Raw genomic sequence first — 288,358 nt, forward strand, 5'->3', positions numbered from 1 at the left:
GATTGCAAGTACAAGACTTGAACATAAGACAATAACTAGAAGAGGGCTTTCCTCATAGGAGCCTTGTTGGAATTAGGGTTGCAGAGAAACGCACACAGCTTGGAGAAGACGAAGGAAGCTCAAGGCACACAATAGAGAGTGTTACTTAGTGTGCAAAGGAAAGATAGATAGCCCTAGAGTGATGGGAGTATATACAATGTATGGGGGGGAAAACCTCCTAAAGAGGGAAAAAATGCCCCGGCGGTCCTAATGTGTTCACACACATCACTACCACATGTATATGGTAACAAATCCCCCCTGGAGTGATGCGGTGAACGAGAGCTGGCACATGAGTAAAGGGATGTGCCATGCCCTGAGGACATGATCAATCCACAAAGGGGAGTAAGCCCAAAGCTTTGTGGAAAGCTTCAAGCTTCTCACGAGACAATGCCTTTGTGAAAAGATCTACAAGGTTGTCCTGTGTTGGCACATAAGCCAAGCTGATCTCTCGTGGTGAGAGCCTCTCCCTGACATAGTGGTAATGCACCTCAATGTGCTTTGTGCAAGCATGAAAAATTGGGTTCTTGGCAACTGCCAATGCGCTCTGACTGTCAGTGTAGATAGTGTTGGCAGTGTCCTGTCCAACACCCAAATCAGCCATAAGGCGTCTGAGCCATACACACTCAACCGTAGCTGTGAAGACTGCCCTGTTACTCAGCCTCACAACTCGAAGTGGCCACATGCTAGTAGAAGACTGGCGACTACACTCAACTAAAGACTGGCAGACTACGAAAAGAAAGAAATCCTATGTAGTCATTCCCTGATTAAGAAAAAAACCTGTAATTTCATTTGTAAACACTTGGGGCTTGCAGAAGTTTTCAATTTTGTATATTATTTTTTCCATTAGGCTGAGTAAGATTTTACTTTGGAACTTGAGATATTGTAATTGGAAGGTATTAATACCAAATTTTGACCTTAATGAAAAAACACCCCCTTTGTTGATTTTTATCAAGTGTCTGTGAGAAGCGTATTCTGTGTACGAGAGAGAGTGAGAGTTTATCTTGACGCTACGCGCACACTGTTGGTCAGAATCGAGTGCGGAGAAGTGCAGTGTGTTGCCCCCCGAGAGAGCTATGCGCCAACACCTACATTGCACGTGTACGGCCCGGCTTCGCGAGTTCGATCCACGAGCTATTTCTGGTGATTCAATGAGCATACGGTGTATGTTTTTGCATTTCACCATATCCACGCGTTCGCAGTGAGTAGAGCTACACATTATGCACTTTAGTTTTCAGAAACGACGACCTGCAAAAACCTGTTAGACATCCTACGTGATTTTGCACCGAGTGTTTTTGGGTAGGGTTTTGGGTCATGGACCTTAGGGAGAGCGGCCTATTGGTGTTAATAGGATTTCCCTCAAGTTTCATAGCGTTTCAAGAACGTCTAATGGGTATTTGGCTCTTGGAAGCGTTGTAGAAAATCTCCTCCTGTGTACTTTTGAAAGCTGTAACTTAGACATTGGATAGAGACCTCTTTAGGAAGTAGTCAATAGTCGGTCGAGTGTAGGTTGACACCCTATGCTTGCTTCCATGCGCCTGCGGGTCGAGCTTTGTCCTTAGCTGACAAATCTTGTTAGGTGAGTTCTCACTTTGCTGACGTCCGTTGCGGCGTATCCGCCAACATTGGCGTCGTTGCTGCTGGGGATGAAAACCCTAGGTAGGTGACTAAGACTAGCCCTTGAGGATAGGGATTCTCTGGCTTGCCAGAGTCTTATTTTACATTTAGATAGGATCAAAGGGTGGGAGACTCTCTAGGTCTTAGGAGGAATCTAGGGAGCGAGTGTCTGGCCTAGATCCTTCGACTTAGGTAGTATTAGGTAGGAGAGTAGGAGTTGGAGTGGTAGAGGTGGTGAAAGGATAGCTTGAGAGTCTGGGGAAGGCCAGGAAGCAACCGAGACACCAAAATCACCATCTCACATGATGAGTAGGAGTAGGGTAAGTAGGACATCATGATTTATGATATGGAGCACTTCATGCATGCTATATTTGTTGTTAGGCTCATCAAGAGCTATAAAAGACGGTAATTGGTGTTTAGAAGCAGAATTGAAGTCCAAAAGTTTCTGTGAGTAATTTTGAGAGAGCTGCTGAGCATAGGGAAGCCCACTGAGAGAGAAACAATAAAATTTAAGGCAGTAGACATCCTACGCGTAGTATGTCTACAGGGTGATCTGGCTTGAATTTGGAGAATCTGAGTTGGCCAGAGTGTTAAGAAGGTAGATTTTACCCTAATTTCACCTGGAAAGTGGAAGATTGACCATATCTTGATAGATTGTGGCCAAAAGACAGGAATTGCCAGACATCCTACCCAAATTGTGCCAAGGCATTATTTTAAGACCAAAACCATAGGATGTCTTCATGTGCATGATCTACATGATTTATTGAGTGCATGTGAAAGGTTTCATCTCAATTGGGTGAGAAAATTGGAGTTTAAGCAGACTTTAGTATTGTTGACTGAAAAAGGCTAGAATAGCCAAGTTTGGAGTCTGTTGGCATTCAAACACAAATCTAAACACACTAGTGAGCGCAGCACATCAAGGGAAAGCCACATTGAAAATTTTGGCTGAAACAGAGCAAAAAAAGACATCCTACGCGTAGGATGTCTACAGGGTCATTTCTTGGACAAAATTAAACAGTGGACCTACTAGGAGGTTCTAATTGACTTAAGGGTTCCAAAACTTCTTCCATAAGTGAAATTGGACTTGATCTTTTGATGGAGCAAAGATGGAATTAAGACTTTACCTCTAGACTGATAAACACTTGGGTGGTGTACAGTTCCAGATTAGCAGACCTAATCAAGAACATTCGAAGTGTATAGAGTACAGTAGTGGTTGAGGTTAACCCTCCAGTTATACCAATCATTACTAAGACCACCTCTAGCGGTTAAATGCTTTGATTCGATTGCCGAAATTAAACGTTTGTGTACAGGTATATTCAGCAGCAAGGCAAGAAGTTGAGTGAAAATTGATCCCTTGCCAGGTGAGTGGTTGGATTTGTGATAAATTGCATTGCTAAGTTTGATGAATTTAAGATCAGGAAGACACATTCCTAGAGACCAAAAATTGGCAAGTGATCAGGGTAGCTTAGTATCCACTGAGGAGAGTGTAACTCAAGCAAGGCTAGATTCTTTAGCCCCAATCATTGTGGCAGGTATCCTAGAGACCAAAAATTGGCAAGTGATCAGGGTAGCTTAGTATCCACTGAGGAGAGTGTAACTCAAGCAAGGCTAGATTCTTTAGCCCCAATCATTGTGGAAGGTAGTGATACTGACACTTCATCAGATAAGTCCTTCTTCATGATGGGTAGTCAACAGCCAGGAGGTTTCTCCGGTGAAGGACTAATGCTAGGAGAAAGTACCTCCCAAAACCCTTTGAACGATGCCAAGTTCACTATAATCTTCTCAGAAGGAACAAACTCTAGGGGAGCCCTAGTTTATTCTGACTATCGGGGACACAAGTGTATTTGTATAGAGGAAAGACCTTCTCAGAGACTGGAGATAATTCGAGTCTATGATGATGGAGATAGATTCCGAGACAAAAAGGGGAACCCCTATCTGATAGTTAGTAACCCTGAGGATTACAACATATATGGAGATAATTTGGTGAAAGGAAAAATGGTCTCCGAGGCTCAAGAGCCGCCTCCAAAAATTGATCGACCTGGAGCTCTTTTTATGTATGATAAAAAAACAACCAGGGTCTCTACCTATAATGAGAATGTGGGAATTTACAAACATGAGAGCGAGGGAGTAGTCTCTTATTTTTGATGCAAAGAACCCTACCCAAATGAATTAAGCAAAGACAAGGTTCTTTACTTGTTCTCTTATGAAATTGCTATGGGGAAGGATATCTTTTTTGTTGATAGGTACGGGCGAGAATACAAACGAATTCTCCCTGAGGAGGTAGAAAAGGCAACAATTCCAGAAACATCAACATATGCCCCTGAAGAAGTACCAAGGTCCACCTATACCCCTAGCAAGTCAACAAACCCATTTTCAAAGGAGTACGAGACAACATCACATTCTAACCGACAACAGACGTTCAACTACCAGAACCAACAAGCAACCCAACCATCATTGCAGTCATGGCTTCAACAAAGTGCGACATTAGAACAAGACCGAAATAGAGATGGTTATCCAGCCACACGAGGGCTAAGAGATTTACAAGAACCACCACTCTATTCATTGATGAGTCTACGTGTGCGTGTACAGAGTGTGTGCAAGAGAGGGGAAGAAGAGAAATGGGGAAGGGGGAGATGAAGCACAGTACACAGCAGGTTTGGGGTTAGTGGAGAGGAAAGTGAGAGAGTAGTCTACTCTCTCCCTTTCTCTCCCTATATTCATTTAGGTGAAAGTGTAAATAGGGGCGGTTTCCCACGGCCACCTGGTCTACACCCCAACAATCTCCCACTTGAAGGTCATGGTGGCCAATAGTGGCATTAGTATAGTTAGTCTATACAAAATTGATGAAGCATTGCCGAGGCTTAATCCTACACCCATAAGTTCTATACAATGTGTAAATCGCTCCGAGGCTAGGCTCTTTGTGAGAGCATCTGCGGGGTTGTCGTCAGTGTGAACCTTGACAAGCTCGATACGCTTGCCAGCCAATGCATCTCGTATGACATGGTATCTGACCTCTATGTGTTTCGACTTTGAGTGAAACACTGGATTCTTTGCCAAAGCAATGGCACTCTGACTATCACAATGTAGTACTGGAACCTCGTGAATGCCCAAATCTCCCACTAGACGAGCCAATCATATGGCTTCCTTGCTGGCGTCAGACGCAGCAACATATTCTGCCTCGGTGGTAGATGAAGACGTGCAATCTTGGAGACACGATCTCCAAGAGATAGTTGCTCCAGCAAACATGAACACATAGCCAGATGTGGATCTTCTACGATCCACGCAACCCGCATAATCCGCATCCGTGTAACCTACAATAGATGCATCACTGTTTCCGAAGCGTAAACACTTGGTAGCTGTACCTTTCAAATATTTGAGGATTTTCTTCACTGCTTCCCAATGCTTCTTGCCAGGGTTTGCCATGTACCTACTAACCACTCCCACTGCATGTGCAATGTCTGGTCTTGTGGCTACCATAGCGTACATCAAACTGCCAACTGCTGAAGAATATGGTACTTTCACCATTTCCTCTTTCTCAGCCACTGTCTTGGGAGAGTCTTCCTTGCTAAGTTTGGAGTATGCTTGCATTGGGGTACTCAATGACTTCCCCCCCTGCATACTAAAACGTTGCAAGACTTTGTGAATGTACTTTTCTTGAGATAAGTCAAGAATTCCACGTTGCCTGTCTCTCTTGATGTGCATACCAAGAAAGTGATTGGCATCTCCCAAATCCTTCATGGAAAACTGAGTGCTTAGCAGCTTTTTCAACTGATTGATTTCATCAATTGATTTGCTTGCAATAAGCATATCATCTACATACAAGATCAAGATGATTAAAGAACCATCATTCAATCTTCTTGTGTATAAGCAGTGATCCTCTTGACTTCTTATGTAACCCTGAGACTGCATGAATTTGTCGAATTTTTGATACCATTGCCTTGAACCTTGCTTGAGGCCATAGAGTGCCTTTTTAAGTCTACAAACCAATTTTGTCCTCGTTGGTTTTTGGGTTTCACATACGAATCCCTCTGGTTGTTTCATGTAGACATGTTCATCTAGATCCCCGTGAAGAAATGCTATGTTCACATCCATTTGGACAAGTTCCATGTTCTGGATAGCAACCAAGCCAAGCACGGAGCGAAGTGTAGTAATCTTGACTACTGGAGAGAGAATCTCATCAAAATCCACACCTTTTTGCTGCTTGAAACCCTTGGCAGCTAGACGAGCCTTGTATCTTGGCTCGGGATCTTCCGTTGTATACTTCTTCTTGTATACCCACTTGCAAGGTAAAGCAATTTTGCCTTTTGGTAATTCAACCAAATCCCATGTCTCATTAGTTACAATCGAATTGTATTCTGATTGCATAGCCTACTCCCACTTAACGCTATCCTCCATTTGTATAGCTTCTGTGTAGCAGGTTGGCTCTCCACTGTCAGTGACCAAAATGTGGTGTATACCCGGCTCAAATCGCTCGGGCCCACGTGATACTCTCTCAGAGTGTCTGAGTGTCTGACTGCTGGACTCTGCTCTCTCCGGAGCAATAGTAGTATCTTGCACTTGAGGAGTAGGTGCAACACTATTGAACTGAGTTGGTTCAGAGGCTACATCCTCAAAACGAACACGTCTGTACTCAACACCTTTGATGGGCTTCTTGTGCATTTTTGATTCATTGAAAATCACATGTGAGCTACGAATGACTTTGTTTGATTCTGGGTTCCAGAGATGATGTCCCATCTCTCCGTTTGCACCATAGCCAATAAAGATGCATTTGTGTGATCTGGGATCTAACTTCTGACGAAGTTCTTTGGGCACATTTGCATATGCCTCATCCAAATACACGTAAATGCTCATAGCTTGGCCTTTTGCCAGTCCATAATTCCTCTGGAATTTTGAAATTTAAAGGAGAACTAGGTGACCTATTGATGATGTGCACTGCTGTCAGAACAGCTTCCCCCCAAAACTCTGGAGTAAGCTTTGCCATAGACATCATAGAGACAACTCGTTCTTGAATTGTACGATTCATTCTTTCAGATATCCCATTTTGTGCAGGTGTGTATGGAGCAGTAAACTGCCGCCGAATGCCTCTTCTATTGCAAAAATCCTTGAACTCTGTGGAGTCGTATTCTCCACCATTGTCCGTGCGAAAAGCTTTGAGCTTTTTTCCTGATTGGTTCTCAACCATGGCGAGGAATTGTTGGAATGTCGAAAAGACTTCTTCCTTACGCTTAAGGAGATACACCCACACCTTTCTGGTAGAATCATCTATGAACGTGAGAAAGTAGTTTGCCCCCCCTAGAGTTTTATGTGGCATTGGACCACACAAATCACTGTGCACTAAGTCTAGAGGGTCGCCTAGTTTTTTATTCAATGGCGAAGATGTCAACCTAGTCTGTTTGCCATATAGACAATGCTCACACATTGGAAAGTCCGTGTAATGTAACACAGGTAAGTAGCCAAAACGTTGAAGTGTTTTCATTCCCTTTTGGCTAATATGCCCTAGCCGGCTATGCCACAACTCAGGAGATGGCAGCTCAACAACATAAATAGAGTGTTCGTCGACACTCGAAACAAACAAAGAGTACAGGGATCCGTTTTTATTACCTTTTATCATGATAAGGTTGTTCTTGCGGATCATCCAAGAACGATTACCAAAAACTGTAGTGTAGCCAAGATCATCCAATTTCCCTATAGAAAGCAAGCTTTTCGTAAGCTTGGGCACATGTCTAACATTTTGTAGCACAAAATTAGTGCCATTATGCATCTGAAGTTTCACATCACCAATGCCAATAATGTCAAGCTCATAGGAATTACCAGGCTTGGCAATTCCATGCATGGATGCATAAGAGGAAAACCACTCTCTATGCGGTGTGACATGAAAACTTGCACCGGAATCAAGGATCCAATTCTGTGCATAACCTTCATCCTGTGCAACCAAAGCATCTGGAGTGAGATCTGAAGTGAAAATGAGAACATCTGAGGCATCGGCTGTCACCTCGGCATGAATCTCTCTGGGCATAATGTGCACCACTGGAGGAGGAGCATCCTCTACTGCAATGGTAGGTATGGGAGACTCAACGATATTGAGCTCCTCAATATTTACTGTACTTTTGCCTTTGCCAGAATTATCCTTTTGCATGTTTTTCTGATCTCTTAGGAAACTACGACAATCCTTTTTGTAATGACCCTTCTTGTGGCAATAGTAACACTCGACATTTCTGGCATTGCGGTCTCTACTTTGGTTCCTGTGTCTGCTAGGACTACGAGGATTTTGCTCTCTACTTTTGCTTTTGTATTTGTTCCTTTCACGGCCTCTTGCCTTTGTTGAACTTCCAGCCATATATGCATCTCCATGACTAGCATTATCGAGAGATTTACGACGAATCTCTTCAGTGAGCAACGCATCTGTGACAGCATTGAACTCTAACTTGCCATTCGGAGCTGAATTGCTAATGGCTGTGCAAAAGATATCCCATGAACTGGGTAGAGAGCATAACAAGAAGATAGATTTGAGTTCATCGGCAAACTCCTTAAAGCCTTGAGATGTCAGCTGACTGAACAAGGAGTTGAACTCATTTAAATGACTGGAAACTGTGCTACCTTCTTTCATGTTGAGCTTCATAAGTTTTTTCATGAGAAACACTTTGTTGGATGCACTTTTGCTCTCCCATGCTGAACATAAGCTATCCCAAAGTTCCTTAGTTGTTTTCTTCCCGATGATAGTGAAGAAGACTGACTCGGCTAGATGTAGACGTATCATAGCCATTGCTTTTGCATCCAAAAGCTCCCATTGAGCTTGTGTATAATCATCATCCTCTGCGCGCTCTTTCAACGGTTCTGAGAGGCCTTTGTTTATCAAAACATCTTTCATGCTCTCTTTCCACATGGTGAAGTTGCTGCCATCGAACTTCCGAATGAAATACTCCTCCTTTTCTGAAGAAGAAGCCATCGCTGATAAGAGGGTTTGAGAGGTGCCAAACTATGGCGAGAAGCTGTAGAAATTTGGGCAGAGTGACCTTTGTAGCGGGAGTAAAATCTCAATCGAAATAGACTCAAAAGTGCCAACAATGGAAGTCACGACTCGCGGGAAGTAAATCCGGCAGAGTCTCCTTTGCATGAGGAGTCAAAACTCAACTCAAAATGCATATAAATGTGCCAACTGCACTAACTGGGCATCTACTGCACAAAACAACTGCTATGTGAGTGTCAACTCGGCGTCAAAAACATAAATTACCGTCCAGATACATATCCTATGGCGAGGGTACCGTAAAGGGGAACTCCAACTACCTGTATCACCGAAGGTGTCTCAACATTCGAGCACACCCCAGATCAAAGAAAACCTCACGCTATCGACCCTCCAAAAGGCTAATGCAGACACAAATGGACTAGCCACAGTCTCAGAAAGGGCTCTTCCGGTCCGAGTCTCAGAAACGGCCGGGAAAAACTGCCAAAATAGCCAAAAATGGCTCCACACGGAGTACAGTGGGCACTGTTCGCAACTCAACGTACATGAGTAAAATCGCGCTCAAACAGGCGCCAAGAACTGCTGCATGCAGTGAAAGTGATCCCTGCGGGGATATCTGCTCTCAAAAGAGCTCAGTAGCACTAGGTGTGCTCACAACAAAATGCATCTGTCAACGCATGTGTCCGCAGAGAATCTGCTGTCAAAATGACTGCCAAATTGCCTGTGAAAGCATTGTGTCTGGTAACCTGGAGAATCTGTGAGTGAATGGGCTGAAAAACTCCCTTGTAACCTGTAACCTGCGTGTCGGTGTCGCTATGTGCCGATTTCTGCCGCCGGGCAGAAATATGCTAGTCGAATAGCCGCCAAAGGTGTCGTATCCATAAACTGTGTCGTACAGGGTGATTGGTGCGCTCGGTGCCAATGCCGGGTGTCACTCCTCTATGATAGAGGTACCTCACCTGTGCTTGTCGCAAGCGCGATCATCGATCGCGGGAACGCGCTCGTCAGGGAAAAACTCTTGTCGCTTGCTTTTAAAATCGATGCCAGCCTGAACCTCTCTCTTCCAGATGGGCTCCTTAATCTCGCAAGCTCTCTCTCTTTAGTTTGGAGAGTCAGTGTCCGGGTAGCTCATGTCAATGAGCTTATTGGCTATGAATCGGGGGTGGAGGCGGGGTGTGCACCCACCCTTGCACACAAGATTTGTTTTAAAGGGTCACACCAAAAAAACAAAAAAAAAATCTTTTGCTTCTTTGTCGATTATGCAGAATTCTCATTTCTATCAATTTTGGGCGACTCTCTGAGATCCGAGGGAGAACGAGTGTGTGTGTGGACGTCTTGCTCGGCCCTGGTCAGCGCTGCCTGAATACACACACATAGGCTCCTCTGCTCACGGCATTGCTGCCCGAATTACTGCATTGCTTGGCCTCAACTGCTTGCACAATGTCCGATTCCCCAAAGCTTCGCTACCAGCCTGAATTCTTGCTATGCATTCGATTTGCATCCAAGGCTATAATACATCAAGCTACTGTGTGCTCGTAGCTCTTGAGCTATTCGATTAGCTTTGACCCTTATCGAAACTGCTCATGGCTCCTACTGCCCGGTACAGGCTTCCCGAAATCTCCAAGCCAAGCTACGAGGCTCGATTGCTCCTCGATCTGTGTGATACTCGACCTACTGGCTCTGATTTTCCAAGGCTTTCTACGCTCCCCAAATTCCAATGAGGGTCGCTGCGTGCACGGTGAGCCGGGGCTCAGGGTCAGATGTCTTGAGCTCTGATACCAATTGATGAGTTCGCGTGTGTGTGTACGGAGTGTGTGCAAGAGAGGGGAAGAAGAGAAATGGGGAAGGGGGAGATGAAGCACAATACACAACAGGTTTGGGGTTAGTGGAGAGGAAAGTGAGAGAGTAGTCTACTCTCTCCCTTTCTCTCCCTATATTCATTTAGGTGAAAGTGTAAATAGGGGCGGTTTCCCACGGCCACCTGGCCTACACCCCAACATTCACAGTATCAAGGCGAGAGTAAGCTAAAAACTCAAGAGTCGACAGAGCCCGGAAGACAACCCATAGAAAGAGTTCGAAGAGATGAACCACCTCTTGCAAGAACCATCAGAAATTATGGCTTAGGAGCACCCCTGGGAGAGGAACCCTCCCGCTACTGAAGGACAGAGGAGGTATATCAAGCAGGACGAGGAGAACCAATGATGAGATTTGTAGACCATCACAGAATTAGACCTTCTTAGGTGCAAAAATGGGTAAACAAGAAATACACGGGAAACAGAGATCTTAGGGATCATGTAGCAGCCTTTGTGCGTGTAATTAGAGCTGAACTTCCCTACTCAATTTGCAGGATTTGGACTTACCCTAAAAGAGGATGCCGCTACTTGGTTTGACTCTGTGGAGCGTAGAGATTTTGAGTCTATGGAGGAGGTTTTTGACGAACTTATTAAGGAATTCTCACAAAGGGAGATAGCTCATAATACAGTCTCACAAATCCATTAATTCAAACACAAAGAAGGGGAATTTGTGCGAAAGGCAACCCTACAACTAAAAAGATATGTGAAGTTCTGCCCTGTAGAAGAACTGCCAACTCAGTCCAGACTTATGCTTATATTTATTCAAGGAGTAAGGAACACGAATCTCTAGAAGGACTTACATATGAAGAGGAGCACGACGTTAAATGAGTTAACTAAGGAGGCTCTTTACCTATAGACAATTGTGCGGTCTACAAGGAGGGTGAATTCAAGGATCTTGATGACGATTCATCCTCACAACAAAGTGGAAGCAAGTCCACTAAGACAGCACCGAAAGGAGAAGTAGCTGTAAGCAAGGAGCAGCTTGTGGAGGAAGTGCTAAAAAAATTTGATCTGTATGCCAAGCCTCAGGCTAAGCAGTCGAAGTGGTGCGCAATTGAACAAAAATGGACAAACCATGTGACGGAGGAATGTTATTATAACAAGGGATATGTGAGAGAGCGACCTTATGCTCCCCAAGCTCAGGTAGCATCTCTGTTGACCGCTGGGTCAACAACACAACATAACTCAAGTTTCATACCAAAGTCTTATCTTTTGTGAGTTATCAAGTGCTGCGGATTATGGCTATAAACGTCATTTGTAATGAGTAGTTATTCTAGTTTTAGAAGCCGGGGTGTAATGGCACTTCCAGATTGTAAATACAAAGCCATTTGACCCTTTCAAACCCATTTTTGGTTAAACCTAAGCTAGCCTTAGTATATAAGGTACCTAGGTCATTTTGTAAAGGGAGACTTTTTATCATAATCAAAACTTAGCGCTGTCGTCTACTGTGTGTGAGAGAGAAAGAGAGTGAGCGTGAGCTTCATCCTCTCGCTACGCCCGACTCGCTCAACACATTGGAGATCCGACTGCACCATTGCTGTAGGCTCGAGGTGAGCTACGCGACAACGCCAAGCATTCCACACGAGACGAAGCGCACACATCGACGCATCTACGAGCTATTTGTGGCCATAAGTGTATCATGTCTGTTTTCTGCGTGCTAGTAGTCTATAGAATCGTGGCGACATAAGCTACGCATAAGTACTCATAAATTTCAATTTCGGGCACTTTCAAAATTCCGTTCTGTCATCCTACGCGTTTTTCGCAGATGGGTTTAGAGTGAGGGTTTTGAGTGTAGAAGCTTAGGGATAGGTGTATCCTAGTGAGGGGATGGTGTTCCTTAAGTTTCGTACGAATCTGGCATGATTAGGTGAGTTACCTTACGCATGTGTGTATGTGGCTAGGTGGTGTAGTTGAGAGCAGTGAGGTTCTTGATTGTGGTTTAGTTGGCCTTCTAGAGTGTTGTATGTGTAGGATGGTCTCAGCCTGACAAGCTTAAGAGATTTCCTCCGTGTGCCTATCGTGTCATCCTTGTCCTCGATTGAAATTATGTTGATCTAGGTAGTGTTTGCATGCACTTCATGGGTGTGTGAGTCTCTCCCGTCCAACATTGGCGCCGTTGCCGAGGACACAAGGACCTAAGTAGGTTTCCCACTAACACTCGTGTGATGGTTGCTTGATTTAGTTTCGGCTAAAGAAAGCGTTCTTCTTAAGTGGATCCGGAAGAGGATATTCCGCGATTAAGTGGATAGCCAGGAAGCGTGTGTCTTGCCAAGGGTCTGCGACTAGATAGGTTTAGTTAGGATCTGCGGATTAGAGTAGTTGTTGGTCGTCGAGTGATTTGTGAGGTGATAAAAGCGTTTACTAGTCCGTGTGTGGCAGTGAAGCATTTTTCTACTCATAGATGCAAAACCCCATATGATTTGTAGGAGTAGCTTTAATTAAGTGATACGATTCTGATCTAGAGCTATTTAGCATTGAATTATTTGCTAAAGTGCTTGATTGCATTTGAAATCACGAAAAAGTGTGCTTTTGAGGGTAAAAATGCACTAAACAAGCTTTTGTGGATATTTTTGTATGACTGACTGATGCTGTGCATATAAAAGAGCATTTGCAAGGGTTCTGTGAAGAAAACCTGCAATTCTGTAAACATAGACATCCTACGCGTAGGATGTCTCAAGGGGGTTCTGGAGACCAAATTTGAAAATTCTGACTGCACCAGTGGGTTCAGAGGGTAGGTTTTACCCTAGTAACATATTGACTTGGGTGTTTTTCCCTATTTTTGTTGACCAAAAGCCAAAAGGCGGAGTCAGAAAACGTAAAATTTCAGCAAAGGCTTAATTGAGTGATTTTTGCATGTTTTTGCAATTGTGAAGCATTCTGGCACTTGCTAAGAGCATAAGGAAGCACCAGGGACACTTCAGTCTGAAAAAATAAGCAGTAGACATCCTACGCGTAGGATGTCTACAGGGTGATCTGGGCATTTTTTTGAAAATCTGAGGTTACCAGTGTGTTTAGAAGGTAGGTTCTACCCTATTTTCACATGGAAAGTGGAAATTTGACCAAATTTTGACAGATCAAAGCCAAAAGACGAGAAGTGCCAGACATCCTACCCAAATTGTGCCCAAGGCATAATTTTTGAGACCAAACCATAAGATGACTTCAAAGGCATGTTCTAAATGTTGTATTGAGTGCATGTAATAAATTTCATCTCATTTGGGTCAGTGAAAGGGAAGATTGAACAGACTTTAGCATTTTTGACTAAAAAAGGCATGGATAGCTAGTTTTGGGGTCTTTTGACATCCAAACTCAAATCAAAGCATACCACTGGGTTACTGACATCAAGGGGAAGCTGTGGGACAAGTCTGGGGTCAAACAGGCCAAAAAGACATCCTACGCGTAGGATGTCTTCTGTGTGATTTTGGACTCTAAACAAAATTCTGAGCATACCACAGTGATCAACACCTTAAGGAAAGTCTGTGGTTCAAATTTGGGGCAATTCTGAGCAGTTAGACATCCTACGCGTAGGATGTCTAAGGCATGATTTAGAGGCCAAATTCAAACTGTGGACATAGCAGGGTGTTGTATAGCCTTAGGCAAGCCTCCTAGTCAATTTTGGTCCAATTTGGAGTTGATTTGACTGGTGAATTCATCAGAACAGTCATCATCTTTTGGAACAGATTCTTGATCATTTGACCAACCTATAGGTGTCAGAATCAAAAAGTAAAAAGAGCTGTGAGCTTAGCACATCAAGAGGAAGCTACAGTGCAAGTTTGAGCTGAAACAGAGCAAAAAGACATCCTACGCGTAGGATGTCTCTAGGGTCATAAAGTGGTCAAAATTCTACTTTGGCCATATAGGGAGGTTCTAAGTGTCTCAAGGATTCCAGAACTTTTTTCAAAAGTGAATTTGGACTTTGTTTGACCTATTTACCAAGCAAAGACAAGAATTGTCAGAAATCCTACTCTTGGGTGCACTAGAAGCTTATGCAGCCCAAATCTTGACCTATTGGCATCCAAATTCAATTTTGAGTATACCATTGGGTTGCTGAGCACTAGGAGAATCTTGGGATCAAGTTTGGACAAAATCTGAGCAATTAGACATCCTACGTGTAGGATGTCTCCAGCTTGATTTAGGACTCCAAACCAACCTATGATGAGCACACCACTGTGATCAGCACATCAAGGAGAAGCTGGGGTGAAAATTTCAAGTCATTCTGAGCAAAAAGACATCCTACGCGTAAAATGTCTCAAGGCCATTTTTAGGTCCAAATGAAATTCTGAGCATACCATTGTGTTGCTGGATTTAAGGGGAGTCTCTGGACCAAATTTTGTTAAATTCTGAGCATATAGACATCCTACGCATAGGATGTCTCTAGGCCAGTTTTAGGGTCCAACTGTACTTTTGACCATACAGGAGTGTTCACAGATCTTCTTTTAAATTTGAATTTGGACTCATTTTGACCATTCTAAACTGCATTTCATTGTTTTGGCCATAACTTTCACAAACGATATCGGATCGAAAAAGTTTTTATATCAAAATGTAGCCTGAGAGCGGCTTCACAGATCTTAGAGCAAAACTTGAACTAATTGTATGCCCACGGCAACCATTTAGTTCAACTTTGAAAAAAACATCGTTTGAGGCCTCAAAATACATCCGCAAGTTAGGGGTGTCTGAAAGCGCCAATTTGCGAGAATTGTGACTAAACGGTTGCGGTTTTGGACATAGTTTCGACTTTTCCCTAACCAAAGCACTTGAACACAGTGGACTAAGTCTACTTGAACCAAGCGAAAGCTCTTAAGCCCAGAAATCATGTCTACCCTAGATTCAAACGCAGCTTACACAAGCTTGGAGATCCTGACGATAGAGGAATATCCTCCCACAATGGATCTTCCAAACTTGCAATTGATAAAGACCCATCTTGTTGAGAGAGTTTGGATGATTGGTCATGAGAATGAAGGACTATATAGATACATTGACGACAATGAGGTCAATCTTTATAGGTGCTCAGATCCATACCTAGAAGAGATAACGGATTACAAGCTCTTATATGTCTACACATACGAAGTCGAGTGTCAATGGAGATCTATAGTTGTCGACAAGTATGGACGAGAATACAGAGTTGTAGAAAGCACAAATCCACACACTGTACTAGAAAGAGGTGGATATTTGGTCAATGAAGGACCACAAATGCCTCCACCAAACACGAGAATTCCTATAGGAATTCTAAGAAGAGAGCCACCAGGATTCCCTTCAAGAGCGATAACGAGAGAAGGATTGGGAGAGTCTCTTGTTAGACTTGTAGACAATCGACGAGTTAGACCATCCCAAGTCCAGAAATGGTTAAACAGAAAATACTCCGTAGATAAAGATCCGAGAGATCACGTAACGGCTTTTAGAAGAGTGATTAGAGCAGAGGAAGTTTCAGATTTTGCGACACAGTTTGCGGGATTTGGATTGACTCTAGAAGACGATGTTGCTACATGGTTCGACTCGGTGGAAAAATGGGAATTTGAGACCCTAGATGAGATGTTTGAGGAGTTTATTGAAGAATTCTCGCCAAAAGGCATTGCTCACAACACGGTCTCGCAAATCCATAGATTCAAACAGAAAGAGAATGAATCAGTACGCAAAGCATCATTACGGCTCAAGAGATATGTTAAGCTTTGTCCGAGAGCGGAATTACCTATGCAAGCACGACTGATGCTGATCTTTATCCAGGGAATGAGAGATGAGGGCCTTCAGAAGGATCTGCATATGATAAGGAGGATGATGCTAAACGAGTTGATCAAAGAGGCTCTTTATCTAGTGGATAACTATGAGGCATACAAAGAAAAGGACTTAAAGAGTCAAGGAGATGACACATCCTCTCAGCACAGTGTTTCACAGATAAGTGAGTTCATTGCCAAGCCAACGGCACCTATTGATCAAGAAAAGCTTATCGACGACTTGGTCAAGAGGTTGATTCCTCTTGTAAGGTCTGATTCGGGAGAGCCGAAGTGGTGTGAAATTGAGAGAAAATGGATGAACCATACGGGGGAAGAGTGCTATTATAGCATGGAAAATGCTAGGGAGAGGTATGTACAACCTGTTCCAGAAGCACCTACTCCACCTAGATACATTACGGGGAATGCTCCAGGACCAGTAGGAGTTTTAAGGCCACAGCTTGTCTTAGGACAACAACCTCCGCTGCCAGGTGCTAGAATGCAGGTAGACATGAGATACATGCCAATGATGGAAGCATCAAATAAACCAACGCCAGTACCAGCTACAATGTGGTATAGCAACCAAAGTGAGTACTACCCTTCGGAGCAACAAAATGTGAGAGAAACACATGGAGTGGTGAGGCCGGTACAACCTCCACCTCCTGGTTTCAGTCGAAAGAAAGAAGGTATGAAATGGACGAAAGGACATTGCGATTCATTGCAAATAGCGGCTTATCTAGGTCAAAGATTGCTTATAGCCAAGAGGAATTGCTAAAAGAATCTCCTCAACCAGAGACAGATTGTCACAAAAGTCGTGACAACCACTTGGTCAAACAATGTCCTCATACGGAGATCACTGAAGTAAATGCCTATTGTCTTGAGTGTGGCATCACTCACTTGATCCCCGATTTCCCGAAAAACCCAAACCAAATCAAGAAAATCACGACAAATATATCAGGGATTGTTTAGCTACCTAGTAGCTCAGAAAATGAAAATGTCGTACCATTTCAAGTGGTTATCAGAGCACAAGCTCAAAAGAAAGCTGATGAGAATCCATAGACAAAGAACACGGAAAGTGACATGAGTCCAAAGACAGATGATGGACCAAAGACAGACGCACCTAGTCAGAAAACCAAGAGCAAACGAAATAGTTGGAAAGCTAGAAAGACTAGGATGAAAGCACGCAGGGAACGAGAGCAAAAATCCCTAGCTGAGAAGCTTACCGAAGCTGATGAGAAGATAAAACAACATGAGGAAAAGGAGGCACCTTCTCTTACACAGATGGTTAAACCTCTAGAAGAACCATCCACGGATGAGAAACCAAGAAGTGCTAGTTCAGGAGGATCTGTGTTGGTAGAGAAGGTTAATGAGATATTAGATACCCTCTTGAAAGCCTATGATGTGAGGCTCAAAAACAACCAAACGCAAGAACACAGGTGGATGACATATCCTGATGCGAAACTAGAAAAGCAAAGGTTTGAGATGTGCCAGAAAATGATTCAAACAACCCAAGCTTTACTAGAACCACCAGTTGCAAAACCTGAGGATGTGATCCGTGTCATGCCTACACACGTAATCCCACAAAACCAGGAACTAAAAGAGCCAGATTCTAGTCATGAGCATAGACCAAACCTCAAAGACCCAACATTAGAACCAAGGATAGTACTGAATACCACAGATAACTCTTCCGAGGGATTTCACCAAGCTATACCTGAGGATTGTAAAGAGATAGATGGTTTTGACGAATTGTGGAAACAAGTCAGAGAGGCCAATGAAGCCGATGACCCAAGAAGACGAGTAGACAAGACTGGTGTGAACAAGGAGTGTTTCTACCACCAATAGAGGAATTTGAGACTGGATCTCAAATGAATCTAGACGTGCAATCGTGTTGGGGCGACAAAGGATCTTTACAATCTATGGATAGTCAACCCCATTCGCTAAGAACACTACCGTCCTACATGGGAGAGTACGAGACCAAGTCAGATGTGGTTGCACTCCCATCACAGAGATTGTCTCCCAACAAGGCCATCGATTCAAAGGGGCTAGTAGATATTCTATCTACCCTAGTCACCTGTACAATAATGTTATCCGAGTTGCTCAGAATAAGACCAAACATGTGGGCTAATGTGGGTAAATGTCTAGAGAAATCTGGTGTAAAAACCCCAATGACTCAAATCGAGGAAGGCATCAAAGAGCTTGAAATGCCTCAACTAAATACTAGGCCAGTGCCATTAAACAAGGTAGGCGAGTATTACGAGGGAGAAGATGGAAACACCACACTTCCTTTGGAATTCAATGGTGTAAAAACCATGGCAATCCTTGACAGTGGAGCTGGTGTGGCCATTGCAACCAAAGAGGTTTGGAAAAAATGGGGAAAACCTGCCTTGATATCCACATGAATGACCCTGTAGCTTGCAGACGGACACAAGGAAAAGCCCCTAGGACTGCTAGAAAAAGTACTTGTTACTTCTTGTGGCATTGAAGATGAACACACTTTTGCTGTTGTTGACTTTGGCAAGAAGAACAACTATGACATCATTCTGGGCAGACCATTCATGCGACAATTGAAAATGGTCCAAGATTGGGGTTATGACCATATATACCTGAGACATATGGAAACCATAACAAAGGTAAACTTGAGGGACCATAGCTATAGGGATGTGACGAGAACACCAGTTGAGGAGTTTGATTCCGCCACAGTAGCAGGATCAGAACTTCCAACTTAGTTAGGTAAGCCTAAAGAACTGTGGATGTGTGGAGCTTCACAATGTGATAGCTTGAAACGTGAGGAATGTATCCTAGAGCGGGTTATAGAGGATAAGGACTATATCCCAGAATCATTTCCTGAAGAAGAGTTAGAGCCTTTTGGATGGGAACACATCTTGGCTACTCTGGACGTGTGCGTCGTGGAGGATGCTCCCACAACAAAGTTTTGTGATGAAAATGGCTATGATGTCGTTCCTTATTTTGCAGTGAGTGTAATCCAGGAAAACAAAGAGAACCAGACATCAACAAGCTCGCGACATAAGGAGCAAACAAAGAAATGTGGAGAATCAAAAGATGAGGAAGACGACGAGTTCTATGACTCTGTAGAACACTTCGAGCTTCAAGAAGATCAACGACCCGGGAATCAATGTCATCGCTACACGAATAAAGTGCATCAAAAGTGGATTCCAAAGTCCTCGGTGAAGACACAGCCACCACAAGCATCCTCATACAATATGGCTCCTAATAAGGATGCAAAGACTCAGCTAGGAGGAATACGACCAGAGCAACGAGCTAACAATGCTCTAATCAATGGCCTAGAAAAGTCCTCCAAGAAACTACCACCCACGAGCAAACAGATAGTAACTTTCCACTACCAGCCAAAAAATCAAGGGAAAGTACAAGAAGTCAACCTTGCTGAGGATAGTAGCGATAGTGATGAATCTTACGACATCCCCTATCATCAACTCAGGCCATCACTATCACCAACCCCTTCAGCAACAACCATGACAGGTCAAAAGAATAGGACAACAAGTCAAAGCCAAAAAGCTCGACAAATCTGGATACCAAAAAGCCAGATCGGCCAAAAACAGATATGGATCAAGAAGACAAAGATCTCTAATGACAAATCACAAGATCCAACACCAAAACAAAAACAAGGAAAGCGTGAACGAATGGGTAAGAATATCACAAAGTCGCAAGCTTTCACAACTCAGGTTTGGGCTCCAAAGAAGTTGATTCAAGCAAAAAAAAGTCAGGAATTCATTTGGATTCCAAAACAACCACAGTATCAACTTTCAAAGCCTGAATCCCGTCCCCAACCAAGCGTACAAGGGCTGAAGCAAAGACCACTGTCGACTCACACAACAAAAAGGTGGATCCCAAAGAAGTCTCTTCAAACACAAACGAAGCACGGGCAAGTATGGGTTCCCAAACGAGAGCCAGCAACAAAACAACCAATAATCGCAAAGAAATGGGTCCCAAAGAAGAACAACAAAACTGATGTTAGTGCATTGCCGCTTGAATTCTTACAATTCTTCCTACGATTACAATACAGTTAGAAGAGAGCAAGTCGCTTCAATCAAGCAACGATACATGAGCTTCAAAGACCATTACACTGCTTAGAATAGGAAGCCTCGCCAACAAATGCCAATAAACAAATTGCTTATACCCACATCTTGCGCAACATAAATCTTTTCCATGCATTGACTGTGTATGCATAATAGGGCTACATTACAAGGCCTGCATAGGCACAACTTTTAATTGCCCAAGCACAACACATACCCTTTGCTATACCCTGTCGTAAAGGATGACTCCAAATAGGAAGGGGGGAGGCATTCTGAATGCGGACCTAATATTATACCTTTAGAGGGCAATGTTTTGTGAGATGCATTGAATTTTTGCATTTTATTCTGATAATTTTTTGACGAAATTTAGAGTATATGCCCTCATAGTAGTGTTACAGAGGAGTATGGGGACAAAATCCATATATGAGCCCCTAGGGACATGTGTATAGTGTACATAGCATTTAGATTTCTATTTGAATGATTTTTCTTTTGTTGAGTTGTTTTAAGATTTTCTTTGTTTATTATTAAGAAAAAATTTAAAAAATCCATAATCCACATGAAGAAAAGACTGACGAGAGGCCTGAGCACTACAAAGAGAAGAAGGTACAGGGAAACGATGAAACTTCAAGAAGTATGTCTCAGTAGCCACTACAACAGCCGAAGAACTTGTCACAGAGCAGTGTCAACAGGCAACCGACAAGTCATAAAAGTCAGAGTCGAGTAGCTAAGCCACAAAATGAGTGAGGTGTTAGTTCCAAGGCTTCAAGTAATATTCTCTATGGTATAAGCGTCTTAGCTATTCTAGGTACTGCTCAAGCTGGAAGAGTTGAGCATATTTATGTTGTGTCGCTCATGCTGGTATAGGTGAGCAAAAGAGTCGAAGTCTAAGTACTTAAGTCTGGTGAAGTGAAAGAGAAGGTCCAAAAGACACTCACGTACTGAGCATAGTGAGATACGAGTGGAGAAACTTCTACATCAAAACCCTTCTTGGAAAGGTGGAAGCTATTGAGACATCTTTTGATGTCACATGTGCTACATTTATTCCTCGAAACACCCATCATCTCCTTCTTTCACATTGCATGCTTTTGGTGACAAATTTCTCATATGCATATAGAGTGTCCCATAATTGGCACTTGCATCAGGCACTCTTTCCGTGTTTCACCCAAGCACTCACCTTTCATGAACATGTACTTCACGTTCAACTGCTCAACTCCAATAAGAGCGTATACCAAAGGCATTTTTTTTCCCACCGGGTTTTTCCCCTTTGGTCATCCAGGTTTTAGACCCTAATCTAAGGACACCTATCACCATCCTCTTGTACATATTCTTTCTACATCAACAATAAGTAAATGCTACTTAAATCAATTGACAAATGAATTGGAGCACCAATTTTAGATCATAGCATACTTCTCCTCAATGGCAAGTCGAAGAATGGCCTACAATGACAAAGCTGCAAACAACACTAACAACATGATTGCACAGGAACAAAGAAGTCCCCAATGAAGAAGAGCAGACATAAAAGTAATCAGAGGATCTCAAAAGATGAATGGTTACGATGATAGACGTCCGCTCTAATGGATCATAGTTCTTGTTGTGGTTCGACAAAGATACAAGCAGTGCAACCGATGAAGCCAAAACAACAGCAAAGTGTTGACCGCTGGGTCAACAACACAACTTAACTCAAGAACAAAGAAGTCCTCAATGACAAAGAGCAGACATAAGGGTAATCAGAGGATCTCAAAAGCTTGTCCTTGATAATGCGCATCGAATGCTCGGCAGGCTTTGAACCTCAAATTAGAATAATTAAGTCATGGATTCGGCCTGACAGACAGACTTTGAATTGGAGTGCAACTTGGCCTAAAGAAGTTAAGGGTTTAGCCATACAATTTCTACAAAATCCTTACAAAGTTGTCATTGGCTCCCAAGATCAGAAAGCCAATCACTCAATTCTACAGATTGTAGAAGTTGTTTCTGAGAATCACAAATACTCCGAATTGACAGATTGGTTGGAGCAAATGATGGATGGAGCTTTCTCTATCCATGATGATAAGAGTCAAGTTAAACGACATTGGGTTCTTTTTGAATTTAGATCTGGCCGTAGACCTATAATGACAAAAACAGATGCTGCAGCTCGGAGCATGGATGTGAAATACATAAAGTTCGTCATCAATTATGATTTTCCTGAATGATGCGAAAACTATGTACATCGGATTGGACGAACAAGACAAGCTACTGCAAAGGCTATAGTCTATACTTTCTTTCCAACAACAAAACGACAGCAAAGACCACATCGCCATCGACAATCAGGTCATGTCGCGGACAACTTGAACGCAGAAGGGGGGAATGTTGACCGCTGGGTCAACAACACAACATAACTCAAGTTTCGTACCAAAGTCTTATCTTTTGCGAGTTATGATATGCTGCTGATTATGACTATAAATGTCATTTGTAATGAGTAGTTATTCTAGTTTCAGAAGCCGTAGTGCAATGGCACTTCCAGATTGTAAATACAAAGCCATTTGACCCTTTCAACCCCATTTTTGGTTAAACCTAAGGTAGCCTTAGTATATAAGGTACCTAGGTAATTTTGTAAAGGGAGACTTTTTGTCATAATCAAAACTTAGCTCTGCCGTCTACTATGTTTGAGAGAGAAAGAGAGTGAGCGTGAGCTTCATCCTCTCGCTACGCCCGGCTCGCTCAACACATTGAAGATCCGACTGCACCATTGCTGTAGGCTCGAGGTGAGCTACGCGGCAACGCCAAGCATTCCACGCGAGACGAAGCGCACACGTCGACGCATCTACGAGCTATTTGTGGCCGTAAGTGTATAAAACGATGTCTGTTTTCTGTGTGCTAGTAGTCTATACAATCGTGGCAACATAAGCTACGCATAGGTACTCATCAATTTTAGTTTCGGACACTTTCAAAATTCTGTTTTGTCATCCTACGCGTTTTCCGCAGATGGGTTTAGAGTGAGGGTTTTGAGTGTAGAAGCTTAGGGACAGGTGTATCCTAGTGGGGGGATGGTGTTCCTTAAGTTTCGTACGAATCTGGCATGATTAGGTGAGTTACCTTACACATGTGTGTATGTGGCTAGGTGGTGTAGTTGAGAGCAGTGAGGTTCTTGATTGTGGTTTAGTTGGCCTTCCAGAGTGTTGTATGTGTAGGATGGTCTCAACCTGACAAGCTTAAGAGATTTCCTCTGTGTGCCTATCGTGTCATCTGTGTCCTCGATTGACATTATGTTGATCTAGGTAGTGTTTGCATGCACTTCATGGGTGTGTGAGTCTCTCCCGTCCAACAATCTCCTCAACTTCCACCGATGCCTAGGTATCAAGCAGGTAACCTACCAGGACCTGTAGGTGTTGAAAGACCACAACCAGTATTGGGGCAACAACCACCCCTACCAGGATTAGGACCGGTCGGCATAAGATACACACCAATGGTAAACGAACCAGAAGAGAAGGCTTTTGTACCTATGCATGCACATTACAAAGATTACAATGGATATGCAACAAATCGTGTCTATTATCCACTGGAAGAACCCACAACGCCAGAACCTTGGAGCATGATTGGAAGTACAGGACCACCAATAGCTACACAGGCAGCAAGAGAAGGAAGATACAACTTGGATGAACGAACACTGTTGTTCATAGCCAACGGAGGCATGGGTGGGCAGAGGCATGCGTACCAACAGAGAGGAGCTCAAGGAGCACCTCAACAGCTTAAAGGACCCTGTTATACAAGTGTGGCGGAGATCATTGGCTAAGGGATTGTCCTCACGATGAAATCATTAGAGTCAATGCGTATTGCACCGAGTGTGGAATTACTCACTTGATTCCTGATTGCCCTAAGAAGCCGAGCAAAGGAGCAAAAACTACTTTGAACATGCTGGAAGTAGTGCCTTCCAATGAAGGGTCAGAAAACAAGACAGTAATACCTATTCAGGCAGTGTCACGAGCACAAGCTCAAAGAATGACAAACGAACCCATAATTGAAGAGCCAAAGAACGATGCCTCAAGTGAAAAAAAAAAAAATCAGAGAAACACTTGGAAAGCTAGAAAGGCGCGTATGAAAGCTAGGAGAGAACGAGAGCAAACGGCTCTATCCGAGGAGTTAAAACCCACAAAGGATAGATTGGAGCGGTTAGAGGATCTAACTAGTTTAACTTCACACGCTGCTACAACCAAAGGAGCCAAGGAAATAGTAGAACCCAAAAGTGCAGGATCGAGAGGATCAGTGCTGGTAGAAAAAGTAAATGAGAAGCTGGACGCACTTTTAAAAGCATATGAAGCCAGATTAAAAAACAACCAAAACCAAGAGCAAAGATGGACGACTTATCCATATGCAGAAATAGAAAAATAGAGGTTGGAAATGTGTCGAAAGATGATTGAAACAACCCAATCCTTGATAGAAAATCCGCTTGGTAAACCTGCAAGTTGGCACGAGGTACCAGCTCCAACCCCTCTCAAAACAACTATAGAGAAACAAGTAGACACGAAGGAGAGACTCATGACTGCCTCTGAGTCTAGGAGAGAACCTATCATAGTGACAGATGAGACAATTAATGGTGTCCAGCCTAAAATATTGGAAGAAATGGGTAAGGATTGTAACAATCTAGATGACCTGTGGAAGAAAATCCCGGAAGCAAATGAAGCTAACAGGGTGAACCACCAAATAAATAGCACTAGGAAGGAGAAAAATGAGATCTTACCTCCCATTGAAGAATTTGAGGCAGGATCACAAATGAACTTTGATATGCATTCACAAGGGGGGGACCAGGGGTCGATCAGTTCGGGGCACAACCAACCAGACTCGCTAAAAACTCTACCCTCTTACCTAGGGGAGTATGAAGCAAAGTATGAGGTGAGAGGAATCCCATCTCAAAGACTTTCTCCTAACAGAGTAATGCATTCACAAGGGTTGATTAAGTTATTGTCCATACCTGTGTCATGCACAATCACGTTAGCCGTACTCCTTAGGTTACGACCAAATATGTGGACAACTGTAGACAAATGCTTAGGGAAAAGCCTCTAGGACTTTTAGAAAAAGTAATTGTCACCTCTTGCGAAATCGAGTATGAGCATACATTTGCAATAGTTGATTTCGACAAAAAGAACAATTACGAGATTATCTTGGGAAGACCATTCATGAGACAATTAAAGATGGTCCAGGATTGGGATTACGACCACATATACCTCAGATGAGGGGAGACTACAACCAAAATATACCTAAAAGACCATAGTTACAAGGATGTAAACCAGACACGAGTGGAAGAGTTTGACTCAGCTACATTGGCAGGGTCCGAACTCCCAGCATGGTTAGGGCAGAAAAAAGAGCTATGGATGTGAGGAGCTTCACATTGTGGAAGCTTGAAAAGAGAGGAATGCATCTTAGAAAGAGCGATTGAGGACAATGATTATATTCTGGAACCTTTTCTCAAAGATGCCTTAGAACCTCTGGAATGGGAACACATATTAGCAATATTGGATGTCTGTACCATTACAGATAGCCCGACGACAAAATTTTGTGATAAGGATGGCTATGATGTGCTACCCTATTACATGGTAAACCTTATACCAACAGGGAATGAGAATGTAGACTCACAAGAACAAGAAGAGTTTTATAACTCCTCTGAGCATCTGAAATTAAGTAACGACGCAGATAACGAGTGTTCAGATAGCTCAAGCGAGCCTGGGGAGACAACCGCAGATATCAAGTTTTATGATTTTGCAAATCAACACCCTAGACGCCAGGAACTCTATAGAAAAAAAAGAGCAAAAAACAAAATTAGAGAGAACCTGATGCCCATGATAAAATATAAAACTCACTATCTAACGCTTGCCAAGGTAGATGATTGTGTAAAAGACCAAATATCAGAAAGATTCTCAAGAGTTCGAAGGGAAAGGACACATGAGGAAATAAAACGAGTACGGAAGACTAAAACAGAAACAAAATCAAGAAAATCTCAACAATCAAAACAGGAAAAGACAAAAGATCCTTGAGTGGACCAAAATGGAGCGTAAAAAGAAATACCAATAACTAAAACGGTCGTTACGAGAGGTATGGACTACTGAGGGAGAAAGTGACGGTAAGGAGGATTCAGAAAAAGGAAACATGAATGTACCATCCCACTATCGAAAATTCATCATCCAAGACACAAAAATCATAATGACACCACCAGTAAGGGAAAGAATAAACCAGGAATCTTACGATGGGTCGGAAAATGCAAAACAAATTGACCTCGCTGCGCCAGGCGAAGAGCCTCAGCCTGTCTATATAGCCATTGATTTAGAGCCGGAGGAAGAAGAAATGCTAACACAACTTCTCAAGAAGTATAAGATGTGTTTGCATGGTCCTACGAAGACCTAAAAGGAGTTGATCCCTCGATATGCCAACATACAATTCCTTTAAAATCAGATACCAAACCAAGAAAACAGCGTCCTTACACAGATAATGACACATTCGCTAAACTAATCAAAGAAGAGATTAACAAGCTGATGGATTCTAAATTCATCTATGAATCGAGCATACAGATTGGGTGTCACCCATTGTGGTTGTCCCCAAAAACAACGGAAAGCTGTGTGTGTGTGAACCTCAAAAAAGTGAACGCAGCCACAATAGGGGATAATTATCCCTTGCCAATCACGGAACATGTGCTTGAGAGGGTAGCAGAAAAACGGGCTTCTTCCTTTTTAGATGGGTTTTTGGGGTATAACCAATTGGCAATTGCAATAGAAGATCAACACAAAAGCATTTGCCACAGAGTGGAGAATATATGTGTATAGAGTTATGCCTTTTGGCCTAACCAATGCCCCAACCACCTTCCAAAGGTTAATGACTCATGCGTCCAAAGAATACCTGAGAATATTCTTAGAAATATATATGGATGATCTTTGTGTCCACTCTCTTATACGAGAAGAACATATTGACCATTTACAAAAGGTATTTGAGAAGTGCAGAACATATGGAATCTGTCTCAACCCGAAAAAGTGCATTTTCATGATAAGGCAAGGCCACATCTTATGACATATTGTCTCAATAAATGGCATAACCACTGACCTAGACAAAATTAGAGTCATAGCAGACTTGCCCAGGCCTACTAATGCCAAACAAGTACAATCTTTTATGGGACACTGCGGATATTATCGAAGATTCATATATATGTATGCGGTCATTGCACAACCACTATATCGCTTATTAGTCAGTTTCGACTGGAGTGAGGAGTTTGAAACTTCATTCCAAAAGCTTAAGGAAAACCTTGTATCAGCACTTGTACTTAAAGCATCAGATTGGGAAAAGATATTCCATGTTCACATTGATGCCTGTGCATATGCAATTGGGAGTATTCTGGCTCAACCTGGAGACGGAACAATGGATTTCCCAGTTTGTTATGCGAGCCGACAGCTAAATAGTGCAGAAAAGAACTACACCACCACTAAAAGAGAGGGATTAAGAATGATCTATGATGTAAAGAAATTTCGGCATTACTTGCTTGCAAACAAATTTGTGTTCTTCACAGATCATCAAGCTCTTTTGTATCTAGTAAATAAACCATGCAATACTAGGAGAATTGTACGATGGTTTATTATATTGCTAGAGTTTGACTTCACAGTGGTAGTAAAAAAAGGTAAAACTCATCTACGAGCAGATCATCTTTCAAGGCTACAAAACGGGGAAGCTCCTGAAGGAGTAGATAATGACATACCTAATGCTTATCTTTTCAATATTGAAATGATAACCAAATGGTCTCAGGAAATTGTTAGCATTCTTTCTTTTGGAGGTAGATTTGATAACAAGGAAGACAGATCCAAACAACAAACATTTCAACAAACAAAAAATTTTCAGTTGATTGCAGGACGACTGTACCATCTAGGCTCGGACCAAATTCTACGATTATGTATAAATCCATAGGAATTCGAGTGTTATCTTGAAGAAGCACACATCCAAGACTGTGCATTTCATTGTTCAACAATGAAAACACACCAAAGATTGAAACACTTTGGAGTTTATTGGCCAACTATGTATACCGACACACATGCTTATGTTAACAATTGTACTATATGTAGTGCCAAACGACTAGTGGATCACGCGACATTGTTCAGGTAACCATTGCACCTGCATGGAGTCAATATATCATTGATTTCTTAACAACAAGGAAATTTTCTGAAAACATAACAAAAGCGCGAAAAAGGGCTATAGAGTTAAAGGCTCGAGACTTTAATTGAATTGGAAATCAACTCTACAAGCGAGGAAAGGACAATCAACTTAGAATCTGTGCAAGTGAAAGTGAATACCTGCTAATTCTAGAACACACACATGGAGGAATAAGTGGAGGCTATTTTTCAGGCGATAAGATGGCAAAAATTGTCTTAACCACAGGAATATGGTGGTCTACATTGCACATGGATGCTGAGGAGTTTGTAAAGCGTTGTGACGAATGTCAGCGTACTAAGGTGCCTATAAAGAGAGATGAGATGCCACTACGGCCAATTATGGGAGCACGAGCATTTGCGAAATGGGGAATTGATTTTGTGGGACCTATTTCACCCCCTACGTATCGAACCCATAGCCAATATATCATTGTGGCTACGGACTATCTCACAAAATGGGCTCAAGCCAAAGCAACACAAAAAACAGACGGAAGAACCACTGCACAATTTTTGTATAAGAATGTCTTTGCAACAATATAGATTACCAATAGAAATTGTCAGTGATCGAGGAACACATTTTCTTAATGAAGTCATTGAATACCTGCTAGAGGAATTCATGGTCATGCATAAGAAATATGTTCCATATCATCCATAGGCAAATGGACAAGCTGAGGCCACAAATAAAACCCTATGCACTGTTTTGACTAAAATTGTATCAGAATCAAGGACAGACTGATCAACAATTACACTCAACACTATGGGCATACATGGTAGCTTACAAAACATCAATCGGAACCACACCATAAAACATGGTGTTTGGTCTAAATGCTATATTACCCATAGAGTTTTTAGTTCCAACTCTACGAGTAGCGAAACGCTTAGAATGGACAGGCCATGAGCTCTCTTCAAGAATAGATGATCTTGAAAAGCTAGATGAACTTCGACTGAGAGCTGTAGCTTTGATCTATGCTAAAAAGAGAAGACAAAAAGAGTTTTTTGACAAGCATGTGCGTACGAAAGAGTTCAAAACAAGTGATTATGTACTTGTTTATTCTTTGAAGCAACATGCCAAAAAACTTAAAAAGCGAGGGATGGGACCCTTTGTGATTAGTGACTTATCACAAAGCGAAGCTGTCAAACTTGCTACATTGGCAGGAGAAGAAATGCCAAATTGGATTAGTGGGTGTCGATTAAAAAAGTATCATTTACCACTAACACAGGATATGCTTCAACAAATCCATCAAGAAGAACAACGGATGAAGGAGAAATAGAGGGTACAAGAAGAAGCACAAGCAGAAGCAAAGGAACGCATTGCAAAAAGAAGGCTTCTATGACAACAACAACAAAGTGGATCACCGTTGTGAATAAATGCTATTCGATTAACGAATTTTGGTGAAGACACAGTGGAACCAATAATTGCAGTCAAAGTGGGTAGCAATCAAGTTGAATCGACGGCATTGCTTGATTCTGGAGCTCAAGAAAATATGATTTCTTGCAAATTATATAATCAGCTTCAGCTTGAAGATCAACTCCATCCTACTCAACAAGCACTGGAAAGCAGTACCTCAAATTCATTAAGCACATTGGGCTAGACGATATTGCATATACAAGTACATCAGAATGTTTATCCCCACAAGTTTTATGTGGTTGAGGATGCGAGCACACTACACCCAATGTTGCTGGGACAACCATGGCAGAAAGAATATAATGTGCAGATAGATTGGAGTTCGAATACAGTCAGAATTCAACAAGCACAAGAACACCAAGTGGTAGCCTTTGCTCAGACAACCCGAAAGAACCCAATAATGGTGCCACAATCACTTGATCAAGAGAAAAATAGATGGGTGCCACTTAACTAGCAAAAGATACCTATGAAGGATAAACAAGAAACAACCAACTGTCTTCAATCAAAAAATGATATACCAAAGGCCACAAAGAATAGATCAAAGTCAGCAATGAGCAAACAAGTATGGGTACAGAAAGATCTACGTGAACGAGCCTACAAACCATAGTGCAATAGCAGACAGCCTCCGAAAAACCAGGTTAATCAAACACCAAACATAGTCATCAAACAGATATGGATACCGAAGAACATGCTCAATCACCAACTACATGAGAAACGCATTTGGATCCCCAAGGCGACGCTACAGGAACTCCCTTCAGTACAAGCAAAACCAGCCGCTGCCAGACAAACAAGGGCAAATCAATCTGTGTGAATGCCGATCAAAAGAACAGTCATAACGACCAAAAAAGAGGCCATAAACCTACAAACGCCTCCAAAACAAAGCTATAAATGAAAAGCAAAAGAGACAAAGATTATGGCCACATCAGCCACAACAATTCTCTCCACGGAGACCACAATGGTCATACCTATAGTAGCGAACAACCAGGGCACCTTCGCAAAGAAGACAATCAAACAAAGAGCGACAGAATCACAACTTTTAATTGCAAAGAAAATCTGCCAACCAAACCAACAACAAACAGGAAACCTTGACGTCGAATGCCAATAAGCGTCTTGCTTATTCCCTCCTCTTGCACAACATTACTTTTACTATGCATTGATCGCGTATGCATCAGGTAGGCCCATGTTACAAGGCCATGCATTAGCACGTTTTTTTAAACCCATGCACAATATATACCCCGAGGCGATACCTTGTCGTCCGGGAGGACTCCGATTAGGAGGGGGGAGGCATTCTCAATGCGAACCCGATGACAGTAAAAAGCAGCAAAAAGGGCATGTTTTGACTATTTTTGAGGGGTTTACGTTTGATTGTGAAATTTTCTGGACTAACCAAAGTACATATGCCCTTATACAGCATTGATCTACAGAGATATGAGGCCAAACGCCAAATTGGGGCCGATAAGTGTATGTATATATATAAAAATAGCCATTTTTTGGGCAAAATATTGGTAAAATGGAGAAATCCGGTCATAAAAATTACATGTGAGTGTACATAATGTGTCGGGGTGAAGTTTTTGATTTATTTTGATTTTTGGGTTTTTTTTGGGTTGATTTTGCTATTTTTCCTTTAAGTTTGCTAATTATTGGCAAAAAATTTTCAAAAATACAAAAAGCAGGTGAAACACGATCGTAATGAAAAACAAAAAAGATAGGGATGATCAGTGACTAGAAAACAACCCAAGGTGTAGTGGGGGTGCAATTATGAGAATGAAGCGTGAGGCGTATGGTGGCCAGATTTTGACCGAATCGTGAAAATTCTCAGAAACTGGGCAAATGGAGTCCAAATGGAGAACTTTTCGAGTCTAAACTGTGTTTTGCGAAAAGTTAGGAGCACATGTCAAATTTCATGAAAAATGGTTCTGGGACCCTCATTATAAGATTTTTTTACTCCACTTAGAGCTCATTTCTACTATTCACTTGTGAGAGAGAGCTCTAGCCACCTAGAGCGCACAGGACTCTAGCAGCCGATACGCCGCGCATAGTCACCCGACGACTACCAGATATGAGAGGTAGACTTAGCACCTTATGCTCTTCATGTATATGTGATGTTTTGTCGCCAAAACTAGCATAGAACTCCAACGAGGTTTGCAGGGTAGAGACCTGTGAGCGTAGATAACCACCTAACGGCTAACCCAATACCAACAAGACTTCATAGGGGTTTTACCCTAGCCTAGGAGACCAATATTGGATGCCCGAAAGAGGCAAGAAAGCAACGGGAAAAACCCTAACTTCTAGAGCCCTCCAAGAAGCCACAAAGAGGAAATCCGGCAAAAGTAGCCCAAATCATACCAAAACTCATGGGTAGGCGCTTCTCGACGAGCTCTACAAGGCTACATGGGCTACATGGCCAAAAGGTGACCAAAAGTAGGCCTAAGCTTCAGAAACGACATCGGAAACGCAAAGCATCACTTGGGTCTCACAGCCAAGCGAGACGTTCGTTTGCCACCAAACTTTGCGAGCGGCTTACCAAGACCTTCAACAACCAAATCCTATGGTGGTAGACGACTACAAATCATCAGGGGTATGCAAACGCAATCATGGGCGCTTCCAGAGCGACAAATCGCCAAACAAAGCTCAAGTGAAGCCAAAACCAACAAGAATCACATGGCAAGGTTCCCCAAGGGATAATAGAGCTATGTTGGTCATCATCAAGAAATTTCATCGCGGAAAAGCGCTCCAAGAGTCAAAATCACCTCTGAGGCTCCGAAAGCCAAGAAGGGAGTTTCTAACTAACCATTTGATTTTTTAAATTGAAACATGAGCTCAAGAGGGACTTAGGGAGGTCATATGCACGTGTTAGTAGGACTGGTTACAAAAAAAATGCACAGAAGACATCCTACACGTAGGATGTCTCAAGGCCATGTTTGGGCACCCAACTCATCATTCAACCATACACACAGCTTTACGTGTCATTTATAGCTTATCCCTCAAGTTTCACCCCATTTGGACAAAAGTTGACCTCTTATGCATCAAATAACAAAAAGTCAGAGCAAGAAATGGTCACAGACCTATCAAAAATGATCCAAATCCAGTGAAACTTGAACCACACACTCTTCAGAACAGTTCAAAGCTAATTGTGAGGTCATAGCTACAAAATCATGAAAAAAGACATACTATGCGTAGTATGTCTCCAAGCTTGAAATGACCTCCATATGGTTTTTTTGGCCTTCGTACATGTTTATCACATTCATACAAGCCCACCCACCAAGTGTCCAACCAAACAAATCACTTTTTGGCCTCATAGCTCCATAGATGTACATTTCAGAGCCCAAACACCAGAAATGGTCTTCCTACCCTCAAAACTTATCCAAATTCAAATCTAAGACCATGGTGATGATCTACAGGCTATGCCCTATCATACTGACCAATTTCTGAACAAAAAAAGACATCCTACACGTAGTATGTCTCCAGAGTCATATTGGCCTACTAAGCAAAGTTTGACATCATAAATGGAACCATCATGCTACAAGAAGCCTACATATCAATTTTCAAGCCATTTGGATAACATTTGCTTATCATTACAGGACATCCTACTCATTTGTGAACCAAAAGCCTAAAATAGTCCAAAATTTCACTTTTTGGTGTCCAAATCAAAATCCAACCACATAGCTATGATGTACAGGTCATAGACTATCATCATTACAAGTTTCAAGTCATTTTGAGGATAAAGACATCCTACGCATAGTATGTCTTCAGGCTTAATTTGAAGCACAATTCTTACTGGTTTCACTTGCAGGCCACCCTTAGTCCCTCTTGAGCTCATGTTTCAATTTTCAAGTCAATTGGATAGTTAAAACTAAGTTTATTTGCTAATCTGTAAAAAACGCTAACTTTGGACTACTGAGTGCAACAGGATCCATGGCAGCCGCTAAGTCACCAGAAAAGAAGAAAAGAATGACAAACAAAGATTACCTAGATGAAGTGGAGCCATTTGTAATACCAGCAAGAACCATAAAGCCCATTACCACGTGGTTACAAAGCAACCTACTGGAAGCAAACGACCTCGGGATATGCCAAGGCCTGTTCAAGGACCCAAAAGGCAATGCCATAGAGCTGCCAATGATACTGCAGGAACTCAATGAGTTCACGAGAAAGCCAGAAACACTGTCTCTCTTGGAAAAGCTGGACTTACATAATTATTTTGAGGCGTTGCTAGCAAGAATTGACATCCAGAGAGTCTGGGAATTCACAACCACAATCAAAGAAAACGGCATAGCCAAAGTGACAGATCTGCAAGGAAAGACCAGAGTGATTGTAATCACGCCAGAAGTGGTCGCAAATGCATTGAACCTCTCTAATAAAGGCGACAGTGTCAACAAGAGGCGAGAAGAGGTAAAGGCATACAAAGAAATCAAGAAGAACTACACCTTCGAGGATATTGTTGATCCAATGGTAGCAACCATGTGCCAACTTTACAACCAATATTTCCATATGTGCACAAAGAGGCCTCAAAAGTACACTGCACCACCGACAGCAATTGGAACGACATTTACATGGGCAATGAAGACAAGCAGGCCAGGAGAGATAGATTATGCGGCTTACCTACAGTACAACATTGTGAGAATGGGAACCCCGAATCCTACATACATTGCACCAGGGGAGGTGCTTACAAAGGTGATATATGAAGCTATACATGCTAAAGGCCAGTGGCCTCTTTGTCCATCACAGATTGACTGGTTGAAGCGGACAGAAGACAAGGAAGAAGAGCAACCTACAGTTCCCAGGGTAATCACCAGACTAAAGAGAAAGCTAGAGATAGTGAAAGAAGAGCCTGCTCAACCAAAGAGGGGAAAGAAAGCTACTCTTCAGATGCCAGCAAAGGAGACCAAATCCCAGAAGGCTGCTTGGCTAGAAAGGTTGATGGAAAGTTTCAAAGCCCAACGAATGCTAAAAGGAGATCTAAATGAATTATGGAAGACCTCACTTGAGGCAATGTCTGGATCTTCTCGAAGGGCAAATAGGGATCACTTCGAAGACTACATAAAGAATTTTGAGATCCTAGATGCGGCAGCTGAGAACATTCCAGTCATACCATTTACTGACGAAGAGGTTGATGATGTGAGGCGGCAACTGCTAGAAGAGCAGGAAGGGGCAGAAAGAGTGAGGAAAACAAAAGCTGACCGGGATTTCAAAAAGAAACCATCAACCCCACCATCAAGCCGAGAGTCAAGTCCTCCACCATCACCACCTCCTCCTAGTCCTCTTCAACCCCGACAAACTGAGGAGTTGAATAAATCTGATGGGCAACAAAACTCCAAGGAAGAGGAGAATAAAGAGAAAGAGCAACATGCCGATTTTGAACCCAGGCCTGAGAAGCAAGATCCAGAAGCAAGGAATTATGGAATATTCCTAGATCTGCTAGCTGCTGGATACACACGAGAGGAGGCACCTCAGACAGCATTTCAATTATCAACACCTAAACCAGAAAAATCCACATTGAGCACTTGTTTGGTGGAGCTTAAGGAGAACGCAACAGACACCATAGATTTGCAACCACAAGAGGAAGACTGGGAAGAAGTTATACAAAGACTGCAAGGATTGAGAGCCAGATCAATGGCCGAAGAAATAGAGTACGAAGAGCTGAAGTTGAGTGAAGAAAATGTGAAATTAGAAGTGGAAACACTCCAGAGGCAAAACCAGGAGCAGCTGCATGGCCAAGCACAGATGCAAGCTCAATTAGAAGCAGCACTACAAAAATGTCAAGAGCTAGAAAATCAAAGCCGGGAAAGCAATCAAAAGCTGCTTAACTCTGAAGAGGAATACCAAAAATTCAGCAAGGCTCTTTCTGAAGCTGAGAAGGAAAGGGATGAGCTCACCCTACAATTAGCGGAGGAGTCGAAGCAAGTAGAGAGCTTGAAAGAAGCTAAGGGCAGGGCTGAAATCTCATATGAAGCTAGCCAAGATGAGGTAATTGAGCTCAAGGATCAAATCAAAGTAAAAGAGCAAACTATTCAAAGGTTGAGAGCATCGTCGGGCAGGGCAAGAGCTGCAGCTGCAACTAGCACGAGCCAAGAAAAAGATGCGTTTGAAGAACAAATGATAGAGCTCAAAAAAGAGATGACGCTTGAGAAGAAGCAGAGAGTGATGATGGTAGAAGGATCAATGGTGATACAAAGCCGATTGGAAGAGGAGACCAAGTCATTGAAAGCATAATTGTTGAAGCTTCAGGAAAGATTAGAAGATAATTCACAAACGCTGCAAAACAAAGAATGCTGAGATAAAACAGAAGTTAGAAAAAGCTGAAAGGGTCAATGCAGAACTAAATGACCTATTAGTATCTGTGACAGAACAAGCTCAGATAGCAAAAGACAATTTACAGAAGCAGTTGGATGAACTTCAGGGCCAAACAAGTGAAGAACGCCAACAAAGTCAAGGGCCGGCTGCAACAACGGAAGGAATTGACATAGAGAATGTGTCAGATCCGGTGGACACTATCATACAAGAGGATATTCTTGGGGGATCAGTACAAGAGCCCCGGGATCTGACACAAGAAGAGGAAGAAAATCTACAGAAAGCCATAGAAGCAGCTATAAAGGATACCGCAAAAGAAGCAATGCAGTGGGAGCAGAGGATATTAAAGTCGATGACAATTCAAAAATTAGATGCAAATGTCGTTCGACATGAATAGCTACAACCTTCTCTCCCCTATCCTCTTCTCAAATATGAGGCTGCTACAATCAACAAGGGGATCAAAGAGGAGCCCACAATGCCACTGTACAATGAAGATGTCACTAGACCAGAAGGGGTTAAACTCATTGTAGACTTCCAACCAAGATGGAGGAAGGCATGGCTCACTAAATACCCTCAGTATTTAGTACATCTGGTAGAGGCACCTAAAATAATCAGAGACAACCTCAGCTTTTTCCCTCTACCAAGGATGCGGACATGGAAGGAGCATGAATTGCTGAAGAGAAGCCACTCCACGTGGCTCAACTACCCAAAGCTGCCAGGCTTGAAGGCAGGTGAGAGAATGAGTGAGCAATACATGGTGAAAACCCTAACGGGCGCCATTCAATTGTTCACTGGCTCGCCTGACCTCTCTTGCATTATGCTCAGGAAGATATGTAAAACCCTTCTGGTAGTTTTTGAGGTCTTTAAACCTGGACATGCAACAGACAACATATTTTTCTTCCAAGATACGTATAGATGTGCTTATGAAATGTCTGCTCAACCTTCCCATGAGGTGATACATGCCCTCTACCAACGAATAATGTTCTTGCCCTCATACCACCTCCAGGCCTTTGAAGAAGCCTTCTACACCGGCTTCTTCACCATCGATACAGATATATTCGGCCCTACATTACTGGCCCAGCATGCACAATATGAGTCTGTTCTGAAGATGCGTGAAAGCCTCCACTGAAGCAGCATTTCTACTGTCATGTCAGGGACGACATGAACTAGGAGGGGGGGAGTGTAAGCAGAAGACTGGTGGCTACACTCAACTAAAGACTGGCGGACTACGAAAAGAAAGAAATCCTAGGTAGTCATTCCCTGATTAAGAAAAAAACCTGTAATTTCATTTGTAAATTGGGGCTTGCAGAAGTTTCCAATTTTGTATATTATTTTTGCCATTAAACTGAGTAAGATTTTACTTTCGAACTTGAGATATTGTAATTGGAAGGTATTTATACCAAATTTTGACCTTAATGAAAAAACACCCCCTTTGTTGATTTTTATCAAGTGTTTGTGAGAAGCGTATTTTGTGTACAAGAGAGAGTGAGAGTTTATCTTGACGCTACACGCACACTATTGGTCGGAATCAAGTGAGGAGAAGTGCAATGTGTTGCCCCCAGAGAGAGCTACGCGCCAACACCTACATTGCGCATGTACGGCCCGGCTTCGTGAGTTCGACCCACGAGCTATTTCTGGTGATTCGGTGAGCATACGATGTCTGTTTTTGCATTTTAGCATATCCATGCGTTCGCAGTGAGTAGAGCTACACATTAGGCACTTTAGTTTTCAGAAGCAACAACCTGCAAAAACTTGTCAGACATCCTACGTGATTTTGCACTGGGTGTTTTTGGGTAGGGTTTTGGGTCACGGACCTTAGGGAGAGCGGCCTATTGGTGTTAATAGGATTTCTCTCAAGTTTTGTAGCGTTTCAAGAACGTCTGATGGATATTTGGCTCTTGGAAGCGTTGTAGGAAATCTCCTCCTGTGTACTTTTGAAGGCTGTAACTTAAACATTGGATAGAGACCTTTGTAGGAAGTAGTCAATAGTCAGTCGAGTGTAGGTTGACACCCTATGCTTGCTTCCACGCGCCTGCAGGTTGAGCTTCATCCTTACCTGACAAATCTTGTTAGGTGAGTTCTCGCTTTGCTGACGTCCGTCGCGGCGTATCCGCCAACACCACAGTAGGTTGCTTCTTGCTCAACCATGATATAGATGAACTGCCAAGCATGAAACAAAAACCACTTGTCGACACTTGTGTGTCAAAACAACCAGCCCAATCCGAGTCTAAAAAAGCATGTAAGTCTGGCGGCAATGATCCCCCCTTGGGATAAAACAAGCCAAGATGTAAAGTGCCCCTAAGGTAGCGGAAAATCCTCTTGACAGCCTGCCAATGCTTAGACCTTGGGCTATGCATAAATCTGCTAATTTGTGAGACTGCAAACTGAATATCCGGCCTCATGTTGGATACATAAATGAGGCAACCAACAGTAGTTTGATAAAGAGTGACGTCAGCAGGATTGCCAGCATCATGTAGACTCAACTTCAAACCTGTTTCCATTGGAGTGGAAATAGGTTTGCAATCCTCAAGTCCAAACTTACATAGCAATGTGTCTATGTAACTTTTCTGACACAAAGCAATACCACCATCACATTGATTAAACTGTATACCCAAGTAATGATGCAACAGCCCCAAATCTTTCATCTTGAAAGTAGCAGTCAAATCAATCTTAAATTCAGCAATATGTCTCTCATTTGGTCTAGTGATCAGCAAACAATCGACATAAAGAACCACAATGAGAAGTACATCACCCTCACGATTTATATACAATGTGCTTTCCGTTGGACTGTTATGAAAACCTCGTTTCACCAAATGAGTGTAATCTTTCTCATACCAAGCACGAGAAGATTACTTCAACCCATACAAAGCCTTCTTACATCTGCAAACTTTGTCCTCTTGTCCTTTTATGACAAAACCGCGAGGCTGCGTTACATTAACTTCCTCAAATATGTCACCATTCAAGAAAGCAGTAACAATGTCTGATTGATGTACATCCCAACCAAAATGAGCTACCAATGCACATCGAAATCGCATAGTAGTCATACGAAAAGTGGGAGCGGAGCAAAGGTCTCTTCATAATCTATGCCTTTTTGCTGTGCATAACCCTTTGCAACAAGTCGAGCCTTATGGCGATCGATCTCACCATCCGGCTTGCATTTCAACTTATAAACCCAATTCGTACCAATGGGCTTTTTTCTAGGAGGCAAATCACATAAAGTCCATGTGTCAAAAGACAGAGGCTCCTCAACATCATGTAAGCTAGACACAGCCAAAGCATAACAATCTGATGCATAAGATGCATGGCGAGAGCCTGAACGAGTAATGCTTCATCAAAAGACAGAGGCTCCTCAACATCATGTAAGCTAGACACAGCCAAAGCATAACAATCTGATGCATAAGATGCATGGCAAGAGCCTGAACGAGTATGACTAGACAAAGGGGCATCCAATTTACTGTCATGCAAAGTGTGCACCAGTCATTTTGGCTACCTCTAGCCTGCTCATTTTCAGCTCTTTCCTCATCAAGTACATCATGTACATCTGCATCAGTAATAGGCTGATCTGTAACATTTTCAGAAACCCCCATGGGCTGTACATTTGCCTCATTGGAACTTACATTCATATTTCCACCACTGAAAAGAGGCAACAAAGTGTCATAAATGTCCTATGAAGAAGCAACCATATCAGATTTTTGCAAACGCAGCAAACTGGCAAAATTCAGATGACCAAAACGTGCATGCCAAAGTTTTGCATCTGAAATAGCCCTTGAATCTGCAACAGCATTTGCAAAAATTTGTCCACACTTGTCATACAAAGTGAGCTTATATAGCCCACGGCACAAAAGGCCAGATGCAACAATTTCATCACCAAAACTGAGATCATGAACTGTATATCTGTCATCTACAAATTTGACTACAAGTCCAAGTCTAGCAAGTGCGGATACAGACAAGAGATTCTTCTTGATCCCAGGTACATAAAGTGCATCAATGAGTGTGAAGGAACTGCCATTTGCAGCAGTAAGCACAATCTTTCCAACTCCCTGAACCGGATAAGGGGCATTGTTGGCACAAGTGACTGAATTCCCATGAGGGACAGACTCGGAGAGAGGTGAACAATTCACGATGTGAGGTAATGTGCTTTGTAGCACCACCGTCGAAATACCACATGTGAATCTACAACAAATGACAAGTATGCATCATGGACAGCAGGATTGTAAGTGCACTCTACACTAAAAGCCCATTCTGCATCAACATCAGCAACACAGTCTCCTTTCACAGAAGACTTAACAATGGCTGCATTTGTATTGGAACCATCATTTACAGTGGAACCACCCTCTTTCTTCTTAGCCTCTTTTGCCTTCAACTTAGGACACTGCTTGATCAAGTGATCATTAGATTTACAATTATGGTAACGCATCTTCTTTTTGCCCTTATCTCACCAGAATTGCCAGACGAAGTGTTGTCAGCAGAAGCATTGGGAACATAAGTGTTGCCACTCGCAGCAGAACCATAAGAAGTGGATGCATTGCTGTTACCACCCTTTCTTTGAGAAGCAATAAAAGCATGTTCAATTGCACGCTGTCTAGTCCTATTTTTTCTGGAAAGTGACTCTTGCAATAGCAATGTGCATAATGCATCAAACTTGACATCTTCTGGATTTCCTTGGGTCATAAATCTCCAAGTACTAGCAAAAGTCTGGTGAGAATCTGGTAAGGCATCAAGAACAGTCTGTACAAGGGAACTATCTGAAATGACTTCACCTACAAAAATAAGTTTCTCATTGATATCCTTGACACTAGCAAGGAAAGTGTCCATATCATCTTCCTCATGCATAATCTTCGACTCCAGCTCTTTACGCAGCAAAGCAATTTTAGCCTCATTGCGACTTGCATAAAGACCAGCCAATATGTCCCAAGCCCGTTTTGCAAATTTTGCTGAAGGAGTGTGTGGAACAATGGTGCGCTTCATAGACAACACAATCAATGCATGAGCCTGCGCATCCTTTACATCGCAACGAGATTATTCTATCGTAGGCAAAACAACTCTAATAGCAGCAATCCTTGCAGCGAGACCTGCAACATCCTCAACATCGCCTGCATCCTCAGAATCAGGACGTACATCGATGCCCTGCACAATATTCCAGACTCCCTTTGACACAAGAACATGTTGCATCATGTAAGCCCACATATGGTAATTGTCCCCATCCAACCCGTTCTCAACAGCAAACATCTTGAAGACATCTGTGTTGTTGTCAGCCATAATAAATGCTGCACCTGATGTGAAAATTGCCCAAAAATAGGAGAAACAGAGCGGGAACAACACGTGCTATATTAACCGTAGAAGACTGTAAGGCACCTGTTATGCAAAAAACGGCACTGACAGAAATTTTGCACAAAATGACAAAATTGCCTGTGTAGACCTGCCTGTAGTGGAAACGAAGGCCGAAATGAGCCCGAATCAGAAATCTGAGCAGACTAAGCCCCCGAGCTCTCTCAAAATATTTGTCGACCTGCGAATGCTCGCCAAACCTCATTGTAATCAGAGAAAGTGAGCAGGCATGTGCTGGAGCAGTTGGCGACTAAGCCCGGGAGGACGTAACCTGCTCTGATACCAATTGTTGGAATTAGGGTTGCAGAGAAGTGGACACAGCTTGGAGAAGACGAAAGAAGCTCAAGGCACACAATAGAGAGTGTGTTACTTAGTGTGCAATGGAAAGATAGATAGCCCTAGAGTGATGGGCGTATATACAATGCACGGGGGAAAAAACCTCCTAAAGAGGGAAAAAATGCCCCGGCGGTCCTAGTGTATTCACACACATCACTACCACATGTATATGGTAACAAGCCTCACAACTGGTGTTGGCAAGACTGAGGGGCTTGTGGCCCAAGACCCCTATTTATACTAGTGCTTGAGGAGGTTACTTGAGGAGGTTAGAACTTCTAGGTTCTTCTTGAGGAGGTTAAAATCTTCTAGAACCTTCTTGTTCCTTCTAGTTCTTCTAGAACCTTCTTCAACTTTCTAGAGCTTTCCAGAAACTTCTAGATTCTTCCAGAATCTTCTCCAAGCTTCTTGTTCCTTCTAGTTCTTCTAGAACATTCTAGATCCTTTTTCAAATTTCTAGAGCTTTCCAGAAACTTCTAGATTCTTTCGAAATCTTCTCCAAGCTTTTAGAATCTCCTTGATACTTCTAGAATCTTCTAGATCCTTCTAGAGTCTTCTAGTGACGATGCGGGAGATGACATAGGTGATGATGCAGGCGATGATATCAACGATGACTCTCAAGTATCCATGACATTACCCCCTCCTCTAGCGAGAGTTCCACGAGGAGCGGTGGTGTTCTTTGGCCGAGGCTTCCATGGATGCTGTTGATGGAACTCTTGGACTTTGAGAGGTGCATGCTAAAGATTGGGTGCTAGTTCCCAGGTTCGTTCACTGACATCATAGCCTTTCCAATGCACTAAGTAATGTAACTTGCCATGTGAAACTCGAGAATCTAGGACTTCTTGACCTCATATTCTTCATGGCCTTGAATCTCAACGGAAGAAGGTCATCGTAGGACTCTTCCTCGGATGTTAGATGTGTGATAAGGTTCTACGACTGAGACATGAAAGACCGGATGGATTTTCATGGATGAGGGCAACTCGAGTCAATAGGTGATTGGATTGACTTGATGGATAATCTTAAGCGGGCCAAACCTTCAAGAATTGAGCTTTTGACAGGGACAAGATGAATGCAGATCACGTCTCAGGAGCCACATTGTATTGCCTCTTTGTATTCTAAATGCTACAAGCGATGTAGATCTGCACTTTCCTTTTACTTGGATTGAGCTTCTTTGATATGAATTGTAAAATCTTTGTAAATTGCAGATAACTGTTGTGGAAGATGAATAGCAGCTGGATTCTTGACTTGATGGTGCCTGTGGATATCCTGTTTGGGATGTAAACCATAATTTGCAAAGAATGGAGTGTGACGGGTGGAGGCATGAAAACTGTTATTGTATGAGAATTCCGCTAGCGGTAGGAGCTCAACCCAGTTATCCTGGTGATAATTGATAGTACAACGGAGATATTGTTCCAAAACTTGATTTACTCTCTCTGTTTGTCCATCACTTTGTGGGTGATTGGCTGAGGAGAGGTTGATTTGTATTTCGAGGAGCTTGAATAAGCTTTTCCAGAAGCTAGAGATGAATTGTGGGCCTCGATCAAAAGCTATGTCATCCGATAATCCGTGATAACGATAGATATACTGTAGAAAGAGTTTGGTCGTACCTTCACCAATGATGGTTTTAGTGGTTGGAATGAAGTGTGCCATTTTTTCAAATCGATCCACGACTACTAAATGGTACCATATACATGTGGTAGTGATGTTTGTGAACACACTAGGACCGCCGAGGCATGTTTTCCCTCTTTAGGAGGTTTTTCCCCTCGAGCATTGTATATATGGCCATCACTCTAGGGCTATCTATCTTTCCACTGCACACTAAGTAACACACTCTCTATTGTGTGCCTTGAGCTTCTTTCATCTTCTCCAAGCTGTGTGTGTTTCTTTCCAACCCTAATTCCAACAATTGGTATGAGAGCAGGTTATGTCCTCCCGGGCTTAGTCACCAGCTGCTCCAGCACACGCCTACTCACTTTCTCCGATTAGAGTGAGGTTTGGCTTGCGTTCGCAGGTCGAAAAATATTTTGGGACAACTCGGGGAGCTTAGTCTGCTCAGATTTCTGATTCGGGCTCATTTCGGCCTTTGTTTCCACTACAGGTAGGTCTCCACAAGCAATTTCGTGATTTTGTGCAAAATTTCTATTAGTGTCGTTTTCTACATAACAGGTGTCTTACAGCCTTCTACGGTTTGTGCTATATAGCACGTGTTGTTCCCGCTCCGTTTCTCCTATTTTCGGGCAATTTTAACATCAATTGCAATATTTACCATGGCTGACAACAACACAGATGTCTTCAAGATATTTCCTGCTGAGGACACGTTGGATGGGGACAATTACCCTATGTGGGCTTATATGATGCAACACGTTGTTGTGTCAAAGAGCATCTGGAATATTGTGCAGGGCATTGATGTACGTCCTGGTTCTGAGGATGTAGGCAATGTTGAGGATGTTGTAGGTCTTGCTGCAAGGATTGCTGCTATTATAGTTGTTTTGCATACGACTGAACAAGCTCGTTGGGATGTTAAGGATGCGCAGGCTCATGCATTGATTGCGTTGTCTGTGAAGCGCACCATTATTCCTCACATCCGTTCAGCAAAATCTGCAAAACAGGCTTGGGATATTCTAGCAGGTCTTTATGCAAGCCGCAATGAGGCTAAAATTGCTTTGCTGCGTAAAGAGCTAGAGTCGAAGATTATGCATGAGGAAGATGATATGGACACTTTCCTTGCTAGTGTCAAGGATATCAATGAGCAACTCATTTCTGCAGGTGAAGTCATTTCTGACAGTTCCCTTGTGCAGACTGTTCTTGATGCCTTACCAGATTCCTACCAGACTTTTGCTAGTACTTGGAGACTGATGACCCAAGGAAATCCTGAAGTTGTCAAGTTTGATGCATTATGCACATTGCTGTTGCAAGAGTCACTTTCTAGAAAAAACAGGACTAGGCAGCGTGCAGTTGAACAGGCTTTTATTGCTTCTCAAAGAAAGGGTGGTAACAGTAATGCAGCCACTTCTTATGGTTCTGCTGCGAGTGGCAAAAATTCTGTTCCTAATGCTTCTGCTGGCAGCACTTCGTCTGGCAATTCTGGTGATAAGGGCAAAAAGAAGATGCGTTGCCATTATTGTAAAGCCAATGATCACTTGATCAAGTCGTGTCCTAAGTTGAAGGCCAAAGAGGCTAAGAAGAAAGAGGGTGGTTCCACTGCAAATGCTGGCTCCACTACAAATGCAGCCATTGTTGAGTCTTCTGTGAAAGGAGATTGTGATGCTGATGTTGATGCAGAATGGGCTTTTAGCGCAGAGTGCACTTACAATCCTGCTGTCCATGATGCATGCTTTGCTGTAGATTCACATGTGTGGTATTTTGACAGTGGTTCTACAAAGCACATTACTTCACATCGTCAATTCTTCACCTCTCTCAAGTTTGTCCCTCATGGGAATTCAGTTACTTGTGCCAACAATGCCTCTTATCCTGTTCAGGGAGTTGGAAAGATTGTGCTTACTACTGCAAATGGCATTCCTTCAGACTTGTTGATGCACTTTATGTACTTGGATCAAAAAGAATCTCTTGTCTGTATCCGCACTTGCTAGACTTGGACTTGTAGTCAAGTTTGTGGATGACAGATATACAATTCATGATCTCAGTTTTGCTGATGAAATTGTTGCATCTGGCCTTTTGTGCCGTGGGCTGTATAATAAGCTCACTTTGTATGACAAGTGTGGACAAAATTTTGCAAATATTGTTTTGCAGATTCAAGGTCTATTTCAGATGCAAAACTTTGGCATGCACGTTTTGGTCATCTGAATTTTGCCAGCTTGCTGCGTTTGCAGAAATTTGATATGGTTGCTTCTTTGCCGCCTCTTGAAGCACCTGAAAAACATGTTTGTGAAGGCTGTATTTTGGGTAAGATGCAGCGTTCTAAGTTTCCAAAGGATGGTTCAGTTCGGGCCACATGCAGGTTGCAGGTTGCAGCTTGTGCATAGTGATGTTTGTGGGCCCATGCAAACTCCATCCTTGGGCAATTACCTTTACTTCGTGACTTTCATTGATGATTACTCCAGGCATGCATGGGTATTTTCTCTTAAAGCAAAGTCAGAAGTTTTTATGTGCTTCAAACAAGTTCTGGCTATGGCTGAAAATGTGTCGAAATGTACTATGGGTACCCTTCGTTCCGATCGAGGGATGGAGTATATGTCTCATGAATTCAATGCATTTCTGGCTAGTCGTGGGATAAAACACCAATGTACAGTGCCTTATACACCTCAACAAAATGGTAATGCTGAGAGGAAAAATCGGTCACTTACGGAAATGGCATGATGTATGGTCAAAATTCAAGCTTTTCTGCATTCTTTTTGGCTTGAGGCCATCATGTGTGCCACTTATGTACTAAACAGGTGTCCTACGAAAGCTTTGCAGTGTATTACTCCATATGAAGCATGGCATGATAGAAAGCCTCCTATTGAGCACATGTGTGTTTTTGACTGTTTGGCATATGCTTTGGTGCCACAAACACAGCGCAGAAATTCGGATGGTAAGGCTATCAAATGTATTTTTGTTGGTTATAGTGCTGAAAGCAAAGGTTACAGGTTGTATCATCCGCAAACAAAACGTATTTTGGTTTCACGGGATGTAGTGTTTGTGGAAGATTTTGTTCAGCCCTTGCTGTCATGTACTAGAGACAGTAATGTAAGCTCATAGGACATTTATGACACTTTGTTGCCTCTTTTCAGTGGTGGTGTACAGCCTATGGGGGTTTCTGAAAATGTTCTAGATCAGCCTATTACTGATGCAGATGTACATGATGTACTTGATGAGGAAAGGGCTGAAAATGAGCAGGCTAGAGGTATGCCAAAATGGCTAGTGCACACTTTGCGTGACAGTAAATTGGATGCACCTTTGTCTAGTCGTCTCGTTACTCGTTCAGGCTCTCACCATGCATCTTATGCATCATATTGTTATGGTTTGGTTGTGTGTAGCTTACATGATGTTGATGAGCCTCTGTCTTTTGATGAAGCACAAAATTCAGAAAATTGGATGGCTGCCATGTAATCAAAATATGATGCACTTATAGAAAATGACACATGGACTTTATGTGATTTACCTCCTAGCAAAAAGGCCATTGGTACAAAGTGGGTTTACAAGTTGAAACGCAAGATGGATGGTGAGATCGATCACCATAAGGCTCGACTTGTTGCAAAGGGCTACGCACAACAAAAAGGCATAGATTATGAAGAGACCTTTGCTCCCACTTGTCGTATGACTACTGTGCGTTTTCTATGTGCATTGGCAGCTCATTTTGGTTGGGATGTACATCAATCAGACATTGTTACTGCTTTCTTGAATGGTGACATATTTGAGGAAGTTTATGTAACGCAGCCTCGCGGTTTTGTCATAAAAGGACAAGAGGACAAAGTGTGCAGATGTAAGAAGGCTTTGTATGGGTTGAAGCAATCTCCTCGTGCTTGGTATGCGAAAGCTGACACTCATTTGGTCAAACGAGGATTTTGTAACAGTCCAACAGAAGCACATTGTATGTAAAGCGTGAGGGTGATGTACTTCTCATTGTGGTTCTTTATGTCGATGGTTTGCTGATCACTGGACCAAATGAGAGACATATTGTTGAGTTTAAGACTGATTTGAATGCTACTTTCAAGATGAAAGATTTGGGATTGTTGCATCATTACTTGGGTATATAGTTTAAGCAGTGTGATGGTGGTATTGCCTTGTGTCAAAAAAGTTACATAGAGACATTGCTATGTAAGTTTGGGCTTGAGGATTGCAAACCTATTTCCACTCCCATGGAAACAGGTTTGAAGTTGAGTCTACATGATGCTGGCGATCCTGCTGATGTCACTCTTCATCAAACTGATGTTGGCTGCCTCATTTATGTATGCAACACAAGGCCGGATATTCAGTTTGCAGTCTCAACATATTTATGCATAGCCCAGGTTCTAAGCATTGGCAGCCTGTCAAGAGGATTTTTCGCTACCTTAGTGGCACTTTATATCTTGGCTTGTTTTATCCCAAGGTGGGATCATTGCCGCCAGACTTACCTGCTTTTTTGGACTTAGATTGGGCTGGTTGTTTTGACACGCGAGTGTCCACAAGTGGTTTTTGTTTCATGCTTGGCAGTTCATGTATATCATGGTTGATCAAGAAGCAACCTACTGTTGCCACTTCGAGTTGTGAGGCTGAGTACAGGGCAGTCTTCACAGCTACGGTTGAGTGTGTATGGCTCAGACACCTTATGGATGATTTGGGTGTTGTACAGAACACTGCCAACACTATCTACACTGACAGTCAGAGCGCATTGGCAGTTGCGAGGAACCCAGTTTTTCATGCTCGCACAAAGCACATTGAGGTGCATTACCACTATGTCAAGGAGAGGCTCTTAGTAGGAGAGATAAGCTTGGCTTATGTCCCAACACAGGACAACCTTGCATATCTTTTCACAAAGGCATTGTCTCGTGAGAAGCTTGAAGCTTTCCGCAAAGCTTTGGGCTTACTCCCCTTTGTGGACTGATCATGCCCTCAAGGCATGGCACATCCCTTTACTCATGTGCCAGCTCTCATTCACCGCATCACTTCAGGGGGGATTTGTTACCATATACATGTGGTAGTGATGTGTGTGAACACACTAGGACCGCCGGGGCATTTTTTCCCTCTTTAGGAGGTTTTTCCCCCCGAGCATTGTATATACGCCCATCACTCTAGGACTATCTATCTTTCCATTGCACACTAAGTAACACACTCTCTATTGTGTGCCTTGAGCTTCTTTCATCTTCTCCAAGCTATGTGCGTTTCTTTGCAACCCTAATTCCAACACTAAAATGGAGTCAAATCCTTGTGACAAGGGTAGCTCTACAATGAAATCCATGGAGATGGATGACCATGGTTTGGTTGGAATGGGCAAGGGATGGAGTAACCCATGAGGACGATGACAAGGGTCCTTTGATCTATTGCGTGTCACAAGTGCCTACGTACTCCTTGACAAGCTTCCACATTTGAGGCCACCAAAAGTCACTGGAGAGAAGCTCAATTGTCTTATTAACCCCAAAATGCCCTGTTGATGGAAGATCATGCTGCTGTTGAAGTACCTCGAAGCATGATGGTCCTCGCGGATTATAGAGAAGACCCTTATAGTAAATTAGTCCATCAATTTCTTGAAAGTCCTCACTAACCCCTTGTCCTTGTAGTTGATGTCTAATATTCTAAGCAAGTGAGTCCTTGGCAATTTGTGTCTTCACCTTAGAAAGAAAAGTAGAATCTTCAGAATCTTGGCTTATGGTGGCGTTTAGCTTAAGCTGCTCAGGTTTCAAAATCACTGTCTCTTGTTGATCAAATGCTGCATTGCCTTCTTTAGGTGCAAGGTAGGATCTTTTGGATAAGGCATCTGGCTTACCTTGCTGATGGCGAGGCCTATAAGAGATAAGAAAATCAAACCTTGATAGGATACCGCTCAACCTGGCTTGCAATGATTCAAGACACGGGATGCCATGAAGTAGTCCAAATTCTTGTGATCTGTATAAACATTGATCTTATGAGGAGCTCCTTCAAGTAGGTGACACCAAGTGTCGAAGGAGTCGATGATTGCTAAGAGCTCTTTGTGATGGAATTCATAATTGATTTCTACAGCTGAGAACTTGCGGGAATGAAAATCCACTGGATGTATTCGACCATCCTCACCTACTTGGGATAGAATTGTGCCAAGGGCAAAATATGAAGCGTCTGTTTCTAGGATGAAAGGCTTTGTAGGATCTGCGTGAATTAGAATGGGTGCGGTCGTGAAAGCTTGCTTGAGAGTCTAAAAAGCTTTTGCGGCCTCTGAGTCCCAAAAAAACTTATTATGGCCTGTCAACCTTGTGAGTGCGGTAACGACCTTGGAGCATCCCTGGATAAAGATACGATAGAAATTTGCAAATTCGAGGAAACATTGGACATCTCTTATCGAGGTGGGTGTCTCCCAATCAAGGATGGTTTGAACCTTCTTTGGATCCATGGAGGTTTCCTTTCAGAGATAACATAACCAAGAAATTCCACCTTAGATTGATGAAAAGAGCACTTCTCCAACTTTGCATGTAATCTTGATGCACGAAGCTTTTCAAGCACTAACCGTACATGGTGCTCATGCTCTTCTTGATCCTTGGAAAATATCAAGATATCATCCAAGTATATTACCACAAAATAATCCAAATACTCCTGAAAGATGTCATTCATTAAATGTTGAAAAAGTGCTGGGGCATTTGTGAGACCAAATGGCATGACTGCATATTCAAAGTGACCATACCTTGTGCAAAAGGTTGTCTTCCACTCATCACCTTCTTTGATTCTGACTAGGCTGTAAGAACCACAAAGATCTATTTTTGTAAATATTCTTACCTTACCAAGGCGCTCAAGAAGCTCTAGGATCAAGGGAAGGGGATAGAGATTCTTGACGGTGATCTTGTTCAAGCCCCTATAATCCACGCACATCCGAAGAGTTCTGTCCTTCTTTTTTACAAAGAGTATTGGAGCTCCTGCTGGGTACTTTGAATGCCATATGAACCCCTTAGTAAGATTCTCATCAATATTTTTTTGTAATTCTACCAATCCATCTTGAGATAGCTTGTATATTGGGCCCAAAAGGGGGTTGGGCTCCCTCTTGAAGCTCTATAACACAATCATAGGGTCGATGCTCCGGTAAGAGGTCTGTATTTTTCTTCTCAAAAACATCATTATAATCTTGATATTTACGTGGCAATGCCTCCATGATTGTTGTTGACGTGTTGGTTCGTGTTGCAAATATAAGGAAAGCTGGATACTTTTTGGTTGCACGCATGAAGACCTTGGCTCCAAGATATATAGGCCTATTATGCCTTCCCTTCTTCTTTTGGACTTTTCGTAGTTCAATTCTCCGAGCCCTCCAATCAATGTTAGGATTATGTAATTCAAGCCATGGTAACCCAATAACAATTGGACTGCTTTGGGTTTGTATGATATTGAACGCTATTCTTGAAACATGCTCCTTTAATGTTACTTCTCTGGGGCGAGTTTCATGTTAAGTATGGAGCCTGATTTACCCTTGTAATTTTCTGTGGTAAAAGCACACATTTGTAAGGCCCCCATTATGAGGACAAGCCATCGTGCGTGAAGGAAAATCACTCGCCGGAAACCAAAATTTTCCGGCCAAAATCAGGGGCAACTTTAGGTTCCGCCCCCAAGACCTTTTTTTTTTCACTCGCCGGAATATTCCTTTTCACCGGAATATTATGGCCGGACGGCGGCCGGAAAGTGGTCGAAAAACAACAGTCGCTTGGCCGGTGGCCGGTAGTCAATGGCCGGTGGCCGGTGGCCGAATTCAAAAGCGGACTTGTCTTCTCAATGGCGGCCACACATGGGCGGATTGGAGGGTCCGATTTGGACTTATCTACACAAGCGCGGCTACACATGGCTGCCTCTAATGAGAGAGGGCAGCCCTTTTGGCCTATAAAAGGAGGCCATTTCTACACACATTTCATAGTGTGAAGTTGATGCAACAAGGTGAGTGTGAGGTGGTGAGAGTGAAGCAAGGTGGGAGCTCCATTAAGGGTATAATCCCTTTGTAAACTACTTCTTGTTTTGAAGTACTAAAGCCATTGAGTGGCTGCTTTCCAGTGGACGTAGCCCACATTGAGTGAACCACGTATATCATGTGTACTCTCTCTCTCTCTCTCTCTCTCTGTACTCTATAATCTCGTGTATGTAAATCTGTCTCTCTCCATTAAGTAATCTACTCAATTATCTATTTAGCTACGTCTTATTTCCTAACAACTGGTATCAGAGCAAGGTTTGCTCGTAGCTAAATTATCTCAAGGAAAGGATTCCTTGAATTGAGTGGGAGTTATGGCGGAGGAAGGGAAGCTCAAGATTGAGAAGTTCAACGACAAAAACTATCAACATTGGAAGATGCAGATTGAAGACTATCTCTACCAGAAGGACCTCTATTTGCCACCAGGCGGTCTTGCGAAGAAGCCCGCAACAATGGCAGATGAAGCATGGATTGTCCTTGATCGAAAGGCACTGGGAACAATCCGGTTAAGCTTGGCGGCAACGGTGGTCTTCAATGTTTTGGAGATGAAGACCACGGAGGACTTGATGAAGTCACTTGACGACTTCTACGAGAAACCATCGGCATCCAATAAGGTATTTCTTATGAAGCGCTTGTTCAATCTAAAGATGACAGAGAATGGTTCAGTTGCAGAACACCTAAATGACTTTAACACAAACATAAGTCAACTTCGATCGGTGAAAATCAATTTCGATGACGAAGTGCGAGCTCTCCTTATACTATCATCTCTACCGGATAGTTGGGACAGCCTTGTGATGGCTATAAGTAATTCTATCTCTGGTACAAATACTCTTAAGTTTGATGATGTTGTGGGTGTTCTCCTAAGCGAGGAAATACGAAGGAGAAGCACATGAGAATCATCAAGTGCTGCATTGTCAGTGGAAACAAGAGGAAGGCCTAAGGAGAGGTTCAAAAGCCAAAAGGGTCGTGATCGCTCAAGACGGAGCAAGTCACACACAAAGTCAGTTCTTGAATGTTGGAACTACGGCAAGAAGGGCCACGTCAAGAAGGATTGCTGGTCCAAGAAGAAGAAGTAGACTGAGTCTCAAGACAACAAGCCAACATCGAAGGCCAATGTGGTAGGTAAAGTAGAGCAAGATGCTCTAATTCTCTCATTAGACAATGTGTCTAATTCCTGGATAGTAGATTCCGGGGCTTCATTCCATGCGACACCACACAAGCAACATTTCCAAGACTACACCAAAGGTAATTTTTGGTATGTATACTTGGGAGATGATGAAGCTTGTGAGATTGTCGGCAAAGGTACAATTTCTGTCAAAACTGCTAACGGAAATGAATGGAAGCTTAAAGATGTTAGGTATGTTCCTTCTCTTCGCAAAAATTTGATCTCTACAGGATAATTGGACGATGAAGGTCACAACATTGCATTCGGAAACAAACGGTGGAAGATCTCAAAGGGATCTTTGGTGGTTGCCAAGGGAGAAAAAGTCGGTATACTTTACTTGTGCAGTGTTAGCACGCAACCTTCAGCTTGGGCAGCAACTACAGAAGTTGACAGTGCAGTGTGGCACTACCGACTTGGGTATATGAGTGCCAAAGGAATGCAAATCCTTCAAACAAAGATGCTTCTACCAGGTTTGAAAGAAGTGGACTTAGAGTTCTGTGAAGATTGTGTTTATGGTAAACAAAAGAGGGTGAAATTTCAAAAATCAGGAAATGAAAGAAAAAATAAAAAACTTGAGTTGGTTCATTCTGATGTTTGGGGTCCTGCAAGTACACCATCACTTGGTGGCTCATTGTACTATGTAACATTCATAGACGATGCGACTAGAAAAACATGGGTTTATGTCATGAAGAATAAATCCGATGTATTTTCCATATTTCAAAGGTGGAAAGCCTTTGTGGAGAATGAAACAGGTACCAAGGTTAAATGCCTCAGATCCGACAATGGAGGCGAATATTGCAGCCAAGCTTTTGAAAGCTTTTGTGCTAGCAATGGAATTCGGAGGCAAAGGACAACCCCAAGGACACCTCAACAAAATGGGATTTCAGAAAGGATGAACAAGACAATCATGGAGCGAGCACGAAGCATACGGCTACATGCAGGCCTACCGCTTGAGCTTTGGGCGGAAGCTGTAAGTACGTCTGTGTACTTAATCAATCGGTCACCCTCAACGGAATTGGATGGGGGAGTTCCAGAAGAGGCATGGACAGGTAAACCGGTGAATTATGCATTTCTCAAAGTGTTTGGGTGTGAGGCTTTCATGCACATAGATAGAAGCCTAAGATGAAAGCTAGATGCAAAGTCCAAAAAGTGTTTCTTCATTGGCTATGGAGAAGGTGAATTTGGGTATCGCCTATGGAATCCTGAAGATGATATAATCTTAAGGAGTAGGGATGTAATTTTTAATGAACAAAATATGTAAAAAGATTACTTGGAAAGAAAAGAAACAAAAGAAACAGGTGATGAGTACATGGAGCTTGAGGATGGTGAAGGCTCAAGGACTGCAAACGGTGACAATGTGCAACAACATCAACCAAATGAGGAGCCTCAACCTATTCCCTGAAGATCTACAAGAGCAAGTAGACCTCTAGAAAGGTTTGTTCCTTCCTTCAACCATCTCTTGATCTCAGATTCTGGAGAGCCAGAATCATACGAAGAAGCTATGCAACATGAATCCAAAGAAGAATGGACGAAGAGCATGCAAGTGGATATGGACTCACTACATCGCAACCAAACATGGGAGTTGATTGAGTTGCCTAAAGGTAAGTGGACACTTTAAAACAAATGGGTGTACAAGCTGAAGGAAGAAGGTGGGAAAAAAGGTACAAGTCTAGGCTTGTGGCAAAAGGGTTTTCTCAAAAGAAAGGTATTGACTTCAATGAAATATTTTCTCCTGTTGTAAAAATGATCTCAATTAGGCTTGTCTTAAGCCTTGTGGCTGCTCATGATCGAAATATCGAGCAAATGGATGTAAATACGGCATTCCCTCATGGTGACTTAGAGGAGGAAATCTACATGCTTCAACCAAAGGGGTATGAAGTAAAAGGTAAGGAGAAAATGGTTTGCAGATTAAAGAAGAGCTTGTATGGTTTAAAGCAAGCATCAAGACAATGGTACTTGAAGTTTGATCGATGGATGTTGGATCATGGATTCACAAGATGCAACTCGGATCACTGCGTCTACAGGAACAATTTGGGAGATGGGAAATTCATCATCCTAATGTTGTATGTTGATGACATGTTGATTGCAAGTGCTAACATGCAAGACATCAAAGACCTAAAAGAGGAGCTTTCTAAATCTTTTTCAATGAAAGATTTAGGTGCTGCAAAGAGGATACTTGGTATGAAAATATCAAGGGACAGGACAAAGAAGACAATAAAGCTATCTCAAGAAGATTACATTAAGAAGTTACTAGAAAGGTTTGCAATGCAAAATGCAAAACCACTTTCTACACCTTTGGCTGGTCATTTTAAACTAACGAAGGATATGTGTCCAAAGACACAAGAGGAGATAGCCTATATGTCTAAAGTTCCATATGCTGCAGCAGTAGGTTCTCTAATGTATGCTATGGGGACAAGGCCAGACATTGCACATGCAGTGGGAGTTGTGAGTAGGTTCATGGACAACCCAGGTAAAGAGCATTGGCAAGCTATGAAGTGGATCCTTAGGTATCTAAAAGGGACAACAACAAATGCTTTGTATTTTGGAGGAACTGATATTTTTCTAGAAGGGTATGCTGATGCAGATATGGCAGGTGACAAAGATACTCGAATGAGCACTACTAGCTATGTGTTCACGATTGGAGGCACAGCAGTAAGCTGGGCTTCAAAGCTGCAGAAAGTGGTTTCACTTTCTACCACGAAAGCAGAGTATGTAGCAATGACGGAGGCAAGCAAAGAAATTCTGTGGCTTCACAGATTCTTAGAAGAGCTTGGATTCAAACAAGACAATTGTGTCTTGTACAGTGATAGCCAAAGCACTATCCATCTTGCGAAGAACTCAGCCTTTCATTCAAGCACAAAGCATAAAGCCTTTCATTCAAGGACAAAGCACATTGAGGTGAGATATCACTTCATACGCACTCTTTTGGAAGAGGGACAACTAAAGCTAGGAAAGGTGCATACAAGTGAAAATACTGCAGACATGTTTACAAAGGTGGTCGACAAGGAGAAGTTGAGCTTTCGCTCATCTTCAATCGGCATTCAAGGATAAGAAGCCAGAATGGAAAGCAGTCACATGTTTGGTTTGGAGATCAGTCTCCAAGTGGGAGATTGTTAAGTATGGAGCCTGATTTACCCTTGTAATTTTCAGTGGTAAAAGCGCACATTTGTAAGGCCCCCATTATGAGGAGAAGCCATCGTGCGTGAAGAAAAATCACTCGCCGGAAACGAAAATTTTCATGGCCAAAAATCATGGGCAACTTTAGGGGCCTCGGGGACGGAAGCCCCCGAGACTTTTTTTTCCCCTCGCCGAAATATTCCTTTTCGCCGGAATATTATGACCGGACGACGGCCGGAAAGTGGTCGGAAAACAATCGTCGGTTGGCCGGTGGCCGGTAGTCAATGGCCTGTGGCCGATGGTCGGAAGTCAATGGCCGGTGGCCGGATTCAAAAGAGGACTTGTCTTCTTAAGGGCGGCCACACAAGGGCGGATTGGAGGGTCCGATTTGGACTTATCTACACAAGGGTGGCTACACATGGCTGCCTTTCATGAGAGAGGGCAGCCCTTTTGGCCTATAAAAGGAGGCCATTTCTACACACATTTCATAGTGTGAAGTTGATGCAACAAGGTGAGTGTGAGGTGGTGAGAGTGAAGCAAGGCGGGAGCTCCATTAAGGGTATAATCCCTTTGTAAACTACTTCTTGCTTTGAAGTACTAAAGCCATCGAGTGGCTGCTTTCCCGTGGACGTAGCCCACATTGGGTGAACCACGTATATCGTGTGTACTCTCTCTCTCTCTCTCTCTCTCTCTCTCTCTGTACTCTATAATCTCATGTATGTAAATCTATTTCTCTCCATTAAGTAATCTACTCAATTATCTATTTAGCTACGTCTTATTTCCTAACATTTCATACCTGACATCCCCTGAAGTGAGGGGATGACCATCAATGCTTCTACAATTGTTGGATTAGACTTCTCCACAAGTGGTATGCCTTGTTCTTTTGCAAATTCTTTGTCCATGAAGCATGCCATTGCGCCTAAATCTAGTAATGCTTCACAATCCATGTGCCTACCCGGCATATGGATCTTGACTAGTAGCATAAACTTTGAAGATGAATCAACGGGAAGAAAGAGAGCTTATTTTTCTTGTCTTTCGTCCAACCTGTCGGTCTCTATTGAGGTTGGACGTCCATGTTTTTGAACACGTTGAGGCCATTGCACCATGAACCTTCATCCTTCTCTTCATTGGACACTATTGAACAATGTGCCCCTGCTCTCCACAGTACATACATAAGCCATTAATGCGTCACCTTTGCTTCTCTTGGACTGAGAGAGGTTGAAACCGTGCTGAATCAATTTGCATGGGCTCAATGCTTGATTCATGGCCCTGTTGAGGTGTGTAGCCATCATGTGTCACTTCTGTTTGGGATAGCAATGGTTCCCAAAGACACCTCTCCTGTCGTCTCTCAAATAGTCAATTATCACATTCTATTGCTTGAGAGATGAACTCGCTTAGTGTGTGAACCCTTGGCATAGTCAATAAAAGATCTTTTACGTCATCCTTTAATCCCCACCGAAATTGGCTAATGAAATATTCCTCATGCCAAGTTAAATCACAAGTGAGTTGTCGAAATTCGGATGCATAGATGGATGCAGGTCTTGATCCTTGGCGGAGATTTCTAAGTTTGGTTTCAACAGCCCTTGCTCTATTAGTATCCCCAAAGGTTGCAACAGAGAAATCCCGCACAAAAGAGAGGAGACTCTTTTTCAAGCAAGGGAGCAAACCAAGAGAGAGACATACCCGAGAGGAGGGTCCCAATAAGACCTACTTGAGAGGCATCATCTGGATAATGCTCTCGTTGCATTCAAATGAAGAGACACACTTGTTGGAGAAAACCTCTAAACTTTGATCTAGTCCCATCAATTTTTTTAGGCATTCTAACCTTCGGCTCCTTCTTCTGTTGTTGATAATAGCTAGATCTTGCAGCTTGTGCTTGATGCATGCTTGTCTCTTGAAGCTCTTGAATTTGACATTGAAGATCTTACAACGTCGGTCCCAAGATTAGGGGTTTCCCTGCTTGAAGTTGAGCGTTACTCTCACGTAGTTCTTGTAATTGAGGTTGGATGCTTTGCAATGCATTGATGACACCTTCCATCGTCTGCTCCATGGTGGCTTGAGAAGATTGAGAGATGGCAGTCTTGCCAAACTATTATGAGCATGTATAGAGCTAGAAGAGAGCAAGAGGAGGTGCTCACAATCTAGAAGAACTTGGGACTTGATAATAAGCTTAATCTTGATTATAAGACTTAATACTTTATTAAGAGAGATAGATACAAGAATTGGATTACATGACCTGAGTACAAGACAAGGCTTGATTGCAAGGACAAGACTCGAACATAAGACAAGAACTAGAAGAGGGCTTTCCTCATAGGAGCCTCACAACTGGTGTTGACAAGATTGAGGGGCTTGTGGCCCAAGGCCCCTATTTATACTAGTGCTTGAGGAGGTTATAACTTTTGAGGAGGCTAGAATCTTCTAGAAACTTCTTGCTCCTTCTAGTTCTTCTAGAACCTTCTTCAACTTTCTAGAGATTTCCAAAAACTTCTAGATTCTTCCAAAATCTTTTCCAAGCTTCTAGAACCTTCTTGTTCCTTCTAGTTCTTCTAGAACCTTCTAGATCCTTCTTCATTCTTCTAGAGTCTTCTGGTGACGATGCGGGCACAATGACATAGGCGATGATGCAAGCGATGACATCAGCGATGACTCTCAAGCATCCATGACACTGCGCGGTGTCAGCTAGGTGTGGATTATGTCATGTTGACTGAGTGTAGAGAACGATCTTGCTTTGCAGATGCCATGCAAATGGATGATAAGCTACAATTTGGAGCAAGTTATACAATCATAATATGATTTGATTATAAAAAATGAGACTTGGGAATTGGTCAAATTGCTTGAGGGGAAGAAACCTTCACCTTGCAAATGGGTTTACAAGAAGAAGTATGCTTCAAGAGATCCTAAGCCTAAATATAAGGCTAAACTCATAGCTAAATGTTTTGAGCAGCAAAAAAGTATAGATTTTGACAGAATCTTCTCACCTGTGGTCAAGATGACTATGCAAATGATGCTTAGACTAGTAGCTATCAAGGACTTGGAGCTGGTCCAAATGGATGTGAAGACATCTTTTCTTCATGGTGATCTCCAAGAGGATGTGTACATGTAACAACTTGAAGGGTTGTTAAGCTAAGCAGAGAAGAGCTTGTATGTAGACTTAGAAAAAGCACTTTATGGCTTGAACCAAGTATCGAGGCAATGGTATCAAAAGTTTGATACATCTATGCAATCTCATGGATATAAAGAAGTCAAGAGGGTCATTGCTTGTACATAAAGAATCTCATAATGGATCGCTCATTCTTCTTGTGTTAAATGTCAATGACATGCTTATCTCTAGGAAGAACTCTCATAAGATTGCCAATTTAAAGGCAAATGTTGGATTATACCATTCCTATGAAGGATTTGGGAGAAGCTAGTCACTTTCTTGTATGTGGATCAAGTGTGATAGGTAAAGGGCATTCTTGATTTGTCTCAAGAATTGTGCATACTCCAGGTCTTGCATCATTTCAATATGCAAGGGAAGGGGGCATCTAGTACCTCAAGATCGACATATGTGAAACTTAACAAGGATGAATCTTCTAAATCAAATGCTAAGAAATCCGAGATGGCTAATATTTTGTATTCCATAATAGTGAGTAGTCTCATGTATGCTATGGTAGCTACAAGGCTAGACATCATATTTGCAATGGGAGTGGTGAGTCATTACATGGCTAACCCTGGGAAGAAAAATTGGGATGCAATGAAGTATATCCTCATGTACTTGAAAGGTGCAATGGGCAGGTCCTTATGCTTCAAAAATAGTGATCATCTATTCTGAGATAGATAGATGTGGATTATGCAAGGAATGTAAACAATAGGAGGTTTACATCTTGCTATGTTTTGATAGCCAGTTGTGGATTATGCAAGGAATGTAAACAATAGGAGGTTTACATCTGGCTATGTTTTGATATTTTTTGGAGGAGCTCTCTCACGGAGATCACGTCTTCAAGATTGCACATCCTCTTCCACTACAGAGGTTGCATATGTTGGAGCTTCAGAGGCCAAGAAGGAGGCTTTATGGTAGGATCAACATATTCTAGTGCTGCATTGTGATAGTCAAATTGCCTCTACTTTGACAAAGAATCCCATGTTTCATTCCAAAACAAAACACATAGAGGTGAGGTATCATTTCATATGTGATGTGTTGGAACATAAGAAGGTTGATCTTGTAAAATTCCACACAAACGACAACCCCACAGTGTTGTAAGGTTTGTGGTGCATTTCTAAAAGTGTCTAGCCTCTAATTGTGAGGGTTCATAAGAAGATCAAGCGAATCACAGATGATTCAAAGCAGAAGACACACTTAAAATCAACAAAAATCCATCTCCAAAAAATATACAAGATCAATTCAAAACTCGTGTGTGTGTGGTGATTCCATGTAGCCTCAACCCCAATTACACAGATACAATGCATGTTTGCTCTGTGGCAAACCCTTTCTTCCTCCAATTATTTGCTAAGTCCATTTCAAAGACAATTAAGAACTTCTATAGATAGTCCCACACACCTTTTTGACGAGATAAAACCCTAATTGAGACCCTCACACTCAAATACAAGGTAGAAACATTGCGGAACTGCACTAGCACACCATAGAAGAAGCCTGCATATTCCTCCTCTATGGATGCCGGTAAGGACTCTATCTTTACTTAGGATCTTTTTGGCTAAGCTAATGTCCATTACTGTTGAACCTGGCCTCTTTGAGATTGCATTCACAAATCCAGAGGTGAAGAAAGACGGAGGATCTGGCTCGAGAGAGAATGAGGCGAGTACAAGTGTTAGACCTGGCATAGGCAGATATCAAGGGGGTAATAGCCGAGGATGAGGTAGGGTTGTTTTGGGAAGAGAAAATTCATCTACTACACATGCGAGAAATATGGTCATTTTGCAGTGCCTTGATAATGTGAAACCAGAAGGACTGACAACAAAACCAGTCCCAATTTGTGTCATCACTAGAAGTAGGGGAGTGGTTATTGATGACCTACCAGACGAGTCTAGAAAGGAAGTGGAGCATACCGAAGAGGGAAAAAGATGAAAACAACACAAAGCAACTTGGGAGGAAAAGGTGGTCGATGAATGATAGGAGAAAAGGACTCTGGTAGCAAAGATTACAGAAGATTTGGCCAAGAAAATGCCAGAGTAGCTTGAGTGCTTGAAGGCCACAACCATCTAGAGGTTGCCATCGCAGTCTTCAATAGCTCAAGACGATAATCCCGTTCGAGCGTCTGGGGAGGAAGAGGTTGGGAATGAACTGTATGAGTCAGTAATAGTAGCGATAGAGAGTCTGGCTGAGGAATTGAAGCAAGTGAGAATATACTTTTTTGGAGTTTCCAACCTTAGAATTCAAGTCAAGACTGATAGTACTAGGAGTTGGAAAAAAGGCCATGAGACCAGAAGAACTCTGCAGAAAGTATGGAACAAAAAATATTGAGCGTATGCTTGCATCTATGAATATCTTTTCCATTGTAGAGATCAATTTGAATGCTGTCTTGATGAACAAAGAACAGGTTGAGAGACAAAGACAACCATACCCTGACCAATTCACTGAGTCCAATCTAGGTGAGAGGATAGTTTAGCTTGACGGGAGAACACCAGACCACTCAGACTAGGATAAGAAGGACTATAGATCATAAGTAGGTCATGACCAAACTAATGCAGATAATCTAGAGCGAGTCGCTGAGCGAGTAGTAATGGAACCAGGACTTGCTGATTTAGGGAACCCATTCAATGATGTGTGGTTGGTATTCGCACTAAAAAGAAAGCTGATCGCTAGCCAAGAGAAAAGAAAGTGGACATCAAGAAATAGAGGAGTGGAATCTCGGTTCGCAAAGAACCCCATAATGGGCACAATCAACAAGCATCTGAAGCTAGAGATTAAAGAAAAATCCAAGGAATTATTTTAGAAATACAACAATGTGTTTTCTTGGGAGCACACTGATTTGAAAGGTGTCAATTTAGAGGTGTGCTAACATTGGATACCACTCAGTCCAGATGCAAGACTAATGAGGCTACAATGATATAGAATTGGTCCCAACTACGCTAAGAAGGTCAAGGAGGAGATCAATAACCTTCTGAAAGCAGGATTCACAACAAAGGTGGCAAGCAACAATTGACTTTTTCCAATTGTGGTGGTACATAAGAAGAATAGGAAGTTGAGAGTATGTGTGAACTATCAAAAGCTCAATGACTAGACAATCAAGGATCCATTCCCACTCCCATTCATAGACATGTTGCTAGAAGAGATAGCTGACCATAAAATGTATAGCTTCGTGGATGGCTATAGTGGCTATAATCAACTTAAAATTGCACCAAAAGATAGATCAAAGACAACATTCATCACCGAATGGGGAGTCTTCATGTACCTACTAGTAATGCCATTCGGATTGTGCAATGCTCCAGCTACTTTTCAACAATGGGCTTACACAAGCTCCTAGCTATCTTTATGGATGATTTTACAATCTTTTCAACCAAAGAAATGCATCTGCTATTTCTCAAAATGGTCTTTTTGAGATGCAAGGAAAAGAAAATTTGTCTAAACCCATTCAAGTAAGTATTAATGGTTTGGAAAGGCCAACTTCTAGGACACATTTCGGGGGTATTTTGTAACGTTTAATGGCTTAGTAACTTGTGTGTAGCAGAAAATAGCATAAACATAGTGAGCATTTCATTATAATAGATTCCTAATGAGTAAAACAAGAGTGCTTGGATGGAGAGAGCAACAAAAAACATAACACCTAGTTAGATAGGCATGAACAATACTTCAAAAGAGAGAAAAATTAAGCTATTGACAACAGTTGAGGACCGGATTTACATGGAGCCGGTCTTCCCTCAAAAAGGCTTTGTATTATAGGTTTCCCCCATCAAAGGAGACATTTTACAATACAATACTTTGTGTTCCTTCAATAACTTGCTGGTGCAATGAAGATGGAAGCTTCAAGCACCATGCACACACTTATAAAACACAACATCCATTCCCTCACGGTCTCAGACCCAAGACCACACACACCTTCAAAGATGGCGAGAGCTAGTAGGGTATGAGAGTAGATTGAGAGGAAGAAGGAGTATTCTTACGAGAAAGAAGTATATCTCTCACATAATCACTCATAAAAGCCTAGTATAGCTTAGTAATTAGCATGGTAGATGAGATGAGCATGCATTGAAGCTTGACTCTTGGTTGGATTTGCATCACAAAGCCAAGAGTTGTTGGTGTAGGCCTCCCTTCTCACAAGCTTGGAGTAGATGATGAGCTTTCCATTAAAGCTTGAGAAGGAGAGAGAGTCTTCTTTGCTTCACACATGAGATTGTGTGCGTGTGTGTGTGATAATGCCTTGCCAAAATCAGCCCTCCAAAATCCATCTTTTTGAAGACAGTGGCTTTGAGATGTAAGTCTCAAAACTTGTCTACATATTTATGAATAGATTCGTAAGGAGAGAGCTTCAAGCTTCGCCATTCAGTGAGTACTTTTTTGACATCGGTAGCCAAAAACTGCTTCATGGTGGAATCTCTTAAAACTTTCCATGTTTGTGGAGCTTCATCGTTTGCCTGTAGGCTAGACCACCATTGCCTGGCGGACTTTTGAAAATGCATAGCTACATGGTGTAGCTTAAAGGACTCCGTTAAGCCCTCATCTCCAAATGCCGCATCGAATTGTTGGATGAAAGCCAAGACTTTGTCCGTAGCACCAAAGGTGCCATTGTAGGTAAGGAAAGATATGTTCTTTCCTCCCTCTTTGAACTTCTTGAGCTTGGACGACCTCTTCCACGTGGCATAGGATTTCCTATGGCCTTTTCTTTTTGGTGGTTCAAAAGTTGCACCATCACTTTCTTCAGAAGATGAAGAATTTGAGGAAGATGGAGAAGAGGGTGACCTCTTTCTCGCCTTTTTCTTGCCTTGGTCCTCCTTGTCTGCACCATCATTTTCTTCATAAGAGGAAGAGGATGAAGAATATGGAGAAGAGGGTGACCTCTCTCTCGCCTTTTTCTTCTCTTGTTTTTTATCATCCCTCTTTGAATTATGGTGTGGAGAGGTGTGCAATGTTCTTCTTCGTTTAGGAGGTGATGGAGAGCGTTTTGCCCGCCGTCTTCGTGGAGCCATCTCCGTCGAGGTGGTAGGAGACTCACTTCTTTCTCGTTCTTTTTGTGGGGGCTCTTGAATTCTCCTTTGGGAAGGAGATGCATCATAAATAAGTAAAATTTTGATCCCTTCGTATGGATCCTCTTCTTCTTACCGAAATCGGAGAGAGGCCTCTTTTGGAAGTCTCACAAGGAGGCTTCCTAGGTACTTTATCTTCTTGGTGGGGAGTTTGGAGAATCCCATGAGCTCGAAGCTGCCGTTGCACTTCACTTTGGAGGGATGGATTGTCCATTGCTTGTTGAAGCCTAGAAACAAGGTAGTTAACAAGCATAGGGGCATCATTAGTAGCCTGCTCATTAGCAAAATCAAAGCTATCAACATTAATTTCACTCATTTTACTATTGTCAGCCATTCTAACAACTTTTAGGTGTAAACTTTTTTAGGTGTACTTTGGCACTTCAAGCCCTAGTTGCTACTCCTCTTTACCCCTTTAGAAAAGCACTCAAGCTCTTGTACTCGTGGCTCAAATATCATTAATTGCAAGGAATAGAAGAGAGGGTCTTTCAACACCAAAATAGTATCGGCTCCTGTCAAGCTTCTAATAGCTCAATAGTGGTTAAGCCGTAGGCAAGCCCCGTAGGACTCCATTATTAAGACCATAGCTCTCAACGGTGATGCCCTGTTATCTGCACGAAGCAGGCGCACTGCAAGGTTGAAAATTACCTATTCTACTTACTCAATTGCAATTAATAATACCAACCATTTATAGCTAGCTTGAGGACCTCCCTTCTTGAGCAAGAAAAGAGAAACCTTGTGCTCTAATACCAATGTAACATTTAATGGCTTAATAACTTGTGTGTAGCGGATAATAACATAAACATAGCGAGCATTTCATTAGAATAGATTCATTATGAGTAAAACAAGAGTGCTTGGATGGAGAGAGCAACAAAAAGCATAACACCTAGTTAGATAGGCCTGAACAATACTTCAAAAGAGAGAGAATTAATCTATTGACAAAAGTTAAGGACCGGATTTACATGGAGCCGATCCTACAATACTTTGTGTTCCTTCAATAACTTGCTGGTGCAATGAAGATGGAAGCTTCAAGCACCATGCACACACTTATAAAACACAATATCAATTCCCTCACGCTCTCAGACCCAAGACCACACACACCTTCAAAGATGGTGAGAGCTAATGGGGTATGAGAGTAGATTGAGAGGAAGAAGGAGTATTCTTACGAGAAAAAAATATATCTCCTCACATAATCACTCATAAAAGCCTAGAATAGCTTAGTAATTAGCATGGTAGAGGAGATGAGCTTGCATTGAAGCTTGACTCTTGGCTGGATTGTCATCACAAAGCCAAAAGTTGTTGGTGTAGGCCTCCCTTCTCACAAGCTTGGAGTAGATGATGAGCTTTTCGTTAAAGCTTGAGAAGGAGAGAGAGTCTTCTTTGCTTCACACATGAGATTGTGCGAGTGTGTGTGTGATAATGCCTTGCCAAAATCAACCCCCCCTCTCTCTTGGTCGACCCCTCTTGGATTTTACTCATGTTGGCACCCATTGGACCCTGCAAAGCTTAGCCAATCATAATTCAGAAGCATAAGTGATAGCCTTTTGACATGTGTCCCCCTTTCCCCTTTTGTGAGAGATTTCGATATTTGATTAATGCAACTCTCACTGGACCCCTTTGTCTTCTGGCAATAGGAATCATGCAAGCTATTGGGCTGTTGAATGCTCATTGGACCCCTTGGGAGACTGTCCAATAGTCTTCTAAAGAGCTTAATTCCTATTGGTTATTTTATCAAGTGTTTTAAAATGAATAAACTAAATGTACTCTAGCCTAATTCTCATTGGTCCACCTCTATGGCCATCCAATAGGATTTACGGTGCACCTTGGGGGAAACTGGGCTAGGGAGCTGACATGTGTCCCCTATTCCCTTTGTGTAAAGGGAGCCCGAGAGTGTGTGTGTGTGTGTTTCTCTTCTCATCCCCTACTAAAAGGGATTGCCCCCATCAAGATAGGGATGTGGGAAGACTTTTGAGTCTTCCCACAAGCATCCAATTTTACCTAGGGTTGGACCATTGGACACAACCTTTGAATTTTGGAACCTTAGCATTTGGAAGTCTTAATGGGCTGAACCTTAGGGTCTTTGAAGCCAATTGTTGCACATTGCTCTTTTGCAGAAGGCCCCCCCCTTTGGATCCCTATTGTGGTCGGTCTGCCAGCCTAACCAATATTCTAGCTTTTTTTCCCCTGGTTCTTCCCCATATTATATGATCAATTTAACATGAAAAAATCATTTTAGAGAATTAGATATTAGTTATTGTGACATATTTTAATTCTTATCGTCGATTTATTCATATGCTTGCAACCATTGTATGAATTGACCCAGAAGGAAAAGAAGTTCATCTGGACCAAAAATGTGAGGCAAGGTTCCGATGATTAAAGGAGGCGATTCTACAATCAAAAGGGAAGCACTTGGAATTTTTTGCAATGGAACGAGATTCAAACATTATTTGCTGAACAGATTGTTTCACTTCTATGTCGATCATCAAGCTCTTCTATTTTCTGATCAATAGAGTGATCATTCAGGGTAGGCTGATTAGATGGATGGCGTTCTTGATGGAGTTCGAGTTAAAGATTTTCCACAAGCCAGACAAGACTCACTGTGGTGTGGATTTTCTTTTGAGAAGCACAGGAGGCATTTTAAACACATTGATGCAAGATGATCCTTTAGATGCTGAACTATTTCAAAAATCGATAGGTAGCTGATGGGTCAAATCCAGCGTGGCAAGATGTGTATGATTTTATTCAATTTGGAAAATCCCTAGAGGATTGGTCCCAGCAGGTGAATAAAAAGTCATTAATCCTCAAGCCTGAAGTTCACTGTCATTGAAGAAGCCTTGTACATATTATGCATTGATGGGTGTGTCCATGCAAGGAAGAATGCAATTCATTACTTACAGAAGCTCATAGTGAGAGTTCAAGAGGACATTTTTCCATAGATATCACCCATAAGAAGCTTTTGCAAGTAGGGTTATGGTGGCAAAGTATGATGGCCGATGTTAGGACCTTTCGTAAGGCTTGGGACATTTTTCAGAGAATGGGAAGGCCAACACCAACATATATGAGACCTCTAACCCCCATACAACCACTAGCATGTTTAGGATATGGGGATTGGATTTTATGGGTCCATTCAAGAACTTCACAACTAGGAAGAATATACACATTGTAATGGAAACATGCTCTATCAATAAGTGTGTTGAGGCTAAAGAATTACCTAACAACACTACAAAGTCGGAAGCATGGTTCTTGTAAGAGCATATTGTCTATAAACTTGGCTGTTTGATTGAGATTATTTCAAATCAGGGGACGCATTTCATCGATGAGACAATTCAAATACTGATTGAATCTCTAATCGACACCGCACTATCCTAGATGCAATGCACAAGCAAAAAGAAACAATAAGACAATTAAGACCATACTAACAAAGATTTTGATCCTCATCATTTCGAATGGTTCACAAGTCAGAAGCAGTCGTACCCATGGAATTTCCAATTCTATTCGCAGTCTGAGAACGGCCATTGAACATGACATGGTAATGCAATTCTAAAGAACATGCTGGATGAATTATTGAAGCTGGATGAAACCAGACAAAGGGCTATGCTAGAGTAAGAAGTGGTTCAACAGAGGAGAAAACAATGGTATGATAGCAAGATAAAGGTTCGAGAATTCAAGAGGGGGGATTTGGTTTTACTCTATCAGTCAAAGCTAGGCCCAAAGAAGCCTATGAAGATTGCACGGTCAGGACCATATGAGGTTGATTGGGTTATCTCCAATGGCATAGTCAAAATAAAGGATTTATTAGGTTTACTATTTCCAGGGGTCTATAATGGAGCTAAAATCAAGCTATACTATTCCAGATTAGTTGAACCCCTAGCACTAGCATCCCACAACATGGTTAATTTATAATCAGATGAAAAAACCTTTAGACTTGTCCAATATCAACCAATGCATGTGTGCCATGTCAAATACAATGAAAATAACTTTGAGGTTGAAGGAGATTGGTGCATTCATGGCCCAAATTAATATAACTATGTGATGCATGCACGATCCAACTTTAGTCAACATCTCCCACAAATTGTACCTTGGCTTGGAGAGCTCCCTGTGCCATCATCTGCATCATGCTCACTCTGCGCACATCACCATCTCCTTCACCTTCTATAACATTCACCACTCAAATGTATGCTCCTAAGTGCTCTTGTTTTGACTCACCTTCATCATCTAGTGAGTTTTCCTTCTCTAAACAAGGTCTGTCCTTCCGAAGTTGAAATAGAGCTCTAAGCTTCCATCATCTTACCAATGGCATTGACAATGGTGTCCCAGCCCATTTGGATGTTGGAGACACATCTGTCAGTGACACTGTCCCTATGTGTCTGATCTATTTCATACACCAACATTGGATTTTGGTATGGCACCAAGAGTTCCTCCGAAGGATTTATAACTAGGTTGCCCACCATTGGCTTCTTCTAAAGCCATTGTAGGTGGTCCACTAAAAAATATTTATGTAACATCAAAGTCTTGTCAAAAATACTGTCATGTGTTTGTTCCTTTTTGAATCAAATGTGACCAGAGCCAATTCATCATTTGGCCCTCTTATGTCCCTTGTTTAGTATTCTGAGGAGCAAGAGTTCCCTTTGCTTTGGATTTTGTCCAAGCAGTGGCTACATTCATATGACATGAAATTTAAGTGGCCCAATATAGAAATTGCAAGGAAAACCATGCTTTGAACAGATTCTGAGTTTTGGACTTTGCAATTTGCTACATGAGACTGCTATGCAAGAAAGTATCGAGGCTAATTTTATCTTTAGGGTTTTTGATCCTTGCTAGCAACATGCTGAAAAGTTTTTCTGAAACATACATCGGATTGTTTTTCAAACTAATAGCCTCTACCACGGATTTGTAGGCTGGTTTATATTCTAATGCTAACACTAGGATACCTTGCCCTCCAATATTCTTGGCATGATTGTCTTCTTTCATAAATGCGCTTACTTCTTCATATGAACATGGTTGTGCCTTTATTGAAAAAGGTAAGTGAAAAAAATGAGCCAAGGCTATCGCTGTTGTGTGCAGTGATCTTCCATTTATCTCAATTGCAATTGTGTTTGAGTTGAATGTATCCACTACTTGCTAATAATCCTTGCATCAAAGCTGATTCTGGTGGCCTCAAGCACCACTTCCATGCCCCACAACCTAAGTAACGTCCTCTCATTCACTTGAAATACATACTTTCTTATGTTGTGGTGTGGCATGAAACATTCTTGTTCAATAGGTTGCATAAGCTCTTCTAGGTCTACAATTTCAGCACCGATAGCCTCTTGCATGGCCTGCGACATCAATTGCTTTATCTCAGCGAAATAGTTGAGAGACAGTGGATGTCATGTATTGCTTGGAGAATAGTTTTTTTGGATGCATTGGGGTTTGCTACTGATTGGAAGGGATACTAAAAGTGGCATTGTATACTCATTGTATGTTTTTCATGTACGAAACAATATTGTCTTTATTACATTACAGACATGTAGAGAGCGAGAGATGAGACACATTTCTTTTGTAAATGAACTCCAAGATGCTCATACATTGCATGTAGAGGAAAATTCCATGGATATGGGGATACATCAGCACTGCTCTAGTGATTCAGAATAGGATGAGTCATCATGTGCGATGACATAGATGATAGTTTGAAGGAAGACTTGAAATAGGTCAGAAACTAGGCTGAAGAGGACAAAAAGGAAACACTGCACCTAAAAGACCTTATTTTGCAACATTAGATAGAGCAAGAAAAAGATGGATGAATCATGAACATTCAACAAAAGGAGTTGGATCAGCTAAGTGTCCAAAACTCAGTCTTGAAAGAAGACAAGAAGGAACTATTGAAAGCTCACAATGCTCAAAAGCTTGTCTTAGATCATAAAATTGCTGCTTTGAGAAGTTTGAAGTGTTACCATATACATGTGGTAGTGATGTGTGTGAACACACTAGGATTGATTTGGGCTCATTTCGGCCTCCGTTTCCACTACGGGCAGTACTGCACAGGTTATTTCGTCATTTTGTGCAAATTTTCTGTCAGTGCCGTTTTCTGCATAACAGGTGCCTTATAGTCTTCTACGGTTTGTGCTATATAGCACAAGTTGTTCCCGCTCCATTTCTCCTATTTTCGGGCAGTTTTCACATCAGGTGCAGCATTTACCATGGCTGACAACAACAACACAGATGTGTTCAAGATGTTTGCTGCTGAGGACAGGTTGGATGGGGACAACTACCCTATGTGGGCTTATATGATGCAACACGTTCTTGTGTCAAAAGGTGTCTGGAACATTGTGCAGGGCATTGATGTACGTCCTGGTTCTGAAGATGTAGGCGATATTGAGGATGTTGCAGGTCTTGCTGCAAGGATTGCAGCTGTTAGAGTTGTTTTGCCTACAGCAGAACAAGCTCGTTGGGATGTTAAGGATGCGCAGGCTCATGCATTGATTGCGTTGTCTGTGAAGCGCACCATTATTCCTCACATCCGTTCAGCAAAATCTGCAAAACAGGCTTGGGATATTCTAGCAGGTCTTTATGCAAGCCGCAATGAGGCTAAAATTGCTTTGCTGCGTAAAGAGCTAGAGTCGAAGATTATGCATGAGGAAGATGATATGGACACTTTCCTTGCTAGTGTCAAGGATATCAATGAGCAACTCATTTCTGCAGGTGAAGTCATTTCTGACAGTTCCCTTGTGCAGACTGTTCTTGATGCCTTACCAGATTCCTACCAGACTTTTGCTAGTACTTGGAGACTGATGACCCAAGGAAATCCTGAAGTTGTCAAGTTTGATGCATTATGCACATTGCTGTTGCAAGAGTCACTTTCTAGAAAAAACAGGACTAGGCAGCGTGCAGTTGAACAGGCTTTTATTGCTTCTCAAAGAAAGGGTGGTAACAGTAATGCAGCCACTTCTTATGGTTCTGCTGCGAGTGGCAAAAATTCTGTTCCTAATGCTTCTGCTGGCAGCACTTCGTCTGGCAATTCTGGTGATAAGGGCAAAAAGAAGATGCGTTGCCATTATTGTAAAGCCAATGATCACTTGATCAAGTCGTGTCCTAAGTTGAAGGCCAAAGAGGCTAAGAAGAAAGAGGGTGGTTCCACTGCAAATGCTGGCTCCACTACAAATGCAGCCATTGTTGAGTCTTCTGTGAAAGGAGATTGTGATGCTGATGTTGATGCAGAATGGGCTTTTAGCGCAGAGTGCACTTACAATCCTGCTGTCCATGATGCATGCTTGTCAGTTGCTGCAGATTCACATGTGTGGTATTTCGACAGTGGTGCTACAAAGCACATTACCTCACATCGTGAATTGTTTACCTCTCTCGAGTCTGTCCCTCATGGGAATTCAGTCACTTGTGCCAACAACGCCTCTTATCCAGTTCAGGGAGTTGGAAAGATTGTGCTCACTGCTGCTAATGGCAGTTCCTTCACACTTGTTGATGCACTTTATGTACCTGGGATCAAGAAGAATCTATTGTCTGTATCCGCACTTGCTAGACTTGGACTTGTAGTCAAATTTGTGGATGACAGATGTACAGTTCATGATCTCCGTTTTGGTGATGAAATTGTTGCATCTGGGCTTTTGTGCCGTGGGCTGTATAAGCTCACTTTGTATGACAAGTGTGGACAAAATTTTGCAAATGCTGTTGCAGATTCAAGGGCTATTTCAGATGCAAAACTTTGGCATGCACGTTTTGGTCATCTGAATTTTGCCAGTTTGCTGCGTTTGCAGAAATCGGATATGGTTGCTTCTTTGCCGCCTCTTGAAGCACCTATCAAACATGTTTGTGAAGGCTGTATTCTGGGTAAAATGCAGCGTTCTAAGTTTCCAAAGGATGGTTCAGTTAGGGCCACATGCAGGTTGCAGCTTGTGCATAGTGACGTTTGTGGGCCCATGCAAACTCCGTCCTTGGGCAATTACCTGTACTTCGTGACTTTCATTGATGATTACTCCAGGCATGCGTGGGTATTTCCGCTTAAAGCGAAGTCCGAAGTTTTTATGTGCTTCAAACAATTTTTGGCTATGGCTGAAAATGTCTCAAAATGTACTATGGGCACCCTCCGTTCCGATCGAGGGGGGGAGTATATGTCTCATGAATTTAATGCATTTCTGGCTAGTCGTGGGATAAAACACCAATGTACAGTGCCTTATACACCTCAGCAAAATGGTGTTGCTGAGAGGAAAAACAGGTCACTAACGGAAATGGCACGATGTATGGTCAAAAGTCAAGCTTTGCCGCATTCTTTTTGGCTTGAGGCCATCATGTGTGCCACTTATGTACTTAACAGGTGTCCTACGAAAGCTTTGCAGTCTATTACTCCATATGAAGCATGGCATGATAGAAAACCTTCTATTGAGCACATGCGTGTTTTTGGCTGTTTGGCATATGCTTTGGTGCCACAAGTGCAGCGCAGAAAATTGGATGATAAGGCTGTCAAATGTATTTTTGTTGGTTATAGTGCTGAAAGCAAAGGTTACAGGTTGTATCATCCGCAAACAAAACGTATTTTGGTTTCACGGGATGTAGTGTTTGTGGAAGATTCTGTTCAACCCTTGCTGTCATGTACTAGAGACAGTAATGTAAGCTCACAGGACATTTATGACACTTTGTTGCCTCTTTTCAGTGGTGGAAATACGAATGTAAGTTCCAATGAGGCAAATGTACAGCCTATGGGGGTTTCTGAAAATGTTTTAGAACAGCCTATTACTGATGCAGATGTACATGATGTACTTGATGAGGAAAGGGCTGAAAATGAGCAGGCTAGAGGTATGCCAAAATGGCTGGTGCACACTTTGCGTGACAGTAAATTGGATGCACCTTTATCTAGTCGTACTCGTTCAGGCTCTCGCCATGCATCTTATGCATCAGATTGTTATGCTTTGGCTGTGTCTAGTTTACATGATGTTGAGGAGCCTCTGTCTTTTGATGAAGCACAGAATTCAGAAAATTGGATTGCTGCCATGAAATCAGAATATGATGCACTTATAGAGAATGACACATGGACTTTATGTGATTTGCCTCTTGGCAAAAAGGCCATTGGTACGAAGTGGGTTTACAAGTTGAAACGCAAGCCGGATGGTGAGATCGATCGCCATAAGGCTCGACTTGTTGCAAAGGGTTATGCACAACAAAAAGGCATAGATTATGAAGAGACTTTTGCTCCCACTTGTCGTATGACTACTGTGCGTTTTCTATGTGCATTGGCAGCTCATTTTGGTTGGGATGTACATCAATCAGACATTGTTACTGCTTTCTTGAATGGTGACATATTTGAGGAAGTTTATGTAACGCAGCCTCGCGGTTTTGTCATAAAAGGACAAGAGGACAAAGTGTGCAAATGTAAGAAGGCTTTGTATGGGTTGAAGCAATCTCCTCGTGCTTGGTATGAGAAAGCTGACACTCATTTGGTTAAACGAGGCTTTCGTAACAGTCCAACAGAAAGCACATTGTATGTAAAGCGTGAGGATGATGTATTTCTCATTGTGGTTCTTTATGTTGATGATTTGCTGATCACTGGACCAAATGAGAGACATATTGCTGAATTTAAGGCTGATTTGAATGCTACTTTCAAGATGAAAGATTTGGGGCTGTTGCATCATTACTTGGGTATACAGTTTAAGCAGTGTGATGGTGGTATTGCCTTGTGTCAGAAAAGTTACATAGAGACATTGCTATGTAAGTTTGGACTTGAGGATTGCAAACCTATTGCCACTCCCATGGAAACAGGTTTGAAGTTGAGTCTACATGATGCTGGCGATCCTGCTGATGTCACTCTTTACCAAACTGCTGTTGGCTGCCTCATTTATGTATGCAACACGAGGCCAGATATTCAGTTTGCAGTCTCGCAGGTCAGCAGATTTATGCATAGCCCAGGGTCTAAGCATTGGCAGGCTGTCAAGAGGATTTTTCGCTACCTTAGTGGCACTTTACATCTTGGCTTGTTTTATCCCAAGGGGGGATCATTGCCGCCAGACTTACATGCTTTTTCGGACTCAGATTGGGCTGGTTGTTTTGACACGCGAGTGTCCACAAGTGGTTTTTGTTTCATGCTTGGCAGTTCATGTATATCATGGTTGAGCAAGAAGCAACCTACTGTGGCCACTTCGAGTTGTGAGGCTGAGTACAGGGCAGTCTTCACAGCTACGGTTGAGTGTGTATGGCTCAGACGCCTTATGGCTGACTTGGGTGTTGGACAGGACACTGCCAACACTATCTACACTGACAGTCAGAGCGCATTGGCAGTTGCGAGGAACCCAGTTTTTCATGCTCGCACAAAGCACATTGAGGTGCATTACCACTATGTCAGGGAGAGGCTCTCAGCAGGAGAGATCAACTTGGCTTATGTGCCAACACAGGACAACCTTGCAAATCTTTTCACAAAGGCATTGTCTCGTGAGAAGCTTGAAGCTTTCCGCAAAGCTTTGGGCTTACTCCCCTTTGTGGACTGATCCTGTCCTCAGGGCATGGCACTTCCCTTTACTCATGTGCCAGCTCTCGTTCACCGCATCACTCCAGGGGGGATTTGTTACCATATACATGTGGTAGTGATGTGTGTGAACACACTAGGACCGCCGGGGCATTTTTTCCCTCTTTAGGAGGTTTTTTCCCCCGTGCATTGTATATACGCCCATCACTCTAGGGCTATCTATCTTTCCATTGCACACTAAGGAATACACTCTCTATTGTGTGCCTTGAGCTTCCTTCGTCTTCTCCAAGCTGTGTGTGTTTCTCTGCAACCCTAATTCCAACATGAAGGATGTTCATAATACTCTCAAACAGTCTATCATGGATAAGACTTACATTTATCAAACCTTGGTGGACATTTTTGATCCAAAAGGTAACCTCACATTGAATCTAGAGGGCCGGTAGAGCTTAGCGGGATAGATCAAGTCTAGCTTCGAGGAGAAGTCTGAGGAATACACAACCACACTAGTCAACTAAGCCTTGATAGAACATCTAAAGAACCAAGACAATGACAAGGAATATGAAGATGAATACAATGAGCAGGAAAAGAAGAATGGAGCTAACACAAGCAATTGCAAGGATGATGATGGAAAACCCCCTCCTCCAACACCTAGTTTGGCTACTGGTGGACAACAAACAAGCAATACACAAGGAGACAAGGAAACAAGTGGACAAGATATGAAATATACTTAGAAATAGGTGGATCAAACTCAGCATGAGTCCATAGGAGGGCAACAACGAGCTCATGATGCTCACAGAATAAGCAAAGGCAAGAGCATTCTCATAGACCAGGATTCACACACTGATTTGGATTACTCTATTGAATGTCTGAGTTTGAACAAGCATCTAAGGAAACAGAAGAAAATGTAGATACAAGAATACCTATATGATTATGCTGCTTATTTAGATTTAGAGAGAGTGCATATGCTTTTTATCTAGGAGATCGACGAACGATACAACAATGGAAAATTATTAGCTATCATGAAAAAAATACTTGTCAGTTGCCCCTTCATCCCAACACTATTTAGTTGTTGGTTAGAATACCATAATGTTTGCTTACTTTTTATGATGTTGTGGTCAATCCTCAACTACAATAGCAATCAACTATGAACCTTCACAATTTAGCACTCCAACTAGAAATACTGCTAGGCGATCAACCAACATATAGCTGCATGAAGAATCTTAGAATGGAAATCAAAACCATGCTTGCCAAAATGTAGATTACGAGACAAGTTTTAGATAAAATAGTAAAGATATTGCTGGAGAACAATGCCAATAGCACAAGAGGGCCCAAAACTAGAGTGAGCTTAAGGGAGCAAGAGATGGATCTAAAAAGTCTTTTTCATCTAGTTACGATTTTTAGAAAGATGTTGCTGCAAGAGAACCAAATAGTAATAAACTTCATCGAATTTGTCTTGGATTCACCATTTCTGTTGTGTATGCATTACCCATGCAAGATGGAAAATTGCCTAGGTTTTACCTTGCTCTATATCCCAAGCATAATGAGCCGGCTGCTTAGTAGAGGTACCTAAAGATAGTGGATCAGCTGAGAGAGTGGTATGAACACAGTAAAGCCATGTGGGTAGCTTAGAAGAATGTCCTAAATGACATTGAAAAGAAAACTACTATGTCTGAATTGAAGGAAGATCTCCATATCTTCCATGGGATGCTGAATTAGTGGAGGGATCAAATCCAAACATTGATTCGATGTACTAACGAGCTCCTTCAATTGTCGATCAAAGCTTCCAAGATTCCAAAAAAAAATAATGGCGAACAAGGTTGCATTGGAGCCATAGTTTAGGGAGATGGCTGAGGTATTTTTCAAAGCACAAATCAAAGCCAACTAGCCATTAGTAGAGGGATGGATTCATACCGCATCAATCTATCATAAATTGGCCAGAGCCACACTCACCAAGGGAAGGTGTACTTGTATGCTATTGATACTAAAACTTGAAATTCTTTGACACTATATGAAGTCGAAATGATGATTGATCATAGGGAGAAACTAGAGCAGAAAGCCATTTATTGGCTCGTTCAAAAGGATAATGTTGCCACCAATACTCAGGGTATGAGTTGATCTCTAACAATTCAAGTTCCATGTCAGGCGATTCTGAAGGCCACAAAGAAGAGTCTTTGTCTGATCATATGCTATTTGAAGTATTAATTTGAAGTTCATATGTCTGTTCTGGTCTACTATTAACTCTAACATCCAACCTGAAATAGCTGTCAGAAGTGTCCAATCATTCCACTTATAGGTCATTTTGGCCTTTAGAATATGATAATATAACATTTTATTTCATCTCTCTCTCTCTCTCTCTCTCTCTCTCTCTCTCTCTCTCTCTCTCTCTCTCTCTCTCTCTCTCTCTCTGCATGTGTGTGTGTGTGTGTGGTGGTGGTGCCTGGGGGGGGGGGGGGGGAGCTTACTTATGATGCACGAGGAGATCACTACGAGAAGACTGTAAAGAGAGTTAGGAGAGGAAGAAATCGCAAGAGCAAAACATGGCTCCCCATGAATGCTTCCAAAAAAATTGGACTTGTAAGCATTGCTTAGCACCTTGTAAATGTGGCAAAGGGTGTCACTTATGTGATGTCTTACGACATATCGAACGACTCGTTTAGCGACACTACATGTTGAAAATTAAGTGTTTTATCGAGTGTCACATAAGCGATGGTGAAGCATTGCTTATGCTATGCTTGTTATTTTAGAGAATCACAACTACGAAAGGTGTCTCGTAGAGATTGTGTGTGATATCCTATAGTATGTTCGCCAATGCTTGTCATGCCAAAGGATTAAAGGTTTCACATCTCATTCCAGTTTTGACATTGCATAGCTATTTGTTAAGGAGATTTTTAGATTGCATGGATCAAAGAGATTGGAACGTAATTGAACTTTAATAATGCATACCATCACCAATTGGATGGGCAAATAGAATAGGTCAACCAAGTCATTGAATGTATTCTCACAACTTATTGCATTAGGGCAACAAATTCAATATGCACCTCTAGTGAAGTATGTTTACAATGATTCATACCATCAAAGCATTGGTATTACCCATTTTGTGCTCTATCTGGTCAAGAATTTCTCTCTCCACTCAACTTTTTGAATTCTACCATAAGAGTTGAAGCTTATAAATAAGAGGATGCTCAAAGAAATGGAGAACCAAATTCAGGCCATCTAGAAGTATATTCAAGCAGCTCAAGATTTCCAAAAGTAGTATGCTGATGGTAAGGGATCCAAAAGAAGACTCAAGGAAGGAGACACAATTTTTCTTTGAATTCGCCCAAAGAGAAGTAGCTAATCACTTAGAGAGTTACAAGAAGCTTAGCCCAAGTTATTGCGGTCCTTACAAATTCATCAAGTGTATAGGTATGCAAACTTACAACTTGAAGTTGCCAACTCATCTCAAAGTCTACGATGTATTCCTTGTAAGCTTCTTGAAACCCTACGTTCCTATTAAAGCACAACTCTATGACAATGAGAACATTACAATGCCAACCCAAAATATCTTGGAGCTCCAACCCTTTCGAATTTTAGCATAAGGGGTCATTTTATTCATTCAAACATGTTAAAAAAGAATTTTTTTAATTACCCCACGAATGCACGTTATATAGGGGGTATTGAATAGTGCACCCCCTAAGCTTTGGTTTCATAGATCTTAGATTGCTGTAGCGAATCATATTGATAATGCTTTGTCTTTGATTGTAATGAGATTGAATAATGGAAAAGGGATGACAAAGATAGTATTGGTGAATCACAACATGGACTTGAAAGTTTTTTGAATCTAAAATCAAAAGGCAAGTTGAATTTTATACACAAAATTGTTTTTCTAGGTCAAATGTCATCCACAACTTAGGCCAGATGTCATGTGTTCAAGATCAGTACAAAGGGAACTGGTTCCGGAGCTGATCTTGTCAACAAAATACGACCATCGCGAGAGTTGGAAACTGTTGGGTTTGCTTTGATCATGTGAAGAAGATAAGAGATTGGCACTTCATGGCTTGCTATGTGTATAATTGTTACATGCAAGAGCTTCAAAAAATAGCCATTGGTGAGTTTAAAAGTAAACATACACAATCTCAGATCTTCTTTTGGCAGATGTTGAAGACGTATTGGAAAGAGAGGCTTTTCCAAGAGGAATTTCATGGTATCATTGCTGATGAGGCTCAACAAAATTGGCGGTGTTTAATGGAGGTCCTAAAAATATTCTTGAGGCGAAGGAAATAACTTGCCTCTGACATTGGGAACACAGCTTGGATAAACATTCCATAAAGAATGTCCAACATGAGAACCAAGAGGAGTTCAAAATTAGATGTAGGGCTAGGAAGAATGCTCCCATACTTGAAAGTGCTATTGTGGATTTGCAGTTGGTATGTGATTCATTAGAGAAGGGTAATGCTAAACCCAAGCAAGAGAAAATGCTAGAAACTTGGATTTCATGGTGGTATGCTAGAGTTTTTCATTGGGGATAGTATATTTTGAAGACTTATATCATCTACTTTTCTTATCATTAAAAATGAAATTATATCGACTCAATCATTCTAATGCTTGTTGCAAGCAATAACCGAAGATGATAGATATACGATGTTGCGTAGCAACTTATCTGAGGCCATGCATGGGATCTGGTTCACGGCAAACAATGGGGTAAAATTTATGTCCTTGTGTGAGGTATTTCAAATCTTATTAGTGCATGCCTACAGGGAGCACGACATATATCATTCTTGAAGGGACAACACATCGGAACTGGACCTGGCTTGCAAAATTTGCGGCACATGGATGGAATGAGGATGAAACAAACATATTCACAAAAGAAGATAATTGATCTCACAAATGTTGTTGTCACAGAGATTGGTATTGCAATTGAGGTAGATGTTGAGAGTCAGAATACTACTACTATGAGAAGAAAGAAACCAAGATCGATTGCATCACCAATTCATGAGTATGATTCACATAGACCTGAGTTGCAAAAGGTGACCAAGCCTCAACAACAATGACATTCCTCATGTGTTGCCAGTTTTGCGCATCAACAAGAAGGTAACTTTCAAATATCAGAGGTAGAAGTCAGTCAAAGTACATGGACAATATGTTGAACCAATGCAAGTAGCATGGTCAGATGTCAAGGATATCTCAATTCCATTAAAGAAAAGTGTAAAAGATACATAGATTCAAAGGGACGTGTAGGTAAAGGAGTTTCAACACCTTTATTCTATGGAAGAATCAAAATATTAAGAGATGGCTCCGAAATTAGACCACAAATGATATGATTTTGTGGTGATTGTGGGAGCCAACAAATGAAATCTATGGACTAATATCACATGCATCAGCTTCACTTACTTCATTTGAAATTCAAGGCCTTTAGGGTGCACAATTTATTCTTGATAGCTTGCAGAGATTGGGTGTTTCTAATCCTTTAAAAAGAGCTCATGAGAATATCACACACAAAAGCTAGGGCTAAGTATAGGTAAGGCCAAAAAGTAATTACAAGGAGGTCAATCAATAAGGATATGTAGAGCAAGACAAATTTTGCAATGTCTTTGAAATATGAGGTGCTACATACACATGTGATTCAACAAAGGGAGTATATGGAGCTTGTAATGGCCACTCATGAGTCATGGAGGAAAGGCACTTTATACACTAAGGATATTGTGATTCCGTTGTGTTCTTGTGACCATTTTATTAACGCGTCCTATGGATTAGAGTGTCATATGCCTTATAAAAATATTTATTGTCTTCCTCATTGTTTATGACTAGACTTGGAAATTCATAAACTAGTTTACCAAGCTGCTTTGACAAAAGAAGAGCTCCACACTACACGTTCCCAAGTTTGAGAATTCAGATAGAGTAATTTTGGCATTTGGACCATGTGTCTATCTTTTGTGCTTCAAATATTCCCTTTTTCTCATCTTCTTAGCTAATCAGATCAAAGTACCTTTTCCTATTATGCAAGTTTCTTCTCCATGCAAAGGTTTCCAAACCCTATGAGTACAGAAATCTTTTTGTATGGTGAAAGTGGCTTCTTGTACACAAACATATTTTCTACTCGAAATATTGTTTGCTTAGATCCAAAAAATTAATGAATAAAAGATGAGTTATGTATGTTATTTGGCCCTTGGCTTGTTAGCTCGTGGGTTTTAGCTTGAAAAATGGCAACCCACACGTATGGGAGAGTACTCATACAAAAAGGTGTGATGTGACACTTTTAATGATTGAAGGAGAGAGTAGGATCACTACCTCACCATATGGTAGAAAGAGAGTGAAGTCTCCCCCCACCCCTCGCTACTACTCCTTATGGAAGCTTAAAAAAGGTCAGCAAGATAAGCTTTATCATTGGGTTTGCCCTCCACCTCCAACAAGGTCACCACTGATAACTTAAAACTAAGAATCCTTATAAGGTCCATATTTTTTCTAATGATTTTGGCCTTCAAGTTTAAGTAGATTTTTTGTTGAATGTGCTATGATAGTTATTCTAAAAGCTATACTTAAGGGAAGATCGCAAGCTCAAATCAACCCTATTGTGGGCTTCTATGACATGTAAACACCTAGAATTTATGACCCCAACATCTTTGTAGGCTTTACCCACAATTGTAGCAGACCATAGATGCCTTGATTATATCACCCACCATGATGTCATCCTCTGATTCTCATCTAGGACTATATAAGGCATTAGTTATAGCTCTTTTTTTGGGTTTTGAGTTTGGTCCTCAACAATGGCCACATGCAAATGCATGCATGCATACATGTGGGCTTTTGTGATCACTGTGTCCCTACAAAAGTATTGAAATGTGTACCAGCATCCATGCACATATGATGTCTATAAATGAATATGAATGAGTGCCAACATGTGCGCAGACGTAACACACCAACGATTGAGTTGTTAATGAATTTCTTGAATCCCCCTATATATTTGCACTCCACACTATAACAGCACAGTGACCTTGCACTTCAGCAGATGCTTGTGAAATTTGAGGTTAAAGACTTACCGGTAAAGTTCTACAAGTTTTAGTGTAAATACCAACAAATGCTTCAAATTTTGACCTAATAATCCTTGAACCCAGCTCTGGAATGCACCTTTATCAAACACCTCCTCATACACTAGACATCTGCAATCTGGCTTTCCAGTAAGATTTTTAGATTCAATCCGCCATCTTCAAGAAAGCACAGCATCAATTTGCCCCTCAGATAGGGGATGGTTGAAGCATGCCACATAATGAAGATGCCTGTTACCGCGTGCAATCACCGGTCACGCCTAAATGAGATGAGATGCCATGGCATATTTCTCCTCAAGGATCTTCTGGCGTAAGCTCTGAACACCATTGCTTATCAAGCATACATTACGGACAGAAATACCGTACTAGTGTCCTTCGCCAAATAATCAAGAACAGCTAACATAGGAGCCGTTTGCAGAGTTCATGTACTAGCTAATGAATCTGCTTTTAAATAAGACAGGACTTCTGACACTGCATACAAGGATCCTGTGACACACACAACTCCTTTTTTCTTTGTTGCAATGAGAAGGTCACTTGCCTTTTTGATAGCACTCACGATTGATTCTGAGTCAGTGATAGTTATAACAGAATCTGGCTTCGACCCTTTGACATCATCTTTTGTAAGGGCATGCAAAACCTCCAGTTTTTTTGTCCTGGCTGCTTGACACCAACAATCTACCAAAACAGAAGCTGCAGTCGACCGATACTTGCCTCCAGCAACCATTGATTCTGTCACCACTACCACCTTTGGTGCCGAGCCTGCAAGCAACAACAAACGACATACCATTCTAATAGCTCATGTAATCAGTGTACGATCAAAAATATCAAGGTACGAACCTTGCAGTAACTCCTGGCAAAATCCATGGTGATCTTTATCTGAAGCCATTGCAATAACCAATGCTACAGAATCGTATGGAAAAGCAATCATCAGAGTGCTTGCCAAGGCTTTCGCAGAGCTTGCAGTATGCGCTGTTCAATACAAGTTTCTGCACTTTGAAAAGATGAGCTTTATTCCGCAGTAAAACTTTTATTAGAAGGTGGTTTACCTCCATCCAGAACTAAGGTTGAGAGATCACAGCCCAATCTGATAGACTCTGCCTTGGGCATAACCTGAAACCTCCCCAAGGTGAAAGTTCGCTCTAAGCCAGACCAAATGGCATCTTCCTTTATTCTCCAACCTTACAAAAACAGTCAACCACGCATTAGCAAAAGCTTAAACTTTGAGAGAAGCAATATTTCAATTCATCATTGTACCTTGATCACGAATGCACAAGATTGTGCAGATGGCTGTTAAAGCATTATTTAGCTGATGTGGACCCAGCATTCGTAGCTGAAGAGATTTCTTGTCTAGTTTCTAACAATAACAAAACAAAGAGAAACAAATCAGTAATGTCTACAAAAGTCCACACACACACACACACACTCACTTTTTTTTGTAAATCACTGGTATTAATTTACAAGTGGGAAACCTCAACACGAGGAAAACCCACTAGAAGATGATATACAACAGAAGAGAACACTAGTGTTCTCATGGGAAGAAAGCTAAAAACAGTCAAAGAAAATTCTGTAGGCATCAAGGGAAATATCTCCAGCCTCCAAGGCATAGTGTAACGATTGCCCAAGTGACAATTTAAAGTGGTGAAAAGGATCGGCCACAGAGCCATGAAACATCTGCAGGTTGCGCTGGTTCCATAGGGCCCACAAAGCCCAAAATCTGACCAGCTAAAGAATACCTCAAACTGAGAATGCGGAGGCTGTATCACAATAAAGAGCCAAAACCGTCTATGAAAGGCGCCTGAGGGGAAACGAAGATGAAGGGCAGCCAAGAGCCTGCGATAGAAAAGATGAGAGTGTCTACACTGCCACAACATGTGCGACACTAATTCCACAGCAACATCACATCGGGAACATGAAGAGGACGTGATATGCCTTGCCTGTAGGAAGCGACCAACTGGAAGAGCACCCACCACACATTGCCATAGGAAGATGCGCTCTTTAAGAGGCAAATGATTCTTTCATATATGAGACAGAGTGCGTTTCCACCACAATCTGGATTCATGAATAGACCATAACTGGTTGCCATGCTGCACTATCCAAGCATCCGCTTGTAAGAAGGAATAAACACGGCCAGCGGACAAGTGCTCTAAACAAGTGGTGGAGAGGCACCAGTCCAGCAAACGAGAATCCATAATGCATGGAGGTAGCGGGGCAAAGTTCACAAGCATGGACGATACTGAGCATATAAGAAATACACCACATTGGGTAATAGAACGACCTAGAGACCAAGGATCAATAATGTAACCATCAAGCAAACCAACGGATGTGCTATGAGCATATAAGAAATACACCACCTGCGCAAGTTTAGGCCCAAATGCAAGCTTTTGCATTACCTCAGCAATGTAGTCCCAAAGGACCGAGTCAAAAGCTTTTTCTATGTCAACCTGCATGACCAACACATCCTGCTTGGAGTACTTTGCATATTCCGTACGAAGAATGACATTTGCCAGATTATCAGTAATTTGGCGTCGTGGAATAAAACCATATTGAGATTGATGTATGCTTGAATGCAGGTAATCTTTGATACGGTTAACAAGCATCTTGGCTAACTTATAGACAACAGGCATGAGAGTGATTGGTCGCCAATGGGAGAACTCCTCACATAGGACCTCTTTCGGCAACAATTTAAGAAGGCCCTCTTTCCAAGAGGATGGCATCTGTTGTTGTTCCCATGCCCTATTCACCATAAATAGCAACGGGTCCTTGAGATGATCCTAGAACGAAATGAAAAACTCAACAGTGAGTCCATCCCAACCCGGGGATTTCCCATGGCCCAAATAGGATCGGATTTACATGCGATAGAAACAAAAAACGCACCTGCCGTGCTTCCTGTGAAAGATGAGTAGGAGCCGCAAAAACAGTCCCATAATGTATCACCAAAGATTCAGCAAGCTCCCGCATGGAAGAAGTCCACTCCCCAAATGGAAGTTTAATTTTTTTGATAGCTTGATTTTGTCTAGTATGATGTAAATGCTTGAAAAACTGCTTGGAAGCACAAACTTTATCTTGAAATGCAGCTATCTAGCTCTAGTTTGCCACTTGATTAGTTTTCTTTGATCATCGAGACGCAATATATTTTGAGCTGAAAATAATTCAGCCAGCTGAGCTTCAGAGAGCTGAGAACGATTGACCAATTGCATTAATGTCTGACATGTACTTTTAGCATGCTGCACTTGTCTTCAGTGGCGTGACATATAGAATTTTCCGTACTCTTAAATGACATGTTGAACTCGCACAACAAAACGATACCAAGCCGTGTCAATATGACCATACATCTGGAACAAACGAGGCGAAATGGTATCCATAATCATATCGCGAAAGGTTTCATGTGACAAATATGCATTATTAATATGTAGCAACCGTTCCCTCGGTAATGTGGCAACATCTTGCATGTAGCGAAAGTGTAATGATACACTCATGGGAGCATGATCCGAGATGCCAAGCGTATAATCAATACTCATTTCACATATATAGTCCTCATACTGTTGCATATGCAAAATATACCATCGATCCAAGCGAGCACGATAAGAGGACAACGCATTGTGCTAGAAAGTGAATCCTGGATCATTCTTATGCAAAGAATACCACATATCCCATGCATGACATCGTGACATCAAGTGATCCCATGATTGCAGTAAGGTGCAGCCGAATGAATGTTTGAACTTTGCTCAAGATGAGTGCTCCATAATGTGCTCAAGGTTCCTTTTTGTTCTTATGGAAGGGAGAGCCTTCCGTCTTTAATAAGAGAGTGCAATGATCACGAACAAAGTGAGTGGACATTGTGCGTGCAAGTGTATGAGACTGAGAGATAGGGAGAGAAGAGAAATACGACACCAGAGACGTTGTAAAACCCTCCTCCGAAGGCCCCACTCTCGTTGGCGAGAGTGGTCTACTATTGATTGCACAAACTGGTACAATGGGGATGCATGTGACTGATGCAAATCTAGGCTAGATCGATGACGACGACGGTAATGGCGAGACCGATCTAAGGGCTGAAATCTGATGGTCTTTATCTGCTGTTCAAAAACGGTGCTGGCTGAATTCTGCTATGGCTGAAACCGCTGTGGAAAATGCTGATTTCGCTAGTCTTTATGGCTGAAAAACTGCTGCTACTGTGGGGCTTAATGGGCTATGGAAAAACGCTGAAATGGACCTGCTGAAATATCGCCAAGGGCTGAAATCTGTGGCGCTTCTTGCTGGGATGAAAAACGCTAGGCATGGGGCTGTGGATGGCGATGGCAAGGGCTGAAAACGCTGATGTGTTGCAGCTTTGCCGGCGATGGAACTTTGCAAAAACGCTAGGCTTGGGCTTGCTTGCGGTGAAGATCCTGCTGATGCAAAAACGCTGAGGCAAGGGACTTGCTGGCGATAATGCAAACGCTGAAAGCACAAGGCTGATGCAGATGAAAAAAACGCTAGGTTTAAGTCTTGCTTGGGGGGAAGTCCACCAAGGGGTCTTGCTGAGAAGTTGCCTGTTGAGCTTGGCTCCTGTTGCCTCTTCTGCCATTTAGTGCTAGCTTTGGTTTGCTTATATACAAACTTACTCAATTTGCCCTACCTACTTTCCAACAAAAGTCACTTAAAAATAATAAGCGAAAAATAACAAAAATAGGTAAAATAGGCTAAATGCACTGGAAAATTCCCTTGAAGGATTTTGATGCGTATAGACTCACAAAAGTGCCAGATCACTTTTAAATCTAGACTGACTGGACTGACTGAACCCTTTGTCGTGCTGTAGCTTGTCCACGGACACATAGGGTTGGATGTGTCACGTGACATCCCCTCCTTCTCAAAGTGAGGTATTGGTACCAATCTGTATGGCGTCGAGGGAGATTGCCAATAGCATCCAGAATCCTGGGAGGGACTCTTCGCCGGCCCACTCTGATATGTGGGTCGTGCGGTACTTGAACTTCATAAAGGTCTGCAATGCTTGCTTCTTTGGGCCGCGTCGAAAGCGACACAAAGTCTTCTGTGGCTCCTTCAATGCTTCAACTTCGTCGAGAGTCATGCTTCTTTCTTCTTCAAGAATCTCCATGGCTGAAGATTCCTGAAACCACTTCCAACATAAAAACATGAACATACCCATTCCATGTAAAGTGAGTGGAAAAAATCTTGTCTTCTCCAAAGACTGTGTATGCAATGTAGATGAACATAGAGACAGAGTGACAAACCGTTCATCAAACATATGCAAACAATGAGATCGAATCTTTCTCTTATGAATTGGATCAATCAACTGTGGCAATTCACAACGGAAATGCCCATGCTTGATGCGCATACTTTCTTGTGTTCTTTCTCAAACTGTGTCATGCCAAGGAAGAGACATGGAATGTGAATTCCTTGAATGCAAACATTTCCTCTTTTCATGAATCATCCGCATACATCCGTGCTCATTCATGAGTGAATCGTGCTCAACGTGCAATATGTCATGCCTAGTAAAAGGGATCACATAAAGACGCTGACTAAGATACAGGAATCGATCACGAATGAAACACTCGAACAATGCGTGCGTATCAATTATGCGAACACATAATACTTCCTGTGAGGGTTCTTTGGACCTAGGCTCGAGAGCCAAGATCGGTTCTTCTTGAAGGGGTTCTTTGGACCTAGGCTCGAGAGCCAAGATCGGGTCTTCATGATTGATCGTCTCTGCAATGAGGTTAGCTTCACTAGAGAAAGTATCAACTAACACATCATCCTTCTTGTGAACAATCACACCTTCTACATGCAACTCATTATGCTTGTGAGAAATCACATCTTGATCATGCAAATCATCATGCTGGTCATTATCAATCAAACCATCATGCAAATCCTGTGTGTCATGCTTTGGAGAAGAAGAGACTGAGAGAGTCTCCTTCTCATGAGTCCTTTCAATCTTGTCCTACATATTAGCAATGAGAGAGGAAGAATGAACAATGTTCTCTCCACGAATGACAATGGGAGAATCACTTTTGGTATAGAGAGTGAAAGTGTTAGCCTCCCAATCAATGAGAGGGTTAAGATCACGAAACCATCGAATGCACAAAATCATATCACATCCTGAGAGAGGAGAGACAAAAAATCTTCTACTCAAGGCAGCTTGTTGAATTGTAAACAACACACTAAGACACTCCTGCGTGATGAGAGAGTCATACCGGGAACAAAGCCAGAGACCTCGAGAGGAGATTTCTGCCGAACTTTTAGGCGGGCTCTCTCAACAAGAGAGAGACTGATTACATCATGCATACTACCTGGGTCAAACAATATGACAAAACGCTGCCCCGACATATGACCATAACATTTAATGAGAGAATCATCAATAGGAGGGTCAGGAGAAACTTGGGGCACACTCGTGTTATCATTAATTGCATTGACAGAGAAAGTGGGTTCAGTGGATTCTTTAGATTCATTCGATTCAAGCTTAGGACATGTTCTTTTTATGTGACTCTTAATGTGACAATGAAAACAACGACCTTCCTTAGAATAAGTGCGTTGCTCTTCCGACGTGATGTATCCTCCTAAAATTCCTTGTGCTACCTTTTCATCTTGGGTGAGCTTAGGTTTAGCAATTGTGTTAGCCTTACCCTTAGATTCATTGGAAGAATTCTTTTCTGAGAGACTGTTGGAAGATTGGTTAGAAGAGTTACCGTTCTTACCATTCTTACCGTTCAAAGGGTTCTGAGAAGTCTGCGAGGTACTTGTGGAAGTCTTGTTCTCCTTAGGCTTTCCCTTGTCCTGCTTCATCTCTTGCGCGAGAGCAATCGCTACCGCCTTGTTGAGATCGATTGGATCGAGCACCTCGACATCGTACTTGATATACTCGTCCAATCCATAAAGGAATGCCTCTTTGCGTTCATCATCTGACTTGCGTAATTGGGTACCTAGCTGCAAAACACGATTAGAAAAAGACATAACCGGCATACCATTTTGCTTGAGAGCGCCAATCGTCCTTCAATCGTGTGAGGTACTGAGGTGGTATAAACCGCGCCTTGAGCTTGTCTTGGAAATCAGCTCGATTGAAGGAAAGGGGCGTGAGTTCGTTGGCTTCTTCTAGGTGCATGGCTAACTGTGCCTCTTGCCATGCGTGGTACCAATTGATTGCATCACCGGCAAGGTACATAGTTACCATCAAAACCTTGCTATTCCTTGTCTTCTTAGTTGTCGCAAAATAAGCATTAAATTGATGCAACCAAGAATGAATAACCGTAGCATCCATCTTACCATCATACTTATTGAAAGTCAACTTCTCTGTGACTGGGTTGTTGGAATCCGCATCGTGGCTTGCGTCACTTGAGGAACTCCCACGATCTTTGGCTGGTTCGGACTTCGAAGCAAGTACTTTGTCGAACCAATTCTTGAGTGCGTAGTTCTCTTTGAGCCTCACGCTCGGCCTCCCAGACCGCTCGTCTTGCTTCAACTTCCTCCTTTCTTTGTGCTTTTCTTTCTTTTCGTTCGTCGCGCTCGCGTTCCAAGGCAATGCGAGTCGCTTCTTGTTTGGCCATCATTTCCATCATCGTCTTGACCATTGCCTCCATAGGATTTGGTACACTTTGTGGCGTAGATGGCGAAGGGGGAGGATTGGAAAAATCTCTTGGTGGGGAAAATTCTTCGTCGCCTCTCTCATACTCATAACCTATATGGGAAGTATCCATTCCGCTTTGGGTGATGACCATGCACTATGATCTTTGCTTCTTAAGTTCACGAGGAACTTGGGTTCTTGAGGATCTTGAGGTTCTTGAGAGTCTTGAGGGTTTTCTTTCTCTTGCAATCTGTGTTTGAGAAGGATCTTCGCTTCACCCGAGTTCTACTCTTTTCCGCGGGCGCACCCCTTGGCGGCCTTGCACTCACACCAAGGTTGCTTTTTCCCACCTCACGTCGATTGGCCGGCCGCTAAGTGCACGGTCCGCTCTCAATGAGTGAAAAGAGGCACAAGGGGAGGCTGGACAAGCCCTTCTTTCTTGGGATTCCTATCACGCTTCAAAAACACGATTAGGAATCGACACGCCCAAGCGAACTGGGTTCGTGCGACTGCAACAAGCAAAAAAATTCTTGTGATTCTTGTGGTTCTTTCCTTGAGTGATACAGAACACTGTCAAAGCTCTGATACCAATGTAAGGTGCAACGGAATGAATGTTTGAACTTTGCTCAAGATGAGTGCTCCATAATGTGCTCAAGGTTCCTTTTTGTTCTTATGGAAGGAAGAGCCTTCCGTCTTTAATGAGAGAGTGCAATGGTCACGAACAAAGTGAGTGGACATTGTGCGTGCAAGTGTATGAGACTGAGAGATAGAGAGAGAAGAGAAATACGACACCAGAGACGTTGTAAAACCCTCCTCCGAAGGCCCCACTCTTGTCGGCGAGAGTGGTCAACTATTGATTGCACAAACCGGTACAATGGGGATGCACGTGGCTGATGCAAGTCTAGGATAGATCGATGACGACGACGGTGATGGCGAAACCGATCTAAGGGCTGAAATCTGATGGTCTTTATCTGCTGTTCAAAAACGGTGCTGGCTGAATTCTGCTATGGCTGAAAACGCTGTGGAAAACGCTGATTTCGCTGGTCTTTATGGCTGAAAAACTGCTGCTAGTGTGGGGCTTAATGGACGATGGAAAAACGCTGAAATGGACCTGCTGAAATATCGCCAAGGGCTGAAATCTGTGGCGCTTCTTGCTGGGATTAAAAACACTAGGCATGGGGCTGTGGATCGCGATGGCAAGGGCTGAAAACGCTGATGTGTTGCAGCTTTGCCGGCGATGGAACTTTGCAGAAACGCTAGGCTTGGGCTTGCTTGCGGTGAAGATCTGCTGATGCAAAAACGCTGAGGCAAGGGACTTGCTGGCGATGATGCAAACGCTGAAAACACAAGGCAGATGCAGATGAAGAAAACGCTAGGTTGACTCTTGCTTGGAGGGAAGTCCACCAAGGGGTCTTGCTGAGAAGTTGCCTGTTGAGCTTGGCTCCTGTTGCCTCTTCTGCCATTTAGTGCTAGCTTTGGTTTGCTTATATACAAACTTACTCAATTTGCCCTACCTACTTTCCAACAAAAGTCACTTAAAAATAATAAGTGAAAAATCACAAAAATAGGTAAAATAGGCTAAATGCACTGGAAAATTCCCCTGAAGGATTTTGATGGATTCTGATGGGAATGCTTATGATCATGCTGTGTGCAACAAGAGGATATGCATCTACACTAGGTGATTGGGCATGCATGGTCTACGAATAGACTCACAAAAGTGCCAGATCACTTTTAAATCTAGACTTACTGGACTGACTGAACCCTTTGTCGTGCTGTAGCTCGTCCACGGACACATAGGGTTGGATGTGTCATGTGACAACTGCTTTTCCACGGCTAGCATATGAGAATGACTAGTCGTATTATCCCGAGAATTCGGCGCATTATTAAAATCCCCACAAAGAAATGCATTCGAGCGCCAATTGTAATATGCCATATCATTCCATAGCCTCACCCTTTCCACAGAAGCTGTATAAGCATATACACTTGCAAATTCAAAGACTTCCCCATTTACCATACATTGGATTACCATCCAGCTCCCATCAGGATCGTTAAAAGCCAGAATTGGTTGCATTTCATGATGAATAAGCATAAGCACTCCTGAATAATCACTTGATCCTGCATAGGCGATCCAATACCCCCCGTAGTAAGACATCTGGCCAGCATACTCATACTGATTGTGTTCTTGTAAAACGACGATGCTTGCCTTACATGTATGTACATATTGCTAAGTAAGCTGCCACTTTGCATTATTGCTTAACCCACGCACATTGTATGAAATGCACTTTAAAGAGCTATGCATTATAACTAATATGAACAAAGGGCAAAGAAAGAGGATAATTTAATTGCTGCTGTGCATAAGCACATCCTCATCAACCAAAGGTGGATGAGGAGGTGCTACCTGATAAGACTCCGGCAATATCGAATGGGATGTACTGGGCGAAGAAGAAAGAGGTCTTGAAGTATCCCCTGTGACTACATCCTTATGGAAACGAACGACCTTGCCCCAAGCCTCCGCCAAAGACTTGTTATCGTTGCAGAGAAGCTTCTTCTGAGAGAGGTTGGGAGAGGAGGAAGAAGGTACATAATTGCGTAAAGAAACCTCATTACGTACTTTAATCACTTTTTTGGGGACTGTCCAAGCCTCTGTGAGATTGAGACCGAGGCCTTGCCTTTATCTTTACTCTTGTCTTTCGCTTTATCCTTTGTCGCTGTGTGATCTAGATGCGTATTAGACAATTCTTGTTTCCTTTTGCCTTTATTTCCACCAGTTGCCCTTGTAAGAGGAGAGATTCCAGTGATTATGGCCTCACGTGCAGCTCTCGCTAGGGAAGTGGATTGCAGAGGAGGCACAACTGAGGGGGGGTTTGAAGGTTAGGTTCACGACACTCCGATTGCATATGACCGAATTTACCACAACAGAAATAAGAATTGGCAAATTTGCCCCATTTAAGCTTAAAAGGACGTTTGCCAACAACAAGGTCACCCGAATTTACTGTGTAATGCCTGTTGGCGTAGGAGTATCAATGTCCCAAAGGATACAAAAACGATTAGTATTTGCATCCAACTTAGGTGGGTAAATCATCTTCCCCAATTGGGGGGACAGTAAAGGAAGAAAGTGACGCCAGGTACGAGGAAAATCGAGCACCTCAACCCGTATAGGACACTTGTGGCGAATCAAACTTTGATAATCTTTAGTAGGGCCCATGGAAGGACATGAGTCATTTGCGTATTAAAAAAGAGCGGGGACATTTCCAACAGTGAATCCCGCGCTTCCGTATCAAACAACAACACTTCATAGAAGCCCCTTGCGCCAAAGTAAACACCACGTACTGCCTGGCGCTTTAACAGGAAATCAATCCATTGCCCAACATCTTGTGCAACAGGCATTTTACGGGGGGAAAATAAGATGACTGCATTAAGGGCGTATAAAGCAATCGGATCCATGAGCTCTTGCACTGGAATACATACTTCTGTAACAAGAATAGGGCCATCCTACATGTTACGTGCATCTTGAAAATCCTCTTGTAAACAATCCTTGATAATTGACAAGGCATCCTTGGTGGAATCATCAATTGCTTTCCTTCTTTTTTAAGTACACGTATCTGCAGGCTCCATGGAGGACTGAAATGACAACAACTCTGAAGGGACGCAGGGGAAACACTTCCTTCTATGCTAAGTACACACGCATACAACAGCTTATGCACAAGATAGAGACTCACACACACACACACCAAATCTAAACTAGAGAGACGACGAGCTGTACAAGACTAGCGTTGGAAGCTGACTGTCGAGGCAGGGTTCCCCACACACACTCTCACACCTACCGTGCACACACACGCAGAGCTGGCTGACGAGATCCGAGCTGCAGACTGTTGCGCAGTAGCAAAAGCCCAAGATCATGAGCAAGACAGCCTACACACAGTAGACGCACACGTGCACGCGTGCATCTGTGGGTAGGATGGCACTCTCGAGGTGGAAGGCTGCAGACTGCGCAGGTTTAGGGTTCGCGTCTTTGTAGACTGCGTAGGTTCGCGTCCACAGTTCCGACAGGCCTCCACACACACACACACACACTTTTTTTTTTGTAAATCAATTTGATTTATCTATCTGTAAAGAGAGGAAAACCCACCAAAAAGATGTACAAGGAAAGGAACACAACAGTGTTCGGCTGTACAAAATAGCTAAAAGCATTCATAAGAAAGCTGATGTATCTTTGCTGTGATATCACCAACTTCCAAGGCGAACCGCAAAGACTGCCGAAGAGAAATCTTGAAGAAAGGTAGGGGATCTGTATGAATGCGATGGAACATATAGCCATTACGCTGTCTCCATAGGCTCCAGCACGCCCAAAACCTGACCCACATGAAGAAGGCTGCAAAGCACTGCAACGCCGGCGAGAAGATACCAAAAACCCAAAATCGCTTATGGAATACCGTCGTGGGAAAACGTAGCCACATACACGCAGATACCCGACGAAGGAAGTATCGAGTAACACAACAATCCCACAAGAGGTGACAAACATCCTCCTCGGCAGATAAGCAATGGACACATGATGAAGGGCGGATACGGCACATCCTAAGAAAGGTACCCATTGGGAGCACACCAAGTAAACATTGCCAAAGAAACAAACGCTCCTTCAACGGCAAATGGCTTTCCCATATTGCAGATATAATCCTTCGCCACCAAATATTTGATTTATGCATGTGCCAAATAGCGTTGCAATGATCAGCAATCCATGGATGAGACAGAAGAAAAGCATATGCCCGGCCGACACAAATATCTTGAAAAGGCATTTCCCCAAGCTTCCAGTCAGACATGCGATCACCATCAGCCAAAGGTGAAATGGGCAAGAAACCTATCAACATTTGCTGTAATTCTCTCCAAAATTGGCGATAGTGCATGCCCAATCCAAAGCGGCGAGCGGCAAATGGAAACTCGAAAGTGAAACCAACTGCATCCACCACATCCTCAACCACTCGAATGCCACGACAGGAGAGGAAATACGCCTGGCGAGGCGAGCGGTCGACCAAAGTAAGAGAAAAAGCCCGGCTCCAATGAAGGTTCTCTGCACGAAGTGAATTTCCTTCCCTCCAAGCATTCCACGATAGATGAATCGTAACCTGTTTCCATGCAGAAAGCAAGGTGGACGAAAGTGGGCATCCAGGAATATGACCATCCATCTAAGTGTTCAAACATAAGAGTCCAAGGCTGAGATTGTTGCGTAATTGTAGGCAAAAGCATAGCCTTCCTAGCAAGGACATGCCTACGCAGGTCCAAAATATTCAAACCACCAAAGCGCTTTGGTGTACAAAGTTTTGCCATTGACATCAGACGCAAACCTTTTTTGCAAGCACGCGTTCGCCACAAATGAGACAAAATGGCCGACATGAGAGAGTCAAGACAATGGCGGGGCCAATGCAACAATGGCAAAAAGAACTGAACATATGCCATGAGGATACTCTGAACAATTCGTAGGCGAACATGTAGTGGCCAAGTAAAAAGCTTCCAGTAATGCAATTTAACATTCAAGCGATTCATAACCCAATCCACTTTCTGGTGTGAGTAACATTCCATCCAATTGGATAACCCAAATGCCTAGTGATTACATTCGGAAGAACAATCTCTCCTTGGCACAACAGAGCATGCCAATCACAAGAACGAAGCGGCAAAAGCTTTGATTTACGGAAATTGACTTTAAGACCAGCCGCAATCACAAACAATTCCAAAGCGTTCATAATCACTTAAACATCGTTTTGCTGATTGCGGAGCATAAACAACGAGTCATCTGCATAAGCCTGCCCATCTGCATAAGCCTGCCCAATAAAGGTATGACCCGATGGTAGTTGCAAACCATGAAGACGCTGTGCAGAGGTCAAGTAATCAAGATACATCAACAAAGAATGAGAGGCAATTGCATACAGCAAAGCACTAATAGGGCAACCTTGCCTAACCGAACAACCAAGCGGCCACGATTCTGTCAATTCCCCATCCAGAATTCCCGAAGACGTACTACAATCATACAAGAAATAAACCACATTGGCGAACTTAGGACCAAATCCTAGACATCTCATTGTGGCAACAATGAAGTCCCATTGCACAGTGTCAAAGGCCTTTTCAATATCAACTTGCATGACCAGCACATCTTGTTGCGTATACTTAGCATACTCCATGCCAATCATAATATTGGCCAAATTGTCCATGATTTGACGACGAGGAATGAAACCATACTGAGCCTGATGAAGTCAGGTAAACAAATAGTTCTTCATGCGGTGGACCAACATTTTAGCCAAAATCTTGTATATCACTGGCATCAAAGTTACGGGCCGCCAATGAGAGAAGTGTTCGCAAAGCGCTTGCTTGGGCAACAACTTAAGTAAGCCCTCTTTCCATGAAATTGGCAGATCCTGTTTTTACCATGCCACATTTAACATGAAAATCAAGGGTTGTTTAAGAGCATCCCAAAAGGAGAGGAAAAATTCCACAGTAAGTCCGTCCCAACCGGGAGATCTCCACCGGCTCAATGCAAGCAAGACACCGTGCAATTCGGAGACAGAGAAAGGATCCTCAAGGCATTGTGCGTCCTGCAAAGACAGGATCGGACAAACATAAGAAAGCAACAATTCACGCGCTCGACAAGCTGCCGAAGAAGGCTGAGATGGAGCAGCAAACACCTTACGATAATGTGAAACCATAACCTCAGCAAGTTCCCGCTTCGAAGAAGTCCAAGCACTCGAGGGAAGCATAACCCGCTTAATTGACTGTGAGACTCTTGAATGATGCAGATGCTTAAAAAATTTCTTCGAAGCACAACCTTTATCCATAAAAGCCTGTTGATGTGCACGCGTCTGCCACTTAGCAATCTTCCTCTCATCATTTTGTTGAATACACACTTTAGCTTCACATAACTCCGTCATTTCAGAGTCAGACAGGGGGCGGAAATCAGCCAACTGTTGTAATTATTAACTAACCTGTTTCGCATCAACGACATTCTCTCGAATAAACTGCATATACCACATACCATAGTCAGAAATCACACTTTATACTCTCATGACAAAACGATACCAGGCAGCGTCCAAATCAATATGCATTTGAGCCAACAACGGGGGAATAATATTAGCAATCATGTGACGAAAAACTTCATGAGTAAGATAGGCATTATTAACATGCAACAAACGTTTCCTGTGAAGAGGCCGATCACAAAGAGATTGTCCAAAATACAAAGACAACAAAAGAGGATAATGATCCGATAGCTGTAGAGCATAATCTATCCTCATGTCACATACAAATTCTTCATATTGTAGCCCATTAAGCAAATACCTACGATCCAATCGTGCTCTATAAGAAGAATGAGCAGCATGCTGAAAGGTCAAACCAGAGGCATCAGGATGCAAACAACGCCATATATCAATCATTTGAGTAGAGGCAACAAGAAGATCCCATTTGTGTTTCTCCGCAAGCAACATATGCGAATTTCCTGTGGTGCTGTCAAGCAATCAGGGGTATTATTGAAATCTCCACAAAGAAATGGATTCGAGGTCCATGGGTGAGACGAGATTTCTCGCCATAAAGCAGCTCTTTGCCCAGATGCCGTATATGCATAAGTACCTCCAAATTCACGAACTCGACCATTCAACAAACACTGTACAACCATCCACCGACCATGCGGATCATTGTATAGCAGAACAAGCTGAAGCTCATGTCGAACTAGCATCAATAAACCCGAGAAATCTTGCGAGCCAGCGTATGCAATCCAATATCCGGCAAAATAGGAACATCGATCAACAAACTCGTGCTGATTATGCTCTTGCAATACAACTATGTCTGCCCTACATGTATGTACATAGTGCCAGGTCAGCCACCATTTGTCAAGGTTTCATAACCCACGCACATTGTATGAGATGCATTTAATATGACTTTGCATTGGAAACATATGCACAAAAAGCAACAAGTATCATAATCAAGTGGAGGTGCCCATAGACCATAGTTACCGGGGAACGCTCCCTAGCCCCCGTTCCGGCGTTCCGGGGGGGCAGTTCCCTTCCCGAACGTTCCGAAACGTCCCGAAACGTTTGACGTTCCGGGTGGCTAGTGCAAACCGGAACGGCCGTTCCGGAACGTTCCGAACGCCCCCAAAACGTTCCGGAATGCCCCTGGAACGGCCAACGGCTACAGACAAATTTGGCAAAAATTGAAAAAATTGAAGTAAATGTTTGGGCTTCTTTTTGAAGTGTGCAAGGCCTCAAGGACTCATAAAATGCACCCCCCTCCCCCTTTCTCTCCACAAGCTAATCCTCAAGGCTCAAGCTCTCTCCCTCTCACACTCTCAAGATCTCTCCCTCTCAAGACTCACTCTCTCAAGGCTCAAGGCTTTAAGCCTTAAAGCTCTCTTCCTCTCCCTCCCACTCTCTCAAATCTCTCCCTCTCCCTCCCACTCTCTCAAATCTCTCCCTCTCCCTCTCACTCTCTCGAGTCTCCCTCTCTCTCTCTCTCTCACATCATCTAGTCATAGCAAGATTGAATGGTCTTCAAAACGAGTTTTTTGTGAGTATTAGAGTCAAAGCATTCTAATACTCCTTGTATTTAAACACAAGAAGCTAAAAAATGCACTATTTGGGTGTTTTTTATACCTCCCGTTCCGCGCCGTTCCCGTTCCGAACCCCTAGCCGTTCCCCCGTTCCGCGGGGATCCCGTCGCCGTTCCCGTTCCGCGTTCCGGGTAACTATGCCATAGACACGTCTCCATCCACTACATCCCTACGAGGACCCAACCTCTGAGTCAGGGCAAGAAACGTGTCCACAGTGTTCACACGCGATGTGGAAGTCTCACCAAGGAGTACATCTTTGTAAGAGTTCACAGGCGATGTGGAAGTCTCACCAAGGAGTACATCTTTGTAAGAGTGCATCGCTTTGTCCCATGCATCAATCAACGTGCGATTGTCATTACATGGAAGTTGCTTAAACGATGCATTCTTGTTGGCATTAACAGAAGGAACGTAATTACGAGAAGAAATTGGCGTGCGAATCTTCAATGCTTTTTTCGGCACCACCCATGTATTGACATCAACAGGTCCAACGTTTTTGCTTTTAGCAGCAATCCCATTCCCAAGATCAGTGAATTGCTGTACCTTGCCTTTCCCTTTTTCCACATTCAAAGCCACTTTAGCAGTAGAGACTCCACTCTGCTTGACTTCACTTGTGGGTTTTCCAGTAGGGATAGAGGTGGACAAAGGAACAACAGAGGGAGGGGGTTGCAAGACCGGCTCTGGACATTCGGATTGCATATGACCATATTTGCCGCATCGAAAACATGAATTCGCAAATTTTTCCCATTTAAGTTTAAAGGAGCGCTTGCCCACCCATGGATCACCTGAGTCAACCATAATACCATCAGAGGTAATCTTGTCCATGTCCCAGAGAATGCAAAACCTGTTGGTATTCGCATCCAATTTTGGGGGATAGATAGCCTTTTCAAGCTGCGCAGTCAACAACAACAGGAAATGTCTCCACGTGCGGGGGAAATCAACAATTTCCACCCACACCGGGCATTTGTGACGAATAAGACTCTGGTAGTCTTTAGTGAGTGCCCACGGGAGAACATGTGTCATCTGCGTATTAAAAAAGAGGGGAGACATCTCAAGAAAAAGATTTCGAGCTTCCATATCTGCGAGCAAAACTTCATGAAATCCACACGCCCCAAAGTAGACACCATGGACAGCTTGTCGCTTAAGGAGAAAATCTACCCATTGGCCGACATCTTGCGCAGTAGGCAATTTCCCCGGGAAAAACAAGATAACTGCATTCATAGCGTATTGCGCAACTGGGTCCATGAGGTCCTGTACCGGAATGCGCACCTCAAGAGCAGGCGCCTGACCATTCCATGCCCATCGAGCCTCCTCAAAGTCCTCATACAAGCATGCCTTGATCTTAGAAGCTGCCTCCGACGTGGTTCCATCGCTTTCCGACGCTTAAAGACGCACAGTGAGTCAAACATAAATTAAAAAACCCCTTCGTCAAACAGAACCAACTGGCGAGAAAATTCTGCAAACTACTGTGGAGAAAACTTTGCAAATAACAAAGGAACCAAAGCTCTGTACATACTTCACAGAAAGAAGTATCCAAAACCCACAGCAAGATACATCAGCTGAATTCTGCCTAGACAATTTGGAGCTTTACTCAGTACCAAACCTGTGATCCCTACCAACTGAAAACAATACAATCTACCCTGCCAGTCCTGCACAGCGAGACAAAACAGAACAGCGCTAGCCACAGCTTGGCGTGCAAAACCTGCCGCACTCCCACTGACAGACGTGCTGGGCAAAACTGCGCTCCTCAACAGCGTCGAGCAGGTGGGCGTGCTAGGTAAAAGGTCGCGCAGGAGCAGTCGCACAAGGGCAAAACAACGCGTACCCCAACACACACACACACACACACACACACACACACACACACCCACGCTGGCGAAATTGCAGATGGCTGCTGCTGCGCGCAACGCGCAAGAGATCCATTGGACAGAGGATCAAGAATTCACTCGTACTCTCTCTCTCTCTCACACACACACACACACACACAGTTACACTTTTTGTAAATCGATTTGATTAATTTACTAGTGGGAAACCTCAAAGCGAGGAAAACCCACTGAAAGGATCATATACAAGGGGAAAAGCACATAACTACTCAACTGTAGAGAGTAGCTAAAAACATTCATATGAAAGCTGATGCATCTCTAAGGTGATATCACCAACTTCCAAAGCAAACCGTAAAGATTGCCTAAGAGAAATCTTGAAGAGAGGAAAAGGGTCCGCATGAGTACGATGGAACATGTAAGCATTATGCTGACTCCACAAGGTCCAATAAGCCCAGTATCTGACCCACATAAAGAAGACCGCAAAACGCTGTAATGTCGGTGAGAAAATGCCAAATGCCCAGAATCTTTTGTGAAAGACAACCGCAGGAAAACGTAGCCGCATACATGCCAATACATGGCGAAGGAAGTCTCTAGTAACACAGCAATCCCACAAGTGACAAATGTCCTCTTCTGCAGTCGAGCAACGAACACAAGAAGAAGGACGAATACGACCTGCCCGAAGAAAAGTGCCAACGGGAAGCACTCCAAGCAAACAGCGCCAAAGGAACAGGCGCTCTTTCAAAGGCAAATGGCTCTTCCACAAGGCAAAGAGGAGCCTCCTCCACCAGAGGTTAGATTTGTGCATACGCCAACGGGCATTACAATGACCATCAAGCCATGGTCGTAGTAGAAGAAGAGCATAAATTTGACCTATAGAAATATCTTGAAAAGGCGTGTCCCAAAGGGCCCAATCAAACATGCAATCACCATCAGGCAAAGGTGAAACTGGCAAAAAGTCGAGCAGCATGATTTGAAGCTCTCTCCAAAACGGACGGTAATGCATGCCCAATCCAAAACGGCGAGCGGCAAAGGGAAACTCAAAAATGTATCCAGCCTCATCGACCACATCCTCAACCACACGAATGCCACGTCCAGAGAGAAAGTAAGCCTGACGAGGGGAGCGGTCAACCAAAGTAAGAGAGAATGCTTGGCTCCAATGGAGACTTTCCAAACGAATCGAATCACCTTCCTCCCGAGGATTCCACGATAAATGCATCGTAACCTCTTTCTAGGAAGATATTAAAGTGGAAGCTAGAGGACATCCAGGAATGTGCCCTTCCATCTTGCAAAAAACCACTTCCCAGAGAGAGGGTTGCCAATGGCCAAAAGCAGACGTAACAACATGTTGACCGAGGAATGCAAACATCAACATCCAAGGCTGAATTTGTTGCACAAGAGTAGGCAACAACATAGCTTTACTCGCAAGAACATGCCTGCGCAAATCCAAGATATTAAGTCCACCAAGACGTTTAGGAGTGCAAGGCTTCTCCATTGACATCAAGCGTAAACCTTTTTTCATAGCATGAGTTCGCCACAAATGGGACATAATGTCCGACATAAGAGAATCAAGACATCGGCCAAGCCAATGCATCAGTGGCAAAAAGAATTGAACATATGCCATCAAGATACTCTAAACAATTCGCAGACGAACATGCAAAGGCCAAGTAGATAATTCCCAGTAATGCAATTTGACATTCAAACGTTGCATAACCCAATTGACTTTCTGAGAATGAGTAACATTCCATCCAATTGGATAACCCAAATGCCTAGTGATCACATTTGAAGAAACAATCCCACAACAGACTATGCCAATCACAAGAACGGAGAGGCGGAAGCTTTGATTTACAAAAGTTGACTCTAAGCCCAACCGCAATGCCAAAAAGTTCCAAGGCTTCCATAATCACCTTGACATCCTCCTGCTGATTACGGGGCATAAACAACGAATCATCAGCGTAAGCCTGGCCAACGAATGTACGATTCGAAGGTAACCGCAGACCATGAAGACGGTCAACACAGGTCAAGTGATAAAGATAAGTCAACAGCGGGTGAGTAGCAATAGCATACAACAGAGCACTAAGGGGGCAGCCCTGCCTGACCGAGCAACCAAGAGGCCAAGATTCAGTCAATTCACCTTCCAATACCCCTGAAGACGTGCTACATGCATACAAAAAATGAACCACATTAGCGAATTTAGGACCAAACCCTAGGCACCTCATCGTGGCGGCAATGAAGTCCCACTGTACAGTGTCAAAGGCCTTTTCAATGTCAATTTGCATAACCAGCACATCCTATTGAGTGTACTTAGCATACTCCATGCCAATCAAAACATTGGCCAGATTATCCATAATCTGGCGACGTGGAATGAAACCATATTGAGCTTGATGGAGTCCTGCAAAAAGATGGTCCTTAATGCGGTGCACCAACATCTTAGCCAAGATCTTATAAACCACCGGCATCAAAGTAATCGGGCGCCAATGAGAGAATTGCTCACAAAGCGCTTGCTTAGGTAGCAATTTAAGTAAACCTTCTTTCCAAGCGAGTGGCAAATCCTGTTTCTCCCATGCCGCATTAATCATGAAAAGCAATGGATGCTCAAGAGCCTTCCAGAAGGAGAGGAAAAATTCACACACACACACACACACACACACACACACACACACCACACAGAGAGAGAGAGAGAGAGAGAGAGAGAGAGAGAGAGAGAGAGAGAGAGAGAGAGATGAAATGAAATGTCATATTAACGTCTTCAAAAGGCCAAAGTGACCTATGAGACCAAAAAGTTACAATGTGGTGGATCTGATACATAGTCTGAGTAACAAAAAAAAAACTAAAAAACTATGGAATCCTAAGCTGCTAGCTGGGATTGTGTAATATATGGGTGTTGGGGGGGGGGGGGGGGGGGGGGGGGGGGGGGGGGGGGGGGGGGGGGGGGGGTTTGAAGCAAATGGCGAGCTAATACAACACAATGTGGATGTACCCACAGAAAGCTCAATCACAGGAGATCCAGCATCGGTCGCTGGCGGATCTCATCATCTCCTCCATGAGCAAACGATGCTGAGGGCTAGCCACACTGCAATATCACTGCTGCACCTTTGGCTGACTGCTGCACAGAGGGCGCCGTCAGCACTCGCAGAGCTGCTGCTATGGTTCACGTCACAGTTCGCAGCACCTGCAAAAACAGCAGGCTACCCTAGAGTGCAGGCATGAGGGTTCAGCAGCGACGTGCGAAAAGACAGGCAACTGGGAGACCTGCCAGCCAGGGCAGAGGGCTCGCGCAGAATGCTCACGCTCAGGCTTCTCTTACAGGTTTCTAATGCACAAGCTGCTCGCCACACACGTGCACGCGCGCGCGCACACACACACACACACACACACACACACACACACACACACACACGTGGACACACACACACGGGGCACCTCCACTCCCTCTCATGGACCCATGAGGGTGCTGCCTCATGCATGGGTAAATTCCCATTCATTTTGACACTTGGCCTTCTTGGCCCTTGTCAACATTTAGACACGGTTCCCACGGTAGGCCACGACCCCTAGCCACGTGTAGTGTGTGCATGCCCTAACTATAGGATACTTCACACCACCTCTTCAAGCTTCACTCCCAATCGAACCGTCATCTCTGGTGAAATAAAGTTCGCCTTGGCACTGAAGAAGAAAATCAGAGACTCCTGGTCTCCTACTTTGCCCAACGCTCTCTAGAGCTAGTACTCTCATCGTTTTTAACATGTCGCACTCCCATAAATCAGAAATCAATCCTGCCTTAGTCTTGCATCTGACACTTGCCCTTGTTTGCCTGTCGCTCCTCAACAGCCTTCGATGTTTTTGGCTTGTCCATTGGACTTTCCTCCTTTGTGGGAAGCTTGGACGCAATGTGAAAAAGTTTCTCCACGAGCGTAGCACCTCCCTTTTTTGTACAACTCTGCCTTCTGCTCGGGCCTTCTTTTTGTACTTCTTTGACTCTTTCTCTAATATCTTCTCAGACTTCTCATCTGCAAAATTCAACGATCAGAAACTCCAATAGGTCTTGCTGGAACAGATAGCTCTCAGATACATGATATAAAAGAGCGAGCAGAGTGGATACATAATCCACTGTAATGGCACCATGACGGTGTAGGTAACATATAAATCCTCCTCATAATGGCCATTTAGCTATGCAATTGAGTATGGCTAACCCATGCGTAGCTCCCATCTCTAGGAGACATTTACCATACTTTGTGCATCTACAAGAATTGTTGAAACCTCTCTCAATGCCAAGATCTGAATGGCCATACTCACAAAAGTTCCTCCACAGATGTATCAAGGCAAGCAACCAGAGAATAGGCGGAGAGATGAAATGAAATGTACTATCAGCATTCTACAAAAAAGGCAGAATGACATATGAGACCAAAATCTACAAGCATCATATCCATGACAGAACAGTCTGGAACAAAAGTCATTAAAACGTAGAAAAGATGCAATGCATGCCTACACAGCAAAGATCCACTTCTCCTTCTCCTCTTGTAGCATTCCAAACTCAAACTTTTGTTGAAGTATTTCAAGTCTCATATTTGCCTTGAAATCTGTGTACTTCAACTACACATTGACCAACATATGACAAAAATAACAAGCAAGAAAAGTCGAGCACTACTTAACTGGTAACAAACACCCATTCCTCTTTCTTTTTCAACGACCTTTACAAACCCTAGTGACTTGAGTGAATTCAAACATTATTTGTGTAGCTCTATCTGGACCAGGACTACTTAAAGCATATGTTGCCCTCAGTTAAGGTAAAACCCTTCAAAAGGTATGAGGTTTTAACAATGGTCAATATTACAGTCTGTCACAGCTAAACAATCCATACTCGTATTGGCAAGCATCGCAAAACATCTACTGCAAACTGTAGTTTACTACTATTACAAGGAGGAACAACAATTATGATGTGAAATATTATGATTACTATGGATACATACTTCTTCTAAAACCTGTGACAACAGCCAAAAGACCAGAAGGATACAAAACAACAGGCATGGCATTATCACCTGAAAGTGGACTAGACCTCCACAGTAAAACTTTGCAATGCCTAGAAAAAACTGCACTAGAGCAAATCAATTTACACAGAAGTTCCAACATGACACAAACAAGTGATACTCACCCAGCTTCTCAATGATCCTCCGGGAAACAGCAAGTCGATGCTCAAATCACAGGATTGAAAGGCACCACTATCCTCTAGTGTGACACCCCCAATTCTATGATGCATGCCCTCACCAAAAGCACGAATAACTTTGGAGCTTTTGGAAGCAGCAACCTCACAAATTATTTCCTCAATGTGCAAATCTAACGGTCCACCCAATACAACCTATCATTATCATGAGAAAACAGTCTTTACACTTCGAGTGGCTTTTTTGGGACAACAAAAAAAGCAACAAATCAACAATACATACCGGTCGTCCTTGCTTGATGATGCCTGACTTAGCCAAGGCAATGCTTTCCAATGACCCACCTAATGCCACTGAATGCTCTTTTCCTATATTTGTGATGACAGCCACTGCAAGCCCCGCAGCTGAGATCACATTTGTGGCATCGCGGGCTCCTCCTAAACCTGCCTGCCATGGCATGAACCATCTCATAGATACTGCCATTTTAATTAACTTAAAACTTTTACATCAAGCATTATAAATGACCTCCACAACTGCAATGTCCACATTTACTTGAGCGAAGTATTGGAAAGCTAGTACACTCAGGACCTGTTAAGTAGAATTTACAAGTCAAATGCCTCAAAAAGTTACTGATGAACAGATAGGGATATAGTTTAGAACTCTACACAAAAAATGGTTCATCACCTCAAAGTAAGTGAGAGCCCCTTGCTCTGCTGCTATTGCTTCTTCTAATATTTTCCTGTTATCTTCGAACAGCTTTTGAAAAGCATCTGGGGTGATAGGATCCTCAGACTTGCCAGCAACGATTCTCTCATGTATGCTCATTATGTGAGGGCTTCAAAACACAAAACAGATATTAGTTAATACAAAATATGATAATTACTTTAAAAATGAGGCACAAGAAATCTCTAAAGACACTCTAGCTTCTTTTAAACGAAGAGGACTAATGCAAGAGCAGTGCTTAAGCCTTAACAAAAAGTGTTCAAATTTGAAAAAAGCTCTTACAAAATGCAACATAGGTGTTTTTTAGTCATCTTCAACAACAGTAAATCACTATCTGCTGAGCAGATAGTGATTGATGAGTCCAATCTGCTGACCACCCCAACTTTCTTGCAGTCCACCTCCACCCCCATAGAATCCCAAAACAAAACCTACCTCGCCCTACAAATCTTTCCCCTGCTGCCTCCTCCCTCCTGCTCCCTTTCTTACACTTAAGGTGTGGCAAAGAAGGTTATTAGATATCAGAATTCTGCAGACAGTAGCATTGCTAAGTCAGCATAATGCTGACATGGCATGCTGATGTTGCACTGCCACATTGCCCCCGAGTGGCAGCATTGAATGGATTTGACAGGGCAGCAGCAGAGCATGTGCCACAGCAGTAGAAACAAGGTCATTGGCTAAAGGCAAACCAGCATTTTAAGAGCAATCACAGACAAAAAGCTGGTTGCTTTCTGGACCAGGGCTGGTCAATTTGAGAGAGAGAGTATAAGCGTGCAGCTGTTTTATAGGCATCCTCTGCTTTTGTGCTTTTCGGTTTGCACCTATAAAGTTGGCCTAGCGCCTCAACTGTGCGGTAGTAAGTCTCTGCAATGTACAAAGAGATCTCACACTATCACGAGATTGTGATAAACACTAACTTTGTTCGTTGGTTTCCTTCCCTTGATTTTGATTTAATTTTTGGGACCCTCTTTTTGAAATCACAAATGCCCAGACATTGCCTGGCCAATGTGGAAAGGCCGTTGGTCGAGAGTTTCACCCGTAGGAGTCAAGGCCAAGCAGCCACGAGATGGTTGGGCCGATCGGCACTAGAATCTAACCAGTAAAGAAGTGGCTAGGCTCAGTTAAAGTCATTCAAGCCCCTCGACAGGACTTTATAAGTTGGTAGGTACTAGGAAATCAAACCAAAAAGGGCAAACTAGACAAATGTCAAGAGGAGAGTAACCTGCACAACGCACACCCACAAGCTCTCTCCCAGCTCGGGGGTGCCCACATACAGGTGGGGGACTGATTTTCAGTTTCATGGTGAATTTTCAAGTTCTGCAACTTTAATGGAAAGCTTTCCTTCTTCCTTGTCTCATGTAGCGTGATGATTTTCTCTCGTGCATCTCTCTCCCCTTTGGCTTCTTAGATGACCATGTTCAATTCTCTAAGTTTTATGTACGTTAGCCAAGGCAAGAGCCTTCTAAACAGGAACCCGATTAGCTGATTTCTAATCCCCCATAGGTACGCACAGTTTCATCGCAACAAATTGCAAAAACGGAGAGCTTTCTTGAGTGAAACTCGTCCAACTTAAACCATTGCGTGCGGAGCACTTGAGACACACGAAGACGTGTTTGCTCGGCCCAAAACGATCCAAAACACAAAATTACAATTTGTTGTGTTTATTTGTAGGTTTAGGGTTTCGCATCTAAACTGCAAAATAACACCAAGGGAGGATCAACATGCTGAAATTGACCTCTAACTCACCAAAAAGCTTCTAAAGTGCAAGGGAAACCATCCTAGATGTGTACTTTTGACCTACAGAGATTTTGGCGTGGTTATGCTGCCGAAATCGGGTCAAAAATCTGCAATTACAGACTTGATAAGTTTGGACAGCTTAGTGAGAGTTAGGTGAAAGTGTTCGGGTCATTTATTTGCAACTGAATAAAGGAAGACTGAAAGGGGCACTAATCTTTGGGGCCTGCATTGTCTACTTGAGAGCACTCTAGCTATCAAGTTGTGGATTGTTTTGAAGTGGTGAATTCCTGTTATTTAATTTCACCAGTGTGTGTTTGTTGTTTTGTCAATTTTGGATATGTGTGCATGAAGCAATGCGTTCAATTTCTCATAATTTGATACCATATCTTGCTAATTGTTTTATCGCCCTTTCGTAAGGCTACAAACCGGTTTGCATCACTTTTGCCTCAAGAAGTGAGCCTTGGTCTGACACAAAGCACAGGTATTGGTAATTCCACTATGGCGGACAAGATAGGTGACACCAGAGAAAAGGGTTATGTAACCCCAAGTTTGGAAGCTGTTGCAACACGCGAGAGAATCACTTTAAACACTTCACAATTAAATCACAGTTCAATTGAATCGACATGGCCCGGCGTAGTTCCGTACATAGAGAGAATGGCCCCAAAGACATGCGCTGTAAGGTGCAGCGGAAGTGAATGTTGAACTTTGCTCAAGATGAGTGCTCCAAACTATGCTCAAGGGTTCCTTTTACTTACGGAAGGGAGAGCCTTCCGTTCCTTTAGTGAGAGAGTGCAAATGATCACAAACAAAGTGGATAAACACTGTGAATGAAGGTGCTGAGACTGAGAGATAGAGAGAGAAGAATACGACACCAAGAAGTTGTCAAACCCTCCTCCGCAGGCCCCACTCTCTATGGCGAGAGTGGTCTACTATTGATTGCACAAATCTCTACAATCTTTGGGCTTGCCGACGATGTCGACGACGATGAGGACGACGACGAGACGGGCTGAAATCTGAAAACGGTAATGGCTGAATTCTGCAAATCTTTATCTGCTGAATTCTGACTCTATGTCAATGACGATGTCGAGGGCGACGATGCGACGACAACGTGCTGAAAACGCAGATGCTGAAATCTGCCTTTTCCGGGCTGAATCTGCAAACTACGTTGAATTTGACTGAGCGGCGAGGATCTGCGAGGTTTGGGACTTCTAATGCGATGTCTGACTGCTGAAAACTGAAAACGCTGGTGCTTCTGGTGGCTCCGTCACGGTGAATTTGCAAAACGCTGAGATGTCAGGCTGATCCAAAGACGCAATCCAAAGACGCTAGGGGCTGATATGGATCCTTGATGCAAAAACGCTAGGCTATGGCCCAGACCCTTGTGGTTATTTAACGGGGGAGTACTAAGAAGTTTGAGCAGTGGTTACTCTCAACACCTCCAAACGACGCAGGCTGCGGTCTAGGGACGTTTGGTTGTAAGAGGCCTCTATATCTCCCGGCCCGGACCTTTTAAGGTTATGCAAGAGGAGTGATGAGGGAGTCGTTGAATATCTCCCGGCCCGGACCTTGTTAGGCTATGCGGGAGGAGTGTTCATCGGCGACTTTATGTTTCTATGTCTTGTAACATGCATATGTGAGCATTTGTGTTGCATTGTGATGTGCCAACCACTAATTGGATGAATTTTACTACGCCAAAATATCAAGAGTTCCGATCAGGACGAAAGGAGAAGCCAACTCCTTAATCAAAAGAGCCGAAAGGAGAAGCTAACTCCTTAACAAAAAGAGCAAAGTGATTGTCCATCGGAATGACCCTCGGAAATTTTTGAGCTAACTTGAGTTGTTTTGCAGATATGCTGTAATCGCGGACGATTACTCTCTTTCAAGAAGGGAAGATGTCACAAACTGCTGACATGTAAAAGCCCTGAAGAATGGAGCCAACTTGCAGATGCCGGCCGAGGGGGCCTAAACCTTAAGAAGGACAAGCAACAGAAGAAGAAGTCCTACCAACTTATGGGACCCCGTTCAATGTGGCCCCAGTGACGTAAAGGATTAAAATAAAGCAAAACCCACACACACTGAAAGCCTTGCGTAGCAGCTGATGACATACGGATCTCTGCAATTTGTGCTGACACTGCTGACGTGGTAGATTTCTACAAAACGCACTGACAGTGCTGACGTGGCAGTTGTACGGAATTCCATGATTTACGCTGACAGTTTTTTGGCATTGCTTTTGGACCAAAAGCTTTTGAGTTTAAATGCTTTTCATGTAAACTGCTTTTCATAGGCAAAGGGCCTTTAAATATGTGCTAAGGGCTCATTCTCTAGCATGCTTCTTGGAGAAGGTGCAGAGTCTAGAGTACCGGGTTGTACTGTGTTGATGCAATATAAAGAAATATCGAAAGGGGCGCTGAGGTTTGGGGCCAATACTCTTTGGGGTGGAATTCCGCCACTCCGTGTCGTCTCTCTCCCTCTCTCTCTCTCAGTTCAGTTGTTATTGAAGTGCTAAAAGTCTGTTCAGTCTGTTCTTTTCTATTGGCACGTGGTGCCCGTCTCGTGACAGTGGTATCAGAGCATCAGGCGTGTGCTTTTCTGAAAGCATACCGGTCCTACGAAAGAGCAGACAAAGCAAGATCGCACCTCCAAAGTTTATTGGAAATTTTAGCTTCGTACTCCGACCTCGGGTTTATTAGTGTCAAGTGACAGATCCAACCCTATGTGTCCGTGGACAAGCTACAACACGACCAGGGTTCAGTCAGTCTAGAATAGGAAGTGATCTGGCATTTTTGTGAGTCTGTTCGCAGACCGTGCACGACCAGTCACTTAGATTAGATGCGTATTCTCTTGTTGCACACAGCATGATCATCAATATTCCCATCAGAATCCATCAGGGGAATTTTCCAGTGCATTAAACCCATTTTCCCTATTTTTGACATTTTTTACTTATTTATTAAGTGACTTTTGTTGGAACTAGGTAGGGCAATTTTGCTAAGATAATATAAAAGCAAACCAGAGTTAGCACTTTCTGGCAGAAGAGGCAGTAGGAGCACCTTGCTCAACAGGCAACTTCTCAGCAGAACCCCCAAGAGGCCTAGCGTTTTGGACCAAATCAGCTAGCGTTTTTGGATCTTGCACATTCTTGGCGATAACAAGAAGCAAAAGCCCCAGCATTAACAGATTCACCGCAGCAGGACCATTTTCAGCCCTAGCGTTTTTGCATCTGCCAGGCATTTCAGCAATTTGCAGATCTACCGCGACGGAACCAACACAAGCACCAACATTTTCAGTTTTCAGCACTTAGACATCGCTGAACGAGTCCCGAACCTCGCAGATCTCACCTTCCCGCAACAGATCCTCGCCGCACGGTCATATCCAGCATAGTTTGCAGATTCAGCCCGGAAAACACAGATTTCAGCATCTGCATTTTCAGCACGGCGTCGTCGTATTGTTGCACCGACATAGAGTCAGAATTCAGCCGATAAAGAGTTGCAGATTTCAACCATTAGCAGTTTCAGATTTCATCTTGTCTCATCGTCGTCGACATCGTCGGCAAGTCCTAGCATTGTAGAGATTTGTGCAATCAATAGTAGACCGCTCTCACCATAGAGTGGGGCCTTCGGAGGAGGGTTTGACAACATTCTGGTGTCGTATTCTTCTCTCTCTATCTCTAAGTCTCAGTACCTTCATTCACAGTGTTTATCCACTTTGTTTGTAATCACTTGCACTCTCTCATTTAACGACGGAAGGCTCTTCCTTCCGTAAGTAAAAGGAACCTTGAGCACAGTTCGGAGCACTCATCTTGAGCAAAGTTCAACATTCATTCCGTTGCACCTTACAATTAGCCACTCCCACCCTTCATTGCGCATCGGGCGTGTTCCCATCTTCACCGCTCATTCTTACAGGGCATAAGCCAAAAAGATCACTTGCATAGAAGGATCCAAGAATTGTTTCGAGTCACTGTTTTTCTCAAAAGTAGTGCCATGCATATGTTGATGTCTACAGCTACTCCAAGGACTTGGCAAGCTTTCAAGAAAATTTTTGCCCCAAGTTATATGGTTTCTGACATCTTCCTTTGGAGTGTAACTTCTGGCAGAGTGGGTACCCTGAAATGCTTGCCATGGAAACCCTAACAAATTATAACTTAAAATTTTTCGACATCTCTCAAGTAGATGTCTCTTCACGAGCTGATGACCTTGGAGGTCCAATGTGATTGCTATGGCTTGAGACTACTATCACCGCCACAGGAGCATTGCTTGTCGAGGCTTGCTTCGACTATTCAAGAGTTTGTGGATCATGCTGCAGTCGGCTACGATCTTATGGAAGGAACCTAACCCTAATTTTTTCGGTGCAGGTTTCAAGATGGAAAGTCAATCGAGCTCGATTGATGTTGAGATTACTTCTTAAGTTTGAGTTCTGTTTGACCTTGTTTGGTGATACTGTTTGGAATTTGTTTGAAATGGATGGTATCTGTTTTGAACCTGTTTTACTACGCCGGAATATAAAGAGTTTCGATCTGGACAAAAGGAGAAGCCAACTCCTTGATCAAAAGAGCCGAGAAGAGAAGGTAACTCCTTAACAAAAAGAGCAAACTGATTGTCCCTCAGAATATCCCTCGGAATGACCCTCGAAAATTTTGGGCTAACTTGAGTTGTTTTGTAGATATGTTGTAATCACGGATGATTACTCTCTTTCAAGAAGGGGAGATTCACAAACTGCTGACGTGTCAAAGCCCTATAGAATGGAGCCAACTTGCAGATGCCAGCGAGGGGCCTAAACCTTAAGAAGAACAAGCAACAGAAGAAGAAGTCCTACCAACTTATGGGATGAGTAAAATAAGCGAAAGACTGGCCGTTTGAAAATCTGCAAAATGCGCTGCCCTGCTGACGTGGCTATCCATACGGATTTTCGCATAACGCACTGGCTGAGGTGACGTGGCAGACTGTACGGAAAACACAATTTGTGCTGGCTGATTTGGACACTAGCTTTTGGGAGGTCAATGCTTTTGAGTTGCAAGATTTTCATATATTGCTTTTTTCCCTAGGCCAAGGGACTTAAATAAGCCCCTTGGGCTCTCTCTGGCCCATTGTGTGCTGACGAGCCGGTGAGTAGAGGCGACCCAAGGGCAATTGTACTCTGCTCAGTTATTAATACAAAAAGAAATACCGAAAGAGGTGCTAGTCTTTGGGGCCAATCTCTCTGGGCACGGAACTACGCCGAGCCGTGTCGACTCAATTGAACTGTGATTTAATTGTGAAGTATTTAAAGTGATTCTCTCTCGGGTCGTGATAGAGTTCAGACTTGGGGTGTCCAAGTTTGTTATAGTGGTATCAGAGCTCAGTTGATTTCTCTTCTACCGGGAAATCCGATCCCTTTTCTCGTGACACTGATGGATTCAGGCAAGAATCAGACGACTCCTCCTGCCACCTCGGGAACGGGAGGCAGCACAAAAAATTCGAGTGGATTAGCAGACCACGAATACGGGCCACCTCGGCCTACGCAGTATCAACTCATGGAGATGCAATGTCAATAACAGGTTGATGAGTCCCCAAAGTAGATGCTCTAGTTTGCAAGGATGCACAATATGCAAAATTTTTGACCCATCACCCGATTGACGAAGTGCATACACATTGGCAAAAAGCCATTGATTCACCAATAAAACCGGCCCTCGAGAAACCTTCTACTCCAAGGATGTTTACTGAAGAAGAATTACATGATGTCGTTGAAAGGCGAGTCAACCAACATTTGGGGGCAAAGAAACAATTGAAGAAGCGCAATAAGGGGACTGACTACCCCAATTATTTGGACCGTCAATCTTCTTTTGCAACTGCACGAAAACCGAAGAAGCATGTACGCTTCGAAGGACTACCCAGTTCTTCCTCATTTGACAGTTCGGATACCTCTTCCTCTTCTGATTCGAGCGAAGAGGACAAAAGAGCAAGAAGTGAAGCAATAATCAAAGTTTTGGAAAGCACAACAAAAAGGCAAAGAAGAGAAGATCCCAACCCGTCTTTGACAATTCTATGAGGATTCATCCTCCTTTAAGAGTTTGGACTCCGATGATCACTAGTTCTATGCGAAGAAGAAACACTTTTACGGAGCCAATCAATATGATTTTCTTGAGGACAAGGACAAAACCACCCAAGGAGTTTAAGGAAGGTAGATAGTCAATAAAGTTTGAATCCTTTTCAAGATTTCGAGATGCTCCCAAGGCTTTAGCTCTTATTCAACATTTTGATATAGCGTTCTCAGGAGGGCGCTATTCAGAGCACTCCAAGATCAGGAGGGAAGCATCATTTTTGAAAGGAAATGCACATGTGGTGGTCCACTCTTCTTTTACGGAAAGATGGCCCTACCAAGTGGTTAAAGTTCAAACGGCTCTTTATTTCTTCTTGGCTGACTCAGGAGTATAAACGTGATGTGATGACCGCATGGAATCATCTTCAGATGACCAAGACCGACACTTTGGATGCTTATTGCGAGAGGTTTTGGGATGCTTTTCTGCCGGCCTCTTCTTTCAAGAAGGTCACTTTTAAGCAGCAAAACGAGCAGTTTTGCTGTGGACTTTCCAAAGAGATCCAAGACTACTGCCTTGAGCAAAAGTCCAAGCAGGATTGACACGTACGGTCACGTAAGACGGGTACATGTACGAAGACGTGCGGTACTAATCGAACAAAGAAAATTTAGACGTACGTTGACGTAACGTACGATGCAAAAAAAAAATCATACGCCTTACACACTACAAGAGAGACTAAACAAGTTGGAACATGATAGGTCATATGAGTCATGACATAGACCTTAGTACTTAGTACTAAGTACTTGCAACTTAAGTCTTACAAGTTAGAACATAAAAGATCTATCCATGGACATTGGAAACGGCAATGTCCGAAAAAAGAAAAATCATAATCTCCAAGTGCTAGCGGCCATAGTAGATCCGCTACCCGAGTCTCGTCGCACATTGGTCATGGTTGTTTGAGCCAATGCAGCCATTGGGCTCTTGGTCAAATGCAGTCGAAATTGCGAAACAATCCCACCCCACAAAAAAAAAAAACAAAAAACAAAAACAAACAAACTGGACGAGTCATGTACGGAACGTACGAGTCGTACACTACAGTACGGAACATACAAATCGTTCCGTACGCCGTACGAGGACAACCCTGAACAATCCAAGTCCATACAACAATTGATGGGACATGCTAAGCGGGGATTTGCTATGCATTTGGGTAACTCGACTTACCCCACTGATCAAGTTTTGACCCCAAGTACTGGACAGCACTCAACAAATGACAATAGAAGAAAGAGGAAGTTCCAGAAAAAGAAGGATGCACGACCCCGATTGATCGAGGAACAGAGAACAGATTATCTCAAAGAGGGGAAGTGTTTTGATTGCAAAGAATAAGGACACATCTCTGCAAGGGGCCCCAAAAAGGCACACCGAGGACAATCAAAAGATCGGCCAAAGAGTTCCAGAGCGACTGAAGAACGTGGCAGAAAAGGAAAGATGACAGTAGGACTGGTACCAAATTTGTATGGGGACCGACCCGAAGCAGATAGACGGAAGCACATAACTTTTCCTTGATGGGGCAAAGTAAGAGATAAGGAAGCCCTCATCTTCTTTGATGGAGGAGCCAAGGCCATCTTCATTTCACCTGAATTGGCGGCTTGACTTGGAATTACGTCCGACAGGATGGGGCCGCAGGCGGAGGTAGTTCTAGTGGCACCCGGACGGGATGTTTCCATTACAACTGTCATTTGCAAACTTCGTTTGCATTGTCAGGGGTATTTAGGGCACGAGGACTTTTACATCATGCTTTTGGAAGGGTATGACGTCCTCCTAGGAATCGCTTGGTACCATAAGAACAACGCCGTGGTTGACTATCGAGCCAAGAAAGCCACTTTGACGAGTGAAAAGGGCACGAAAATTGTGCTTGATGTAAAATTGAATAGCGAGTCTGTCCCTGTTGTATCGGCTTCGGCCATTTCGAAATTAATGAAATCCAATCTTTTTGTTTACTCGATCTAATTGTAAGAATTGAATGATTAACAAAGAACCAATATGTCTAAATTGGATAAAGAAGGACAAGAATTTCTACACACACAGGCTGATTGCTTCTTTGAAAGCCTACCAGGCGAGTTACCTCCACCTCGTCGTGAGGACCATACGATTGATTTGATTCCTGGAAGTACACCACCCTATCGAGTTAGCCAAGCCCAGAATGAAGAAATAATAAACCAAGTAAAAGCACTTCTAGCAAAGGGTCTCATCCAACCTAGCACAACACCTTTTTGCTAGTACTAAAGAAAGACGTATCTTGGAGAATGTGCCTTGATTATAGAGCTCTCAATAAAATCACCATCAAGAACAGATTCCCTATCCCAAGGATTGATGATATTCTCGACAGACTCTAGGGATCCTCTTGTTTCAGCAAAATTGATTTGAAAAGTGGATATCATTCGATCCGAATCGCTTTGGGAGATGTCTACAAGACAGACTTTCAGACAACTTTTGGTTGATATGAATGTTTGATGATGCCTTTTGGACTCACGAATGCTCCAGCAACATTCAACCGAATGATAGATTGGATTTTCCGAGAGTATCGATCTTTTGTCGGCACTTTCTTTGACGACGTTATTGTTTTCTTTAAGAATGAAGCAGAACACATACATCATGTGCTACAGGTCTTTGAGGCATTGTGCAAGCATAAATTGGTTATCAATGCCAAAAAGAGTGAGTTTTTCTTACCGGAGATACATTTCTTGGGACACATTGTCTCAGCAAAAGAAATGTAGATGGACCCGGCCAAAATCGAGACTATTCGCGATTGGCCTGACCTAAAGAATATTCACAAAGTTCGAAACTTCTTCAGCTTGTGCTTGTATTATCAGTGGTTCATTTGAAAGTTTGCAGAGATAGCTTCACCTTTGCATTTATTGACTCTAAAAGGAGTCCCTTTTACGTGGGGACCAACAAAAGTGACTTCTTTTCAGACACTCAAAGAACAATTGACTACTAGACCAGTGTTGGCTTTGCCGGACCTGCAAAAGCCATTCGAAGTTTATTGTGATGCTTGTGGTCGTAGTCTGGGAGCAATTTTGATGCAAGAAGGCTATGTGATTGCTTATGAAAGCAAGATGTTTTCATGGCCAGAATTGGTAGCACAGACATATGAGAAAGAGCTATTGACAGTGCTCCATGCGCTTACACAATGGCGAGACTATTTACTCGAAGCCGATTTCTCAGTCTTTACAAATCACCGGAGTTTATGCTACTTCTTGTCACAGAAGCAGCTTTCGGAAAAGCAGATACGATGGGCTAACATCTTGTCACAGTTTCACTTCCAGATTGTCCATGTTCAGGGACAGAAGAATTTAGTGGCACATGCATTGTCTCGGAAGCCTTTGGTTTGGACTATTTCCGTGATTCATCATAGAAGCTTCGAGGATATGGTTGACCAATACGACACAGATCCCGACTTTGCGGGCATTTTTACTCGGATACAGAATGGGGAGACAATTTCAGGTTATTCCATACGGGATGGCTATTTGATGCAGAAAACGATGTTGTGTGTTACGTAGCCTTTGAGGGAAAAGGTCTTGACAGAGTGTCATTGTCCACTTTTTACGTGTCACCGCGGCATAGATACCACCTTGAAGGGTGTGGAGCGTTACTTCTATTGGCCGAGACTCAAAAAGGATGTGGATGACTTTGTTCGCAGTTATTTAGTATGCCAAAAGGTCAAGTTTGATGGACATAAGGCACAGGGACTACTACAGCCTTTACCCATTCCCACCTGCCCTTGGGAAAGCATTGCTATGGATTTCATCTTTGATCTCCCCAAGACTCAAAGTGGGCACGATGGCATTTGAATTGTTATTAATAGATTTAGCAAGCAAGCTCACTTCATTCCAGCAAAGAAAACAGTCAAACCCGATCATTTAGCGAGACTGTTCATTGCTCAATTTTTTCGATTACATGGCATGCCTAAGACTATAGTCTCCGACAGAGATCCCCAATTCACGAGTTTGTTTTGGAGGGCCATTTGTGAGAACATTGGCACGCGGTTGCAGTTCTCATCATCATTCCACCCGCAGACAAATGGGCAATCTAAGATAGCCAATTCAGTGGTTTTGGATTTATTCAAGTCTTACATCTCGGATCTGAAGACTCAATGGGAAAAATATTTGCCTTTGGTGGAATTTGCCTACAATAACACAGTTCACTCTTCGACGAGGAAGGCGCACTTGAGGTGATCGAAGGTGCTAAGAAGGTCCCTCCTTTTCTAAGCACCAAGGACAAGATTTTTGAAGCTGATCAGTACATGAGGGATTTGGACACTACTTTTGCCAAGGTTCACAAGACTCTAGAGAAGTCTCAAGCACGGCACAAGAAGGCAGCAGATCGACATAGACACAACTTGAAGTTGAAAGAAGATGATTGGGTGCACTCTTACGTATTGAGAAGGAACGGCTTTTTCCTAAGCTTAGCATGAGGTATTGTGGCCCTTTCCAGATTCAAGAAAAGATAAATGATGTATCCTTTGGACTCAAGTTGCCAGACACTTGGAAGATTCACAATGCGTTTCATGTGAGTCTTTTGAAGCCCTTCAAGGGTGAGGTGGCAATTGATGGGGAGGCTGATGAGCAACACGAAGTGGAAGAGAGAGAGGAAATACTTTTTCCAGAACAGATTTTGGCACATAAGGAAAGACAAGTGAAAGGTAAAGTATTAAGGCGGTTCTTAGTGAAATTTAAGAACTATCTGGCATTGGATGCGAAGTTGATGGAGAGGGAGAACCTAGCGAATACTCCTCAAATTTTGGGACTTTACCTTGAGGCTTTTGGATTACCTGCGTCTATTCCAAAAGATCTCACGGATCAGCAAGGTTGAATCTCGTGTAAACGGGATTGCATAAGAGGGGAGTCATTGATTTCCCTTTGGATTTCACGGATACTGTTGTGCTGATAGTATTCTGTTGTATGACTTTATGAATATTGAAAATGGGAATTCCCAAACTTGAACTTGATTGATGTGTACTCTCTCATGTGATTTTGTTTGAGTGTAGGACTAAAAGACGAAATGACTGCATCATTTCGGTCTTGCATCTATAGACATGATCGCAATAAGAATTAGCTAATCTGACATTAGTGATGTCTGGGATGGATCTAGATGCAATTATTAAATACGTTGCCAGGAATCATGGTCTTAGATCTAGGAATCAATTTTTATGTGATTGATATGATGCGAATGTGCACTGACTAGGTCATCTTTGTGCAAGGGCTAGATTTGTGTTGGTCTAGTGCGTCGGTACTTAGAGTCAGTGTCTATTGAGTTGGTTTATCGCCTCTGTCTGTTTTGTGCAAGTGCTAGATTTGTGATGGTCTAGTGCACAGTAGCAGAACAACAGAAGCCTAGTGTTTTTGCATCAAGGATCTAGATCAGCCCCTAGCATTTTTGGATCAGCCTGACATCTCAGTGTTTTACAGATTCACCGCAACGGAACCACGGGAAGGTTGGCACCAGCGTTTTCAGTTTTCAGTGGTCAGACATTGCATTAGAAGTCCCAAACCTCCCAGATCTCACCTTCCCGCAGCAGATCCTCGCCGCTCGGTCAGATCTAGCGTGGTTTGCAGATTCAGCCAGGAAAACACAGATTTCAGCATCTGCGTTTTCAGCGGGTCGTCGTCGCATCGTCGCCATCGACATAGAGACATAATTCAGCGGATAAAGATTTGCAGATTTCAGCCATTAGCGTTTTTAGATTTCAGCCCGTCTCGTCGTCGTCCTCATCGTCGTCGACATCGTCGGTAAGTCCAAAGCATTGTAGAGATTTGTGCATTCAATAGTAGACCGCTCTCGCCATAGAGAGTGGGGCCTGCGGAGGAGGGTTTGACATCTTCCTAGTGTCGTATTCTTCTCTCTCTATCTCTTAGTCTCAACACCTTCATCAACTTTGTTTGTGATCATTTGCACTCTCTCACGAAAGGAACGGAAGGCTCTCCCTTCCGTAAGTAAAAGGAACCCTTGAGCACAGTTCGGAGCACTCATCTTGAGCAAAGTTCAACATTCACTTCCGCTGCACCTTACATTGGTATCAGAGCTTTGGCAGTGTTCTGTATCACTCAAGGAAAGAACCACAAGAATTTTTTTTGCTTGTTGCGGTCGCACGTAACCCAAGTCCTCTTGGGGCGCGTCGATTCCTAATTGTGTTTTTAAAGAGTAATAGGAATCCCAAGAAAGAAGGGCTTGTCCACCCTCCTCTTGTTTCTCTTTTCACTCATTGAGAGCAGACCGTGCACTTAGCGGCCGGCCAATCGACGTGAGGTGGGAAAAAGCAACCTTGGTGTGAGTGTAAGGCCGCCAAGGGGTGCGCCCACAGAAAGAGAAGAGCTCGAGTAAAGAGAAGATCCTTCTCTAACACAGATTGCAAGCTAAAGAAGAACCTCAAGACCCTCAAGACTCAAGACCCTCAAGAACAAAGACCCACAAGAACCAAACTTCCCCATGAACTTAAGAACCCAAGACTTCAGTGTATGGTCATCACCCGGAGCGGAATGGATACTTCGCATGAAGGTGATGAGCATGGAAGAGGCGAAGAAGAATTTTTCCCACGAGGACGTTTTTTTGCCCCTCCCCCTTCGCCATCTACACCAAGGATTGCACTAACTCCTATAGAGGCTTTCGACAAGATGATGATGGACAGGAAGTTAGAACGCAAAGCAAGAAAAGCAGAACTGGCTCGTCAACGCGAAGAAAGAAAAACAGAACGGGACCGCGAGCACAAAGAAAGAATGGCAGCCATAGAGCGTGTGTGCGAGCAAGCGCGCTTGGTGGCTGAAGAAAGAATGGCAGCCCTGGAGCATGAGAGCGAGTAAGCGTGCTTGGCGGCCGAAGACAGAAGGGTAGCCTTGGAGTGTGAGCGTGAGCAAGTGTGCTTGGTGGCCGAAGATAAACAAGCATAAAGAGACCAACACATGCAACATTTGGTTCTACTATTTTCTAATGTGCACGCGCAGATTGAAAAGACTCAGGAGAAGGAGACTCTCTTAGTCTTTGTCTTCTCCAAAGCACGACACACATGATTTGCATGATAATGATGTGATTTTTCACAAGCATGATGATTTGCATGATCAGGATGTGATTATTCATGAGCATGATGATTTGCAGGATAATAACGTGATTGTTTACAAGGATGATAGTTTACTTGATACTTTGTCTAGTGAAGCTAACCTCATTGCAGATTCGATAGATCACGAAGAACCGATCTTGGCTCTCGAGTCGAGGTCCAAAGAACCCTCACAGGAAGTATTATGTGTTCGAATGATTAGTCAGCACGCATTGTTTGAGTGTTTCATTCGTGATGCTTTCCTGTATTTTAATCACCATCCTTATGTGATTTGTTTTCATAGGCATGCCATATTGTACGATGAACACGATTCACTCATGAATGAGCAAGGATGTATGCAGATTACTCATGAAAAGATGAAATGTTTGCATTCAAGGAATACACATCCCATGTTTCTTCCTTGGCATGACACAATATCCGAAAGAGCACAAGAAGGATTGAGCATCAAGCATCGGCATTCCCATTATGATTTTCCACAGTTGATAGATTTAGGTCAGAAAGACAAGTTTCGATTCAATTGCTTGCGTGTGTTTGATGAACGGTTTGGCACTCCATCTCTATGTTCATCTACATTGCATGCACAGTCTTTAACGAAGACTAGAATTTTTCCACTCTCTTTACATGGATGGATATGTTCATGTTTTTGTGTTGGAAGTGATTTTAGGAATTTTCATCCTCGGAGATACTTGAAGAACGTAGACGCATGACTATGGCGAAGTTGAAGCATTGAAGGAGCCACAGGTGACTTTGTGTCGCTTTCGGCGCGGCCCAAAGAAGCAAGCGTTGCAGACCTTTATGAAGTTCAAGTATCGCATGACCCACGCATCAGAGTGGGCCAACGAAGAGTTCTTTCCAGGATTCCTGACGCTGTTGGCGATCTCCCTCGACGCCATACACTTCGGTACTAGTACCTCACTTTCAAAAGAAGGAGATGTCACGTGCACATCTAACCCTATGTGTACGTGGACAAGATACTTCATGACTAGGGTTCAGTTAAGTTAGCTTAGGAAGTGTTCTGGCACTTTTCTGAGTCTTTTTGCAGACCGTGCATACCCAGGCACTTTAAGCAGATGCATATCCTCTGGTTGCACACAGCCATAGTTGACACGTACAGTCACATACGATGGTTACACGTACGAAGACATGCGGTACTAATCGAACTAAAAAAGAATTAGACGTACGTTGAAGTAACGTACGATGCAAAAAATAAATCATATATACTTTAGAGCCTATAGTCTATTATGAGTCGTGACATAAGCCTTAGTAATGTCACTACTTAGTATTAAGTACTTACACCTTAAAGGAGATGTCTTACAAGTAAAAACATTAAAGATTTGGCCATGGATGTAAGGTGCAGCGGAATGAATGTTGTATTTTCTCAAGATTAGTGATCTATATTTGCTAAAGGTTCCTTTTAGTTCTTAGGGAAGGAGAGAGCCTTCCGTCTTTATGGAGAGTGCTATGATCACGAACAAAGTGAGTGGATATTGTGCGTGCAAGTGTATGAGACTGAGAGAAAGAGAGAAGAGAGATACGACACCCGAGAGTTTGTAAAACCCTCCTCCGAAGGCCCCACTCTCGTCGGCGAGAGTAGTCTACTTTTGATTGCACAAAGATGTACAATGATGATGCATGGACTGATGCAAACGGAGACTATGTCGATGACGATGATAATGACTTTAGGGATGAATTTGGTTCTCTTCTATCTACTGTCCACAAGGGCTTAATGGCTGAGAATCTGGGTGATCTTGGGGCTGTTTCATATGGCTGAAAATCCCTGGTTTTGTTGAGGGGATTATGGCTTGATAAAAACGCTGAAGACAAGGGGTCAAGGCTGCGTTTTTATGCTGCTGTCGTAGGCTGAAAACGCTGAAGCTTTGCAGGGTTTACGGCTGAATTTAATCACTGCTATACCTACTATAAAACGCTGTATTGCTGCGTTTTTCAATGCTGAAATTCTGAGCTCAAAAACGCTGAATGCTGCAGTTGTCTGGCGATCCAAAACGCTGATGGTGCTGGCTTGCTGGCTATGGCTATAGGTGGGGAAAACGCCAATGGTACTGGCTTGCTGGCGATGGTCTGTTGGGGGAGAAATGCCAAGGGAGAGAGAGAGGATGGCGCTAGGTCTTGGATGGGGATGGCTCACCAAGGGATGGCTTGGGGAGGTCTTGTTGAGAGAGGGAGGGAGTACCTGTTGCTTGAAAAAGCCTACTGTGCTCCTTGCTCATCTGCCCTATTGTGCTAACTTGGGTTTGCTTATATATTAACTTAGCAAAATTGCCCTACCTACTTTTGTTGGAAAGTCACTTAAAAATAATAAGTGAAAATACCAGAAATACGAAAAATAGGCTAAATGCACTCGAAAATTCCCTTGACTGAATCTGATGGATTCTGAAGGGAATACTGATGATCATGCTGTGTGCAACCGGAGCATATGCATCTACACTAAGTGACTGGGCATGCACGGTCTACGAATAGACTCACAAAAGTGCCAGATCACTTCTAATCTAAACTGACTGGATTGACGAGAACCTGTTATGGTATAGCTTGTCCACGGACACACAGGGTTGGATGTGTCACGTGACATCCCCTCCTTTTTAAAGTGAGGTACTGGTACCGGATTGTATGGCGTCGAGGGAGATCGCCAACAACATCCGGAACCTGGAGGCTGGAAGGGACTCTTCGCCGACCCACTCTGATGTGTGGGTCGTGCGGTACTTGAACTTCATAAAGGTTTGCAACGCTTGCTTCTTTGGGCCGCGCCGAAAGCGTCACATGACATCCCCTCCTTTTTAAAGTGTCACGTGACATCCCCTCCTTTTTAAAGTGAGGTACTCGTACCGATCTGTATGGCGTCGAGGGAGATTGCCAATAGCATCCGGAATCCTGGGAGGGACTCTTCGCCGGCCAACTTTGATGTGTGGGTCGTGCGGTACTTGAACTTCATAAAGGTCTGCAACGCTTGCTTCTTTGGGCCGCGCTGAAAGCGGCACAAAGTCTTCTGTGGCTCCTTCAATGCTTCTGTGGCTCCTTCAATGCTTCAACTTCGTCGAGAGTCATGCTTCTTTCGTCTTCAAGGATCTCCATGGCTGAAAATTCCTGAAACCACTTCCAACATAAAAACATGAACATACCCATTCCATGTAAAGTGAGTGGAAAAAATCTTGTCTTCTCCAAAGACTGTGTATGCAATGTAGATGAACATAGAGACGGAGTGACAAACCGTTCATCAAACATATGTAAACGACGAGATCGAATCTTTCTCTTATGAATTAGATCAATCAACTGTGGCAATTCACAACGGAAATGCCCATGCTTGATGCGCATACTTTCTTGTGTTCTTTCTGAAACTGTGTCATGCCAAGGAAGAGACATAAAATGTGACTTTTTTACATACATACTTTTCAGCTTTTCACGAAAAATCCGCATACATTCGTGCTCATCCATGAGAGAAACCTGCTCAACATACAATATGTCATGCCTAGGAAAAGGGATCACATAAAGATGCTGACTAAAATACAGGAAACGATCACGAATGAAACACTCGAACAATGCGTGCGTGTCAATCATGCGAACACCTAATACTTCCTGTGAGGGTTCTGTTGACCTAGGCTCGAGAGCCAAGATCGCTTCTTCCTGAATGATCGAATCGTCATGTGGGGGTTCTTTAGACCTAGGCTCGAGAGCCAAGATCGATCCTTCGTGATTGATCGAATCTGCAACGAGGTTAGCTTCGCTAGAAAAAGCATTCACTAACACCTCATCCTGGTGAACAATCACATCTTCTTCATGCAACTCATCAGGGTTGTGAGAAATCACATCTTGATCATGCAAATCATCATGCTTATCTTTGTCATCCAAACCATCATGTAAATCATTATCATTCAAATCTTCGTGCTTCTCATAATCATGCAAATTCTGTGTGTCATGTTGTGGAGAAGAAGAGACTGAGAGAGTCTCCTTTTCCCGAATCCTTTAAATCTTGTCCTGTATATTAGCAATGAGAGATGGAGAATGAGCAATGTCCTCTCCATGAATGACAATAGAAGAATCACTTTTGGCATTGAGAGTTAAAGTGTTAGCCTCAAAATCAATGAGAGCCTTAGTATCACGAAACCATTTAATGCCCAAAATCATATCACATCCTGAGAGAGGAGACACAACAAATCTTCTAGTGAAAGCAGTCTGTTGAATTGCAAACAACACATCAAGGCACTCCTCCGTGATGACAGCGTCCATACCGGGATGAAAGCCAAAGACCTCGATAGGAGATCTCGGACTAACTTCGAGGCGGGTTCTCTCAACAAGAGAGAAACTGATCACATCATGCATACTACCTGGGTCATACAATATGACAAAACGGTGCCCCGACGTACGACCATAACATTTAATGAGAGAATCATCAACGGGAGGGTCCTGAGAAACTTGGGGCACACTCTTGTTATCATTCATTGCATTGACAGAGGAAGTGGGTGCTGTGGGTTCTTTAGATTCATTCGATTCAAGCTTAGGACATGTTCTTTTTATGTGACCCTTAATGTGACAATGAAAACAACGACCTTCCTTAGAATAAGTGCTTTGTTCTTCCGACGTGATGTATCCTTCTACAATTCCTTGTGCTACCTTTTCATCTGGAGTAAGCTTAGGTTTAGCAATTGTGTTAGCCTTACCCTTAAGATTCATTGATAGAATTCTTTGATGAGAGACTGTTGGAAGATTGGTTAGAAGAGTTATCATTCTTACCATTCTTACCGTTCTGCGGGTTCGGAGACTTCTGCGAGGTACTCGTGGAAGTCTTGTTCTCCTTAGGCTTTTCCTTGTTGTGTTTCATCTCCTGTGCGAGAGCAATCGCTACCGCTTTGTTGAGATCGATTGGATCGAGAACCTCGACATCGTACTTGATATACTCGTCCAATCCAAAGAGCAAAGCCTCTTTGCGCTCATCATTTGATTTGCGTAATTGGGTACCTAGCTGCAAAACACGATTAGAAAAAGACATAACTGGCATACCGTTTTGCTTGAGAGAGCGCCAATCGTCCTTCAACCGTGCAAGGTACTGAGGTGGCATAAACCGCGCCTTGAGCTTGTCTTGGAAATCAGCCCACTTGAAGGAAAGGGGTGTGAATCCGTCGGCTGCCTCTAGGTTGTTGGATTAAAGGCCTGGACACATTTTTTAAAGGTCACTTATAATAAAAGTGGGAAAACCCAAAACTCACTTTTTGAGTTTTCCACAAAAACGTGAGCTCTCTCTCTCTCCCTCTTCGTTCTGCTAGCGCTTCTTTTCTGCAGCACAGTGCCTCCGCTTCAAGCCTCAAGGCCTGCACATCTTCGCGTGCTCTATCACTTGCACACACCGCCGCGCGCTCATCAACTGGTATAAGAGCCAGATTAGGGTTTCAGAAGCTTTGCGCAGGTGGCTGGACAACAGGCAAAAGGCTTCTCTCGCGTCAAATTTCCGCTTTCATCGCAACGCCCCTTACTTCCGATGTCACCTAGGTGATTAGGGTTCCCAAAACAACCTAAAACAGGCTGAAATTAGGTCAAAACAGGTAAAAACCAGAAAATTACAGGTCAAAACAGCAAAACGCAGGTGTTCTAAATCGATTCCCATGAATGCCCCTTACTTTTCCCACTCAAAACAGGTCCATTTGATGCAAATTGATGCGCCAAAACAATAAATTTGTAGAAAATTCAGAATTGGACCGTTTTTATGTACACAAATTGAGGTTTATGTACGCCTTTTGTGGGTTTATGCAAGTACGCATTGGGGATACTTGTTAATTGCTGAAATTTTCAGCACATTGTATGCAACGTGCGGTACATTGTGATCACTAGAAATTTTCAGAATTTGTGTAGACACTTTCTGCTACAGTTTTATCCGTGCAAATGGCCTCTACTTCCTTGTCATCTGATGCCAAGAGCTTGATGGAAATCAAGCGATTTGACGGTACAGGTTTCGACCTATGGCAGGACAGGAGGCAGGGGATTTTGTTCCTCAAGGATTGTGAGGACGCCCTTTTGGCCGTAAAGCCTGTGGATATGCCGGATGAGGATTGGGCCAAGCTCAACAAGAGGGCAAAGGTCTATATCAAAATGGCTGTGACCAATGACATTCTGGTGGACATAAAGGGCTTGGATAGTGTACATGCAATTTGGCATAAGTTGAAGGCCACTTATGAGAATGCCACCCCTGTGAATCAGGTGCATTTGATGCGCAAACTGGTGAACATGATGTTTGACGAAGCCAAGTCGGCTTCTGAGCACTTAAGTGCTTTCACCAGTGTTATGAGTCAGCTACTACAGGATACTGGGCTTCAACCTTTTGATGACAAGTTGAAAGCCATATTTTTGTTGATGACTTTGCCAGACTCTTGGGAAACGCTTGTGGTTTCTTTGAGTAATAGCCCCAACCTCACATATGATGGAGTGCGAGGCTCCATCTGAAATGAGGAAATTAGACGCAAGTCTAGGGGTGTAGAAGGTGGCAGTTTTGCTTACAATGCGAGAGGCAAAAGTCAGAAGCAAAATACAGGTACCAAGACTCAAAACAGGAGCAAAAGCAAGTCTAGGGATAAGGATGTGACTTGTTATCAGTGTGGCAAAAAAGGCCATAAGAAGCCAGATTGCAGGTATTTCAAGAAAGAGCAGGAAAGAAAGAAGGAATCACAGGAGAAGAAGAAGACAGAGGATAAGAAAGGGGAAAAATCAACAGGTACCTCCTCCAAGGATTCGGAGACTGTCAATGTATCCTCTAGTGTGGTTATCATAGAGTTATCCGACAGTGAGGAGATCTTGGTTGCAGCTTCATGCCCCTCAGATTTTGTTGTAGCAAATGCAGAAGACATGCTTATCTCACGTAGAGATGTCATTGATGCATTGCTAAGTGAAAATGATGGCCTTACACAGTCTTGGATAGTAGATTCGGGTGCCTCATTTCATGTGACTCCATTTGTGGAGTGTTTTGCTTCTTATCATGCAGGCAAGTATGACAAGGTTTACCTTGGGGATAACCATGCTTGTGACATTGAAGGAATGGGCAATGTGCGCTTGGCATTAAACAATGGCCAAGAGTTTATGCTTAAAGATGTAAGGTATGTACTATGCATCAAGAAGAGTCTATTGTCTATTGGCCAGATGGATGCACAGGGTTATACAACCATTTTTGTTGGGGGTTCATGGAAGCTGCTTAAGGGATCAATGCTCATTGTCAAGGGATGCAAGAGTGGTACATTGTACTATTTACATGGAAAAGCTTTGCCTGGCAAGTTTCTTGCAGTGGCCGAAGTTGCTTCTCATTTGGAGTTGTGGCACAAAAGACTTGGCCATATGAGACAGAAGGGATTTGATGTGCTCTCCTCTTTGAAGAGGGTTGATGTAAAGGACACCAAGTTAGATTTTTGTAATGACTGTTTGTATGGTAAACAAAAGAAGTCTTCTTATTATTCTGGTGTCTCGCGCAAAGCTAATGCTCTTGATTTAATTCACTCCGATGTATGTTCAATGCCTGTTAAGTCTTTTGGTGGTGCATTATACTTTGTTACATTCATTGATGATTGCATTAGGAAAGGCTGGGCATATTTGTTAAAGAATAAGAGTGAGACATTTAATGCATTTAAGAGGTTTCATGCTTTTGTGAGCACGCAAAAGGGTAGTAAGCTTAAATGTCTGAGATCTGACAATGGAGGGGAGTACACGTCTGCTGAATTTCAGCGTTATTGTGAAGAATATGGGATTAAAAGGGAGTTGACAGCACCTTATAATCCATCTTCTAATGGTGTGGCTGAGAGGTATAACCGTACTTTATGTGAGAGAGTGCGTTGCATGTTGTCAACGGCTAATCTCCCTCATGGGTTTGGGGAGAGGCTTTGAAAACTGTAGTTCATGTATGCAATCACTCTCCTAACAGTACGCTGAAAAATGACATTCCAGAGGAGATTTGGTCTGGCAAACCTGCCTCTTATGATCATTTGAGAGTGTTTGGCTGCGAGGCTTTTGTCCATGTTCGTAATGACTTGAGGACAAAGCTAGATGCCAAGTCCATCCAAGGACTCTTCCTAGGTTATGGGGAAGAGGGTGAAATGGGCTACAGGATATGGTTGCCTCAGTTTAAGAGGGTAGTACGCAACCGAGGTGTAGTGTTCAATGAGGCTAAATTGCTGAAAAATGCTACATCTTCTGAAATTGACAAGAAATCGGTCAAATTTCAGCCTCTTGCCACCTATTGATGTTGAAAAAGAGCCTCAGGATGCATTACCGCAAGCTGAAATTGATAGTCATCCGGTTAACCTTGAGCCAGAAGAGGTAGGACATGATTTAGATGCTCCAAATGAGGATGGACAGCCACCTGTCATGGCTGAAAATGATTTTCAGCAGCATGAGCATGCTGAAAGTTGCCTCCTGATATAGAACCTGTGCCTGAGAATGTAGATCATTGGGTACACAACTCTACTCGTGTCAGAAGGTTGATACAGCGCTTTGAGCCCTCTTTGCATCATGTTATGTTGACAGATGAGGGAGAGCCTCTTACGTATAAAGAGGCAAAGACATGTGAGTCAAGCAGTAAGTGGGAGCTTGCAATGCAAGAGGAAATGAAATCCTTGTATGCAAATGATACTTGGGATCTTATGCCATTGCCTAAAGGGAGAAAGGCTCTTCCTAACAAATGGATATATAGGATTAAGATTGTGGATGAAAAACCCAAGTACAAGGCAAGATTGGTTGCAAAAGGATATGCACAGAAAGAAGGAATTGATTTTCAAGAAATCTTTTCTCCCGTTGTAAAGCTTACAACTTTACGTGTCCTTTTTGCTCTCGTTGCGGTGCTTGATTTGGAATTGAATCAAATGGATGTAAAGATAGCGTTTTTGCACGGTGACATTGAAGAGGACATATACATAAAACAACCACTAGGTTTTGTAGTTCCTACACGTGAGGAACTTGTATGCAAACTGAAAAGGGCTTTGTATGGTTTGAGACAATCATCACGGTAGTGGTATAAGAAGTTTGACACTTTTATGTTGTCTCAAGGCTTTAAACGCAGCTATGCAGATCATTGTTTGTATACGAAAAGGGATGAAGATGGTAGTCCCATCATACTTGTTCTCTATGTTGATGACATGCTGCTTGCCGGGAAACATAAGACTAGTCTTGATGCTCTGAAACGTAAGCTAAATTCAACATTAGCTATGAAGGATTTGGGTGATGCAGAGCATATTTTGGGCATGCGTATTAAAAGAGATACAAAGCTAAAATTGCTGTTTTTATCTCAAGAAAGGTACATTGCAAAAGTACTTGACAGGTTTAATGTGGTTGATGCTAAGCCTCTTGGAGTACCTTTACCTCCATACACTAAGCTTAGCAAAGCAGATTGCCCAAAGGATGAGGTGGCATTGAAAGCAATGAAGGGAATCCCATATGCATCAGCTTGTGGTTCTCTTATGTATGCTATGGTTGCCACTCGTCCCGACATTGCTTATGCAATGGGAGTTGTTAGTCGATACATGTCGAATCTTGGCAAAGCCCATTGGGAAGCTGTCAAAGGCATTCTGAGATATTTGAAAGGTACACAATCAAAGTGTATCTGTTATGGCAAAAGTTACTTAAAGTTGCAGGGATATTGTGATGCAAACATGGTAGGTGACATGGATACCAGGAAATCTACCAGTGGATATGTGTTTGCCATTGCTGGTGGTGTAGTCTCTTGGTGTTCTAGGTTACAGAAAATTGTGGCATTGAGTACTACTGAGGCTGAATATATTTCAGCCACAGAGGCTTCAAAAGAGGCCATTTGGTTGGGCAGACTTGCAAAAGAACTTAGCATGACTACTCGTACACCCGTGTTGGGTTGTGATAGCCAGAGTGCTGTCTATTTAGCCAAAAATGACATGTTTCATGCGCGTACCAAACACATAGATATGCGGTACCACTTCATACGACAGGTATTGGAGGATGGTCTAGTCAGCTTGACTAAGATCTATACACAAGATAACCCTGTAGATGTTCTCACCAAGAGTCTTGCTAAGGCTCAACATGAGCATTGCATACAGCTAGTGGGAGTTGGTTAACTTAAAGGTGTCATTTATGCTTTTAAGTGAGAGGTTGGGTTAAAGGCCTAAATAACCCCTTTTTGTACATTTTTGTACTTTGTCCAGGTTCATATTGAACCTGGACACATTTTTTAAAGGTCACTTATAATAAAAGTGGGAAAACCCAAAACTCACTTATTGAGTTTTCCCCAAAAGCGTGAGCTCTCTCTCTCTCTCTCTCTCCCTCTTCGTTCTGCTAGCGCTTCCCTTCTGCAGCACAGTGCCTCCGCTTCAAAGCCTCAAGGCTTGCACATCTTCGCGTGCTCTATTACTTGCACACACCGCCGCGCGCTCATCATAGGTGCACGGCTAGCTGTGCCTCTTGCCATGCGTGGTACCAATTGATGGCATCACCGGCAAGGCACATAGCTGCCGTCAAAACTTTGCTATTTCCTGTCTTCTTAGTTGTCGCAAAATAAGCATTAAATTGATGCAACCAAGAATAAATAACCGTAGCATCGATCTTACTGTCATACTCACTGAAAGTCAACTTCTCTGTGACTAGGTTGTTGGAATCCGCATCGTGGCTTGCACCACTTGAGGAACTCCCACGATCTTTGGGTGGTTCGGTTTTCGAGGCTAGCGCTTGTCGAAGCAATTCTTGAGTGCTTTGAGCTTCACGTTCGGTCTCCAAAGCCAACCTTTGAGCTGTACGATCGGCCTCCAAGGCCGCGCTTCTTGCCGCCTCATCCGCCTTTCTTTGTTGTTTCCGTTCTTTGTGTGCGGCGCACTCGCGTTCTAAAGCAAGGCGATTGTCTTCTTGTTGTGCGGCAAGTTTTGCGTTTCTTTCGTCGCGCTCACAGTCCTGAGCAAGGCGATTTGCTTCTTGTCTATCTATCATGGCCATCATCTGCTTGACCATTGCCTCCATAGGGTTTGGTGCACTTGGTGGCGTAGATGGCGAAGGGGGAGGGTTGAAGAAATCATCTCCTGGTGGGGAAAAGTCTTCGTCGCCCCTCTCATGCTCATCACCTGTATGCGAAGTATCCATTCCGCTTCGGGTGACGACCATGTACTATGATCTTGGGTTCTTAAGTTCGCGAGGAACTTGGGTTCTTGAGGGTCTTGAGGTTCTTGATTCTTGAGGATCTTGGGTTCTTGAGGTTCTTGATTCTTGAGGGTCTTAGGTTCTTGAGGTTTTCTTTCGATTGCAAATCGCGTTGGAGAAGGATCTTCTCTTCACCCGAGTTCTACTCCTTTCTGCGGGCGCACCCCTTAGCGGCCTTGCGCTCACACCAAGGTTGCTTTTTCCCACCTCACGTCGATTGGCCGGCCGCTAAGTGCATGGACCGCTCTCAATGAGTGAAAAGAGACACAAGGGGAGGCTGGACAAGCCCTTCTTTCTTGGGATTTCTGTCACTCTTCAACAAAACACGATTAGGAATCGACACGCCTAAGCGAACTTGGGTTCGTGCGACTGCAACAAGCAAAAAAATTCTTGTGGTTCTTTCCTTGAGTAATACAGAACACTTCCAAAGCTCTGATACCAATGTAAGGTGCAGCGGAATGAATGTTGGATTTTCTCAAGATTAGTGATCTATATTTACTCAAGGTTCCTTTTAGTTCTTAGGGAAGGAGAGAGCCTTCCGTCTTTATGGAGAGTGCTCTGATCACCAACAAAGTGAGTGGATATTGTGCGTGCAAGTGTATGAGACTGAGAGAAAGAGAGAAGAGAGATACGACACCTGAGAGTTTGTAAAACCCTCCTCCGAAGGCCTCACTCTCATCGGCGAGGATGGTCTACGTTTGATTGCACAAAGATGTACAATGATGATGCATGGACTGATGCAAACGAGGACTATGTCGATGACGACGACGATGACTTTAGGGCTGAATTTGGTTCTCTTCTATCTGCTGAGAATCTGGGTGATCTTGGGGCTGTTTCATATGGCTGAAAATCCCTGGTTTTGTCGAGGGGATTATGACTTGATAAAAACGCTGAAGACAAGGGGTCAAGGCTGTGTTTTTATGCTGCTGTCGTAGGCTGAAAACGCTGAAGCTTTGCAGGGTTTACGGCTGAATTTAATCACTGCTATACCTGCTATAAAACGCTGTATTGCTGCGTTTTTCAATGCTGAAATTCTGAGGTAAAAAACGTTGAATGTTGCAGTTGTCTGGCGATCCAAAACGCTGATGGTGCTGGCTTGCTGGCAATGGCTATAGGTGGGGAAAATGCCAATGGTACTGGCTTGCTGGCGATGGTCTGTTGGTGGAGAAACGCCAAGGGAGAGAGAGAGGATGGCGCTAGGTCTTGGATGGGGATGGCTCACCAAGGGATGGCTTGGGGAGGTCTTGTTGAGAGAGGGAGGGGGTACCTGTTGCTTGAAAAAGCCTGCTGTGCTCCTTGCTCATCTGCCCTATTCTGCTAACTTGGGTTTACTTATATATTAACTTAGCAAAATTGCCCTACCTACTTTTGTTGGAAAGTCACTTGAAAATAATAAGTGAAAATACCAAAAATAGGGAAAATAGGCTAAATGCACTAGAAAATTCCCCTGACTGAATCTGATGGATTCTGAAGGGAATACTGATGATCATGCTGTGTGCAACCGGAGGATATGCATCTACACTTAGTGACTGGGCATGCACGATCTACGAATAGACTCACAAAAGTACCAGATCACTTCTAATCTAAACTGACTGGACTGACGGGAACCCTGTTATGGTATAGCTTGTCCACGGACACATAGGGTTGGATGTGTCACGTGACAATGGATATTGGAAACGGCAATGTTCGAAAAAAGAGGATCATGATTGCATTTGATTTCGTTACATAGGTAGAGAGTCGAGGCTTGAGAGATACAAGTGACAAAAAGTAGTACAAAAAAGTAGTGACACAACTCATAGTCTCATGGCCCATGGGTGCAAACTTTAAAGCATAAAGAGAGAGTTCTAAGTGCTCATATCACTCTCATCACCGGAGGTGTGGTCCAAGCTTGAGCTAGAGCGTGAGCTTGCGGTAGTTGCATCATCCTCATCACTACTTGCATCAAATGCACTAGATGCAAGACCATAATCTCCCTCCCTAAGGATGTTGCCCTCATCATCAAACTCTGGCTCTCTAGGATCCGCTGGCCAAGAAATGGACACATTCTCTAAAGTAGATCCACTACCCGAGCCTCGCCGCACATAGGTCCTGGGTGTGTCCTGACGCTCTTCCACTCCCACCAGCAACCGGAGTGAAAGCTCCTCTACCTGTAGTTGCCAATGTCACGTGACACATCCAACCCTATGTGTCCGTGCACAAGCTACAGCATGACCACGGTTCAATTCAGTCAAGTCAGTCTAGAATAGGAAGTGATCTGGCACTTTTGTGAGTCTGTTCGTAGACCGTGCATGTCCAGACACTTAGATTAGATGCATACCCTCTGGTTGCACACAGCATGGTCATCAGCATTACCATCAAAATCCATCAGGAGCATTTTCCAGTGCATTGAATCTAGTAGTGAGGCGGTCTGGGGCGGGCAACAAGAAGAGTGGCCTCCAAGCACTCTTCTAGGCTCCCATGCTGCTCAATTGGGTTGGGGTTGGAAAAAACAACAAACACACACACAAACCCGCAACCTAACCCTACACAAATTTGGGGCACCACCTAGTTTTGGATGCGAACTAGGACGCGGAGAGAGAGAGAGAGAGAGAGAGAGAGAGAGAGAGAGAGAGAGAGAGAGAGAGAGAGCTGCTTTGAAACGTATCGGCAATGATCAAGCAAACACAACTATATATTTAAGAAAGAGAGAGAAAGGGGGAGGGGGTGCTTGTTGCATTAATACCTTCTTACAAATCTGTCATGACAAATCAAAGTGAGATTAGTATTTGTTCAACATAGCTTGCGTAAATTTCACCACAACGCATCACAAGAAAAAACCACCCCAATCACTGTCTTAAGGCCAGGGGAGTCCTCTCCACCCTATCGCCCTCTTACAGTATGTGGGATTTATGGCTAGATTGATGACAACACCAGAGACAAGCTATCAAGAACTTAACAAAAAACACCAAGACACTTACGCATCATTGTTGTCCATTACTTCACGTTGGAAGGGAGACAAAGTATCCAAGCTTAGTCCAAATCCACCCTCCTTGATTCAGCAAATGTTGGGCTTACACTAGTAGGAGAAATGATAGATTTCCTACTCTCAATTGAATGAACACTCTCTCTCTTACAAATGGCATAGAGTTCCCTTGCTAATCCCCTATTACAACACATGCACATGCATAAGACAATGAGCTTCCACTCAAGAGCTCCTTCTAGAGAGGTTGAGCTTGGCTTCTCAAGCTATAGCATAGTGCTCTTGCTTATGACTCCCCTCTTTTTGTGCTAGCTACACCCTCCTTTTATAGCAATTTTGAAGGCTAGGGTTACTCCTCTAACCATGGTTGGGTTAGATTTTCAGCCATTTATCTAATTTCTTTTGCTTGGAATTATCAAGAAGTTGGTGGGGAAAGAGAGAGGAGAGAAATGGAGGTGATAGGACTTTTCATAGTGGGTTAGTGTTAGTAGAGTTAGTATTAATTTACAAATGGAATTGGATATTTACAATGGGAGTATCCATGTAGGATACAAATAAGGAAGAAAAACTCTTAAGAGGTAAGAAAAGGTGGATTTCTTACAAGGTTGATGCTCCAAGTGTCTTGAGTAGGGCCAATTTTGACGCTTGTTGACGGTCCACTAGCTTTGACGGTACATTTTTTCTCCACTCTTGACCTTCCTCGAGAGACAAGGTAATTGAAGCTGAGTAATCAACCACCATGATGCTGTCTTTTAAGAGAAGAGGCTGAATTTTGTGGTTTTTTTTATAGATATGGGTAAATTGGAGGAGGAAAAATGAGACTAGGTGATCAATTTTGGAATGGAATTGTGTGTGGGAGGTATGAGTTCACCATGGTTTCTCTTATTCTTCAAGGTTGAGGAGAAGGTGAGTAGGGTGCAGAGAGGAGTGGTGAGAGAGGTGGGGATGATGAGTGGAGAAGTGTGTGTGAAAGAGGAAAATGATAAAGTGGAAGAGAGAGTGTGGCTGCATAGCATGGAAAAACTGGGGTCCACTAATAAAATCATAGCTCACAGCTCGTAGCTCAAAAAAATATGAAAAAAATTGAGGCAAAAGTTCAGCCCACGAGCTACAACTTTTGTTTGTATCACCTTTTCAAATTCGGAGAGCAAGTGAACTTTAAAAATTCAGCAAAACTGACCGTTTTTTTCCACTGCACAAGGTCCTTGTGGGGTCCTTCTTTGGATGATTCTTTTGAATACCTCCAAGAGTGAGCCCTCCATAGTGCATGTATGCATGCCACCTACCCTTGACCTTATTTGGAAGGTCTATAATTGAAGATATTGTTGAGACCATGATATAAGTGAATAGTACAACTAAGAAAATCCAATATTGAGGGGTCTAAAAAATATATACATGTCAAATATAAATAATATAAGTGGAAAAAATATAAAGGGGTCAAAAGAAATCTCTCTCATTATGAGGCTACCATAAAAAGATAAATATTTTTGGTGTTCTAATTTTTTAGAAAAAAAACAAAATAGATGTAGGAAGGGAAAAATCACAATAGTGAAAAAATATACACATAAATAAAACTAGTTTTTTTGGATTTTTGTTGGGGTGGAGTTATACCATATATAAGAGAAGCTTACATGAAAATATTTCTATATGGAATAAAGAGTATGAAAAATGGTAAGAAAAATTGTGGTAATGGTGAGGCAATGTACAGAGCATAAATAACACACACCTAAGTAGAAATATTTTAATAAATACCAAAATAATTATGAAAAAATCTTTTATTTAGGTCCTATATACAAAGAAATATTTACATACGCATGGGCCATAATATACTTATATTTTTATATTTTTTATTTTTTTTGACTCAACTAGCCCAATGCCTAGCTAATTGATAAATTTTTAAGAAGATATGGGAAAAGTCCCGTGACTCACGCACGCCTATGTATAGTGAAATGGTAGGGATAGCCACAGTGTTTGAGTGATTTTGGTAGGGTGAGGTAACTCACTGTGGCAATTACAAAGAGCCGAAAAAACGGCTATCATTAGCCCTCCCCCTGGATGATGGTATATTCATGTACCATCATAGAGCATCTTTTTCAAAGAGAGTGCTTCAGAGTCCTTGACGAGATTTTTATTGTTTGGCCCCTCAGAATTTTGGCTAGAGTTACACTCATGCTTCATGTAACAATACTTACATGAGACAGTGGCCTTTTGACAGATCTTTGGTAGATCCTTTGGTAGAAGGCGACTCAAATAGGGCTTCAAGCGATACCCGTTTACTTTCCTGGAGTGCTCTTTACCATTCAAGTCCATAAGCTGATAGTAACTTGAATTGAAAGCCTTCTTGACTATGTATGGCCCTTGCCATCTTGTTTCAAATTTGGCATCAAAACGATTATCGAGTCGATTGTCATACCTTAGCACAAGATCTCCTTCATTGATGTCTTTGTCCTTCAGTTTCTTGTCAAGCTTCTCCTTTGTCTGTGTGGCTTTCCTCTTATAGCACTCGTATGCTGCTTCTCTTTTCCACTCAAGCTCAGCTAAGGTAAGAAGTCGATCCATCCATACCTCTTGATCATCTTGTGCTCCTTTGCCATGAAGTCGCATTGTTGGAATGTTGAGCTCGATAGGCTGCAAAGCCTCTTGACCATAGACCAAGTGAAATGGTGTGAACTCCGTGGCTTCCCTATATGTGGTTCGATACGCCCACAAGGCACCATCCAAGAAGTCATCCCACAACTTTGTCTTGTTTTTCACCATCTTTCTAATGATGCCTGCAATGACACCATTAGCTTTTTCTACCAAACCATTTGATTGGGGATAGTAGGGTGTACTGTGACGATGTAGAATGTGAAGTTCTTCACAGACTTCTGTGAGCAATCCCTTTCTAAACCCTGGACCATTATCAGAAACAATCTCCAAAGGTGTGCCAAATCTACAACAAATGTGAGTGTAGACGAATTTGCTCACTGTCTTCTCATTTACCTTTGCCACACTCTGTGCTTCCACCCACCTAGTCATATAGTCTACAGCCACTAGAATGTAGAGTTTATCATTTTTTGTCCTAGGCAGAGGACCCATAGCATCAATGCCCCACTTTTCAAACGGTCCATTTGCAAGCACAATTTGCCTTGGACCATAAACCAATCTTCTATTCCCATTTACCTGACAATTGTGACAACTTTTACACCAATGTTGGACATCCACATGCAGACTTGGCCAAACATACCCCGCAAGCAAAATCTTCTTCACAGTTAATTCTTGCGCAAAATGACCACCACATGCTTCTTCATGCAAACCTTTTAGAATGGCTGGAATTTCCTCAATAGTTGGTACTCTTCTGCATACTTGATCCCTCCCTCTTTGATAGAGGGAGCCTTCTAGGAAGAGATATGCGCTTGCCTTCTTCATGAGTCTCCTCTTCTGAGCCTTCGTGAAGTCTTGTGGAAACTCGCCCTCCAAAATGTAGCTAATAATGGGAGTCAATGACTCCAATCCCTGGTATCTCGGTTGCTTGACAGTTGCTGCCACCATGATGACCTGCACTTCTTTCTCAACACATGTAACTACTTGCTGTGCAAGTAAATCGGCATCTTCATTCTGTTTCCTAGGAATATGATATAGCTGCACTTCTTCAAATTGATTAAACAATCTACGAATGGCATGAACTTTTGTCCGTAAGCTTTCATTCTTGCATGCCCAAATACCTAAAATCTGTTTAACAATGAGAAGTGCATCTCCCTTTACCATGAGGCGTTGTATCCCTTGGCCAATGCACATCTTCAAACCATGAATTAATGTGTCGTATTCTGCTTCATTGTTGCTAGCTGAACTTGGTAGATTGAACTTCTCTTTCATGACCACCTCTCCACTTGGGTTGAGCAACACTAGCCCTCCCCCTGCTTTTCCTGTGGCTCGACGAAAAGCTCCATCAAAGAACAAGGTAAAAGCATTAGGAATACTTTTTGGTGGTGGTAATGGTAGGGTCTTTACTTCAGGCACCTTAATCTCCTTTTCATGCACCCTATAAGTGAGAATCCCTGCCAATTGTGCACGCACACTATCTTCTACCTTGAAAGAGTATTGAAACTCTTGCAACTCCATAATCCACTTTGAGATCCTAGTACTAAGATTCATTTGAGATGACACCCAAGGGAACAAATTCTCTGCAGTGAGAATTACAAAAGGTTTTGGTAGCAGGTAGGATCTAAACTTTCTCACCGCAAACATGAGAGAAAGCATCATGAGTTCTGCCTCCGTGTAGCCTCTCTCCAAAGCATTCATGACCCTACTAGAAAAGTAGATGGGTCGCATCCTGGTACTGTGGGGATCTTGTTGTAATAAAACTGCACCAATTGTTTCCTTCCCAACACTAGAGCTAACAAAGAATGTGTACTCCCAACATGGAGGCATGAGTGTTGGTAGCTCTGACAAAATGACTTTAATGTTACAAAAGTACTCTTCAAGCTCATCAAACTAGGCAAATTCTACTTGTTGTGTCAACTTTTGCAAAGGATGAAGCAACTCCGAGGCTAAGTGAATGAAGCGTAACATATACTTCACCTTCTGAATGAAAGAGATGACCTCCTTAAGACTCTTCGATGATGGGAGCTCAATAAGAGCCTTTGCCTTTGAAGGATCCACCTCAATGCCTTTATAGGAAACCTTGTGACCGAGCAAGATCACTTCATCCTCACCTATGTGGCACTTGTCGGGGTTGAGTTGACCTCCCATGTCGTAGAGCTTCTTTAAACCTTCTTCTACCCTTTGTAGATGTAATGATTTTGAGCTATAAATGCAGAAATCATCAATGAACACCCTAATTGACTTTCCAAAGAATGCTTGAAACACCATGTTCATGAAACGTTGGAATGTTGCAGGAGCATTTGTCAGACCAAATGGCATGACTCTAAAAGCATAACAACCCCAAGGAGTGATAAAGGTTGTTTTCAATTGATCTTCCAATGCGATACCTATTTGAAAGTAGCTTGAGTAGCCATCACACACAGTGTACTTCTCATGACCAGCTACCTCATTTAGTATCTCATCCTGAAATGGGAGGGGAAAGTGATCTCTTTTTGTTGCCTCATTGAGTGGACGGTAATCCACACACACCCTCCACTTTCCGTTTTTCTTAGGAGTGACAACAACGGGAGAGACCCACTCTGAATTCTCCACTGGATAAATGAAACCTGCTGCTAGAAGCTTTCTTACCTCCTTGAGTAAAGCCTACTCCTTGATGACTCCTAGCCTTCGTAGCTTCTGAGCCTTAGGTGTGGCCTCTGGCTTCAACTCAATTTTGTGTTGAACAACATCTACTCCACGCACATCGGTGTAGTCTTTAGCAAAAATCCTAGGAAATTTCCTTAGCACACATTTGAACTCCTTTCTTTCATCCTTTGTAAGTGTTGTTGATAGAATACCTTCTAGCATCCCTTCATCTTGAACACCTTCGTTCTCTTGAGGACCTACCTCCTCCAAGCCTTGACAAGAGGTCTCTTGGTTGCTTGGCTTAAACCTTACCCCCATGACTTCGATGGAAGACTCCTCTTCAGTAATGCTGCCGCTACTTTCTTCTTCTGAAGTGCTATCGGTCCAACCTTCTTCCGTCTCACTTTGAGATGATTCTTCATGGAGCTCCTCTTGGCGTTGCTCCTTCATGTCAAAGAAAACCTTCTTATGATTGTCATTCCTGCAAATTAATTTCCCACTCTCCCAATCCTGCAAAGCTCGCATTTTCATTAGCCATGGTCTTCCTAGGATAAATGGATAACCACTTCCCTTGGTCGACATAACATAAAAATCCACTGCCTTCTTAATGCCAAAGGCCTCCACAAAAACATTTTTACAAATGCCTACGCACCTAGCCTTGCTATTGTTTGCCATTTTCACTTTGATTTCAGGTGTCTCATGGATGTGCATGCCTAGTCTTTGCATGAGCCCTTCTGTCATGATGCAAATTTGTGCACCCCCATCCACTAGACCTTTCCTAACCAATCTTCCTTTTATGTAACAATCTAGCACATGTGTAATATCCTCGTTCATTTCAGCATGTGCAATTTTTACAACAGGAAAACTCTCTTTTACCTTTCTCCTAGTGCTAACTGCCTTTGTTAAATCCCTCCTAACTTGTGGGCATAATGCAAGAAACTGAGGCCATGAGATATCAGGACCCTTACCTCGCATGTCTTCCAACAGGTTGTATGGAGCCATACCATGTCCAAGAGGGAAGTCTTGGAGATTGATACGACGTCGAGTCCTCTTAGCTTCCTTGGGCTCCTTTGCCTTCTTGCCTTGTCCATGGTCACTCTGTGATGGGACACCCTCTTTCTCTTTACCTTTTCCTCGGCCACGCTTAATGCCATTGGCTTCCATGTCAACCTCATTTGAATTTGTCATCTCTACCACATGCACATTTGGATCTAGCAAAGGTGGAACTCCTTCTATCCCTTGTGGAGGTGGTCTTGGTCCATTTGGCCTTTGTAGAAGCCTTGGTTGTTGACCAGCTCCTTCTCCTGCATTCATCACTGGGTAATTCAAGTTAGGTCTCCCTGGCTCTCCACGGGGCCAAGGACAATTATACATCCCATGTCCAGACTCTCTGCAATTCCAACATTGCAAGACTCTCCTAGTTCGTGGCTCTCTCTCTTCTGACTTCTTTGCTTGTCCCTTTGGACCTACAGCTTGTGCAAGGTGAATTGACAGGCTACTTAAAGATTCATTTAACTTCTCAATCACTTCAGCCGTTACCTCAGGAAGCTCCCTAGATGTTGATGCTTGTGACTCACCTTTGGGTCTAAGACCTTCTATTGGAACCTCTCCCCTTAAGCACTTGAGTTTCCTATACTTCTCAGCAGCCCTAGTTTCAGCTGCATCAAAAGTAGTAGGTGCACCCGCCTCAACTTTTACCTTAAGGTCAGGAAAGAGTCCGGCTATGAACCTCTCCTTCTTTAGAAATTCTGCACCATCACCAGGGTTAGCAACATTTCGTATCCATAGAGCCCAAAGACGTAGAAACTCTTGTTTGTACAAGTAGTAGTCATCTAAGTCTTTTTGCTTATGAGAAACAATGTCTTGCCATAATTTTTGAGTGTTTTGGGGATCAAAGAAGTATCTCTTAAAACGATTCAAAACTTCTGTGTAATTCCCCTTAACTTCCTCAGGCAAAGAGTCAAACCAAGTACTAGCATCTTTCCTAAGGACCACCTCAAACATTTCTTCATCTGTTACTATCCTCTTGATACGGCAAGACATCTTGAAATTCGCTAAAAATAATTCTGCATCCTCTCCAGGCTCTCCAAAGAAAAGAGGATACCCAGACATTTGGCGTTGGCTTTCCATTGAATTGATTTCAAAGTGACACCCGTTTTTGTTTTTCTTTCTTAAAAAGATTTACACAATAATGTTTTCTAGCTTGCAATCTATTCTACAACAAAATAAAAATATTCACATCAAATGACCTATGATAATCAATAAGAGGTAGAATGACAGGGTTTGGTGACGCGAGAATTTCTCCTGCTCTTTGGGCACCAAACATGAATACCATACGTTGTTGAAAATGGATTTTTCTACTAATTGCAATGTTTACTCTAATGTGTGGAGTGAAATGAAAGGGAAAAACCTGTATTCCTGGGCCATTATCCATGGTCTATGCATGACCTAATTCTTAAAACAAAACAAAAATATAGACGTCCAAACTAAGGTCGTACCTAATGAGAGGCAAGATAAAAGGATTTACTGATGCGTTTATCTCTACCAACCTAAGAGGACCTAAAATTCTACGAATTACTCGCTATAATTGCAACTTAGTACTAACAATTATGTGTACCTTTTGCCTTGCAATGGGAATGAAGGGATCATACAAATTCTCGTGATTCATGCAAGCTACTTGATTATGCTAAAGGTTGAGCCTTCACAAAACATACACAAGCCTGTCCTCCGTGGGGGCACCAATTTGAGGCGGTCTTGGGCGGGCAACAAGAAGAGTGGCCTCCAAGCACTCTTCTAGGCTCCCATGCTGCTCAATTGGGTTGGGGTTGGAAAAAACAACAAACACACACACAAACCCGCAACCTAACCCTACACAAATTTGGGGCACCACCTAGTTTTGGATGCGAACTAGGACGCGTAGAGAGAGAGAGAGAGAGAGAGAGAGAGAGAGAGAGAGAGAGAGAGAGAGAGAGAGAGAGAGAGAGAGAGAGAGAGAGAGAGCTCGGGCTGCTTTGAAACGTATCGGCAATGATCAAGCAAACACAACTATATATTTAAGAAAGAGAGAGAAAGGGAGAGGGGATGCTTGTTGCATTAATACCTTCTTACAAATCTGTCATGACAAATCAAAGTGAGATTAGTATTTGTTCAACATAGCTTGCGTAAATTTCACCACAACGCATCACAAGAAAAAACCACCCCAATCACTGTCTTAAGGCCAGGGGAGTCCTCTCCACCCTGTCGCCCTCTTACAGTATGTGGGATTTATGGCTAGATTGATGACAACACCAGAGACAAGCTATCAAGAACTTAACAAAAAACACCAAGACACTTACGCATCATTGTTGTCAATTACTTCACGTTGGAAGGGAGACAAAGTATCCAAGCTTAGTCCAAATCCACCTCCTTGATTCAGCAAATGTTGGGCTTACACTAGTAGGAGAAATGATAGATTTCCTACTCTCAATTGAATGAACACTCTCTCTCTTACAAATGGCATAGAGTTCCCTTGCTAATCCCCTATTACAACACATGCACATGCATAAGACAATGAGCTTCCACTCAAGAGCTCCTTCTAGAGAGGTTGAGCTTGGCTTCTCAAGCTATAGCATAGTGCTCTTGCTTATGGCTCCCCTCTTTTTGTGCTAGCTACACCCTCCTTTTATAGCAATTTTGAAGGCTAGGGTTACTCCTCTAACCATGGTTGGGTTAGATTTTCAGCCATTTATCTAATTTCTTTTGCTTGGAATTATCAAGAAGTTGGTGGGGAAAGAGAGAGGAGAGAAATGGAGGTGATAGGACTTTTCATAGTGGGTTAGTGTTAGTAGAGTTAGTATTAATTTACAAATGGAATTGGATATTTACAATGGGAGTATCCATGTAGGATACAAATAAGGAAGAAAAACTCTTAAGAGGTAAGAAAAGGTGGATTTCTTACAAGGTTGATGCTCCAAGTGTCTTGAGTAGGGCCAATTTTGACGCTTGTTGACGGTCCACTAGCTTTGACGGTACATTTTTTCTCCACTCTTGACCTTCCTCGACAGACAAGGTAATTGAAGCTGAGTAATCAACCACCATGATGCTGTCTTTTAAGAGAAGAGGCTGAATTTTGTGGTTTTTTTTATAGATATGGGTAAATTGGAGGAGGAAAAATGAGACTAGGTGGTCAATTTTGGAATGGAATTGTGTGTGGGAGGTATGAGTTCACCATGGTTTCTCTTATTCTTCAAGGTTGAGGAGAAGGTGAGTAGGGTGCAGAGAGGAGTGGTGAGAGAGGTGGGGATGATGAGTGGAGAAGTGTGTGTGAAAGAGGAAAATGATAAAGTGGAAGAGAGAGTGTGGCTGCATAGCATGGGAAAACTGGGGTCCACTAATAAAATCATAGCTCACAGCTCGTAGCTCAAAAAAATATGAAAAAAATTAAGGCAAAAGTTCAGCCCACGAGCTACAACTTTTGTTTGTATCACCTTTTCAAATTCGGAGAGCAAGTGAACTTTAAAAATTCAGCAAAACCGACCGTTTTTTTCCACTGCACAAGGTCCTTGTGGGGTCCTTCTTTGGATGATTCTTTTGAACACCTCCAAGAGTTAACCCTCCATAGTGCATGTATGCATGCCACCTACCCTTGACCTTATTTGGAAGGTCTATAATTGAAGATATTGTTGAGACCATGATATAAGTGAATAGTACAACTAAGAAAATCCAATATTGAGGGGTCTAAAAAATATGTATATGTCAAATATAAATAATATAAGTGGAAAAAATATAAAGGGGTCAAAAGAAATCTCTCATTATGAGGCTACCATAAAAAGATAAATATTTTTGGTGTTCTAATTTTTTAGAAAAAAAACAAAATAGATGTAGGAAGGGAAAAATCACAATAGTGAAAAAATATACACATAAATAAAACTAGTTTTTTTGGATTTTTGTTGGGGTGGAGTTACACCATATATAAGAGAAGCTTACATGAAAATATTTCTATATGGAATAAAGAGTATGAAAAATAGTAAGAAAAATTGTGGTAATGGTGAGGCAATGTACAGAGCATAAATAACACACACCTAGGTAGAAATATTTGAATAAATACCAAAATAATTATGAAAAAATCCTTTATTTAGGCACTATATACAAAGAAATATTTACATACGCATGGGCCATAATATACTTATATTTTTATATTTTTTATTTTTTTTGGCTCAACTAGCCTAATGCCTAGCTAATTGAGGGTTTTTTAAGAAGATATGGGAAAAGTCCTGTGACTCACGCACGCCTATGTACAGTGAAATGGTAGGGATAGCCACAGTGTTTGAGTGATTTTGGTAGGGTGAGGTAACTCACTGTGGCGTTTTCTGCACAGCAGATCAGCCCCGGTGACCACAGCAAACAGTAGATCCACTAGCGTTAGCAGATTCTACAGCAATTAGCAGATTTCCACCTCATTAGAAGATTTTCAGCCCTAGCGTTTTTGCACCTGCAAGACACCTTAGCGTTCTTGCAGATCTTCGCCAGAAGACCTCAGTTAGCATCAGTGTTTTCAATTTTCAGCAATCACTACCCACAGTAGAACCCTCGAACCTCGCAGATCTCACCTTCCCGCAGCAGATCCTCGCCGCACGGTCAGATCCCGCGAAGTTTACAAATTCAGCCCGGAAAACGCAGATTTCAACATCTACGTTTTCAGCGCGTCATCGTCGCATCGTCGCCGTCGACATCGTCACCAACATAGAGTCAGAATTCAGCAGATAAAGATTTGCAGATTTCAGCCCTTAGCATTTTTAGATTTCAGCCCGTCTCGTCGTCATCCTCATCCTCGTCGACATCGTCGACAAGTCCAAGCATTGTAGAGATTTGTGCAATCATAAGTAGACCGCTCTCGCCATAGAGAGTGGGGCCTTCAGTGGAGGGTTTGACAACAATCTGGTATCGTATTCTTCTCTCTCTATCTCTTAGTGTCATGTACTTTCATTCACAGTGTTCACCACTTTGTTTATGTCCATTGCACTCTCTCACTAAAAGAATAGAAGGCTCTCCCTTCCGTAAGTAAAAGAAACCCTTGAGCACAGTTCGGAGCACTCATCTTGAGCAAAGTTCAACATTCATTCTGCTGCACTTACATTGGTATCAGAGCTTTGGCAATGTTCTGTATCACTCAAAGAAAGAACCACAGAAAACATTTACTTGTTGAGGTCGCACGAACCCAAGTTCACTTGCGCGTGTCAATCCCTAATCATGTTTTTGAAGAGTGACAGGAAACCCAAGAAAGAAGGGCTTGTCCAGCCTCCCTTGTGCCTCTTTTCACTCATTGGGAGCGAACCGTGCACTTAGCAGCCGGCCAATCAACGTGAGGTGGGATAAAACAACCTTGGTGTGAGCGCAAGGCCGCCAAGGGGTGCGCCTGCGGAAAAGAGCAGAACTTGGGTGAAGAGAAGATCCTTCTCTAACACAAGACTGCAAGCGAAAGAAGGACCTCAAGAACCTCAAGACCCGCAAGAACCTCAAGAACTCAAGAACCCCAAGAACCCCAAGAACCCAAGTTTCTTGTGAACGTAAGAACCCAAGACTTCAGTGGATGGTCATCACTCGAAGCTGAATGGATACTTTGCTTGGAGGTAATGAGCATGAGAGAGGCGAAGAAGAATTTTCCCCACCAGGAGGTTCTTCCGACCCTTCCCCTTCCCCATCTACGCCAAGGATTGTACTAACTCCTATGGAGGAGTTGGAGCAGATGTTTATGGAAAGAAAGTTAGAATGCGAAGAAAGAAAAGCACAAAGAGAAGCAAAAAGAAAGGCCTCCGAAGAAAGAAGGGCAGCCATAGAGCGTGAATACAAAGAAAGAATGGCAGCCATAGAGCGTGAGCACGAGCGCGAGAACAAAGAAAGAGAAGCAGCATTTGATCGCGAGAACAAAGTAAGAAAAGACAAGAGCGACCAACACATCAAAGAGTTCTTGTGACTCTTTTCTATTGTGTAGGCGCAGTTTGAACAGAATCAGGAGAAGGAGACTCTTTCAGTCTCGTCTTCTCCAAAGCAAGACACACATGATTTGAATGACAATGATAAGCATGATGATTTGCATAATCAAGATGTGTGTTCGATCAATCACGAGGACCGATCTTGGCTTTCGAGTCGAGGTCCAAAGAACCCCCTCAGGAAGAACCGATCTTGGCTCTCGAGCACAAGTCCAAAGAAACCCCTCAGGAAGAACCGATCTTGGCTCTCGAGCCTCCAACGAACCCCCTCAGAAAGTTTTATGTGTTCGAATAATTAATCAGTAGGCATTGTTCGAGTGTTTCATTCGTGATCGTTTCCTGTATTTTAGTCAGCGTCTATATGTGATCCCTTTTCCTACGCATGACATATTGTACGTTGAGCACGTTTCACTCATGAATGAGCACGGATGTATGCAGATTGTTCATGGAAAGCTAGAATGTTTGCATTCAAGGAAGTCACATTCCATGTCTATTCCTTGGCAGGACATAGTCGTAGAAAGAGCACAAGACACATTGAGCATCAAGCATGGACATGTCCATTGTGATTTGCGACAATTGATTGATTTAGATCAGAAACACAAGATTTGATCTCATTGTTTGCGTGTGTGGTGAACGGGATGGCACTCCGTCTTTTTGTTCATCTAGATTGCATGCATAGTCTTTGAGGAAGACGAGTTTTATCCACTCACTTTCCATGGAATGGGTATGTTCATGTTTTTATATTGGAAGTGGTTTCAGGAATTTTCAGCCATGGAGATTCTTGACGAAGGTAGATACATGACTCTCGACGAAGTTGAAGCATTGAAGGAGCCACAGAAGACTTTGTGTCGCTTTCGGCGCGGCCCAAAGAAGCAAGTGTTGTAGACCTTTATGAAGTTCAAGTATTGCATGACCCACGCATCAGAGTGGGCCGGCGAAGAGTCTTTTCTAGGATTCCGAATACTATTGGTGATCTCCCTTGACGCCATACAGTTCGGTACCAGTACCTTACTTTGAAAGGAAGGGGATGTCATGTGACACATCCAACCTTATGTGTTCGTGGACAAGCTACAGCATGACCAGGGTTCAGTTCAGTCAAGTCAGTCTAGAATAGGAAGTGATCTGGTACTTTTGTAATTCTGTTCGCAGACCGTGCATGTCCAGACACTTAGATTAGATGCATACCTCTGGTTGCACACAGCATGGTCATCAGCATTACCATCAAAATCCATCAGGAGCATTTTCCATTTTCCCTATTTTTGACATTTTTCACTTATTATTTTTAAGTGACTTTTGTTGGAAAGTAGGTAGGGCAATTTTGCTAAGTTGTATAAATAGAAACCTAGCGCTAGCACTTTCTGGCAGAACAGGCAGCAGGAGCACCTTGCTCAACAGGCAACTTCTCAGCAAGACCCCCCCCCCCCCCCCCCCCCCCCCCGCGGCATTTTTTGCAGAGCAGATCAGCCTTGGCGACCACATCAGACAGTAGATCCACTAGCGTTAGCAGATTCTACAGCAGTTAGCTGATTTCCACCACAGTAGAAGATTTTCAGCCCTAGCGTTTTTGCATCTGCAAGACACCTCAATGTTTTTGCAGATCTTCGCGACAAGACCTCAGTTAGCATCAGCGTTTTCAGTTTTCAGCAGTCAGTACCTGCAGTAGAACCCCCCGAAGCTCGCAGATCTCACCTTCCCGCAGCAGATCCTTGCCGCACGGTCAGATCCCGTGAAGTTTGCAAATTCAGCCCGGAAAACGCAGATTTCAGCATCTGCGTTTTCAGCGCATCGTCGCAGCATCGTTGCCGTCGACATCGTCACTGACATAGAGTCAAAATTCAGCAGATAAAGATTTGCACATTTCAGCCCTTAGCATTTTCAAATTTCAGCATGTCTCGTCGTCATCCTCATCGTCGTCGACATCATCGGCAAGTCCAAGCATTGTAGAGATTTGTGCAATCAATAGTAGACCGCTCTCGCCATAGAGAGTGGGGCCTTCGGAGGAGGGTTTGACAACATTCTGGTGTCGTATTCTTCTCTCTCTATCTCTCAGTCTCATGTACCTTCATTCACAGTGTTCACAACTTTATTTATGTCCATTGCACTCTCTCACTAAAAGAATGGAAGGCTCTCCCTTCCGTAAGTAAAAGGAACCCTTGAGCACAGTTCGGAGCACTCATCTTGAGCAAAGTTCAACATTCATTCCGTTGCACCTTACAGCCAAAGCTCGCACAACCACCTTCTCGCGGGACCGTGTGCGAGAGACACGGCGATCAATGTCCTCCAACTCCAAGTAGAGGTCTCGAAATATTTGCTCCTCCTCTGGATCACGATCTTTGTTGAGACTCTTAAGAGTCTCAAAGGAGAGCTTGCATTCATCTACATTCACCTATTTTTCATTTACAACATGCAAGAAGATTAATGGAGTTAGCAATTTGGCATGCCAAAAATATGAGCACGTCATACATGTGAAAGCATAAATAAAGAGTAGGATGTAGCTAACTCAATTACCTGCCTAGCCATTGGCATCTCATGCATGGACTGCAACATGCATAAATTGGAGCAACAATAGATAAGCCGCTCCAATTGCTTCATAGAAAGCTTGTTGCGAGAATACGCCGACCAATTCCGCTCACATGCACCCGATGAGCAATCCTAGAGCACATAGATGATAGAAGAGAGGCATGAGATTTGAATTATGAGAATTGAGAGGTGTTTCATGTCACATGAATGTCAAATGATGACATAATTGAGATTATAAATTTATAATTTATGGTATAATATATATCATATACCTGTCCAAGAACCCTCAATGCCACCCTTTCAAGGTGAGGCAATTGATAGCCAAAACATTCCCACCAAAAAAAAGGCTTCACTAACAAATCCCTCTTCCAACACACTGAGGAAGCGAATGCCGTGCCTCTTAGGTCTCCATAGTTGATGAGCTCTTGGAGAAACTCTCCATGGTGTTCTTCACTGAGTATCTTTGGAAGGTACTTGTCGTGCTCCTCTTGAAGTGCTTGATCCCCAAAGATGGATGGCTTTTAGAAAGCCGGATGCAAGAGGGCGGCAAAGCCATGGATTGGTCGCCTCATCCAATCCCACCACTTTTTAACAAGGAAGAGAATGCCATCTCTCTTTGGAGAGTCCTCCAACACATCACTACAAAGAGAGAGAAAGATAGTCAAGCATGGAAGGGTAGAACCGTAGATGGAAAAAGACAACTTACAATGTAGATAAATCCTAACGTGAATTGTTCACCATGAACCATTGGGTGCTCCATCAAGAATAGTGAATCTCTCAATCTCCTTGTAAGCCTCCTCCATGAAGTGGTAAAGGAGACCTATGGTAGACCCTTCCATGTCGGTCATCCGAAGCACCTTATACAATGGCAATACCACAATGACAAGACCCTTGACCTCTTGCCAAAACTCCTCCTTCAAGCAAAGCCATTGGATGACCTTTGCATCTTGTTGGGCCGATTGGGTCTCTTCTTCCATCCATGCTTTGAACTCATCCGAGACCATTGTCCTTTGCAAGTTGGTTTGCATATCGGCAAAGCGTGTTGCGGAAGGCTTCTTCAACTCCAAGCCGGAGTAAGTGCGATATATCGGAAGTACTCTCACCTTTTTATTGAGAGGGCTTGGGTTAGAATGTCCTTCACCCAAGGTAGGTCGCCAATGTCCTCCAAGAGGAGGTCAACGCAATGAGATGCACATGGAGTCCATACTATGTGTGGATACTCCGCCTCTAGCTTTTTGGCCATGGAAGCACAATTGGAGGCATTGTCGGTAATTACTTGAATGACGTTGCTTGGACCGATCTACATATGGAGAAAAAGGGAAAGTGAGAAGAGCCAAGGCAAAAGACAAAATTGAAAATAGTAGATACTTGAGAGTGGAATCAAAAATTTTACCTTTTTTATGAATTGACGGATGTGGCGGTAAATGAAGGCACCCGTGACCTTTTTCCCCCTTGCTCCCGCATCAACCGCTCGCAAGAAGTAGGTGCCAAGAGGGCATGAGACAAGGATATTAATGATTCCCCTCTTCTTGCGGTCACTCCATCCATCGGTGAGAATAGAGAAACCATACTTTTCCCATCCGGCACGCACGGGGTCAAGAGACTTGTCTATTCGCGCCCTCTCTTCATCAAGCTTCTTGGTGCGCATGTCATGGTATGACACTCCCGTCCACCCCACACATGGACCAACCGCGGCAATAGCCTTCACCATGCGTTTCCAACGATCCATGCAAAAAATATGGAAAGAGAGATTGCACTCAATGATGGTGGCGTGCAATCTCTATCTCCGCTTGTCGTTGCCTCTCTTTGAGGAAAGACAATGGACCGGACGTTCCACCCACCGCTTGTGCAAGAGTAGCTTGCATTGGAGGCCGCCCACCATGACTTTTTGTGCTCTTCTTTGAGACGCCACCTCCGTCGGTGGAGGCCATGGTAGCGGCGTTGGTGCAACCGACATTGATGGAGAAGCATCCTCTCCCGAATCGGAGACATCATAGTCGGACGGCACCACCTTCTCCGATGCCTTTGCAACCCCCTTGCGCGTCTTCAGAGGGAGATACTTTGCTTTGCACTCTTGGAGAATGTCGTCGGAGATATTCGGACAAGGTCGGCTTGCCCTCCCATCTTGGTCAAGCGGATGATAAGGCGGGTGGTGCTTGAGGTCATGGTCTTGGAGCAATATTTGCAATACCATTTGCAAACATTTTGCTTGCTCTTCACCCTTTCAAAGTAGCGGCAATGCTTCGTGAAGGCTTCATGAAGAGAGGACGGCATTATGGAGAGCTTAGAAGTTGAGAGTGATGGAGAGTTTGAACGTTGAAGGAGATGGAAAGTGGGGAGATAACTTGAGAGTGATGAAGAGCTTGTAGGGGAGAACTTGAATCGTGATGGTGGGGAGAGTGAATCGTGATGGTGGGCTTGAAGGAGATGAAAGTAGAATGATGGAGAATAGAGATGAAGGGAGCTTGAAGGAATAATGGAGAGCTTGAAGGAGATGAAGGGAGCTTGAAGCCTTGATGGTGTATGGGGCTTGAAGCCTTGGCCCTTGATGAATGGAGAGAGCTTGAGGGAGCTTGAGTAGGGGGGTTGATGGATGATAGAGCTTGAGGGAGATATGAAGAAGAAGAGAGGGTGGGCAACCTTATATAGGTTTTGAGGGGAGAGGGAGAGGAGGGTTAAAGAGATATGTATCATGTGGAGAGAGAGGGAGAGAGAGAGATCATGATTCATGTGCCATGGCCATGTGGCTTTGTGTTGTGTGTGTGTGTGTGTGTGGGGGGGGGGGGGGGGGGGAGAGAGAGAGATATGCATCATGGCTCATGCACTAAGGGCCTATGATGCCCCAAGGTCCCAACGTTCAAAAACTGCCGCCCGTTGGGTGCTTAAAAAGTTCGAACTTTCAAACGGTCAAAAGTTTCCTGCAACGGACATAATTTTTCGAATGCATGGGTCCTGTATGGGACTGTACAGAACGTACGGAACTAAACGGAACGTTCCGTTCGACGTACGAAGACAACCCTGCTCCAGCCGGGAGTAAAAAACACCAATCATTAAAACCAATATTAAAACCAGAGTCAAACATTTCAAATCAGCACCAAAACAGGTTCAAAACAGATACCATCCATTTCAAACAAATTCCAAACAGTATCACCAAACAAGGTCAAACAGAACTCAAACTTAAAAAGCAATTTCAACATCAGCCAAGCTCGAAAAGTCCACTTGACTTTCCATCCTGAAACCTACACCGAAAGAATTAGGGTTAGGTTCCTTCCATAAGATCGTAGCCGACCGCAGCATACTCCACAAACTCTTGAATAGTCGAAGCAAGCCTCGACAAGCAATGTTCCTTTGGCGGTGATGGTAGTCTCAAGCCATAGCAATCACATTGGACCTCCAAGGTCATCAGATCGTGAAGAGACATCTACTGAGAGATGTCGAGAAATTTCAAGTTATAATCTGCTAGGGTTTTCATGACAAGCATTCCAGGATACCCCACTCTGCCAGAAGTTGCACTGCGAAGGAAGATGTCAGAAACCATATAACTTCAGGTAAAAATTTTCTTGAAAGCTTGCCAAGTCCTTGGAGTGTGCGGCTTGATAGCTGTAGACATCAACATATGCACAAGGCAATCTGGGTATGATTGGTTTTTCCAATTAGCAAGCAAATATGGCACCAGGGAGCCAAAATGCTAATGGCCAAGGAGCATAGATGATTCCAATCAATGTACACTTGATTCCCTATGACAACTTGACAGTGCTTAACAAGCCGAAACCATACAAAGAAGGTGGTGTAGCTGTGAAGTTTGACACTTTCAGTGGTTTCAAAGACAAGACGAAGACTCTTACCTTCCTCAAGCACTTTGATATTGTTTATGCACGATAGAATTTTACGAAGGCTTCGAAGGTCCGAAAAGCTATCCCTTTCTTAAAAGGAAATACGCGTTCGTGGTGAAAAACTTTATTGACGAAAGGACAGGCACCCGCACATGGATTTACTTCAAACAGACGTTTGTATCTGCATGGCTGTTAAATGAGTTTGAAGTTGATGTTATGACAAATTGGCACCAACTCAATGCGGCTAGCTGCAAAAACCTAGAGGAGTACAATCGGAAGTTTGGTAAAGCATTGCTTTGAGTAGTTTCGTACAAATTTGTGCCATTGACCGAGTAGATAGAGAAGTATTTTTGTGGGCAGCCAAAAGGACTCGAGAACTACTGTACAAAGAACAGAGCGGCCACCCTTACTTAACTAATGGAGGTTGACAATACCAGTAATGCCTTGTTGACAAGAAAAACTCAGCAAAAACGTCCTTTGAAAAAGCGACTCTTGAAGCTTCCCAAGGGTCAAGAAAAGCAGAGAAAGCCAAAGACTCAACTGAGACTTCTGGAGGACGGGCCAAGAAACAAAAGAAGCCTTTTGTGCGTAAGTCTTTTGAGGAAAAGAAGGCTTCAATGGCTGCGGGTAAATGTTTCATTTACGAGCAGCTTGGTCACTTTGTCCAAAGAAGAAGAGGCCAATTGTCTTAAATGACAAAGAGGACAAGAAAGGAAAGAAGCCCAAATTCACAGCCAGTTTGGTGCTAGATATGGTGGGGAGTAGGCCAAATTTGTTAAAAATAGGGTTGCAGGGAAGCACACATAGCTTGGAGGATGAAGAAGCTCAAGGCACACGAGCGATGATGTTGGCAATGTCCTCTCCAACACCCAAATCAGCCATAAGGCGTCTGAGCCATACACACTTAACTGTAGCTATGAAGAGTGCCTTGTACTCAACCTCACAACTCGAAGTGGCCATAGTAGGTTGCTTCTTACTCAACCATGGTATGCATGAGCTGTCGAGCATGAAACAAAAACCACTTGTGGACACTCGCATGCCAAAACAACTAGCCCAATCTAAATGGCATTAATCTTAAAAGTTAAAATAAACTATGTAGAGCTTATGGCAAAATCAACGGCTTGAAAGCCTTGATCTTCTTTGACCTAGGAGCCACCAAGAATTTCATCAAATGGATTTGGATTACGACTCCCAAGGACGAGAAATTGAAGCGAGTTAGCCATCCGTCAAACTCAAAAGGCCATACCTCTCATTCGTGCACTTCCAATACCCATACAAGGATACCATGGAAAAGCCGATTTAGGCAATTGCGGCGTTCTATTGGGCATGCCTTGGCATGACAACAATGACGCGACACTCCAAATCCAAGACTGTACAATTACCTTGATCCAGAGGCGCAAGCCAGTTGTCTTTAAAGTTCGGTGCCTTGTGTTTAGATACTTTTGAACTTTGTTTGAAAAAGTATCGTTTAAAGTAGATAATATTTGTTTTAAACCTCTCTTGATGCCGATTTGAGAATTGCTTGACTCTGGTTTTAATACTGGGTTCAATGATTTGTGCTTTACTCTTGGGTAAAGTGATGTTTGATAATGTCTGAAACCTCGGAACAATACAGATCGGGTATTTGGAGAGCGTTTCATTGTACACTAGAAAACCTCTCAACGACGCAAACCAGGCCTTTAGGGAGCGTTTAGTTGTATGCTTGAAACCTCCGAGCGACGCACACTATGGTTGTAAGGTGCAGCGGAATGAATGTTGTATTTTCTCAAGATTAGTGATCTTTATTTGCTCAAGGCTCCTTTTAGTTCTTAGGGAAGGAGAGAGCCTTCTGTCTTTATGGAGAGTGCTATGATCACGAACAAAGTGAGTGGATATTGTGCGTGCAAGTGAATGAGACTGAGAGAAGGAGAGAAGAGAGATACGACACCCGAGAGTTTGTAAAACCCTCCTCCGAAGGCCCCACTCTCGTCGGCGAGAGTGGTCTAACTTTGATTGCACAAAGGTGTACAATGATGATGCATGGACTGATGCAAATGGGGGCTATGTCGATGACGACCATGATGACTTTAGGGCTGAATTCGCTCTGCTTCTATCTGCTGTTCAAAAAGGGGGAAAATGCTGAGGTTCGGGATGGTCTTGGGGCTGTTTCTCATGGCTGAAAATCTCTGTTTTACTGCTGTGGTTATGGCTGAAATTCACTGATTTGAAGAGGCATCCTACTGATGACAAAACGCTGAGGTTCTGGCAAGGGACAGGCTGCGTTTTGTGTGGATGTCGAGGGCTGAAAAACGCTGAGGATCTGCAAGTCAAGGGCTGCGTTTTATAGGCTGAATTCCTGCTGTAAAAACCCTACCAAAGGCTGCGTTTTCCAAGGCTGAATAGCTGATGAAAAACGCTGGTTTTTGCTGCTTATCGGCGATCCAAAACGCTGGGGATTTGGGCTGCCTGAAGGGGAGGAAATGCCAGGGACAAGAGCCTGTATGGCGATGGCTGAAGCTTGGGGAAAACGCCAAGGGGAGAGGTTGGTCTAATGCTTGAAAACGCTAGGGGTGCTGAGGGGGGGGGGTACTGCTGAGAAGTTGCCTGTTGAGCGGGAAGCTCCTGCTGCCTCTTTTGCCAGAAAGTGCTAACTTGGGTTTGCTTATATATTTTCTTAGCAAAATTGCCCTACCTACTTTTGTTGGAAAGTCACTTAAAAATAATAAGTGAAAATACCAAAAATAGGGAAAATAGGCTAAATGCACTGGAAAATTCCCCTGACTGAATCTGATGGATTCTGAAGGGAATACTGATGATCATGCTGTGTGCAACCAGAGGATATGCATCTACACTAAGTGACTGGGCATGCACGGTCTACGAATAGACTCACAAAAGTGCCAGATCACTTCTAATCTAGACTGACTGGACTGACGGGAATGATCGAATCATCCCGTGGGGGTTCTTTGGACCTCGACTCGAAAGCCAAGATGGGATCTTCGTGATTGGTCGAATCTACAACGAGGTTAGCTTCGCTGGGAAAAGCATCCACTAACACATCATCCGTGTGAACAATCACATCATCTTCGTGCAATTCATCATGCTTGTCTTTTTCATCCAAATCATCATGCAAATCATTATCATTCAAATCATCATGCTTCTCATAATCATGCAAATCCTGTGTGTCATGCTGTAAAGAAAAAGAGACTGAGAGAGTCTCCTTATCCCGAATCCTTTCAACCTTGTCCTGCATATTAGCAAAGAGAGATGGAGAAGGAGCAATGTCTTCTCCATGAAAGACAGTAGGAGAATCACTTTTGGCATTGAGAGTTAAAGTGTTAGCCTCAAAATCAATGAGAGAATTAGTCTCACGAAACCATCGAATGCCCAAAATCATATCACATCCTGAGATAGGAGAAACAACAAATCTTCGAGTGAAGGCAGTCTGTTGAATTGCAAACAACACATCAAGGCACTCCTCCGTGATGAGAGCGTCCATACCAGGACGAAAGCCAGAGACCTCGATAGGAGATCTCGAACTAACTTCGAGGCAGGCTCTCTAACAAGAGAGGAACTGATCACATCATGCATACTACCTGGGTCAAACAATATGACAAAACGGTGCCCTGACGTACGACCATAACATTTAATGAGAGAATCATCAATGGGAGGGTCCTGAGAAACTTGAGGCACACTCGTGTTATCATTCATTGCATTGACAGAGGAAGTGGGTGTTGTGGGTTCTTTCGGTGCATTCGATTCAAGCTTAGGACATGTTCTTTTTATGTGACCCTTACTGTGACAATGAAAACAAAGACCTTCCTTAGAATAAGTGCTTTGTTCTTCCGACGTGATGTATCCTCCTACAATTCCTTGTGCTACTTTTTCATCTGGAGTAAGCTTAGGTTTAGCAATTGTGTTAGCCTTACCCTTAGATTCATTGGAAGAATTCTTTGTTGAGAGACTGTTGGAAGATTGGTTAGAAGAGTTATCATTCTTACCAATCTTACCGTTCGAAGGGTTCTGAGAAGTCTGCGAGGTACTTGTGGAAGTCTTGTTCTCCTTAGGCTTTCCCTTGTTGTGCTTCATCTCTTGGGCGAGAGCGATTGCTACCGCCTTGTTGAGATCCGCGGGGTCAAAGACTTCAACATCAAACTTGATGTATTCGTCCAACCCAAAGAGAAAAGCCTCTTTGCGCTCATCATCCGATTTTCGTAATTGAGTGCCTAGCCGCAAAACACGATTAGAAAAAGACATGACTGGCATACCATTTTGCTTGAGAGAGCGCCAATCGTCTTTCAATCGTGCGAGGTACTGAGGTGGCATAAACCGCGCCTTGAGCTTGTCTTGGAAATCAGCCCAATCGAAGGAAAGGGGCGTGAATCCGTTGGCTGCCTCTAGGTGCGCGGCTAGTTGTTCCTCTTGCCATGCGTGGTACCAATTGATGGTATCACCAACAAGGTGCATAGCTGCCGTCAAAACTTTGCTATTTCCTGTCTTCTTAGTTGTCGCAAAATAAGCATTAAATTGATGCAACCAAGAATGAATAACCGTAGCTTCCATCTTACCGTCATACTTACTGAAAGTCAACTTCTCTGTGACTGGATGGTTGGAATCCGCATCGTGGCTTGTGCCACTTGATGAAGTCCCACGATCTTTGGGTGGTTCGGTCTTCGAGGCTAGCACGTGGAAAATGAATTCTTGAGTGCGTAGCTCCCTTTGAGCTTCACGCTCAGCGTCCCTTTCTGCTTTTCGTTTATTTCGTTCATTGCGCTCGCGTTCGAAAGCAAGGCGATTGGTTTCTTGTTGTGCCAACGCAACGCGATTCGCTTCCAAACTGACGCGAGTCGCTTCTTGTTGTGCCAGCATCATGTCCATCATTGACTTGACCATCATCTCCATAGGAGTTAGAACAACTCGTGGCGTAGATGGCGAAGGGGGAGGGTCGAAAAAGTCTCCTGGTGGGGAAAAATCTTCGCCGCCTCTCTCATGCTCATCACCTGTATGCGAAGTATCCGCTTCGGGTGACGACCATGCACTATGATCTTTGGTTCTTAAGTTCACGAAGAACTTGGGTTCTTGAGGGTCTTGGTTCTTGGGTTCTTGAGGTTTTCTTTCGCTTGCAAATCGTGTTTGAGAAGGATCTTCTCTTCACCCGAGTTCTACTCTTTTCCGCGGACGCACCCCTTGGCGGCCTTGCGCTCACACCAAGGTTGCTTTTTCCCACCTCACGTCGATTGGCCGGCCCTAAGTGCACGGTCCGCTCTCAATGAGTGAAAAGAGATACAAGGGGAGGCTGGACAAGCCCTGCTTTCTTGGGATTCCTGTCACTCTTCAACAAAACACGATTAGGAATCGCCACACCCAAGTAAACTTAGGTTCGTGCGACCGCAACAAGCAAAAAAAAATTTGTGGTTCTTTCCTTGAGTAATGCAGAACACTTCCAAAGCTCTGATACCAATGTTAGGTGCAGCGGAATGAATGTTGTATTTTCTCAAGATTAGTGATCTTTATTTGCTCAAGGTTCCTTTTAGTTCTTAGGGAAGGAGAGAGCCTTCCGTCTTTATGGAGAGTGCTATGATCACGAACAAAGTGAGTGGATATTTTGCGTGCAAGTGAATGAGACTGAGAGAAGGAGAGAAGAGAGATACGACACCCGAGAGTTTGTAAAACCCTCTGATACCAATGTAAGGTGCAACCGAATGAATGTTGTATTTTCTCAAGATTAGTGATCTTTATTTGCTCGAGGTTCCTTTTAGTTCTTAGGGAAGGAGAGAGCCTTCTGTCTTTATGGAGAGTGCTATGATCACGAACAAAGTGAGTGGATATTGTGCGTGTAAGTGAATGAGACTGAGAGAAGGAGAGAAGAGAGATACGACACCCGAGAGTTTGTAAAACCCTCCTCCGAAGGCCCCACTCTCGTCGGCGAGAGTGGTCTAACTTTGATTGCACAAAGGTGTACAATGATGATGCATGGACTGATGCAAATGGGGGCTATGTCGATGACGACCATGATGACTTTAGGGCTGAATTCGCTCTGCTTCTATCTGCTGTTCAAAAAGGGGGAAAATGCTGAGGTTCGGGATGGTCTTGGGGCTGATGACAAAACGCTGAGGTTCTGGCAAGGGACAGGCTGCGTTTTGTGTGGATGTCGAGGGCTGAAAAACGCTGAGGATCCGCAAGTCAAGGGCTGCGTTTTATAGCCTGAATTCCTGCTGTAAAAACGCTACCAAAGGCTGCGTTTTCCAAGGCTGAATGGCTGATGAAAAACGCTGGTTTTTGCTGCTTATTGGCGATCCAAAACGCCGGGGATTTGGGCTGCCTGAAGAGGAGGAAACGCCAGGGACAAGAACCTGTATGGCGATGGCTGAAGCTTGGGGAAGACGCCAAGGGGAGAGGTTGGTCTAATGCTTGAAAACGCTAGGGGTGCGGGGGGGGGGGGGGGGGGGGGTGGGTGGGTACTGCTGAGAAGTTGCCTGTTGAGCGGAAAGCTTCTGCTGCCTCTTCTGCCAGAAAGTGCTAACTTGGGGTTGCTTATATATCAACTTAGCAAAATTGCCCTACCTACTTTCGTTGAAAAGTCACTTAAAAATAATAAGTGAAAATACCAGAAATAGGGAAAATAGGCTAAATGCACTGGAAAATTCCCCTAACTGAATCTAATGGATTCTGAAGGGAATATTGATGATCATGTTGTGTGCAACCGGAGGATATGCATCTATGCTAAGTGACTGGGCATGCACAGTCTACGAATAGACTCACAAAAGTGCCAGATCACTGCTAATCTAAATTGACTGGACTGACTGAACCCTGCTCTGGTGTAGCTTGTCCACGGACACATAGGGTTGGATGTGTCACGTGACAATGGTCTAAGGAGCGTTTGGTTGTATCAGACCTCTAAACTCATGGCCCCGACATTTTAGGTTATTTGTGGGGGTGGTGAGGAGGTAGTCGTTGAGTAGCTTCATGCCTAAGACCGTCTATCTGGGAGGAGTGCTCAGCGGCATTGTTCATTGTCTCTTGTAACATGCATATGTGAGCGTTTGTGTTGCATTGTGATGTGTCAACCACTGAATATTCCTACTTGGGTGAGATTGCCTGGGTATGTAATATTACTACATCGAGACACCTACAGAATAGCGCGTTCTGGGTGTGATGGCTAATTTTGCTATGCTGGAATATCGAGAGCTCCAATATGGAATGAGAAAACTAAATGTCCCTCAGAATGACCCTCGCATATTTTTAAGCTAGCTTGAGTTGTTTTGCAGATATAATGTAATCGCAGACGATTACTTTTCTTTCAAGAAGGGGATATGTCACAAACTGCTCATGTGTCAAGCCATTGAAGACCCAACACGCAAGGGCTCCTCGAGCCTACCCCAGCCAACCTACAAATCCCAGCCGAGGGGCCTAAACCCTAAGAGAAGAAGTAGCATAAGAACGTTTACCAACTTGTAAAGTCTTGCCGAATGGCCCAATTTTAAAAGATGGGTTAGGATTAAAAATCCTAACCCCCGACAAGTTGAGATTCCTGTCCGATGGGGCCTAAATTAAAATAAAGCAACACACTTCCCCTGCGTGTAGGATGACACATCACAAGCTGTACGGACTGCTCCCGCACGGCGCAAATCACGCTGACAGTGCCACATGGCAACCTGTACGAATTTCCACGAGTAATGCTGGCTGAATTTGGCAGATTTGGCGCTAAGCTTTTGGAGACCAGGTGCTTTCAGAGTTGATGCTTTTCATTGTACTACTTTTGGATGGCTTTGGGGACCCTTAAATACATGTTGTAGGCTTCTATTCTGGCATTCTATCCGTGGGAGAACAGAGCAAGAGTCACAGAATGTGTTTTGAAGAAGGAATATTAAGAAATACAAAAGGGGCACCATTGTTTGGGGCCAGTGCTCTCTTGGGGTGGTGGAACTCCACCACTCCGCGTCTTGTGTGTCATGCATCTCTTTCAGTTCAGTTGTTTTGAAGTGTTTAAAGTTCATTCTATCTATTCCTTTCCGTCGACATGTGATGCCATCCCGCTACATCGGGTATAATTGATGGTGAGCTTACGCAATCATGGGATCTTGGCCGCTCTGTCAAGCAAGGATGTCCTTTATGTGCCATGTTGTATGCTATTGCCACTCGTCCTCTTTTGCTTTATTTGGACTCCCTAATGGCATCTGGTCAATTACATGGATTGGAATTACGGTCTCGCAATCATTTTGTAGCACAAGCATATGCTAATGATTCCATGTTTTCGTTCAAAAATCAATCAGATGATGTTTGATGTATCATGGATACCTTGCAAATTTATGGGTTGGCTGATGGTCTTCATCTTAACTTCCAAAAATCTAAAATTTTGCCATTGCATCAGATGGATTGGCATTCTTTATTATGGCCAAGTGAGATTGTGAAGCTAGATCAGCTTGTGTGGCATCTTGGATACCCTTTGGCTTGGTCGGTGAACAATGCCAAACATTTGGATTGGGTTGAGCATAAAATTAGATCTAAATTACAATATTGGAAATTGTTTACCTGGCTGTTACATGTACGACTCGGAATAGTGCAATCTATCTTGATGGCATACATACAGTTTTTTCTACCATTGTTATATTCGCCGCCTCGTAGTCTTCGTGCTTTCATGTCTCGGATTTTGGACCATCTTTTGTCTACTTGCTCCACAAAAGAGTTGCAACTGCTTGCTATGGATGAGCTATGTACTCCAAAGCATTGTGGTGGTCTGAATACTTTGCATTTGTGCTCTCATGTTATTGCAAGAAAGGCCATGTTGTTATTGGCACTGGTGGAACAAAAATAGCCCTCGACATTGATGTTTGATTTTTTATGTTCTCATGCGGTTTCTACACCTGGTTTTGGTCATTGGCAGCCTTCATACTGGGATGTGGTTTTTGGAAAATTTGAAGCTACGATTACGGGCTGCCTCTTCGTTTCCATCTTGTAGCTCATTGGAAAAAAGTCACTAAGCATTTGTGGTGGCATGGTCAGGATAGCGCAAGTGGAAATTCGCTCAGTTTGCATTGGAGTCTAGTTTTTTATCAGACCCTTGTCCAACAGTCTCCCAGACATGCATATTGTCTCTCCAAGAAAGGTATTGATGCATTATCAAATGTTGTCGACGTTGATGGGCATGTACTTTCATTTCGGCAGGCTGCTCTTACCTTTGGTCTTAGAATGCATTATAGACACACATGGCAAGTCATCAAGGATATTGTTGATTCTAGATCTCCCATTCCGTCATTCCTTGTCGAGGATCGACTTTGTGATTGGCATTATGTTGGTTCCTCAATCCTCTCTTTATCTACAAAAAAGGTATATTGCCATTTGCAGGCATCTTCGTGGCTAGCGGAACATTGCAATATGGTATGGAATATGAATAAAGGTTTACATGACGTCGCAATAAAGTCATGAAATTGTGGCATGCTAAACTTCCCCTCAAAGAACAATTGTTTACGTGGAGATGTATCATTGGGGTTCTCCCAATTGGCAAATTTCTTCGCTCCAGAGAAATAGCTTCCTCATGATGTGTACGTTGTGGTGCACGCACTGAGACTATTCCACATTTATTGTGGTCTTGTCCTCATATGCATTGGTTTGTGAATTACATCTCTACATGTCTTCGCACTCATTTCTCTAGGATACCTTTTGGTCGATATTTCTAGCTTTTTGGAGTGATTCGACCGTTGCTTCGGTTGTATGCATACTTCTTTGCTTGGGTTAGATTCTGGGTGCACTAGACAGTTTGGAGAACACGTGTTTTTCTCGTCTTTTAGAGAGTTCAAGTAGATTATGTATTCCTCTTCAAAACCTCTCTTCGAGAGTCTCTTAAATTTGCTCGTGATTTGGATGAGCTGTCCTCCCTTCATTATGAGCTCTAATTTGATTGTTTCTGATTTTTCATACGTAATGTTCTCTATGGATTCTCCTCGCTTTGAGGTTTCCCATTAGTAATTCAATCTAATATCACTAAGAAAAATGAGTATGTGTGGGTGCACACGCGCACGAGCAACTTGTGTGTGAGAAGCCTGCACGTGAAGCCTCTGCGCGAGCCCTCTGCCATGTGCTAGCAGCTCTCCCAGCTACTTGCTTAATTGTGTGTCATTGTAGTGCCTCTTGCCAGCACTTTTGGGTTGCCTGCGGTTTCTGCAGGTCTTGCACATTTTTGTGGCTGTGAGTGAGGGTGAGAGTGTGTGTGGGTGTGTTTTGATTGTCTACGTTTCAATCCGACTCCTCCCCTCTGTCGATTTCTCTCGTCAATAGCCTTAGTTCGTAAGTGGCATCTAGTGTTTTTGTGCGCAATCAGTGTGGGGTTTATTTGAGCATTGGACTCCAATTTAGCATAGAACTTCTGAAGAAGGATTGTGACAGGTTGCAGAGAGGTCCCTGTACACAGTTGGTGAGAAGTATGCCCCTCTGGATTTTATGTATATATTTATGTGGTTCATGTACAAATCCAAAAGTCATTACAAAAAACCGAAAACAACAAACAAATTTCCTTGCAGTGTAAATCCTATAGGAAGCTGCTCTTTGGTTGAGCTTTCTTGCTATATGAGCAAATCTCTGTGTATATTTAAGCGTAGGAAAGCAATGAGAAATCCCTCAAAGGCCACTTCTAAAATCAAAACTTGTTTGTATGAGGACTTGCTCGCCAGGCCTAGAATGGTCAGGCGCCTGTTCTTGAGGTGCGTATTCCCATGCAGGACCCGGTTGCGCAGTATGCTTTGAATCCAGACATCTTGTTTTTCCGGGAAAAATACCTACTCCACAGGACGTTGGACAGTGGGTCGATTTTCTTCTCAAACATCAACTTGTCTGTGGCGTTTACTTTGGTCCTCATTGATTTTATGAAGTCCTCTTGGCAGATACTGAAGCCAAAATCCTTTGTTGGAGATGTCTCCACTCTTTTTAGCACACAGATGACTCATGTTCTGTCGTGGGCACTGACAAAAGATTATCAAAGTCTTATGCGTCATGAATGTCTAGTGTCGGTGGAAATTGTTGATTTCCCTCGCATGTGGAGACACTTTCTACAGTTGTTGGTTGCACAACTTAAGAAGGTGATTTGTCCCCCAAGATTGGATGCGAACAGCAACAGGTTTTGCATTCTTTGGGATACTAATAAACCTACCCCCGAAGGCATTATGATTGATTCGAGTAATCCATGGGTGGACAAACACCCCTTCAAACTCAAATGGGGCAAGTTTGCAAATTCTTGTTTCAGATGTGGTAAATTTGGACAAATGCAATCTGAATGCCCTAAACCCATCTTACAGCCCCCTCCTTCATCAGTTCCTTCATCCGCTCCTGTCCCTACGAGCCAATCAACCGGTGAGGCTAAGCAAAATGAATGTGGCTCCCAATGTGGAAAAGGAAAAAGGAAAAGCCAAGCCTCCTCAATCCGTTGTTCCTTGTAATGGCAATGCTGTGAAAGGTAAGAATGTTGGGTCCAGTGATACTAGTGCTTGATTGGTGCCTAAAAAAACAATGAAGATTCGCACTCCACCATCCTCTTGTAATTATGTTCCACTTGTTAATGCTAATAAGAATGTATTGTTTAAGCAACTCCTATGTAATGATAATCACAAGTTTTGACGCATGGGAAAGAGTGATGCATTCTTACAAAGATGTACTTATTGGTGAGGCTTCCACCTCGCATGCAAACGTTGTGGAACCTTTTTCTGCACTGAATCAACGGATTGGATCCAGCACAGAGGTGGTGGATGAAGATGTGTCTATGGGCACGTTACATAATTCCTTACGTTTGTTTGCCACTTGTACATAATCGCATAATCGCATTACATGCATCTCGTACAATGTGTGTGGGTCATGTAACCTTGATAAGTGACAGCTAACCTGGCACTATGTAAATACATGTAAGGCAGTATAGTTGCTTCGCAAAAGCACAATCACACGAGTTTGCTGGTTAATGTTCGTATTTTACCGGTTATTGGATTGCGTATCCTGGTTTGCATGGTTACTTTGGATTATTGATGACGGTTCGTCATGAACTTCAGCCAATTCTTGTGAGTAAAGAGTCACCCGGTTGCTGGATGATTATGCAATGCTTACAGAATGGTTAAATGTATGAAATTGGAGGCATCTATGCATACACTACCTCCGGGAAAAGGGCCTCTTTATGGCGAGACATCTCTTCTTCTCCATGGATCTCTAATGTAATCCTTTGTGGTGATTTCAATAATACTCCAGATATGCATGATCGCAGCACAGGCAATTCTCACATGCTGCTTGCGGAGAGATAGGCATGGGATCATCTTCTTACTTCTATACAAATGATTGACTTATGGCATTATTTGCATTCAAATGTCTTCGGATTTACTTTTCAACATGCTGCTCATTCCTCTTATCATGCACATGTGGATCGTTGGTATGTACTCAGATTACACCAATATGATGATTTTGTATGCGATATGAGAATGGATTACACCTTGCAACTATCAAGGATCATCACCCTGTTTTGTTCACTTTGTACTTTGAGCAATCCCTTTGTGATTGACCCCTTTTTCGGAAGCGTCTGCTTATCTTACTCATGAGGTGTTTCGAGATATAATTTATAGACTTATTCCCCCCTTGCTTGCCCACATGCATCTTGATCTAGATGCTGCTTGGTTTCGCTTTGTTATGCAGGTGCAATGTGCTATTCAGGATTATGGTAAACAATACATGCATTGGACTCGAGGGCAGATTAATGTTGCCAAGCACGTTTGACAACGGCTGCAGGTATTGGCCGACTCGTGGCCTTTGTCTAACTCTGAAATGTCGGAGTTGTGTGAAGCTCATGTATGTATCCAACATAATGACAAGCGGAAACACTTGATGAATGACAGATGTGTGCTCGTCAAAGAGCTTTTATGGACAAAGGTTGTGCTTCGGAAAAAAAATTAAGCATCTGCATCACATGAGGGTTTCCCAGGACATTAAGCGTGTAATGCTTGCTTCAGGTGTCACAAACTGCTGACGTGTCAAAGCCCTGAAGAATGGGGCCACTGTGTAGATCGACGGCCGAGGTGCCTAAACCCTAAGAAGAGCAAGTAACAGAAGAAGAAGTCCTACCAACTTATGGGAACCTCGTCAGATGGGGCCCCAAGTGACATAAAGGTTTTAAATATAGCAGGACCTACACTTGCGTAGCAGCTGATGGCGTGGCAGCTGTACGAAAAAAGCCCGAAAATTGCACTGACATAATGACGTGGCAAACTGTACGGATTTCCGCGTTTTGCGCTGGCAGCTTTTTGACATTTCTTTTGGACCACAAGCTTTTAAGTTTGAAGGCTTTTCATGTAAATTGCTTTTGGGGCCTAGGGCCTTTGAATATGAGGCCATGGGCTCATTCTATGGCATGCTTCCTGGAGAAGGTGCAGAGTCTGGAGTATCGGTTTGTACTGTGTTGATGCAATATAAGAAATACCAAGGGTTTGGGGCCAATACTCTCTGGGGTGAAATTCCGCCAATCCGTGTCACGTGTCGTCTCTCTCTTTTCAGTTCAGTTGTTATTTTAGTGCTAGAAGTCTGTTCAGTATGTTCTTTTCTATTGGCACGTGGTGCCCGTCTTGCGACATCGGGCACTTGGACATCCTCCAAGTACGAACTTGTTGATGCCATGGTCTCCAATTATAGGCAGGTGTTTGCTACTCCTCAGCCTTCTATAGAAGTTTGTCAAGCACGACAATTGTTGCTCTCATGTACACCCGATTTTTTCTTCAAAAGATGCACAATACCTTGAGGATCCATTAAATGAATATGAATTGCATTGTGTGTTGCTTGCATTGGGCCATTGGCAATCCCCTAGTTGGGATGGGCTTACTGTGGAATTCTTCCTCTCCTTTTGGGAAACTCTCAAAGAGTCATTGCTCTTCGTGTTGAATGTGGCATGGGAGAAACAAGATTTCCCAATATCCTAGAAAGAGGGTTTGCTCAAATTGTTGCCTAAGCAAGAACTTTGCGAGCAATTTTTCCATTGGCGGTGCATTTGGGCTATCCACGAATGTCACTCACATTCAACAAGCAAATTGGATTATGCAACACTTGAATGTCAATTGCATTTACTGGAAATTATCCACATGGCCTTTGCATGTTCAATTGCGAATTGTTCAAAGTGTCCTAAAGACTTACCTTCAGTTCTATTTGCCATTGTTGCATTGGCCTCGTCATTGTCTGGATTCTCTTATGTAGCTAAGTTGTCTCATTTGTGACGAACTCATGCTCACAAAAAAGGCCTGTGTTTGATGTCGATTGGGAAACTTTGCACTCCTAAGTGCTTTGATGGCCTCAATAATAGACTTGCGTAGGCATGCTCTTGCTAGGAAAGCCATGTTGTTGCCTACCCTTGTGCAACAAATTCAGCCTTGAACTCTTATGTTGCCTACTTGTGTCAACATGTTGTTACTTCCTCCTTTGGTCATTGGCAATCATCTCTTTGGGAGGTAGTATTTGGTAAGATGGAAGGGCACATTCTTCGATGTCAGTTTACTTCCAGTTTGATCTCTGCTTGGAAAGATGTTGCATTTATCATAGCATGGTCAACAACAACGGCAAGGGAATTTGCTTCGTTTGGAGAATCTTCACTAGAGTCGGGCATTCTCCCTTGCTTTGGTTGACCATTCACCTCGGCAGGCATACTTTCTCTCTTGTCGTGGCTTAGCGTAGTTGGTGATGTGGTTGATGAGGCGGGCTACACTTTCTAGTTTCCCCTTGCCACTCGCCGTTTTCGAATAGGCATGCATTACCGTCAGCTCTAGAGAGAGCTTCAACACATGCTGGCTGACTTTATACCTATTCCGCCTTTGGCTAGTGGTGGCCGCATGTCTGATTGGAACTTCCAGGACACCCCTTTTGAGGCCATTTCTTCCCGTCAGGTTTATGCTCTTCTTCTACCCCCGGCTTGGCTTGCTAACCATTGTAATGCCCTATGGTCCATGCACAAGTCGGATGCTTGGTGAAGGAAGCCTCTTTTTGCTGTCTGGTAGAGCCACTTGCCTTTATAGGAGCGATTGTTTCTCTAGCGATTGGAGTTCTCCCAGTGGACACATTTCTTAGTGCACATCATACCCACTCTTCTCCTTATGTCCGCTGTTCAACATCGCAAGAGACTCTTAATCACCTACTATGAGATTGCTACATTACTAGAGTTTTTCTTTGCCGCATATAAACTTGTATGCAGCTCCGTTTTCCCTCTATGGTCTTCCACAGGAGGTTCTGGGCTTTACGCATTCTTCCACCTTTTTTTTTTTCCGAGAAAAAGATCCTTCTATTAGTTAATGAAAGCTGCCCATAGGGCTACAACAAACATGATGGGGAGACTCTCCCAATGAAAGAACAACATATATACAATGAGGCTAAATCAAGGGATGGGAGGAGGGAAGAGCCACACAGGTGGTCGGTAGTGCCATCTGAGCACACCCTGGACAATGGTATAGAAAGGCCCAGGGCGCAAGAGTCGAAGGAAAGCCTCGAGGCGCTCCCACATGAGGTCGGAGCTGCCCTGTAGTCCCTCAAGTTGTCCTCTGAGAGTATGGATCACCTCTAGCCAAAAGTCACGAACAGTCTCTGCTGGCGGCACAGTGCGGGCCTCAAAAATGCAGAAACAACGGCCTGCCAGATGAACCACACTGTCAGGACACTGATGAGCTCCCAACACTCCTCTCTCTCACTGCACCACTCTTGTGGAGTAAGCTCTGTAGCAGGCTGGAGTGTAGGACGCCCCCCTGGTATCACTATCATCCTGCTGGTGGAAGATAGCTCAAATTGAAGTGTCGGGCCCGTGAGAGTGGACCAAGCCGCTGCCCCCCAAGTGTACTGTCTAGCCGTGGAGAGAGTAGGCATCAGCCGAAGAACTCGTAGCCACACCTGCTGGGCCGAGGGACAGTCCCAAAGACAATGACGCTGACTCTCCACCAACTTGTCACAGGCTGCACATGCGGCCAAGAGACCACTATGCACAAGCCAGCTCCCTACTGCTGTAGCTCTGTGTGCAACCACCCACTGAAACAAAGTGACGCGCCTCGGCTGTCTGGAGTCCCACAGCCTCTGCCAAAAGGCTGCCAAGAACTCGCCTATGAGGCCCTCCTCCTGCCAATGACGTGCTGCAGTGGGGCGGGCCTCTCTCTGTGCTGCAAGTATATGATGTCCAAGCCGAACAGTGTACTAAAAGAAGGGGACTCCTGGGTGGTCTGCAGAAGAGAAGGGGTCCCTCCATAGCCACTCACCAGGATCCCACTGTACTCGTGCCAGTGGACAACACTCCCAAGCCCATAGCCTCCAGTGTCCAGTCTCAAGAGCTGCTGGGTCAGGGTCTATGACGCAAGTCCTCCCACAGATGCCAACAACTCGGATCCTCTGAAAACAGCACTCTGCTACCTGCGGGGCCTCTACTGCAACTCGCTGTAATCGTCCCCCACCCTGAAGCTCGAAGAACAGGGCTGGGACAATCTCTGAGCAGGCCCTCATTGAAATGAGAACCTCCAGTCGTGTGAAGGCTCCCATCCACCGGGGTGCTACTAGCTCGACAGGCGTGAGCCACTTAGCTGGAACTGACTCTGAGATGTCCTGACACATGCTCTGCACCCCTCTCATGCCATGCAGAGATGGAAACCCTGCACTTCCTCTGACAAACCAGTGAACTCTAGCCAGTCACCTAGACACCGCGCTGGACCTACTGCCATGGGACCCCAGGAAACATGAGGCCGAGTACCAACCAAGTGGCCTCTCTGAGTGCCAACCATGGGATTCCAGACGAGGGGCTACCGTAGGCGCTCCTCCGTGCACATCGGCTGTCGGCTGCTCCAGGCCACGCCGTAAGAGCTCCCAAGAACGAAGCAAACTCACAGCGAAGCGGTCCTCCAGTCTCCTGCTCAAACCAACTCGGCGCATCTCTGTAAAGATCCATCTGGTCGAAGGTTGCCAAGGACCTCCTGACTGAGGCACCCTGGCACGAAGCCTCTGCAACAAGAACTCCTTCCAGGGCTCCTCACCTGGAAGAAGTCCTCTAACGATGAACTTCCCTAGAAGGGCTCTGCTCTGCTGTGCTCGATCAATGATCCCAAGCCCTCCCTGAGAACAAGGAAGCGTGATGACCGACCAAGCCACCTTGGCTCCGGCCACCTGAGTGTCACCTCCTGAGCAAAGGAAGTTCCTGATCAGCCTCTCTACCTGGCTGATACAAGAACTCTAGAAGATCCAGCAGGAAGTGATGTACCACATAGTCGCCAACAGCACCTGGTTGGCAACTACTACTCTGCCAGCCAACGAAGGTCGTGCTGAGCTCCAATGTAACAGCTTTCTCCTGATGGACAGGAGAAGAGGAGCAATCTGCTGCTCGGGAGACAAGTCCAAACCAACCTGACAACCCAAGTACCGAACTGCAGTCCCTGGGGGAATCCACCTGAAACTCTCTCCTGGCATCCAATCTGGCACAGGAGCACTACCAACCGAGAAAGCCACTGTCTTTCTCTACTGATCAGTGCGCCCGATGCACAGCAGAAGGTCTCCAGAGCCTGCTCACATCTGTGAAGATTGGCCTCCTGGCCATCTAAGTACAAGGCTGAGTCATCGGCAAACTCAGCGTCCACTAGCTCCTCTCCCCGAATAGGGAGTGCTAAGCCCTGAAGACCAACCTGCTCTGACACCAAAAATCTGCTCATCGCCTCTGCATAGAACAGAAAGAGAAAGGGGGCAAGAGGACAACCCTGTCTGACCGAGCATGTGAGCATGAAGCGCTCACCTCTCCCCCCTACCAAAAGCACCTGACTGTGAGCCTGTCTGTACAAACCTGACACCCCTCTGATCCAAGCATCTAAGAAGCCCATCCTGCTGATGGGTGCCCTCTAGAAAGTCCCAGTCAACTCGGTTGTATGCCTTCTCAAAATCGAGAAGAAGAATCACAAGGTCCTCACCACGGAACCGTGCCAGGGCCGAAGCCTCCCAGAAAGTAAAGATGTTGTCAAGGATACTGCATTCCTTGACAAAACCTGTCCGAGTCCCATGTATAAGGCTCTCTAAAAGTGGCTGAATCCTCAAACTCAGAGCCTTGGCAAGGATTTTGTAGGCTGAGTTCAGGATGGTGATGGGGCGCCACTGTCGAATCTCATCCAAGGAGCCACCCTCCTTGGGAATGAGGTAGATCAAACCCTCACTCATGCTGTCAGGCATCACTCCTGTGTGCAAAATGTACTGAAAAGCACTACAAAGATCTGGGCCAAGCAGGTCCCAGTACTCCAAGAAAAAGCTGGGAGTCAACCCATCCTCACCTGGACAGCTACCACGAGCGAGGGCCCTAAGAGCTGTGTGCAACTCCTCAAGCTGAAGCGGCATCTCTAGCCTCTGGCGCATCTCCTCTGTCACAAGACATGGAATTTGTGCCCAAACTTGCTCCCTGCATGCATCCTGCCGCTCTGACTGAGGCTCAGCCGACAGTAACTCACGGTAAAAGTTAGTAGCAACTACACGCATATCCTCGGGATCACAAGCAACAGACCCATCGGGCCTCCTCAATTGACTGACCTTGGCATGCGAGTGCCGAGGTCCCACTGTCTCAAAAAAAGCACCACTCACTCTGTCACCCACCTGAGTCCACTGAGATGCCTGTCGGTGAAAGGAAAACTCATGACGCCTCTCCTTTGTGCTAGCAAGCTCCTGTCGAGCCTGCTATAACTGCTCCTCCAACCATGCCTCTTCTGAGACGCTGCTCCGCCTCCCTCGTTGCAGCCCGGCGATCCAGAGACTCCTCAAGAAAAAAGTGGCTAAGCTAAGCTAGGCCTGAGGCCACTCTGTCTGCAGGTGAGACATGGCTGTCCATGCCCTCTGTCCAGAGAGCCTCTACCCTCTCTCTGAGTGTTGAGTCCAACAAGACCCTCTCTGAGATGCGAAGCATCGTGCTCCAAATACTCTGTCTGTCTGCCACCGTGAGGATCACTGGAGCATGGTCCGAGAAGAAGTCCCTGCCAGGATGCCCACTGAACCCCCCAAGTCACTGAAGTGGTCACTAGTCTAGAAGCGATCTATCCGCGATAGATTCACTCCTCCCACTCTGCGGTCTGATCTAGAGAAGGCAAGACTGTCTGGGGGCCTCACAAAATCAGAGTGCTGCCATGTATCCGAGACCCTCAAAGTCATACAAAACCTCTCCCAAGCTGCCAACTCGACTCCATGCACAGTAGCATGGCTGCCACCAATCCTGTCAGAAGGGTTTTCCAACATGTTGAAGTCCCCTCCTATACACCAATGATCGGCCTGCGGCAAAGACTCAACAATCTGTGACCAAAACTCTGCACGAGCACTCGCCACATTGGACGCATAGATGTTCAGGAAACCCACAAGGCCACCCTGAACCTGCATAGTAATCCACTGAGCCCTGCCTGGCACAATAATCCCTCTGCCCACAATGGCCTGCTATGAGTCTGCAATAGTCATACATACCCCACCCTGGATGCCTCCAGATCCAAAAGCAGCTGACCAATAGGTATCATAACGTCCACGCAAAATCTGACCACATCGCCGAATGCGGCTCTCACACAGATGGTGCTCCTGAAGCATAAGGAGATCAATCTCTCCTCCCACAAGGCAACGCTGAAGCTCCCGACGCAATCGGCCCCGCTGTCGCTGAAACTGGGGCCCACCTAGTCCCTGCACGTTCCATGAGACGATCCTCATGGGGAGCGAGAGAGAACAGATGCTGCCGCAGCAGCAAGACGGGCTATCTTCGAGGCTAGCTTGGATGGGGAGTAATCCGCGTCCGAGCGTCCTCTAGATAGGCGTGACTGCAGTGAGTGCCTAGCCCAAGCCCAAGCAGAGCGAGCCGTGCGTAACGCAAACTCCTCTATCCAGGAGTCCTCATGAATGTATACATAGCAAGGCAAACACTGCGTATCAGCAAAGAACTACACCACAATGTGCCTACATCCTGCTGAGTCTCGGGGTGTCACCGCAAACTTGGCCAATGGCCACAAAGTCTGCAGCATATCTGTAACTCCAAGTTCTGCCATGTGATGAGAGAACTCTAGGACCTGTGTATGCAACCATCCCACCACTGAGTCAAGGGACCACTCTGTCTCGGCCCTACCACAGAGGGGGAAGGAGAAACCTAGTGCTGAGTCCAGGGCCTCTATCCCCCTAGCGGCGAGGAACAAAACTTGGACTCGGAAACAAGCTGCCTCATGGTCTGCTGCGGAATCGCCGAGAAAACGAGTGAACCCGTACTCGAAGAAGTCCCAACGGCGTCAGATGTCAATGCTCGTCAGCCTACAAGGGTATGGCTGCAAGGGAGGATGTCTGAATCTGCAGAGGGGGCCGCAAGAAGGGCTAACCCTCTCTCGCTAGGCGACTCACGGCAAAGGCGCTGCCAAGAGATCTCCTAGCCGTCGGAGAGGGACCAGTCTCCTGAGCCGACTGAGGAACTGGAGCAGAAGGGGGGGAAGAAGGAGCTGGGGAGAGTGGAGGAGAAGAGGGGCGGGATGGGGCGACAGAGGTAGCGGGGCGAGGTGGAGAGGCGACGGGAGCAGAAGGCGGGGAGGATGAGGCAAAAGGGGGGAACTCTGTGGGGGGAGCGGCTGTCGAGGGAGAAGCGGATGTGGGGGCTGGCGCAGGGATCTCCTCCTGTTCAAGAGGACCAAAACGGTTCCCCGTGGAAACCCACTGCTGCTCAGTAGGCACCCGAGGGCCACTCTGAGTGCCAGGCTAACGCTGTGGCTCAGTAGGCACCCGAGGGCCACTCTGAGTGCCAGGCTAACGCTGTGGCCCCTGGCGTTGGCGGCCACGGGCCTGCTGCCTCCCCTCCTCCGCTGGAGCCCCAGGCTCAGAGGGTGGCTCTGCATCTGTATGCTGTGCCGCTGGCTGTGGTTACGGGCCAGACCTGGCAGGCTGGGACTGAGGCTGTGGTGCAGGTCGCGGCCTCCTCCGTGGATGGGCCTTCACTAGATGGCCCATCTGTCGGCAAATGAAGCACTGGTTCGGGAGGCCCGAGTACTCCACACTGTGTCGTGACCAATCCCCACTCACCCGAGGTAAAAGGATAACCTTCGGGAGCGTGTGGGTATCTTTGACCAAAACTCGAATTGAGGGAATGCCAGCCGCCTTGGCAGCTACTGATGCTGCCGTGCGAGGTGTCTCCAGGACAGTCCCAATGGCGGAACCGATCCTGGAAAGAAGTGGTAGGTACTTCCTTCGTAAACCCGGAAAGCAGACTAAGATGGGGATGTGTGCTTCCTCTACTAGAACATCCGAAGCTGGGTCAAAACCATATCGCCACTGTCGAAAGTGGGCACGTGATGCTCGAATGGCGAGTGGACTCATAGGTATGACCTTGGACGCCATCTCGGAGGACTCAAACTCGATCTGATAGTAACCCCGTCCGAGAATCTGGACATCCAAAATCTTTCCCACCTCTGCGAGAAGGCAGGCCTGGAGAAGGTCTCGCAGCTGTGCTCTGCTAGGTCGAGTGCCGAGAATCTTGCAGATGACCGAGGTCGCCTGCAATCGCTCTACCTCTGCGGCAAGGCTCGCTTGCTCTGTAGGCAAGAGAGCAAGTCGAATGGTGGGCTCAGTGGGGTCCGGCGAGGGGGCTTCTGGCGAGTCCCTCTGTGGCGAAGCTGGAGGCTCCATCTGTGTCTACTGCTGTGGCGTAAGAAGGGGACGACGGGAGGGCGCTGCAATTGGGCGCGCCAACACTGCTCCAAGGAGTTGAAACAATGCTGAAAGTGCCGAACTACAGGGAGTAACCGAGGAGAAGGACTCAAACGGGCCAGCGAACAGGAAGAGGCGGGGTGGGGGGGGGGGGGGGGGTTAGCGGGCTAGGGGAAGCGGGCAGGCAGTGAAAAAGCTGGCACTGAGGGCGAGCGGCAGCAACTGGGGCTGAGGGCGGCCGGACGGGCTGGGACAGGGGCAGCGCGAGGGGGGGCAACGGGGGCTGAAGGCAGGCGGGAGGGGGGAGGCAGCCAGCGGGATGGCAAGGCAGCGGGGGGCGGGTAGCGATGGGCAACGAGGTGTTCACAGCAGCAGCGAGCGCACGTTGTAGTCTGTTCTCATTCATTTCCTTGCACTGATTTGAGGTCTTCTTCATGTGGGTCAAATTTTGGGCCTGTTGAACCCTGTGGCGCCAAACTAATGGCTGCATGTTCCACCGCTCTGATGCAGATTCTTTTCCGGTTTTTTTTTTTTTCCAAGAACAAGATCCTTCTATTAGTTAATGAAAACTACCCATAGGGCTACAACCACCTTTGCAACAGATGGCTACAACAAACATGATGGGGAAACTCTCCCAATGAAAGAACAACATATATACAATGAGGCTAAATCAAGAGATGGGAGGAGGGAAGAGCCACACAGGTGGACGGTAGTGCCATCTGAGCACACCTTGGACAATGGTGTAGAAAGGCCCAGGGCGCGAGAGTCGAAGGAAAGCCTCGCGGCGCTCCCGCATGCAGTCAGAGTTGCCCTGTAGTCCCTCAAGCTGTCCTCTGAGAGTATGGATCAGCTCTAGCCAAAAGTCACAAACAGTCTTTGTTGGTGGCACAGAGCGAGCTTCAAAAATGCGGAAACAGCGGGCCCGCCAGATGAACCAAAGTGTCAGGCCACTGATGAGCTCTCAACACTCCTCTCTCTCACTGCACCACTCCTGTGGAGTAAGCTCTGTAGCGGGCTGGAGTGTAGGTCGCCCCCCCTGTATCACTATCATCCTGCTGGTGGAAGATAGCTCAAACTGAAGTGCCGGGCCCGTGAGAGTGGACCAAGCCGCTGCCCCCCAGGTGTATTGTCTAGCCGTGGAGAGAGTAGGCATCATCCGAAGAACTCGTAGCCACACCTGCTGGGCCGAGGGACAGTCCCAAAGAGAGTGACGCTGACTCTCCACCAACGGGTCACAGGCTGCACATGCGGCCGAAAGACCACTATGCACAAGCCAGCTCCCTATTGCTGCAGCTCTGTGTGCAACCAGCCACTGAAACAAGGTGACGCCCCTCGGCTGTCAAGAGTCCCAAAGCCTCTCCCAAAAGGCTGTCAAGAACTCGATTGTGAGGCCCTCCTCCTGCCAATGATGTGCTGCAGCGGGGCGGGCCTCTCTCTGTGATGCAAGTATATGACGTCGAAGCCGAACAGTGTACTGAAAGAAGGGGACTCCTGGGTGGTCTACAGAAGAGAAGGGGTCCATCCAAAGCAACTCACCAGGATCCCACTGTACTCGTGCCAATGGACAACACTCCCAAGCCCAAAGCCTCCAGTGTCCAGTCTCAAGAGCTGCTGGGTCAGGGTCTGTGACGCAAGTCCTCCCACAAATGCCCACAACTCGGATCCTCTGGAAACAACACTCTGCTACCTGCGGGGCCTCTACTGCAACTCGCTGGAGTCGGCCCCCACCCTGAAGCTCGAAGAAAAGGGTTGGGACAATCTCTGAGCAGGCCCTGACTGAAATGAGAACCTCTAGTCGGGTGAAGGCTCCTATCCACCGGGGTGCTACTGGCTCGAGAGGCGTGAGCCACTCAGCTGGAACTGACTCTGAGATGTCCTGACACATGCTCCGCACCCCTCTCATGCCATGCAGAGATGGAAACCCTGCACCTTCTCTGACAAACCTGCGAACTCTAGCCAGTCAACCAGAGAGCGCGTTGGACCTGCTGCCATGGGACCCAAGGAAAGATGAGGCCGACTACCAACCAAGTGGCCTCTCTGAGTGCTAACCATGGGGTTCCAGACGAGGGGCTGCCGTAGGCGCTCCTCCGTGCACGTTAGCTGCCTCTGCTCCAGGCCACGCCGTAAGAGCTCCCAAGATCGAAGCAAACTCAAAGCGAAGCGGTCCTCCAGTCTCCTGCTCAAACCAACTCGGCGCATCTCTGTAAAGATCCATCAGGTCGAAGGTTGCCAAGGGCCTCCTGACTGAGGCACCCTGGTACGAAGCCTCTGCAACAAGAACTCCTTCCAGGGCTCCTCACCTGGAAGAAGTCCTCTGACTATGAACTTCCCAAGAAGGGCTCTGCTCTGCTGTGCTGGATCAATGATCCCAAGCCCTCCCTGAGAACAAGGAAGCGTGATGACCGACCAAGCCACCTTGGCTCGGGCTATCTGAGTGTCACGTCCTGACCGAAGGAAGTTCCTGATCAGCCTCTCTACCTGGCTGATACAAAAACTCAAGAAAATCCAGCAGGAAGTGATGTACCACATAGTCGCCAACAACACATGGTTGGCAACTACTACTCTACCAGCCAGAGAAAGTCGTGCTCAGCTCAAATGTAACAGCCTTCTCCTGATGGACAAGAGAAGAGGAGCAATCTGCTGCTCGGGAGACAAGTCCAGACCAACCTGACAACCCAAGTACCGAACTGCAGTCCCTCGGGGAATCCACCTGAAACCCTCTCCTGGCATCCAATTTGGCACAGGAGCACTACCAACCTAGAAAGCCACTGTCTTTCTCCAGTTGATCAGTGCTCCCGCTGCACAACAAAAAGTCTCCAAAGCTGCTCACAACTGTGAAGATTGGCCTCCTGGCCATCCAAGTACAATGCTGAGTCATCAGCAACTCAACGTCCAGTAGCTCATCTCCCCGAATAGAGAGTGCTAAGCCCCGTAGACCAACCTGCTGTGACACCAAAAATCTGCTCATCGCCTCCACATAGAACAGAAAGAGAAAGGGGGCGAGAGGACAACCCTGTCTGACCGAGCGTGTAAGCATGAAGCGCTCACCTCTACCTCCTGCCAAGAGCACCTGACTGTGAGCCTGTCTGTACAAAGCTGACACCCCTCTGATCCAAGCATTTGAGAAGCCCATCCTGCGTAGAGTGCCCTCTAGAAAGTCCCAGTCAACTCTGTCGTATGCCTTCTCAAAATCGAGAAGAAGAATCACAGGGTCCTCACCACGGAGCCGTGACAGGGCCGAAGCCTCCTAGAAAGTAAGGATGTTGTCAAGGATACTGCGTTCCTTGACAAAACCTGTCCGAGTCCCATGTATAAGGCTTTCTAAAAGTGGTTGAATCCTCAAACTCAGAGCCTTGGCAAGAATTTTGTAGGCTGGGTTGAGGATGGTGATGGGGCATCACTGTCGAATCTCATCCAAGGAGCCACCCTCCTTGGGAATGAGGTAGATCAAGCCCTCATTCATGCTGTCGGGCATCACTCCTGTGTGTAAAATGTATTGGAAAGCACGACAGAGATCTTGGCCAAGCAGGTCCCAGTACTCTAAGAAAAAGCTGGGAGTCAACCCATCCTCACTTGGACATCTACCACGGGGGAGGGCATTAAGAGCCGTGTGCAGCTCCTCCAGCTGGAATGCCATCTCTAGCCTCTGGCGCATCTCCTCAGTTACAAGACATGGCATCTGTGCCCAAACCTGCTCCCTGCATGCATCCTGCCGCTCTGACTGGGGCTCAACCGACAGTAACTCACGGTAAAAGTCAGTAGCAACTGCACGCATATCGTCGAGCTTACAAGCAACTGACCCATCGGGCCTCCTCAACTGACTGACGTTGGCATGCGAGTGCCAAGGACCCACTGTCTCAAAAAAGGCACCAGTCACTCTGTCACCCACCTGAGTGCACTGAGATGCATGTCGGTGGAAGGCAAACTCATGACGCCTCTCCTCTGTGCTAGCAAGCTCCTGTCGAGCCTGCTGTAACTGCTCCTCCAACCATAGACTGTCTGGATGTTGCTCCTGCATCCTCTCTAGTGAAGCAATGCCTCGTCTGAGACGCTGCTCCGCCTCTCTCGCTGCAACCCGGCGAGCCAGGGACTCCTAAAGAAAAAAGTGGCTAAGTTGAGCTAGGCCTGAGGCCACACTGTCTGCAGGTGAATCCTGACTGTCCCTACCCTCGGTCCAGAGAGCCTCTACCCTCTCTCTGAGTGCTGAGTCCAACAAGACCCTCTCCTCTTCTATGCCTGTCTGCCACTGTGAGGATCACTGGTGCATCGTTCGAGAAGGAGGTCCCTGCCAGGATGCCCACTGATCCTCCCAAGCCACTGAAGTGGTCACTAGTGTAGAAGCGATCTATCCGCGATAGATTCACTCCTCCCACTCTGCGGTCCGATCTAGAGAAGGCAAGACTGTCTGGGGGCCTCACAAAACCAGAGTGCTGCCATGTATCCGAGACCCTCAAAGTCATACACAACTTCTCCCAAGCTGCCAACTCGACTCCATGCACAGTAGCATGGCTGCCACCAATCCTGTCAGAAGGGTCCTCTAACATGTTGAAGTCCCCTCCTATACACCAATGATCGGCTTGCGGCAAAGACTCAACAATCTGTGACCAAAACTTTGCACGAGCACTCGCCACATTGGGCGCATAGATGTTTAGGAAACCCACAAGGCCACCCTGAACCTGCATAGTAATCCACTGAGCCCTACCTGGCACAATAATCCCTCTGCCCACAATGGCCTGCTGCAATGAATCCGCAATAGTCATACATACCCCACCCTGGATGCCTCCACGTCCAAAAGCAGCGGACGAACAAGTATCATAGCGTCCACGCAAAATCTGACCACATCACCGAATGCGGCTCACACAAATGGTGCTCCTGAAGCATAAGGAGATCAATCTCTCCTCCCGAAAGGCAACGCTGAAGCTCCTGACGCAATCGGCCCCGCTGTCGCTGAAACTGGGGCCCACCTAGTCCCTGCACGTTCCATGAGACGATCCTCATGGGGAGCGAGAGAGAACAGATGCTGCCGCAGCAGCAAGACGGGCTATCTTCGAGGCTAGCTTGGATGGGGAGTAATCCGCATCCGAGCGTCTTCTAGACAGGCGTGACTGCAGTGAGTGCCTAGCCCAAGCCCAAGCAGAGTGAGCCGTGCGTAAAGCAACCTCCTCTGTCTAGGTGTCCTCATGAATGTAAACATAGCAAGGCAAACACTGCGTATCAGCAAAGAAGCACACCACAATGTGCCTACATCCTGCTGAGTCTGGGGGTGTCACCGCAAACTTGGCCAATGGCCACAAAGTGTGCAGCATATCTGTAACTCCAAGTTCTGCCATGTGATGAGAGAACTCTAGGACCTGTGTATGCAACCATCCCAACACTGAGTCGAGGGACCACTCTGTCTTGGCTCTACCACAAAGGGGGAAGGAGAAACCAACTGCCGAGTCCAAGGCCTCTGTCCCCCTAGCGGCAAGGAACAAAGCATGGACCCTGAAGCAGGCTGCCTCATGGTCTGCTGCGGAATCGCCGAGAAAACGAGTGAACCCGTAGTCGAAGAAGTCCCAGCGGCGTCGGATGTCAATGCTCGTCAGACCCCGAGGGATAGCTGCAAGGGAAGATGTCTGAATCTGCAAAGGGGGCCGTAAGAAGGGCTGACCCTCTCTCGCTAGGCGACTTGTGGCAAAGGCACTGCCAAGAGATCTCCTAGCCGCCGGAGAAGGACCAGTCTCCTGAGTCGACTGTGGAACTAGAGCAGGAGGGGGGGGGAGAAGGAGCTGGGGAGAGCGAAGGAGAAGAGGGGCGGGATGGGACGACAGAGGTAGAGGGGTGAGGTGGAGAGGCGGTGGGAGCAAAAGGCGGGGGGGAGGATGAGGAAGAAGGGGAGAACTCTGGGGGGGGGGGAGAGGCTGCCGAGGGAGAGGCGGAGGTGGGGGCTGGCGCAAGGATCTCCTCCTGCTCAAGAGGACCAAAGCTGTTCCCCGTGGAAACCCACTGCTGCTGAGTAGACACTTGCGGGCCACTCTGAGTGCTAGGCTGACGTTGTGGCCCCTGGCGTCGTCGACCATGGGCCTGCTGCCACCCCTCCTCCGCTGGAGCCCCAGGCTCGGAGGGTGGCTCTGCATGTGTGCGCTGTGCCGCTGACTGTGGTTGCGGGCCAGCCCTGGCAGGCTGGGGCTGAGACTGTGGTGCAGGTCGCGGTCTCCTCCGTGGACAGGCCTTCACTAGATGGCCCATCTGTCGACAAATGAACCACTGGTTCAGGAGGCCCGAGTACTCCACACTCTGTCGAAACCAACCCCCACTCACCCGAGGTAAAAGGATAACCTTCGGGAGCGTGTGGGTATCTCTGACCAAAACTCAAACTGAGGGAATGCCCACCGCCTTGGCAGCTACTGATGTTGTTGTAAGGTGTCTCCAGGACAATCCCAATGGCGGAACCGATCCTGGAAAGAAGTGGTAAGTACTCCCTCCGTAAACCCGGAAAGCAGACTGAGATGGGGATGTCTGCCTCCTCTACTAGAACATCCGAAGCTGGGTCAAAACCATGTCGCCAATTTCGAAAGTGGGCACGTGATGCTCGGATGGCCAATGGACTCATAGCTATGACCTTGGACACCATCTCGGAGGACTCAAACTCGATCTGATAGTACCCCCGTCCGAGAATCTGGACATCCAAGATCTTGCCCACCTCTGCGAGAAGGCGGGCCTGGAGAAGGTCTCGCAGCTCTCCTCTGCTAGGTTGGGTGCCGAGAATCTTGTAGATGACTAAGGGTCGCCTGCAATCGCTCTACCTCTGTGGCAAGGCTCGCTTGCTCTGTCGGCGAGAGAGCAAGTCGAATGGTGGGCTCAACGGGGTTGGGCGAGGGGGCTTCTGGCGAGTCCCTCTGTGGCGAAGCTGGAGCCTCCATCTCTGTCTACTGCTGTGGCGTAAGAAGGGGACGACGGGAGGGTGTTGCAATTGGGCGCGCCAAACACTGCTCCAAGGAATTGAAACAAGTGCCGAAAGTGTTGAACTGCAGGGAGTTGCCGAGGAGGAGGAACCAAACGGGCGGGCGAACGGGCTGAGGAAGAGGGGGGGGGGGGGGGGGGGGGGGGGGGGGGGGGGGGGGGGCAGGGCAGCGAAACAGGCGCAAGGGAGAGGGCAGCGGGGGCTGAGGGCGGGCGGCGGCAGTGGGGGCAGGGGCAGCGCGAGGGGGAGCAGAGGGCGCTGAGGGCAGGCGGGGGGGAGGGAGGCAGCCTGCGGGAGGATTAGGCAGCGCTTGGGGGGGGGGGGATGGCGCAGCGTGGACTACACAGCAGCACCGAGCGCGCATTGTTTCAAAGCTGATTCTTTTCCGTTTTTCAAGCTTTCCCTTGGGAAATTTTTACATTTTGCCTTGGAAGTTGGTGATATCAACCTTGAGATACATCAGCATTCTTATGAATTCTTTTAGCCCTCTCTCATATTGATAAACACTTATGTGTCCTTTCTTTTGTATATGATCCTTTCCATGGGTTTTCCTCGCCTTGAGGTTTCCCACTTGTAAATTAATCCCAAAGATATTTACACAAAAAGTGTGTGTGTCCCTCCAAAATCACCTCATTCACCTACAAAACAATACATGCTCTGATACTCGAAAGCATTCAAGGAGTTCTTTACATGATAATCTATGGCATTCATTCATCCTACTCTACATCCACTTTACTTTAACTCTACAATCATTAGCCGTTAGCCTCTGACAATCAGCATACTCAGACCTGATAATGTATTTTAGAACATGGACATTTATGCGCTTGAGTCAATGACAGATTTATGCACTGCAACCAACTTTTATGAAACTAGCATGAACTACTGGGGCAAAATGAAACACAAGAATAAATGCCAAGGATGCAGAATCCAGATTATTGGAGGATCTAACAAGCAATGATAAAAGATTGAATTATGGTACCTTGTGTAGGAACCCACAGAGTATCCTTCAGCGCGTAGAATATTGCCAATGAATGCAGCTGTGGAGCCTTTACCCTTGGTGCCAGCAACATGGATAACCTGCAAGAAACAAAATTGCTTTCAAGATAAATAGCAACAATCTCACGGCTTTGTCATCAATTTTCAAATCCCAAAAGTGTGATCACTACAACCCTGCTATTGGGAACACATATGAAACATGCCCATGACTGAAATCCTCGGATCTGCCCTATTCTTGTCGTGAGAAAAGGTTCGCATGGTTTAATTGACACATCCTTGCCAGATAATTCAAGTGTAGCTAATGCTCCTCCTTGTATGACGAGTTTCTAGGGTTAGGATTTCCATGGGAACCAAGCAGCCTACGAAATCAGGTAATGCCTAAGAGACTCGTTCGCAGCAAGGCTACACGTTGTCAGGTGGAATCGGCACACCCGAGAATCCAACCATAGGGCTGCCATCACTTTCTCTCAAGAAGATGAGCCAGTGTCCCTCTCTAACAGAGTTTCCAAATGGCTTTGGGCTGAATTCCAGTTTTTAGTGCAAGCTCAACTTTTTGGCTACCTCTATCAATGGGGATCGTTATTCTTAAGTTGGGCTCACATAGCAGTTGTTTGGACGGACAAGGCACATGTTGAGCTGGCCCATGCTAAAGTTGTGAGACAACTAACAAGGAGAGGATCTCCCAGCTACCTAGACCTCCTATGGACACGTGTGGAACGAACCATCTGACTGTAGTAGCTACCCTCCAGCAACCACCCCTTGCCAGGGCGAGCGTCCAAGGACGTAGGTGCCCACTTGTAAGACCGAGCAATGTGTCATGTTTGTGACTTAGTTACATTACATACTTACTCATTGTTGCAAATACGCGAAGTGCCATGCCAAGGAGAACCCCTACGCTTGGATGTCACAGCCCTTCGCCCAAGAAACGTGACTCTTCACCAAAAGCCACACTCCTTCGACGACTGGTCACACCCCTTCACACTATGGGTGCGACTCTTCGCCCAATGGTTGCAGCTCTTCGCCGAAAGGATGTGTCTTTACGTCTGAAGTCATGTCTCTTCACCAAGAGACGTGTCTTTTCATTTATGTCTCTTCGTCTCCTATATAAGGAGCCTATTGTACTCAGTTTCAAGTTGATCATTCAATCAATCAAACACAGAGTCTTCTAAGTCTTGTCTCGAGTACAGTTCAAGTTTCTTAAGTCTTAATCATGAGTTTAAGTACTTAATTAAGAATTAGCACCTACAATCCTTACATTGGTATCAGAGCATATTTTTTTCCCGGGACCCAAAGCTTGTGAGTCTCTCACCCTTGTTGCTACACTCTACCCCCTTCCCGGAGTTGTATGGAAGCTGCGGAGAGATGGTGGAAACAACTAGTTCATAAGTGGTTGATGTGAACCCCTTCGCATCCCAACCCACCCATACCCATGGAAGATTCATCCTTGCCGTTATGAACCGGTTTGAAGGATTCAACTGCACTCGTTTTCTTTCCTTTGTTCATATTCATGCTAATGCTCCATGATTTATGTTCCTCATGCCCTGAGCATACGAGAGAATATTAGTGGGCTGTGGTTCTTTGCAAAGGGAGAGCACCTCTATAAGCATGTGTCACCGGCTTGTGTGTGTGCTACCAAGAGAACCCACCAAGCATAGAGCAAACATCACCAATGTGTTGTCTTCAACATAGAGTGCACCTGTTCATATGAAATTGCACCTCTTCGTCAAAGGGTGGTACCCTTTCTTCAACCGTTGTTGCGTTAGCTTCTTCGCATTCAAAACGTGCCTACGCGACCTTTGTGATGCGCAGCAAGCCCAAACGTCACATACGCTGCCTAAAAGCATCGCTTGAGTTTTTTAAACAGAAACGCAATCGCTGCAACATAAACCTCTCCGCTGGTCTGTTTTTACGCTAATAACCATCAGCGCATAAAGTTTATTAAACCCAAAAAAAGGTTTTTTTTAACGTGACCGGCCAGCCTCAATTTTTTTTAAAAAAAACCTCATATGAACACACCCAGCCAGCGTATAGCTTTTGGGGTAGCAACGAATCTGGAAAACAAAACCCAGCGTGGGTTCAGCAGATTCAAAAAAAACCCTCCATATATACTGGCGATTAACCACCCTAAGATTTACAATGGCTTCGCTACCCCCTTGGTGCCTGGTTTGCAGACAAGCAGAGCCCAACAATGGTTCAACACACTCTCTTCTCCCAGTAGCTATTGCTACATAATCAGCGATGGAGACAAGATGGCGACGACAATATATTACCGAAGATCCGATAGCAATTTTCAAAAAGGAGATGGCAGCAATTTCATCAAGCCTCGCATCGATTCACACTCACTTGGATCAGATGCAAATGCAAACCCCTTCTCGGAGTCAACCAACAACTTCTCGGACAAGACATGCATCTTCTTCCGACGCTTCAGTGGTCAACCACAAAGAACCACTCAGACACAAGCCTTCGGAACTGAAAGTTTCTCACCCAAAGCATGGTTTCTCAGAGACAACTAGACACAAAGTACCTTCATGCGAACAGCAAAAGTCTCAGCATGAATATTCTTGGAAATGCTACAGTTCTAAGCAGCCAACTTCTTATCGGAATCATCAGCAACAGAAGCAGCAATATGAAGCTTCCAAAGGATCATCAACGATATCAAGATGGGCTTACTTAGTGGCACATATATCCGACCCTAATCGAGTACTCGGTCGTGAACGCTGCGACGCTGGACAAGTTCCCCTTCACGAGCCATGCCCTACATTTAAGTCTTTCTTATCTGATGGTCGTAAAGTTGAAGATTTATTGATCCTTTCCTTGTGCAATGGATCCTTCAGAGGTCTAAGAGGCGACAACTCCCTCAACCTCCCCCTTCTCAATTGGAAGCCTTAATACCCGCTGAGAAAGTTGAAGATTCAGAAGATTCCAGTTCTTATGTGACAACCCCTTCTTTGGCCGTGATCCAGGCAGGAAAATTCGCCTCGTCATCGCCCTTGCAGAATACAGTCTTTGTCTCTAAATAGATACCAGATGCTATGGTGAATGATAATTCTTCAAACTTGAAGACTCCAGTCCTTGCCTTAAGAGGTGCAAAGGATAAAACAAATGTTATGTTTGTGACTTAGTTACATTACATACTTACTCATAGTTGCAGATACGCAAAGCGCCATGCCAAGGAGAACCCCTACGCTTGGATGTCACACCCCTTCACCCAAGAAACGTGCCTCTTCGCCAAAAGCCACACTCCTTCGACAACTGGTCACACCCCTTCGCTCTATGGGTGCAACTCTTCGCCCAATGGTTGCAGCTCTTCGCCGAAAGGATGTGTCTTTACGTCTAACGTCATGTCTTTTCACCAGGAGACGTGTCTTTTCATTTATGTCTCTTCGTCTCCTATATAAGGAGCCTATTTACTCAGTTCAAGTCAATCATTCAACCAATCAAACACAGAGTCTTTTAAGTCTTGTCTCAAGTACAGTTCAAGTTTCTTAAGTCTTAATCATGAGTTTAAGTACTTAATTAAGGATTAGCACCTAGAATCCTTACACAGTGTTAGAGCTATGTTCACTTTGTAAATGCTTTTCCTCCTGCTTACAACTTCTCATCACATGTGCACTAGCCTTTAGTTGTGGATTCGCCACCCATACACTTGTTCGACGGGGATCTCAAGCACACTCAGGGTTTCCACCAACTCTTTGCCCGCCTCAGGCTTGTTTGGCCATTTTATTATTTTTAGGACGAGGTTTTATTTTGGTCATGGCATTTGACAAAGATATTTGCTTGACCTTGCCCTCACTCACCATCTATGTTACCTAGAGGGCCCTCTGTCCTTTGTCTTGTATCATTCACAAGTTTTTCCATATGGATGTCATCAGCGTTTGTATATGAATCAAAGAAATTAATGAAAGATTACATCTGTTGTCATTCCAATTGTGTCACGTGCACATGGCGCACTGTGGCACATGGACATGCTTCATCGACTTCAAGAGCTATCTCTACATAGGAGTGTCTAGAATCCTAGGAGGATTAGTACCAGCAATTTTGTGAGTCCCTTGGATCAGCATGTCCAGACAAGTCCATTGGATTAGGTTTCCAGTTTTGAAAGCAAGCTTGCATAAATGGTTTGTAAAAGCGTTTTGACAAATGTTATCACACTTCGGTGGGCATCTGACATGACGAGCACGTAGGTCTAGGTTAGAGGAATGTCCTATATAAGGAGCACATGGGCCAACATTTTGCATAATCTAGGAGCGCTAGCAAAGAGCGAGCCCTAGTGTTTTGCATCAGCCTACCCAATGATTTGATCCAAAGTCGCAAAAACTTTTTGGGGATTAGAGGATTACTGCAAAATCTTCAAAGCTCTGAGGTGCAACGGAATTGAAATGGTCACAAGATCAAGACTTTACACTTCCACAAATCTTTACTTCTTTCCTTGCTAGAATGTGTGCTACTTAGCACGAATGATTGTGCCTTTTAGAAGAGAATAAGAGAGGGGTAGAGCTGCGTAGAGAGAGAGAGAGAGAGAGAGAGAGAGAGAGAGAGAGAGAGAGAGAGAGAACAGAATCACACCCAATGGGGTCCCAACCAACCCTGAAGGGCCCCCCACACCGTTGCCGATGTGGTATTTGCTTTTGATTGCGTAGATGGAAAGTACACACATGCAATACCTCAAGTGCAACCTCTACTAACTCGAATGGGGAATGTTACCACAGTAACTCTTCAAAATGAAGTACCTCCGAGGCTGATTTGATGCGCCTTTGGATCCGCCTCAATGAGGGGTTGCTGATGGCCACCTACGCATAGATCTGTGGCTAATTCGCGCTCCCGATGTGAGGAATGAAGGGTTGAAAGCTGGCTGCAAAAAACGCAGATCTGGCTGTAAAAACGCAGCAGATTTCTCTTGGAAAACAGGGCCGACAACGCAGCTGATGATGAATCAATTGATGCAAAGCGATGTCAGCACTTTGTGCGGTGAGGAAAAGGCCGGGAGAGATGCTCAATGGTTGTCAATTGTCCAACGGGCTGGAGATGGGGCTAGCGTTCGCAAATCCGGGCCATTTCCACGGAGAGGAAGGGCTGAATACTGAAAATGCTGGGCTGAGCTTGCTGCTGATGCAAAACGCTGGGCTGATCTACGACTTTGGAGTAAAAACACTACACAGGCTGATGCAAAATGCTAGGGCTTGCTCTTTGCTAGCGCTCCTAGAATATGCAATATGTTGGCCCATGTGCTCCTTATATAGGACTTTGTAAGCCACGTTAAGAATTTTAGGGCAAGTCGGGAAAACTGTGCAAATGTACGCACATGGGAGTTTTTTGACAATGACTCAATATTCTGACTCATTTGAAAAACCGACTAGACCGACACGTTCTTCTAACCTCCTACATGCTTGTCATGTCAGCCACAGAAGTGTAATAATATATGTCAAAACGCTTGTACAAACCATTTATACAAGAGGGTTCCAAAATTGGGAAACCTAAACTAATGGACTCGTCCGAACATGCAGGTCTTGCGCACAGGCTCACAAAATTTCCGATACTACTCTTCCTAGAATTCTAGACACTCCTACCTAGGGATAGGTACAAAATTGGCTCTCGAAGTCGATGAAGCATGTCCAACCATGTGCACGTGACAAATTGAAAGATTACATAGTTGGACATGTGTTCTTGTGTTTACGGAACCATGATTGGTTAGACATACTTCTATCCCTAGGTGGGGAAGTATAAATATTAAATAGCCATTGACATGCTTGAAAAGCATGTAGAACTATATCCTCTTACCTTTTTGGCATATGAAAGAGATGAGAATTTGCTATCAGATCCTGTTGTGCAATTGATGGTTGTTAGAAAGGCAATCACAAATTCAAAGGTATCTCACTTTGATAATTTTATTGAAAGTTCTGATTTTAAAGACTTATTGTGTTGGACTCCTCCAGAAATGCTATTTCTTGGAGCCCTGTGATATAGCCTCTTCTCATCACATTCATCAACAGAAAGGAGAAGATATTCAAATTGGAAAATGAGAAAAATAAGAAAGAGACTTGCAAGCTACGAGATGAGTATAAAACTTCCTTACTTCGATGGAAAGGGCATGGACATTGCAAAGGCGCTTATCTTCATCAGAGAATTTCATTTAGCCTTCAAGAATCATAACTTCTCTGAAGAGCCTATGCTTCATCAGGTATGTGTACATCTTAAAGAAGTTGCTAGCAATTGGTATCTAACACATGTAACCAGGAACACAGATCCTAATACTTGTAAGGAAACTAAAGAGATGTTTACATTTCGATTTTTACCTACGAATTTCAAAGAGGACGTGTACACATACTGGGATAAGCTGAATCAAAAAAGGAGAATAATGTGCAAGGGTGAATCGACCGCTTGTGGAACACATATCTCAAGGCTGCCCAATATATGAATGTAAGTGAAGACAAAGTTATCCGCAAGCTTGAAGGCAGCCTACATCCACTTTTGAAGCCTCTTTTACATGTCTCAAAAAAGTAAATTTTGAAGGATTGTATGGAATCAACATTGCTCACGATATAAAGTGGATGTGAAATGGTTGACAAGATCTAGACTTTAAAGTTTCACAAATCTTTACTTCTTTCTTTGCTTGAATGTGTGCTACTTAGCACAAATGATGATTCTAGAGAGAGAATGAGAGGTAGAGATGTGTAGAGAGAGAGAGAGAAAGAGAACGACACCCCATAGGGTCCCAACCAACCCTCTCAAGGTCCCCCGAACCGTTGCTGTCACAAACTGTTGACGTGTCAAAGCCTTGAAGAATGGGGCCACTGTGTAGATTGACGGCCGAGGTGCCTAAACCCTAAGAAGAGCAAGTAACAGAAGAAGAAGTCCTACCAACTTATGGGGACCCTGTCCGATGTGGCCCCAAGTGACATAAAGGATTAAAATAAAGCAAGACCCACAAAGAAAGACTTGAGCCAAAAATTGATGATGTGGCAGTTGTACGGGCAGTTTCTGGATTTTGCGCTGACAATGCTGATGTAGCAGATTTTTGCAAAACGCGCTGACAGTAGTGACGTGGCAGTTATACGGAATTCCATGATTTACGCTAGCAGCTTTTTCGCATTGCTTTTGGACCAGAAGCTTTTGAGTTTGAATGCTTTTCATGTAAACTGCTTTTCATAGGCCAAGGGCCTTTAAATATGTGCTAAGGGCTCATTCTCTAGCATGCTTCCTCGAGAAGGTGCAGAGTCTAGAGTACCGGCTTGTACTGTGTTGATGCAATATAAGAAATACCGAAAGGGGCGCCAAGGTTTGGGGCCAATACTCTCTGGGGTGGAATTCCGCCATTCCTTGTCGCATGCCATCTCTCTATCTCTCTCTCTCTTTCAATTCAGTTTGTTATTGAAGTGCTAAAAGTCTGTTCAGTCTGTTCTTTTCTATTGGCACGTGGTGCCCGTCTTGTGACAGTTGCCGATGAGGTATTTGCTTTTGATTGCGAAAATGGAATATATGCCATAGTTACCCGGAACGGGAACGGGAGGGTCCGGAACGGGACGGGAACGAGGAGGAGGAGGGGGGGCCGAAACGGGAACGGGGCTGGAACGGTCCACTAAAGTAAGGCTTGAATTACCTCCATTCAGCTTAGTCCCAAATAAACTCCTAAACAACCCCAAAATTGCCCCCTAACTTGCCCTCAGACTACACCAAATATGTTCTCCAAACAGCCCCAAATCTACCCCCAAAAGCCCACTTTTTTGCCCCCAAATTCCTACTTTTGTCCATTCCCCCCCGCGTTTCGCCATTCCGCCTCGTTCCCCCCATTCCGGAACACCATTCCGGTTACACTTCGTTCCGGAACGGCGTTCCGTTCCCATCTCCGTTTCGGGAACGGGACTCGTGCAGAACGCCGTTTCGGAGCGTTTGGGCTGTGTTCCCCCCGTTCCCTGTTACACTGATGTACGCACATGCAATACCTCAAATGCAGACTCTCTTGACTTGAAGGGAAATGTCCTTGTGGTAACTTTTTGAAATGAAGCATCTCCATGGCTGATTTGATGCACCTTTTGGATCCGTCTCGATGTGGGGTTGCAGATGGCCACCAAGGGGTAGATTTGGGTTTGAACTCTGCTCCCCACGTGAGAGGAATGAAGGGTTGATGGATGGCTACAAAAACGCAGATCTGGCTGCAAAAACACAGTAGATCTGGCGTGCTTAGCAGGGCTCAAAACCCAACTGATGATGGAGTAGATGATAAACAACGATGGGAGCACTCGATGTAGCGAGGGAATGGCCGCTAAGAGCCTCGATGGGCTGCCAAACTGACCGGGTTGCAATCGAGAACTAGCGTCAGCATGTGAGGCATTTCCGGCAAGGAACTGGACCGAAACACCAAAACACTAGCAGATCTGGGCTGATTTCTCTTGCATATCCCAAAACGCTAGCTACTGGAGATGGCTGCGATGTGAAGCAAAAACGCCAAGGCAATTGCAAGATGCAAAAAACACTAGGCTGATCTGTACCTGGCGCTAGGAAAATTGATGAAAATATGCTAGGTTGGGTGCGGGTGCTTCTTTTATACTGAATTTTTGGATGAGAAGTCGGAAAAATGTGCAAAGGTCTAAAAAATGTAGAAATGTGCGCACATGAGAGTTTCGAGGCGTAGAACGTCCGTAACTCACTGATCCGTGAACCATTTGACAAAAGAGCTAGACCAACACGTTCCTCTAGCCTAGACCTACAAAGTTTCAAACCTGGAAAACCTAATCTAATGGACTCGTCCAAACATGCAAGTCTTGCAAGCAGGCTCACAAAATTGTCAGTACTAATCCTCCTAGGATTCTAGACACTCCTATCTAGAGTTATAGACAAAATTAGCTCTGGAAGTCGATGAAGCATATCCATGTGGCACACAGAGCCATGTGCGCATGGCATCTCCTCCTGCTTAAGGTGAGGTACAAGTACCATGCTGCATTGTATGAAACTAGCAAATCTGGATAGTAGATGAAAAATTCCTCGTCCACCCAAGCAACGTCATCTGGCCCTCGATCCTTGAACTTCAGGAAGTATTGCCTTGCTTGTTTCTTGATTATGTGCTTGAATCGATGCAAAGGAATCTCTTCCGGCTTCGTTAACTATCTCCGGTTGCTCTTTCTCTGGAACGCTCCTTGGAGGATCACCTTGAAAAATATAAGCCAAGAAACATGAAAACGTTATGCATTGTCCAAGAAGGTGGGAAGCATAATTTGCATGGAAACATCATTTACCTTTTTGTGCTATATCGAAGCTTAACACTCTCGATTACCTCCGCATAGGATTGACTAACAAAATTAGCATCATGAGTTAGGAAATAGACCTAGTCAACAAAGACCAAAATGGTCCGCCAAAAGCTGTCTCGTATGGAGTACGACCGATTTCACTAGAAAATCTATCATTTAAGAGAGCCTCAACTAACTACAAATATTGTTCCCACTTAGATTGTTTATCATGAAGATATGCTTTGAAAACATCAAATGCCAACAGGTTGTATATTTCAATTTGCCCCTCACATTGTGGATGAAATGTAGAAGAAAATTTAATTGAGTGTCAAAATTTTCAAGCAAAGCTCGCCAAAAATGGGATATAAACTTTGTATCACGATCCGACACAATTGATTTAGGTAGACCACACAATGTATACCAATGCTTTATATAGAATCGTGCATCATTTTGTGCAGTATCACTGGTCTTGCAAGAGATTAACAAGCAAAATTTGCTAAATCTATCTTTAGACATTGCGTGTTTCGTGTAGATGAGGAAGAAGGTAAATTAGTTACAAAATTCGTACTTATGTCCTCAAATGGTCTGTCAAGAATAGGTAACAGCATGAGTAGCCCTTATTGTTTACCATAAGGGACATTTAACTTTTTGACATGCATCACATTTAGTAACATGGTTGTACACATACTTACGCATCTTTGGCCAATAGAAATATCATTCAATATTTTCTAATATAGCATTTATACATTTGTGACCACCCGTTAACGCATCATGTGCATCGTGTAAAATTGATGCTCTGTGAGAAGACGGCACACACAAACGGTTCCTAAATAAAATTGCACGAACCTTGTTCATTAAATGTCTGTAGCCAATGCTTTTCAAACTCTGAACCTATGTAATTATTCTTGAGCTCATCAAAAGCCACACCTTGAAAAGAGAAAAGAATATGTATCTAATGAGAGAAGTTGTCCTTTCCTACTCAATGCATCCACAATAGGGTTAGCTTTGTAAGGCACATACTCGATCATACCACCAAATTGCTTTAAAAACTGAGACCATCGTGCTTGTCTCAATCCAATGTGCACTAGGTATAGATTGAAGCCACTTAACTGCTTGGTGATCTATATGAGCAACAAAATCACGTACATAAATAAAATGCTTCCAATGTATGAACGACAAAGAGAAGTTCTCTATCATAGACACAATAATTCTTCTCAACACTATTTAGTTTACAAGAGAGAAATGCCACTGGATGATTAAAATTGCACCTATAGCAATGTTGTTAGCATCAAACTTAACCTCAAAAGGCTCATCCCAAGAGGCAAGGACAAGGCATGGTGCCTCTGTGATTGCAATTTTGAGCGCTTGAAAAGCACTCTTAGAGACATTAGTCATAAATATGCGTTGATTGTGGCGAGTCTTGACACTTTTTTTAATAAATCAGACAATAGTGCACCAATGTGTACAAAGTGTCTAATGTGAGAATTGTACCTAACACTACTTTCCAAGATTCGTTCCTAGATCAGGATAGACTTGGAGACCCCGCGCATGGTAGCTTCACTTCCTACCAAGGCTGTAGATATTCCCACAGTACCCATTTTGGTTCGCGACACTCGTACCCTCCCGAAGCTGATTTCTCTACCCAAGATGAGTGGTGGGTGGTACGCCAGAGAGGTGGAGTATTTGGAACTCCCCAACCAACGCAATCTCAAGCAAAATGGTATGCTAGTCATGTCTTTTTCTAACCGTGTTTTGCAGCTCGGCACCCAATTACGCAAATATGATAATGAGTGCAAAGAGACTTTTATTTTCGGGTTGGACGACTATATCAAGTTTGATGTGGAAGTTTTCGATACCGTAGATTGAGAACTTAACAAGGCGGTAACGATTGTTCTCGTACAAGAGATGAAGCACAATAAGGGAAAGCCCAAGGAAAACAAGACTTCTCCAAGTACCACTCAGACTTCTCAGAATCCTCAGAACAGTAAGAACGGTAAGAATGGTAACTCTTCTAACCAATCTTCCTCTAGTCTCTCAGAAAAGAACTCTCCAAATGAACCTAAGGGTAAAGCAAACACAATTGCTAAACCTAAGCTCACTCAAGATGAAAAAGCAACACAAGGAATTTTAGGAGGATACATCACGTCAGAAGAACAAAGCATTTATTCTAAGGAAGGTCGATGTTATCATTGTCACATCAAGAGTCACATAAAAAGAACATGTCCTAAGATTGAATCTACCGAAATCTAAAGAACCCACATCCTCTGTTAATGCCATAAATAAGAACACTGGTGTGTCACAAGTTTCTCTTGATCCTATCATTGATGAGTCTCTCATGAAGTGTTATGGTCATGTGAATGGTCAACACATGGTGGTCTTGTTTGATTCTGGTAGTATACATGATGTGATTAGTCCCTCTATCGTCGAAAGAGCCCGCTTGGAGGTTTGCAAGACATCTCCTTTCGAGCTGTCGGGCTTCGCTCTCGATATGGACTCTCTCATTACAGGAGAATTCCTTGATGTGTTGTTCTGTCCAACAAGCATCCTTCCGCAGGAAATTTGTAGTCTCTTCTCTCTCAGGATGTGATATGCTTTTAGGCATTCGATGGTTTCGTGAGCAGAACCCTCTCATTGGGCAACCACTACTTTTACTTTCAATGCTAAAAGTGACTCTCCCATTGTCATTTGTGGGGAGCAAGTTGTTCATTCTTCATCTCTCATTTCTAATGTGCAGGCGAAGATTGAAAAGAATCAGGAGGAGGAGACTCTCTCAGTCTTTTCTTCTCCAAAGCACGACACATATGATTTGCAGGATAATGATGTGATTATTCACAAGCATGATGATTTGCAAGTTAACGATGTGATTGTTCACAAGGATGATGGTTTAGTTGATACTTTGTCTAGTGAAGCTAACCTCATTGCAGATTCGATCAATCACGAAGAACCAATCTTGGCTCTCAAGTCGAGGTCCAAAGAACCTCCACAAGAAGTATTATGTGTGCCCATGATTAGTCAACGCGCATTGTTCAAGAGTTTCATTTGTGATGGTTTCCTGTATTATAGTCACCGTCCTTATGTGATCCCTTTTCATAGGCATGCCATATTGTACGATGAACACGATTCACTCATGGATGAACATGGATGTATGCGGATCACTCATGAAAAAAAGAAAAGTTTGCATTCAAAAATTTCGCATTCCATGTCTCTTCCTTGGCATGACAGAGTATCCGAAAGAGCACAAGAAGGATTGAGCATCAAGCATTGGCATTTCCATTGTGATTTGCCACAGTTGATAGATTTAGATTAGAAAGACAAGTTTCGAATCCATTGTTTACGTGTGTTTGATGAACGGTTTGGCACTCCGTCTATATGTTCATCTACATTGCATGCACAGTCTTTAAAGAAGCCTAGAATTTTTCCAGTCACTCTACATGGAATGGGTATGTTCATGTCTTTGTGTTGGAAGTGGTTTCAGGAATTTTCATCCTCGGAGATTCTTGAAGAAGGTAGACGCATGACTATAGCCGAAGTTGAAGCATTGAAGAAGCCACAAGATGACTTTGTGTCGCTTTCGGCGCAGCCCAAAGAAGCAAGCGTTGTAGACCTTTATGAAGTTCAAGTATGACATGCCCCACGCATCAGAGCGGGCCAGTGAAGAATCCTTTCCAGGATTCCAGAGACGTTGTTGGCAATCTCCCTCGATGCCATACAGTTCGGTACCAGTACCTCACTTTAAAAAGGAGGGGATGTCACGTGCACATCTAACCCTATGTGTACGTGGACAAGCTACTTCATGACAAGGGTTCAGTTAGCCTAGCTTAGGAAGTGTTCCGGCACTTTTGTGAGTCTGTTCGCAGACCGTGCATGTCCAGGACTTAGAGCAGATGCATATCCTCTGGTTGCACACAGCATGATCATCAGATTGCAGTCGAAACCCATCAGGAGCATTTTTCACTTATTATTAATAGGTGACTTTGTTGGGAAACTGGGTAGGGCAATTCTAGTAAGTCAGTATGTAAGAAAAGCTAGCGCTAGCACTTTCTGGCAAAAGAGGCAGTAGGGACCAAGTGTCCAACAGTGCACCTTCTCAGCAAGACTCCCCGGGCAGGCAACCTAGCGTTTTCAGCCACCAAAGACCAACGTTTTGCAACTTGCAAATCAGCCTAGCGACAATAGAATCAATAGTGTTTTTGTAGCAGATACCGATTTCAGCCCTAGCGTTTTGGGAACAACAGACCAGCCCTAGCGTTTGCAGTTTCTGACTACAGATCTTCTCATTTGCATTAGCGTTTTCAGTTTTCAGCATTTAGATTCCGTACCGCAGCCCCCAAACCTCGTTGATCTCACCTTCCCACAGCAGATCCTCATCGATGGTCAGATGAGCCAGAGTTTGCAGATTCAGCCCGCTATTCACAAATTTCAGCATCTGAGTTTTCAGCACATCGTCGTCACGTCCTCATCATCGCCATCGTCAGCGACATAGTCAGAATTCAGCAAATACAAGATTTGCAGATTTCAGCCCTTAGCGTTTTCAGTTTTCAACCCGTCTCGTTGCTGTCATCATCGTCCTCGACATCGTCGACAAGACCATTGCATTCAAATCATTGTAGAGATTTGTGCAATCAATAGTAGACCGCTCTTGCCATAGAGAGTGGGGCCCTTGGAGGAGGGTTTGACAACATTCTGGTGTCGTATTCTTCTCTCTCTATCTCTCAGTCTCAGCACCTTCATTCACGTGTTTACCACTTTGTCTTTGATCATTTGCACTCTCTCACTAAAGGAACAAAAGGCTCTCCCTTCCGTAAGTAAAAGGAACCCTTGAACACAGTTCGGAGCACTCACCTTGAGCAAAGTTCAACATTCACTTCCGCTGCACCTTACACTAGCATTTTCAGATTTCAGCCCATTAACCTCATCATCGACATCGTCGTCGTCGCCGTCGTCACAGTACCAAGTATCTCCAACAGTACCCATTACCTCCACAGCACCGCCGTACAAGTGCCCCTCGTCGTCGTCACAGTACCAAGTATCTCCAGTAGTACCCATTAGTACCTCAGCAGCACCACAGTACAAGTACCTCGTCGTCGACGGAGTACCCCAGCATCTAGCACCCCTTGCGTATTGGCTTGGCTCCTGCCTAGCTTAGCGTAGGGATCTTCAGGTTCTCCGTGTCCTTAGCACCCAAGTACCTTCACTACCCCGCAGTACCAAGTACTCACACTACCCTTCAGTATCTCAGTAGTACCAAGCATCTGCATCAAGTACCCATTAGCATCTCAACATTTAACATCATTGTATCAGCATTGTGCAAGTAATAAAGCAAGTACTTGCTCTGGCAACAAAGCCCCAGCAAATACCAAGCACCAAGAGTACCCGCAGTACCAAGTCCTTAGCCTCGCAATATCAAGCATCTACGTAGTATCTTTCAGTACCTCAACAATACCCAACATCAGTAGCATCAAGTACCCATTAGCATTTCAGCATCTCAACATTTAGCATCATTGTATCAACAGTTGTGCAAGTAATAAAAAAAAGTACTTGCTCTGGCAACAGAGCAAGGGGGCCCTTAAGGGTGGTTGGGACCCGACATGCGATGTCGTCTCTCTTTCTCTCCCTCTCTCTGTGCCTCCCTCTTTTCACTCTTTCAGAAGCTTGTGAGAGCCGCATTCGGTGTTGTGGTCAGATTTTGCGTGGTCGCTATGAGACCTTTAGGTCAGCTGTTTTTGGGCCTGGAGGCATTCAAAGAGGTGTATGTATGACTATTGCGGACTCATGGCAGAGCAGGCCATTGTGGGCAAAGGTATTATTGTGCCAGGCAAGGCCTAGTGGATTACTATGCAGGTTCATGGTTGCTTCATGGGCTTCTTGAAGATCTATGTGCCCAATGTCGCAAGTACACGAGGGCTGAGTTTTGGTCGCATATTGTAGAGTCTTTGCCGCATGCAAAGCAGTGGTGTGTCGAGGGAGATTTCAACATGTTGGAGGATCCCTCAGATAGGATTGGAGGTAGCCATGCTACTGTGCACGGGGCTGAGTTGCCAGCTTGGGAACGCTTATGTATGATGTTTAGAATTTCAGATGTTTGGCAAGATGCAGGCTTTGTGTGGCCTCCAGACATCTTAGCGTTCTCTCGCTCTGACCCCACACTAAGAGGAGTGAATCTATCTCGGATAGATCGCTTCTACGCCAGTGACCGCATGTGTGACATGGGAGGATCTGTTTGCATTCTCGCGGAGACTACTTTTTCAAATCATGCACGAGTGATTCTTACTATGTGTCACGTGACACATCCAACCCTATGTGTCCATGGACAAGCTACAGCATGACAAGGGTTCAGTTCAGTCAAGCCAGTATAGAATAGGAAGTGATCTAGACCTCGCAGATCTCACCTTCCCGCAGCAGATCCTCGCCGCACGGTCAGATCCATTGAAGTTTGCAGTTTCAGCCCGGAAAACGCGGATTTCAACATCTGCATTTTCAGTGCGTCATCGTTGCATCGTCGTCATCGACACAGAGTCAAAATTCAACAGATAAAGATTTGCAGATTTCAACCCTTAGCGATTTCAGTTTTCAACCCGTCTCGTCGTCATCATCATCGTCGTCGACATCATCGGCAAGTCCAAGCCTTGTAGAGATTTGTGCAATCATAAGTAGACCACACTCACCATAGAGAGTGGGGCCCTTGGAGGAGGGTTTTACTACATCTCTGGTGTCGTATTCTCTTCTCTATCTCTCAGTCTCGTGCACTTCTATTCACACTGTCCATTCACTTTGTTTGTGTCCATTGCACTCTCTCTTGCACTCTCTCACTAAGGGAACGGAAGGCTCTCCCTTCTGTAAGTAAAAGGAACCCTTGAGCACAGTTCGGAGCACTCATCTTGAGCAAAGTTCAACATTCACTTCCGCTGCACCTAACATTGGTATCAGAGCTTTGGCAATGTTTTGTATCACTCAAGGAAAGAACTACAAGAACCACAAGAATTTTTTTTGCTTGTTGCGGTCGCAAGAACCCAAGTTCACTTGGGCGTGTCAATTCCTAATCGTGTTTTGAAGAGTGACAGAAAACCCAAGAAAGAAGGGCTTGTCCAGCCTCCCCTTGTGCCTCTTTTCACTCATTGAGAGCGGATCGTGCACTTAGCGGCCGGCCAATCGACTTGAGGTGGGAAAAAGCAACCTTGGTGTGAGCACAAAGGCCGCCAAGGGATGCGCCCGCGGAAAAGAGCAGAACTGGGTGAAGAGAAGATCCTTCTCTAACACAAATTGCAAGAAAAAGAAGAACCTCAAGACCCGCAAGAACCTCAAAAACTCAAGAACCCCAAGAACCCAAGTTCCTCGTGAACTTAAGAACCGAAGACCACAAGAACCCACGACTTTAGTATGGTCATCAATCGAAGCGGAATGGATACTTCGTTTGGAGGTGGTGAGCATGGGAGTGGCGAAGAAGAGTTTTCCCCACGAGGAGGTTTTTCCGACCCTCCCCCTTCCCCATCTACGACACAGATTGCACTAACTCCTATAGAGGCTTTGGACCATATGTTTATGGAAAAGAAGTTAGAACGCAAAGTACGAAAAGCAAAAAGAAAGGCCGACTTTGAGCGTGAGCGCGAGCAAGCACGCTTGGAGGCCGCAGAAAGAAAAGCAGAAATACAGTGTGAACACAAAGAAAGAATTGCAGCCATAGAGCATGAGCACAACGAAAGGAAAGCCGTCTTGTTCCGATTCTTTTCTCAAGTGCAGGCACAGATGCAAGAGATTCGGGAAAAGGAGACTCTCTCAGTCTCGTCTTCTCCAAAGCATGACACACAGGATTTGCATGATGATAAGCATGATGATTTGATAATGATAAGCCTGATGATGAGCATGATGATTTGCATGATCAAGATGTGATTTCTCACAAGCATGATGTGTTAGTTGATACTTTCTCTAGTGAAGCTAACCTCATTGCAGATTCGATCAATCACGAAGAACCGACCTTGGCTCTCGAGTTAAGGTCCACAGAACCCCCACAGGAAGATTCGATCGAACACGAAGAACCGATCTTGGCTCTCGAGCCTAGGTCCAAAGAACCCCCACAGGAAGTACTATGTGTTCGCAAGATTAGTCAACACGCATTGTTCGAGTGTTTCATTCGTGATCGTTTCCTGTATTTTAGTCAGCGTCTTTATGTGATCCCTTTCCAAAAACATGACGTCTTGTACGTTGAGAACGTTTCACTCGTGAATGAGCACGGATGTATGCAGATTATTCATGAAAAGCTGAAACATATGCATTCAAGGCAGTCACATTCCATGTCTCTTTCTTGGCATCACACAGTCGTAGAAAGAGCACAAGCAAGTGTGAGCACCAAGCATGGGCATTTCCGTTGTGATTTCCACAGTTGATTGATTTAGATCAGCAAGACAAGATTCGATCTTATTGTTTGCGTGTGTGTGGTGAACGGTTCGACACTTCGTCTATTTGTTCATCTACATTGCATGCACAGTCTTTAAAGAAGAAGAGTATTTTTCCAATCACTTTACATGGAATGGGTATGTTCATGTTTTTGTGTTGGAAGTGGTTCCACGAATTTTCAGCCTCGGAGATTCTTGAAGAAGGTAGACGCATGACTATAAACGAAGTGGAAGCATTGAAGATGACTTTGTGTCGCTTTCGGCGCGGCCCAAAGAAGCAAGCGTTGCAGACCTTTATGAAGTTCAAGTATCGCATGACCCACGCATCAGAGTGGGCCAGCGAAGAGTTCTTTCCAGGATTCATCCGGATGTTGTTGGCGATCTCCCTCGACGCCATACAGTTCGGTACCAGTACCTCACTTTGAAAAGAAGGAGATGTCACATGACACATCCAACCCTATGTGTCCGTGGACAAGCTACAGCATGACAAGGGTTCAGTTTAGTCATGTCAGTCTAGAATAGGAAGTGATCTGGCACTTTTGTGAGTCTGTTCGCAGACCGTGCATGTCCAAACACTTAGAATAGATGCATATCCTCTGGTTGCACACAGCATGTCATCAGCATTACCATCAGAATCCAACAGAATCCATCAGGGGCATTTTCCAGTGCACAGAACCTATATTCCCTATTTTTGATATTTTTCACTTATTTATTAAGTGACTTTTGTTGGAAACTAGGTAGGGCAATTTTACTAAGATAATATATAAGCACACCAAAGCTAGCACTTTCTGGCAAAAGAGGCAACAGGAATTCAGTTCAACAGGCACCTTCTCAGCAAGGCCCCCAACAAGCTAGCGATTTTTGCATCAGCAAGAGACCTTCGCGTTTTCAATTCCAGATCAGCCTTGGCGTTTTTGCATTGCAGAGCAGCCTCGGCGACCACAAGACAGCAGATCTCCTAGCGTTAGCAGTTGCATCAGCAGAGCCATAGCAGATTTCACTAGACAACAGAATTCAGCGTTTTTGGTTTGCAAAACAACCTCAGTGTTTTTGCAGATCTTCGCGACGGAATCAGCCCTAGGACCAGCATTTTCAGTTTTCAGCCTTTAGACACCGCAGAACAAGTCCCAAACCTCGCAGATCTCACCTTCCCGCAACAGATCCTCGCCGCACGGTCAGATCCATCGAAGTTTGTAGTTTCAGCCCGGAAAACGCAGATTTCAGCATCTGCGTTTTCAGCGCGTCGTCGTTGCATCGTCATCATCGCCGTCGTCATCGACACAAAGTCAGAATTCAGCAGATAAACATTTGCAGGTTTTAGCCCTTAGCGATTTCAATTTTCAGCCCGTCTCGTCGTCGGCATCATCGTCGTCGATATCGTCGGCAAGTCCAAGCCTTGTAAAGATTTGTGAAATCATAAGTAGACCGCTCTCGCCATAGAGAGGGGGCCCTTGGAGGAGGGTTTTACAACGTCTCTGGTGTCGTATTCTCTTCTCTATCTCTCAGTCTCATGCACTTCCATTCACAATGTCCATTCACTTTGTTTGTGTCCATTGAACTCTCTCTTGCACTCTCTCACTAAGGGAACGGAAGGCTCTACCTTCCGTAAGTAAAAGGAACCCTTGAGCACAGTTTGGAACACTCATCTTGAGCAAAGTTCAACATTCACTTCCGCTGCACCTTACACTATGACAAACAAACAGAGGAGTGGGAGCGCGATGTTGCGCATCACTGAGAGGATTTTGCTTGATACAGAGCTCAAAGAGCGGGTGGAGGCACTTTAGACAGAGAGTTTGGGCACTCACGAAAACCCTACTAGTAGAGTGGCCATTGGAGTTACTGAGCTTAGTTGCTTCCATAGTTACCCGGAACGCGGAACGGGAACGGCGACGGGATCCCCGCGGAACGGGGGAACGGCTAGGGGTCCAGAACGGGAACGGCGCGGAACGGGAGGTTAAAAAACACCCAAATAGTGCATTTTTTAGCTCCTTGTGTTTAAATATAAGGAGTATTAGAGTGCTTTGACTCTAATACTCACAAAAAACTCGTTTTGAAGACCATTCAACCTTGCTATGACTAGATGAAGATGAGAGAGAGAGAGAGAGCTTGAGAGAGTGAGAGGGAGTGACTCAAGAGAGTGAGAGGGAGAGGGAGAGATTTGAGAGAGTGGGAGGGAGAGGAAGAGAGCTTGAAGGCTTGAAGCCTTGAGCCTTGAGAGAGTGAGTCTTGAGAGGGAGAGATCTTGAGAGTGTGAGAGGGAGAGAGCTTGACCCTTGAGGATTAGCTTGTGGAGAGAAAGGGTGAGGGGGGTGCATTTTATGAGTCCTTGAGGCCTTGCACACTTCAAAAAGAAGCCCAAACATTTACTTCAATTTTTCCAATTTTTGCCAAATTTGTTTGTAGCCGTTGGCCGTTCCAGGGGCATTCCGGAACATTCCGGGGTCGTTCCGGAACGTTCCGGAACGGCCATTCCGGTTTGCACTGGCCATACGTTCCGGGACATTTCGGAAAGTTCGGGAAGGGAACTGCCCCCCGGAACGCCGGAACGGGGGCTAGGGGGCGTTCCCCGGTAACTCTGGTTGCTTCTTCTCAGGAGTCTGCAGTTCACTTGGCTATAGCCAAGGAGGAGGAAAAGCGTCTCAAACGGGGCATTGTTTCCTTACAGCCGATGCAGGAGTGCCACCCTGACAGTCCTTGGTTGGAGGAGCAGATGCAGTAGGCTCGACAGGAGCTAACTACCATTGAGGAGCGGCAACATGAGTGCCTTTCATCGACAGGCATCTCAATGGACCCAGGTGGGCAACAATTACTATGGAGTTCTTTGAGACAGTGGGGCCTCGCCATGCGTGCACCAATGTTAGCCACTTGAGGAGAGCTATGGGTCAATTGGAGCCTGAGGATATGCATTCACCTGCTATTGACAAAGTGTTAGGGTGCATGCACAGTGCAGGTTTGGGCACACATGCCTTGCCTTGTTAGTGAGGAGATGCGTTAGAGACTAGAGATGCCTCTCCAGCTAGAGAAGCTCCATGAGGCCTTTAGGGCACTCCACCGAAGTAGCTGCCCAGGGAAAAATGGTTCGACTCCCATCTTTTTTCTTGGAGTATTGGGAGCTGCTTGGTTCGGATTTAAGTAGTGCCTACCAGCACATTTTGCACACTGGTGACATGCCTGACAGCATGAGTGAGGGGGGAGGCTCCTTGGATGAAATTCGGCAATGGCGTCCCATCCCCATTCTCAACTAGGCTTACAAAATCTTAGCAAAGGCTTTGACTTTGAGCATCCAGTCACTACTCGAGAGCATTCTACATGAGACTCAATTAGGCTTTGTCAAGGAGCGCACTATCCTTGAGAACATCTTTACCTTTTGGGAGGCGTTTGCCCTCGCACATCTCCAAGGAGAGGATCTTGTGATACTCCTCGATTTTGAGAAGGCCTATAAGAGAGTTGATTGGGATTTCCTGGAGGGCACTCTATGCAGGATGGGATTTTTAGATACGTGGATCAAAGGAGTGTCAGATCTTTACAGATGTGCACACAATCAAGTGCTCTTGGCAGGGGGGAGAGGGGAACGCTTCATGCTCACGCGTTCATTTAGACAGACTTGCCCCCTTTCTCTTTCTCTTCTATGCAGAGGCAATGAGCACATTTTTGAATTTGCAGGAGGTTGGTTTACGTGGTTTAGAGCTCCCTATTAGGGGTGACGAGCTGCTTGATGCTGCTGACGATTCAGGCATGGACTTGAAGGGCGATGAGGCCAATCTGCACAGGTGTGAGCAGGCTCTTGAGCAGGTGGATCCCCCCACGAACTTTTGTACATTATCTGGGTCCCAAAGCAGTAGACTGCTCCTCTCCATTAGAAGGAAACTGCTTCATTCGAGCTTGGCACGGCTCTCTTTAGCAAGCAGAGTTGTAGTGGCCAACCATGTACTTTTGGCTACTATATAGTACATCACGTCTTGCTGGATCTTTTCAAGCTCCTGCATCATCCAATTGGAGAGGCTAAAGCAATCCCCTCGGACGTGGTACCACAAAATAGATCATTCTTCCTACGACACTCCTTTCGACCATCTTCTGCAGACCCAAACTTGTATATTTACCATGAGGGAGGATTGGTGACACTTGTTATCCTCTATGTGGATGATCTTGTGATTACAGGTAGCTATGTTGAGCACATCCGCAATACTATGGAGACCTTGGCTAAGGAGTTTGTGATGACAGATCTTGGCTTCCTCCAGCATTTCCTTGGATTGGAGATATGACAGACAAAGGGAGGCATCTTTTTCTCCCAAGAGTGCTATAAACAAGAATTGTTGGAAGCATTTGGTATGACCGAGTACCTCAGTTCCCATGGATCCCAATCAGAAGTTGTCACAGTTTGATCTCCCCATTGTAGCAAATGCTACACAGCATCGGAAACTAGTCGGTTCTCTCATTTGGGTACTCAACACCCGGTTTGATGTAAGTTTCTCGGTAGCACTTCTCAGCAGGCCCTTCGGACTCTGCGGTATTTAAAGGCGACCAAGTCATTAGGCATACACTATGCAGCTGGAGGTACATACTCCCAAATCATTCTACGAGGATGAAGTGATGCTATTTGGGGTGGAGATCCAAATGGACGACGGTCGACTATAGATTACACCTTTTCTTTTGGCTTGAGAACATCCAACAGTTGCCTAAGGCCTTATCTTCCACAGAGGCAAAGTGCCAAGTTGTTTGAGTGCTACATGTGAGTCAGTGTGGATTCGAAGGCTACTTTTGGAGATGGGCTTTCCTCAGCAAACGACCATCATGTACTCACACAACCAAAGTTGTATAGCCATTGCGAGGAACCCGGTGTTCCATGCCCGTACCAAGCATATAGAGATACAGTACCATTTTGTTCGTGAGAAGACTAAGGATGGCTCTATCTGACTAGAGTACATCCCGACTTCGGATAACCTTGTTGATATCTTCATCAAACCTCTTCCACATGCGACATTATCCTCTCGTGCCAACTCCCTTGGACTCGTTTTCCGTCTAGGAGCTGAGAGGGTGTGTTAAGAGTTCACATTCCTGTCCGATTATGGCTCCAATATCTCCCAGAAGAAGATTAGGGAGTGAGGGCTGTTTTGTGGCTGTGCCTGATTGTACATGAGATACATGTACCTGTTCACAGCAGTACACTTCACTGTGTTGCTCACCCGATAGGCTGGCATGAGGTAGGACCCCGTTCTTAGGGTTTCCCGGGGTCAGAAGCTTGAGTCATCTGCAATTCTGCTACTAAATATGTGTCTCAGGTCACTTTCAATGAGTTTAGATATTTATTAGCATTTATTAGGCCATTTATAGATTGTGGGGTTTTGTTAGAGTAGGGTAAATCTGTGGTTTGTCTATATATGCAAACCCTCCCCCCCTTGTACTTTTGGCATGTGTTATCAGTGCAGAGATCCAACATTTGGGCACACACTCTCTCTCTCTCTCTCTAGCATTTTGTACTTGTTAGCGGTTGGTGTGCGGCAATTTCCTCTCTCTAGTGTTCTCTCTCTCTCTCTCTCTCTCTCTCTCTCTCTCTCTCTCTCTCTCTCTCCGTTTTGCCATTGATCTCTCCTCTCTCTACTAGCGTCCCCATTGCTTTACGTATTGAGCCCTACACGTGTGGTTACACGCGTGTTTGGTTACCCGTGCACGTTCGATGGACAGTACGTGCTAGAAGCTACACGACGAGGAGATCCATCACGGTAGATCTGAGATCTGTTGGCTATCTAGTACGGAGAGGTTGTTTGCTCGCGATTGCAGACAAGTTCATAACCCGATTCACCCTTTTATGAGAGTACGCGTGTGCAGAAGAGAGAGAGAGAGAGAGAGAGAGAGAGAGAGAGAGAGAGAGAGAGAGAGATCACAAACGCCAGAGATGGTGAAGAGGGGGCTGATCAAAGATCCGATACACAATAACCAAATGATGGAAGTGGGTACCCCCTAGCCCCATACATAGGTACCCAAGGGGAGGTAGGACAAATGCCTGGAAAAATATCCACGACCCAACAAGAAAATGATATATGAAAATATATGAGGGCGCCCGGACAAAGTGGACGGCCGGCCCCAAACTCGAGCTGCCGGACCAGAAGCAACCTAGACTATGGGTGGCCAGCCCGGAGACATACTAGCCGTAGATGTATGCTCTAGACCTGTGAAGCAGCAGAGTGGTGTAAGTCTAACACCCCCTCTCAACACCGGATGCTGAACAAACTGCATGAAGCCGAAGATGTGAGGCAAATGATGAAGATGTTTGTTGCGATGTCCTATGACTCACCACAATGCATACCATGCTCCAAAATCCTTGCCTGAACATGCATGTCCTGCTAGAGGCTCACAAAGTACCAGGCTAGATCTCAAGATAAACTAAGACTGACACTAGACTGTAGCAGAAGCTTGTCCACGTGAAGCAACTACAATGCGCACGTGACAAAACCACCTTAATGTTTACATAGCCTGCACATAATTACCCCGCTTTTGTACCTCCTCTAGATGAAAGCCATTGGGCATCTCCAGAGATCTCTTATATATACAAAATAAAGCCCCTTTTCTCGCGCGCGCGAGAGAGAGAGAGAGAGAGAGAGAGAGAGAGAGAGAGAGAGAGAGATTGGACAGTGAGAGTTACCCAAAACCTTGTGTGGTAGGAGTCAATCCCACCAAAAATTTCCTGAGGGGACACTCCCATACCAGATAGGAAGTTATAAGCAATGTAGCCATCAAGTCAAGCTACTGAATGAAGCAATGGTAGCTCAGATATAAAGGGTTAGCTAGGGAGAGTAAACACTAGCACTGATATAATGACAAAGTGTGTCTTCAATCAGTGGTTGCTCAGAAATGAAAAGATTAGCTAGGTAGAGTACACACTAGCACTGATCAAATGACAAAGTGTGTGTGTATGTTTGGTGTCTTACAGGGTAGCACGAGAGGGGATCGCCAAAGGCTGAGAGCAGACGATACATCCGAGCGAGGTCAAAACCCTCAGCAGACTCCGTGCCAGCTCCTTTGGGCACGCCCAGCTTTTCAAAATTCTTCAAAGAGTCCAAAAACTCAAGAACCTTCGGAGCTCCAATGCCTGGCGATGCCGAAAAAGACATGGTTCTCAAGGAAACAGCGACCCGATGGGCACAAGAAGAAGCTGAACGAGAAGACTGAAAGCAGATTGTAGAAGAGTGCGAGGCCGCGTACATGAGCCTCCCTCGCATGACAACAATAACCAAATGCAGTCAGCGCATCCAGAAAACGGTTCATCGAACCATTTTAGGCCCCGCTCTGCTGAAGGTTGTGCGTCCGGGAGTTCCTCACTTATATCTCATCCGGGTATTTTTGTACAAAAATGATGGGGTTTACTTTCGCGACAAGATCTACGGCGCCCGCTTAATATGAGTCCCATCTTCCATACTCGTGTTGGTTATAGCTGAGATGAGGAGAGGGCCCAGAAAGAGTTCTCCTTTTCCCTAACCCAACTATTGCTCGCCATGATACGAGTGTATGGGCTTTGTGAGCGCTATGTTCAGGCACACGGTGTTAGATTTTTCTCTTTTCATATTCGGTCGGCTCCTCGTTCACAAGAGGCAAAAATAGTACTGCACTACTCATCGAGTGGTACATTCGACTTGCACATTGTGCAAATCTCGTTGAAAAGTGGGTGGTAGATGCAGATTTTTGAGGGGGAAGCCTTTCCCATCTTCTCCCTAATCACTATATCACGAAGGATCAGGGTCCAAAGGGGATCTACAATCCAATTTTGGAGGTGTAGAGCAGCCGTCCAATCGCTCGATGAACTAAGGTGAATTAAGAGTCGGTAAACTAAGGTAAACTGACGGGGTCACCGTCTGCCATGTCGACATGATCACCTACGCATGTTAGCGTGGCGGTAGCGCTTTCCTGTGGCAACGAGGAGGTCTTGGGTTCAACTTGTGCCCCATGAAGTCGATAAACTAGGCGTGAATTCAGGGTGGATAAACTAGAGGTGAAATTCGGAGCACCGTTTTTGTCCTTAGTTCACCTTAGTTCACTCCTAGTTCACTGTGGCAATCGAACGATGGAGATCAAAGCCGTGCGTTCCCTCTTAACCTGGGCTCTTGACCCCCTCTAGATCGACCCGATGTGATATAATGATGAGACTCTCCATGGAAGGGATAGACGGGCTACAATCATGGAGAATGTGGGACATCCTTACCACACTTTCTCTCACAAAGGATCGATAGCCCATAATTGTTGGAAAATGTGGGTCGTCTCTATTGCAAACCATTCGCCAATTGCATGCGTCGTGATATATAAACATGAAAATATGGTTGTGAATGGTAATCCATCGGCATAGTCCACACATGGTTTCGCGCCATTCAAAATACAGTCTTTATGTCCAATTGATGTACATCCCAAGCATTATGATTTAACCAATGCTCAAATGCTATGAATAGTAGGTACATGACAAGTGGGAGCGAAAGTCTCATCAAAATCAATGGCCTTTTCTTGGGCATAACCTTTGCCACATGTCTAGCCTTACAGAGATCCCCACTATATCAAACCTATGTTTTAGCTTGAACACCCACTTAGTGTCAATTATCTTTTCTGACAAGGCAACCAAAACAATCTAATGCATAAAAGACATGCGGAAAAATTGAACGTGTACAACTGGACAAAGGTGCACCCAATTTATTATCACACAAAGTCCCCACCACAACTTTTGGGCATACCTCTAACTTGCTCATTTTCAACTCTTTCCTCAATGATGACATGCCGTGTATTGCATCAAAAGAAAGTTGATTTATAATGTCATTTGAAACCTACATAGATTGTACATGTGCCTCATTATTCAATCGTACCATTAAAGAAGAAGAAGAAGAAGAAGAGAGTTTTAACGTCGTAGGAAACTATCCCAAGAGACTTCAAGATCTAGCCGACGAGGAGTTGAACTCAAGACCTGTTATTCAAGAGGGAAATGGCATAACCAATCTACCACACTTGGGTGATAGAAAGGTTATACCATTTTCCTCTTTTTATTGGCGCGCGCGCGCACACGCACACACACACACAAGAAGAAGAGAGTTTTAACATCGTAGGAAACTATCCCAAGAGACCTTAAAGATCTAGCCGACGAGGAGTTGAACTCAAGACCTGTTATTCAAGAGAGGAAACAATGTATCATTTACATTGTGTGAGCTCACATCTATCTCTTTGGTACGTGCTAAAACATGTTTAGCTACCCTTTCCACAAACACAACCTCTCGACTAGTCAAGATACGATTCATTTATGGATGATACAATGGGCAACCTTTAGAGTATAACCAACAAACGTACATTTTGCAACCTTATTTTACATTGTTGCTTAGACATCAAAGCATAAGCCAAACAACAAAACAGACACAATTGACCAATAGGTGGCTTGCCATGTCAAGTCTCATATGGAGTTATAAATTGCAATGCTTTAGGACACTTATTTAGTACATACGTAGCACACATGATAGCCTCAAACCAAAACACACGTGGCAAATCTTAGCATTTGACCATACATCATGCTTGACCTAATTTTCTTCTTTGAAACACCATTTGTTGAGGAGTACTAAGAGGTTGCAGAGTGTGGAAACCGATACTCCACCCAACCATCCTCCCCTCTGCCCTCATGCTGATTTCCCTTAGCCCTTGGCCTCACATTAGTCCCTCCTTGGAGAAGTGTTTTTGTCCTCAAAAACAAAAGTGGGTATTGCTTCTTAAGAACACTAATGTTTTCCCAAGTGGCACCTTCTTCAAGTCGCTTAACTAATGCTTGGCAACGCACATGATGACGAGTATGTAGATCAAGATAGTCTAAAATGCGCTCAGGTTCATGCGGATGAATTGAAGGCTCAATGAAAGTGACCAAAACTAGATGATTAGTTATATTGTTGTTCCTTATGCAAGCATTTATGTAAGCGACTTACATGGAAAACCCGATGAATGCAAGAGTATGCAGCTAAAGAACATGTAAGAATACCACTTTACCTTCCACGAAAGTGACTTGCTGATTTTTTCATCAACATACTTCTTGTATCTGTCATGTGCTTGTGGCGAACTTTTGTTTGATGAGCAATTGTCAACATATCCATATGTTCTTGGATAAAGTCCTTGACTTGCTAAATTCTCTCATAGCCAACCCAACCATGACTGGTGATCTAAGTTGAAAACTGTACATAAACATGAAAGGACTAACCCTAGTCGTAACACGATTTGCATTATTATATGCAAATGCCAAAATAGAGAGATATCCTTCCTAATCAAATTGCTTCTTGATAATGTACCCTCTTAGCATTTCCTTTAGCACATGGTTAATACATTTAGTTTGTCCATCCATCTATTGATATTGAGTTATGTTCTCAACCATTAAAAGACATCATGTACAAAAAACTGTTAAACTAGGGATCATGATCACTCACAAGATTGTTGGAAAATCCATAAAATCTATATAGGTTTTCAAGAATTAGCATGGCTAACTCTGGATTTTTAATTGTCTAAGGTCAGAATAATTGTACTAGATCAAGACATCCTGTACAAAAGACTGTTAAACTAGGGATCATGATCACTCACAAGATTGTTGGAAATCCATAAAATCTATACAGGTTTTCAACAATTAGCATGGCTAACTCTGGAGTTTTAATAGTGGACTAGGTCGAAAATAAATGTATAGAGTGTTAAGAGACTATCGAACGGGCGCCCACTTGGCCAGACACGTTTAGCCGGACACCACATTTGTACTCTATTAGTTTTCCGAGATAGTGTAGTGATACTCTGTGTAAATCCTAATTCCAGAGTAGCAGGTCAATTCCATGAGTTGTGATGTTGTCATGACATTTGTAAAAGTCCATGTGAGCCTGCCATTGGCCATTTAGAAAGCCTTAGGTATAAAGGTCAATAACTTTAATGTGAAAGGAGGCTTATCTTTAGAGAAGAAAAGAGCTCTGATGTAGTACTCTCAAGCGACTACAAAGCTCCAACTTGTAATCATCACAACTAATGATTGGGTAATCCATTTTTAATTCCGAAACCTGCATTGTGTTCCTCTTTCTTTGCTCTTTAATTCAAGTGTAAGCATCGCCAGTTTTGTTGTGGTTTGCGACTACATGTTTGTGAGCTATAATTGCAGATTTGAGTGTTTAAATCATAGTTTTTAGTCGTTTTGACCATAGAAGAGTGTTCCTAAACCATAGAGTGACCTTTTTGGATAGTTCTGTTGCAATTTTCAGGACCTTTTTCATGATGGATCATTATTTCGGTACCTTATTGGATTGCGACCATACTTGGTAGGATAGTGCCCCTAGGTGTCCTAGACCTCCTCCTGAAGTTTTGTTGCATTTTGAGTCTGTTCGAGTGCCAAAATGGCGTGATGACCTAGAGCTGTGAGAAAGGACATAGGCAGATTTCCCTGATCATTGACTGTTGGTTTTCTTGTTGAGTTAGTGTGTTTGCTTGTTAAGGTTCACTTCTTGAGATTGACGATCTCAAAGAGTCTTCACTAAATCTATTCTTGAGAAGTAAAGAGGGTTGTGAGTGAGATAGCCAAAACCATTTCATTCTTTGATTTTCTCTATGCTTTTAGAGTGTTGTTCCGTTTTCCGTTTCGACTTTATTTTGTACCGTTTTATTTGTTTTTATTTCGTGTTTCATTTTAGTCCTTAGGAGTAGGGTAAGTAGAAATTACCACCATCAAATTTGGACTAAAAGATTGAGAGAAAAAAAAGGCAAATTCCATATTTTGGCCGAAATGACCATAACTCTGAAATTTTGAAAATTTGATGGTAGAGACCTCAAAAGTGATCCAAACTCAAAGATTTGTGGATCAAGAGCATTAGCAGACTCTCTAGAAGCAATCTGGAAAGTTTGGTCAGATTCTGTGGAGGAACATGGATCGCGATCCATGTATCCCAGAGACCATTTTTGGTGAAAAGTGATCAGTGGCATTGAGCATCAATGGGATATTGCTTTGATCAAGTTTTCTTGAAAGAAAAACTCAAAAATCACATCAGAATTGGCTACTAGGGCAAAAACAACAAAACGGGCATTTCAGATACAAAATTTGGGATTTTTCAACTTTTTGGGATCCAAATTTAAAAATGGGTGAGATTTGTCTTCTACAGGGAATAGAGAACTGGCAGAACAAAATTCATTAACAAATGATGCCAAACATGGATCTGTACCTTTTGACATTTGGGACTGATATTTGACAAGTACATCCCTGATAACTAGTGGAACAACTTTGCCAAAAGGGACCATGGCAAAAAATTACAAAAAGTTGATCAAAACACAAAAATTTTGCTAGATAGCCAAAACCGCAGGACAGATAGAAATACTCACTTCTGACTAGGAAAAAGTTGTCCAAATTCAAAAAGATTTGGGGAAGAGTATCACATAACATGGACTATAAGATGACCAAGTTTCATGTCAAAATGAGGTCAAACATGGATTGTGATCCATGTACCTCATAAAAAAAAATTGACTGAGATTTGAGCAGTAGGTAGCTGGTACCATTTGGAACAACTTTCCCAAAAGAACCATATGCAAAAAAGTTGTAAAAAGTGGTCAAAAAAGCCAAAAACTGTTCAAGGTGAAAACCCTAAAACAGACCTAGGGATTGACTTTAGCTTGACCAAAAGTGATCCAAATCACACAAAGACCATATAGCAGGGATCAAGAGACCAAGGACAAGCTGTGAGTCAAGTTTCATTACCATCTGACACAGATGTACATGGATCGCGATCCTATTTCTTTGTCACAAACTGAGACCAAACTTGCACCATAGCTAGAGGACATCACAAGAAATCTAATGGTCTTTTCGAAATTGAATTTGGATATAAAAAACCAGACCAAAAACCAAAACTACCAAGTACTCTGACAAAGTGTCAGAATTGACCTAGCTTTCAATCCAGAGATCCATTTTCAAAAAAAATTGATACCATAGAACTGAACACTTGGTGATTGACAAATGTTTCCAAACTTTTTACATTTGGCTCTCTATTCTCTTCCAATGTGTTAGAAGCAATAGGAAGTTTGGTCTATTTTCTACTTATGTGGTAAAGTTTTTGAAACATTTTTTGATAGAGACATGGATCAAACTCTCCTACATTATGAAGGTCATCGAATTTTTGACTTGATGAGTGACCCTAAGTTCAATGAGTTTTATGAGCTAGAGTTTAGAGATTTTCTTATACAGACAAAAGCATGAGTGTTTCAAGCCAGATGAAAGCAGACAAAGCCATATGTTACAAGAGCTCTAAATTACTATGGTCGTGTGAATAAATCAATCAAAATAATGATACATGAATGTACTATTATGTGGCCCCGCGGGAGGGGCTAATTGATAACCATTTTTTGGCTATCCATGTTATGTCATTGTGAGCCACCTCACCCAAGAAAATTTCACCTTAACACTATGGCTATCCTTACTTTTACTTGTATGTAGGCATGCATGCTTATGGTCCATCTGTGTATAAGTATTTCATCTTATAGACGGCCTGGATACAGGTTTTTTTATTTAGGTATTTATTTAAGTTGTTACACTTAGGTGTATGTTATTTTTTTGCATAAGTATGCTAGTTACATTGGCTCACCATTGGCATAGTTTTCCTTACCATTGAGCATACGACCTATTTTATAAATAAACCTATTCATACAAGCATCCCTAATTTTTTGTGTGAATCCACTCTAAAACAAATTTTTAAAAAAATCACTCAATCATTCATATTATTTTCTTTATACAGTTTTCCTAACTATAAGTAAATAAAATTGCATCATTCTATCAAATGAAAAAACAAATGAGGATCCCTTATCACATGATTCCTCTATTTTCATTTTTGTTACATATATTATATTTTTAATATTCTATTTACACCATCATGGAAACCATATGCTCATCATTATAGATTTTATGAATCATGTACTAGCTTGTTTGGTTCTTCCATTATATATATATTATATTAAGCAATAATCCTCCTCCATGTATGTGTTCACACCCTTTAGAATGTCTTAGGTCATGCAATGATGCATAAAGGGGCTCACTCTTAGAGCCTTATGACAATTTCAAATGAAAGAGGGGCTACTACAAGACTTTTGAATTGAGAAAAGACACATGATTTGCCTGAAGCATCCACTTCCACTGCAAATTTGAAGAAGTGTTCGACATGAAAAAGGTGAAGCTCATGGTTTTGACGAAGGTTTTTTTTGGTAGATCCCAGTTTGCCCACACTTTCACATAGAGGAGTCATCCTAGTTTCTTTCACTCCTTACACACTTCCATATACACACACTCTCTCATCCTCTCCATCCCTCACTCAAATGTGAAAATTTAATTTTCCTTCTCACCTCCTTCACCATTCCCCTCCCCTCCTCACTTCCATAGCTTCCAAATTAGTGTCTTTACACACATAAAGACTCACATATCTCTTTACAACAACTTTCATATTACCATTCTCTCTTCATCCATTCCAAAACCACAAAAAAAAGATTGACAGAGTTAATCCCTACAAAGAGAGGATTTTCAACACTGAGCACTCCAAATTTTTTACTTGAACGGGACTTCAATGTCGTAACTATGTATGAGTTATCTACACTTACCGCTTCGTCGACCGTTGTATAAATAAAAAATTTCCCAGTTTTTCATGGCTTTCACACACTACACCTGATTGCTCATCCCTCTTCAGAATTGACCCATTGTGAATTCCCATGTAATGCACTTTTCGTGCATATCTTAGTCATCTCTCAAGCTACTAACCTACTAACACAAATATCCATTGACATAACATTAAAAGGCACCTCACCTCAAGAAGTGTACAAAGTGAAAATGCATCTCTCTTTCTCTCATTATCTCTCTAATTTATCTTTTTCTACCTTCAACATTTCCCTTCTCTTGAGCCTACATCCATGACTCAAGCAACCAAATCTGCCTCCCAGATTTTGATATTCAAAAAATACTAATATTGGTTTATAAGATTGTAAACTAGGATTATCAATGACCTTAACGTTAGTTGGGTAATCTAACAAGACATTGATAGCCGTTTTTCGGCTCTCCGTACTTGCCATAGTGAGTTAACCCACCCTACCAAAATCATCCAAACACTGTGGCTATCCCTACCATTTCACTGTATATAGGTGTGTGTGAGTTAGGGGACTTTTCCCATATCTTCTTAAAAACCCTTAATTAGCTAGTCACTGCGCTAGTTGAGCCAAAAAAATAAAAAATATAAGTATATTATGGCCCATTTGTGTGTAAATATTTCATTGTATATAGGGCCTAAATAAAAGAATTTTTCATAATTATTTTGGTATTTATTTAAATATTTCTACCTATGGTGTGTTATTTATGCTATGTACATTGACTCACCATTACCATATTTTTTCTTACCATTTTGCATACTCTTTATTCCATATAAAAATAATTTCATGCAAGCTTCTCTTATTTTTGGTGTAACTCCATTCCAACAAAAATCCAAAAAAACTAGTTCTATTTATGTGTATATTTTTTCACTATTGTGATTTTTTTCTTCCTACATCTATTCTCTATTACTCTCATAAATTCGACCACCAAAAATATTCATCTTTTTATGGTAGACTTATAATGAGAGAGATTTATTTTGACCCCTTTATATTTTTCCACCTATATTATTTATATTTGACATGTACATATTTGACATGTACATATTTTTTAAGACCCCTCAATATTTGATTTTCTTAGTTGTACTATTCACTTATATCATGATCTCAAAAATATCTTCAATGATAGACCTATCAAATAAGGTCAAGGGTATGTGGCATGCATGCATGCACCATGGGGAGCTCACTCTTGGAGGTATTCAAAAGAATCATCCAAAGAAGGACCTCACAAGGACTTTGTACAGTGGAAAAAACAGTCGGTTTTGCTGAATTTTTAAAGATCACATGCTCCACGAATTTGAAAAGGTGATACAAACAAAAGTTGTAGCTCGTGAGCTGAACTTTTACCTCAAATTTTTTCATATGTTTTTGAGCTACGAGCTGTGAGCTATGATTTTATTGGTGGACCCCAGTTTGCCCATGCTATGCAGCCACACTCCCTCTTCCACTTTATCATTTTCCTCTTTCACACACACACTTCTCCACTCATCATCCCTACCTTTCTCACCACTCCTCTCTGCACCCTACTCACCTTCTTCTCAACCTTGAAGAATAAGAGAAACCATGGTGAACTCATGTCTCCTACACACACTTTCATTCCAAAATTGACCACCTAGTCTCATTTTTCCTCATCCATATTACCCGTATCTATAAAAAAAACCACAAAATTCAGCCTCTTCTCTTGAAAGACAGCATCATGGTGATTGATGACTCATGTTCACTTACCTTGGCTTCCAAGGAAGGTCAAGAGTGGAGAGGACTCCCCTGGCCTTAAGACAGTGATTGGGGTGGTTTTTCTTGTGATGTGTTGTGGTGTGATTTACTCAAGCTATGTTAAACAAATACTAATCTCACTTTGATTGGTCGTGACAGATTTGTAAGAAGGTATTAATGCAACAAGCATCCCCTCCCCCTTCTCTCTCTTTCTTACATATATAATTGTGTTTGCTTGATCATTGCCGATACATTTCAAAGCAGCCTGAGCACTCTCTCTCTCTCTCTCTCTCTCTCTCTCTCTCTCTCTTTACGCGTCCTAGTTCGCATCCAAAACTAGGTGGTGCCCCAAATTTGTGTAGGGTTAGGTTGCGGGTTTGTGTGTGTTTGTTGTTTTTTTCCAACCCCAACCCAATTGAGCAGCACGGGAGCCTAGAAGGGTGCTTAGAGGTCACTCTTCTTGTTGCCCGCCCCGGACCGCCTCAAATTGGTGCCCCCACGGAGGACGGCTTGTGTATGTTTTGTGTAGGCTCAACCTTTAGCATAATCAAGTAGCTTGCATGAATCACGAGAATTTGTATGATCCCTTCATTCCCATTGCAAGGCAAAAGGTACACATAATTGTTAGTACTAAGTTGCAATTTCAACGTGTAATTTGTAGAATTTTAGGTCCCCTTAGGTTGGCAGAGATAAACGCATCAGTAAATCCCTTTATTTTACCTCTCATTAAGTACGACCTTAGTTTAGACGTCTATATTTTTGTTTTGTTTTAAGCATTAGGTCATGCATAGACCATGGATAATGGCCCAGGAATAGAGGTTTTCCCCTTCCATTTCACTCCACACATTAGAATAAACGTTGCAATTAGTAGGAAGATCCACTTTCAACAACGTATGGTGTTCATGTTTGGTGCCCAAAGAGTAGGAGAAATTCTGGCATCACCAAACCTTGTTATCCTGCCTCTTATTGATTATCATAGGTCATTTGATGTGAATATTTTTATTTTGTTGTAGAATAGATTGTAATTTAGAAAATATTACGCTGTAAATCTTTAAAAAAAAAAACAAACAAACAAAAACGTGTTGTCACCTTAAAACTGATTCAATGGAGGCCCAACGCCAAATGTCTAGATATCCTCTTTTCTTTGGAGAGCCTGGAGAGGATGCATAATTATTTTTAGCAAATTTCAAGATGTCTTGTCATATCAAGAGGATAGTAATTGATCAAGAATGCGTAGAGATGTTTGAAGTGGTCCTTATGAAAGATGCTAGCACTTGGTTTGACTCGTTGCTCGAGGAAGTTAAAGGGAATTACATGGAAGTTGTGAATCATTTCAAGAGATACTTCTTTGATCCCCAAAAAACTCAAAAACTATGGCAAGACATTGCTTCTCATAAGCAAAAAGACTTAGTTGACTACTACTTGTACAAGCAAGAGTTTCTACGTCTTTGGGCTGTATGGGTGAGAAATGTTGCTAACCCTGGTGATGGTGCAGAGTTCCTAAAGAAGGAGAGGTTCATAGTCGGACTCTTTCCTGACCTTAAGATAAAAGTTGAGGCGGGTGCACCTGCTACCTTTGATGCAGCTGAAACTAGGGCTGCTGAGAAATATAGAAAACTCAAGTGCCTAAGGGGAGAGGTTCCAATAGAAGGTCTTAGACCCAAAGGTAAGTCACAAGAATCAACATCTAGGGAGCTTCCTGAGGTAACGGCGGAAGTGATTGAGAAGTTAAATGAATCTTTAAGCAGCTTGTCAATTCACCTTGCACAAGCTGTAGGTCCAAAGGGACAAGCAAAGAAGTCTGAAGAGCTAGATCCACGACCTAGGAGAGTCTTGCAATGTTGGAATTGCGGAGAGTGTGGACATGGGATGTATAATTGTCCTTGGCCCCGTGGGGAGCCAGGGAGACCTAACTTGAATTACCCAGTGATGAATGCAGGTGAAGGAACTAATCAGCAACCACGGCTTCTACAAAGGCCAAATGGAGCAAGACCACCTCCACAAGGAGTAGAAGGAGTTCCACCTTTGCCAGATCCAAATGTGCATGTGGTAGAGGTGACAAACTCAAATGAGGTTGACATGGAAGAAAATGGCATTAAGCGTGGCCGAGGCAAAGGTAAGGAGAAAGAAGGAGTCACGTCACAAAGTGATCATGGACGAGAAAAGAAGGCAAAAGAGACTAAGGAAACCAAGAGGACTCGACGTCTTATCAACCTCCAAGACTTCCCTCTTGGACATGGTATGGCTCCATACAACATATTGGAAGACATGAGTAGTAAGGGTCCTGATATCTCATGGCCTCAGTTTCTTGCATTATGCCCACAAGTTAGGAGGGATTTAACGAAGGCAGTTAGCACTAGGAGAAAGATAAAAGAGAGTGTTCCTGTTGTAAAAATTACACATGCTGAAATGAATGAAGATATTACACCTGTGCTAGATTGTTACATCAAAGGAAGATTGGTTAGGAAAGGTCTAGTGGATGGGGGTGCACAAATTTGCATCATGACAGAAGGAATCATGCAAAGACTAAGCATGCACATCCATGAGACACCTGAAATTAAAGTCAAAATGGCAAACAATAGCAAGGCTAGGTGCGTAGGCATTTGTAAAAATGTCTCTGTGGAGGCCTTTGGCATTAAGAAGGCAGTGGATTTCTATGTCATGTCTACCAAAGGAAATGGTTACCCATTTATCCTAGGGAGACCATGGCTAATGAAAATACGAGCTTTGCAGGATTGGGAGAGTGGAAAGCTAATTTGCAGGAATGACAATCATAAGAAGGTTGTCTTTGACATGAAGGAGCAACGCCAAGAGGAGCTCCATGAAGAATCATCTCAAAGTGAGATGGAGGAAGGCTGGACCGATAGCACTTCAGAAGGAGAAAATAGCGGCAGCATTACTGAAGAGGAGTCTTCCATCGAAGTCATGGGGGTAAGGTTTAATCCAAACAACCAAGAGACCTCTTGCCCAGGTTTGGAAGAGGTAGGTTCCCAAGAGAACCAAAATGTGCAAGATGAAGGAATGTTAGAAGGTATGTTGTCTACAACACTTACAAAGGACGAAAGAGAGGAGTTCAAATGTGTGCTAAGGAAATTTCCTAGGCTTTTTGCTAAAGACTACACTGATGTGCGTGGAGTAGATGCTGTTCAACACAAAATTGAGTTGAAGCCAGAGGCCACACCTAAGGCTCAGAAGCTACGAAGGCTAGGAGTCATCAAGGAGCATGCTTTACTCAAGGAGGTAAGAAAGGTTCTAGCAGCAGGTTTCATTTATCCAGTGGAGAATTCAGAGTGGGTCTCTCCCGTTGTTGTCACTCCTAAGAAAAACGGCGGTGTGTGTGGATTACCGTCCACTCAATGAGGCAACAAAAAGAGATCACTTTCCCCTCCCATTTTAGGATGAGATACTAAATGAGGTAGCTGGTCATGAGAAGTACACTGTGTGCGATGGCTACTCAGGTTACTTTCAAATAGGTATCGCATTGGAAGATCAATTAAAAATAACCTTCATCACTCCTTGGGGTTGTTATGCTTTTAGAGTTATGCCATTTGGCGTGACAAATGTTCCTGCAACTTTCCAACGTTTCATGAACATGGTGTTTCAAGCATTCTTTGGAAAGTCAATCAGGGTGTTCATTGATGATTTCTGCATTTATAGCTCAAAATCATTGCATCTACAAAGGGTAGAAGAAGGTTTAAACAAGCTCTACGACATGGGAGGTCAACTCAACCCCGACAAGTGTCACATAGGTGAGGATGAAGTGATCTTGCTTGGTCACAAGGTTTCCTATAAAGGCATTGAGGTGGATCCTTAAAAGGCAAAGACTCTTATTGAGCTCCCATCACCCAAGAATCTCAAAGAGGTCATCTCATTCATTCAAAAGGTGAAGTATATGTCACGCTTCATTCACTTAGCCTTGGAGTTACTTCACCCTTTGCAAAAGTTGACACAACAAGTAGAATTTGCATGGTCTGATGATCTTGAAGAGTATTTTTGTAATATTAAAGTCATTTTGTCAGAGCTACCAACACTCATGCCTCCTTGTTGGGAGTACAAATTCTTTGTTAGCTCTAGTGTTGGAAAGGAAACGATTGGTGCAGTTTTATTACAACAAGATCCCCACAGTACCAGGATGTGACCCATCTACTTTGATAGTAGGGTCATGAATGCTTTAGAGAGAGGCTACACGGAGGCAGAACTCATGATTCTTTCTCTCATGTTTGCAGTGAGAAAGTTTAGATCCTATTTGCTACCAAAACCTTTTGTAATTCTCACTGCAGAAAATTTGTTCCCTTGGGTGTCATCTCAAATGAATCTTAGTACTAGGATCTCGAAGTGGATTATGGAGTTGCAAGAGTTTCAATACTCTTTCAAGGTAGAAGATAGTGTGCGTGCACAATTGGCATGGATTCTCACGTATAAGGTACATGAGAAGGAAATTAAGGTGCCTAAGGTAAAGACCCTACCATTGCCACCACCTAAAAGTATTTCTAATGCTTTTACCTTGTTCTTTGATGGAGCTTTTTGACGAGCCACAGGAAAAGCAGGGGGAGGGCTAGTATTGCTCAACCCAAGTGGAGAGGTGGTCATGAAAGAGAAGGTCAATCTACCAGGTTCAACTAGCAACAATGAAGTAGAATATGACACACTACTTCATGGTTTAAAGATATGCATTGGCCAAGGTATACAACGTCTCATGGTAAAAGGGGATGCACTTCTCATCGTGAAGCAAATTTTAGGCATTTGGGCATGCAAGAATGAAAGCCTAAGGACAAAAGTTCATGCCATTCGTAGATTGTTTAATCAATTTGAAGAAGTGCAACTACATCATATTCCTAGGAAACAGAATGAAGATGCCGATTTACTTGCACAGCAAGTAGTTACATGTGTTGAGAAAGAAGTGCAGGTCATCATGGTGGCAGCAACTGTCAAGCAACCAAGATACCAGGGATTGGAGTCATTGACTCCCATTATTAGCTACATTTTGGAGGGTGAGTTTCCACAAGACTTCACGAAGGCTCAGAAGAGGAGACTCATGAAGAAGGCAAGCACGTATCTCTTCCTAGAAGGATCCCTCTACCAAAGAGGGAAGGATCAAGTGTGCAGAAGAGTACCAACTATTGAGGAAATCCCAACCATTCTAAAAGGTTTGCATGAGGAAGCGTGTGGTGGTCATTTTGCACAGGAACTCACTACAAAAAAGATTTTGCTTGCCGGATATGTTTGGCCAAGCTTGCACATTGATATTCAACATTGGTGTAAAAGCTGTCACAATTGTCAGATTAATGGAAACAAGCGTCTGTTACATGGTCCACGTCAGTTAGTCCTTGCAAATGGTCCATTTGAAAAATGGGGCATTGATGTTGTCTACACTCACATTTGTTGTAGATTTGGCACACCTTTGGAGATTGTTTCTGATAATGGTCCAGGGTTTAGAAAGGGATTGCTCACAGAAGTCTGTGAAGAACTTCACATTCTACATCGTCATAGTACACCCTACTATCCCCAATCAAATGGTTGGTAGAAAAAGCTAATGGTGTCATTGCAGGCATCATTAGAAAGATGGTGAAAAACAAGACAAAGTTGTGGGATGACTTCTTGGATGGTGCCTTGTGGGCGTATCGAACCACATATAGGGAAGCCACAGAGTTCACACCATTTCACTAGGTCTATGGTCAAGACGCTTTACAACCAATTGAGCTCAACATTCCAACAATGCGACTTCATGGCAAAGCAGCACAAGATGATCAAGAAGCATGGATGGATAGACTTCTTACCTTAGCTGAGCTTGAGTGGAAAAGAGAAGTAGCATACGAGTGCTACAAGACGAAAGCCACACAGACGAAGGAAAAGCTTGACAAGAAACTGAAGGACAAAGGCATCAATGAAGGAGATCTTGTGCTAAGGTATGACAATCGACTCGATAATCGTTTTGATGCCAAGTTTGAAACTAGATGGCAGGGGCCATACATAGTCAAGAAGGCTTTCAATTCAAGTTACTATCAACTTATGGACTTGAATGGGAAAGAGCACTCCAAGAAGGTAAACGGGTATCGCTTGAAGCCTTATTTGAGTCACCTTCTACCAAAGATCTGTCAAAGGGCAGCTGTCTCGTGTAAGTATTGTTACATAAAGTATGAGTGTAACTCCAACCAAAATTCTGAGGGGCCAAACAATGAAGATCTCGTCAAGGACTCTGAAGCACTCTCTTTGGAAAAGATGCTCTATGATGGTACATGAATATACCATCATCGATAGCCGTTTTTCGGCTCTCCGTAATTGCCATAGTGAGTTAACCCACCCTACCAAAATCATCCAAACACTGTGGCTATCCCTACCATTTCACTGTATATAGGTGTGTGTGAGTTAGGGGACTTTTCCCATATCTTCTTAAAAACCCTTAATTAGCTAGTCACTGAGCTAGTTGAGCCAAAAAAATAAAAAATATAAGTATATTATGACCCATTTGTGTGTAAATATTTCATTGTATATAGGGCCTAAATAAAATGATTTTTCATAATTATTTTGATATTTATTTAAATATTTCTACCTATGGTGTGTTATTTATGCTATGTACATTGACTCACCATTACCATATTTTTTCTTACCATTTTGCATACTCTTTATTCCATATAAAAATAATTTCATGCAAGCTTCTCTTATTTTTGGTGTAACTCCATCCCAACAAAAATACAAAAAAACTAGTTCTATTTATGTGTATATTTTTTCACTATTGTGATTTTTTTCTTCCTATATCTATTCTCTATTACTCTCATAAATTAGACCACAAAAAATATTCATCTTTTTATGGTAGACTTATAATGAGAGAGATTTATTTTGACCCCTTTATATTTTTCCACCTATATTATTTATATTTGACATGTACATATTTGACATGTACATATTTTTTAAGACCCCTCAATATTTGATTTTCTTAGTTGTACTATTCACTTATATTATGATCTCAAAAATATCTTCAATGATAGACCTATCAAATAAGCTCAAGGGTATGTGGCATGCATGCATGCACCATGGGGAGCTCACTCTTGGAGGTATTCAAAAGAATCATCCAAAGAAGGACCTCACAAGGACTTTGTACAGTGGAAAAAACAGTCGGTTTTGCTGAATTTTTAAAGATCACATGCTCCACGAATTTGAAAAGGTGATACAAACAAAAGTTGTAGCTCGTGAGCTGAACTTTTACCTCAAATTTTTTCATATGTTTTTGAGCTACGAGCTGTGAGCTATGATTTTATTGGTGGACCCCAGTTTGCCCATGCTATGCAGTCACACTCCCTCTTCCACTTTATCATTTTCCTCTTTCACACACACACTTCTCCACTCATCATCCCTACCTTTCTCACCACTCCTCTCTGCACCCTACTCACCTTCTTCTCAACCTTGAAGAATAAGAGAAACCATGGTGAACTCATGTCTCCTACACACACTTTCATTCCAAACTTGACCACCTAGTCTCATTTTTCCTCATCCATATTACCCGTATCTATAAAAAAAACCACAAAATTCAGCCTCTTCTCTTGAAAGACAGCATCACGGTGATTGATGACTCATGTTCACTTACCTTGGCTTCCAAGGAAGGTCAAGAGTGGAGAAAAAACGTAGCGTCAAAGCTAGTGGACCGTCAACAAGCGTCAAAATTGACCCTACTCAAGACACTTGGAGCATCAACATTGTAAGAAATCCATGTTTTCTTACCTATTAAGAGTTTTTTCTTCCTTATTTGTATCCTACATGGATACTCCCATTGCAAATATCCAATTCCATTTGTAAATCAATAAAAATACTAACTCTACTAATTTACTAACACTAACCTACTATGAAAAGTCCTATCACCTCCACTTCTCTCCTCTCTCTCTTCTTCATCTATCCACACCAACTTCTTGATAATTCCAAGCAAAAGAAATTAGATAAGTGCTGAAAATCTAACCCAACCATGGTTAGAGGAGTAACCCTAGCTTTCAAAATTGCTATAAAAGGAGGGTGTAGCTAGCACAAAAGGGGGGAGCCATAAGCAAGAGCACTATGCTATAGCTTGAGAAGCCAAGCTCAACCTCTCTAGAAGGAGCTCTTGAGCGGAAGCTCATTGTCTTATGCATATGCATGTGTTGTATTAGGGGTGATTAGCAAGGGAACTCTATGCCATTGTAAGAGAGAGTGATCATTCAATTGAGAGTAGGAAATCTATCATTTCTCCTACTAGTGTAAGACCAACATTTGTTGAATCAAGGAGGGTGGATTTGGACTAAGCTTGGATACTTTGTCTCTCTTCCAACGTGAAGTAATGGACAACAATGATGTGTAAGTGTCTTGATGTTTTTTTAAAGTTCTTGATAGCTTGTCTCTGGGTGTTTTCATCAATTTAGCCATAAATCCCACATACTGTAAGAGGGCGATAGGGTGGAGAGGACTCCCCTGGCCTTAAGACAGTGATTGGGGTGGTTTTTCTTGTGATGTTTTGTGGTGTGATTTACTCAAGCTATGTTGAACAAATACTAATCTCACTTTGATTGGTCGTGACAGATTTGTAAGAAGGTATTAATGCAACAAGCATCCCCTCCCCCTTCTCTCTCTTTCTTACATATATAATTGTGTTTGCTTGATCATTGCCGATACATTTCAAAGCAGCTTGAGCACTCTCTCTCTCTCTCTCTCTCTCTCTCTCTCTCTCTCTCTCTCTCTCTCTCTCTTTACGCGTCCTAGTTCGCATCCAAAACTAGGTGGTGCCCCAAATTTGTGTAGGGTTAGGTTGCGGGTTTGTGTATGTGTTTGTTGTTTTTTCCAACCCCAACCCAATTGAGCAGCATGGGAGCCTAGAAGGGTGCTTAGAGGTCACTCTTCTTGTTGCCCCGCCCCGGACCGCCGCAACATAAAAGTGTCCTTTCAAGGTTTTGAGAAAAAAAATCAAATACTCTTATTACATTTGAACTTTTGTAGAAGTACTTACTTTAGCTCAAAGCTAACACCATACTTTATGTGGAAAAAATAAGAAGCATTCACAAATCTTAATTGTATGGTCATGAGGAGCTCTCAATTCCAAAGGAGTGCTCAATTTGACCAAAACTAGCATCTTTACTAGGTGAACCCCATTTTACACAAGGTACAAAAATCTCCACACAAGAAGCCTATTGTTCTATAAACATCAATGAGTTCTTGACTAAAGCCTATGGTTGTTTTAGGCCCAAATATTTTCTTTTGAATATAGAATTAAGTATAAAAAGGCATTTTTTTGCATTTGGCTGACCTATCATTGATGTTTCTATACGTACATATATCATAACCTTTATAAATGCTTCCACTTTGCAAAATTTGTTGGTTCTTTACTTTTATATTTAAGCATAGACTAACCTATCAATGATGTTTCCATACGTACACCTATCATAACCTATAAAATGCTTTTGCTTTACACACATTGGTTCTTTACTTTCATATTTAAGCACAAAAGCATCAAAACATGTCTCCCTAAGACAATTTGGAACACACTATGTAAGTTCAAAAACTATACGAGTGAAAAACTGGCTTCCATAATGTGGCCTTTTGTATGGCATATAAACCTATTAAGTTGGCGTCAAATTGAAGTTGTATGCTTACATTTGGACCTATTAAAATGTACTATGCTTGGAATGAAATTTAGCAATTTGAAGAAAACATAGTATTAACCTAAAATGAGTATGATTTTGGTAAAATGAAAAATCACTCCGACCTTTGTGTTGTTTACTATATAGAGTGTTAATTGCTCCAAAACTCAAGGAAGAAGAGTTACATAGTGATAACTCCATAAACACACTCAAAATTGCCTTTTGATTACAAAGACATTGCCAAACTATTCATAAAATGTGAATTTTACTAGCAAATTAGCACAGAGAAATTTGCATAAGTGGGTTATAGCTTCCAATACACAGGCTTTCCTTTTTTGGAAATATAACAACACTTTTAGAACTATGTAGCTATGCTAGCTATATAGCAATTTAGAGGTCATTAAGCTATCTTTTAGGGTGATGTAATGCCAATTTCATGATAAAAGAAAAAAGAATCACACATTTTTTTTGTTCGAGTTAGGTTTAAAAATGTTATTTAAACCCAAATCTTAAGGCGGAATCAATATCCCAAAAAAAAGTTGAAGGTTTTTTCAGGTCATAAGCTAGCTTTCTGGACAGAGAACACTTTAGAACCTCCTTGGTATCTCAAGGAGTAATTCTAGGAAGTTGCTGGGTTAAGAGGACACAAAAGTGTCCAAGGACATAAAAGTGTCCTATTATCAATCTAGTGTTAATGAGGGGTCTCCAGTCTATAAATAGGCCCCTCTCCTTCCTTGTAAAACATCTCTCACATAGCACCCCAACTCTATATGTGTAAGGAGAGACTAGGTATAGTCAAGATTTTGTGAGATTCACACATTGATGCACTATAGATTTTGATCCTACACATTGCCATAGCTTGGCCAACCAGGAACTATGGCTGGAGGTCTACGCAGAGAGGATCAGATGGCCCAACTAACTCTTGGTTGGCGAAGTCGTAAAGGAGACGAGGGTGGATGTGACTGTGCTCTACAAGAGACCTCACCCACATGAAGAGTCGATCCTAGACCAGTGGGTAGCTGTTGTTACGGTTGAATACGTGCCAATAACAATTTCTTGTCACAATCAATGCTGATACAGTGTTGTTGTAGATGCTTGCACTCCATTGCCAAGCCACCACAACCTGCTAAACTATCTAAAACTACATCCCAAACCTTTGTGAAGGTACCCAACAACCACTTGTTTACAAAAGCACAAACATTAGCAGATATTTCAATGGCACATTAGCAGAGTAGCTCAATGGCTAGAACCGATCGTAATGGTGCCCTACTTGACGTACCAAGCAAAGAAATCGCTCTTCTCCACTCCATGCCAAAATGGTGCTCCAAGGGCATCTAACATCCATGGATCGTCCCGTAGTGGCTCTTGGATCATGTCACAATCAAACTCGAATCAATTGTTGTCAGCTGCCACATTTCTCGCTTGATGATCATATAGTGGAATCATTGGAAGGCCTTCAATTTTACGTGTGAACATGACTAGCAATAAGGTCACGACCTGCAAAATGAGTACTATTTCAAACAAAGACACACCAATATCTACCAACCATGAAATTTGTGGAGAAATTGTTGAGAACTTATTGGATCCGTGAAGTCATCTATCACAGCGTACGTGCGTGACACCATACAAAGAAAGATAGTGCAAAGATGGCAAAAATCGTGCAAGCGGACCTCCTCGGTGATGAGTCCCAAGTGGTCTACCCAACACGCCATGACTAATGTGCCATCCGATAGTAAAAAATCTGTAGCCAAGGTGAACACGCTGGAAACGAGCTCGATAGAGAATGAATTCCATCCGGGTATGCCACCAATGCGAAATCAAGTTCGCAATGTGTGGGAAGGTTTACCCACACAAGTTGCACCCCTCTAAGCCGTTGGTCAGGCTCCATTTTTCCAGAGTGTGAGAGAGATCCAATCAAGCGTTGGATCACTTGAAGGATCTTGCAATACATAAATACCATGCAAAAGAAGATTGAGAGAGTGCTTACCAAATTCAAAGTGGAAGCCAAAGTGTCATAAACTCACTCAAAAGAAATCTTTGGATCCATGATAGCCTTCCTTAGATGGCATACATCAACAATTACTACGAGATGTACTGGGACGAACCCAACACTTAAGATTTCTGTCGTTTGTGCGTCAAAGTGAGCCAAAACTATGTCAAACGCAAAATTTAATGAAATGTTAGGTATCACAATTTTGTTGTTGTTAAAACAAACATTTGTTTGTGGTGGTATTTCTTACATAGTGGAAAGGAGTCAAGTAGTTCGGATGGCTGAATAGACACCCAGTGACTGCCCACACTTTGAACAGTACCAATGAATATGGCTCACTGGAGACCTTGGGATCTCGAGGCTTGGAAAGGACTGGATCTCCATGACTCCAAGTGACGTTTAGTATCACCTTGCCCATAATCTGACCCATCACCTTCGTGCTCGGTCCTTTTGCTCTGAAACTTTGCAAACTCTGAAAAATCACTAATGACTGGTTGTCCTCTCTTCTTGCCTTGTTTAGGAATGCCTTGAGTTGTTTTTGGGCTTTGATGTCCCTTGGTCGTGCTAGAAGAAATGGCATCGGTGGGAGGCTGATTGCTAGTGACACTTTCGCCTTTTCCCTTACCCTTTACCTTCTTGTGCAATGCTGCAAGTCCACAAAAAAGTGAGGACACTATAGAAAATTAAACACATTACTTGAACAAGGAAAACATTACCATTATCGTTGTATGCTTCAGCTTCGTCTTTGAGAAATTCACCATCCACAGTCCAAAAACCATGGACAGTCTCTCCACGTTTCCTTACCATGGAGCTTGTGTATCCAATCGTCAGGATAGAGACCACTCTCCTCTCTCTCAGAGTCCACCCACACATCACCGGAATGCTCAAGGTACGGACTGCAAAGGCCTATTTTAAGGGCTCCCAACCACCATCTACAAGAAATAAGAGGAATAACTCCAACTTTCATAACACACAGTTGGTATATTGTATAGTTCAATACTTGTATAGAATTTGTCGGACAGTACAAGAAAAATGTGGCTGTTCCTTTGCATCATGGGTAGCTCGTATGGTTTGCTTCCATTGCACAAAAGCCTTCCCAAAGTGCTTTTGTCAAAAAGCCTACACTTCATTGCTAAGGGACATGCCACAATCACATGCGACGTGTGCATGTAGCTTCTTTAACATTTTCCAGTAGCTTGCAAGGCTACTCAAATACTTGGAAGAAAGTATGTCACAAGTGTGTCCCATTTGATACTAGTACGGCCGGCCGCCTTCGGCAACCTCTCTCTCTCTCTCTCTCTTTATCGCATGCACAGGGGCTTCTCTTAGTTTTGGACTTTAGCCTTCATGTTGCAGATTTTGACAAGTGTAAAGGGCTCCCCCTTCCGCCATATTATGTTAGTTTAGATGCATATACTTTAAACATTTAAACAGTAAAGTCATTGGCAAATAATTTTCTCTAAGATGCTCAGAGACAAAAGTCCATTGTCATAAACATTACACTTTGAAAAAATTAGGGCAACTCTATCCAAAGAGGATGCACTGGTATATTGAGAAATTTTCAAATTTGAGGGGTATTCTGGAAATTTCACATATTTTAGGAAATTCTCCCTTAGAAAAAGGGTACAATCTCTCTCCTTCCCTCCCTCTAGGACTCTTGCTCTTCCCCCCCCCCCCCCCCCCCCCCCCCCCCCCTCTCTCTCTCTCTCTCTCTCTCTCTCTCTCTCTCTCTCTCTCTCTCTCTCTCTCTCTCTCTCTCTCTCTCTCTCTCTCTCTCGTTGAATGGGCAAGGTCTTTTGAATATTTGCACAACTTTTAGCGGTGTTTTCCAAAATTTTCCTTTAAAAATAGGACACAATATCTCTCTTTCCCTCCCCTGTCTCTCGCTCAACCTCTCACATTCTCTCTCTCCCCCTCTCTCACACACTCACACACACTCTCTCTTGCTTACTTACACACACACACACACACACACACACACACACACAGAGAGAGAGAGAGAGAGAGAGAGAGAGAGAGAGAGAGAGAGAGAGAGAGAGAGAGAGAGAGAGAGAGAGAGAGAGAGAGAGAGAGAGAGATAGAGAGAGAGATACACTATATGGAGATAGTAAAGAGTGACAACTGTTAAGTATGGAGCCTGATTTACCCGTTGGAATTTTCTATGGTAAAAATTCACATTTGTAAGGCCCCCATTATGAGGAGAAGCCATCGTGCGTGAAGGAAAATCACTCGCCGGAAATAAAAATCACTCGTCGAAAACCAAAATTTTCACGGCCAAAATTCAGGGGCAACTTTAGGGGAATATTTCCTTCGTCAGAATATTCCTTTTCATCGGAATATTATGGCCGGACGGCGGCCGAAAAGTGGTCAAAAAACGACCATTCGATTGGCCGGTGGCCGGTGGTCGGAAGTCAATAGCCGGTGGCTGGTGGCCAAATTCAATGGCTGGTGGCCGAATTCAAAAGCGGACTTGTCTTTTGAAGGGTGGCCACATATGGGCGGATTGGAGGGTCCGATTTGGACTTATTTACACAAGAGCGGCTACACATGGCTGCCTCTCATGAGAGAGGGCAGCCTTTTGGCCTATAAAAGGAGGCCATTTCTACACACATTATATAGTGTGAAGTTGAGACAACAAGGTGCGTGTGAGGTGGTGAGAGTGAAGCAAGGTGGGAGCTCTATTAAAGGTATAATCCCTTTGTAAACTACTTCTTGTTTTGAAGTACTAAAGCCATTGAGTGGCTGCTTTCCCCTGGACGTAGCCACGGGGCAGTCACTTATCAAAAGACCCCTATATCACGTGAGTTGAAGAGGTAATTAATAATACCCCAATATACATACTATACTTACACTGTGAGCCTATTTAAAAAACCCCCACCCCCCTCTGTATGTATACATTTTTATACATTTTGGTCTTTTAATAATCCTCTCCGGTTAACTCACCTGATATCATACACATTCTAAAAAGTGACCGCCCCGGGGACATAGCCCACATTGGGTGAACCACGTATATCGTGTGTACTCTCTCTCTCTCTCTCTACTCTATAATCTCTTGTGTGTGAAATCTATCTCTCTCCATTAAGTAATCTACTCAAATATCTATTTAGCTACGTCATATTTCCTAACAACAACATGCCAATCAGATGCTTGGACAGGAGATATTGCAAGATGAAGTTTGAGCCAGTCGACAGCGGTGTAATGCCAAATGGTTTTCTGCAGTTTTTGGACTGAAGGTTAGTGGGTCCAAAAGGGTCAAAATGCAAAGTGGATGAAGGAGTTCAAGGTCGAAAGTGCAAACTTTAAGGGGGATTTTTTGACTCAATGGCTGGATCACAGAGCACCCAAATGGAACTGCTTCAAAAGTGGTAGAAAAAAAGTTTTTCTTAATAAAATTTATTATGAAGGTTTTGAAGGCTTGGGAGCTTGGATCCATCACAATGTGACCCATGGTGGTTCACAAGAACCCACACTGTGCAGTAGGAGGGTAGTGTATAAGGCCAAAAGCATCAGGGCCTTTAGGTGTATCACTTGGAGAGAGGGGAGGCTCTCTTGAGCTATACAAATGACGTGCTAGTTGTGTTTCTAGGCGTCTGTCGGCGTTGGTCGTGAGAGGTCTGCCAGCCATTGGTGTCTACAGTGATGATGTGGCATGCTTACCTTGGGGTGCTATCCCACGCCCATTAAGGCCTAGAATTTTGGAAGCTAGGGTGGACCCCACTATCACTCATGCTAGTGCTTGGGGGGGCCTTCCCATGGCGATGTTTAAAGGCAGAGAGAGAGATGGGAGTAGAAGGTGGCCGATGTGTCGAGCCATGCAACAAATACTAAATAAAGAGTGACACTTGTATGTAGTGCAATGGAAAATGCTAAATGAACCTCAAGTTAGACTGCACCTGCACGAGCAGAGATAGCCCATTTTTTTTCTTTTTTGAGCTTGTGCCCATGCCTATAAAAGGAGGTTCTCATGTTTTTGTAAGGGATTTTTGGCCATTTGAGGCTTTTGTCATTCCTTTCCCTACGATTGTGTGGGAGGACCATGAAGTGTTGCCAAGGAAGTGGTTGTTAAAGTAATGGTGTGTGTGCAGAGCCGAGAGGGCTGCCTGTTGATGTGTTGAGCTCGCCGAGGAGTGTGCTGGCTTGGAGCATGTTGTAAATGGTCGTGTTGAATGAAGAGAAGCCATCATTTATGTGTTTCTTGTGTTGATTCCCCCTTCTCTTCTCTTCTTGTGTGTGTGCGTTTTTGGGCATCTATCGGGAAGTGTGCCCCATTGAGCTTGGTTGTGCAAAGAGAGATTGAGAGAGAATGCGTGTGTGGTGAAGGCAACAAATTAAACAGTGCGGAATGATTGGGTGTGTTTGATGCATTGCAGCAAGTGTGTGCATTGTGTTGTGTGTAGACTGTGGTTTTCCCTTGTATTGTGTTGAGTTTTGAAGGTGAACTCTAATGGATTGGGATGCTGTGTATATCATGGGCTATAGAGAGGGATTGTCTTTGTGTTTAGTGTGTGTTCCCCTTTTCCCCTCTCCAACGTGTCTTGACTTCTTGAGATGTTGTTTTGGTGGAAGATGCAATTCATTTATTGTAGAAGTCTATCAAATGTATCTCTGTTGGTTACAATGATGAAAGCAAAGGTTATAGATTATATTATCCACAAGCAAAATGTATCTTGCCTTATCGAGATGCTATATTGGTGCAACATGCAATTTAGCCCTTGTTATCATGTACTTAAGGGACAAATGTAAGCTCACATGACATTTTTGATACCTTGTTTTCTCTTTTTAATGCAATTGAGTCAAATATTCAATTTTTGTAGGTCTCAAATAATGCCACAAATCAACCTATTTCTTCTACATGTATAAATAATGCACTCAATGAGGACAAGGATGAAAATGAGAAAGCTAGAGGTATGCCAAAATGACTAGTGCATACTTTTCATGATAGTAATTTGGGTGCAAATTTGTCTAGTCATATTGTTTGAGGTTCTCATCATGCTTCTTGTGTTAAGTGTGTGTAACAAGGATAAACCTCTTACGTTTGATAAATCATAAAAATCAAAGAATTGGAAGGCTTCTATGCAAGATGAATATGATGCACTTACAAAGAACAATACTTGGTCTTTATGTGACCGCAAGAATGCCATTGGTACAACTTAGTGTTTTTATAAGCTGAAACATCATCCATATGGGAATATGATTGATGCAAGGGAAGGCTTGTTGCAAAAGGTTATGCTTAGCAAAAGGTTATGCTTAGCAAAAGGGTACTAGCTATGAAGAAAATTGTTCGCCCACTTTTTATATGACTACTATTTGTTTCGTTTGTGCATTGCAAAATTATTTTGGATAGTGCAAGTGTGATATGCATATGTGAGTGCATGCAGGTAAGAGGGAGAAGCAAGAGTACTAAAGCCTTTTGAAGGGGGGGCCTTCTCCATATAAATCCGGTCCTCAACTGTTGTCAATTTCTCTAATCCTTTCTCTCTCTCTCTCTCTCTCTCATGCAAGTATTGTTCATGCCAAGCTAATTAGGTGTAATGTTCATCTTGCTACCTTTAATCAATTACTCTTCTTATGATTTTTAAGAATTATCTTAAAGGAGATGCTCACTGTTGTTATTTTAATCTCCGCTACATCCAATGTCATAGCCATATTCCATTGCATCCTATGCTAACAAGAGCCCAATAATGCACATATCCCAAAAGAAGGTTTTTTCCACTGGGATTTTTTACTTTGGTCATCTAGGTATTAGAACCTAATTTAGATCCTCACTTCTCTACTTACCCTATACATACTCTTAAGAATAAACAAAATCCTCACAATATGCTGCCACAATGGACACAATGCAACATCATCTCTTACATTAGAGAAAAATTTAGATCAATGAAGATGCTACACCACAATGGACCTCACAAATCATTTGACAAATAAAGACATTATAGCCCATCGACAACCAATCAAGAACCTTCTAGCGTCCAACCCCACAGACACTTCTCAACAGTGCCCGAGGAGGGGCACTAAAATTGAAAGGGGGGAATGTTAACTGAGACGATGTCAAAAATCTAATAAAGGACCAAGCCTTACCAATGCACATCAAAGACATATACAAATAAGCAGTGAAGATTGGAGCTACACATTTTTCACATTTTCCCAAATTATATGGCCATGTATTGTAATTTCCCAATTTATTCCAAACCATTGTAATAATTGTAACATGTTATGAGCTCAATGAGAGTTCCAACCTGTAAACAATAGGGCAATTATTGTGCCTAGGTTGTAGATTCAGTAAGTTGTGGAGCCCTAAAGGCCTTGGGTGCTCGTACCATATTTTTACCCTAGGTATATAAGGCAGTGTGTAAATAAAATTAGGGTTCTCAGTCTCATTTGTTGAGACCACTCTTTAGTGAGAGCTCATGAGGTGTGTGGATATGGATTCCTTGAGCTTCTCCTTGCTCATGTGATTTGATTAACACTAATCAATTCTTAATTCTCTTTCATTATGCCTCTCTCATACTCTCTTGTGATGGTTAATGATGCTTGATTAGCTTGATCTTAACTAATTAGTGATTAATCTTGCCCTAATCTTGTGTGATTCCCATCTATTCTTTGCGTGTGTATGTATGTTTCATCGGAGTGCAAATGTTCAATAGATCTATGTGTGTGCACTTTTGATTAGTGTGTTGCATGATGGGATTAGAATTTGTGCATTGTTGTGCAATCATTAGTGGTTGTAACTGGGTTGATTTGAGGTGAAGAGAAGTGAATGTGGAGATTACCAATTATTGTGGCTTAGCTCCTCCATAGTCTGAGAAGCTCACCGCATAGAGTCACCATTCGTGTTCTCATGATTAGATAACTAATAGGGTGAGTGTTTCCATACCCTAGCCGAGTAGCTCATCAGTCCGGATTGACAATTATTGTTGGTCATTGGAGCTATGCTACGATGGTACCCCCAACAATTTTAAAAGGTTTTAGAAGATTTTAAAAGGGTTTAGAAGCATCTAGTTGGAATGAGCTTGTCACTTTTGATAGCTATTCAAAGATGGAGATTTAGGGTTAGATGCCAGATCAGATAAAGAATTAGATTCAAATTTTAGACAAGCATAAGAATTTGGATATAAACCACACTAAAAGTACAAACTCAAATATTGGGTGCAAAGTATGGAGATGGTATATTCACATAATGAAGAAAATTACAACTCGCACAAAATACTGATTACAATTAATAGAGCTAGGTGATAATATGAGCAACAACTCAATGGCTACAAAGACTCAATATAGAACCAAGAATGACAAACCCCCCAAAATAAAGTAGGGAGTTTTATTTATAGGTATTCAAACTGGCTTCTGAGTGACAATACACTATTGTAATTATTGCAGCAATCCTAGCTGGTAAATACAAGATCCAACTATATACAAGAGCTTATGTAGGGCACGCTCCCACTATCTACATTCCTCCTCCCTATTCTTTGAATTTTGGTGTATTTCCAAAAGTCTAGATATTGAATTTTTATTAAACCTTTGGTTTGTTTATTTGGAGCCTTCTTTAACATTTTCTTTAAGACCGTATGAAATGGGACATAAAGTATCCTAGATTAAGCAGTTCATTGAGCATTAAAGCTAGGGTTCTTGTTTTGGATAAGTCAGTAGATTGCCTCCTGCTCTAGCTAATTGTTAACCCTCACAAACACCCTATCACCTTCGACGGACGTATATTATTTATTTGATTGAGTCATGGATCGGGCTTGTTGGTCCAATAGGAGTGTAGGTGATCGCCGATGAGAGTTGCACCACCTATCTTATTTTTACAGTAGTTTTGCAACAATTGGCCACTGTGGACGCCCATGTGTGAATGGGAAAAACTCTTATAAAAGTTCCATTTGACCTAAAAATTTTCATTCTTGGAGGTGTAAGCTAAGAAGTGCTCTTGCTCCATCTCTGTCTCCTTCTCCTTCGTGTGCTCACGTGTGTATGTGTGTGTGTGTATGCTTGAGAGAGAGAGAGAGAGAGAGAGAGAGAGAGAGAGAGAGAGAGAGAGAGAGAGAGAGAGAGAGAGAGAGAGAGAGAGACACCTCGATCGGAACGGAGGGCGCCCATAGTACATTTCGACACATTTTCAGCCATAGCCAGAAATTGTTTGAAGCACATAAAAACTTCGGACTTCGCTTTAAGCGGAAATACCCATGCATGCCTGGAGTAATCATCAATGAATGTCACGAAGTAAAGGTAATTGCCCAAGGATGGAGTTTGCATGGGCCCACAAACATCACTATGCACAAGCTGCAACCTACATGTGGCCCGAATTGAACCATCCTTTGGAAACTTAGAACGCTGCATCTTACCCAAAATACAGCCTTCACAAACATGTTTGACAGGTGCTTCAAGAGGCGGCAAAGAAGCAACCACATCAAATTTTTGGAAACGAGAGAGAGAGAGAGAGAGAGAGAGAGAGAGAGAGAGAGAGAGAGAGAGAGAGAGAGAGAGAGAGAGAGAGAGAGAGAGAGAGAGAGAGAGAGAGAGAGCATTGCGGTGGCATCGATGGCGGCGAGGCGGTGCCTCCTTCTTCTTTGCAGCATAGGATCCTTCACGACAAAACCATTGAACGGTGAGGGACAAACCATTGTTTCTTTGAGCTTGCTAAGACTCTCTAGTTGTGTGCTTGCAGCCTTTCGAGGCTTGAACACAGTGCATAGACAAGTTCCCAGCTTTTGACACGTGCGATAAAGCGCACCTTTTTGGCGCCTCTGTGGGGGAATGCCTTACACTAAGCTTGAGGAGCACTCAGTGCTACCTCTGGAAGCCTTTCTTTCATCTGTTTTTTGGTTTTTGCTGAGTTGTGAGAGAACTGTTAATTGTCTGTAATGTGCAATTTTAGTTCTATCCGTGTGTAGTTGGCTCGGTTAGATAGTGTATGTATGGTGTTAATTAGTGTTGTTTAGCGGCTTAGATAGAGAGGCTAGAGATGCATCAGTGGAGGCACTTGAGGCAGGCTCTATACGTGTGCTCGATGGCACACAATTGGACATTATCCACAAAAATAAACAAAAAAAAGATACAGTATAGGTCCATTACTAGTATTAGGGTCTGAAACCTGAATGACGAAAGGGGAAAACCTAGTGGGAAAAATTGGCTTTGGTGTACGCTCTTATTGGAGTTGAGCTATTGGAAATTGAGTACCTATTTATGCAAGGTTAGTACCCTGGAGAAACAAAGAAAGAGTGCCAAATGCATGTGTCAATTATGGGACACTCTATATGCACATGAGAGATTTTTTCAAGAATTCGGTGCGAGAAATGGGGTTGATGGGTACTTCAAGGAAAGAATGTAGCATATGTGATACTCGAAGACATCTCAATAGCTTCCACTTTTCCTAAAAGGGTTTTTGATGTAAAAGCTTCTCCACTCATTCCTCACTGTGCTAAGTGCGTGAGTGTCTTTGGGCTTCCTCCTTCACTTCTCTAGACTTTAAAGATATATAGAATTTGACTCTTATCCTCAACTATACCAGCATGTCAAAGGGAATAAATGACAATGAGTGTTAAAATTATTTTTTAACTAAAAGAGATTAAAAAAAATTCAATTAATAAAAATAAAGTATCCATAAAAATTAAAAATCTTCATCAAAAAACTCAAAAGGCTAAAAAATGAAATAATGTATAGCTAAGGGTAGGGGGGGTAGTTTGTACCCCCCACCCCTCTGCAACCTCGGATTTGCATGTATCCATTTGAAATGACTGACCCGCGCGGTAATATGGGCGGTAATTAACGAGGTAATAACCGGTGCCTAAAAAAGGAAAGAAGGCAGAGTATGTTGCGTTTTTGCAGCATGCCGTGCGTTCTTGCTCTCCGCCATCGCTCCCAAGCTTCCCCCCCCCTCCCCTACCCCATCTCCCTACCCTCTCTCTCCTTCAACAAGCCTCCCCCCTCCCCCCCCCCCTCTCCCTTTCCCCCTCTCTCCTTCTCCAAGCTTCTCAAGTTTCGTCGAAGAGGGTTTCGTCCAAGTTTTGGTATTCTGCCATCTTCTTTGGACGCCCAACCTATTCGAAGCTCAACCACGCTACAAAGAAGAGGTAACCACAAAAGCACATCCTCCCTGCGTTCTTGCTCTCCGCCATCGCTCCCAAGCTTCCCCCCCCTCCCCTACCCCATCCCTCTCTCTCCTTCAACAAACCTCCCCCCCCCCCCCCCCCCCCCCCCCCCCTCCCCTTCCCCCTCTCTCCTTCTCCAAGCTTCTCAAGTTTTGTCGAAGAGGGTTTCGTCCAAGTTTCGGTATTCTGCCATCTTCTTTGGATGCCCAACCTATTTGAAGCTCAACCACGCTACAAAGAAGAGGTAAACACAAAAGCACATCCTCCCTCTTCCCCTTTTGTTTTCTACTACTACTACTACTACACACACACACACACACACACACACACACACACACACACACACACACACACACACACACACACACACACACACACACATACACTAAAGTACTGGGGATTTCTTGCTACAACCCTATCTCTCACCCCCTTTGGGTTGTTTCCCCCCTCCCCCAAATAGGCATTATAGAGCTTTATTGCTATACCACTTACACTATAATGGGGCAATGCCCTTGCTTAACCGAAGCGTGAAAATAAGACCATGACATCATTATACGGGGAAGGAGGCCCCTGCTACTCACTGACTATAGACCTCCCCAGGCGATGGCACTCGCAGGCCGAGAATGGGGATCTCATAGTAGAGGGCGGCCGGGCGCATTCACCTCACCCACTCTGGAAGCGTGCAAGCCAACCTATTTAAACAGAGGCGAGGGCACACCTTGGCCCTCTCTTAGCCTTGGATTGGGGTTTTTTCTCTCTGTTGTGTGTCGTTACTGTCTCAACTTGCTGAGCAATGGAGCTGGCGGCTCAAACATCACAGGTGCTGTGTTTGTTCTACCTTACTATCAGTTCCAGTTTGTTTCCGTTGTGGTACTATGCATGATTATGATACTATACTGGTTGTCATATATACTGTTGATTGGTCTTGATCACAAAACGCTGCACCGGGGTTTTTGGGTCTTGAGATCTCGTTTGCACAAAAAGAGGTGGTATCTCTGTCAAGCACATGCATGGACTGGTTTTTTTCGCTACAGGATGTTGGACTTCACCACTGCAGGACTTCACCCTTGCATAAGTTGTTGTATGTATGTGTGTGTATATGTGTGTGTGAGTATGATGGTTTGGCTTGATAGCACGGCCGCTCTTAACATCTGCTACATCTGGACACATATACTGATTGAAGGGGAACTGGTTTTTTCCGACTGAGTAAAGTGAGGCAACATTTGAGGATTGGTTGGGGTTTTTTAGCTCCGCTCTAGCCACTGCAAGACATTGCATAAACCGGCATAAAGACTGGCTATGTCACTGTTTAAACTGGTTTTCTCATTAGGAAGAAGAGTCATTCGTTTGGTACCTTTGGATGGTACACAATATGGAAAAAATGAACTGATACCTTGCACAAAGTTGGTTGGATATTACCTTTCTTTGTTTAAAGGGATGCTAATAGCTGGTATAATGAAATCATGGGTCTATTACTTCTGAAGGTAAGTATATAAACAACTACTTTGGGTTCTTGGCATAATAACCGAGCTATGGTTCTTAATCTATTTTCTGATAAACACCATAACATGAGGCATGACTGGCATGATTGGAAACTACTTGTTTAGAACACTCTCTGTTAGAATGTTGCCACACCTGGGCATGCGTATAGTACTGTCCTCAAGAGTTCATATGAGGCAAAAGTTTGGGGTATTATTTCTCTCATCTAGTACCTTTTTTGTGGTTGAAACAGTAAGGCATCTTACTCAAACAGGGCCGGACACTACCGTTATTTATAATGCTAATGACTTGTAGAAATCTTGGGATTTTGAAGGTAAGTATATGGATGACACTTTCAGCTTTGGCATAGCGACTGAGCTATGGCTCGTGATATAAGGTCCCTCTTTGTAAAAATAAAGTCTCGCTACTCTGATGACTGGTTATACTGTCTTTTTACTGGTCGTAAAAAGGGAGGTATTCAAAACCCTCATCTAGGTACCATTGGTTAATGAACAAAAGGATAATTAGGCATCTTACACTGATAAAGTCGGACATGACCTCTCTTTGTTTAAAGGGAGGCCTATGAAACCTTGGGATTGCTACTTCTGAAGGTAAGTATATGGTTGCTACTGTAGGCTTAAGGATAGCTACCGAGCTATGGCTAACAAATAAACTTCACTATTTTAGATTTTCTAAAGAATAAAATCTTGATATTTGGATTCTTGGTGGACTTCACCACTCAGATTAGAAGGTAGATTGAACCACTCATTTTGGAAGTAATGAATAAAGACTGCTAACATATAAGTTCTAAATAAATGACCTAGCTTGGCTAAAGTAAATTAAATTCTGTAAGATGGACATGGATAACAACTATTATGGTCCATTGATACTTGTAAAACACATCCGAGGCTAACTGAATTGTTGTCTTGTTTGGATGGATGCAGGTAAGGACTCTATCCTATCTTGGAGGGTTTTCTTTTCTTTGGCAAGCTACCCTACTTTAATGAAGCACTCACTGAGGACCGAGGAAGTTCTTTTACTACTTGTTTAACTGGAAGAGGATCTCTTTCCTACAATCATTGTACCTAGATAATTCTAATATTGAGTTATTTTTGTACTCATCTGTTCCTTGTTCCGTGGCCAGCTTTCTTTTGAATGTAAAAATTCAGTTATGTCTTATTAGTTAAGATTTAAACAGCAACACACATTAAAAAAAAAAGAGAATCCATTATAGCATACCTTAATCATTAGGAAATGGTTGTTTCACACGGCTTGTTTGAAATGGTTGCTTTGCTAAGCACGTTTGAAAATGGTTTCTTTGCTATGCACGTTCGAAAATGATTGATTTGTCACGCACGTTTTGAAAATGATTGTTTGGATAGTGTTAGATGAAATAGAGAGAGAAAGAGATAAATGAAGAGAGAGAGAGAGAGAGAGAGAGAGAGAGAGAGAGAGAGATTTAAAGAGAGGGAGAGAAATAGATAAAGAGAGTGAGAGAGGGAGAGAAATGTTAGATAAAGAGAGGTAAATGTTAGATAGAGAGAGAGAAATAGATAAAGAGAGTGAGAGAGAAAGAGGGATAGAAGTAGATAAATAGAGAGAGAGAGAGAGAAATAATGAGAGAGAGAGAGAGAGATTGAAAGAGAGGGAGAGAAATGTTAGATAAAGAGAGAGAGAGAGGGAGAGAGTGAAAGAGAAAGAGGGATAGAGAGAGAGAGAGAGAGAGAGAGAGAGTGATAGCAAAATAGGGAAAGAGAAAAAGAGAGTGAGGGAAAGAGGAAAAAAGATAGGGATAGGGATAGAGGGAAAGAGGAAAAAAGAGAGTGAGGGAAAGAGGAAAAAAGATAGGGATAGGGATAGGGATAGAGGGAGTCCATGTTAGGGAAAGAGGGAGAGATAGAAAGAGCGAGATAGAAATAGAGAGAGAGAGAGAGAGAGAGAGAGAGAGAGAGAGAGAGAGAGAGAGAGAGAGAGAGAGAGAGGGAAATAGATAGAGGGAGAGAAAGAGATAGATAGAGGGAAATAGGGATAGGAAAAGAGAGAGAGAAAGAGGGAGATAGAGGGAAATAGGGATAGAGAGAGAGAGAGAGAGAGAGAGGAAAAGAGATAGGGATAGGGATAGAGGGAGAGAGTGATAGGGAAAGAGGGAGAGAAAGAGATAGGTAGATAGAGAGGGAGAGAGGGAAAGAGAGAGAGTAGATAGAGGGAGAGAAAGAGAGGGATAGAGGGAAATAGGGATAGGGAAAGAGAGAGAGAGAAAGAGGGAGATAGGGATAGGGAAAGAGAGAGAGTAGGTAGAGAGGGAGAGAGGGAAAGAGAGAGAGTAGATAGAGGGAAATAGGGATAGGGAAAGAAAAAGAGAAAGAGGGAAATAGGGATACGAAAAGAGAGAGAGTAGATAGAGAGGGAGAGGGAAAGAGAGAGAGGGAGAGAAAGAGAGAGATAGAGGGAAAGAGGGAGAGAAAGAGAGTTAGAGAAAGAAAGAGAGAGAGAGAGAGAGAGAGAGAGAGAGAGAGAGAGAGAGAGAGAGAGAGAGAGAGAGAGAGAGAGAGAGAGAGAGAGGGAAAGAGGGAGAGAAAGAAAGAGAGAGATAGAGGGAGAGAAAGAGAGAGATAGAGGGAAAGAGGGAGAAAGAAAGAGAGAGAGATAGAGGGAGAGATAGAGTGAGAGAGGGAAAGAGGGAGAGAAAAAGAGAGAGAAACAGAGGGAGAAAGAGAGGTAGACAAAGAAAGAGAGAGAGATAGAGGGAGAGAGGGAAAGAGGGAGAGAAAGAAAGAGGGAGAAAGAAAGAGAGAGAGAGAGAGATAGAGGGAGAGATAGGTGAGAGAGGGAAAGAGGGAGAGAAAGAGAGAGATAGAGGGAACGAGGGAGAGAAAAAGAGAGGTAGAGAAAGAAAGAGAGAGATAGAGGGAGACAAAGAGAGAGATAGAGGGAAATAGGGATAGGGAAAGAGAGAGAGTAGATAGAGAGGGAGAGAAAGAGAGGAATAGAGATAGAGAGAAAGAGAGGGAGAGAAAGAAAGAGAGATAGAGAAAGAGAGGGAGAGAGGGAAAGAGGGAGAGAAAGAGAGAGTTAGAGGGAAAGAGGTAGAGAAAGAGAGAGAGAAGGAGAGGGAGAAAGAGAGGTAGAGAAAGAAAGAGAGAGAAAGCGAAGGGCAGCCCATCCCCAAGCTTGGAGGATGTAGGTAGAAGACAATGGGTTCCACTTGCAAAACATGCTGATCTATGTTTTGTAATAACGGGATGAAGCGGCTGCCTCAGTTTGTGAGGCCATTCTAGGACATGGTGGATGTCCCTGGGGTCGCTCTTGTGGACGTATGCGAAGCCCAAAAAAGTGGTGCCAACTCCAAAGCCACCATGACCTTAGCCGAGACCTCCATGCCTCGGCAGAAGATGTCGTCCATGTTTGGCTTCTCATCTCTGAGAGTGCTTGCTTTACATGGAGGCGCAGGCATGACTCTGGGATGGAGAGAGACAGACTTAGTGAGAGAAATAGTTTTACTTATTGCATTACATTAGAATTGTAATGTTATGATCAATTGATCGCTTAGATGTTGAATTTAGGTGTAGCCAACACAAAACGATGGCTACATTTACAACCTTAATATATATATGTGTGTACATATATATCTATTTATGCATGTATGTAGGCACTAAGTACATGAGCATAGCATCCGAAGGTTAGACGCTTCCTCTTGGGTATAGTCCTTTTTTAATCGTGGCGTTGCGGTCATTGATCCACTTAAGCATGGATTACTGCAATGTACCTTTGGTTTTACCACGGTTGAGATTGCGATGATATCTAAAGAGGTGCAGTTGACCTTTGGCACTACTAGCCTCTACTTAGGTCTACTAGTATGTGTATGTATCTACGTGTTTGTGTGCTAATATACATATCCTCTGGGAGAGAATTGTAATGTTACGATCAATTGATCACTTAGACGTTGAATTTAGGTGCAACCAACACAAAACAATGGCTACATTTACAACCTTAACATATAAATGTGTGAACATATATATCTATTTATGCATGTATGTAGGCACTAAGTACGGGAGTATAGCATCCGAAGGTTAGACGCTTCCTCTTGGATATAGTCCTTTTTTATTGTGGCATTGCGGTTATTGCTCCACTCATACATGGATTACCGCAATGTACTTTTGGTTTTACCACGGTTGAGACTGCGATGATATCTAAAGAGGTGCACTTGACCTTGGCACTACTAGCCTCTACTTAGGTCTACTAGTATGTATATGTATCTATGTGTTTGTGGGGTAATATACTTGTGTACGTATATTTAGATGAGTGAATAGGGTGGAAAACTTAATCTTATATTGCTCTTTGTAATGTAGATGTCAGATGACAGACCAACTGGTGAGGAGCAGCCAGCTGGCTCTTCTTTTGGTTGGTTCACATCTCAGCTGGGCTCCCACCCGGGGTAGACATCGCCTTGAGTGGACCCGAGTCTTGGACCTGAGTCTTGGACCCGAGTCTTGAGTCAGTGAGAACAAGTAAGGAAATAGTTAATGTTTCTACATAGTTAACCATAAACTAGGAGTGTCATAGGTTTTTTTTTTGTTATTTGCAGGCATGGCCATCCTACACCTACCCTTCTCAGATTCCTCCACCGGTTGTAGATCCTGACTTACAGCTGGCTATCTCTTTACGAGAGCAGTACCTCCGTTCGACGGAGGATTTGTTTGACCGCTACGCTCCGCAGCAACTTGCGACCTACGGCATTTCTCCGCAAACTACACCATGGGGGAGTCAGGGAGGGACTCCTTACCTATAGGGCCTCTCACTGACGGAACCTCCCTCTACTCTCCCTTCCTATCGTCCTACTCCTATTCCATTGTAGGGTCCTACTCCCCTTGCATCACAGGGTCCTACTCCATGGCATCACAGGGTCCTATGCCACTCCATTCCACTCCGGCTTTGCCAGAACATCGTCAACGGACTTCCTCTGGCAGCGCGCGTCGACGCTCGTCTCAAGGCAATGAGCGCCGTGAGAGACGAAGCGGAGGCGGATCTTGTGGTTTCACATGTTTTGGTAGTGGCGGGGGAACGGAGTCCCCACTTTCAGAGCGTGCCTAACGCAGAGGACGAGGATACTGAGACACCCATGCCAAACATGCATGGGCCTACTACACGGTTAAATATGGCGGGGAGGTTGATTTCGGGATAGCACATGGCAGGGCATTTTGATGCCATCTACAAATTCTTATACATTCAACGTATAAGAATTGTTTTATAAAGTTCAGAGACCAACTGCCTGATCATGCACGGTACGTTGAGGATGCTCTGTTAGCTAGATTTCCAAACACCCCCGATCAACGTTTTTCACAACAATGGTTGGTAGGCTACATAAAGACATTTCTAAAAAACAAGCAGTCCAGTGTGCGCGCGTAGCAGCCAACCAGGTCAGAGATCCAGACAGGAGTTACCGCGGTAGAAACATGGTAGACGCGGAGTGAGAGTGGGCAATTCAAGAGAAGAGCGATCAAGCTGCGATGGGCTTATCATATAGACAACAACGTGAAGCCCGCGCAAAACAAAATCCCACGCACTATGGCTCAGAAGGCAAGGGAGCTTGGAATGATAAATATGTAAGATTATTTGAATTATAATGTCGATCGTTGATTATAAAGATTGTAGTTGATAATTTGGTATTGTTATTGCTAACTTAGGAAAATGTCACTCTCTCTCTATCAACCAGAGAGATGGTCAAGTATCGGGAGCAACATACATAATTTAATACCAGGCGATGGTTGTTTGAAAACAACCACATCTCTCGCGAGCAATTCGACGCGGCGGTTGGACCACTACAAGCAGTAAGTTTAAACAAGTAATTTTGTATCAATTGTTTCGAGCTGTGGATAATTGTTTAATTTGGTTTGGGTTTATGTAAAGTCAAAGTGATCCAAAATACGTGCCTCTGGACGACGACGAGGATTAGATAAAAAAATGTTTTCTTTCGTAAAGTCCCAATGTGGCACAATGTATATACAACTATTTACTTTTTATTGTAATATTTGATCTTCTACATTTTTAATTGTCAAGGTAAAGTAAATTCAATTTCATTTCTTTGGTATTTTTTATACTTTTTCAAAAAAGAATTGATGTCATATTGTTTTATGCAGGTCAAAAATAAAGGTGCTCATTTGGGCCACCCAAATTTGGGCGGCCCAAATGAGCACCTTTATTTTTGAATTGGCGTTTAGCGGTAATATACGCGATAATAACAACGGCAAAGGTCGCGGTAAAAGCAGTGGATATATTTCCGCGACTATTACCGCGCTTATTGCTGATAAACCACGATCGCGTTCATAGATGCGGTTATTGCCGCCCACGTAAATTTTTCTCTCTCCTTTTTCCTTTGTTTTTCCGCGGCAATGTTAGCGATTATAGACAACTCCTCTTATAGTGCATCTTCCAAAAGATCCCTATATGAAGCATCATCCAATTCTAAGCCCATGGCTACTAAATCAATAAAGAGAGAAACAGAACTATCATTTGTGGATGCGTTGGCTTCATCATCTTCGAATTCGTCATCCTCCATCTCATCATCTTCATGATCATGACAATCATCCTCGCTAAGACTTGTCGCCGTTGGACTTGATTCATCGACCTCTCTCTCCTTTGTCTCCACCTCATCCAAAGTTGGAGGTGGAAGAGGGTCGAGATGGTCTCCACTTCATTAGTGGAAAAAATGGTTCTCCCCTAAGGTGTTACGGAAATTACAAACCAAAGTTTTGGTTGGTGGATTGCTGGGATATAGATGACCTTTAAAAGGGAAGCTCAAAGTGAGTAACATTGGTATAATAATGTTACAAGCAAACAAGAGGAAAAAAGGTAGCTGTCACTCACCTGCTGACAATTGCGTGGTAAAACTAAATTTTCATACCACCTTGTGTGATGCACACTAGAGTCCACCATGTAGAGGCCATTCTCATGTCGTCTAGACACATTTGCAAACCATTTGCACTTGAAGATGAAGGTATGAAAGGTTCTAAAATTAGCCTTTAGTATCCTTTCAATAGTTTTACAATACCTGGTATCTTCACCGTCTGTGTCACAATCCATGGTGGTTCTACCCTCGTCAATGTGGCGCATACGAAAGTGACGACCCTTTGACCACATAGAGTTAAAGGAAAGGCACTACAAAATAGGAAAATATCTTTTATCAAATACAAAGATAAAATCAAGAAAAAAATTTACAATATGGTTTAAGTATATGAGTACTCTATCTTTGGTACGCAACCTTTGCATACTCCCATTCTTTGCTGGTGATGTTTTCTCTGCACACTTTTGCTTTTGTCATTCTCTCATGAATCCACTTTGCACTAATGAGATTTGGGAAACATGCAAGGTGTCTAGGCACTGGGGGTGTCCTCCTTCCTCCATGTGCTTGTTTCCATGATTCTCTCTCTTGCAAACGCCTTGCCTTCGCCACTGTCCACAAGTCCACCCACTTGGTCGTAATCTTCATATTGAGAATACAAAAGTTATTGACCATTCGGGATAGATTTATATCCATGTTAAGTAGTTTTACCTTTCCACTTGGCAAGTGTGAAGTCATCCTTGCATCTTCCTCGTCTAACCACATGCGAGGCATTGAAGGATCAACTTGTGCCAAATACTCTGAGATGTAAAAAAAACGCCTCTTGCACAATCCACCCTTTGGCCATACATACCTCTGGTTGAGATCATGCTGCACAAAATCTTTGAGAGTCTTTTAAACTTCTCTAAGAAGAACATCCATCGTGTGTGCACTGCTCCACATATAGTGATCTCCTCCACTATGTGAACCAAGAGGTGGATTTGACTAAGAAGGACCGATCGAGAAAATGCATCCTTGAAGGCACACACAGTTTCTGTTACAAGTGTTTGAGCAGCAGGGATAACATCTATTTCAATTTCCTTGGAGCTCACAAATCTGCAAGAAAACACACAAGGATACACTAAGTGCTAGTTGAGATTATTGTGTACATAAAAAAAGTGTAGTTGAGTGGAGTCTTGTGGTATATCTTACTAGCTCTCCAAGTTTAAAAATAACATCCCTGACTTTCTTGTCCCGACATATACACATACACTATGAAAATCTCCAAGTGTTTACCGCGCTGTTTTATCGCATTTTGTAGAGAGAAGATGTAAATTCAATGAGAGAAACAAGAGAGAGGAGGGCGGGGTTTTTTTTGTGTGTTTAAAGTATTACCGTGACTGTATCCGTTGTTATTACCGCGTCCATTATCGTCGTTATATCCGCTGCCCAAATTTAGCGCCTAAACTTTCAAATTCTGGATTAACTCCCCCCTCCCCTCCTTCAAATTTTGGTGTTTCTCTCCTCTCAATAAAAATTAAAGAGTATTGTATATAATTTTGAAATATAAAAATGAAGAGAAAGAAAGAGAGAGAGAGAAAGAGAAGAGGGGGAAGAAGGAGGCGCGCGATATAAGGCCCAGTCCAGACGCTATGGCGGAAATGCTTTCCCAGGGGCGTTTAAGTTGCATGGCAAAAGCCTATTTGCTGTAGTAGATATCATCTTCGAATTCATCATCCTCCATCTCATCATCTTCATCATCATGACAATCATCCTCGCTAAGACTTGTCGCCGTTGGACTTGATTCATCAACCTCTCTCTCCTCTGTCTCCACCTCATCCAAAGTTGGAGGTGGAAGAGGGTCGAGATGGTCTCCACTTCATTAGTGGAAAAAATGGTTCTCCCCTAAGGTGTTACGGAAATTACAAACCAAAGTTTTGGTTGGTGGATTGCTGGGATATAGATGACCTTTAAAAGGGAAGCTCAAAGTGAGTAACATTGGTATAATAATGTTACAAGCAAACAAGAGGAAAAAAGGTAGCTGTCACTCACCTGCTGACAATTGCGTGGTAAAACTAAATTTTCATACCACCCTGTGTGATGTACACTAGAGTCCACCATGTAGAGGCCATTCTCATGTCGTCTAGACACATTTGCAAACCATTTGCACTTGAAGATGAAGGTATGAAAGGTTCTAAAATTAACCTTTAGTATCCTTTCAATAGTTTCACAATACCTGGTATCTTCACCGTCTGTGTCACAATCCATGGTGGTTCTACCCTCGTCAATGTGGCGCGTACAAAAGTGACGACCCTTTGACCACATAGAGTTAAAGGAAAGGCACTACAAAATAGGAAAATATCTTTTATCAAATACAAAGATAAAATCAAGAAAAAAATTTACAATATGGTTTAGGTATATGAGTACTCTACCTTTGGTACGCAACCTTTGCATACTCCCATTCTTTGCTGGTGATGTTTTCTCTGCACACTTTTGCTTTTGTCATTATCTCATGAATCCACTTTGCACTAATGAGATTTGGGAAACATGCAAGGTGTCTAGGCACTGGGGGTGCCCTCCTTCCTCCATGTGCTTGTTTCCATGATTCTCTCTCTTGCAAACGCCTTGCCTTCGCCACTGTCCCCAAGTCCACCCACTTGGTCGTAATCTTTGTATTGAGAATGCAAAAGTTATCGACCACTCGGGATAGATTCATATCCATGTTAAGTAGTTTCCCCTTTCCACTTGTCAAGTGTGAAGTCATCCTTGAATCTTCGTCGTCTGACCACCTGCGAGGCATTGAAGGATCAACTTGTGCCAAATACTCTGATATGTAAACAAATGCCTCATGAATAATCCGCCCTTCGGCCATACATGCCTCTAGTTGAGACAGTAGCCGCACAAAATCTTTGAGTCTTTAAAAACCTCTCTAAGAAGAACATCCATCGTGCGTGCACTACTCCACATATAGCTATCTCCTCCACCACGTGAACCAAGAGGTGAATTTGACTAAGAAGGGCCGATCGAGGAAATGCATCCTCAATGGCACACACATTTTTTGTTGCAAGTGTTTGAGCAACAGAGATAGCATCTATTTCGATTTCCTTGGAGCTCACAAATCTACAAGAAAACACACAAGGATACACTAAGTGCTAGTTGAAATTATTGTGTACATAAAAAAGGTGTAGTCGAGAGGAGTCTTGTGGTGTACCTTACTAGCTCTCCTAATTTGGAAATAGCGTCCCTGACTTTCTTGTCCCAACATATACACATACTCACCGGCAGAATGAACTACAATGTAAATCAGGAAAAGGAAAAGTGAGTGATAGTCATACACACAAACTATAGATAGAGTAGGGAGTATGAGAATACCTGAAGCATCTTGTGCCAATCGTGGGACTTCAACGCATACAATTGAATGCTTCCACCCTTCTTCGCTTTTGTGAAATCTCCCTTTAGCAACCTCATGTATCCTGTTGGTGTGCGAATAGAGGCAATGGTACCCTTCACCTTGTCTTATTCTTCTTTTGCTAGCATCCATGGTGCTTTAGGAAGCACATCTTTCCATTCGGGGCACTCCGTGGAGTGGCAGAGGCGTGGAGACGTTTTAAAAGCCTCAAATCCTCCCTCGCACCCAAAGAGTCCTTCTTGCCAATAATGTGGTCCCATAGTGTTTGGGCTACATTCTTGAATATGTGCATGGGATCCGAGAGGTGGTGTATTTTTAAGTCCTTCCAATATGGAAGCCTTAAAAATATGGAATACCTCGACATACCTTTTGGTGGAGGACACGGAGCCAAATTGTTTTTGTGGTGTTCCTCCCAAATGGTTGCCCAATCTGCCATTGTGAGCTTTAGAGGAGCCTTCCCATTTGTTGGAGCCTTGTGCTTAATATGCCCTTGGGGTAAGAAATGATGGTTTTTTGGATAGGTTACCTTGCGCAAGGAATCTGGCCTCTCCGTCACCAACGATGGCCCACAAGTAGGACATGCATTGTGGCCCGATGTGGACAACCCTGCATACATATCATATGGTGAGAGAGATGAGTGAACTAAAGTGAGCTAAAGGGCGCTAAAGGTAGAGAGAGAGAGAGAGAGAGAGAGAGAGAGAGAGAGAGAGAGAGAGAGAGAGAGAGAGAGAGAGAGAGGACAGAGGATTACCAGGAATCTCTCCAAGCTTAGAATAGTTGTGCATAGTCCACATAAGGATTCCCCTCACTTGAGCCTCTCTTCCCCCCTTTGCAAGTGAGACATCGACAACAAGAATGCCTCTCCATAACTCCTCCAACTCCTCGATGAGGGGCTCGAGGTAAATGTCAATATTTGACACTTTGTACTTCCTTGGCACAAGCAAGGAAAGAAGTATATTGCCCTTCTTGGTTGTCTCCCATGGTGGAATATTGTAGTTGGTGATCACCATAGGCCAAGTGCTCCATGAAGTAGACTTAGTGCCGAAGGGGTTGACACCATCACTTGCTAACCCAAGCCTCAAGTGTCGAGGCTCCAACCCAAACTCTGGCCATTGAGTTTCTATGTGCCTCCATGCAAGTGAATCGGCAGGGACACACATTATTCCATCATTTGAGTGATGGTTTGAGTGTCACGCGAGAAGCTCCACGATAGACCTGCTTTTAAACATGTGCCTCCATGCAGGTGAATCGGCAGGGACACGCATTATTCCATCATTTGAGTGATGGTTTGAGTGTCACGCGAGAAGCTCCACGATAGACCTGCTTTTAAACATGTGTTGGATACGAGGAATTAATGGAAAATAACTTAATACCTTACGGGGTAGGTGTGCCCCGCTCACACCTGTCTTGTATTGTGCCTCCCTGCACACGAGACATGAGGTAGCATGTGCATGCTCCTTGCGGTATAGCATGCAATCATTGACGCATGCATGGATGGACTCATAATCCATCCAAGTGCAGTGACATACGATCTAGCTCGTCGACGATCTGGAGGCATGTGGTGATCAACTGGCAACATTTTTCCCATCAAACTACAACAAACATGCGTATTAGTATAATTCCTAGAAGACAACACCATAAAGAGAGAGGGAGAGAGTATATAAAAGCCACATTCCATACTTACAGAAGTAGTGCATCGACACTTGCATTACTCCAACATATTTTGCTTGCAAGTTGAGTACCTCCAACGATGCTGAGAGCACCAAGTACCGTGCACCGTCGTAAAGAGGTGTCTGGGCACTCGTCATCAATCTATCCTCCGTTTTGGCAGCCCGTTTAGTGCAGGGCTGACAATCTTCTTCGCACACGTCACGCTCATAAGCTAGTAACTCATCCACATGTCGAACATGCACTCATCCTCTACCTCAAAGTGTGAAGAAGACGCTGTAGGAGCTGCCGACGTAGAGCCAACGGCAGGATCACCATGCAGTGCACCTAAATCGTCGAGTCGCTCTTAGCTCTGTCGTTTGGCCCTGCGCCCCGGTGCACCACCACCGAACAGAGACCAATGGGACACTTCCTCAAGCGACGGGTGAGTCATGCTATCATCTCTCTGAGCGCTTTTCCGAGGATGCCAAAGCCCTTCGTTCTCCACGTGCTCCAAAGCAATGTGCCTCAAGCGAAGAATTGCCCTTTTGCACTTGGCGCAAGGACAAGGTAGTTTTTCCTTGAGCCAACGAGCCCTCCAGGAGGACCACGATCATCCCAGTCGATGTCCTGCACATGCGAAAAGTTGTTTATTTAGTCATGTATCGTAAAACATAAATAATTAAAAGAACACTTAATTTCATTAGAAAAATTACATATAGTTAAAGTCAAAAAATGACAATGAGTATTAAAATTATTTTTTAACTAAAAGAGATTTTAAAAATTCAATTATTAAACATTTAAAAGTATACAAAATAAAGTATCCATAAAAAAATAAAAATCTTCATTAAAAAACTCAAAAGGCTAAAAAATAAAATAATGTATAGCTAAGGGTAGGGGAGGTGGTTTGTACCCCCCCCCCCCCCCCCCGCAACCTCGGATTCGCATGTATTTGTTTGAAATGACTGACCGCGGTGATATGGGCGGTAATAGTCGCGATAATAACTGGCGCCTAAAAAAGAAAAGAAGGCATAGTATGCCGCGTTTTTGCAGCGTACCCTGCCTTCCCTGCGTTTCTTGCTCTCCGCCATCGCTCACAAGACTTCCCCCTCCTCCCCTCCCCCACTCCCCATCTTTCTCTCCTTCAACAAGCCTCCCCCCCCCCCCCACCTCTCCCTTCCCCCTCTCTTCTTCTCCAAGCTTCTCAAGTTTCGTCAAAGAGGGTTTCGTGCAAGTTTTGGCAAGCGGGGATTCTGCCATCTTCTTTGGACGCTCAACCTATTCGAAGCTCACCCGCGCTACAAAGAAGAGGTAAACATAGAAGCACATCCTCCCTCTTTCCCTTTTGTTTTTTACTACACACACACACATATACACACACACACACACATAAATAAATAAAATAGAGAAAATAGAGAATCCATTATAACATATCTCGTTCATTAGGAAACAGTTGTTTCACACGGCTTGTTTGAAATGGTTGTTTTGCTAAGCACGTTTGAAAATGGTTGCTTTGCTATGCATGTTCGAAAATGATTGATTTGTCACGCACGTTTTGGAAATGATTGTTTGGATAGTGTTAAATGAGAGAGAGAGAGAGAGAGAGAGAGAGAGAGAGAGAGAGAGAGAGAGATTTAAAGAGAGGGAGAGAAATAGATAAAGAGAGAGAGAGGGAGAGAAATGTTAGATAAAGATAGGTAAATGTTAAATAGAGAGAGAGAAATAGATAAAGAAGGAGAGAAATAGATAAAGAGAGTGAGAGAGAAAGAGGGATAGAGGTAGATAAATAGAGAGAGATAATTAATGATAGAGAGAGAGAGAGGGAAAGAGAGAGATTTAAAGAGAGAGAGAGAAATGTTAAATAGAGAGAGAGAGAGAGAGAGAGAGAGAGAGAGAGAGGAATAGAGAGAGAGGGAAAGAGAGGGAGAGAGGGAAAGAGAGAGAGAGTAGATAGAGAGGGAAAGAGATAGAGAGAAAGAGATAAAAAGAGGGAGAGATAGAGGGAGAGAGGGAAAGAGAGGAATAGAGATAGAGAGAGGGAGAGATAGAAAGAGGGAGAGAGGGAAAGAGAGAGAGTAGATAGAGAGGGAGAGAAAGAAAGAGAGATAGAGAAAGAGAGGAAGAGATAGAAAGAGGGAGAGAGAGAGAGATAGAGAGGGAGAAAGAGATGTATAGAAAGAAAGAGAGAGAGATAGGGAGAGAGAGAGAGAGAGGGAGAGAAAGAGAGGAATAGAGAGAGAAAGAAAGAGAAAGAGAAAGAGAGGGAAAGAAAGAGGGAAACAGAGAGATAGAGAAAGAAAGAGAGAGAGATAGAGGGAGAGAGGGAAAGAGAGAGACTAGATAGAGAGGGAAAGAGATAGAGAGAAAGAGAGGAAGAGATAGAAAGAGGGAGAGAGGAATAGAGATAGAGAGAGGGAGAGATAGAGGGAGAGTAGATAGAGAGGAAGAAAGAGACATAGAGAAAAAGAGGAAGAGATAGAAAGAGGGAGAGATAGAGAAAGAGAGGAATAGAGATAGAGAGAGGGAGAGAGAGAAAGAGAATGAGAGGAAGAGATAGAAAGAGGGAGAGAAAGAGAGAGATAGAGAGGTAGAGAAATAAAGAGAGAGAGATAGAGGGAGAGAGGGAAAGAGGGAGAGATAGAGTGAGAGAGGGAAAGAGGGCGAGAAAGAGAGAGATAGAGGGAAATAGGGATAGGAAAAGAGAGAGAGTAGATAGAGAGGGAGAGAAAGAAAGAGAGAGAAAGAAAAAGAGAGAGAGATAGAGGGAGAGTAGATAGAGAGGAAGAGAGAGAGAGAGAGAGAGAGAGAGAAAGAGAGGGAAAGAGGGAGAGAAAGAGAGAGATAGAGGGAAAGAGGGAGAGGGAGAGAAAGAAAGAGAGAGAGAACGAGAGGGAAAGAGGGAGAGAAAGAGAAAGAGATGGAAAGAGGAAGAGAAAGAGAGAGATAGAAGGAAAGAGGTAGAGAAAGAGAGGGAGAGAAAGAAAGAGATGGAGAGAGGGAAAGAGGGAGAGAAAGAGATGGAGAGATGGAGAGAGGGAAAGAGGGAGAGAAAGAGAGAGATAGAGGGAAAGAGGTAGAGAAAGAGAGGGAGAGAAAGAAAGAGAGATAGAGAAAGAGATGGAGAGAGGGAAAGAGATAGAGAAAGAAAGAGGGAGAGAAAGAGAGAGAAAGCGAAGGGCAGCCCATCCCCAAGTTTGGAGGGTGTAGGTAGAAGACAATGGGTTCCACTTGTAAAACATGCTGATCTATGTTTTGCAATAACGGGATGAAGCGGCTGCCTCACTTTGTGAGGCCATTCTATAACATGGTGGATGTCCTTGGGGTCGCTCTTCTGGACGTACGTGAAGCCCCAAAAAGTGGTGCCCAAGTCCAAAGTCACCATGACCTTAGCCGAGACCTCCATGCCTCGGCAGAAGATGTCATCCACGTTTGGCTTCTCATCTCTGAGAGTGCGTGCTTTACATGGAGGCGCAAACATGACTCTGGGATGGAGAGAGAGAGATAGAGTGAGAGAAATAGAATTACTTATTGCATTACATTAGAATTGTAATGTTAGGATCAATTGATCACTTAGATGTTGAATTTAGGTGTAGCCAACACAAAACGATGGCTACATTTACAACCTTAACATATATATGTGTGTACATATATATCTATTTACACATGTATGTAGGCACTAAGTATGGGAGCATAGCATCCGAAGGTTAGACGCTTCCTCTTGGGTATAGTCCTTTTTTAATCGTGGCGTTGCAGTCATTGATCCATTCATGCATGGATTACCGCAATGTACCTTTGGTTTTACCACGATTGAGACTGCGATGATATCTAAAGAGGTGCAGTTGAACTTTGGCACTACTAGCCTCTACTAAGGTCTACTAGTATGTGTATGTATCTACGTGTTTGTATGCTAATATATATATCCTCTGGGAGAGAATTGTAATGTTATGATCAATTGATCACTTAGACGTTGAATTTAGGTGCAGCCAACACAAAACGATGGCTACATTTACAACCTTAACATATATATGTGTGGACATTCTGTTTATGCACGTAAGTATGTGAAGCCTAAAAAAGTGGTGCCCAAGTCCAAAGCCACCATGACCTTAGCCGAGACCTCCATGCCTCGGCAGAAGATGTCATCCATGTTTGGCTGCTCATCTTTGAGAGTGCTTGCTTTACATGGAGGCGCAGTCATGACTTTGGGATGGAGAGAGAGAGAGAGAGATAGAGTGAGAGAAATAGAATCACTTATTGCATTACATAGAATTGTAATGTTACGATCAATTGATCAATTAGATGTTGAATTTAGGTGAAGCCAACACAAAATGATGGCTACATTTACAACCTTAACGCATATATGTGTGTACACATATATCTGTTTATGCATGTATGTAGGCTCTAAGTGCGGGAGCATAGCATCCGAAGGTTATACGCTTCCTCTTGGGTATAGTCCTTTTTTAATCATGGCGTTGCGGTCATTGATCCACTCATGCATGGATTACCGCAACGTACCTTTGGTTTTTACCACGGTTGAGACTGTGATGATATCTAAAGAGGTGCAGTTGACCTTTGGTACTACTAGCCTCTACTTAGATCTACTAGTATGTATATGTATCTACATGTTTGTGTGGTAGTATACTTGTGTACGTATATTTAGATGAGTGAGTAGGGTGGAAAGCTTAATCTTATATTGCTCTTTGTAATGTAGATGTCTGACAACAAACCAACTGGTGAGGAGCAGCCAGCTGGCTCTTCTTTTGGTTGGTTCACATCTCAGGTGGGCTCCCACTTGGGGTGGACATCGCCTCCAATGGACCCGAGTCTTGAGTCAGTGAGAACAAGCAAAGAAATAAATTTTTTTTCTACATATTAACCATAAACCATGAGTGTCATATGTTTTTTTTTTGTTATTTGCAGGCATGGCCATCCTACACCTACCCTTCTCAGATTCCTGCACCGGTCATAGATCCTGACTTACAACGGGCTATCTCTTTACGAGAGCAGTACCTCCGTTTGACGGAGGATTTTTTTGGCCGCTACACTCCACAGAAGCTTGCGCCTATGGCATTTCTCCGCAGACTATACCATGGGGGAGTCAGGGAGGGACTCCTTACCTATAGAGCCTCGCACCGGCGGCACCTCCCTCTACTCTCCCTTCCATTCATCGTACTCCTATTCCATCACAGGGTCCTACTCCCCTTGCATCGCAGGGTCCTACTCCCATGGCATCACAGGGTCCTACACCACTCCATTCAACTTCGGCTTCGCCAGAACATCGTCGACGGACTTCCTCTCGCAGCGTGCATCGACGCTCGTCTCAGGGCAACGAGTGCTGTGAGAGACGAAGTGGAGGCGGATCTTGTGGTTTCGCATGTTTTGGTAGTGGAGGGGGAATGGAGTCCCCACTTTCATAGCGTGCCATCCCTGACGCAGAGGACGAGGATACTGATGCACCCGTGCTAGACACACATGGGCGCTACTACAAGGTTAAATATGGCGGGGAGGTTGATTTCGGCACAGCATAGGGTAGGGCATTTCGACACCATCTACAAATTCTTATGCATTCAACATATAAGAATTTTTTTATAAAGTTCAGAGACATTTGTCCGATCATGCACGGTACATTGAGGACGCTCTGTTAGCTAGATTTCCAAACGCCCCCGATCAACGTTTTTCACAATAATGGTTGGAGGGCTACATAAAGACATTTCTAAAAAATAAGTAGTCCAGTGTGCGGCACGCACCAGCCAACCAGGTCAGAGATCCACACAAGAGTAACCGCGGTGGCAACATGGCAGACGGGGAGTGGGAGTGGGCAATTCAAGAGAAGAGCGATCAAGCTGCGACGGGCTCATCATATAGACAACAACATGAGGCCCGCGCAAGACAAACTCCCACGCACTATGTCTCAGAAGGCAAGGGAGCTTGGAAGGATAAATATGTAAGATTATTTGAATAATAACGTCGATCGTTGATTATAAAGATTGTAGTTGATAATTTGGTATTGTTATTGCTAACTTAGGAAAATGTCACTCTCTCTCGACCAACCAGAGAGATGGTCAAGTATAGGGAGCAACATACAGAATTTGATACTTGGCGATGGTTGTTTGAAAACAACCACATCTCTCGCGAGCAATTCGACGACGTGTCGGTTGGACCAGTACAAGCGGTAAGTTTAAACAAGTAATTTTGTATCAATTGTTTTGAGTTGTGGATAATTGTTTAACCTGGTTTGGGTTTATGTAGAGTCAAAGTGATCCAACATACGTGCCTCTGGACAACGACGAGGATTATATAAAAAAATGTTTTGTCAAAACTTTCATAAAGTCCCAATGTGGCACAATGTATATATAACTATTTACTTTTTATTTTCACTTTTTTAAATAGTACATTTTTAATTGTCAAGATAAAGTAAATTCAATTTCAGTTCTTCGGTATTTTTTATACTTTTCCAAAAAACAATTGATGTCTTATTGTTTTATGTAGGTCAAAAATAAAGGTGCTCATTTGGGCCACCCAAATTTGGGTGGCCCAAATGAGCACCTTTATTTTTGAACTGGCGTTTAGCGATAATATATGCGGTAATAGCAGCGGCAAAGGTCGCGGTAATAGCAGCGGGTATATTGTCACAACTATTACCGCGCTTATTGCTGAAAAACCACTGCCGAGTTCATAACCGCGGTTATTGCCGCCCACACAAATTTTTCTCTCCCCTTTTTCCTTTGTTTTTCCGCGGCAATGTTGGCGGTTTTCGATAACTCCTCTTATAGTGATACTCACTGGTAGAATGAACTACAATGTAAATTAAAGGAAGGGAAAGTGAGAGAAATTCATATACACAAACTACAGATAGAATAGGGAGAGGGACATTACGTGAAGCATCTTATGCCAATCGTGGGACTTGCAATGGTACCCTTCACTTTGTCTAATTCTTCTTTGGCTAGCATCCATGGTGCTTTATGGAGCACAATCTTTCCATTGGGGGCACGTCGTGGAGTAGCAGAGGCGGGGAGACGTTTCAAAAGCCTCAAATCCTCCTTTGCACCCAAAGAGTCCTTCTTGCCAATAATGTGGCCCCATAGTGTTTGGGCTACATTCTTGAATATGTGCATGGGATCCAAGAGGTGTTGTATTTTTAAGTCCTTCCAATACGGAAGACCGAAAAATATGATATACCTTGACATACCTTTTGGTGGAGGACACAGAGCCGGATTGTTGTTGTAGTGCTCTTCCCAAATGGTTTCCCAATCTGCCACCGCGAGCTTTAGAGGGGTCTTTCCATTTGTTGGGTAAGAAACTATGGTTGTTTGGATACTTTACCTGGCGTAAGGCATCGGGCCTCTCTGTCACCAATGATGGCCCGCAAGTAGGACATGCATTGTGACCCGATGTGGACAACTCTGCATAGATATCATATCGTTAGAGATAGACATAATTAAAGGGAGAGAGAGATAGAGATAGAGAGGAAAAGGGAGATACCAAAAAGATCACCAAGCCCAAGATAGTCGTGCATAGTCCAAATAAGGATTCCCCTCACAATGGCTTCTCTCTCCCTCTTTGCAAGTGAGATATCTACAACAAGAATGCCTCTCCATAACTCCTCCAACTCCTTGATGAGGGGCTCGAGGTAGACATCACTATTTGACACTTTGGACTTCCCTGGCACAAGTAAGGAAAGAAGTATATTGCCCTTCTTGGTTGTCTCCCCATAGTGGAATATTGTAGTTGACGATCACCACCGGTCAAGTGCTCCGTGAGGTAGACTTAGTGTCGAAGGGGTTGACACCATCACTTGCTAACCCAAGCCTCAAGTGTCGAGGCTCCAACCCAAACTCTGGCCATTGAGTTTAGATGTGCCTCCATGTAGGTGAATATGTAGGGACATGCACCATTCCATCATTTGAGTGGTGGTTGGCGTGCCACACGAGAAGCTCCATAGTAGGCCTGCTATTAAACATGTGCTGAATGCGAGGAATTAATGAAAATTGTCTTAATACCTTGTGGGGTAGGTGTGCCCCGCTCACTCTGGGGTCTTGTATCGTACTTTTCCGTACACGGGACATGAGGTGGCATGTGCATGCTGATTGCGGTATAGCATGCAACTATTGATGCATGCATCAATGCACTCATACTCCATTCCAAGTGCAGTGACATATGATCTAGCTCGTCGACGATCTAGAGGCATGTGGTGATCTTTTGACAACATTTTGCCCATCAAACTACAACAAACAAGCATATTAGTACAATTGCAAGGAGACGGCACCATAAAGCGAGTGAAGGGTATACAAAAATTCATATTTCAAACTTACTCAAGGAGTGCATCACTTTCATTGCTTCAATCGAATTTTTCTTGAAAGTTGAGAACTTCCAACGATGCCCAGAGCACCGAGTATTGTGCACTGTCGTGAAGAGGTGTTCGGGCACTCGCCATCAATCTATCCTCCATTGCTAGTGCCCATTGAGTGCAGGGCTGGCAATCCTCCTCGCACACGTCGCATTCATGATCCACTCATGCATGGATTACTGCAACGTACCTTTGGTTTTACAAAGTGAGACTGTGATGATATCTAAAGAGGTATCACTTGACCTTTGGCACTACTAGCCTCTACTTAGATCTACTAGTATGTATATGTATCTACGTGCTTGTGTGCTAATATACTTGTGTACATATTTATAGATGAGTGAGTAGGAGGGAAAGCTAAATCTCATATTGCTCTTTGTAATGTAGATGTCAGATGAGAGACCACCTGGTGGGGAGCAGCCATCTGGCTCTTCTTTTGGTTGATTCACACCCTGGGCTCCCACCCGGGATGGACATCGCCTCCAGTGGACCCAAGTCTTGAGGCGGTGAGAAGAAGCAAAGAAATAAAGATTGTTTCTGGCTAGTTAACCGTAAACCAGTGTCATAGGTTTATTTTTGTTATTTGCAGACATAGCCATTCTTCACCTACTGTGACTCAAGTTCTTTCACCGATCGTAGATCCAGACCTACAACGGGCTCTCTCCTTACGAGACAAGTGTTGGGTTCAAGTCCTTGTCGGTCAGCCCGTGAGAACAAGTCTCAAGGCATGTAGCTATAGACCATCAGTTATTTGAGTTTGCATGAGGAAAAGGTGTGGTTGATATCACCTTGCAAAAGCTATGTAAAGACCTCTTTTAATAGATTTTAGTAGTAGCGTGTTTTTACGTCCAAAAATCTGTGTCGACTTCTCTCTCTCTCTCTCTCTCTCTCTCTCTCTCTCTCTCTCTCTCTCTCTCTCTCTCTCTCTCTCTCTATCTCTCGTCCCTCTTCTTGCTCTGCACCACCATGGCTTCCTAGCTAGAGCTCCAACAACTGGTATCAGAGCCCTACTGGGCCTCGGCGCTCGACAAGCCACTCGCGGGTACAGCCGCTTGTAGAAGAGCAGCCTGTTTCTGGACCTGCACGATTTTGACTGTAACCACCAACAAAAGCTTCGCCATGGCATGAATAGAGACCTTCAACTCTGAATGCTCATGCGATTCTGCTTCTACTGGCCGCTCTGAGACAAACAAGCATCTCGCCATTGCGCGCTGTTCAGCTGCTACAACAATCGACAGTTTATTTTTTTTTCTTTTGTTAATCTTTTCACACACAAGGCATGTCCGCCCACTATTGGCCACCATCTATGGAAGAAGTACTTCCCACCTTCAAAGCCGACTTGGTGGAGCATTAAGGCATTGGACCACCAAATCTTGGAGGCAAGAGGCACAAAACTATTGCTGAAAGAAAATTAGCCAAGTTTAGTAAGACGTCGGTCTACTTTGATTTTCAGCAAACGGGCATTTACACCCTCGCAAAATCTTTCTGCTACAAGTCAAATCTGACCGAACTCTTCACCTTTTATTTAAAGACCTCAACATGGTGTCGAAAGTCGACAAATACAACGGGACCGGTTTCCACACTTGGTAGATCAAAGTTAAAGGCTATTTGATGTGCAAAAACCTATGGAACGTGGTCAAGCCTTGCGTAGCCAACGAATCTGGCACATCTGATGCAGTTACAAGGGCATTATTTGCTGAGCTACAAAGGAAATACGAACAAGCTTTTGGTATCATTCTAACCTCCTTAGAAGATGATTTTATTCATTATTTGGACGATGTTGATTCTTCAAGTGCTGCCTGGATAGAGTTAGAAAAGCTTTTGGGTGCCAAAGCTAAGTATTCAAAAATGAGTTTAAAAATGGAATTATGTTCCATCCGTATGCGTGAAGATGAAAACATTGCAGCTTTAGCCAAGACTGAAGAGTATTAAAACTCAACTTGTTTATGTCGAAGCTTCAGTACCAGAAGAAGATCTCAAAACCATTTCGTTAAAAAGTTTGACTGACAAATTTCATCAGATTGTTACTGTTTTAAAAGAGAAAGATCTGCTGCCCTCCTTGGATGGTATCATCAATTCATTGCAGGAAGAAGAACGTAGGGTACCTAGTACCAATTCTACTATTTTTTCCAGTGCATATACAGTCTCGAATGCCGTATCCCCCACCAGTTCTTCTGATACTTCTAGTGCATATGCAGTCACTAAATGTGCTGCTATAGTAGCTTCATTCCGACCATTCAATGGAACCAGATCTTGTGCCATTTGTGGGCGCAACAATCATTAGACAAAAGACTGTTTCAAGAAGAATCCTTGTGTTCACTGTGGTAAAAAAAATCATCCGTCAAATATGTGCTTTCAAAAGGGTAAAACTCAAATTCATGTGGTTGAGGGAGACACTGAATCTCCAATATATTCTGTTGACGAGGAAATTTATTAGATCAACTCTTTTCATGTTGTTTAGTCAAAATAAATTGTACAGGCTATAGACACTACCACCCATGAGTGGTAAGACCTCTCAATTTATCATTTTTGTTCTCAAGTCTTATTTTTGTCCTACTTCTCATGAGGTTACTGGGTACACCATTAACCTAAGGTTTGACAGTGAACCAAAAACTCCATTTTTGGTAGCTAACTTTTTTGACCTACACCCTATCTGTTCAAGGGGGGGTTACAGATCTAGCACCAGGTTATGGATACACCAGAAATCCTTGGTTGTGAGAAAACCTAAAACTCACGGTTGACGAGTACACTAAAAAATCTAGGTATCATGAGTTGCTTGTCCAGTTCGGGCTTGAGGGGGGGATTGTTGGGTTCAAGCCCTTGTCGGTCAGCCCGTGAGAACAAGTCTCAAGGCATGCAGCTATAGACCATCAGTTAGTTGATTTTGCGTGAGGAAAAGGTGTGGTTGATATCACCTTGCAAAAGCTATGTAAAGACCTCTTTTAATAGATTTTAGTAGTAGCGTATTTTTACTTCCAAAAAACTGTGTCGACTTCCTCTCTCTCTCTCTCTCTCTCTCTCTCTCTCTCTCTCTCTCTCTCTCTCTCTCTCTCTCTCTCTCTCTCTCTCTCTCTCTCGTCCCTCTTCTTGCTCTGCACCACCATGGCTTCCTAGCTAGAGCTCCAACAACCAGTACCTCCGTTCGACGGAGGGATTGTTTGGCCGCTACACTCCGCAACAGCTTGCAACCTACAGTCTTTCTCTACAGTCCACACCATGGGGGAGTCACGAAGGGACTTCTTACATCTAGAGCCTCGCACAGATGACACCTCAGTCTCCGGTCCCTTCTTATCATCCTACTCCACTTCCATTGCAAGGTCCCACTCCCATGGCATCACAGGGTCCTACACCACTCCATTTGATTATTGCTTTGCCAAAACACCGTCGACAAACTTTCTCTAGCGGGGCGCGTTGACGCTCGTCTCAAGGAAAGCGAGCACCAGGAGAGACCAAGCGACAACGGATCTTGTGGCTTCGCTTGTTTTGGTAGTGGCGGGGGAACGAAGTCTTCTATTTCAGAGCATGTCGTCCCTGACGTAGAGGACGAGGATACTGACTCACCCGTACCAAACATGCATGGGCGCTACTACAAGGTAAAATATGGCGGGGAGGTGGACTTCGGTACAGCACAGGACAGGGCATTTCGATGTCATGTTTAAATTCTTATACATTCAACGTATAAGAATTATTTTGTAAAGTCTAGAGACCAACTGTCCGATCATGCACGCCACATTGAGGACGTGCTGCTTGCTAAATTTCCAAATGTCTCCGATCAACGTTTTTCACAATAATAGTTGGAGGGCTACATAAAAACATTTTTGAAAAACAAGCAATCTAGTGTACGACGCGCTGTAGCCAACCACGTTAGAGATCCAGACAAGAGCTATTGCGGTGGCAACATGGCACACACGGAGTGGAAGTGGGCAATGCAAGATAAGAGTGATCGGGCTGTGTGACGGGCTCATACTACAGACAACAACGCGAAGCTTGAGCAAGACACACTTCCACACACTATGGCTCAGGAGGCAAGGCAGTCTAGAAGGATAAATATGTAAGATTGCTTAAATTATAACTTAAATCGATGATTATAAAGATTGTAGTTGATGACTTGTTATTGTTATTGCTAACTTAGAAAAATATCACTCTTACTTGATCAACCAGAGAGATGGTCAAGTATTGGGAGCGACATACAAAATTTGATACTTGGTGATGGTTGTCCGAGAACAAACACATCTCTTGCGAGCAATTCGATGCAGCGGTCGGATCGTTACAAGCCGTAAGTTTAAACAAGTAATTTTGTATCAATTGTTTTGAGCTGTTGATAATAGTTTAATTTGGTTTGGGTTTATGTAGAGTCAAGGTGATCAAACGTACGTGCCTGTGGACGACGACGAGAACGAGAGGGATTAGATAGAAAAATATTTGTTCAAACTTTTGTAAAGTCCTAATGTATATACAACTATTTACATTTTATTTGTAACTTTTTTAAATAGTTGATCTTCTACACATTAAATTGTCAAGGTAAAGTAAATTCAATTTCAATTCTTTGGTTTTTTTTAATACTCTTTCAAAAAACAATTGATGTTTCATTGTTTTATGCAGGTAAAAAATAAAGGTGCTCATTTGTGCCACCCACAAATGAGCACCTTTATTTTTGAATGGTCGTTTAACGATAATAAGCACGATAATATCAGCAGCAACAGGCACGATAATAACAGCGGGTATATTATTGTAGATATTGCCGCGATTATTGCTTCCAAACCACTACCACGTTATAAGCTTCGGTTATTGTCGCATACACAATTTTTTCTCTCTCCATTTTCTTTTGTTTTTCCACGGCAATGCTAACGATTATAGACTACTCCTCTTATGATGTGGTATTTTGTTTAATTGCAATGCTATTGTGGATGAAAAATTTTGAAGCATATAAAATCATTTTATTTTTTTCAATATAGTTTACAAAAGTGTAACTTCCCTCTTTTTGCTGGCTATGCCGCCAGCAGTCATGGTGGGAGTCTCACTCGTGTTTTTGAATGGGAAACAACCTAGGGTATTCGTGGGGATGTGACCTGCTTGCAAAGATTGGGAGCACATACTCGTGGGGATTTCTAACTAAAGTGCCCAATGTTTTACCTTGAAATTCAAGGTCGTGTCGATTTTCAACCTAAAAAACTTTACATTACAAACGGGGATTTGTGGGTGTTTGAAGGAATAGAACTTTGATTTTACATTTAGCATGTGCCACGACACGACAGCATGCATGATAGAATTTGACAGAGCCAGGATGTTCACTATAAATCATCCAACCACAGTGACTCAAGTGCTATAATATAATATGGCATAATTCAAAACCTCGAAAATTTCCCATTAAAAAGATACTGGAAGCCTTAGTACCAGCTAGCTGCCAAGTGTCAAGAAATGGGCGCTCTAGACAGCCTTAGTGCTCTATGTGTGTGTGTGTGTGTGTGAGTGCTCGAAAAAAACCTAGGTTTAGTGTAATCCCACCCACAAATTTTGAAATTTATCTCTAAATTTTATATTTGAAGGTGAGAAAACCCACAAAATTTTGAAAAAATTAGTGTAATTTGGTGTAAAAACCTTCAAATTTAGTCAATTTACCTATGTTGTTTCACATATATAGGTTTACCAAGTTTTTGGAAAAAAGTTTTTTTCGAGCACTGGTGTGTGTGAGAGAGAGAGAGAGCACTGATATTTGCATGGATGTTACGAGCACTTATAGTTTGACGTACTTCGACCGTGGTACTGAGAGAGAGAGAGAGAGAGAGAGAGAGAGAGACTATATCTATGAGCCACGGAGGGAGCTGGGAGTTGGGATTCTGAGAGTCTCAGAGAGAGCTTCAGCGCGGTGGCCTTCAGCACTCATCCTCAGCTTCCATAAATGGGTTTTTTATGAATCCACAGATCAGAGAGAGAGAGAGAGAGAGAGAGAGAGAGAGCGAGATGGCAGGCAGCTGCGGCAGCTTAACCTCAGATGGGCCGAGTAGGAGGACATCGAGGTGGCCGAGAAGGGCGACAGCCAGATCAGCCAGGACTGCAAGCAAGAGATCGACCTCATGCAGCAACCAGCTGCTCCGAACAGCCAACGCATTACATCTCTTTTACGAGAGAGTGGGACCAGCTAAATGGGCAGGACCGCAAACACACGAGCTGTCAAAGCTCGTTCTTGCCTTTAAGCTCAAAAGTGGGCGCCTTCGGCCAGTGGCAGACGACGAGTTCTTTTGGGTAGCCAGCTGCTTCAGTAGCTTTAATGGCTGCTTCACCCGCTAGCAGCTGCGCGAAAAGGTACGGAGCCTCAAGCGGCGCTACCTCAACATCTCCTGCAGCCTTGGCCCGGTCGGTCAGGCCAGCAGAGAAGGATGTCTTTGACATCTGGTCTCTCATCATGCAGCCTGATCAGCCTCCGGCCTCAGAGAAGGATGTCTTTGACATCTGGTCTCTCATCATGCAGCCTGATCAGCCCCCGGCCTCCCTGCATGCAGGCGTTGGGCTACAATACAATCTGCATGCATCCTTCCCTCTTGCGGCCCATCAAGCCCCCCGAACAGAGCCTGCCTGCAATCACAGCGAGATTGTGGCCCATCAAGCCCCCCCAACAGAACCTGCCTGCAATCACAGCGAGATTGTGGCCCATCAAGCCCCCCCAACAGAACCTGCCTGCAATCACAGCGAGATTGTGGCCCACCAAGCCCCCCCGACAGAGCCTGCCTGCATTAATCACAGCGAGATTTCCGTCGACGATGACAACATCATTGTCATCGCCGATGGTGTTCTTAATGACAAATACGATGCGGCATCGGCATCAGAGCCAGAGTCAGCATCAACGTGCAGCTCACAGGCGCAATACAGCAGCAAGTTGGGGCAGATGGTTGATGATGACCATGCAAGTCAAGAGCACAAAATGAACGACGATATTGAGCATGGTCCAGAATGTAGGAATGAACAAGAGAATCATGCGCGGTTTGGAGCATATTACAAGGAATCTGCCGGAGAGTACTGCCACTGCAATCACAATGTTGGAGAGGATCAGAAGAAGAGCAGCAGCCAGCGTGTGGCTGCCATTGGGCAACCACCACAAAAGTGCTTGCAGAAGCCACGCTCTCCGCCAACTCTACTGCCGGCATCCTTGCGCGCACAACGCAAACACTTGCAACTTATTTGGTGTCTGGTATGTTTAACCCAATGATATGAATCAGCTAGTGGTTATCAATTTGAGGCAGTATTGCCAACAAATCTTGGATATATGTATCTACGATGTCCTCTAGCTGAGGCCTTTGCCTCAAAATCCTGCTTTTGGCACTTGCACTTTTGTTTCATTACAAGATCAGCACGTCTCACTTTTGAGAGAATCTCGTAATGTTGCTAAGTATATGTACTATTGGGAGCCACTTTTTGCATCAGTTCATGAACTGATTGAAGAATATTTGAACCTTAATGAAAGGTAACTGATTGCATTCTCGACATATTGAGATATCATATCTAGCTCTCTTGGTTTTTGCTACATAGTTACTGATCATGACTCTAATAAATGAGCAAGGGGAATCAATTGAAGTGTTTAGGGGTGTGTGTGTGTGTGTGTGTGTGTGTGTGTGTGTGTGTGTGAGAGTGAGAGAGAGAGAGAGAGAGAGAGAGAGAGAGAGAGATGTTGAATGAATGAGTGCAAAGACTAATGAAAAAAATAGTTGTGTGTGTGTGTGTGTGTGTGTGTGTGTGTGAGAGAGAGAGAGAGAGAGAGAGAGAGAGATGTTGAAGGAATGAGTGCAAAGACTAAATTGATTTTCTTAAGTTGAAGATGTAGCATTAAACAAACTACTAATGATTTAGAGGAGTACCATTTCAAACCATCGCTACTTTAGCTCCGATGCTAAAACAAAATAACCAAACATTAAGGCATTTGCCAAAGGCAAGCCAAAAAGAACCATGCTTAGAGCGAGCTTATAAGGGCCATGTAAAATATTGCGCATAATCCATTGAGCATTTTGAGAAACTTCACAAAATTTCAACCCCTTAGCCTTGCTCGATAAAAGAAAAAAAATCCTCTCAAGTGGATCACCAATTATTCGAGAAATTTTATGCACTAGCTCGAACTACTCACCTACGGCGGGTCTCACTTGCTCTTACCAATAGTACAACCTTAAGGATTTCGACAACGTATGTGATTGCGTCTCAAGAGACACCCTCGCTTTGTATCTACCAAAAACAGCCCAGAGCTTCTTGGCCTACCCAAGTTGGGCATATCCCACAATCAGTGCATTTCGAGAGATGATGACATCACAGACGAGAAGCTCCTCAATTACTACTTTTTGTGCTTTATGAAGTGCACCACATTTGGCATACATGTCGACCAAGGCAACGTCAAGCACGATAATTTCTTCAACAACCCCTACCTGACAATATCATCATGAATTCTTTTGCCAAAATCAGGATGGTTGGAAGCCTTATTTACTTGACAATAACAAGGCCAGATTTGAGTTATGCAGTGGGAATTGTGAGTCAATTCATGCAAAAGCCATGTAAAAGTCATCTTGATGCAGTGAGACGGATTATGAGATATGTTAAAGCCACTGTCAGTTATGGAATGTTTTATGAAAAGAATGGGAAGCCTTGTCTTTATGGTTACACTGATGCAGATTGGGCATGAGATTTTATGGATATAAGATCTACAAGTGGTATGCATTTTCCATTGGCAATGGTATGATAAGTTGGAGTAGCAAGAAGCAATCAATTGTAGCATTATCAAGTACAGAAGCTGAATATCGTGGAGCAGCTTTGACATCTATTGAAAACAGCCCAGAGATTCCTCACCATGACGAGATGCAAGTATATGTGATTGCATTTAGAGAGACATCCTCACTTTGCATCCACCAAAAACAGCCCAGAGCTTCTTGGCCCTACTCAAGCTAGACATATCCCGCAATCAATGCATTCCAAGAGACGACATGCCTTCAAGATGCAAATGTACGTGATTGCATTTGGAGAGATGCCCTATCTCTACATCTGTTGAAAACAGCCCAGAGCTTTCTAGCCCTGACCCTTGCCTTTAGGATGCACGCGTATGCGATTGCATCTCAAGAGACACTCTTACTTTGCATCTGTCAAAAACAGCCCAGAGCTTCTTGGCCATGTCCAAGTTGGGCATATCCCGCAATTAGTGCATTCCAAGAGATGACGACATCCCAGACAAGAAGCTTCTCAAACACTTTGTGCTTTATGAAGTGCACCACATTTGGCATATATGTCGACCAATGTAGTGTCAAGCACAACGTTTTGTTTTAACAATCCTTGACTAATAATATCATGGTGATTTCCTTTTCCTCTCTCTGCATCTGCTGAAAAGAGCCGAGAGCTTACTGACCTTGACCCTTGCAATCAATGCATTTCAAGAGATAACATCCCGGACAAGAAGCTCCTCAAGCACTCTTTGTGCTTTAAGAAGTGCACCACATTTAGCATACATGTCAACCAAGGCGATACCAAGCACAACGTTTTCTTTCAACAAACACTAACCAACAATATCATCGTGAATTATTGTGCCCATATCAGTATCTTTTGTAATGCCACATGCCTTCAATGTGCAAGTGTACGTGATTTGGAGAGATTCCCTCTCTTTGCATATGTTGAAAACATCCCAGACCTTCTAATTGACCCTGACGATCGTGTTGGACATTTCCTGCAATCAATGCACTTCTTAAGGAAACATTGCAAACAGGAAGCTGCTCGAGGCCCGCACTTGACATACATGCTGACTAACGTGTTGTCTAAGTATATGTTCTTTTTAAGTAGCCCACTATCATGAATATCAACATGTATCCTATTGCCTTGTAAAAGTCATTCTTCTTAGCGCAGTCTCATTCTCTTCCCCTCGTTTGCTTCTGTAGCGGATATTGCTGCATTCTTTGCGCTGCTTTGTGTTCACAAAACTAGTTGTGCTTAGAGAGAGAATGAATGGACTCTCTGTGTGTGCACGTAATTGCATCTAGAGAACACCCTCACTTCGCGTCCGTCGAAAACAGCCTAGAGCTTCTTGGCCTGCCCAAGTTGGGCATATCTTGCAATCGGTGCATTTCAAGCGATGACATGCCAGACACGAAGGGCCCAGTTAAGAAGCTCCTCCAACACTTTCGGTGCACCACATTTGGCATACATGGAGTGCCAAGCATGACGTTTTCTTTAAACAACCCCTAACTAACAATATCATTGTGAATTCTTTTGCCCATGTCAGCATCTTGTGTAATGCCACATGCCTTCAAGGTGAGAGGGTATGTCATTGCATTTGGAGAGATGCCCTCTCTCTACACCATCTCTCTCTAAATTTTTGAAGATGCCTAGAGCTTCCTGACCTTGACCCGTTCCTTCAAGATGCACACGTATGTGATTGCATCTGGAGAGGCGCTCACTTCGCATAAGCCAAAAACAGCCCAGAGCTTCTTGGCCATGCCCGAGTTGGGTATATCCCGCAATCGGTGCATTCCAAGAGACGACATCCCGGATAGGAAGCTCCTCAAGCACTTTTTGTGCATTATGAAGTGTACCACATTTGGCATACATGTCGACCAAGGCAGTGCCAGGCACTAGGTTCTCTTTCAACAACGAATAGTACAATGTTAACACTAGGTTGGTAATGGGACACTTTTATGTCCTGTTAAGTGACCATTTTCCTTGAATTATATCAAGAGTTTCAAAATGGATTTTGAGGTTCTATCTATCTAGAAGGTTGTCTCATGAGCTGAAAAAAACTTTACATTTTTTTGGAATATCAATTCCATCTTTAACCTTGTCCTTGCACAACATTTCACAACCTAAACTGTGTGAAAAAACGGGTCCTGTTTTTGGCTTTTTTCAAATTTTTGCAACTATACCACTCTAGAATTCATGTTTGTGAGGTCTATAATGCTAGAGAACTATCTTTAGTAGTCCTCAACATGTATTGATGCTTCTGGGGATAAATAAATGTTAAAGTTGTAAGTTATGACCAAATTACAAAAATTGTCAAATCCTGTTTTTTAGCCAATTTTAGCTCTTCTATGATTTTTTTGGTGGCTTTCATGATATCCAAATGCAGTTTTGATTTTCTATGTCGCATATTGTAGCATAAAGCTAATATTCCCTGAGTTTTGGGGCACCTAATACCCTATTTTGCATAGTACACAACGATGGTTGTTTTTTTCAATTATAGAAGAAAACGGAACATTCTAGTATATCAAGTATAGCTTTTTCAATATTTCTAGTTTCTTGTGACAACTATATGCATTTTGTAGGTAGTAACCATATCTAGTCATAAGGATCAAATTTGGCTAGATATTGAATAGTTTCAATGGGATTCTACAACTCATAATGTTGAACCCAATTTTTCATGTTTGCTGTATTTAGCACTTCATCTTTGTCCCCAAGATTCCCCTTGGCAAAACAAAAAATAGTGAGTGAGAAGCACTCATATGTTCTGATCACCAACCCATTGAAGTTAACTAGGGAATTTATCTCAAGTCCTACAAAAATCCCTAATCTTATTTTTATGCAACAAAACATAAGAAATGAATGTTTTGATGAAAATGTACTGGTCCATCAACTTTGGAGGCTTGGTGTGACCAAAAGACGAGAAATTTTACAAGTTTCTTATTTTTTCCATGTGTAGTAGGCCTTGAACTATAACCTCATGAAAGGATTTTACAAAATGAGTGGATCTACTATGGTTTTGGAGGTTTTTTTCAAAACCCTGAAAGGACACTTTTATGTCCTGTTAGGTTACCAACCTAGTGTTAAGGCTTTTGACAGTGTATGTGATTGCATCTCAAGAGACACCCTCGCTTTCCTTCTACTGAAAACAGCCCAGAGCCTGCCCAAGGGGCATATCCCGCAGCCAGTGCATTCCAAGAGACAAAGACATCACAGACAAGAAGCTCCTCAACCACTTTTTGTGCTTTATGAAGTGCACCACATTTGGCATACACGTCGACCAAGGTAGTGCCAAGCACGATAATTTCTTTCAACAACCCCTACTTAACAATATTATCATGAATTCTTCTGCACATATCAGCATCTTGTGTAATGTCACACGTCCTCTCTCTGCATCTGCTGAAAAAAGCCCAGAGCTTCCTCACCATATGCTTGCCTTCAAGATGCAAGCATCTGTGATTAGGTGTTGCTTTGTGTTCACAAATTAGTGTTGCTTAGAGAGAGAACTAACGGACTCTGTGTTCGTGCACGTATGTAATTGCATCTAGAGAACACCCTCACTTCGCATCCGCAAAAAACAGCCCAGAGCTTCTTGGCCCTGCCCAAGTTGGGCATATCTCGCAATCAATGCAATCCAAGAGACGACATCCTAGACAGAAGCTCCTCTATCACTTATTCTGCTTTAAGAAGTGCACCACATTTGGCATGCATGTCGACCAATGCTATCAAAGCATGACGTTTTCTTTTAAACAACCCTTGACTAATAATTATCATCGTGAATTCTTTTGCCCATGTCAGCATCTTGTGTAATGCCACATGCCTTCAAGGTGCAAGTGTATGTAATAGCATTTGGAGAGATGCCCTCTCTCTGCACATCTCTCTCTGCATCTACTAAAGACAACCTAGAGCTTTTTGACCCTGAACCTTGCCTTCAAGCTGCACACGTATGTGATTGCATCTGGAGCGGCAAGCTCACTTCGCATCAGCCAAAAACAACCCAGACCTTCCTGGCCCTACTCGAGTTGGGCATATCCCGCAATCAGTGCATTCCAAGAGACGACATCTTGATAAGAAGCTCCTCAAGCACTTTTTGTGCATTATGAAGTGCACCTCATTTGGCATACATGTCGACCAAGGCAGTGCCGGGCACAATGTTCTCTTTCAACAACTCCTGACTATCAATATCATCGTGAATTCTTTTGCCCATATCATCATCTTGGACGATGATAAATTTCGAGCGCTTCCGCCTATGTGGTAGAAACGTTTGCCGTTGAAAATTCAAGATAAATAGAATCGATGATTTTCGTTAGTGCCACGTACAAGGCACTAGCGCTAGAAATTTAATCGCATGACATCATTTTGTGTAATGCCACATGCCTTCAAGGTGCAAGTGTACGTCATTGTATTGGAAGAGACGCCCTCTCTTTGCATCTGCTGAAAATAGCCCAATGCTTCTTGGCCCTGACCCTTGCCATCAAGATGCAATCATATGTGATTGCATATGGAGAGACACCCGGCCTCGCTTTGCATTCACCAAAAACATCGACCAAACCGAACACCAAAAAACAAATTGATGTTGCAACTTGCATAGCACACACACGGTTTTTCAAATTTCAACTTGTTAATACAATGCTATTCATTGAAGCTGCTGATGATCATCATCAAACTCACCACATCAGTTGTCTTGTGAGAGAGAACACACCAAAGCAAGACCTCGAAGAGCTATGAAGAGGGAGAGAAACTTCCATAGCCATCAAGGCAAAGACCGTAAAAAGGATCAGAGAAGAGAGGGAGATCTCCAAAGATGGGCAGCCGCAGATTACAACAGTTACATGGGGAGCTTCCTTTTGGTTGGTGCGTCAAGTAGGCCAATAAACAAATGGTTATTCTTAAGCACTAATTTTCTCCATATATTGGCTGCCATATAATAGGGCAAGTGGCACTGCATTTTCCCACCTCACCCGCACTTCCATGGCCATGGACCCTTTGAAATCAGTTTGGGTTGTTATTGGCCAACCTCTAAAGGCACTTGCATTGAGGTTGCTTCCTACAGCAAATCACCCCTGCTGCTTGCTGCTGAGACCACTCCAATGCACAATATATATCACGCCCTTGCATCACCTTCTTACACTTATAGCTCTCATGCTGGGCACCATAGCCACTTGGATGGAATCTTGTTCACTTTGGGCGAGCCCAGGTTGCACAATGGCTCTCAAAATAAATCCCTGCTCTTGTGCTGAGCACATAAGCACAGCCAGCCACTGTGCAGTCACCCACATATCATTTGCAGGGGCATCGGCTGATCTGGCCACACCTTTTTGGGTGAGGGTTGCTGCTCCAGCCACCAGAAAAATCAAGCCCAGGAATTCACAGCCAGCCAACCAGCCAGCCAGCGAGGGTTTTCCTCGCAAAAACGCATGCCATGCTTATGTGCTCGTCTTCTTGGGTGACTGAAGGCAAACCTGTGAGCAGCTGTGATTAAGTGCTCAATTTGCAGGCGGAACACCCACCAGGCCAGATTTCTTGACCGGCTTTATGTGCGAAAGCTAAGATCTGTAACTTCAAACTACCCACATATCTCTACATTTTCCACAATTGCATGGAACTGCCTGCCTCTGTAATAAAACTTGCAAGAGACCCATCAGCCTACCCTCATTGGGTTTCTTCATTCTTGCCATGCACCCCTTTTGCTTGGCGTGATACGTAGCGATATCATCTGGCTTGGATAAGGAAGATCTTCTTTGAGGTTAGATGGGCCACTTTCATTGAAGCTGCTTGTTGATCTCCATGTATCTGTGTGGAAAAAGGGGTGATCAATTGTTTCGCTCATGCTCATGATGTTGCTGATGTAGTGGTTTTCAACTTGATGATTATTGAAGCCCCTTGCATTGGGGAATCCAAACCAGAGGGCATGTTCAAGTTTCCTTACTTGAATGGTCAGACAGAAATCTCCTTCCGCAACTTGCTTGTAGAGGGAGTTTTCTTTAGCACTCAGAGGTGTCCCTTGGATGCACCCGATCATGTGAGAGGATTACCATCAATCATCCTCCTAGCCTCGATACACATTGAGCTTAGAGAGTTTTGAGAGAACTAAAGCACATTGTAAGTGACAGGAAGAGCATGAAACAAAACTCAATAATCAATTCTGGACAGTTAACCAACCATGATTGCCTCCATGATGAAGATGTTATTGTCTCCACGTTTGGACCTGTCATGACCTGGTCCATTTTGACAAAGACACTGTAACAACAAAAAACAGGAGAGAACTTTGCAAACCAGTGCCCATACATTGATCAAGATAACCATGAATCACAGGCCGTGCTCGAGGCACCGGCCCACATGCCGGCAAAGATACAAACCTCACCCGTCAAGCAAGAGAGGTTGATTGCAGATGTGGTCGAGCAAGAGATGTTGACTACCCTGACTGTTTGTGAGCATTACAGAGACAGAAAATGTAAGATAGACTGTAAGATAGACTACGTGGCACTAGCAGATGCCGTTGATTTACAAAATGTTGAGCTTTTTAATGGCAATGTGGCAGCAGCGCTCGAAATTTATCATCGCCCGGCATGGGGTGCCCATCGCTTGAAGATCTTTCACGACAAAACATGACTAACCACATGAAAGCGATGGGGATGGGGGACAATCTTAGCTCACTCTCTCTTGGCAAGGGGCGTCTCTTCTATTTAAGAAACTGAGCTCTACCTGTGAAATGGAGCTATGGCTGATTCAAGAATATATATATATATATATATATATATATATATATATATATATATATATATATATATATATATATATATATATATATATATATATATATATATATATATATATATATATATATATATATATATATATAGAGAGAGAGAGAGAGAGAGAGAGAGATTAATCTTCTGGCTTGCATTTGCCTCTTTCGGAATCCGCGCTTGACCTCGTAACCATGTTAACACCCTCCTTAAATTTCTTGGTCATCTTTTAGTTGCTTGAGTAGTGGGGCAGCCATATTGCGTTCTTCAATGCTTTATCTTTCCTAGCCAGCAAGATACAAGTTGGTTCTCACCTTCTTTGTATGCCATGTTTGCAGGTAGCAGATCCAACTTGCTAGCTAACCCACTAAATCTAAAAAAACTTAAAGGTGCAACGCGACGGAGTATTAAGATACAAGACTCAAATGCATGTGTTCGACAAGTGATAGATGCTTTCAAGAAGCTTGCATTGGTTGATGTACTGCCAAAATTGTGATAATAGTGAAGCGGACTCTCTCAGTATTCATCATTTATGCCCTGCATGCTAATATGCTCTTCTGCAATAATAAGTACATCTCCATTGTACCTACTTCATCTTAAGCTTCTACAAAGTTGATTCCGTGACTTGAGAGTGCACCATTTACAATGCTTGTAGTATAGGTGAAGAAAGTGAAGGTTTAGCTAGATCGTGTTTATCACTAGATTGATTTTGAAATTCTTGATCTCTTAACATACCCACTCGTTCAAATGGCTTCTCACATCGAAAAGCTGGTTGCGTTAATGATACAGTTGTGGTCAACAAATCCATGCACCACAGAGTGTTAATTTATTGACCTTTGAGAAGATTTATTGTGTTTGGATGGTTTTTCCTTTAAAATAATGCAAAACAAGCACCCTTTGGGGAGCTTGGATCCTTTCCAAGTGAAGGTTTCTTTGGATGACATATAGAGGGTGACTGGTCTTTAATTAGTTGACGGAGGAAAATGGTAGTCTGATTTCTAAACGCTTTTCGCTTTTATATTGTGAGTCAAATAAATTCTTAGCAATGGATAAGTCATAAGAATCTTGCTTTTGAGTTTAGTTTATCTTAGGACATATATTTTACTCTGATGATTGTAGATTCTTTGTGTTGTCGAATGAGGTAGATGTTATTTAATGTGTCAAGGTAACCATGCCAGTACAAAAATGAACATTGAAGTGTGCTTCTGGCATCAAGTGGTAAACTTTCAAAAGAACGAAGAGCTGTTGACAAACACCCAATCCAAAATAACGCTTGCTGGACTGTGTTGTTTGCAAAATATGCTCAATAGATATAGAGCCAAGAACCATTTGCCTATTTTTTAAAGAGAGTGAAATGAGGGCAATGGCAAATAAATTCTATTAAAATGCATTTATAGGTGGATATGTTTGAGGAAGGTCTTTTTAAGGAAAATCTTGGATTGTTTTTAATGCATGCCTTACAATGGCATCACTAGGGATGCAAGCACATTTGTTCACTGTACTCGTATAGTCACCATGTCGATGGATGAGAGCCAAGCCACAATATACTTAGACAATATGAGGTAAAAATATATGATTGCATCTCAAAAGGACAACTTTGCATGGTTGCTTTTTTTTAGTTTAGAACTCTTTATGTTGGAATGCATGTTTAACTTAGGTTTGAGATTCTTCCTTTTTGCTACCATAGGCATCATCGTTGCTAGACTGTGTACACACACACACACACACACACACACACACACACACACACACACACACACACAAGTCGTGTCTATTGCTATTCACTTGGTCGTGTCTACCCATTAAATAAGAGGGTTGAGATTCCCTTTTCTTTCATGCATAGCCTATGTGGCAATCCATTAAGGTAACATTGTCCACACTAACAACCTCCTCATTCAACGCAGTCATGAAGCACTTAGAATCCCCTTCCACCCAACAAAAGTGGGCATCAGAGAGAGAGAGAGAGAGAGAGAGAGAGAGAGAGAGAGAGAGAGAGAGAGAGAATCATGAAGAGAAGAAAGAGAAGTAAAATACCTCAACATTGTAGAGGTAGAGTCTAGAGAATGCATGAAGGAAAATTCTCGCGATATTCAATCTTTTGCAACCACATTCAATGATATATCCATTCTTCATTTCCAAGGATCTTTGGACAATCCTTTTTAATTAATCACAACATGTTTAGGTCACGTTGGTGGTGTATATATTTAGTTTATTGTAAGTGGCCAATTATAAGGAAGCCTCCTGATTTCATCATCACTTGTTTAGATGATATTAGTAAGTACATTAGTACTAATTCCCTTTAGACATATTGGAATTTCAATTTAAAAATCATTACTTCTTAAGATTTCCTTAGGCATGTGTGTGTATGTGTGCGCGTGTGCGTGCACGCATGCGCATGTGTATATATCCACAAGAAATCCGACTTGCATTCCTTAAAAAAAAAAGTTTTCCATGCATACACCATGTCAAAGTCTTGTTGATAGTGTTATTTTGGAGTGCACAACCATTGCCAAAATCTTTCCATCTTCTCCAGTATAATCTCTCCCAAGCTTATTTTGTTTTTTGTTTCCTCCACCATCACACTCGCACAGGCTTCATTTATCTCACACACACTAGATTTTTCACCCTCTACATCATCATCAATGTTAGCAAGGAGAGAAAATAAAAAGAAAGCATCAATGTAGTATTGTGATCCTTGCACAAGACGTTAGGGATTGTTTACATCAAGAGAGACGTTGCAAAATACAAGCATCATCTATACACATTGCGAGTATTTCTCTTGTATATTGAAAACACACACACACACACACACACACACACACACACACACACACACACACACACACACACACACACAAGGCATACATGCATTGTATAACTTACTAGACATGATTAAAAAATGCATTTATCTGTTATGACTCTACTCAATCCATCCAAAAAACTCATCTCATACACACTCATAAACTCACGTTTGCACACGTGTATTTATGAGTGTGTATAAAAACATATAATACATGTGTAAAAGCATGCCCACAGAAGTACATAACAAATGCACATAAATACATTATAGTGACATTGAAATATGGAATTAAAGTCATCAAGGCTTTAGCAGATACAAGTGCAAAAATCAATGCAATGAATTATTCCACTTACAAGAAGGAAACCACCCAAACTTTGGAGTATTGCAAAACCAAAGTAAAAGCATGTTACAAAGAATCTACTACTTTGGTAATGATCAACCTTAGCATTTCTATGCATGGTTTTCCCTATCCCACACATTTATTTGTATTATGGACGAGCACATGAATAAGTACATGGTACTAGGAGTCCCATGGATGAGAACGTATAAATTTGTTTAAGATTGGGACACCAAGTTCTTGGTACTTACACTTAAATGTGGACACTGAAAAGTACCATTTGCCTATAGCAAATAGGAATGAAAGGCTGACCTACGAGCTTCAAATTCGACAGAACGATGTCACGACACAACACATGTGTCACATGATTTCCATAGAATATACCCTCATTAAACAAGCACACAAGAAACTAGGAAATATTGGGTGCCAAAAGCTCAACTTTAGACAATTCCTAAGCAGATTTGGGTGCCTAGGGAACAATTCAAATTAAAACAAACAGAGCACATGCAGGCCTCAAAAATCGACCATGGAATCCAAGAACAAGAAGAAGGTGCAACCACTAAGACCAAATGGATGTGAAAGCCAAAGAATTGGCCAAAAATCGACGTATAAGTGGGTGCCAAAGCTTTAAAAACCACCAAATTTCACTATCAAAGCAACAATCAATCTCTCGGAAGATTGCTCGACAAATAAAGGATGGCTGCTCATGCATAACTATCAAAGAACGCACTCAATTGATTCAAGATCTTCTATTTAAGAAGAAACTCCAATAGAAGTGCTCGACCTAAAAAATCCTTGGGAATTTCATTCAAGACCGTTCTCTTGCACCACATACTATTTTGCAATGCATTGACATCTCATGCATAGCACTACTGATGATACACAATGTCTACTATAAAAAGGGCAATCTTGTAATGTTTAAATATTATTGTGTGCTTTTTTGCATAAAATCCATTAAAAATGCCCTTTTAAGTACATATAATTAATAACATGTAATATTATAACCCCTATGTGTGTGTGCATAGTATATATAACATCAAAAAGCTTTAAAAAATACAACTTCTAGTCTTTTTTGGCAAAAAAAGTGACCAAAATGGAGAAATCTACAAAAACATAAGTGAATAAAGTATTTTGCTGTGTTTTGATAGCTTAATTTTTTAGATTGGATTTGTAATTTTCTTTTGGTTTTTCTAGAAACAAGTTTAAAAATTATGAAATAAATAGCAAATAAGTTCAAATTGAAGAATGGAAGATGTGATGAGGATCAAGAAGGTATGATGAACTAGCACGTCAAATTTGGTATAATTTTGATGATGGTGAGGAGAATCTTAAATTAGGTCCACGGTGCCTAATTCTGCAAGATCTTTAGAAACTAGGCAATTGAAGTCCAAACAGAGAAATGTTTGAAGGAAAAGTATAATTCACAATCTACTAGGACTAACTAGGGGGTATGAGAGAAAGTTAGTAGGGAAGCCCGGGTATGTATATACTAGGTAGGCCAAATAGAGTCTCATTTTTAGAATCTTGTGTTTCCAATTCTAGTGTTCAGTCTTTGCAGTTCCAGTATTTTGAAGCCTTGGTATGAAGTACTATATGAGTTTGACATCTTTAGTTCTAAGTGCCAACCTAGAATAGTTGTCTATACACATCCAGCTCATTCCATTTTGGCGATCACGGTGGGACTAGCTAAGTTGCAGGTGAACTATATCCCAGTTGGTATTAGAGCTATTTTATGTCCACCATGCCACCTAGATCAAGCACAAGAGGGAGACAACCAGTAACTCACTTTATGGAGAACCAAGATCTAGTGATGATGAATCTCTTACTGAAGTGAGTTCTTAATCCACTTCCAGTTCCAGTTCTTCTGAAAGCGAGCCAGATGACGAAATAAAAGCTAACAAATGTTCTTGGACCAAAAAAATTAAAGAAATGTCCAAGCAAATCACTGAGATAGCCAAGACGAGACCCTCAGTGCAGAAAGCAGAAATTTGGTGCTCTAAATGCAAATCAAAGGACCACATGTCGAATGAGTGTTCCCAATGCACATATTGCAAGGCTTTTGGTCATCTCTAGAATAATTATAGGATTGGGATTCATCATTTTATAAAGAGAAAGGACCTGTCACTGATCGCACTTACTAATCCAAAAGCACCCAAGGCTGATGGAGCTAGTGGGTCTAGAGAAAATGAAGCCAGTACAAGCACTAGAGGGGACAAGGGATGCTACCAGAATGGAGCTGGAAGGGGTAGAGGCATAGGAGACTTCTCTGAGAGGAACATAAATTGCTATTGTTGTGGAAAGTATGGCCACTTTGCAGCTCAATGTCCAGATACACCGAAGGTAGATGTAGCCGACCATAAACCATCAGAGCTAGTACCAGTAAGAGTGATGACCAGAAGTAAGGGAGTACGTAGTGATTGAAGAGATCCCTACTAAATAAGATAGTCAAATTGCTAAGGCCAAAAAGTGGGAACAACAAAGAAAGGTGTGGAAGCTTAATAAGGGTAAAGAAAAGATTGTAGATGAATGGCATGAACAAAGGGAGCTTGCAACAAAAATTACTAAGAATTTTTCAAGAAAGCTGCCAGAACGACCAGAAAGTTTAGAAGCTTGGACCACTCACAAAATGCCACCTCAATCTTTAGAAAGAAGACAGGAGAAAGAAACATATAGTGTATAACACAGTGGTTCTTGGGCTTTCCGTTATCATGATCTCTAGAGTGTCACCATTTCCTCTTATATGGAGCCTGAAGTGCCCGAGGTTGACTCGTTCCTTGAGCACTAGTTCTAGCAATTTTGTTTAGAAAGAGCCAATAGATGGCTAATCCAATTGCTCCCTGCAATCAACCATCATCTCACCTTTGTATGGTGTCAAAGAATTCTATGTATTCTTGCAACATCATATAGTGTGCACCTTCTCTTGCTGCTTACTTTTCTCATACTATTCCCTTAATTGATCCACAATTCTTACATACATTTTTTAGTATGCGCGCTAGTTTGTTATACTTTGGGTATACAGCAGGGTAAAATCTTGGCAACTCATCATCCTTCATGGATAAGGCGTACATGAGGATTGGAGATTCAACTCTATGACATTTAGCACAACCTAATTCTCTTGCATCAGCATCTTCCAAAAAATTGGACTAGATGAAACAGGCTTTTTGAAGTTGTTTGTTGCTCTCTCAAACTCATCCTTGTTTGGGTCCCCTTCTACTGGATGCATTATTTTCAAGCAAGATCTTTACCTTCTAATTTAAAAGTCTATAAGAAATCTGTATATTAGTGAGTAAAGCATGCATTTCCAATTTGATATCCTTCATACATATATATGAGGGTGGATTTCCCAAAAGCATCTAAAATTGTAACCCTAAGCTCTAAAAATTTGTAAAAAATAATCACGAGTAGTATGTATTTGAGAATTCTTTCTAGCAATTGAATAGTTTTGGATGAGGGAGAATCTTGCAACTAACCTGCTCATGATAGTTGACCATCTTCCACTGATCAATCATTCTCCTGGCCCCCACATACAACATTTGAAATCTTTCTAGATCGAAGTACGCATCATTATCATCCACATATTCCTAGACCTGGAGTGCCTTCTCCTTCCTTAATGCTTAAGCATTCAACAAAGTAATCAAGATCAGTGTTTGAATCTACATCAATAAGTACTACCTTGCCCTTATTTAGCGTGAGATAGTTGTTGTCCATTTTTCCCTTGGTGTGTTTACTGATGAGTATGTTTAGATTGGGTATGATCAGTCTATTGTTGGTCAAACTTGTAGACTAGCCACATGTTCCCTTGGCCCATTGTGTACTGCAAGTCTATTGTCCTACTTGTGGCTGATCCAGGTGTTGGAGGAGGAGGTTGGTTATCATCATCATCATGATTTCTTTGCTCAATTTTCCAATCTCCGTCCTCCTTGTCTTGATCTTGTTCTTCATCATCATTATCCTCATCTTCCATATTATGAGGAAGGTACTCCATCAAAGCCTGATTCACTTAGTTTGTTGTGAATTCTTCTGTTTTCTCTTTTGGGTCAAACTTAATGGAACCTATCAGATTCTATAGATCTTCAATATTCAATGTCAAATTCCCATCATGATTTGATATGTCCACTAAGGATTGATAACTGAACTCATCAAATATAAACTGATTTCAAGTGTTGTGTACGACCTTCAGACTGCTCATTGCTCAAAGCTGCTATCTTCTGATTTATCAAAACCCTTTGAGCATTTTTAATGCCAGTAATTTAGCTTTTTTCTCCTCCAAATCCAAGTTTTGTCTCTTTAGTTTCTCTTCTTTTTTCCTAGTCCACTTGTAGTTTGAGCATAATATCTTTGAGGCACAAAGTCTCCTACTTGTACTCTTTAGCTTTGATCCTAGCCTATTGCAATTCAACTTCAAAATAGCTCAGGTCCAAATGCTAGATGGAGCCTTTGTCTTTCATCATCTGACCAATTGCGTTCAAAATTGGGTTCCACCCTATTTGAATGGTGGAGACACAACCATCTATAATGTTTTCCCTATTAGTTTGGTCTTCAAGACAAGGTGCAAGTCACATGAGGTGTAGAGAAATGAGGGCAAGATCATAAAAACACCTCATAGTTATCCTAATCTTCACCATGAATGCACCACTCCTTGAGGTTCGTCCCACCGTATTTGATGTGGTGCAGGTTTCTTGATTTGAAAATTTGTGTTTAAATTCATATCGTGTTTGATTGCCATTCAAAGGCTGGGAATTGCAAACTCTATTGGCATTGTTGCCTTTGTGTCATATACCATCCTGAATGGAGTCATAAACATTGCTACCTTGTGAGCTGTTCGACATGTTCGTTGCATCTGGGATAGTAAGGAAAGTTAAATTTGTAGATGATGTGCTTATACAAGAAACATGTTGTTGACTTAGTAGTGTTTTTCAATAATGCCTTGGCCTCTACACACTTATTCACATACCATGTGTCCATGACAATGTATTTGTTCTTTCTTCAAGGGGTGACTTTCTTAAATGGACCCATGAAGGCTAGACCCCACTTCATAAATAGCTCTAATGGTTGTATGGGACTTAGAGGCATCATATCTACTAGTGTTAGCCTTCCCATTCTCTGACAAATATCACAAGTCTTATAGAAGTCCCTAACATCAACCATCATACTTTGCCAACATAACCTTGCTTGAAAATTTTTCTTGTAAGTGATATCAGTGGAAAAATGTCCTCTTACACTCCCACTGTGAGCTTCTTTGATAACCCAATCAATTTTCAATCTATACAATGCTCCTTTGATGATGGTGAACTTCAGAATTTTGATAATCAATGCCTTTCTTTTGAATTTGGACCAATCCTCTAGAAATCCCCCAAACTCAAGGAAATCATATACGTCCTACAACTCTGGATTTGGCCCATCCAACTACATGTTTTGGAACAACTTAACATCCACTAAATCATCCCTTATTGATGTAGTTGAGATTCCATCTATACTTCTAGATAGGAAATCCACACTACAGTGAGTTGTGCCTGGCTTGTGGAAGATCCTGAATTCAAACTTCATCAGGAACATCATCTATTAACCCATGATGCTGCCATTATTCTTTTGTGCATAGGTTTAGTCATGGACCAGGCTTGCTGGTCCATGAGGTTTATAGTAAAAGGCTAGTGATTTCCAATGAAAGACGCACCATACCCATTTAGTACTGTTGACAAAATATGGGATCCCATATGTGAAAAGGATGCCAAGCCCTAGATAAGGCTGTAAACTAGGGATTTCAAAAAATTCTCAACGTGCAAGCTTTGCTCTTGCTTCACCTGTTCTTGCATGTATGTGTGTGTGTGTGTGTGTGTGTGTGTGTGTGTGAGAGAGAGAGAGAGAGAGAGAGAGAGAGAGAGAGAGAGAGAGAGAGAGAGAGAGAGAGAGAGAGAGAGAGAGAGAGAGAGAGAGAGAGAGAGAGCGATTAAGCATCGACGAGCATGACATCACAGAGAAGGATGAGCGGCGGCTTATTCTTCTCTGCGTGCACACGGAGTCCCTCGCCAGCAGCATTGTAGGAGGTGAGTGACACGCCAATCTGTAGACGTAGGGCTTGTAGCCTTGTGGATCGCACACGGTGTATAGAAAGTCCCTAAAAGTAGACATTTTTGGCATAGTTGCCGAGGAAATGCTCTGCGCCAAGCTCCACATGTAGGTTGCATACTGCATTACTGAGGTTAATATTTCCTTTTGTTTACAGAGAAAGGTTGGGAAGTGTGTGTGTGTGTGGTTGTTTGTGGGGGTCACAAGAGTTTTTGGTAGCCGAATCGTGTGCTAAAATCACACCAAATTCCTATGAACAATACACTCGTTTTGAGCAATCACATGACCTATTCCTTCTCATGCACATAAAAAGGGGTTTCAAAAAAAATAAAACCAAGTAAAACGACCAAAATCTCTCGTGGCGAGACCTCTTAGAGTACTCGTCACTCAATGCTTTTGGGATACGTGCCTCACATGTATTTGCACTTTGGATGAGTGATAGAGCTCGATCCATTAGAGAGTGCCTCAAATTGCATGGGAACCAATCACCCACCCATGTTAGGTTCTAGGCCTTCAGATGGAACCCAAGGTAGTGCAGCTCAAGACCCTCATATCACATCTAGTGACTCTTCCTCTGACTACGACATCATGGAGGGATATCCTACACAAAACCTTGAAATGTCAAGTCAAGACATGCGTGCCTTTGCCCCGCGGCATAAGTCTAGCGTGTTTAGATACTTAAAAGAGACCTTTAGTCGAGCCACCCATTCGGAGCCCAGAACTAGTGAAGTGAACAAGGGCAATGGGGAGGTAGATTGGCCTTTCACTTCTCATGTAGACCCTGTACTCCCCAAGGGTGCCCATGTTGACATCCTACCCACTCCATCCATTAAAGACCCTACCAAGCCATCACCCCTTGAGGTTCTACTACCTGATGGTAGGAGTCTTGTCGAAGTGCAAGAGATCAAATGATATATGTAAGAAATAAAGGAGAGAGAAATTGAGAACTTACGAATGCTAGAACAAAGCCGATCCAAGAAAGCGAACCTATGACAACAACCATGCCAGTCAAGCAACCGAGTGCTCCCAAGATAGAAGTCATGGAGAGTCAGGCGATGGGGAGCTATAATGATTCCACTTCAAGGGAAACCTCCAATACGCCAAGCTTAGAGGGGATATTTCCCACAAAAAAATGGGAGTATGACCTACAAACTGAGAGGTTGATCGACCTGTACACATGCTGCACATACCTTGTTAGAGGTGGTACAATCCACGTTTGGGAATACACCTTTAGAGGAGAGGGAACGGATGATCTATGATGTCATCCATGGTGCCATCCAATTAAAGAGGCAAGACCAAGGAATTAACATTCCTTCGGTCGGTCTTATGAGATTCTTGGATACGAGAAATGCCAAACAACAAACCCTATCACAAATGGAGACTCCCTCAGTGAGTCCCATTGATCCTTCATATGTTGTTTTTCTTGGAGTCTCGATACCCTCTGAACCCACAGGCAATAGTTTCACGTTCCTAAATTTAGCTTATTTTTCCCTCAAAGAATCTATTGCTACAATGTCTGTACCACCAAAAAGTACACCTTGGACCTCATTTGTGAGTAGAGCACCGCTACATAGTAGCACAATGCCCACAACAATATCTAAAAGTGTACATCAATCATATGTACCTATGGGCCCTCATACTCATGTAGCTCCCACACACTTGATTGTTTTGACATCCTACACTCCACAATCACCCTATTCGAGTACTCATTCTAGTGGGGCCATACCAGCTAGTATTAACATGTCATGTCCTATGTCTGCTATGCCTAGGGCCACACATATGAACTTTGGGCCACCACATGGCACAACATCGTACCTAGATTGGGACTCGAGGATCACCCGTATGCCTAACGTGATCCCAACCCCCATTCCACATACAGTCTCAAGAGCACCTGCCCACTTGGGTGACTTGGCAACATTTGCTCAAGCTATCGATCGATTTATTGCTAAAAAGATGCGTAACACGCCTGATAGAGAGCCTAGAAGTAAGGTAGTACAAGTGGCCAAGCTCACACAAAAATACAGCAGTGGGGACGGGGATGCTAGAAATCATATCAAAGTATTTGAACAAATATGCAATTCCCTAGGAAAACACAACGAACTACATAAGAGCAATGCTTTAAGCCTGACTTTGAGTGGAAAGGCTGGGGATTGGTATAGGACCTTAAGGATGGAAAAGAAAACGATTTACCCTTCTTTGAAGATTGTTCCTAAAGAAGTATATATGAGAAGGTGTGCTTTGGGGTGTAGCATCTCAGCTCCAGAAAACCCAACGAGAGGAAGGGGAGTTAGTGAGAGAATTTATTAGTCACTTGAAGCATTTGAATTCTCGTTGTACGTAATCCAAATGAGCGCTTCAATAATCACCAATTTCTCCATAGATTCATTAGAAGACTACCACATGAGGATATCTATAATGGCCTAGTCATTAGGGGTATCACCACTTGGGAAGGATTCATCACCAATGCAATCCAATTGGAGGACAATTTAATGATTAAAGGAGTAAGAGTGTCTGTTGAACCTAAATATACTAGCTTGCAAGCATCAGGGAATGAGCCAATGACCATAAAGCCTAATGTTAAAGAGCCAAAAATATATGAGATGACTTTAGCAGATTTCATAAAGGCCATTCAAGTGCCTCACAAAACAATCATATGTATCCAAGAAGGGAACAACAACGGTGCTCAGTTTGTTTTGGTCCACATAGCACTAGTGAATGCCCTACACCCTACATTTAGAGTAAAAGTCAACGGGAATTGCAATGCATGTGGTAGGTACGGTCACCAAGATAAGGATTGTATAATGTTCAAACATGTGATGGCACAAATAGACCATCCTTGGCCTGTACAGATTCACCTCAAGTTCCTGCATAGATTCTTGCCCCACCTGTTGAACAACTATCACAACACATGGTTCCTAGAGCCCAAAATGTTGCTCAAGCTACACCGCTACCACATCCAGTGCTAGGATCGCAACCCCCACATCTAAGAGTCACCCCTGTGAATCATATGGATTACGTGCCATTTAGTGCTTGTTTGGAAGGATGTGAGGAAGATATAGACCCTACTATTGCCTATGGGATGGATGCATTTGAAGAGTGTCCACAATACTACATGGACTACTGGGGACAAGTCAAACTTGTTTATCAAGTAGCTTCTCTTTTTGCAAGAGGCCTAAATATCAATCTCACTACCAAGAGGCCACCTCTTCAATGCTATGAGTGTGGAGGTCCACATCGTGTAGCTGAGCTACAAACAATGCCACACTAGGGCATACCAATCAAGGGACCACATCTACAATGCTGATACTCATGTATATTCAATGTGGCGTAGATCATTTGATTGTTGTTGGCGGATATGCCACGACGAATGTCAACACAGCGAGAACTCACCTAAGAAGAATTGTCAGCTAAGGACGAAGCTCGACCCACATGCACGTGGAAGCAAGCATAGGGTGTCAACCTACACTCGACCGACTATTGAATACTTCCCACAGAGGTCTCTACCCAATGTCCTTACCTCCTCATTCTCTGTCTACAGCGTCTTTGTGTCATCTTCTAGTCTTTTCTAAAGCCTATCCAATTCCGCTTTCAATGATTTGTTATCATCTTCTAACCTGCCTTGTACCACCATTGATCCCTCTGCTAGCATTACTCTTTGCCACTTTTCAACGTCAGCTCTTTTTGAAGTTCTATGATTTGTTCTTCAAACACGTCTTTATCTTGGCTAGTACTAGTGGTAGCTGTAGCTCTTGCTCTGCCCGGAGATGCTCTCAACCTCTGAATCGTTTGATGTTTCACTTTGATTTGATCCTTTAGTTCGATCACCTCATCTTGGCTAGCCTCATGTGATATTTCAGCTTTGTCTTTGGCCTCCCTCAAGCTCTCAACCTCTTTTGACTCTTCCACCAGCTGTAGGGTGAGCCCATCCCTTTCCTTTTTGGCTTCAGTCAGAGCATTGCTGATTTTTTCGTACTCTTCTTCAAAGTTCATTAGCTTTTGAGTGGTTTCTCAGTTTTGACTTTCTAACTCTTGATATTTCTTCAATGCTGCTTCTAGTTCAACTTGCAGCTGTGCTTGGCTGTGCATTTTCTCTTGACTTTGATTCTGAAGTGTTTCCACTTCAGCTTTCACCTTTACTTCACTCAACTTCAGCCCTTCCTACTCAATCACTTTGGCCACTGATCTGGCTCTTAATCCTTGCAGTTTTGCATCACTTCTTCCGTTGCAATGTCCTTTAGCTCCACCAAACGAGGGCTCAACGTATATTCTTCTGGTTTAGGGGTTGACATTTGAAAAGCTGTATGAGCTGCCTCTTCTCGGGTGTATCCAACAG

General features: G+C 43.4%; 2 protein-coding genes and 1 long non-coding RNA gene across 3 annotated transcripts; 2 read left to right on the plus strand and 1 right to left on the minus strand.

Annotated features, from left to right (window-relative positions):
* Positions 1-81,162: 81,162 nt before the first annotated feature.
* Positions 81,163-206,780, minus strand: GLA1 (Folylpolyglutamate synthetase family protein). The gene is made up of 10 exons (XM_086521088.1): positions 206,601-206,780; positions 182,047-182,144; positions 104,989-105,139; positions 104,830-104,892; positions 104,590-104,751; positions 104,301-104,504; positions 82,453-82,552; positions 82,245-82,376; positions 82,036-82,167; positions 81,163-81,957 (listed from the first exon to the last, which is right to left on the minus strand). The coding sequence occupies exons 1-10, from the start codon at positions 206,646-206,648 to the stop codon at positions 81,620-81,622; spliced, it is 1,428 nt and encodes a 475-aa protein (XP_086377214.1). The 5' UTR covers positions 206,649-206,780; the 3' UTR covers positions 81,163-81,619.
* A 58,365-nt stretch (positions 206,781-265,145) lies between these two features.
* On the plus strand, positions 265,146-266,737 carry LOC147448507 (uncharacterized). Its single transcript, XM_086522397.1, has one exon. It carries the CDS (start codon positions 265,651-265,653, stop codon positions 266,584-266,586), a length of 936 nt encoding a protein of 311 aa, XP_086378523.1. The 5' UTR covers positions 265,146-265,650; the 3' UTR covers positions 266,587-266,737.
* Positions 266,738-274,932: 8,195 nt separating this feature from the next.
* LOC147448508 (uncharacterized) lies at positions 274,933-275,446 on the plus strand. The gene is made up of 2 exons (XR_015189499.1): positions 274,933-275,010; positions 275,161-275,446. It is a non-coding gene; the product is annotated as an uncharacterized LOC147448508 (long non-coding RNA).
* The last annotated feature ends 12,912 nt before the right edge of the window (positions 275,447-288,358 follow it).

Source organism: Adiantum capillus-veneris, chromosome 10 (assembly GCF_014529385.1).
Source record: "Adiantum capillus-veneris isolate H3 chromosome 10, ASM1452938v2, whole genome shotgun sequence".
Lineage (NCBI taxonomy): Eukaryota > Viridiplantae > Streptophyta > Polypodiopsida > Polypodiales > Pteridaceae > Adiantum > Adiantum capillus-veneris.

Excerpts from the sequence above, each read along its gene's own strand:
- GLA1 (XM_086521088.1), bottom strand. The coding sequence starts at position 206,648 with ATGTATCGTCTGCTCTCAGCCTTTGGCGATCCCCTCTCGTGCTACCCT. Across the intron at positions 182,145-206,600 it reads ATCCCCTCTCGTGCTACCCT|GTTATCCATGTTGCTGGCAC; the intron begins GTAAGACACCAA and ends TGTTTCTTGCAG. Across the intron at positions 82,377-82,452 it reads CTTGTGCATTCGTGATCAAG|GTTGGAGAATAAAGGAAGAT; the intron begins GTACAATGATGA and ends TGTTTTTGTAAG.
- LOC147448507 (XM_086522397.1), top strand. The coding sequence starts at position 265,651 with ATGGCTGCTTCACCCGCTAGCAGCTGCGCGAAAAGGTACGGAGCCTCA.